Source organism: Macrotis lagotis, chromosome 1, assembly GCF_037893015.1.
Source record: "Macrotis lagotis isolate mMagLag1 chromosome 1, bilby.v1.9.chrom.fasta, whole genome shotgun sequence".
Lineage (NCBI taxonomy): Eukaryota > Metazoa > Chordata > Mammalia > Peramelemorphia > Peramelidae > Macrotis > Macrotis lagotis.
In genome coordinates, this window is record NC_133658.1 from 557897226 (window position 1) to 558143084 (window position 245859).

The 245859-nt window shown below is 35.4% G+C and overlaps 2 protein-coding genes across 3 annotated transcripts; one reads left to right on the forward strand and one right to left on the reverse strand.

Annotated features, from left to right (window-relative positions):
• Nucleotides 1-23765: 23765 nt before the first annotated feature.
• Nucleotides 23766-68138, reverse strand: CIP2A (cellular inhibitor of PP2A). Its single transcript, XM_074214439.1, has 21 exons — nt 67968-68138; nt 65385-65532; nt 64168-64280; nt 62478-62572; nt 61457-61553; nt 53572-53694; nt 53253-53398; nt 51504-51579; nt 51070-51288; nt 49478-49633; nt 46860-47005; nt 45470-45569; nt 43167-43285; nt 41688-41883; nt 41315-41389; nt 41102-41212; nt 36069-36265; nt 31921-32034; nt 31550-31632; nt 25772-25911; nt 23766-24704 (listed from the first exon to the last, which is right to left on the reverse strand). Exons 1-21 carry the CDS (start codon nt 68067-68069, stop codon nt 24534-24536), a joined length of 2727 nt encoding a protein of 908 aa, XP_074070540.1. The 5' UTR covers nt 68070-68138; the 3' UTR covers nt 23766-24533.
• Nucleotides 68139-112501: 44363 nt separating this feature from the next.
• DZIP3 (DAZ interacting zinc finger protein 3) lies at nt 112502-233292 on the forward strand. Of its 2 annotated transcripts, XM_074214440.1 has the most exons (30): nt 112502-112628; nt 122323-122414; nt 131420-131566; nt 144882-145001; nt 147085-147165; nt 150276-150400; nt 158855-158969; nt 159933-160052; nt 163049-163150; nt 165726-165818; nt 169447-169481; nt 171770-171843; nt 184352-184384; nt 185993-186165; nt 187058-187111; nt 193206-193231; nt 198488-198656; nt 200625-200732; nt 201091-201218; nt 208522-208590; nt 210129-210225; nt 212468-212571; nt 213949-214036; nt 215378-215485; nt 220938-221063; nt 222333-222469; nt 225184-225304; nt 225815-225964; nt 227889-227981; nt 230470-233292. In XM_074214440.1, exons 1-30 carry the CDS (start codon nt 112625-112627, stop codon nt 230578-230580), a joined length of 3003 nt encoding a protein of 1000 aa, XP_074070541.1. In that variant the 5' UTR covers nt 112502-112624; the 3' UTR covers nt 230581-233292. The 2 variants fall into 2 exon arrangements, 1 of the variants encoding a protein (XP_074070541.1); XR_012474072.1 differs by lacking the exons at nt 222333-222469; nt 227889-227981; nt 230470-233292 and having other exon boundaries at nt 225815-225901.
• Nucleotides 233293-245859: the final 12567 nt, after the last annotated feature.

The following is a 245859-nucleotide window of genomic DNA, read 5'->3' on the forward strand; positions in this document are numbered from 1 at the left end:
GACTTGTCTTTGACTTATGAGAGATGGTCAAATGACCATTTTCATTAATTATTTGCTAGCATAATTAGCAAAATGATTAATTACCCAGAAACTGTATCAAAACTTTTTATATGTATGATACATTCATCAAGAAAAGTTAAGTACTCTCTTATTTATCTCCTCACTCATCTTGTATAAGCAGTTAGGTGGTACAATGAATAAGTGTGCCAGTCCCAGAGTCAGGAAGAACTAAATTAAATCTTATCTCTAACACTTACTTGCTGTGTGACCCAGGCACATCATTTAACCCTGCTTACCTCAGTTTCCACATTTGTAAAATGAGCTGGAGGAGGACATGGCAAAGTTCATCAGTATCTTTGCCAAAAAAACCTCAAATTGATATTCAAAATTAGTTGGACACAACTAACATCAATGTTAAAATTCCATGTTAGTCATTTTTGTGCTGCCATTTACAGTGTAATAAACATTTTTCCTTTATAGGGAAAACTGAAATTAAATAAAAATTAAACAGTTCTTTCCATCCTGCTCTTGCCAACTTATTGTCCTAACCACTCTGAGAAATGATCCCTATTCCATTTTTGATACTCCCTTTCCTGCCAACATGACTAAATCATCCCTTTTTATTGATCATAGCTTTTCTTACTAGGTTTAGTTTCTGAGATCTCATATTAACAATATTTTTATAAAACCATACTGCATTTTTATATCTTCTATAATTTTTTTATTAAAATTTAATTTGGTTGGTGAGTTACCTGTGCATCCATATCACTCTCTTCAGACAAATCCAATTTTTCCTCTCCATTGAAATTATCTCCCTTTGTGTCTCCCAGATTTTAATCTTTAAATCTCCCATTTCTCCTGGGCTAACTTCCTCTGAAGCATTTTATTCCAAGGAATCCTTCTTATCCTTCCTCTGAACTTGATGAAATCTACTTTCCTAAAACATAGGATGCATTTTAGAATTCGACTAGTTTTCCTCTTATTTTTATCACTGACTCTAGGAAAGAGGAGCCAATTCTCCCCCAATATTCACATCATAACCATTCCAGCAACCAATTCATCCTTGTTAGTGAGAATCAGATACAGAGTTGAAAGTCTCTTTTTTGGTTCTTCTGTCTTTTTTGAAGGAGGAAACTATCATTAAGACAAGTTAAGAGGTTAATATCTAGTCTCATGGGTAGGGGAGAAGAGATGAAGAGAGAAGTGAGAGAGAGAGATAGAGACAGGGAGACAAAGAGAGTGCCATGCAGCACCTGTTTGGCTAATTGAAGTTATTCCAGTAGTGCCATGTTGTGTCTCTATCTCTCTTTACATCTTCACTCAAATTCTCTCTAACATGCTTCCTCTCTCTGGTTCTGGATTTCCTCAAATGACTATACCTTCTTAATATGCTACCTATTTCCTCACCTTTTAGCTATAATTTTTCTTTTGAATAAATTATACACATTTAGATCCATGATACACCATTAGTTTTATTCCACTCTCAGTGGAACCTATGGGGTCGAATGTGTCTCCTTGCATTGTGACCTCTAGATGGTCTTTGTTTTCTAAATTTGGGGTGCTTGAGTTTTTGGATTTGCAAGACAATGGGGCTAAGTGACTTACCCAAGGTCACACCGCTAGGTAATTATTAAGAGTTTTTCTATTATGTCCTAGACACCTGCACATGAAAGATAACATACTTATCTATTGTTATCAGGTTGACAAATAGCAACTCCTAGGAAGAGAATAAGCAACTGCTACTACTCATCTTTTCTCTCTTTGCCCCTTAGTGGATGATCTCTAGCCTTGTGGCTTTATCTATTCAACAAACTTATTAATAATTAATTCTTACTATTAATGTAATATTTATTGTTAATATTCATGTAGAGTAATACAGGAGGCACTAATATAGATTTAAAAGGCCCTTTATGACTTAGAAGGCAGTTATCAAGAATTGCTGCAAAATTCATGAATCAAACTGGTGATGATTTATCTAAATTTAACTAGATTGGTTCTTAATTTCAGGGATATAATACATCACTGCATCCCTATTTGAAGCCTTTCCAACTGCTAGAACTTGTACTCCACTGGTCTTTGAAAATACAGGATTACCAAACATGATGAGGTATTGGGACAGTGTAGGAGTGGGGAAACTTTTTTTCTGCCAAGGATCATTTAGATATTTATAACATCATTCATGAGTCATACAAAATTATCAACTTAAAAATTAGCCTGCTATAATTGGTCAAACATTTAATTAATTCGTCCCTAAAAAGTTCCTAGATTTATTGAATTTCAAGTCTCACCTGCAATTGCCTTGGCAATGCCAGACAAATGATTTCTCAGGCCTTATGGTCTGTATTCCCCATCCCTGGAATTAGAGAGTTAATGACTAATTTGAATTAGAATGTATTAATAGAATGTATTGTGTACTCATTTTTACCATTTCTTCTAATTTAGTTGATCTTATTACTGTTTAGTAAATAATTTAATTATCTACAGGCAATTGCCTCAAGAATGATTCCCATGCCCAAAAGCAGGTTTTTTTTTTTTCTCCTTTAGGACCATCAATTTCACTTTTTTGGGTAAAGTTGTCAAATGTTTGCCAGGCTCAGACATGTTCCAACTCTTTAAGAAAGCTAGGTAGCACAGAAGTTAGAGTGCTAGGCCCAAGTCAGGAAGCTCCAAGTTCAAATCTAGCCTCAGACCCTTAGCTATGTGACATTTTAAAAAATTGTATTTTTTTCTAAAAAAGAAATCATTTATAATTTACAAATATAAACCATCAATGTTTAGGTCATCCAAGAGTGTTTGGGTCTCAATCTTTTGTAATCTTGTGCATTTTTTTAATTGTCCTGTTCATTGACTTGATTCATCCATAAGCAACAAGGCATAGTGGAAAGAAAGCTGGCTCAAAATTTTTTCTTGGGTATATAAAGTAGATGTGTGACCCTAGGGCATATATCTCCCCCAGTAGTTCTATCATCATCAGGGCAGCTAGGTGGTGCAGCAGATAAAGCACTGCCTTATAGTCAGGAGATTGGGAGTTCAAATCCAATCTCAGATATTTAACTCTTTCTTCCTTGGGCAAGTCACTTAACCCTGATTGCCCCACATCTAGGACCATCTCTAGTCATCCTGATTCATATCTGGCCACTGGACCTAGATGACTCTGGAGGAGAAATTGAGTCTGGTGAATTAGCACAGCACCTCCTCACTCAAATCCAATTCATTTGCTTGTCATGGCATCACCACCCTGATGTCCATGGTCTTCAAAACTGAAAGACAAACTAGTTCTACCATCTGTAAAATGGTGGTATTAGTGTGAACCTCCAAGAGTCAGGATCAAATAATGTGATACTTATAAAATATTTTGCAAATTACAAAAAATTGATATTCCAGATATTTCCATTTTCATTGAAATAATCTTGTTAACATTTTAATGGTTTATGGGAATAACAGAACAAAATGTTTTAACAGAAAACTTGGGACCATACCAATGATTATTTTGAAAGTGAACAATAAATTCTACAGGAAGAGATAAGGCTCACAGTATGAGGAGAATACATGGTAAAATTCAGGAGGAGAAACAAGGAGTTCCTTCCTCTTTGGAAATCTTAGAAGTATAACAGCATTATAGACTAAATGCAAAAGTGGTTTCTTTTTTATTTAGAATATGATTTATTTTATTTTTTTATTTTGAACTTAAATAAAAAGAGCATCTTTATATACACTAAAAAAGAATTTTTATGAAACCATGAATCTTCTTTTAAATATATATATATATGTAATTAATTTGCTTATTTTTATCACTGCCCTGTTTGCCTATGCTTCCCTTTGAACTTTCTTCTGGTTTTTTTCCATGTTTTAAAAATGTTTCAATGACTCTTTTTCCCCCCCTTTACTATTGCTAACCCTTCCTTCCAATATGAAATAGAAGGGGAGAAAAACAAGTAATCCTTGAAAAAAATAAGCACAGTTAGTGAAAACAAGTCCATACATTGGTCATGTCACAAAATACACAACTCTTTCTGTACTTCGACTCCATCACCTCTTTGTAGATAACATACTTCCTCTTGAGACATAGCTAGTCATTGTAGAGTTCATAAGTCTTTCAAAGTTGTACTTCCTTACAGTTTTGCTATCCTTGTATAATTTTTTCTCCTGGTCCTTTTCACTTCATTCTGCATCTTTTCATATGATCCAGCATTCTCTGAAATTATTTTTCATTATATTTCATAATGCAATACTAATGTTCATATACCATAATTTTTTCAGACACTTTCTGATATGTTCTTTTAAATTCTAATTTTTTTTATTTCTTTGTCCCCTCCTCTTTCCTCCTTTTAATTTCCCTTTAAGGAACAGGAAATTTATTTTACTTTTGGGACAAAAATTTTCCCTCCTGGGCATTTTCTTATAGTCAATCCCCCCCCCGCCCCCATTCAGTTTTACTTGTTTCTATAGCAATTTTTTCCTATGTGTTCAACCTGCCTTTGTCCAATTTAAATAAAAGATCCATCTCATGCCTGCTTCCACCCTTTCCTCTATGTTGTACATTTTTTCTCACATACCCCAGTTATGAGAAATAACAAATTCTACCCTATTCTTCCTCCTTTCTCTGCTGGTATATTGCTTCTACCTTCTCTTATCTTTCCCCTCTTAAAACCCTTAGACTAGAAACAACTTCATGCCAGGCCATTTGTTTTTTTGTTTGTTTAATTTCTTTAATACTTGATGAAAACATTCAGAGATACTTGTTTTTTTCTTCCCCATTAGCACATAAGCACTAAAACATAATACAGTCTCTTATCATTGCTTAAATTAGTTTACACTTCCAGTTTTCTCCTCTTAGGTTTGTATTTCAAAGTCCCTAATGGCAAAATGTGGCAAGTCACAACCCTATTTGCATCAGTTTCCTCATCTAGAGAAGGAGCTGGAGAAGGAAATGGCAAACCCCTTCAGTATCTCTGAGAAGAAAACCCCAAATAGGGTCTTGAAGAGTTGGCACAAATGAAAAAAAGACACAACAAAAAAAGCAGTTAATAGCATGTATTTCACAGAATTGCTATGAGAGTCAAATGAGATAAATATTTGTAAAAAAAATTTTACAGGTCTGATACATAGAAAGTATTCTGTAATTACTTAAAATTGTTTATTCCCTTCACCTCCCTTCCCTTTCAACTCTAGCTTTTTCATCCAAAATGCTCCATTACATTTAAGATCCTATTTTTTCCTCCTCTATATTATGCTCAGCATTGTAAAATTGTTATTTTTAATTGTAAACCTCTATATTTTGCCTTTTGGAATATTGTATTCCAAGATATTTCCTGTATATAGTAGAATCTGTCAGGTTTTATTTAATTCTTAACATGGTTCTTTTGTTACTTGAACTCTTTTTTGAATGTCTACAGAATCTTATTTTTCTTTGACATGGAAACTCTGGATTTAGCTACAAGATTCCTGGGACTTTTCCTTTTGGAATTCCTTTCTGAAGGTATGCTAGATTCTATCTTTGCTCTGACCTCTGGTTCCAAGAGATCTTGACAGGCTTTTGTTTTTGTTTTTTTTGTTTGGGGTTTTTTTTGTGATTGCTTGAAACATAGTGTTCTGATATTTCAGGGAAACCAATAATTCTCCACTTGACACATGTTGGTCAGGTGTTTTGGGTATTAGTTATTTTACATGTTTTTCTAGTCAGTCAACAGATACTAATTAAAGAAAGGCAAGATAGTTTCTGCCCTCAAGGAGTTCATAATCTAATCAGGGAATCAAGTAAATAAGTGATATAGAGGATAAATAGGAAACTAGCAAAGGAAAGGCACTAGAATTCAGGGAGATTGGGCAAGACCTCCTTTTAAAAAATGAGATTTCATCACAAACACACTTAATAGAAATCTGTCTCAAGAAATCTATCTTACCCTAGAAGAAAGGGATGGGATAAGGGGGAGGGGGGGAGGAAAGGGGGTATAGGCAATAGAAGAGAGGGAAGACTGTGGGAGAGGGTATTCAGATACAAAACACTTCTAAACAGGGACAGGATGAAAGGAAAGACATAATGGAATAGATGAGAGTGGGGAGGAATAGAGTGGAGAGAAATACAGTTAGTGATAGCAGCTGTGGGGAAAATAATAAAGCAGCTTCTCTGGTGGACTTATGATAAAGAAAGCAACTCATCCCAGAGACAGAACCACTGGAATCTGAACACAGACTAGAGTACACTTTTTTTTTTTGCTCTCTCACTATTATTATCTTTTTGGTGGGGAGCAGGGTTTATGATTACTCTCACAGCAAGATTATTGTGGTTGTATAAAATAAATTTAAAAAATTAAAAAAATAAAAAGGGAGATTCCAGTAAGGACTTGAAGGAGACAAGGAAAGCTAGAAGGTAAAAACAAAGGGGATGAACATTCCAAGAATGGGAGACAGCCAAAATAAAATGCCTGGAGTCAAAAACTGCAGTATCTTGTTCATGGAACAACAATAGAAGTTGTTTTTTTTTTTTTCTTTTAACTTTATTTTATTATTTCTTGCAGTTTCAGAGTCACTGATTTCTATTTGATCTTTGCTAATTTTCAGGGAGTTCATTACTTTGATATGGTTTACTTACACTTTTTCCTCTATACTAGTTTCCTTCCAAATCTCTCCTCCAGAGTTTTTATTTCATTTTTTTAAATTTCTTGTTTCATTTTTTTCTTGGTGTCCATGTAGTCTTAGTCAGAAATCCATGTTTTGTTTTGTTTTTTTCTTTGAGTATCTCCTGAACAAGATTTTAGAATATCTTTGGATCTTTAATACTTTTTACATCTCATCTTATCATCTACATGGAAACGAAAAACCAACCCAGAATCTTGCCATTCACCTTGTGTTTTTCAATAATTAATTAACATTTATTAAGTGTATATGTCCCAGGCATTATGTACTAAGCACTGGCAATACAAATACAAAAAAAGAAAAGAAAAGCCTGTCCTTGAACTCAAGGAGATCACAATCTAATAGAGGAAGACAATGCAGAAATGTCAACTGAAGATCTGGGGGGTGGGAGAAAGTAACTAGGGGCTTCGTGAAATCAGAGAAATTCCAAAGCAGCACAGGCAGGTAGGGAATGAGATGTCTCTGCTGAGCTCATTCCTTAACCAGAGGTTTTAGCATTTGTGACTCTGCTCAATTCTTCATCTCAAGGGATTCTTAATGTTAGGTGACAGTGAGTGCACTTCGATGATTCTAGTGTCCAGAAAAATGAGAAAGTGTGGAGTAGCTATCTTCAAGGTCATCCAAATAGAGGTTAAAACCAAGTGCTTTGCCAGCTATGCCTTAGTTTACTTTTTCATTTTAAAGAATTTGAAGTTTTACTCTGAGGTGAAAACTAACTCCATTAGATATTGCTGCTCATGTAGGTACTATGTAGGGGATAATTAGCATCCTAAGAATCAAAACTGTTATCCCAAATGTGGACTTTATGTGCCAATCTGTGGTAGAGCATTCCAAGCTCAGATTCGTCTGATCAGTCACTGTAACTTGATTCCAACATAATGCCAACATTTTGGTTCTCTTCAAGAATGAATATCAACAACCGACCACCCAACCAAGATTAAAAAACTCCTAGCTGCTGAGTGTTGACACTGGTTCTGTGACCTCAGGCAAATTAGCTTCTATGGACCTCAGACACATAGAAGTACTGTCTAGGACTAATTTCCTGGCTGATGAAATCACAGTGCCTTCTATTGTGGCTGTTATCATAAGCTATAACAAAGTATCTCAGTTTAAAGTTTAGAGCATTTATTTATTTAGAGTAGGGAGAGATCTTATAAGTCACTCTATAAATAAAAGTCCTAGTCCCAAAGTCTTATTAGATAATAACCAAGTCTAGATTTTTTATCTCTTCCGCTTTCATTCCTTTTCCTTTCTTTCTTTCCCATTTTCATCATGGCAGTAACAGACTTGATCTCACTACAGCCTTGACATGCCATTTTCTTTTCTTTTTTTTAGTTTTTTTTGTAAGGCAAACAGGGTTAAGTGGCTTGCCCAAGGCCACACAGCTAGGTAATTATTAAGTGTCTAAGACCGGATTTGAACCCAGGTACTCCTGGCTCCAGGGCCGGTGCTTTATTCACTACGCCACCTAGCCTCCCTTCTTTTTTTTTTTAAAGATTTTATTTTCAGTTTTTCGATTTTTCCCCTAATCTTACTTCCCTCCCCCCACCCCACACAGAAGTCAATTTACCAGTCTTTACATTGTTTCCATGTTATACATTGATCCAAATTGAGTGTGATGAGAGAGAAATTATATCCATAAGGAAGAAACATAAAGTATAAGAGATTGCAAGATCAGACAATAGGATATCAGGGTTTTTTTCCCTAAATTTAAGGTAATAGTCCTTGGTTTTTGTTCAAACTTCACAGTTTTCTCTGGATACAGTATTCTCCATCACAGATAGCCCCAAATTGTCCTTGACTGTTGCATTGATGGGATGAGAGTCCATCAAGGTTGATCATTGCCCCCATTGACATGTCATTGTCAATCTGCAGGAGCTTGTTCCTCTTTGTGCAACCCTTCCCCTCGCTGGCAGTGGGCTCACGATATTGATGTCAGACTTGTTAGTGGGGACACCTGATTGATTTAGCCCATAGTAGCTTAGAAAGCCCAAGCTTCATGGGTTCCCCAATCTCAGCTTTCCCAGGAGCAGAGATTATAGGAGCATTCCAAGACACCAGCCAGAGTCTAGTTTCAAACCTTTTTTTGGAGTCTCAACTGGTGCTTTAACAATATGCACTAGTCATTCCTGTGTAAATAACAAAATTAAAACTGTTAATCCTGGGGGTTTGAAGACTCTAAGGCATGCAAGCCATGATACCTTGGAGTTATGGAGATAGGAAGCAATGATCTAAATTCTACAGAAATGCACCTCCTTTTTTCAAGGAAAAAAAAGGTGAAGATCAAAGTTAACTAAAAGGAAACTAATATGGAGAATCTGCTCTGATGCTGAATGCTTAATCAGTGATTACTTAATATGGTGTGTGAAAATGAGGTCAAATTTGTTTCAGCACATGTTAAATCAAGACTCAGGCATGTTTTACCACACCAGTCAGCATTGTTCATTACACAGATAAGTTATGGCATGGAGCTCCTCACTGTATTTGAATATGAATTATTCAAAGTTAAGCAGTATTTTGTGGAAGTTAAAAGTAATGTGAGGGCACAATTAGGTGGCACAGTAGATAGTGCATCAGCACTGAAGACAGGAGGACCTGAGTTCAAATCCAGATTCAGATACTTGATATTTACCAACTGTGTGACTTAACCCCATTGCCTCAAAAAGTAAAAAAAAAAAAGTAACATATTTATTATAGTTTTAAACATCAGGATTTTTTTTAACATGATATTTGTTATAGTTTTAAACATCAGGATTTTTTTAAAGTACTATATAAACTGGTATCAAAAAAGCATGTTTTAAAAATTTAAATAATTGAATGGTTTTAGATAATCATTTTAAAATTTTATTTTTAATAGCATAAACAAGTATTTCCATAACACAGTATAATTATTTTAAAAAGATGATTGAGAGGCAGCTAGGTGGCACAGTAGATAGAGTACTGGCCCTGGAGTCAGGAATACCCAAGTTCAAATCTGGCCTCAGACACTAATTACCTAGCTGTGTGACCTTGGGCAACTCACTTAATCCCATTGCCTTAAATAAATAAAATTTTTTAAAAATTAAAAAAAAATGATTGCACATGAAACTTCAAAATCTACTATATGCAACTTATTAGTCCTTTTATAAAAATTATATATATATAAAATTATTCTATTTATCATATTTTCTCTTTCTTCATATTTCTTAAGTTAATTTGGGTTTTTATAGTTATCAAAATAATTTGTTTACTCAAAGTTCATCTTAAAATATTATTGCTGTTATTGTATACAATGTTCTCATTTCAATTTTTCATTATTTTGTGCAGGTCTTTCCATGTTTCTCTAAGATCATTGAACTCATCATTTCTTATGGCATAGTAGTATTCCATACAATCATATACTACAAGTTGTTCAGCCATTCCTCAATTGATAGGTAGCCCTATAATTTCCAGTTCTTCGCTACCTTAAAGAGTTGCTATAAACATTTTAGAATATATAGGTTCTTTTCTTTTTGTCACATTCATTTTTGGAAATAGATCTAGTAATGGTATTGCTAGATCAAAGGGCATTATAGTTTAATAACTCTTTGGACATAATTTTAGATTGCTCTCCAAAATAGTTATATTAATTTACAATTCCACCAACAATAAATTAGTGGCCCAATTTTCCCACATCCCTTTGAACCCTTTTTGCTTTCTCTTTCAGTCATTTTAGCCAATCTGGTAAATGTAGAGTGGTATCTCACTTTGCCTTTTCTAATCAATAATGATTTAGACTAATCTTTATAGCATTTTATATGACTATAATTTGTTTTACTTCATTATATTTTAGATATTCATTTAAAATTTTTAATAATTACATCCCAGTTTGGGGCAGCTAGGTAGTACAGTGGACAGTACTAGACCTGAAATCAAGGAAAACTCATCTCCCTGAATTAAAATATGGCCTCAAACACTTACTAGCTGTGTGGCCCTAGGCAAGTGACTTCACCCTATTTGCCTCAGTAGCCTCCTCTGTAAAGTGAGCGGGAGAAAGAAATGGAAAACCACTCCAATTATCTTTGTCAAGAAGACCCAAAATAGGGTCATGGTCAACTGAAATGAACAACAATAAACATTTCAATTTAATTTTCTTCAAATTTTTTTTATTGGCTCTATTTTTTTAAGGGAAAGGAATCAGCATTAATAGAACTCCTACAAAGTTTTGTGCTAAATGTTTTTCATTAAGACTTAAACGTTATTACATTACAGTGTTTTATATCACGAATTGATGCTCACAAAAAATCCTTGGAATAGATGCTGTAATTATCCTCATTTTATAGTTGAGAAAACTAAGGCATAGAGATTAAATGACTTGCCCAACATCACGCAGCTAGTGTCTGAGGGTAATTTGAGCTCAGGTCTTCCTGACTCCAGACCCACTGTTCTTGCTACTTCATGCCTCGTTATAGTTAATCCCACCTTCTTTTGGAACTCTCCATTCATTCCCAATTAAAAACCAAGAGAAAGTCCCTTTAAAAAACTGTAATAAATATACATAGTCAAGCATATCTACACATCTGGGTCAAAAAAATATATCTGTCCCTATACCTGGGTCAGTCACCTTTCTGTCATAAGGTGGGTATTTTTTTTTATCAAAAATCCTCTGGAGAGTTATTGCACTCATCAGAGTTCTTTCAAGAATATTTTTTATTCAGTGTTGTTGACGTTGAATAATCTGATCTCATGATTCTGCTACCTTCACAGTTCATTCTATCCCAGATTCTCTGATATCTTTCATCAAGTATTAACAATGATGTAACCTGGTTCCTTTTTATCTTTTCAGTCATCCTACATATTCCTCCCCTCCATATACTGATTCAGGCACACTGGTCCTCCAGTGGTTTTCCTAGCACAGGATATCTCACCTCAGGGTTCAATGGCTATGTCCAATGCCTGCAATGCTCACTCTTTCTCCTCATTTCCATCTCCTGGATTCCTGGAATTTCCCCAAATTTCATCTCAAATATCATCTGAAAGAAACTTCTTCTAATCTTTTCCTTAGTTTTTGTGCCTTCCTTTTGAGATTAACCACCCCTATCAATTTTTCTTTTATGTATCATTTGTACATAGTTCCTTGTATATTTTCTCCCTTATTAGTTTGTGGACTTCTTGAGAGTATGGATGGGTTTTTTGTTTTTTTTTTCCTTTCTTTGTATACTCAAAACTCAGCACAATGCTTTACTTAAATACAAGTTGACAATTTTTTTTGACTATTTCCCCATTGTCTCAGAGACAACCTGAAACACCCACCTTTTGTGGTTCAGTCATGTCCGACTCTGTGACCCCATAGACTGTACTCAGTCCATGAGTTTTCCTTGGAAAAGATACTGAAATGGTCTACCATTTCCTTCTCCAGTGGATTAATGGAAATAAAGCTTAAGTGATTTGCCAAGGTCACATAGCTAGTAAATGAGCCAGATTTGATTCAGGTCTTCTTGACTCCAGACCCAAGATTCAATTCACTGAGCCACTTAGCTGCCTCCAAAGATAGTTAGGTACTAAAGTCATTTTTCTTTTCTTCTCCCCTTTAATCTCCCCTCTTCAGAATCAGACCTTTCTTTTTGCTTATTCTCTCCAAAATCAATCCTCCCTCTTCCTCCTTCTTTTTCCTGCTGTGCTCGATCTATTTCCACAATAAACTTGTCCAACCCCACCACTGTCCATATCAGATGAGTGAGGTTCACTGGTTATTATTTGAAAATACTAATGTGCATATCTTTTGTCCCAGCTACTACCATCTACACCAAAAAAAAAAAAAATCAAAGACAGATAACTATAAAGCACAAAACTATTTATAGCAACTCTTTTCATAGTAGTCAAAAATTGGAAACTAAAAGAAAGTCCACTTTTTTGGGTAATGGCTATATATGAATGTGATGGAACATTATTGTGTTATGAGAAATAACAAAAGGTTCAGTTTCAGTGATAACTGGGGAGGCCTCTATGAACTGATGTAGAAAATGGAAAACATGGAATAGAAAACTTGAAAAATGATTCATGTGACAAAATAAAGAAAAACAAATTTGAAAGCTTTTAGAACTTTAATCGATTATCTGTGACTGCAAAGGAATAAAGCTCTAACATGGCTCCCTTCTCCTGCTAATATATAAAGATCTGAAGAGGTGGACGAAATTCTAACTTGTGGGAAGAGAATTGGAGTTGGAACCATATCACATAAAGAAATGTGGACACTTGGAATTAAGAAACAATACTCTCAGGAGGAAGCATATGCTTGTTTTCCAATTCCTTGTTCTCCAAGGAATTATGATGAAGATCAACAGGTGTTGTCAAGAAGGAGATTATCCTGGAAGGGTCAGAGGGAAAGAAGTGCCAATGGTGATATTTGAGGATTACATTGCTAAGGGGTACTAATGTAGCTATGTGTTGATTTGATAACAAGAAAGATCTCCCATCTCTCCAGAAAATGTATTTAGATGATAACCACACCCAATAGTTGTCAAAATAGAAGAGTACTACCCATTCTTTTTGATGATTCACATGAGCACAAAAGATATTGAAAGGAGGAACCTTAAAAATTTTGTCAAAGATCACAAAGTTTTGGGCAAGAGAATGAAGACCTGAAAGACACAGGTGGCACTGTCATCAGTGCTACTGATTGAAGGCAAAGGCTTCAGTAAAGAAAGCCAATTTAGAAATTTTGAAAATAAACAGCTGGTGAAGAATATGATAAATGAGAATCAGATCTGAATTTCTAGACCATAGCTTAAAATATAGGAATGATAACCTTATAGCTAATTTGAAAGTGCTGCTAAAACAAAAATTAAAATAAAAGAAATGTAAACAAGCTGTTAAAAATGTAAATGAGCTGTTAAAAGTCTTATAAATATCATTTTAAAATGTCAAAGTAAACATCCTTTTCAACTGTCAAAAGGTAGCAAATATGGTGAGATATAAACAATATTCAAAAAATTTAATTTATTATAGCTTATAAAATGACAGGCCACCAATCTTGGAGTTATTTAAAAACCATTTATGTGGAATTAGATCAACTGTTTAGGGAAAATGCCAAAACCAATATTTAATTAGAAGACACAAAGATAACAATATGTATGTAATTATAGCAGCTCTAACACAACTGGTTCAAATGAGCTATATACACTGTGAAAAATTGGCAAATAAGTTAAAGACATTGTTGATAGTCATGGCTTAGATTAGGTTAACTAGTGCAAAGCAAGAACCTTCAAACATTATACTACTATCAAGTAAAAAGACATGGCAATAAAGAGAAAATGCCAATTTAAGAGCATAAATTCATTACTGTAGATTATAAGCAACATCACTTCATACACATTAAAAAATAAAAGACAAAATGAGCCCTGAGAAAGGCTAAGACTAAATTATGGCAAATAATTCCAACACGTAAAGATAATAGTATAAAGGGAACATAAAATACATACAAAATGGAACAAATGTGCCAACATTGATAATGGTAATTTGTCTTCATTAATGATGGTGAAACCATCTACCTCAGTAACCATGGTATTATGTGAGAAAACTGCAATGGCATTTAAGATTTTTGTCAGAAAAAATATCTAGATCTTAACCATTCTGGAGAGCAATTTGGAATTATGCCCAAAGGGCCATAAAACTGCATACCCTTTCATTTAGTGCTATCACTACAAAGTCAGCAATTTAAAGAGTTTAAGAAAAGGAAAAAGAACCTATTTGTACAAAAATATTTATAGCAGTTTTTTGTGATAGCAAAGAATTCAAAATTGAGAGAATCCATCAATTGGGAAATGACTAAATTAAGTTGTGGTATGATTATAATGGAAATGACAAGCAGAATGATTCATAAAATATGGAAAGACATGAACTGATGCAAAGTGAAATAAGCTGAACCAGGAGAACACTGCCAAGGTAACAATGATATTGTACAATGATCAACTGTGAATAACTTTGTTATTTTGAGAAATACAATGATCCAAGACAAATCCAAATGGCTCATGTTGAAAATTGCTATCCACCTCCAAAGAAAAAAGCTGTTGGAATCTAGATGCACATCGAATAATACTTTTTTTTTACCTTAATTTTTTTTGGTATATTTTCTTTCAGAACATGTCTAATATGGAAATGTTTTTCAAGTTGACATATGTATAATCTACATTGAGTTGTTTGCCATCTTGGAAGTAAGGGAGAAAACTTGGAATTTAAAGTTTTAAAGAATGACTATTGAAAAGTATTTTTGTGTGTAATGGGGGGAAATTATTTAAAAAAAAAAAACTGGATCTGACCAAATTCAAAAAAGAAATCTCGTTGGAGATGAAATGATTTTAAAGATAAAAAAAACAATTTTTAATTTATCAAAAAGAACGAAAAAAGAAAACAGATGTGTGTATATGTTGATAATGGTAATTTGTCTTCATTAATGGTAAAAATGGTGACCAAGAAAATATCAGAATTACTGACCTACATACCTTTGTCCCTATTATAAAAACTTTTATTAAAGATTTATACAGGGGCGACTAGGTGGTGCAATGGATAGAGCACCGGCCCTGGAGTCAGGAGTACCTGAGTTCAAATCCGGCCTCAGACACTTAATAATTACCTAGCTGTGTGGCCTTGGGCAAGCCACTTAACCCCATTCATTGCCTTGAAAAATCTAAAAAAAAAAAAAAAAAAAACACAAACCTATCCTTTTTGAGTATTTGTGTATAAATCTTTTTTTTTAAAGGTTTTTGCAAGGCAGCGGGATTAAGTGGCTTGCCCAAGGCCACACAGCTAGGTAATTATTAAGTGTCTGAGGCCGGATTTGAACTCAGGTACTCCTGACTCCAGGGCCGGTGCTCTATCCACTGTGCCACCTAGCAACCCCAAAAGGATAGACTTTTATTTATGGCTACAAAACATTACACATTCACAAATACAATGGAGAAGAACAGAAAACACAAGTTCTCGTGTTGCTTTATAGCTCATTAAAAATATATATACTTAAACTGAAGGGTCTCCTCCAAGCAAGTATTTTCCATGCATATGATATAAACAGTTGACAACACAAAATGACAGGAGTATGGAGATAACAGTTCAGTTATTACCTCCTTACCAATATCAAGTGAGAAATAGGTCAAAGCTCTTGATCAATGCCATGGAGGTTGTCCTGGGCAAAATTGAAATAGAAAAGATGGTACCTATTGATAGTAAAAGTCTCCAAATGATGCAGTTGGCATTTAATTCACTGAACTAAGCCCTAGAATACAACAAAGTGTCCTCAATGATATCCAAGTTTTCTTAAAGGATTTGGGGTAGCCACCCACATTGGAAAAAGATGAAAAATGCATTTTGCCCAAATGTCACAAGATTAAATAGGTAGCCTCAAGTTTATCAATACATTTATTGGGCAAGTCCTGGATATCACCAATAAGCCAAATCCAGAAGCAACCAAAACCTAAATAACTGCTTTTAAGAAACTATGTTTCAATGATACGAAATAACTGCCACTAAAGACCATATTTTCAATTAAAAATATTTTCTAAACATTATTTTGGGTATCATGAAACACTCTCAGAAGACTCTACTTCAAGTATATACAAAGTGCTTTTATAAATCTGAAAGAATTTGTAAGTAAGCTATTGTGAACATTAGAACTTATTAGATAACTTTGGGCAAGCCACTTGACCTCTTTGGGTCCATTTTCTTGAATATAAAATACAGATGATTTCTAAGGTTCCTTATAGTACTAAGAATTCAGGATTCTATAGTGGTTGAGGCTTTGTCAATTTGACAATTCTGTCAAGTGACAAAGGACACAAAGGAAGCCAGAAGTCTTTCACCTCCAACTGACCTGACCCAAGAAAGAAGGGGAGCTCCCAGTGTGTAAGTTATGTAAAGATGACATTGACAGTCCTACTCAGCTCATTGGCTGCTCTAAGAGTGGGACAGACTTGCACCCTTGACACCAGTTCCTCAGGCAATGCCCCCAAATTCCAATGTGGTTGTGCCTCTGCTTGGCTTGATTTATAATGCCAATGTGGATTCTCTTATTCAGATTAGTTACTTCAGAAAAAGGACAATTCCAAGTTGTGACTTCAATTATTCTAATCATCAGAGTAACTATTTATATGAAATAGGTTCATAGCCTTGCCACTCTGAATAAATGGAACACATTGACCTTGCCTATTTGTTCCCTAAAAGTGTTTTCTCCAGCCAGACACAGACATCTATTACCTACTTATCTCTCTGCTGGAGCCCATATAAACTTGCTAATATTTTTGTTAAACCCCCTTAGTATTACAAATGAAATTTCCTTGCATTTTCATTATCTTTATAAACACAACGCACAATCTTTCCTTTGGGATAAATGACACCAAAATTCTTGGGCTTTTAAAAAGAGGATAATGACATGCCTAAACAGAAGTATTTATATCAAACATTGGGACTCTCAAGAATTATTTAGATCAAATTTAAATTCAATGAAGCAATTTTTAAATAAACATTGTGTTGATAACCATGCCTCTAACAATGTTAGCTCTCAGCTGTTTGTTCCTAAGACTAATGAAGAGTCAGAAATATTGGTCTGTTCTCCAAATTAGACTCATTCTAGACACGGTTGTTTCATTATTAAAAACTATCACTTTCCTCTGCCATTCCTTTCACCCATAATCTCTTCAGACAGCTAAAGAAATGATATAGTACATCTCAGTGAGTTTGAAGAAAAGTTCAAGAATTAAAAAGTCTGATATATGAGAGGGCAGATTAGAAATGCTTCTTTGAAAAGAGATAAACATAAATAGGATACTGCAACTTTAGCTTAATGGAATAGTAGCAGGAGAAATGCAGAACAGCTTTGTCCACTAAAAATTTCCTTTTATAGACATGAAGGCTTCATTTGGGATTAAATGTTTAGTAAATATAAAAAAAATTCAACCTCTATTAATATCCTTCATGAAAATTTTCTCACTGCAGGAAGCCTGCATAAATTCTTTGCCTGGCAGAATATTTCCTTAGCATTTACTTTCCACTCCACTATAAAAGTGTTGGTTTCATTTGCTCAGTAAAACAAGAACAAAGGAATTGGACGAGGAAATCAAAAAGCTACCACAGTAATGAAACTAATAGAAACACAGGAATGAAAGTAAAGAATTTTAAAATAATTTAAACATAATATAAAAGAATCACTAAATAAGAGCATCTAATGGAAAAGTATAGGCAAATCTGCCAGCAAATCAATTTCTAACTCAATGTTTTTAAAGGAGCTAAACCTGGAAAATGAGGGGTTAAATTACTATCTCCAAGGTTCCCTTATAGCTCAATGTTCTATTATTTTATAACTTCTATACTTTATATAAGTAAGCATGCAGGTAATTCAAAATTCTAGTTTAACTGAAAATCAAGTCTTTTCATCTTTGTGGGCTTACCATGAGTCTTTGTAGTTTAAAAAGAAAGTAGCTTTATGCTTTCCTCAGACTAATGGGCTTCTTGACTATTCCAGAAATGATAGTTGAAATTTCAACTTGGAGTTGTTGGAATGTCAACTTGGATAACATGATGGAAGGAACCCACATTTTCTGCTAAATCCAGTTAAAAATTTAGCTACTTACTAGAAAATGTTTGAAAATGTCTTTTATGTAACGCTGGCCCTTACACAAAAGTCCTTGTGTTACGTATCTATAAGATTACATGGTACTTCTGCTTGATTGAAGATCCCTCAGAAGTGCAAATTTAAGTTCTTTGAAAAACTGGAGAACTCAAAGAATATCTTCATGGAGGGCAATAAAGTAGAAGATTGGAAAGATAGGTAGGGGTTGAAAATAAAGCAAAAAAGAAAATGCCTAATGCTGTTGCTGGGCAATTAGGTGGCACAATATAGTGTTGGTCCTGGAATCAGAAGGACCTGAGTTGAAATCTGATCCTCATACATTTACTGGCTATGTGACCCTGGGCAAGTCATTTAACCATGCTTGCCTTAGTTTCCTCATCTGTAAAATGAATGGAGAAGGAAATGACAAACCAATCCAGTATCTCTGCTATGGAAACTTCAAGACAGAGTCACAAAAAATCAGACATGACTGATCAATAAAAAAACAAAACCTGGTTGAAGATCCAGCTAAGAGAAAACAGTGGAAATTGCTTGATAACTATTTTCAATTATTTAATGGATAATCAAAGAAAATAAAAGGTCTCATTATGCTACATTAGAGAACTAGAAACAATAAACAGAAATTAGAGGCAGATTCAATGCAAAGAAAAATGTTAAATCATTATACCTGTTCAACAATGGAATGGACTACCTTCAAAATTAGTCATCTAGTTTAAACATTTCGACTGATGAGAGCTGTCACAGGTAACAGAAAATATCCTTGAACTGATTAGGAACTTGCAGTAGATAACTTTCTAATTCTTCTGAATGTATTTTGCATAATTCTTTTTTTTTTTTTTAGGTTTTTGCAAGGCAAATGGGGTTGTGGCTTGCCCAAGGCCACACAGCTAGGTAATTATTAAGTGTCTGAGACCCAGTTTGAACCCAGGTACTCCTGACTCCAGGGGCGGTGCTTTATCCACTGCACCACCTAGCCGCCCCTTGAATAATTCTTTAAAATGTCATATATGGGATCAGTTAGGTGGCACAATGAACAGAGTACCAGCCTGGAATCAGGAGGAACTTAGTTCAAACCCAACATTATATATGTAATACTTAGCTATATGACCTTGGGCAAGTCACTTAACCCCATTGTAAAAACTAATGTAGTATCTATAAATATCTGTATTATCTATAAATATCTACAAATATCTATAAATAATAAAATACCTATAAATATATAAAATATAGATACATATCACATATGGAAAAATATTGACTCCATTATTTAAATTAATAAAAAAGAACTGAAAAGGATATTCAAAAGGAGAGAATAGTTCAATCATCTGACTGAAAAAACTCAATAGGTTTCTGGAAGAGTAGTTTGATCAACTTGAAACAATAAGAGAGACATTTTATAAGCAAAATTTTATTACAAAGCTATAGTTCTATTGCAATTTCTTTCAAGTTTATTCCAGTTGAATTTGGTAAAAATTATTCATAAACATCCTTCACAATCATTTGCTTAGAGTTTGAAAAGAATACTATTTGCCAGGCATCTAGCAAACATGAACTTTAAAGCCTTTGATTTTACTAGGTACAGTGGCTGGATTTAATCTGCTCTATATCTCAGTCTTGTCTACTTGAACACTGTTTTTATATAACTTATAAAACTATGTTGGGGGCAGACCTTTCATTGTAGATTCTATTTTCTAAGCTTGAGAACTAATGTTCTCTTCTGGTCAAAAATGTTATTTGTCTTAAATCTTTTTGAGGAAATGTATATGAGGTACAAATACATTTTTTAAAACCTCAAGAAATAATACTCATTAATTTTAATGTACAGGCAGGAGTCTTGACATAAAATAACAGCTTTGTTGAAGGGTCAAATTGAATTAGATGTCAACGGTTTTTGAAGATACTTTGGGACATCATTAAGTATGGAAAATTCCTGTACTCTTCAACTATGAGTCTAATTAAAGCTTTAAAATGAGAAAGATGTTTCTTTTGCTAACCATACAAGGTATTTTATTTTAATAATTTTTTTTATCTGGTAATAAAACTGTCAATAAAATATTCACTATTACATTAAATTAAACTTGACAGTAAACTAATACATCAGATACTACAAGTTGGGATACCATTCATTAAGAGAAAGCAGAGTCATGATTAGTTTTAATCTCCAAATATGCCCTTATTTAAGAAAAAAAAAACTACACAGGGCAAATTACTGTTTTTTCTGACCTATCCTTACAATGCTCAAGTTTGTCTTTTAAAAAAAATTAAAATTTCTGGATGAAGAGTTATTGTTTAGGAGTTTAGTTTAAGAAGTATAATTATATAGAAACTAATTAAGGTCTCTTTGTAGCTACATTTAAATATATGGAAATACCATTAAGTATTATTACAAACATAAAAACAACTGATGAAACATTTGAAAAGAATCCTGTTTATTGAAACAAACTATTATCAAATAGCGCTAGTACAGAAGTTTTCCACATAGGTATGGTGAGCAAAGAGGGAAATGCCAGTTTCAAATTTTTCACTTTAATCAATGTTAAAGAATCACTGCTACCAATCACTTAGCCATATGCATCCCAAGAGAAAACTAAAGTTCTCTTATTTCTAGTTTTGGTTGTGGGTTTGGTTTTAAATTTTTTACACTTTTCTAATCTCAACTAAATTTTTACCTGCATGTTAATTATGTGGATCTGCAAACTTATCTACTGTGCATGGAAGAATCATAGAGATGGAAACATTCTGATATGTGTATTATTGTGGTGGGTACTATGCTAAAAGTCAGGGTCCTGAGGGGAAACCAAAAAACCCCTCTACTTCAAATTCAAACAAAGCTCTGAGGATTTTAGTAGTGAGGTGATGAAACTTATCATGTTCTTTCTCTAGGATACAACATTTCAGAAAGAGATCAGGGAAGAATGAATTAGATGTTATTCAGTTGGGTAAAAAAGTTTCTAGAAAGGGGAAAAATCCTAGTCAGTGAATGAGATAGCTAGATCAAGCCAATCTGTTCTATAAACTTTTCCTGAAAAGAGAACATTAAACTTGATATGAACTTCTGAAATGTTGTCTTTCTATAAAACATTTAATTTTCTCTTCAACATCTCAGTACCATTTATCTGGCATATTATCTATAAACTTAACATCTATCTTCAAGTCAGCAGTTTTATAAACACTACCACTACAAAATGTCTGATGGAAACACAATTTCAATCACAGATTTAATGGAGACATACAAATATTGCCAAAACATAATGAAATTCTTTTGAAGTAATATGATTAAGTCTATTGATTTGAACACCAAAAATCCATGCCCAATGGGAGGAAATTTCATCTTCTATGCAGTGAACTTGATATTTAGGAAAGCACATAACCCATGAAAATAAACATATATCTGAAAGATATAATGGAGGCTTATCACTGAATTGAATCCCAACTGACTTTTTAAAAGAAACTTTCAAAAGTGAGAAACCTGTGATACTCTTGTTATCAACTCCTCAATATCTTTATAACCATAAATACCTATTACTGCAATTCTCTAACTACCAAGAATGGGAAAAAGACTGTGATCCACTTCATTGCTTTTTAAATTACGATGTTGAAGCACTCTTTTACAATGTTTTTTACATCCTAGAATTCCAAAAAAATGGCAGGGATAGAGAGCATGAAGACACGTATGGGTTAGATGCAAAATGATTTTTCTAGCAATTCAGCTGGAGTGCCACAATCTAGTCAATGGAAAGGCTAAGAAACTTTTCCTGGTATGCATCCCTGTTTGCCAATTAAGCCACTGCTTTTCACATTATTTCATGAATCCTTAGAGGTATCACAATGAAATCAGAAGATTTCCCTGAAATAAACTGTAGTTAGAGACATATCTTAGCTGTCTGTTATATCCCCATTTCAGATCAGGAGCTGGAATTCTAAGACATCAAAATACAACAAAGTTCTATACTTAATGATTTCAAAATATACTTCCTTCAAAATAAGGATTAGTTTAAATTTTCATCTCTCTGGTGTAAGAAAGAATTCAACAAAAATACTAAAAAGGTTGTATGTGACTTCACTCTGTTCTAAACAAAACACAGAACTCAAATATCCCTATTTACAAGAATGAACAATTAACAAAGTAAACAATTATGATTATAGTTACACATTTATTTTTCAAGGGTAACACAAAACATGACATTAACCCTGATTAGAAATATTGGCAGTTAAATAAATCAAGGATTAGTGTCTAAAGCCAAAACTAGGAAAAATTGGGAGGGCATTTTTCATTTACTAGGGCTTCCAGCCAAGATAAAAACCAGTTTTCTAAAACTACAATGAGTCTTCCCAATAGTCATGCAAATAGAATCATAAGGCATATATGGAATTATTATTCCTCCCTATGATGACATCTTTAATGAGTACTTAACCTCTAATATACACAAAACAAAACAGCAGTCAGAAGTAACAAAAAGAAATGCCACATTGGAATAAAAATCTCATCTTTTAAAAACTAAAATAAAGTTGCTTTAACACTGTCAAAATTATTAGAAGGTAAAAGGTGTTTTGTTGTTATTGTAAACATTATAAATATTGACAAGGAAGTTATTACTGAGAGTTTGTTTTTTGCCAGGAAATACTTTTGAAACCATTTGAGTCATGCCAATTGACTAATATTTTTTGCAAACATTTCCATCAAGTAATCACTGAAAACACAAATTTATAATTATTAGTAAAAGTTTAGAAAAATACTACACTTAGTTAATTTTTCAAAAATATTAAAAATATTACTGATAAGAAAATATAAAACTGAAGTCTAAGCTTTAGGCTGCATGCAAAACAAAACTGTTTTAGCTTAACCTATGTTTGACTTGGCTGATGCTGTCTTCAGGTGTAGAAGTAACCAAAAATCGTAACACAAAACCAACATACATTTGGGGGTATTTTTTTGTTCTCTTTGAAAACAAAAAGGGAAAGAAAAATCAGAAAAATGTAGGGAGGAAAAGGAATGACTAATATTATATACATTAAAAGCTTACCTTCAACTAGTGAAAGACAGTAGGAAGAAATGGGAAGAAACGGGGTGAAATTGTGATACATGGAAGACCTACAGTCTGACAAAAAAGATGTGGCATCTCTGTCCATGAAAACCTACAGAAAAAGGAAACTACTATATCTCATATAGTTTGGATATATCCTTATATGAAATGGGGGAAAATAGTCATGTTAGAGTTAAAAGGATGACATTACAAGAGTTAAACCCAGAGTAGTAGAAGATACTGGGCTAGATAAACCTTTAAATTCTGCTGAAGTTCAATGATTGATTGATTCTACTTTATGCCTTGGGCTGCTTTTCCCTAGGTCTTGGGCAAAAATCCTCCTCAAGAGTGATTCTATTTTGCTTTTGTATAATAAATAAAATATATTTGAAATACAAACCCTTTATATATTCAACAAGAATAACACAGCATATATATATATATATATATATATATATACATATATATATATATATATATATATATATATATATATATATATATATATATGAATGATATTACCTTATTGTGGACATCAATGATGCCTTAAAAGCTTTAAAACTGAACATATATGTATATTGGTGTGTGTGTGTGCATGTGTGTATTTCTTATGTTAAAGTAGTCATTACTAGGCTAGCATGTTATGATTTGTAAATTATTCAAATACATTTGATTTTATTAAAATTCTAAAACATTTTAAATTTATATACCTTAAATAGAAATAAAGATAAGTGTTTAAATTGCATTTAAGCAATGCATTAAAAAATGCAGATAGGGAAGAAAACAAACTTATTCTGAGTCAAAACAGCATCCTAAAAGTCAACCATTTTTTTTTTTTTGCCTCAGATCTATAATTAGGTGAAAGTTGTTGTAGATTATTGTTTATAATTCATAATCTATGAAATCTATGAGGGCACTGAGAGGTTAGATAACTCACCTGAGGTCACATAACTAATATGTGTCAAGAGCCAGAGCTGAACTTGGGTTTTCCCAACTCCAAGCAAGTCCTCTATCCACTATGCCATGATGCCTCTCAGTTTGGCCAGAAAAAAAATCATCTAAGTGTTTTAATTTGTTCTAATCAAAAGGCCAAACATTATAGACATAGATTTTATCAGGTTCTTTACTAGACTGAAAACAGTTAATAATTGTCCTTGTTATTTTAAAGTCATTACTGACCTTTTTATGGGGGGGGGAGAACAGGAACAAAAGATAAATACACACACACACACACACACACACACACACACACACACAAAAAGGTACACGCACAAGACAAGCCATCGACCAGAGCTCTAGAGGCTGAGGTTCACCGTCTCTGGACTCAATTTTCCACCACTCAAGCTGTGGATCATTGCTATCATGTGAGAGTGTTTGTTTAGTTCCTCTTGCTGCTGTTTTACCAAAGTCTCTCTCTCTTCCAAACGACTTTCTAGTTGTGCCTTTTGAACCTCCAGGGAGGAAGCCTATGGGGTGAACAGAAATAAAAGTTTAGTGTGCTTTTTCCTGATAGATATATTAGAATGGCCATACCTGCTTGAATGTGGAAGGAAAGGATCCATAAGAGAAGGAAAGCTAGATAGTAATGAAGATAGAGCACCAGTGAAGAACTGAGTTCAAATCCTGTCTTAGAAGCTTACAAGCTATGTGACCCTAAGTCACTTCAATTAGCCTGCTTTGTTTCCTCATCTACAAAATGCAAACAATAATTAAATCCTCCTTCCAGGGCTGTTGTAAAGATCAAATGAGATAATATTTGTAAAACGTTTTATAAAATTTTAAATGCTAATTGAATGCTGGCTATGCATTTTGACATATAATGTCAATTTTAATGTTTGATTAACCTTTCTATTATTTTGGCATGAAAATTCAAACTCATACCCTAGCAAAACAAAATTTTGTTAAAAAGTGTAAATGGATATACATTATATAAATTACTACTGCATACAGCAGAATATTTAAATAGGCATCAGTAGCTGAACAAGGGCTTTGGTCTGGTTAGGCTTGGGGTAGTAGAGAGGACTTCTAATAGTATTCTCTAGTGGGACAGTGATGTTAGAGAGCTTCAAGCTGTAGATATCACCTCCTTTTTCACATAAGTGGTAAAATAAGGAGTCAGCAAGTCATGGGTTTTGAGTTGCAGCAACTTTTTTTTAAGTTCAAACAATTAGAGTAAGAGAACAATATAATGCAATTTTCTGAGTTGGAAGTCACTTGTATCTGAATTTGATTTTTCACTACTTCATTATGTGTTATCAGCCCAAGCATATACACCAATGTGTCCCTTACTCATTAAGGAGTGGCAGTGACAGAAGGAGACAAAATAACACCTAGGTTTTCCTAAATGGTCGATTGTCTCAGTCCTTTTCTTCTTCCTTCCTATCATTTCCTCTAACTTGGTGACTATTTTTCAAGGTTTTTTTTCACTTTTTAGAATCAGATTACTAACGAAATGTGGTAATGGCTCAACTACGCTCTTACTTTGCACGATTTTTTCTCCAGTGACTGTAAATGATAGCTAATAAATTCTTACCTTAATGCTTAAGTCTTTTCTTGCTTGTTCTGTTCTATTTAATTCTTTTTTCAGAATTTCAATAGCTTCTTCCCTCTCTTCTCTTTCTTTTTGCAAAGCTTTCAGTTTTTCCTCATGCGCTTCTGTTTTTTGTTGTAAATCTTTGGAAAAATTTGTAGAAAACATGAATGTTCTATATTCAACACTGATATCATGATGTAGATTAAATGATTATGGAAAAAAGTGATTATGGGCTTATCAAACATGAAATTATAAATCTAACTAATAAATATTTTAGAAGACTGGCTTAAGAAGGTTAATACCAGAAACAGTATAATGAAGTCTGAAAGAAGAAAAAACTAGCATATTCATCATTCATTATCATAAAATATGGACCCTTCAACTTTAAAGGATTCAATTTAAAAAGTAGCTTTACAGACACAAAGCCAAGATGGCAGCATGAAGGCAGGAATTCCAGGAAACTCATCCCCCAAAGTACTCCAAAAACCTTCAAATTATGACTCTAGCCAAAATTTAGAGGGGGGAACCCACAGAAAGATTGAGTGACACAATTTCCCAGATCAAGACACCTTAGAAGTTCTGCAGGGAAAGTCTGTTCCACTAGGACCGGGGATTGGAAAAAGCCACAGTTGCAGCACAGCACAGTCAGGTTGAGCGCCTGGGTTGGTGGCAGAGGCTGGTTTCCAGACCTCTTGGCCCAAGGAGCATTAGAGAAAGCCAGAAGGGGTGGTGAAAGAACTCTGCTGCACCAGAGTGAGTGGAGCTCCAGCCTCAGAGCAGTCCTGTGGTGAGAACCTGCAGCAGGAGTCAGCAGTCACCTAGCACATCCTAGATGGTAAGGGGGTTGGGGAAGACTGCAGAGGTCTCTCTGCTCTCCCTAGGGCAGGACTCAGCTGTTTGCCCACACTCAGATCCAGGTTGCAATCTGGGCCCTCACAGCACCACCATAGATGAGCAAGGACCCTCCTCAGAGCTCCAAGGCAGAGGGAGAGGGCCTGAACACAGGCAAAGAGAGCAGTCAGACCCTGTCATAAGACCTTAAGGTCTCTGTGATTTGTCCCAAACCTCCTCCCAACCTGAAAGCCTTGGAAGTGTGGTAAATCAGTCATAAGCTGAGGAAATGAGCAAACAACAGAAAAAGAAGAATCTGACCATAGAAAATTACTTTGGTCCCATGAAGGATCAAAATACATATTCAGATGATGACAAAAATCAAAGCTTCTGTATTCAAAATCTCCAAGAGCAATAGAAAATGGGAGCAGGCTATGGATGGGCTCAAAAAAGACTTTGAAAAACAATTAAGGGAGGTAGAAGAAAATTGGGAGGAAAAATGATAGTAATACAGATCAATCATGAAAAACCAAATCAGCAACTTGATGAAAGAAATACAAAAAAATATTGAAGAAAATAACATGTTAAAAGCCAGTTTAGCTCAAATGGAAAAAAGCAACACAAAAGGCAAATGAGGAGAAGAATGCCTTAAAAAAGCAGAATTGGCCAGTTGGAAAAGGAGATAAAAAAAGCTCTCTGAAGAAAATAACTCCTTCAAATGCAGAATGGAACTAAAGGAAGACAATGACTTTGCAAGAACTCAGGAAGAAATAAAACTATGCCAAAAAACCCCAAAATTAGAAAATGTGAAATTAGAAATGTTCATTGGAAAAACAACTGATGTAGAAAACAGATCTAGGAGAGCTAATTTAAAAATTATTGAGCTACTACTTTAAAGTCATGACCAGGAATAGGGCCTGTACTCCATTTTTCAAGAAATAATACAGCAAAATTGCTCTGAGATCCTAGAAGCAGAGGATAAAATAGAAATTGAGGGAATTCACCAAACGCCTCCTGAAAGAGATCCCAAAAGAAAAACTTCCAAGAATATTATAGCCAAACTCCAAAACTCCCAAGTCAAAGAGAAAATACTAAAAGCTGCCAGAAACAAACAATTCAACTACTGTGGATCTATGATTAGGATCACACAGGATCTTGCAGCATCTAAATTAAGGACTCCTAGGACTTGGAATATGATATTCTGGAAGTCAAAAGATCTTGGTTTACAACCAAGAATCAACTAACCAGAAAAACTGAAAATCCTCTCTTCCAGGGGAAAAGATGGACTTTCATTTTTTAATTTTTTTAATTTTAATTTTTTTTTAGATTTTTCAAGGCAATGAATGTGGGTTGCCCAAGGCCACATGGCTAGGTAATTATTAAGTGTCTGAGGTTGGATTTGAACCCAGGTACTCCTGACTCCAAGGCCGGTGCTCTATTCACTGTGCCACCTAGCCACCCCAAAAATGGACTTTCAATGAAACAGGGGACTTTCAAACTTTCCTATTGAAACAACCAAAGCTGAACAGAAAGTTGGATCTCCAAATAAAGGACTTGGAGGAACCATAGAGGAGGTGGATGAGAAGAACTAATTATGAGGAACTTAATGATATTGAACTGTTTGTATACCTGCATGGGAAGAAGATACTGGTAACTCATATGAACTTTCTCATTTATAAGAGCTGTTAGAAGGAGCTATATAGACAAGGCACAAGAAGGAGCTGAATATAATGGTATAATATAGTAAAAAGATGGAGTCAATGGATGATAAAGGAAAGTATTGGGAGGAAGAGAAAGGAGAGGAAGAAGGTACTACGATATTTCACATAAGAGTCAACAAAAAACTTTTTCCAATGCAGTGGAATGGGGGAGGGTGAGGGGGAATGAGTGAGCCTTCATTCACATCAGAAATGGCTCAGAAGTTTATGACAAAGGAAGAGAAGGAGAACATCATTCAAACAAACTAGATAATTTTGATTACATTAAATTAAAAAGCTTTTGCACAGACAAAAGCACTGTAAACAGGATCAAAAGAAATGTAGTAAATTGGGTAACAATCTTTACAACTAATGTTTCTGACAAAGGACTTGTTTCTAAAATATAGAAAATTGAGTCAAATTAAAAAAAAGTCATTCTCCAATTGACAAATGGTCAAAGGATAGGCAATAGCAAATTACAGATGAGGAGATCAAAGCAATCCATAGTCATATGAAAAATTGCGCTAAATCATTACTTATTAGAGAAATGCAGAAGAAAAGCTTCTCACACCTCTCTGACTGGTCAATATGACCAGAAAGGACAGTGATCATTGTTGGAAGGGTTGTGGGAAATCAGGGACACTATTACATTGTTAGTGGAGCTGTGAACTCATCCAACCTTTCTGGAGAGAAATTTGGAACTATGCTCAATGGGCAACAAATAAGTGTATCCCCTTTGATCCAGCAATACCACTACTGGGTCTATACCTTGAAGAGATGATGAAAAAGGGTAAAAATATCACTTATACAAAAATATTCATAGCAACTGTTTGTGGTGGCAAAGAACTGGAAATCAAGTAAATGTCCTTCAATTGGGGAATGGCTTAGCAAACTGTAGTATATGTATGTCATGGAACACTACTGTTCTATTAGAAACCAGGAGGGACAGAAATTCAGGGAAACATGGAGGGATTTGTATAACTGATGCTGAGCAAGATGAGCAGAACCAGAAAAACATTGTACATCCTAACAGCAACATGGGGGTGATGATCAACTTTGGTGGACTTGCTCATTCCATCAGTGCAACAATCAGGGACAATTTGGAGCTGACTGTAATGGAGAATGCCATCTGTATCCAGAGAAAGAACTGTGGAGTTTGAACAAAGACCAAGGACTATTACCTTTAATTTAGAAAAAAAAACCGATATCTTATTGTCTGATCTTGCTATTTCTTATACTTTATGTTTCTTCTTTAAGGATATGATTTCTCTCTCACAACATTCAATTTAGATCAATGTATATCATGGAAGCAATGTGAAGACAGACAAATTGTCTTCTGTGGGAGGTAGGGGGAGGGAAGTAAGATTAAGGTAAAAATTGTAAAACTCAAAATAAATAAAATCTTTAAAATTAAAAAAAAAATGACTCAGAGAGGAAATAATACACACACTTAATAGGGTATAGAAATCTAACTCACCCTAGAGAAAAATGAGAGGAAAGGGATGGGATAAGGGAGAACGGAGGAAGGAAGAAGTGAGTAGGCAATAGAAGAGAGGGAAGATCATGGGAGAGGGTACTCAGATACAACACACTTCTGGACACAGACAGGACAAAGAATGGAATAGAGCGGAAGGAAATGCAAATTGTGATAGCCAAATGTGGGAAAAACATTGAAGCAACTTCTCTGGAGGCTATGATGGGGAAGGAAACTCATCCCAGAGACAGTCACTGGAATCTGAACACAGACTGAAGTACACTTTTTTTTCCTCTCATTATTCTTGAGGTTTCTCGTGGGGGGGGGGGAGATTATGGTTACTTTCACAAGATTATTGTAAAATATAAAATAAAAAAATATTTTATTGGATTTTCCAACTACCAAAAAAAAAACTTTACTTATCTACAATTCAACCTAGTCTAGTAATAGTTGCAATACATGTTGAAATTCAACTTCCATGATTAACCAATGGACATGTTATACACAACTAAAAAGAGACCCAAGATTTAGTCTCTAAGACTTCTGACTGCATAAGCTAGCTTGTTTCTCCCATTTTGATGCCATCCACTCTTCCCAGTCTCACACATCTAATCTCCCATAACCAAACTTCATTGTAAATGCCACATCTCTTCCCTTGATCTCCCTTCATACAAAGTGCAGTCAAGATAAAACGTAAGAGCACATTTTAGAAAGTTTTGATGTAGGAAATTGTGGGTAAGAAGACTTGTAGGAGAAAAGAAATAAGAAAATTTCAGAAAGGAGTTTTAACATGGGTAGTGATATTTCAAGGGTAAGAAAACTGGGCAAGCAATGTGAAAGCAGTAGATCTGTAATCAGACCACTCAAGCTTGAATCTGCACTGCTACTTATTACCTGCTAGATGAGGTTTCCTCATCTCTAATGTAGGAAGATGTGAACAGATGATTTTTCTAAAATCACTTTCCAGTTTTAGAACCTATGCTGATCAGTGTGTTGACTGCTCTTTCTGTGACAGATTTACGCACCCTATTATGTAGTTCTATCGTTACCTAGTACTGCCACCTACTGTTATTTTTTGCTAAGCATCACAAATGTAAGAATTTTTTCCTCCCAAAACTCTTGTGAAAATATACAAAGCTCACCTCAAAACCCCACTTCCTTTTTTGGATATATAAAGTAATAACATTTTTTCACTGTCCTATTGTGATACTTTTGACTCATCTGATTGAAATAAACCTTATCGATACTGTATTACATATCAAGAAGATACCCTGAAATCTTTAAAAATATTTTTTAAAGCACTGCCCATTTTCTAAAGGCAAACAAAGTCCAAGTATACATTTCAAGCTTTAGGCCTTGCATGAAGAACTTCAAATAGCAGTTTGAATTTCCTTTCAAACAACTGAATATGAATATGTATATGTATTTAACTTATTTCAAGTTTGTCAAATATATCTCACTTCTGTGTATGTAAATATAAGATTTTTTTCTACATTCAAAAAATGTAACATTAGCACCTGTAGACTTCAATCTTTAACATGCTGTCATATTGGCACAAAGAAGAAATCACGTGGAAAAATCAATAGAAAAACTAGCAACTAAGAGAAAAGTTGAATAAGATAATTCCTGATTTTAAGGGGTGGGGTGGGGGAAGGAAGAAGCAAAAGTAATGACTAAGTTTTTCAACTTAACAACAGACTAGGGAAAAACATATGGAGTGACATAGAATTCTTTCTGAATCTTAATTATTATAATGCTTATATAATAAAAACTTACTAGTTATTACACATTCTCTCTCCATTAGTTGATTCTGTATTTCTTTCCTTTGCTCTTCTGTTTCCATTAACTGAGCAATTGTCCTAGAATTTAAAAAATAAAGTATATTGCAAAAAATTCTCAAATATTCAATAGTTTCCTATTCAAAGCACTTCTTTTTCAATGATTTGTTTAAGGTAATGTCCTATAGAAAAGAATATTTATCTGAAATCAAAACTGTATAGGAGTCAACAAGTGACCAAAAGTTTATCTATCAATTGTGGTGATTAAAGATATATAACAACAATAAAAATTTACATCATTTCTTGAAAAGTAAATATAATTTTTAAAAGTAGATCAGTAAGAATTTTAAAAAAAACTATTCAATTTACTTGTCATTTTGTTGCTTGAGTGATTCATTCAATTTTTTCACTGTCTCAATTTGCTTATTTAGAGAATCACATGTGACCTGTAAATCTTTACTCCTCCTTTCAAAAGCTTCACTCCTAAAAAGAGAAAAGATAAGCTGAAATAAAAGAGATCATAAAGCATAGCATTACCTCTACTTTTAGATTTCTAGCTAAAATACACAGACAAGTGGGAAATTTCATTGAGCATGTACCATATTAACAGAAATAATGAACTTCAATTTTAAACAATAACAAAATGGATAAACTTGGATCCTTTCATTAAAACTGTCAGGAGGGAGTCTGTTGTGAAACATATAGATAAAGGCTTACTCATTACAGAAACTCATTTCTCCCAGGGACATGTAAATTTTCAAAGAAAGAAAATAAGTTCCTATCACAAACCTACAAGTTGATTTTGTTTTTCCTGTAAGATGAAGCTTTAAAAAAAATTAGTTATTATAAAATAATACTGCAAATGGTGATTACTATTACTGTCTTTAGTTACTAGTTAAGTCAAGGATTTAAAAATTATTTGGCTTCTACTCCAATTTTTCTTTTTGTTGTTGCATATAAGGCACCAAACAGAAGTTCCATTTATCAGCTACAGAAAATTAAAAGACCTAAAGCTTTGCCTTCTATGAGTTACTGTAAGATATATCAACTTCTGTAGATTTTTTTCATTCAACTACTGTCCTTTAAAACCTCAATATCCTGGAGGAAACAGTGATGGTTTCTAGTGACAAATTTTTAGATGTCCTTCATGCTTAATGCCCATCTTTTGATTGAAGGTGACATATAGGAAAGGAGAAAAATACAACCTTTCCAGAAATGCTGCATGATCACCACCCATTTCTTATTCCCTAGTCTGTTCCAATTTCTCTTGTTATTCAGGAAGTACATAAATCCCGCCCAATTATAACTTCTTTAGGTAAATATCATTTTAAAATATAATGCTATCATTTCAAGCTATCATTTCTCTCCTTCTCCCTCTCTCCCCCCTCCCCCCCTTTCTCCCCAAAGAGGTGCTACAACTCTGCCAACAATATATTTATGTTCCAGTCCTCCTACAACCCCTCTCCAACACTGGTTTTCCTTTTTTCTCTAGCAATATGATAGATGTGATATGGTACCTCATAATGGTTTAATTTACATTTCTCTACTCAGTAATTTGGAGCATTTTTTTCATATGAGTATACTATAGCTTTAATGTCTTCATTTGAAGAATTTCCCTGTTTAAAGATGAAATCTCCCAGATAAATGCTTCTCACAAAAAACTAATCTATTGCCCCATAGTTGAAGAAGATTTAATCCACCTGGACAAAGACAGATAAGATCAAAGTCAATATATATAGAAGATAATTCATGAGATCTAAAAATCAGATCTTTCTCTATTCATAACACCCCTACCCACCCTTCTACCCCAATCTCCAAAATGATTTAGTGATCCAACTTTTAGAAGCAGAATAGCAAAGTAGAATGAGTACAGGATTTAAAAAAAGGACCTGGTTTAAGCTAAATATACTTGTGAAAAAAATGTTCTAAATAATTACTAATTAGAGAAATGCAAATTAAAACCACTATGAGGTACCACCTCCCATCTATTAGATTGCTAAAATGAGAAAAAAGGAAAACTATCAATGTTGGAGAGACTGTAGAAGGATTGGAACATTAAGGCATTTTTGGTAGAGTTGTGAACTAATTCAACCATTCTGGATAGCAATACATAACTATGCCCAAAAAGCAATAAAACTGATCATACCCTTTGCCCTAGCACTATCAATACTAGGTCTATAACCAGAAGAAATCATAAAAAATGGGAGAAGTCCCAAATGTTCTAAAATATTTACAACTGTTCTTTTTGGAGTGGCAAAGCATTGGAAATTGAGGGGATGCCCAACAATTGTATGGTCTATGAATTCTTTGGAGTGTAACTGTTCTATGAGAAACCATGAAATCGTTGGACTCTAGAGAAGCATGGAAAGATCTACAGGAATTGGTGGTCACCACATTATGGATTGATCAACTTTGATGGACACAGCTCCTCTCAGCAATCAGGGAGCTAGGACAAGCTTGGGAGAACTGTTACAGACAATGTCATCCATATCCATATAAGACAAAACAAAAAAAAAAAATCAAACTACAGAATCTGAACAAATGCTATGATCACTTTGAAAATTTTTTTCTACCTATCCTGTTTCTCTTTCTTTTACCTTAGTCCTAATTCTTCATACAGAAAATGACTAATATGTAAACATGTTAAACAAATGTAAATGTACAATGTTCACTAGACACTTAGCTGCTATGGGGATATGGGTAGGAAGGGTGAAAGAAAATTATGTAATAAATATGCATGTGGATGAATGTAGAAAAACTTTCATAACATGTAATTGGAGAAATAAAATATCAGTAAAATAAATCAGAATCTGGATTCAATTACTGGCTATATCAATAACTAGCAAGGCAAGGCCCTTAACCTCTTCAGGTCTGTGTCCTTATCTGTAAAATGAGAAATTCATACTAGATGATCTCTAAAGTTCCTTAAATCCTATGATCCAAAGTTTTCACAGTGAAAAATAATGTCCATAAAATAAGAGACAACAGGAGCCACAGCACAGTGTTACACTTGGAGTTTAGGAAGGTCCGAGTTTAAACTCAATCTCAGAAACTTACTAGTTGTAACAAGTCATTTAATCTAGTTGCCTGTTTCCTCACCTGTAAAATGAAGATAATAACAGAACTGTCTTACCTTCTAGCAATGCATGAGGATCAAATGAGAATATAGTGGTAAAATGTTTAGGACTTACCTTCCAGGGTTGAATGAGAGAGAATATGATCTGAACAGATATTAGGACAGTGTCTGGCTAATAATAGGTGCTATATAAATATTGGCTATCATCATTTTTATGACTAATAATAATAGCAAGCAATGGAGGAGAGTGACAAGAGAACTAACTGAAAATGAGATCTTTATTTTATCATTTATTAGCTTTGCCAAACAATTCATCATATAACTACTTGATAACATCACACAGATAAACATGATGATCTATGTGAATGTTGGGCTATATGAGGTTTCTTTTAAGTTATAAAGGAGCTTGCCACAAACATTAAAATGAGTTTGTGTGTCATGTATATTAGGAAAGAATTACTGTACTTGTATAAAGTGTCTGAACTTTTACTTATGATCATCAATTATACTAAATCCTGTCCAATCCAATCTGGATTTAATGGGCTGATGGGGTAATAATGTACCTCAAGATGCACAATTAAGGGTCTTGATCTCTATATTATCTGTGACCCCCCATCTTCTAAGTCATAGAATTTATGGAATATTGTAAATAAATGCCACATCTACAACACAGGTTGGGTATTAACAGTGAGATCAGCTTTTTAGGAAAACTGTGATGTAGGTAATGTCCAATTGATGTACATGTTTGTTTAACACATAAACAATTATCCTAACTGGCTAGAGGCTGGTAAGCAATCTGATTGCTATTGTAGGATTCCTCCCACCACCTCCCCCCCCCCCGCCCTTTCTCTGGTTGCTGCTTTCCAGGATAATCTTCCCATCTTCTTTTCATTTTACCCCAAGGCTAGTCTAGAGGGATTTTCAGGTACTCTGTAAGTCTCACAGACAAGTTTTTTTTATTGGACTCACTTGACAACATCACTTGCTCCTATTGCCTAGCACAAGTTAAGGAGCGATAGTCCCTAATCTCACTTCAAAAGTGAGAAAATGTGCCTGGCATTTCAGTTTTAATTTCAGAATCAATTTTCCCATAGAAAAATGGGTTACATAGCAGTTACGTTTTAGAATGCTAGCATGTTACTATCTCTTCCTAAAGGATTAATTTTCTCTAAAACATTCCAAATCATCAGCCAATACTTCCTGAACATCTCCAAAATCCCTAAGAAGGGATATGTACTGGTACATTACAAAGTAAAAAAGTTTTTGTGGGTTGACTGCAGGCCTAACTATCTTATTAACATTGTTTCTTTGGGAAAACAAATTCTGAGTTTCAATTAACTGACTTATAAAAGAATGTCAGAAACATAGCTCATTTGTAAATGAGAGGCTGCCTATATTTTATATTTAAGATACTAATATTACACAAAAATATTGGTTAAACCTCTGAATTAGTTCCATATAGGACTTTTTCAGCACTTCATGTTCTTCAGCCACAGTCTGCAATTTCCTATTATGCTGAAAGAGATGTTCAATATCACTCTGGACCCGTTCTGATTCAACTTGTTGCGATTTCAGTAATACTCCAAGCTCTTCATTTTTTCGCTCAGCTTCTCTCAACATAGAAGCAAGGGTTCTCGCCTTGAAACAAAACACAATTCAAACTATTATATTGTCATATATTAGCGTGATTCACCCCTACTGATTCAAAACAGGTATGTTTTTGTAATCTACTTCATGTAATTATACATTAAATCAAGGCTGTTACACATACTTAGTGACTTCTGATAAATCTAACATCTTCTAAAGTACAATTGGATATCTTAAATTAAGTATTGGGAAAAAAATCCTTTCCATAGTTTTAGACACAATTACCAGAATGAATATTTCAAAACTCTTCACATGTAAATCAAATCTCAGTATAAGCTATAATGCTTGGAAAAAAAAAATGGGAAGGGGAGGGTGGTAGAGATTTTTAAATATCAGATCTAAAACTATTTAAATTAGAGCTTTATAATTTCTTGACAGTACATCCATAAGCTACTTAAAGCAGAAGACCAGCAAAGAATGAGTTATAAAACTGGCTGATATTATGACATTTGGCAAAGGAACAATGTAGTAAACCTTAAAAAAGTTCAGTTTCTATGTGGAAATAGCTACATTTATTTAAAAATAAACTTTAGTTCTCCATACTAACTACTCACTCTGTGAAGACTTGGCTCTTCCATTTAATAACTCTGATTTCTATATTTGGCAACTTAGAATTCCTTTTAAATAGCTCTGTTTGTGAATAAAGGTGAAATATGATCCCCAAATGGTATTTAAACTTTTCGTTTCCATCAGTAATAGACATCAGTGACTGGTGTTTTTTTGGGGGGCATTTTTTTTTGACTGGGGATGAAAGAATATTTCTGCTGACATTTCTCAAAATAAGCACCAATCAAGGATACAAAAATTGAGGTGCTTTAATTCCAACTGATATGCAGAAAATGATATGTAATTCTGAATCATTCAAGTCCCTTTTTTGTGTTAAGTCTGCTTTGCTGGTCTCTCTGACTTTATTTTCGAAAAATATTTTTTGACCCAGAGAGTAAATACCAAAGACAATAGTTGGTTTTCATATTTCAGACACAGTAAAGAGAATGAATTTATTTAGTTTCTAAAAAACTAAACATGAAAAGAAAAAAAAACTATATGCATGTATATATCTTTTGTTTAAAGATTTTCTCTACCAAAGCATTCAACATAAGACTATAAAATAGTCTACATTCAACATGAGGCTTAGGTAAATATATAAAGCTAAATTAGCATAATTATAAAAAGAAAAAATCATTTTCTGTTTAAAATTTAAAGTGTCTATGACAGGAAATAATCAAAGACAAATAGTAGCTATTATGATTGTTTTTAGACCTAGCAATTAAAATTATTATTTCCACATTCCAAAAACAAATCAAACAAAAACATAACAAAACAAAAACCTTTATGTTTTCATTTAAGGGGTTCTCGCCTTTTATTGTCTCTTGGATCCCTTTCTCAATGATTTTAAATGTATAAAATAAGATACACAATATATTTTTAAGAAAGAATTATATTAAAAATATTAATCAATTTTTTCCAAAAGTTTAAGGACCCAAGTTAAGAATTTCTCCTTCAATTTTATTTCACAGACCTAGTATTTTGTGCACTCTTCTTATGACTTGCTTTACTTTAAGGTGGGTGAAAAGGGATATACTTATTATCTTGCAAGACGAATGCAGGCTAAATGAATTTGTATGTCTGATACAAGACTACAAAAGAGCAATTAGAATAAAGATTCTTTATACCTACTGGAGTACAACACTATGATTTTTCAGGCCAAATTATATCACAGAGAATTCCAAATTACTATGGTGCAACTGTATATGTGAATAAGTTGGTCATCGCTGGGATGGGAAGATGGGAAATATGTTTGCTCCCATAAATTCTTTTATAATATTTAGTTATGTGATTTGTTTTGCAGAAAATGATAGCTTATGAGCAATGCCACCTCAAAAAAAGAGAGAAAGAGGTTAAAGGAAGCTTGGAAAGAGATTATTTATTCAAAGCTGTCTTGAGGGAATTTAAGATAAAATTGGCAGGAAGACAGTAAATGGAAAATATATGTAAAATTTGGGGTGTTTTGGAACCTATATCTCCTTACCTGACTCAGGCTAGAATGCACTGACCATTCACAGAGCTGATCTCATAGTTACTCTGTAGAGGAGCTCTGACTGGCTCTATTCTGACCTGAGTAGGCTAATTACTCCTTAGCCTAGCCTGCCCTGGGGTTCATTATAATGGTGCTGGACTGAGTACAAACATTCAATTTACTTAGTCCACTGCAGTTTCGAACTCCAGAGTTCAAGCAGCCCACTAACCTCAGCCTTCTGAAGAAGATGGAAAAGATATAGGTGCGTTTCACCATGCTTCCCATTAGGAAAGTGAAGCCCCCACATCTGGACTCTTACCACAATTCTAAATGAAATTAGATAGCAATGCCACTAAAGAGGACAAATGTGGGGAAAGCTGATGACTTAGAAGACATTTACACAGGGATTTGAGATGATATAACTGTGTTATTAAGTTATTCATTCCAAAGTATTAGGAAGGAAAGATATCAAAGGCAAAAAAAAAAAAAATCTCATACCCTATTAATAGCTCCCCTTTTAATAAAGGAATTGGGGGAGGGAGGAGTTGGACAGAGAGAGAACACCAAGAACTAATGACTCACATAGCTAACTTTCCCATCTATAATCTTTTTTTACAAGATTACATAAATACTTGAGGGTATTAGGAAAAAAGGAAGGTTTCAACAAATGATATTCAATAGTCAACCACATTTTTAGCATCTTGCCTAGAAGGTACTTCTCTCATTCCCTCTACTTTCCAGAAACTCTCTCTTCCTTCAAAGTACAGTTCAATCACCTCTTCTATGTAAAGTCTTTCCTTAATCATCTTGTATTTAACTTGTTTACATGTCTGTGTTTCCTCCCCTGCTAGATCATGAGCACTTTACAAATTAACACTGTTTCCCTCACATTGCTCTCAGCACCTCACAGAGCACCTGGCAGAGAGGAGGCATTTACTAAGTACCTATGGAATGACTGTGAATGTAAAATCTCCTAGGCATGGATCACAATTATCCCAGTTTATTGAAAAAAGTAACAGAAAACTTTTTTTTGAAAGCCCTCTTATAACTATCCCTGAGTGAGGTCTAAAATCAGGGCACTATAATGCTGGACAGATGTCCATCACAGTCCCAGAGGATCTCTGACATGGAGTGCAAACTGGAAAAGCCTCACTAGCTATGAATTCCATCACCCACTAGGGTTACTGCAGAGTCTCCTGGATGAGAGCTTGAATTATTAAAAAGCTTCTGGTCTCACAGTACACAAGGCAAAATCAAATGGATGAAGAAGGTCTTCTATCCAAATTACGAGCCACTACAAACATTCAAAGAGAGAGGTCCAAGGCTGCCAGGCTCCTTTAATGATCCTCCTCTAAAAATAAAGGGCCATCTTTATTATATCAACAACCCACCAGTGTTGTTTTACAGCAAATAATGTAACCCTTCTAAGTATTATTCAGAGAAGATGTATATGGTATGAGAGCAAGTTAAAATAGGCAAGACATAAGGAACTACAAAGAACTGGAGTAATGATTTCACCAAAGAAGGTTGACAGAAAAATATGGGGAAGTGAAAAACATCTCTCCCAGGACGAGAACAAAGGATAAGTCAACGATAGCCCATGGCTTTCACTGGTATTTTTGCAATGTCAAATGATGCCCTGGGATAAACTAATGGCAGGATATGGGGGCAAAGGTCACAGAGGATGGGCAGATACATATAGACTGATCAGCATCATCTAAGCAAACAATTACATTAATAAGATCACAAAGCCACGAGTATTATAAATGTAGAGTATAAGGAGGTAGAGACTATCTACTGATAAGCATTTCCAAATTAAATAAATGTATTCTTTAATACACAATAACTTCTTTAACTATAACCAAATAAATACATGTAGCTAAATACATGGTGGTAGCCGTCTTCCATTCTTGAGGAGAACCAAAATGCCATCACTATGTTAGAGTCAAGTTACAGTGTGTCCAACTGACGCTGATTAGACTAGTATGAGCTCAGAAGGTTCTACCACAGGTTAGGCACAAATAGATCCTGGAACATTTGAGGCAGATTTTAAATTTGCACATCATGAGGTTCTTTTGAGCTACTCCAATTCTGCCTTGCTCATAGAGCATAGCACTATCTATGATGAGGGCTTGCCTAGTTGAGCAATCCTGTGTCAGTGTCTCCCATGTCACACAATCAAGTCTAAAGTTCTCATTTATTATAATAATAGGGATAAATATAATGTAATTATGGAAGGAAGCATCTGGGAGCATCTATGGAGACCTGCTGCTTAAACTGAACCTTGAGGGAAGAGAAGATTTCTATGGGACAAACAAAAAAAAGAATAGCACCTTTCCAATAAATTGTAAAGTTTGGAAGAGGAATTGGTTTGGCAAAAGCCATTTGGACATAAGAAATGAGAGAGGATAAAAGGTATGTACATAGAAGCCTCATATCTATATATGCTTCAAAGAGAATGACTCCAAATCACACATATTAATTTTATTTGGTTTGATCATTTTATGACTTTCAGAATTTATTGAAATATGTCATTCACATAAGGTTTATGCCATATGCTTGAGTAGTATTTACCATACTCTTAGGAAGTAAAATTTTTGTGACCTTTCTAAACTAGTTGACTTCTCCCTAATGAAGTTATATTATGGCAAATTAGGAACTATCTCATTTCATGTTTTGTTGTTAAGAGGAAAACACCTATCTATGTATTCTGACATGCTAATAAACTAAGCTCTGATCAAAAAAAAAAGTAAAATTTTTGTCTGACCCTTATTTACTTCACATCAACATCAGAAACAAAATGTACTCACTTCTGATTCAGCTTGGGTTCTTTGACAACGGTACTGAGCAATCAGTCTATCAGCCTGTGCAAGGGCTAAGGCTTTTGCTTCCAAAAGATCCTGTAACCTACTTTCTTTGGACTATAAAAGACAAGAATAGAAATGAGAAGTATTCATTTACTTTACAAAGTAAAAACTAAAATAATGTCTCTTTATTCAAGATAAAACATGGCAATTACTCACTGCTAATGTAGACAGTTTCATTTCATAGACATCCATTATGTCAGAAATTCTCACATCAGACATCTGATCCTTCATCTATATAAGCATTAACATAGCAAAAAAAAAAAAATAAGAAACATCATTTGAACTTAACTGTGTATCTAGAATAAAATAATGTATAATTCAAGCATTTATTTTTTTAAGTGGGGATCACAAACATTTCCCACTACCCTGACTGCTACACAAGAGACTACTTTGCATGAAATCAAATAAAAGTTCTTTTAGTTTTTTACATAAATATAAGGGTTTTTTTTTTTAAATAAATTCTGGCAACAGAGATTTACATGGAAAGCTACTGTATTTTATGATGTGAGAATTAGAAAGTATCATTCACCTCCATTCCAGTCTGAAGCTTCTGTATTAGCTCTTGAATGTTTAAACCAGGGATACTATCATTTGAAAGATGAGACGCTGAGCCCTTTAGAGATGTGGGAAGAACAGGAGCTACTGACTGCACATGGATTCTTTTGGGCATGTGCTCTGCTTCCTGGTGTCTATAGGCATTGTTTGCTGCAATACTTTCACCAAGGCTGAACAGGAAACAAATAAATGTTAAAGAGCCAAAAAAAGCAGAATAATCTAAACAAACACACACACACACACACACACACACACACACACACACACGATTATAAAATAATCCTTGTATAATACAAGTTTGCAAATGTTTTCTTTGATGAGTCTTTCAACAAATTTGGAACATAACTCTTTCCCAGTAAAAACACATTTTCTAAGCTGATTTGCAATAACAATCCAATTTATAAATCTAAGTTCATATACACAGTAAGATGGCCAGTTCAATGTAGAAGTAAGGAGGCAATAGAACCTTCCAATGGAGCTGCAAAAGCTTAGTGCTTTCATTTCTTTTTTCCCATCAGGACACACTTAATCAAGAACTTTGGGGAATCACTTAATCATGTTATGAGGTTATTTTCTACATTTATTACAGGAAATAGTACAATGTTAGATATTAAAATAGTTCATACTTGGACGAAGTAAAATGATCAAGACTAGATACACAGGGAATTCTCAAAACACATTTACTCTAAACAACTAAACCATAACAAGTCATGATACTTCTTTATGTGAATATATATCTATATCAATAGAAAGAAAGATTGGATCTATGATTTCCCTGGGATAGGAAATTTTAAAATAAGGAAATTCACTCAATCAATGCAAATAATTATGATCTTTTCAACTGACTACCTTAGAGAAAAAAGCTTGTCCGGGTGACAGATGTTTAAGATTTTGGACTTAAACCTAAATCTTTCTGGTTTCAAAGCCAGTTCTCTATTATATCATGGTGCCTCTCATGTACATATACAGAAACACCATTTGGTCTTTGTTAATTCAGAATTTGAATTGCTTTGCTACTGGGTTAAGTTAAAGTTACTTTTTATTAGCAAAAAAGCTTTGCTAACAAAAGTAAATGAATAGTGTTAAAAGTTCAGGATGAATTGTACCTGCTTAAGTAAACAAACTTTTCAAAAGTCATTTTTTGAACCATCTATTTATATTTACTTGCACACATTACCATTTTCTCTTCACTAAAGAGAAATCCATCAGGGCTTTTACTTAAGCTTAATTAACTATTTTAGATCTTAAAAAAATCATAAAAACTTAGATTTCTCTTTAAAGATTTTCATACTGACTAGCCTTCCAGTTGATTATTCTAAATTAATGAAATGTTACAATATTTTCCTTATATGCGTATGTAATTATTTTACATCCAAAAGTTTATATACAAGAGATTCAGGACATTATTAAAGATTTTTTTTGTTAGTAATAGAAATAACCATAACTCATTTACACTATGGCAGGGAAGTCTGGTAACGGTGCAGCTTCCAGTAATAACCCAAGTCCACACTGTACTTGTTCCCTGTTTTCTGATGTTAAGGCAAAAGCTAAAGGAGTAACCAAACGTTGGTCCTAAACAAAAGGAAAAGATACATGGTAAAAGTCATGTTAATTTTGAGGAAGGGAAACATCCTCCTCCCTACCTCCACATCCCTGAAAAAGAGACGGGTATGGGGGGTGATGGGGGAAGGGGGGCCCGGGTAGAGGGAGAAGGCATACTGTTAATAGAAAAGCTATTAAGTGAATATAATGATAACAAAACTTTCAAGAAGGGTCATAGAATATTTTTTTTTAATTCTAATTTTCAAGTTGTAGGGACTTTAACAAATATACTCATACTCCCTCAAACCCTTTAATCTCCTAGTTCCTCAATTTAACTCATTTCCTATAACCAAATCCTCCACTCTATTTCAGCTACATACAGATCATAATCTTGTCATCATCCATAAATGTACAACTCCCTATTCATGAATTATATAATTCCTTTATCTGATCACAATCTGTTGTCTTTCTTGCTCTCCCTCTGCCTTCCATAACCATGAAAGCTATTCCTTGTCCTCACTTCTCTCCCCAGGCCATCACCTCTACCATACATTCTCCTTCCTCCCTCATCCTGACACCGTGGTGAAATGGTTCAACTCTACACTGTCTTCTCTCTCAAATCCCTTATCCTACTGAAGATCTTGCCCTGCTAAGTCTTGGTCCTGAATCATTTCCATTATTCAACTGCCTTTGCTCCTACTCACACACTCTTGAATGAAGTTCAACAAAATCACAAAACTTACCATAATCTCAATTAATATCTACCTCCCTAAATAATAGCACTATTCTTATGATATTGGTTTTTCCAAATCTTTTCAACTCTCCCCAAATCTCTCATGACTTCCCTCACCCTGACCAAACATTCTCAATTGAGAACCCTATCTCATAATTCACTGGAAAAAAATGTGGCTGTTCACTGAGAGTTCCCTTCATTTCTTCTTCTCATCTCACATACCTTTGGTCACTTCCTCCATCTTCACCCCTTTATTTCACATAAAGAGGTAGTTCATCTCCCTGCTAAAGCAAACCTTCCATAAGTGATTCCATTCTATCCTATCTTCTCCAGATGGCTCCATGTATCTTCTTTATTCTCTTACCTTCAATCTGTCCTTGTGTACTTGGATCCTTCCCTACTGACTACAAATATGTCTGTGTTTCCCCCATCTTCAAAAAATTCTCACTTGATCATCCATCCCTGCAAGCTAGCTTCCTTTACTTTTATCCCTTTTCTGGCTAAATTCCTTAAGAAGATTATCTGCAATCAATGCTTCTACTTCCCTTCTTCCTAATTTTTCAACTTTCCACAGTTTGACTTCAGATCTCATTAAATTGAAATTGTTTTCTCCAAGTTACCAAAGATCTCTTAATCACCAAATTTAAAGGCATTTCTCAAAACTCATTCTTGATGTCTCTACAGGCTCTGACAATGTAGGTCATTGTCTTCTCGATATTCTTTTCTCTTTAGGTTTTCACTGCTTTCTCCTACTTCTCTTCATAACTGTCTGACCGTACCTGATTGTGAACTTAAGGGGAACGACTATCTTTTGTCCTTCTTGGTATTCCTAGAACAGAGCATAGTGCTTATAGACTAAATGCTTAGTGACTGACTAACCATTCCTTTTCAGTCTCCTTTGCTAGACCTTCATCCAGGCCATGCTCACTTAACCCTAGATGTCCCAAAAGGTTCTGCCTTGGGCCTTCTTCTCTTTTTCTACACTATTTCTTATATTTTATACTATGTCATTACTTCCCCTGGATCTAAACATTTCCTAACAGTAGAATCTCAGACTTATTTAATCAATTCTAATCTTGCTCCTGACCTATAGTCTCACATCTCCAACTGTCTCACAGTTATCTTAAACTCGACATGTTTAAAAACTGAACTCATTATCTTCCCGAAAACTTCTCAACTTCTCTTATAACTTTTCTGGTACTGTGAAGAGTACAACCATTCTCCCAGCTACCCTGACATAAAACCTAGATAACATCTTTGACTCCTCAGTTTCTTAACCCACACCCAATCTGTGTCAAGTTGAGATTTTTACTTTCATAGCATCTCTCATGAATGCATCTTTATCTCTAATACTGCTGCCACACCAGCAGACCCTCATCACTTCACACCTAGACATAAGCATATAAAAATAGAAATGGAAAAATTTTGGAGCACAGATTTATTGTGATCAAATGTTTCTATTTAAACTTAAATAAACCTACCTGAAGCGTTTTGTAGAAAGCGACTTCCATACCCGGAATCAACTGTTTAAGTCTACTCATAAGATCAAGTGTTTTCAAAATGACATCTGCAGCAAGTTTGCTTCAAAAATGGCAAGTACACACAGACACACATATATTATATATATATATATATATACATACATAAATTAGAGTTAGGTTCATAAGCTTGCTTTCTCACCATATCTCTGAAAAAACTGATAAATCATACTTAGTTCCTTTTAAACTAGGGAAAATACAAAGATCATCATTAATATGAAGTGTCAAATGATGATTTACAATCACAATTCAAATAGTAATAGTAATAGCGGAAGTTTCTTTAAAGGTCTTTTCTCCTGTCCCTTTATCATAATTTTACTCCAAATTTCTAGACCAAAGCCGGGAATATCATCCAAGTCTGATTTCCAAATATAAATATATATGTTAAGAACAGTTTGGCATAGAAATGTTAAATGAAAATGGCAAATTCCACCTAAAACTTATTTCTTGATATCCCAATCTATGAAAGGTAACCCCAAGAAGTAGCATGGAATTGTTATTTGGTGATGAATTTCCTTGCAATAAGATTTTACTTTTTTTGCATTGATATTGAGAGTCTTCAGAGGGAAAAAAAAATTTCCCAAAGGCTATCAAATGTTAACATATATCTCTACCAAAAGACTTTACATCAAAGGTCAAAGATTATATGGTCGAAATATTAGTACCCTCGAGAGATCACAAAAACCCTTATCAGTTCCAAACTAATTTTTTTTATCCTTTTTTTCTTTCCATTTCAACATTCATATATAAAAATCTCAAAAATTCCAAGTCAAAATTTTGGGATAACATACCTGAAGTATTGCAAAAATTTCAATAAAAAGCAAATTTACTTTTTTCATCCACTTTGTTTATATTAAGGTATAAGTGAAGGAAAAAGAAGACAATACTAATATTTATACACTCAATTCATAAGAATTGAGGGAAAGAAAATAATTAAAAATATTTTCCAAAGTATAATTTGTTTTGACTTTGACAGCATGGTTTTTGATAATGCAGATATATTTTCATTTGTTTACATGTAGGTAAAGTCAATATACATATATCTTTGGTAGGTTTATCTGAGCATAAAGTTATGATGCCCAACTTTTTCTGAAGTCAATATTTATAAATACCATGGTTTTATTCACACAATCCCTTCATGTCCTCCTCTATCAAAGGACAAAATGACAAATATTTACTTTTTAGGTTAAAAAAGTGTATTTAAGAGTTTCTAGATAGGCTGTCATTTCTTGAAATAGTTATTAAATATTTAGAAAACATGTCTGAGAATAACTAGCCTGGATGTTTTTTCTACATGCATGAATTCTTAAAATATTTACTTTAATATACTCACCAAAGTTCAGAATCTGCTACTTTTGTTCCAAACTCAAGGTCAATCTTACTACATGAAAACTGTTGTTCTATTAGAGTTGTACATTTGAGGGTAGTCAATAGTTTGGCAACATGTATTTTTAATGTATCATCTCCACACAAAGGTAGGTTTAGTTAAGGAATAATAAGATATGAGAGAGAATTTTTAAAACTCTCAAATATAATTATTAACAAGCTATTAAAGATGAGTGAAAAGTAATGTTAATAAATTTGTCTCATTAATGAAACAAGAGGGCCTAAGCTTGTTAAACATATTGGTTATCTTGCCAACTCTACTTGTTTAAGTTCTAATTCTGAGTCATTATGAGTAATTAATCCAAATCAAGCCTTGAGTGTATTAAATAGGAACAAAGAATGAAACCACATGTCCCAACTATTTAGAAAAAAAAAAAAATGGACTAAAAAGAGAGGATGCCCAAAGACAAACTTGAATAAAGCATGTTGTTCTAAAAGGATGAGGTCAGATGAATTAAAAAACAATTTAAATTTCATTCTTTTAAGTAGGAAAATGGAATGCTGATTGCTTATCATTTGATTTACTAGAGTGTAAATGACTAAAAGAAACCCATATAAGAGTACTATTTTGTACCTACAGGAAAAAAGAAAGGAAAAAATCTAGTTTTATAGTTTACCAATTTTAGTTAAAAAATTACTTTAAGTACTTTGCTTTATGATAATTGTATTTGTTTAGAGCAGAATGCCAACAAGAATTTTTAACTCTAGCAACCAGCATGATAACCAGATGTGGCAATGGTTTAAGAACTACTTCCTGATATTTATCAACAAATGTGGCAATATATCTATTAATTCATTTCAATTTAGTTCACTAACATTTATTAAGCACACTGTGCATCAAAATGTACTAGGCACTAGAAATTGAAATAAAAGGGGAAAACAGTCTCTATTCCCAAAAAGAGGGCCTATCCAGTGGAGTCACATTCTAAAGTAAGTGTCAAAGTAAAAAAATATAATTATTTTTCAAAATTACCCTTGAAATTCCCTTAAATCATCCATAAAGTATAGTAAACTTTCAACAGTTATAGCTGGAAAGGGGCCAGTCTTTAAAAGAAGGTAAATTGTACCCATGGAAACAAATGAACAGAAATTTTATTATTTCACAATGACCAGCTAAATCAAGATCACAAAAACCTGGAGACAACAGCATTTCTATTCAAAGAGAAGAAAACAAAAATTTTCTAAAAATTGGTATGGGAAAAATATTCTTGAAAGGGTTTAACACATAGTTACAATTATATTAGTACATTAGTATAATTAGTGTAATTCCTGCTTTACCATCCATCAGTCAAGAGAGCATACAAGGAAGTCAAACGAAGCGAACTTGTTTCCTTGATTAGCTTTACCAGCTTTATCAGAATGAATAGATTGTGAATACAATGAAATGTAGCTAGGTGACACAGAGAATCTGAGTTCAAATACCTCCTCAGAAACTTACCAACTCTGTAACTCTGAGCAAATCACTTAACTGTTTGGCTCAGTTTTTCTCATCTGTTACATGAGCTGGAGAAGGAAATGGCAAACTACTCCAGTATCTTTACCCCAAAATGGGTTGCAGAGTCTCAGATACAACTGAAATGATTCAACAAAAACAACAAAACAATGAAGAAAGATTCCAGAAGCATACTTATTAGGTAAGATACTCTCACTACAAGAGACCTGAGGAATTGAAATTTATCTGTGGCAATATCAAATTCACATATCTCATCTAATTTTTCACTTCAGTATACTCACTGAGTGGGACAAATCCACCTGCACTATCTAAATCATGATTTTTCTCTCCTCTTTTTCTATCAGGTAGACAGAATATAAATTAAATGAATAGAAGATATACTGCCAGAAAAAAATTTGATCAGAGATAGAAATCACAGACTGGGGGAAAAGGAAAGGCTAGTTAGAAGGAATCAAGTGAGTTCAGCTTTAAAGAAGTTACAGATTCATTTATAAAACCCCCAAGTACCTATTAAAAATAAGACACCACATGCTAAGCACAGGCTTACTTGCTTTCACATCTTAACTGTTTTGCTAGCTATGAAAATTGAAAAGAAAAAGTAGCAACCAGAAAGAAAAGTATAGCCCAGAGAAGAAAATAATCAGCCCCTTTAAAACTTGCTCTAAGACTAATGGGAATATCAGGTCCAATTTTTAATTGTGTTCATATAATTTCTGGATTTGTCAAGGAAAGTAGATTCCCAAGTCTTTTACTACTTCAAAAGGAATTTCTCTATCTCTTGCTATTGGACTTTGTTGATTATATATGGAAATGCTGAAGATTTATGTGGGTTAGGTACAATTTTTAAAAGCATTTAGGTGCATATTTTAATTTTTTTTAATTTTTAAGTTGAAGTTTTTTAATTTTCAGTTAAAAAAAGTAATATAAGGAATATCTTGACTAAAATGCTTCAATCTGGGATTTTAAAATTCCAGCCTAAGCAGATAATAGTATCAAGAAAATGATAAAACATAAATGAAAATTCAAATTCAATATCTTACTGGGAAAATTAGGAAAGTGAATATCATAGTATATATGTATATATATTCTGCAGTATTTCAAAGGATATTTAGCAAAATGTCAATGGCTTTAGCCATTCGTTCACATTTTTTCCGTATAAGTATGTCATCAAGATTCTGTTCTGTGAATTGAAGTTGATCAAGAATGTTGGGCAAGAACAAGACCAGAAAACGATCAGTAGAGGAACAGTTGGCAGAATCTATGACATCCTGTGGAAATTACACAGAAACAATGGATCAAAAATAAAGAAGTCAGTTATAGTAAGGTACAAAGAAAAAATAATCATTATTGAATATTCTTCTTATGTTATCTATTTAGGTCTCTTTTTCTTGTAAACCCATGATGTTTCCCTAATTGGGTACTCCTTAATTAGTCAATTTTTCTTTATTCAATTTTTGTCTTCAAGTACATAATCACTCTAAATTTAGGCTTTTATTTAAAACTCAGAATCTCTTACTTATAGTAAGAGATGAGGTAAGATTCTGTACCTATCATTTCATTAATACAGAGGGTCCATGGTGGTAGAGGGAACTAACATTACCAACTTAGGAAAATGGGTTTGTTTGGTTTTTTTTACAGCTTAGAGAACTGCCCAGAGCACTGGGAGGTTAAGTTACATGCCAATTTACACAGCCTCCATACTGAATTGGAAGTCAAAAAAAAAAAACAAAAAAAACCCACCAAATCACAACAACAACAAAATAAAGCTAGATATTAGACTTAATGTATCAATGAGTCTTCACTAGGCACCTACTATGTACCAGGCACCACAATGGGTGCTAGTAAGTACAAAGACAAAAATAAAACAGTCCCAGGTTTCAGGGAGTATATAGGCTATAGAGGAAATAAGATATGCATATAAGTCAATATAAAATGTATACAAGTTACTATATAGTAACTTGAATGACAAAAGGCACTACCACCTGAGAGGGCAGAATCAGTATGAATTTCATTTGTGGAATGTTGTTGGTGCTATCTGGGATTGTAAGAGGAAAAGCATTTCAGGAATGGGAGTTAACCTGTACAAAGACATGGGATGAAGAAAGAGGATGCCAAATGTGAAGAACAGTTAGGGGACAGGTAGTTTACCTAATATTTTGCAAATAAATTACAATTAACTGTATGCAGCTTTCAACATAGTCAAAATGTTTTATAAAACAGACTGGTTTACAGAGGAAGATAAAAGCCTAGTAATATAAATTATTCAAAACACCAGTATTACTAAGATTACCCTCCAAATAAGCATGCCACTCTCTTGTACCTAAGACTCAGTTGGAAGAAGAGGCTATTCAAGAGAAGACATGTTAAATTATGTAACTTGATAACATTAAGCTAGCTACACAGTCTTATAATGCTAAGACAATATTTACTGGATATCCTGATTACAAAAAAAAGTGATTTCAAATCAATAGTCTCCACATTATCTATTAACAAACTACATTAAAGGCAAGTTTAAAAACAAAAAAGCTAATGTAGGGGTATTTTTGCAGTAGCAATTATGGCTCTTTCCATCTAGCTAAGTGGAAGGGAATCTAGTTACCAATTTTTTCAAATTTCCTAGATAAACACTTCTTTCTTTTAAAAAGGATTATCATCATACAACATCACACAAAATAAGAATATTAAAATATCACCATTTCATTACCTCAAATATTTCCTTGAACAATTGTAGTGCTAGAATAGAACAGTTTTCTGATCCTTCCAAGGGTTGGCTTGACCAATGTAAGAGAGCAACTGTTGGTTCTAAAGATTTAGGATGGTTTCCAAGTCTTGTATTACCAGAAGGAGGTGATTCAAATACTGCCTGACTTAGGACATGACGTAGTTGTGTCACTGAACAGAAAGCAAGAAGTAATTCTAAAACCTGTGCAGTATAAACATAAGAAATCTTATTAAATACCAACATAATTGTTCTTTAAAATGTGAAATCAAATGAAGTTAAAAGTTACTCATATTACTCGAATACAACACAATTAAAAGATGAGAATAGATTTCATGCTCATTTTAAAAATTTATACTATTTTAAGTAGCTTGCAAAAATTACAAGAGACATTCTCAAAAGATGAAACTTTAATATACCTTTGAAGAAGAATCAGGATCCTTTCCATGAAGAAGACCTAACACTTGATTAAGGCATGAACTGAAGTGCTCATATCTAAGTATAAATCAAGAAAAATATTATCACTATTATAAAATCATAACAAAATAAAAATATTTTTAAAATGTTACCAAAGTAAACGGAAAATGTTTTTTTCAAAATGAGAATTTTAAATTCCAATATCAAATTACTATTATGAGCCTAAAATGTATAGGCTGTACAGTCTACTGATTAGAACAATGAAGCACAGTGCAAGGAATATCTAATTTAAAATCAGGATCTGACTTAGAATGCTGGCTTTTATTTATACTTGTGCTTTAGAGCAAGTCACTTTAATCTTGTAGTTCTCAATTTCTCTAATAAAACAACAGTTTTATTAGCAATGAACTATAAGATCTCTTTTAGCTTTACATCCTATAAACTAGAAATCAACACAATTATGTATTCATGAACCAGTCATTAATTTTTAATCACTTCATTTCTTTAATTCAAATCATAACATTTATCCCTTTGCTTACCATCACAAGAATGTTCTCCATAATAAACATGACATTGAAGAAGATTTTCTTGTTGGTGATGCCTAATAGGATTTTGATATTCATAATAAAGTAGATTGCACACCAACTGCTACCTCATCGAGGGAGATGTGAATTGATAAATCAGAGAGCAATTGTGGAAAGAGGTATGATGCTAAAATAGAAGAAGACCAGTCTGGGGAGGGAACTAGTAAGTCTTGGAAAAATCAAAGAGTCCATTTTACTGCAGAAAATATTAATTGGCCACATGCTTAATAAACAATCTTGTTGAAATGTCTGAAATATATTCCCCATTATTACAATCATTCTGTATGTTCATATCAAATAGTTTCTAGTATAGAAAATGGTTTCAGCCAGTGGTGTCAAAATCAAACAGAAACAAAGCAGGCCACATACTGACTTAGAAAAGCACAATTCAACATTATCTATGTTATACTGTATTTTTATTTTGTTAAAAACTTTTCCCCAATTACATTTTAATCTGGTTCCTCTTTCATGCGTTGGACACCTTCTGGTTAAGGCAAAAAATTAGTTTAGTATATTAAATTACATAAGTATATAATGAAATATATAAAAGGGAAACACAGAAAGATTAAAAGTATTGCTTATTTTGCCAGTGATGAACCTTAGCTATAATAATTGTAACAGAATCTTGGTGATAATAAAAAAACATTATGCACTAATAGAAAAACTTTATTCAAAACCAATTTTTGTTCTGGAATTATTTTTTTGAATAAAGGTAATCCAGGTAGCTGAATTTCAGAAGATAAAGACAGGTTCAGTTATCTAAGGCAGCAGTGCTGAACTCAAATAGAAAAAGAGGCCACTAAATAAAAGTTCTTAGAACTCAGAATGTCACATATTAACATTATTCACTGAATTTTTATTTATTTTGTTAGATATTTGACAATTACATGGCAATCTGGTTCAGTTGCACTTGAGAATTTGATAGGCAATATGTTTTGATAACCTCTGATTTAATATATAAATCACATTATTTTTTTATATTTCAAAGATGAAATATAAGTGAAATGAAGACTAATAAAAATTCCTGCTTATAATCTTCAGTGATTCATTAGCATTAACATCACTGAGTTTGTTGAAGATGAGAGTTATATTTTTAGCAACGAAGTGCTCTCAATAAGCACCTGTATAGAAAAAAGTTCTAAGTTTACCAAGGAAATACAGATGTACCTGGTGAGACAATCCGCAATTTTAGGGTTCTTGAGAAGATCCATAAGTAGGTCAACTGAATACTTTCTAGTTAATGTACCATCACCATTCACAAGAATATTAAATATCAATTGAAAAGTCTGATGAATGTTTCGAGAATGGAATAGCTTAAAAACAAAGAAATAAAATTCAAGAGGTATAATGCATACAAAATTAAACTAGATATTGGTGTTCAAAATCAAAACAACAACAAAAAATAAGGCAAATAGTAATGATCTGTTAAACCAGAGAATAAAATTTATAAGTTTTTATAATTAAAAAAAATTTATTCAATATTTACCTTTTCTCCAACTTCTTCATTTAATGTTAAACTTGATAATATTGAAAGTGCAAACACAACCACAGTTAAACTACTGTGGGCCAAGAAGCTTATGAGAGTACGATACAATGCCTTCACGTTACTCTGAAGAAAAATATTAAGTATAAATTAGATTTAGTTTAAAAATATAGCAGGTGCTCAATAAATATTTATCCAATGCACAAAGTGCAGAAGTTACTCAAGAAAATGCTCCTGTGAAGCCAACTGCAACATGACACTTACCTATTATAAAAAGGACCAAGTTTTTCCCAAGTCACAATATAAGGATTAGTTTACAGAATCAGATCTGCAAAGACACTTACTGATAATCCTTCATGAGGAACTCACTTATAAACCCTCCATAGATAATTTGGTGATAAAAAAAAAAGAGCAGTGATGGAAAACATGAAACCCCAATCCCAGATAAAAAAGTTTTCCAGTTTTCCCTTTAGCCCAGTCATATGAGGGAAAATATTAGCAAATATGCTTTAATCCTTCTCCTATATGGCCACATTCACATAACTATCATTTTTTTTTTTTTTAGTTTTTGCAAGGCAATGGGGTTAAGTGGCTTGCCCAAGGCCACACAGCTAGGTAATTATTAAGTGTCTGAGGTCAGATTTGAACCCAGGTACTCCTGACTCCAAGGCCAGTGCTCTATCCACTGTGCCACCTAGCTGCCCCAAAATGCAATTTGCCTGATTTTCTTTTTTTTCTTTTCTTTTTAGTTTTTTTTTGCAAGGCAATGGAGTTAAGTGGCTTGCCCAAGGCCACACAGCTGGGTAATTATTAAGTGTCTGAGACTGGATTTGAACCGGTACTCCTGACTCCAATGCCGGTGCCTTATCCACTACACCACCTAGCCGCCCTGACATAACTATCATTTTGAAGAAATTAAAGTTATCTAGAGTAATATGAAAAAATATTCTAAATCACTACTGATAAGAGAAATGCAAATTAAAACAAGTCTGAGATATCATCCCACCTCTATCAGATTAGATAAAATGACATAAAAAGAAAATAAATATTAGAGAAAATGTGGGAAAATTGGAATACTAAAGCATTGTTGTTGAAGCTGTGAACTGATCCAATCATTCTGGACAGCACTTTAGAACTAAGTCCAAAGGGCTATAAAACTGTGCATTCCTTTTGATACAGCAATACCACTACTTGGTCTGTATCTCAAAGAGATCATAAAAAAGGGAGAAGGATCCACTTTTACAAAAATATTTATAGCTGCTCTTTTTGTGAAGGCAAAAAAATTAAAAATGAGGGGATTCCCATTAATTGTGGAATGGCTGAACAAGTTGTAGTATATGAATGTAATGGATTATTATTATTCTATAAGAAATGACAAGCAAAGGGATTTCAGAAAAACATGAACGGATGCTGAGTGAAGTGATCAGAACCATAACAATGTACACAGGAATCCCAACAATGTGCAATGACCAACTATAATAGGCTTAGCTCTTCTCAGCAATACAATGATCCAAGATAAATTTCAAAATATTCATGATAGAAAAAACTATCCACATCCAGAGAAAGAACTATGGAGTCTGAATGCAGACTGAAGCATACTATTCTCACTTTTTTGTATTTTTTGTTTTTTCTTTCTCATGACTTTTCCCTTTTGTTCTGATTCTTCTTTCACAACATGACGAAGGTAGAAATATACTTCTCATGATTGTATATGCATAACCTACATCTGAGGAGGAGAAGGAATTTGGAACTCAAAATCTTATAAAAATGAATGCTGAAATCTATCTTTACATGCTATTAGAAAAAATATTATTAAGTGGAAAAAAAGAGGAGGGAACCCTTAAAATCTTTAACACAAGTCAAATAACTACCTTTTCTTGGATAAATATTCTTGGAAGACTGAAAACTTTTTAACTGTTATGATAAACATCCTGCAGCAGACAGCTACCAACTATCACTATTCATTTCTGCCTAATCTGCTAAGTTTTCCATTTAAATATTTTATTTTCTCCTTTCTAATCTACATCATTCTTTTTCATTCATAATCATCCTTTTCTATTATTCTCCAGGAAACAGTTCTACCTGTCCTTGTTGATTTCAAAATTTGACTCACTTTTCCTACAGATCCACTTTTTTTTCTAGTCAACTTGCTTAGCTATTTCAACTTCCATGCTGATAAACCAACTAAGTCTGAAAATATCACTTCCTTTAGAGAACAGGTAATTGAAGATGGAAAAGAATACATGTTTTATTCAGGTCATACAGTCCATAAGTATCTGAGGTATTCCTAATTACAATTCAAGTCACTATGAAACACAAACAACAATATATATATATATATTAATATCCCCTCAAACACTCATTATCACCAACTTTCAAAACTCATGACTTGCATCTTTACCTTGGCAATCTAAGGGGTTAATGTGTCCTAGCTCAGAGTGCCCTCACTTGTAATTATGCTACTAGTTCCACAATCTTGACATAATTTTTCTGACAAACTTCCTATTCCTTCCATCTCTCCCTTTGCCTCACTGCTCCTAAAATGATTTATCATCTTTACTGGGCTCTCCAGTAACTATGCATGACCCTGTTGTTCCAGTTTATCAAATTCTCTTTATTTTCTTCAGTTTTCATACCTATAATTCAGGGCTGTCCAATCTTACTTTAAAAGAGTTTACTGAAACAATTAACAACATATTTTGATTTGCCATTTTAGCGAGACCTCTGAGATATCTTGGTTTCACTTACTAAAGCATTTAGTAAATTCACAAGTGAACTGTATAAAATCTCCAAGGGTAGCAAGAAGCCCACAGATCCCATTTTGGATAGCCTTATTATATATAATTTAACAGTTTAACTATACTGACCTCTATTCTTGACTCTTGCCACCACGTCTCTATCCCTTGCTTGTCTTAATTCCAATCCCTCCCTGTCAACTGTAAATTATCTTCACGTGCTTCCTATTATCCTTCTGATGGTGAAGATTAGTAGAAAAAGGAATGATTTCAACTACAAATTTAAAATATCTGATCTCAACTGGGCCCTACATGTTACATAACAATACTGTTTTTCTTCCATGACTGACACTATAATGGAAGTGATAATGGTTGTTCCAAAATTTCCAAGTCCTTTAATAAACTCTTTTCTCTCAGCAGGGACCTTCATATATTAATAAAAGCCACCTGCTTCCAAAACGGCAATTGTCTACTATAAAATTCCTTTGTCATCCTCCTCCTCCTCCTCTCTTTCTTGTTCTAGTTTCTGAGGAAAGGATGATCCTTCTTGATGCTAGACCCTCTACCATTTCCCCTTGATCCAACTCCTTCCTATATACTCTGGAAGCTTGCCCTTTGACCATTCCATCTACAATCTTTACATAATTACTAGTATCTTTCCTACTGCTTTACAAACAAAAGCAGTTCCTCAATCTTTAAAAAAATTCCTCACTAAATCTTGTCATTTTCCACTTTCATGGCCAAACTTCAAAAAAGTTATCAATAATTCTCATCTCCCTTTCCCCATCTCCAATTCACTTATGTTTACATATCCAATTCACAATGCTTACAATATAACTTCTGATCCTAACTGAATCAAACCACTCTTTTCAAAGTTCCAATGATTTTTAGAACTGCTAAATCTGAGAGAGCCTTTTCTCAATCCTCAATTCATTTGACCTCTGTCATTTTTTGATACCGATGACCAGTCTGTCATTTGGATATAGTTTTGTCTCTCCCAATCTAACTTCTAGAGTGCTACCAAATCAGTAGTCCTTAAAACAGTTCTATTATAGAATCAAAAATCTTAAGTTATCTCCCCAGTGCCTTTAGGATCATATATAAATCCCTCAACCTAGCATTCAAAGCTCTTCAAAGGCTCCAGCTTACTTTTTCAAGATTTTTTTCACATTAAATATACACACTACCTCATCTATAAAACAATAAACTAGATGGAATGAGGTTTTTTACAGCTCTATACATATGACCATTACTCTTCTCTCAAAAACTAATGTCCCAGCCACAAAATCAATGTTCCCCAAATTTAGTCTTCTACCTTTTGTCTCCATGACTCTGCAGTCTGTCCCCCATTTTAGGAATGCTTTTCTTCTTATCTTTCAAATCCTTAAAACCTTACCACCTACTATTCTAGCTTTCTTTCAAGGATAAGTTCAGGTTTCTTCTTAAATTTGCAACCCTTTCTGACTGCCTAGGGATTTTGTCCAAATCAAATAATCTTGCACTTCTCTATCTACTGCATTATCCTAGCAGAAGTTAAGTTCCTTGATGGCATGAACTATTATTTTTATTCCATATTTCTTTTGCTTTGAACATAGCAGATATTAATAAAGGGTTGTTTACTTATAGTCTACTAATTTCCCTGTTTTATTGTTCCTACTGCTATTCTCTTAGTCACTGTAATCATCCTTTAAGACTTCTTTCCACAATCTATTTCCTTTTTTAAAAAATATTTTTTCATTAACAGAAATCTAATTTCCTCTCTCATCTCCACTCAATTTTGGAGAAAATTTTTTCTAGTAATAAATATGTAAATCAAAACAAATCCCAGTATTGGTAGTACTCTAAAAGATATGTCTCATTCTTAAATCTGAATCCATCAGGAGGTGGATAGGATGTTTATTAACTGGTCCACAGATGGTCCAGGTTTTTACTCATTACAAAAGGGGCTGCTATAAATATTTTTATCTACTTTTTATTTTTTTTTTTTTGCTTCTTTAAAGTACAAATCTAGCAGTGAAAAATCTTTGTCAAAGGCGAAGCAGATATCACCAACTTTCTTAGTATAGCTCCACACTGTTTTCCATAATGGTGGTTCACCAACAGTAATCAATGTATATGTTTTCCATGAGCCCATTCAACATTTCTCATCTTCCTTTTTTGATCATCTTTTCTAATCTGATGCATGTGAAGAGGAACATTATAATTATTTTAATTTGCATTTCTTTGAGTATCAGTGATTTGGAGCATTTCTTCATATGGCCATAGTCTGGATTTTCCCCTTGAAAAAACTGTCTGTTCATATCCTTAGAAAATGAATAGAAATAAGGCCTTTATCATAGCAACTTTGTGCAAACATTATTTTCCCAGTTAAATGTTTCCCCTTTTAATTTTTATTGTATTTTTTCAAAACCTTTAAAGATTTTATAATAAAAAATATACATTTTATCTTGTATGATCTTTTCTATCCCTTGTTTGGTCATGAATTTTTCCTCTATTCATGGGTCTGGTGAGTATTTTTTCCATGTTTTTCTAATCTGTTTATGATGTAACTGAAGCACATCTATTTATCTTGGGTGAAGGGTAAGGCATTGGCATAAATCTAATTTCTTTCAAAATGCTCAACAATTTTACCAGCAATTTTTATCAAACACTAAGCTCTTAACCTGGTAGCTGGAGTTTGTTTTTATCAAAAAACTAAGTTACTTATTTGCTTATAAATGTTGTATACCCAATCTGTTGTATACCTAATCTAATTACTCTCTAGTTTTAAATCAACACCAAATTCCTTTCTCTATTATCCTGGTCATCACCCTAAATGAAGACTTTGTTACCCACCATGTGGATTAATGCAATCATTGATCTTCTTAGAACATCTCTAAATGATCTTTCTTGAAGCTGCCAAAATAGCCTTCCTAAGGCTATCTATGTCACTTCTCTGTTTGATCACTCCCAGTAGTTTCCTATTGCCCTAAAGATAAAAATAATAATTCCTTAACCAAGTATTTTAGGTTCTTCAAATCTAGATCCAACTTACATTTCCAGCATAATTTCACATTACTGCCCTTTACAAGTTCTATCTTCCAGCCAAACTGTACTACTGGCTATTGTCTGAACTTAGAATTCTATTCCCTTCCTCTGTCTTTTCCAGAAGCCTAAAACCTCCATCTTCATGTTTGAATTTAAGAATTTTCAAATTTTTTTAAGACTCCACTCAGGGTCCACAGCCTCAGCAAAGCCTTCCTCAATGCCCTTCTACTATCTCCTTCCTAAGAGATGAAAGCATTTTCCTGCTTCTCAAATATTTCTAAGGCAAGATCTTCTCTCCTTGATGACTCCCATCATTCCTCATGTTCTACCATACTCATTTATATATGCTGAGTATCCATTCATCAGCACAGATAAACTCTTTGAGAAAAGGACTATTTAGTTTTTGTCAATGTATCCTAATATATCCTTGTATAAAAATAATTTACCTGAATTCACCTAAAACCTTCTTTTCCCATCTTGAGCTATCAAAAAACACCTATTCTTAAAGCATCAGCTCAGATGACAGCTCTCCCTTAACCCTTTCCTAACAGTTGTAATAAAAAATGATCCCTTGCACTCTGCATTCGAGTTAATATTATTATTCATATAGGATTTCTAACATGCTTTGTGAGATGTAGATAGCCATACAAATTCTTTATCACATTTATTATATTGTAAACTCTTGAAACCATGGACAGTGTCCTTTACAACTTTGTGGCTATACCATTTTCTAAGCCCTGTGGTTTGAGTCTTTGAGAGTAGGAAATATTTTTGATGAATAATGTAGAGTTGTTTATTCCTTCTGAAATTTAGTTTGACATGCTCCAGTCACTGAAAATTATGATTACTTAAATCAATTTTATCATTTCCCTGTAAAAAATTTTGCTATTTATATATTAAAACAAATGCCTAGTCAACCCAGTAAAGTTAATTATCCAAAGTACTGACATCCTTTTTGCTTTTTCTCCATTCTTTCTGATGACTACTTTTAGATTTACTTTTGAGTCCAAACAAATATTGCTAGGTATAAGGAAGGGAAATTAGTCAATTTTGTTTCAAGTTGATCTAATTAAATCTAATAAAAGCTTTAGAGGTCCTAGGTACTTAAGTGAGACCTAGAATTATATATCAATTTCATTACTTGAAATTACTTGAAAACTAGGTTTTAACCCCAGTTCTGCCACTTACTATTTGAATGAATAAATTTCATTAAACTCCATGGTCACAATACTCTTTTTCACATATTATGATTCCAACCAAACAAGTCTACTTACTTCTCAAACAGGATATTCCATCTCTAATCTTCATGCTTTTGTAAAAGCTGTCCCTCATTCATTTGCTTCTTAAAATTCCTAGATTCAGCTCAAGTGCCACTTACCTATAACATGGGACTTATAAGTCCTATCTTGATATACCACCCCCATTACCAGTACCCTCCCCCAAGAAATATTTCATATTTACCTCCTCCCCCATACATAAAACAAAATACATGCCTCTTAAAGGAAGAACATATTTCAGTTTTACCTTTTTTTTATATCTAGCACCTAGAACAGAGCAACTACTATAATAAATATATAGCTTAAATGAATTTTAAAGTAGACAAAGGAAATTTGGGTTCCAGCCTTGGCTCTGCCAATAACCTGAGGCATGTCATTTAAACTCAAGTTGCAAATTTTTCATGTTTATAAGTATGTGCCTAGCTAAGTCCTATCTATAGTCTTTTTAATTCAAGGTTCCATTATTTTAAGTAAATTATTAATAAGTGAAGTCTTTGATAGTCATAAAATAATAAATGCCTCACCCAATATGATTTTAAACCTTTAACAATAATCCAGCATTTCTCAAATATACACTTAAACTAGATGTTTTTGGGGATTCCAACATAATAACACTAAATGAAGTCAGTATTTTACACTTGTGGTTAGAGTCTTTCAAAGCATAACTCAAAGATGGGAACATTTTAGATTGCTTCATTTAATTTTCAATTCTTTTATAAGCTTTGAAGCATCAGATAGAATGGATATGGATACCCATGTGTTCACATTAAAAAACTAAGATTTTCTTGAGACAAAGAACCCACAGAAGAGCCGGAAAAATTAAAAAAAAAAATTAAAAAGAATTCTTACCAAAGACTTTACGTGGGTTTGAACAGAGAGGTTGTGCCGACAAAGATTTGCCAAGAGTCCTAGACAAGACATTGTTAATTCATCTTCAGAAGACTGACTATATGTTTTGTTTCAGGAGAACAAAAAAAGGGAAAAAAACTGCATTATGCTGAATTCCAATTTACTCTAAACAACACATTTTACATATTTGATTTCTAGTAACTAGAGCCTTAACAACTAACTTGCATCTGAAATCTTTTCCCATTAGAATGTGAACTCCTTGAAAACAGAGACTGCCTTACTTTTCTACTTGTATCCCCAGAACTTAATACAAAGCTTTGCATATAGTAAGTAGTTTGTATATTAAGTAAGCTTAATAAAGGTTTTATTCATTCATTCATTCATTCATTCATTCATTGTTAGAATAAATCCATGTAGAAATTTTCATTATGACTTTACGTTTTTCTTTATTCTCTAACGATACTAATTGAATCCATAATACTTCTCAAACTCAACTTATTAACATAGAGATATTTTATAATACTAAGATTTTTTTAAGTTGGGAAAAAGGAAAGAGCAACTTTCAGATTTTTTTCCCCCAACAAAAATAAATATACTTTTTAACTTGAATGCTCAAAGATGGGAATATTTGCTCCACTAAGGCAGATCACAATCCTTATACCATCTGTAGAACGGAAAGAACTGCACCCCACTCCCACCCTGCAAAAAGACAACCATCTGATGATTGACTTTCTGGTGATAAGCACCTTTCAATTTCAGAAGCCTCATTCTTCGGATATCAAACAGGTAGTCCATTTCCAAGTCTGTAACCAACTATTTCCATCTTGCTAAGACCTTCTAAAATTTATTTTATACCCATCAAGAACTCAGAATCACAACCTACACCACAATGTGGCTCTTGAAAAAGATGACTTGCCTAAAAAACTAACAAAATAAGTTTTTGGTTTCAAAAAATGTATGTGTACTACAGATTTTTCTCCAGGAGTAAGGGTGAATATATTATCACACATGTAATACTTACATATGACCTATCAGGAATGAAATTAGCTCATCAAAATTGGCACCAGAATGGAAAACTTTGACATTGTATGTCAGTTTCTGTAGGAGTTGAAGGCACTGCAGATAATAAAATGGCTATTAACATATAAATATAAAAATATACTGCTCATAGGAGTATACTACATCAACAGAGGGATACTGAGGATAAGATTAAAAAAATTCTCTTTCCCCAATTTAAAAGTTCTGTCTGACAGGTTCTGGTTGTGTGACCCTGACAAATCAGTTACCTTTTTAGGATTTTTAGGTCGGTGGTATCAAATAATAAACTATACACAGGTTTCCTGCAGGTCTCATATTAACTTAGGAAAACCACATATTAACATTATGTATATTCTACTGTACTATTAATTTATTTTGTCAAATATATTTCCCAATTAAATCTGCAATCTGGTTCAGATCGAATCTGCTTAAGGTCACTCTTCAAGACTAATCTACAGCTGGGAATGGTAAAGCATGCCTATAATCCTAGCTGAGGCATAAGAGGGCAGATCTCATAAACTCAGATGCTGTATATAACAGGACAATGCAAATAGATGCCTTGAATTAAATTCAGCAATGATATGGTGAACCCGTTGGAGCAGTATGCTACCTGGTTGACTAAGGAAGGGCAAATATGCTCAGGTTGTAACAGGTCAAAGCTGCCATTTTGATCAGTAGTGAGATTCTGAGTAGCCTCTACATTTCCTGCCTGGGCAAGATGGGGAGACAGTCACTATTTCAAAAAATAAAAACAAAAAGACTAAGTTGTAGAGAAGATGCTAACCAGCACTGGCAGTGTCAGTTTCCATTCTCAGGGATTCTCTCCATGAAATAACAGATCTAAATCCCTATTTCTACTTGGTAAGGAAAGGTTTCAGTATTTTATAAAATTTAACAAGTCATTCTGAGTAAATGCTGTGATTGAAAATGACCTTATTTGATTGGCCATCTCCTAATTTACTCTTCTCCATACAATCTATTTCAGTTAGGAAATCTTGTCTACATCCCTCAGAGGAATTATTTTATTTTCTAATTAGGAAAACAAATATATACTTTAAAACAGTTGTATAATGGAAAGATCAGTGGACTGGAATCAAAAAGCCTATGTGGATCCTGATTTTGACAATTATTAGCTATGTCAATAAGCAAGTTAACAACTCTATGAGCCTCAATTTTAACTTGTAAAAATGTGGATAACACTTGTAATACTTTATGTCATTTTATTACACAGCAAGTATTCCACTGTGCAAATTGTAAAGTGCTACATAAACATGTTATTTAAGACTATATAAACATGAGTTAAGTCTACTATTCCACTTGAAACTTCCCAGAGCACTTTAAAAACCAGACATGATCCCAAAAAAGGGCCATCTTATACAAATAGTTGCCTTGAAGCATGAAATTAATTTGCTTAGTAATTATTTTTGTTTAGCACTCAGAATTCTAAGTTACACAGAGATAAAGATATAATTATGCCTACTAAAAGCCTTTTGAGTCTTATGTTCAACCAAATTTTAAGTTTCTCAAAGACAAGGACTATCTCTAATCAGCAAGTTCTTCAGTACTTAAATTAATTTGTAAATTAATTGATGATAAAAGATCATATATTGCTTTAATTCAATTCTTATCACTTGATGAAAAAAAAGTAGTTTAAAAATAATGATGTTTTGTACCTGCAATGACACTGCGTCATTGTGGACAGTACTGTTCCGATATACCAATCCTGCCAGGACACTATTCAGATTATAAGTGTTCTGGAGCCACTCTCTGGTATCATTGTCTAAAACTGTAATGTAAAATAAAAATGGCATTTAGATTAAATAAGTATGTTCAAAATGCTAAACCTATGACTTTCATAACTGCAAGATGTACCCAACTATATTTCAAGAATCTGTAATATTAAAGGTATGGGCATTTCTTCTACCAGTTCAGATCACAGTCCCTTTTAGCCTAACTATAAATATATTTTCCTATTAAATTAAAAAAAAAACCATCATTGGCAAAGACAAGCAATACTTAAATTAAGACTAAAAGTAGCAAATTATTCAGTCAGGTGAAAATATGGGTCATTCAGCAAACCAAGACACAGTGCTGAGAGCTACCAGAGTCCTTGAACATACCTGAGTCTATTTCCTTATATATAAAATAAAGGGTTGAAGGAAATGGGCTATAAGGTCCTTTTCAGTTCTATGTAATCCCTGCTCGATCTAAAAGAAAATTCAGGATAAAGACTATTAAACTAACACTGCTTGATTGCTACAAGTTATTAGCAACTTTTCTGCCACTTCCAACTATTAAAACAATCACCACAATAATGCTAGCATTTATATGATGCTTTAAGGTTTACAAAGCACTGTACAAATATTTTCATTTGATCCTCATAACAACTAGGGAGGTGGATGCTATTATTAACCTCATTTTATAGATTAAGTAAGTGAAGCAGACAAAGGTAAAATGACTTGCCCAAAGTCACACAGCTAAGAAGTATCTTGATTTGAATCTAGGTCTTCCTATCTCTAAGTCATGAAAATGAACCAATAACATTGAGTGTCTTGTAAATTTTTTCTTTAAATGTTACTTTAATATATCACATCAAGAATTAATTAGAAGTATTCATCCTTAGGTAGGAATTCTTTCTAGTTTAAGATTGTAAATTACAATATTGTAAGGCATTTTCAAGTTTTTTCAGCATATTTCTAAGTCTGATGTCTATATGTCAGGGTTATTACTTGGGCCTGTTTGTTTTGGTTTCTGATAATTTATCTTTGAAACTGAAGCACATTCTGTACATGAGATACTATACTAGAAGCAGCTAAACCAACAATGCTTTGTTTTCTTTACTTCAACCTGCCTTCCTTCTGTAACAAGAAAGTGAAACTGATGACCTTACCTAGTTGAGATAACAGGTTAATGATGCTTAAAGTTAGTGAAGTACTTAAATTTGGATCTTCAAGGAGCTCTACAAGGCAGGTTAGGCATTCACTTGGCAATATCTGGTTTGATGTAAACCACCGAGTAAGTTTTAGTCCAGAAATGACCTGGAAAATAATCATTTGTAAAGTAATGAATTTTGAATAAGTATGCCAAGGATATGAACAAATAGTTATCCAAAAAAAAAAGTCATGCAGAACATTTACATAATACTCATCATTTAGAGTTTTCTTGAGAGATACTGCAGTGTTTCACCACTTCCTACTCCTTCCTTCACCTTTTTTTACAGATGAGGAAACTGAGGCAAACAGGGCTGACTACCCAGTTAACATCTTTCTGACTCAGTCCTGTCATTCTTATCCACTATGCTATCTAGTTGACCAATAAAAATTGATATATAAAATTTCGATTTGCATTTTATAATATCTTAGTATACAAATTGAATGGCACCCTGGTCATCTATTCCAAGTTCATTTCACAGATGAAGAAACTAAGGCTCATCTATATCCCCTATTAAGAGTTCAAATCTTACTTCCAAAAATTACCAGTTTTTTTAACTCTAGTCAACACATATTATCTTCTCTCAGTCTCATTTCCTTACCCATAAATACCTACCTTCAAGAACTGGAGAGAGGTTCTAGTAAGTTAATTTAAGTGAAGGGATTTCAGACCCTAAAGAACTCTATAAATATCAGCTATTACTTTCCATCAGGACTATATTCCCTTCTTCACTAATACACATGATAAGATCTCAGTCAATATCAGCTGAGCAAGCAAATGAAAGGTTAAGACTAGTCCTTCCAGAATCTTTCAATTTGGTAGCAAAGAAGATAAGAATAAACAGAAACAAAGACAACTGCAAACACTAGTCCAAGCAATAGTGATTCTTCTGGACTTCAAAATAGCTGGACTAGGGAGTCAATGAGGAAGTGAGCTTTACAGGAAAAAAAGAAAGAAAAAGTTAAAGCATTCCAGGACAAAGCAATTTTGGTAACAATAATAAGAAGAACATTGACTATCTAACTATAATATTTAATTGGAACAAGTCTTCAAATATTTGAAAAACTATCACTTGAAAGAGGGATTAAACTGATTCTATAAGAGTAAGGAACAAAGGCCAGAAGTTTAAAAGGATGCAATATCAAGATGCCTAAAAATGAGAAGAGGTGGCCAGGAAAAAGAATTCAGTGCAGCTCAGCAGTCAGAAAACCTGGGGACAAATCAACTAAACTCTCAAAATCCTAGGTAATTTTCTAAGTCTCTAAATTGCAAGAGAAAGTTCCCTATTCTATCAAAGTAACAGGTCTAGCTTAGCCTAACAATTAGAGTAATCCAAAAAAACTTGTGTTAGGCTACATAATGGGAAAAGTGTTCCATCAATGTAAATCTTGAAAGAAACAACTGGTGTTGACCAAAACCTAATTGGGATTCCTCAATTTGTATTATGTTTTGCACCTAGATCATGACCACTTGACTGTTTTTCTTAGAAGGAGCAGGTTTCTGAATACATCTTCATCCATTCTTTTTTTTTTAAATGTTTTTAGCAAGGGAAATGGAGTTAAGTGGCTTGCCCAAGGCCACACAGCTAGGTAATTATTATTAAATGTCTGAGGCCAGATTTGAACCCAAAGGTACTCCTGACTCCAGGCTGGTGCTCTATCCACTGCACCAGCTAGCTGCCCCTTCTCCATCCACTCTAACAAGAATATGCCACCCTGCGTAGGTACTAAGGTGAAAAGAGAAATTTTAAAAGATGAAAATACTCTTGCTCTCAAGTTTATATTCTTGCAAAGCACCTTCGCCTTAGGGTTTTAAGTTTTAAAATCAGTAAGTCTTGAGATCAAACTGTCCTTCAAGTACTTTTGAGGTGTGTTAACAGTGAACAAGTCACAACCTGGCTAAACATCAGTTTTGTTCCCTGCCTCCCCGTGAAACTGAGTAAAAGCACCAATTTCTCATGTAAATAAAGTGCTCTGCAAACTATCAAACACTGTACTATTTATTGTGGGGAATAAAATATGGGGAATACATGACAACTCGAGTAATAAGAACAGAATTCTAACAACTAAGGGACGCAGACTGAGATTTTACAAAACTAGTTGGTATTTTTTTGATTTTATTTTTAACCCAATTCGTTCACTATAAAACAGGGATTTGACTAGACTAAGAGTTCTCCACCTGGAGTCGATGAATTTGCGGGTTTTTAAAATTTTTAGTAAAAAAGGAAATGTGACAGCTATGTAGTGTTTAAAAATTTATAAACTTATATTGTTGTAAATAAGTAATCATATAAACTTATTTTTGTCTTTCTATGTTCAGTGCCGAAGCCTCTCCACGCCCTCCCCAGCCCCTCCCGCACTCGTTAAGAAAGCCGAGAAAGCACCCATTCTGCACATCCTGTTTTTAGAAACGCCTTCCGAGGGCCCTGCGGGCCGGGTCGCACCAAGCCGGGGCGCGTGGGTCCCTCCTTCCCGCCTGGCCCGCGGCTCCGGAGCCCGGAGCTCCGGGGGTCGGGTGGGGGCCGGCCCCGCCGGGCTCTCACCTCCACATGCCGCAGCAGCTGGTTAGCGTTGGCCTCGGACCTGACTGCCTTGTACTGGCTGATGGCCAGCAGCAAGGACTTCAAGTTGGCCGTGAAGTCCATGGAGGCCGCGGCTCGGGGTCCTGCGCGACGGGGACGCGGGCCACCGAGACGTTCTCCGGGCGCTCGGGCCGCGCTTTTTTTTGGATTTTTTTAGCCCCTCCCTTTCCCTCTTCGAGAAACTTCCGGTTCCGGTCAGAGTCCGGAAATTGCCCCGCGCCCGCGGAGGTGGGGGGCAGGGCTGCCCTCTGAGGCCCTCCGCGAGCCTCCGGCCGGGGCTTGCCGCGCCCGCGAACTCTCGCGAGACCCAGGGCAGCGCCGACGGAAGCCGGCGATGCGGCGGAGGGGCTTCTGCGTCCGAGGGGCCTGGCCGTGACCTCTCGCTTGGCATGCTGGGCCTCGTTAAAGTGTGGTTTGGGGTCGGTGCCCGGAGAGCGACTTCCGGCCCCCTCGGCCCTCACCTCCCCGAGCTTCGGGAGGTCACCCCCACAGCGGTGCCACCTCCACAGCGAGACCACCCCCACAGCGGGACCACCCCCACAGCGGGGCCACCCCCACAGCGGGGCCACCCCCACAGCGGGGCCACCCCCACAGCGGGGCCACCCCCACAGCGGGGCCACCCCCACAGCGGGGCCACCCCCACAGCGGGGCCACCCCCACAGCGGGACCACCCCCACAGCGGGGCGCCCCGGCCTCTCCTTAGACTTAGGATACATGGGAAGAAGCTTCTGAAGGCAACAGTGATCAGCCTTTGGGTTTGGGTCGGGATCTCCTATTCTGATTTTTTTTTCTGGTCAACTTGTCAATCAGCATTTTATTTAAAGATTTTATTTATTTTGAGTTTTACAATTTTTTTTCCCTCCACCCCTCTCACAGAAGTCAATCTGTCAGTCTTTACATTGTTTCCATGTTGTACATTGACCCAAATTGAGTGCGATGAGAGAGAAATCATATCCTTAAGGCAGAAAAATAAGAGATAGCAAAATTACTTAATAAGATAACTTTTTTTTAATTATAGGTAATAGGGGTGGCTAGGTCGTGCAGTGGATAGAGCTCTGGAGTCAGGAGGACCTGAGTTCAAATCCTGTCTCAGATACTTAATAATTGTGTGGCCTTGGGCAAGTCACTTAACCCCATTGCCTTGCAAAAAATCTAAAATAAATGAATGAATGAATGAATGAATGAAATTAAAGGTAATAGTCCTTGGTCTTGGTTCAAAATCCATAGTTCTTTCTCTAGATACAAATGGTATTCTCCATCCCAGACAGCTCAAAACTGTCCCTGACTGATGGAATGAGCGAGTCCATCAAGGTTGACCGTCGCCCCCATGTTTCTGCTTATTTTTTTCAGCTCCCCACACCCTCATCCGGGTCAGTCAACAAACACTTGGAAAGGACCTGGGGCTGTGATAAACCAAGAATCTACCAAGCTAGGCAAGCATCCACACAGTCTCTGCTTTCAAAGTGGGAAACCCCAGGAGGGGGTGGTATGCAATGAATTTATTGCATTTATTCAAGAAAAGACTTGGTTGTCATAAAAATTTTAATGAGAACAGTGTTTAAATAAATGGAAGTGACACACAAGACCACTGGAAAAACTTGTAAATGGAACGCATTTCAATAGTTATTTATCTGCAAACAAAATGGTCACAGGATAAAATGTAGATAATCTCTAATGCTCTAAAATTTCATAGGATCTAGAGCATGAAAATTGAAGTTTTTTTCTATTTTTCTTCCATTATGAATCAAGACAGATCCAATAAGTATAGCATTTCTGTGTAATTTAAGGTTTGTAAAAGCTCTTGACCTGTATTATTTGATATCCTCACAACAACCTTATGGGATTGGTGCTATTATTATCCCGATTTTAACCTTGAATCTTAGAAAGGTTAGAGGACCAGCCTAGTCCATAAGTGCCCAAAGTGGAAATTGATACCCAGGCTTCTTAGGTCTTAGACCTTCCCCAGGCATTAGAATATGCTAATATGTTAGCTCCCCAAGAAACCACAATTTGACTAGAGTTCTACAAATATTTATTGCGTCTACTGACACAAGCAAAACTTCTAACCTTTCAGTGCTCTCTTAAGTTGCCAAGCAGGCTCAGAGCTGCTTGGATAAAGGAATGACTTGGAATTTTGAATGGAAATTTCCTATGCTAATGAAATTGCAGGTCTAATGTCAATAAAAATATCCTATTTGCAGGGTGTCTTGGGGGTTCAGTTCTACTTTTAAAAGGTATTTGCATATTCAGTTTTGAATAGAGTTGAAAAGGAGGATGATACTGGAGAGGGAATAGTCACAAGTAAAAGAAACTTCTCAATCCTAAAAAGGCATTTAAATGTGAGGAGAGAAAGAAAAAGTAAAGAACAGGAATCTCAGGAGTTGCCTTTGTCTCCTTGACAAAACCAGAAAATGGCTGAACAAATTGTGATATAGATTATTATCATTGTCATTATTATTATTATTACACTAAGAAATGGGCAAAGAAAGAATTTCAAAGAATCCCAAGTAGTGTGAACTGATGCAGGATGAAGTGAGTAAAACAACTGGTACAAGGGCAGCAACATTGTAAAGACAAGCTCTGCAAGTTTTGAATTGATGCAGATGCAATGATATACATTGATGCAAAATCTCCAGAAGATAATTTTGATATTTACATGTGAAACAGTTTGAAGGAAAATCTTTGTCATCACTTTAGAAGTTTAAAAAGAAACTTGGAGGAGGGAAGAAGGGATTTAATAGCATTGATTGGGTCTCAACCAAATTTTTTAAGAAACAGGCATGGCAGTCATGAGATCAGACAAATCAACAGTAAAAGAAAATATGGGGGCTACTAGGTGGTGCAGTGAATAGAGCACCAGCCCTGGAGTCAAGAGTACCTGAGTTCAAATCCAGCCTCAGACACTTAATGACATAGCTGTGTGGCCTTGGGCAAGCCACTTAACTCCATTTGCCTTGCAAAATCCTAAAAGAAAAAAAATTATGAACAAAAGAGACAAACAGGAATACTATATCATACTTAAGAGGCACAATAGATAATAAAACTATCAGTGTTAAATACAAACATAGTATAACACTTAAATATTTAAAGTAAAAGCTAAGTAATTTTATTTTTTAAAATATTTACTAATATAATAAAGCATTCCTTCCCAGGCTTATTCCATTTATATTGAGGCTGAGTCTCCTTCTTCATACATGGTTCTAGGAGTAATCTTGATGGACTGGGAACTCTAGAATGTTACTTAGAAATCTCTACCTGTGTGCTTTCTATTTATTATCATTACCTAGAAATAATTAACTTTCAGAAAATGTATTTAGCAGTGGCAGATATACAAAAGTTGGTTGTTATAAAAATATTCCCTCAATCTGGAGATGCACTCTCCTTCATACACACAGGTCCCTGAAGAAAGTAGATTCAAACTGAAAAAAAACCACACAGGGACAAAAGATAAAATTATAGTTCCTAGTAACTGGAAATATTTTCCTCCCTTTGGGGAATTCTAATAAATTTACTCTTAGGTGTAGCTGTCTATTTGGCTCTGAGAAGTAAGGCCCATTTAGATTCCTAAAACTTTTTTCCATGTTTCTACTTTATCTGCAGTGTCTTAGTTCATAATTCTGCAGTTACCATCAGCTACTGATGCTCTGAGGATAATGCTATTGACACTCTGGGGATTCCAAAACTTCTTTATTTTTTAATTTTATTTTTAATTTTTTGGCCCAGCTACATGCAAAAGCAAGTCTTAACATTTACTTACAAAACCTTGAGTTTGAATTTCTCTCCCTTCTTCCCACTTCATTCCATTGGGAAAGCAAGTTACTTGGTGTAGATTAAAAAATTTAGCCATGAAACATAATACTACAATTGTCATGTTGTAAAAGGATACATAATCCTCTCCCCCCACCCCACCCCCCACAAAGAAAGGAAACTACAAGAAAAATAAAGTGGGAGAAAGAAGTGTTCTGTCGATATTCAGACACCATCATCTCTTTCTTCAACATAAGTCCATCAGAGAAATTGCTTAAATATTTTTGCCACAGTTGCTATTGCTAGCTATATTTCCCTCTATTCTATCCCCCACCCTACTTACTCTATTCTCTTACTTCACAATTACAATTCTATTATTTAAAATTATTTTATTAACATAATTATTTAATTTCCTAATTTTGAACCAGATGAATCCTAGCAAATAGTTTTTGAATGTATTATTATATCATCTTTCTTTACATGTTATTTATATTTTTACATCACTCTTCATTAGCCTCACTATTCACTGGTCTGTATCCTATTTCTGCTTCATAATTTCCCTGGTTTAGGTATGAGGGGTATATTTGTCTCATAGAAGTTTAGTAACATAGTGATTATCTGTTATTCCCCTCATGTAAATCCATTGGTTTGGGCTTGATTTTGGTTTTGTTTTGTTTTGACTTTTAGGAATTAATATATGACTGATTTCTCTCTCTTATTTGTTTAGATTTCCTAATTTATTCACCTGGATAGTTTATTCTATATAAATGTTAACATATTTCTTTTACAATTCCATTTTCACTCATGCTTATGTGTGATTGTTGTAGAAAATTTTTCTTCATTTCCTTTGCATTTACCTGTTGTATGATTTATAATCCTAGAGTTTCTGGAGAAACTGAGATGTTGTTGATTTGCTGAAGGTCAAGCCCATGTCTTTTTAGCCTGTGTCTTTTCTTTTAACTTTTAAAAATCCATTTTAATTTTAAATTTTTTCCCCTAGCTACATGCAAAAGCAAGTTTCAACATTTATTTCCAAAACCTTGAGTTTCAAATTTTCTCCCTTCTTCCCACCCCATTAACCCCATTGGGAAAGTAAGTTATGTATTACAAGTTTAAAATGTGTAGCCTTGAAAAACATTACTATAATAGTCATATTGTAAAAGTAAAGTGAGGGGAAAAAAGTGTGCTTCAATCTGTATTCAGATACTGTCAGCTCTGTCCTTGGGATGGATCAAATTCTTTATCATAATTCCCTCAGAGAAATTGCTTCAATATTTTTCCCACAGTTGCTATTGCTACCTGTATTTCCTTCCATCCTATTCCTCCCCACCACCATTTATTCTATTCTCTCTCTCCCCTTTTACCCTGTCCCTCCTCAAAAGTGTGTTGTATCTGAGTACCCTCTCCCACCATCTTCCCTCTCATCTATCACCTACACCCCTCTCCCCTCCCTCTGTCCCTTTTTTCCCATCCCTTTCCTTTCCTTTTTTCCTCTATGGTCAAATAGATTTCTATACTCAAATGATTTTGTATGTTATTCCCTCTCTGAGAGAATCCCCTCTCTTATGAGATTAAGGATTCCCTCATTCCCCTTCCCTTTCCCCCATTCCATTCCACTGCAAAAGCTTTTTCTTGACTCTTTTATGTGAAATAGATTGTTGGATTCTACCTCTCCTTTCGCTTTCAGTACATTCCTTTCTTGCACAATCTTTTTGATATATTATTCCTTCAAATTCAACTCCCTCCTGTGCCTTGTCTATATATGTTCCTTCTAACTGCCCTAATAAATGAGAAGGTTCATATGAATTGTCAGTATCATCTTCCCATGGAGGAATACAAACAGTTCATCATTAAATCCCTCATAATTTACCCTTCCTGTCCATTCTTTACCTGAGTCCTATACTTAGAGATCAAACTTTCTGTTCAGATCTGGTCACTTCATCAGGAAAGTTTGAAGGTCCACTGTTTCATTGAATATCCATCTTTTTCCCCCTGAAAGAAAATATTTAGTTTTGCTGATTCTTGGTTGTAATCAAGCTCTTTTGACTTCCGAAATATCATATTCCAAATCCCACTAGTCCTTAATGTAGAAGCTGCTAAATCTTTAGTTATCCTTACTGTAGTTCCATGATATATGAATTGTTTCTTTCTGGTTGCTTGTAATATTTTTCCTTTGACTTGAAAGTTCCGAAATTTGGCTTTAATATTCCTGACAGTTTTAATTTTGGGATCTCTTTCAGGAGATGATTAGGTAGATTCTTTCAATTTCTATTTTACCCTCTACTTCTAAGGATATCCAGGGCAATTTTCCTATATAATTTCTTGAAAAATGAAGCCTAGGGTCTTTTTTTTGGTCATGAAGTTCAGGCAGTCCAATTAATTTTTATCTTAGCTCTCTTGGATCTGTTTTTCAGGTCAGTTGTTTTTCCATTGAGATAGCTCACATTTTCTTCTGCTTTTTCAGTGTTTTGGTTCTGTTTTATTGTTTCTTGATTTCTCACAAGTCATCAGCTTCCCTTAGCTCCATTTTACATTTTAAAGAATTATTTTCTTCTGACCAATTCTGTTTTTAAGGCATTCTTCTCATTGGCCTTTTGAACTGCTTTTTCCATTTGATCCAAATTGGTTTTTAAGATGTTGTTTTCTTCAGTATTGTTTGTATCTACTTCAAGCTGCTGATTGCGTTTTCTTGATTTTCCTGCCATCACTCTCATTTCTCTTCCCAACTTTTGTTCTACCTCCCTTACTTGATTTTCATAATCACTTTTGAGCTCTTCCATAGCCTGAGACCAATACATATTTTTCTTAGAGCCTCTGGACACAGGAACTTTGACTTTTATTATCTTCTGAATGTGTATTTTGATCCTCCATAGAACCAAAGTAATTGTCTATGGTCAGATTTTTTTCTTTCTGTTATTTGCCCATTTCACCAGCCTATGACTTGATTTTTAGCTCTTTGTTAGATAGGACTCTGCTTCCAGGGTGAAGAACACATTGTCCAAGCCTTTGAGAGTTTTTGCAACAGTTTTCAGGTGCACGCCCCTCAGGGACCTCAGTTCTTTCAAGGTCTTATGAAAGGCTCTGACTATTCTGTTGGCCTGTGCTCTGGTCTATGGATGACCACAAGTACTTCCCTCTGTCCTGGAACAGTGAAGAGAGTCTTTGCTCTGTTGTGGCAGTAAAGCTACTTTTTCATGAGACTGGGGCCCCAAATTGCACCTGGATCTGAACATGGGCAAAGTAATAGTCCTGCCTCAGGTAAAGCAAAGGGTCGGTAATCTCCCCCAACCCTCTTACTATTTGAGGACTGAGCACTGAGGAAACATCTTCTGGGTGGCTCCACACACCTGCTCCTGGTGTCCTTGGGCTAGTTCTATGCTGAGGCTTGCACTGGAATGGACTCCCTCTCATTCTGGTGCAGCAGAATTTTCCCTTACCTTCCCAATTGTCCTTGGAAATCCCTGGGCTGGGAAGTCTGGAAACCACCACTGCTGCCATGAACCCAGGAACTCCCAAGTACCCAGGCATTCTGGCTCTGTTCCTTGATGGCTGGAACCGGTTCACTCTGGCATGGCCCAGACTGAGCTATATGCTCTTTCTAACCTCAGTGCAACACAGCTTTCTTGGGGAATCTTCCAAATTGTATTAGGCTGGAAAATTGTTTTACTCAGTCTTTTTGTGGGTTCTGTCACTCTAGAATTTGGCTATAGTCAGAGTCATTATTTAAAGGTATTTGGAGAGGTCAGAGAGAGAGAGAGAAAGAGCTTATAGGAATTCCTGGCTTTACTCCACCATCTTGGTTCTGACCCCAAAACTTCTAATCTTAAGAAGTTTCTTTAAGAAGTTTACTTGCAAAAAAAAATTTAAAAAAAAAGTTTACTTGCTCAGGAGTGAAGGGGAGGAGAGAACTTCACTTTTATCCCTTCTCCTAAGAGTAATTATATCTTAGCAAGACTTTACTATTGGATTTTTCTATCACAAGAGATTTCTTGGATGGAACATCTCTACTTTCATTCTCTGAAATTTAATAAGGATTTATTTCATTTAAACTTCTGATTAATTCAGATGAGACTGGGGTTTTTTATTAAATTAATTGGAGGGTGAGATTTAAGTAAGGGTGAGATTTCTACCTTTATACAGTAATTGAAGGTAGTTTCAACATACCTCTATCAGGCTCAGTCAAATCTAACAGAAGGAGAAAGGCAATTAGGAATCTGAACAAAATGTTGGAGAGATTAGATTAAATAAATCTTTGGTAATTATGGGATGAGACTACAACCTTTTCATTAATGTATAAAGGATTAGTCCCCAATTAAACATTAAACTGGAAATCCTAAAAATTAAAGATGAGATTAATAAAATTGAATATAAGAAAACCATTGAATTAATAAACTAGAAAATGAGTTTTTGAAAAAATAAACATGTATTAATGTGATAGAAGAAAAATTGCTAGTATCAAAAAATAGAAAGTGAAAATGTCCCTAAAAAGATGAAATCAAAGCAATTATTATATTATTTTGCCCAAATATATGATAATAAATTGAACAGTTTAAGCAAAATGAAAAAATATTTACAAAAATATAAACTGCAGATTTACAGAAGAGGAAATAGAATATGTAAATAAACCTTTATTAGAAAAAGAATTGAACAGACCATTAAAAAACTTGCTAAGAAAACAGTGTCAGGAACAGATGGATTTACAAGTGATTTCTACTAGACATTTAAAGATTATCCAATTCCTGTCTATTGGAATAATAGGCAAAAAGTCCTTCTATGAAACAAATGTTGATACCTAAACTGGTAAGAGGAAAAATTATAGATCAATTTCACTAATGCATATGGATGCAAAAATCCTAAATTAGAAAATTGATGACAATATATCACAAATATCATATATTGTGACCAAGTGGAATTTATACCAGGAATGTAGGGATGGTTAGTTTTTGTCCTTCTTTATCAAGGAAGACCAAAATGACATCAGTATGTTTGAGACAAATTACAGTGTGTTCTACTGTGGATAATCAGACCAATATGAGCTAGGAATGCTCTACTAAGGTTGGGAACAAATAGTCTATGTGAACACCTGGGGTGGGTACTCTAAACTTACTGAAATCACATTTCCTTTGAACTGCTTTAATTCTGCCTTCCTCATAGAGTGCAGCACCCTCACTGATGAGGGCACACCATGCTGGGCTGTTCTGTGCCAGTATCTCTCATGCTGTGCAATCAATTCTAAAGTTCTTTAATGAGACCTTTAGGGTGTCTTGGTTTCACTTCTTCTGACACCCTTGTGAGTGCTTGCACTGTGTGAGTTCCCCCATAAAATAGTTTGGGTTTTTTTTTTTTGGCAAGCATACATCTGACATTTTAACAATGTGCCAAGTACATTATAGTTGCACTCTCTGTAGTAATGTTGGAATGCTAGGCAGTTTAGCTCGAAAAAGGATCTCATTGTCTGGTATCTTCTCCTATCAGGTGATCTTCAAAATCTTTCTAAGACAATTTAAATGGAAGCAATTCAGTTTCCTAATTTGGCACTAATAGACTATCTAGGTTTCACCTGGCATATAGCAACAAAGTCAGCACAACAGCTCTGTAGACCTTCCATTTGGTAGAACCTCCCCAAAACTGAGCTAGCTCTGCCAATGTATGTGTAAACCTCATTATCATTGTGTACCTCCTTGGAAAGGACACTGCCAAGGTAAGTGAACTTGTCCACTGTACTCAAAACTTCTCCATTTGCTTTAATCAATGGTTCCACATATGGATGCAGTGGTGCTAGTTGATGGATCACCTGTGTTTCCTGGGTGTTAGTTGTTAGAACAAAATGAGCACAGGCAGCAGGGAATTGGCCCATAGTTTGTTGTATTGCTGTATCTCAGTTTCAGAGGCTGTATCGAGTGAACAATCATCTGCAAACAGAAGATCGTGCACCAACATTTTGGTCTTGGCTTATAACATTTTCAAGCTAAAGAATTTGCCATCAGAGTGGTAATGGACCTTGAGGCCATTTGATAGGCCTCATTGAAGGCGTTTAATAACATGGCTGAAAACATGCTAAAAAGTATAGGAGATGGGGTGGCTAGGTGGCGCAGTAGATAAAGCATTGACCCTGGAGTCAGGAGTACCTGGGTTCAAATCCGGTCTCAAACACTTAATAATTACCTAGCTGTGCGGCCTTGGGCAAGCCACTTAACCCCATTTGCCTTGCAAAAAACTAAAAAAAAAGTATAGGAACAAGGACACATCCTTGTTTTACTCCATTGTGACCAGGTGATCTCGTGACCATTGTCCTCTATCCAGAACCTGGGCATACATGCCATCATGAAACTGATATCCAATACTGATGAAGTTCTTCAAGTAACCAAATTTTGACATAATTTTCCATAAACTCTTGCAACTGCTGGTATGAAAGGTCTTGGTCAGATCTGCAAATGTGTACAGAACTCTTTTCTGTTCCTGGCATTTTTCCTGGAGTTGTTGAGCAGCAAACACCATATCAACTATTCCTCTACCCTTTCTAAAGCCACACAGACTTTCAGGAAGGTGACCAACTTCCATGTTAAGGATTAGCCTATTGAGAAGGACTCTGCCAAGAATCTTACCAGCAATGACTAAAAGAGAAATACCCCTGTGATTGTCACAGGACAATCTATTCCCTTTACCTTTATAGAGATGGATGATAGAGGCACCCTTGTATTTTTGAGGGATAACCTCTTCATGGAAAATTTCAGTCAGTTTTTGGTTGAGCAATGAACTCCCCCGCCTTGGGATCTCAACAGGAACAGAATCCACGCCAGATGTATTGCCACTTAAAAGGAACTAATGGCATTCAAAAATCTCTTCTTCTAGGGACTGACTGATTTCTACTTGAGTTAACTGGTCAATGACTTCTGCATTGATTGATGATAGTCAGTTAAGAACATTATGGAAGTGTTCAGACAATCTCTCTAGGATCATGAACTTATCATTAATCAATGTGGATCCATCAGCACTGAGTATTTGAGATGTACCATATATCTTTGGCCCATAAATACCCTTTAGGGCATCATAAAAACATTTTGGTTTGTTACTATCAGCATAAAATTGAATTTCATCTGCCTTCTTACTGAGCCAAGAATCCTGCATCTTTCTAAGCTTCACTTCTAAGCTTCATTTTACTTTTGATGAAATGAAATGCTGCCTTCTTAGAAATGGATGAATTGCTGGTAAACCCTATGGAGCTTTCATTTTTCATTGAGCAGCTTCTGTATTTTCCCATCATTTTCATCAAACCAGTCTTTGTGTTTCTGAGTGTTCTGGTCCAGATAAGCAAATGCAGTACTCTGCCAGATCTGTGAAAGCTGCCCACTCCTTTTCTGCTCCATTGTTGCCAACTATGTATTGATTCAGTTTTCCTCCAAGTTAGCAACAAACTGTTCCCACTCAGAAAGACACTCTAATCTCTTAACATTAATTTTTCTAGTATTCATTTTGCCTTGGAGTAGCTGCTTTGGTTGAATATGAATATTTAACTTAGAGAGGATGAGTCTGTGATCAGTCCAGCACTCTGCACCACACATTGCCTTTGTCACTCTCACATCCTGTCTGTCTCTTCTTTTTACAGTCACATAGTTTAATAGATACCTATGTTTTCTATGGGGGTGCATCCAGGAAGTTTTATTGCATTTAGGTAAACAAAAGACAGTTTTTGTGATAAGAAGGTCATGAAATTCACAATTCTTCAGTAAGAGGTGATCATCACTGTTGCTGTTTCCAACTCCATTCCTCCTAAGAACTCCCTTCCATGTCTGGTAATCTGAGCCTACTCTAGCATTAAAGTCACCCCAAATTATAAGCTTATCCTCTTTTGGTACATTGATGATAATGGTCTTCAGGTCTTCATAAAATTTTTCTTTAATTTCATCAGTGTTAGTCATGGTGGGAGCATAGGCACTGATGATGGTGGCATGTCTTTTTCCTGGAAGTAGCAGTCTCATTGTCATGAACCTGTGTTTGGTAGACATTCAAGAATGTTAACTAGATTAGTTTTGATTGCAAAACCTGCCATTGTTTCATGGCATTTCCTTTCATTGCGACCACTCCAGAAAAATGTGTATCCAGCTCCAACTTCAGTAAGCTGGTCTTCATTTGGCAGCCTTGTTTCACTCAGGGCTGCTGTCTGGATACCATTACCTGCTGAGTTCTCTTGCAACAAAAGCTGTTAATCTTTCAAGACTATTGGATCGTGTGTTGTCTATGAGTTTGTGCGTGTTCCATGCACCGATGGAGAGTGGAATCTTCTTTGAAAAAATTTTTGTAGACTATTTTGTGTCTCTACCACAGGCCTTTAATGAACTTGCTAAGAAAAAAGTGTCAGGAACAGATGGATTTACAAGTGAATTCTACCAGACATTTAAAGATTACCTAATTCCAATATTAAATTATTTGGAATAATAGGCAAAAAATCCTTCTCTGAAATATAATGTTGATAACTAAACTCGGAAGAGTAAAAACAGAGAAAGAAAATTCTATATCAATTTCACTAATGAATATGTATGCAAAAATCCTAAATTAAAAAACTAGACAAATACAGCAATATGTAACAAATGTCATGTATTGTAACCAAGTGGAATTTATACAAAGAATGTAGGGATGGTATAACATAAGAGAAATTATTGATGTAATTGATTTTATTAATAATAAAATCATATGATATATCAATTAATGCACAAGAAAACTTTTGGTAAAGCATACTCATCCTTATTAAAAAAAAAACACTTGAAAGCATAAGTAGAAGTTGATTTTTCCCAGAAGAATTGACCTAAAATCACCAGCATGGTAATGGAGATAAGGTAGAAGACTTTATAATTAGATCAGGAGTATAACAAAGATGGCCATTTTAAATATTATTCAATATTGTATCAGAATGCTAGCAATAACAATAAGAGAAGAAAAACAAATTGAAAGGATATGAATGGGAAATGAATTAATAAAACTAACTCTCTTTGCAGATGGCATGATGATATCCTAGAGATGCAACTAAAAAGTTAGTGGAAAGAATTTTAGCAAAAAAAAGTCTATAAAATAAAGCCATATAAACATCAGAATTTCTACATATTGCTAACAAAAGATAGTAAGAGATACCTCATTTAAAATAACTGTATACTATATAAAATACCTGAAAGTATACCTGCCAACATAATTATCAAACACTTTTAAAACAAAATAGAGTAAGATTTAAATAATTAGAGAAATATTAATTGTCCTTGGATGGCAAAAGCCAAAATAATAACAATAATAATTCTACTTAAACTAATCTACTTATTCAATGCCATACCAATTAAACTACCAAAATGATGTTATTGAAGTTGAAAAATAATAAAATTCATTTGGAAGAACAGAATGTCAAGAATGTTAAGGAATTCATTTTTAATTTTTTCTTTAGTTTTTGCAAGGCAATGGGATTAAGTGACTTGCCCAAGGTCACACAGGTAGGTAATTACTAAGTGTCTGAGGTCATACTTGAACTCAGGTCCTACTGACTCCAGGACTGGTATTCTATCCATTGTGCCATCTAGCTACCCAGGAATTAATTTTTAAAAATGTAATGAAATGAGCTTTAGCAGTACCAGATAAGATATCTGATTTTCTAAATAGAAGGGAATAGTCCTTGAACTTTGTTCAAACTCCACATCTCCTTATCTGGATACAGATGGCACTCTCCTTTGCAGACAGCCCAAAATTGCTCCCAATTGTTGCACTGATGGGATGAGGGATTCCTTCAAGGTTGATCATCACTCCCATGTTGTTGTTAGGGTATACAGTGTTTTTCTGGTTCTGCTCATCTCATTCAGCATAAGTTCATGCAAATCCCTCCAGGCTTCCCTGAAATCCCTTCCCTCCTGGTTTCTAATAGAACAATAGTGTTCCATGACATACATATACCACAGTTTGCTAAGCCATTTCCCAATTGAAGGACATTTACTGGATTTCCAATGCTTTGCCACCACAAACAGGGCTGCTATAAATATTTTTGTACAAGTAATATTTTTACCCTTTCCCCCCCCATCTCTTCAGGGTATATACCCAGTAGTGGTATTGCTGGGTCAAAACATTTTTGTTGCCCTTTGGGCATAGTTCCAAATAGCTCTCCAGAAGGGTTGGATGAGTTCACAGCTCCACCAACAGTGTAATAGTGTCCCAGATTTCCCACAACCCTTCCAACAATGATCATTATCCTTCCTGTTCATATTTGCCCATCTGAGAGGTGTGAGGTGGTACCTCAGAGAAGCTTTAATTTGCATTTCTCAATTAATGATTTAGAGCATTTTTTCATATGGCTATGTATTGCTTTGATCTCCTCATCTGTAAATTGCCGTTGCATATCCTTTGACCATTTGTCAATTGGGGAATGGCTTTTGGTTTTAAAAATATGACTCAGTTCTCTGTATATTTTAGAAATGAGTCCTTTGTCAGAATAATTAGTTGTAATGATTGTTTCCCAATTTACTACATTTCTTTTGATCTTGGTTATATTGGTTTTATCTGTGCAAAAGCTTTTTAATTTAATGTAATTGAAATCATCTAATTGGCTTTTGATGATGTTCTCCAACTCTTCCTTAGTCATAAATTGCTTCCCTTTTCATAGATCTGACAGGTAAACTAGTCCTTGATCTTCTAATTTGCTTATAGTATTGTTTTTTTATGTCTAATTCCTGTGACAATTTCGATCTTATCTTGATAAAGGGTGTGAGGTGTTGGTCTAATCTAAGTTTCTTCCCTACTCACTTCCAATTATCCCAGCAGTTTTTATCAAAGAGGGAGTTTTTATCCCAATAGCTGGACTCTTTGGGTTTATCAAACAGCAAATTACTGTAATATCTCCTACTTTTACACCTAGTCTATTCCACTGGTCCACCACTCTCTTTCTTATCCAATACCAAACACGTTTGATGACTGATGCTTTATAATGTAATTTTAGATCAGGTAGGGCTAATCCACCTTCTTTTACACTTTTTTTTTCATTAAGCTCCTGGCAATTCTTAACTTTTTATTTCTCCATATGAATTTACTTACATTTTTTTCTAACTCATTAAAGTAATTTTTTGGAATTTTGATTGGTAGGGCACTAAACAGATAGTTTTGTTTTGGTAGAATTGTCATTTTTATTATATTAGCTCTACCTATCCAGTTATTTAAATCTGATTTAATTTGTGTGAGAAGTGTTTTATAATTGTTTTCAAGAAGATTCTAAGTCTGTCTTGGCAAATAGACTCCCAAGTATTTTATATTGTCTGAGGTTACTTTGAATGGCATTTCTCTTTCTAGCACTTCCTTCTGTATCTTGCTAGACATATAAAGAAAAGTTGAGGATTCATAAGGGTTTATTTTATAAGCTGCAATTTTGCTAAAATTGCTAATTGTTTCCAGTAGTTTTTTGGATGATTTCTTGGGATTGTCTAGATAGACCATCATGTCATCTGCAAAGAGTGAGAGTTTTGTCTTTTCCTTCCCAATTCTAATTCCTTCAATTTCTTTTTCTTCTCTAATTGCTGATGCTAACATTTCTAATACAATATTGAATAGTAGTGGTGATAATGGGCACCCTTGTTTCACCCCTGATCGTATTGGGAATGCCTCTAGCCTCTCCCCATTGAATATAATGCTTGTTGATGGCTTCAGATAGATACTGCTAATTATTTTAAGGAACAGTCCATTTATTCCTACACTCTCTAGTGTTTTTAATAGGAATGGATGCTGTATTTTGTCAAAAGCTTTTTCAGCATCTATTGATATGATCATATGATTTCTGATGGGTTTGTTGTTGATATAATTGAGTATACTAACAGTTTTCCTAATATTGAACCAACCCTGCATTCCCGGAATAAATCCTACTTGATCATAATGTATTATCCTAGTGATAACTTGTTGTAATCGTTTTACTAAGATTTTATTTAGGATTTTTGCATCTATATTCATCAGGGAAATAGGTCTATAATTTTCTTTCTCTGTTTTAACTCTTCCTGGTTTAGGTAACAGCACCATATTGGTTTCATAGAAAGAGTTAGGCAGAGTTCCATTTTTCCCTATTTTTCCAAAGAGTTTATATAGAATTGGAACCAATGTTCCTTAAATGTTTGGTAGAATTCTCTTGTGAATCCATCAAGCCCTGGAGATTTTTTCATTAGGGAGTTCAATGATGGCTTGTTGAATTTCTTTTTCTGAGATAGGGTTGTTTAGGTATTTAATCTCTTCTTTATTTAACCTGGGCAACTTATATTTTTTGTAAATATTCATCCATTTCACTTAGATTATCAAATTTATTGGCATAGAGTTGAGCAAAATAATTTCAAATTATTACTTTAATTTCTTCCTCATTGGTGGTGAGTTCACCTTTTTTATTTATGATATTAGCAATTTGGTTTTCTTCTTTCTTTTTTTTAAACAAATTGACCAGAGGTTTATCAATTTTACTGTTTTTTTCATAATACCAACTTTTGGTTTTATTTATTAATTTAATAGTTTTTTTTGCTTTTGCTTTTATTAATTTCTCCTTTAATTTTTAGAATTTCTGGTTTGGTATTTAACTGGGGATTTTTGATTTGTTCTTTCTCTAATTTTTTTAGTTGCATGTTTAGTTCATTGATTTCATCTTTCTCCAATTTACTCATGTAAGCATTTAAAGCTATAATATATCCCCTGAGAGTTGCATTAAATGAATCCCTTAGGTTTTGGTATGTTTTTTCATTATTATCATTATCTAGGATAAAATGGTTAATTCTTTCTATAATTTGTTTTTTGGTCCACTCATTTTTTAAAATGAGGTTATTCAGTTTCCAATTTGTTCTGGGTCTATATCTCCTTGGCCAAGTATTGCATATGACTTTTATTGCATTGTGATCTGAGAAAGATGTATTCACTATTTTTGCCTTTCTGCAGTTGATCATTAGGTTTTTATTTCCTAATACATGGTCAATTTTTGTATAATTTCCATGTACTGCAGAGAAAAAAGTATATAGTATATTCCTTTCTATCCCCATTCAGTTTCCTCCATAAGTCTAACATTTTTCTAACCATCTATTTACCTCCTTAACTTCTTTCCTGTTTATTTTATGGATTCAATTTATTTAGATCTGAGAGTGGGAGGTTGAGATCTCCCACTAGTAGAATTTTGCTGTCTATGTCTTCCTGTAGTTCTTTCAGCTTCTCTTCTAAGAATTTGGATGCTATCCCACTGGGTGTATATATATTCAGTATTGCAATAACTTTATTGTCTATGGTACCTTTTAGGAAGATAAAGTTTCCTTCCTTATCTCTATTAACGCTATCTAGTTTTTGCTGCTGCTTTGTCTGAGCTAAGGATTGCTACCACTGCTTTTTTTACTTCAGCTGAAGCAAAATATATTTTGCTCCAACCTTTTACCTTTACTCTATATGTATCTCTCTGCTTCAAATGAGTTTCTTGTAAGCAGCATATTGTAGTATTCTGGTTTTTAACCTACTCTGCTCTTTGCTTACATTTTAAGGGAGAGTTCATCCCATTCACATTCAAAGCTACGATTACTAATTCTTTATTGCCCTCCATGATATCTTCCTTCTGTTTGTATTTTTCCCCCTCCCCCCTTTATCCATATTCCCCAGTATTTTGTTTCTGAATACCACCCCCTTCAGTGTGTTTGCCCTCCTATATCACCCCTCCCCTTTCTTTCCCCTTTCCTTTTTTCCCTTTTCCATTCCCTTCCTTTTGTTAGTTCCCCCTTTTTTCCCCACTCCCCTTCCCTTTCTCCATCCCCCCCCTCCCCTTTTCCCCTTTTAATACTTGAAAGGTTAGATGTTTTATAAGTTAACTGAGTATGTGTAGGTTGAATTTAAGCCAAGTCTGATGAGAAGAAGATTCAGTGTTTCTCATCTGCTCCCTTCTTTCCCTCTATTACCATAGGTATTTTGTACCTCTTAGTGTAATGAGATTTACCCCATTAAATCCCCTCCCTCCTCCCAAATCTTTCCTGTCCCCCTTTTTAAGGAGGTAGTAATTTTTTTTAGATCATTCTAAGTCATAGAAAATTCTGAGTATCTGTCACTTCTAGTTAAGTATATTCTATCTAATAGAGATAAAATTCTTGAGAGTTATTAGAGTCTTTCTCCCAAGTGGGGTTAAAGCCAGATACATCTCTTTAGATAGCAGTCTCATGGATAGATCATGAATGTCCATCATTTCTGGCTACGTATATTCTCTCTGTTAGAGTTACAATTCTAAGATTTATGAGAATCTTTACCCCCATGCTGGGATATAGCCAGTTTCAACTTATTAGATAGCAGTTTTTTTCCTTTTACCACTACCCCCCTTTTTTTTTTTACCTTTTCATGTGTCTCTTGAACCTCCTGTTTGATATCCAAATTTTCTATTTAGCTCTGATCTTTTCATCGGGAATTTTTGGAATTCTTCTATTTCATTAAATGTCCATCTTTTTCCCTGGAAGAGAAAGAAGGCTCAGCTTTTCGGGATAGTAGATTCTTGGCTTCATTCCAAGCTCCCTTGCTCTTCCAAATATTTCGTTCCAGGCCCTTCAATCCCTTAATGTTGATGCAGCCAGGTCCTGCCTGATCCTTACTGTGGCTCCTTGATATTTAAATTTTTTCTTTATGGCTGCTTGCAGGATTTTTCTCTTTTATCTGATAGTTCTGGAATGTGGCCACAACATTCCTTGGTGTTTTCATTTTAGGATCTTTTTCTGGAGGGGATCAATGTATTCTTTCAATAACTACTTTGCCCTCTGGTTCCATGATATCAGGGCAGTTTTCCATCACTAGAACCTGTAATATTAAGTCCAGGCTTTTTTTTTCTCTTCAATGTTTTCAGGAAGTCCAGTAATTCTCAGGTTGCCCCTTCTCAATCTATTCTCGAGGTCAATGGTTTTGTTGATGAGGTATTTTACATTTTCTTCTATTTTTTCTATTTTTTGATTTTGTTTAACTGGCTCTTGCTGTCTCATGGAGTTACTAGTTTCTGAAGATTCCATTCTTTTTTTTTAGGGAGGAGTTTTCTTCATTAACCTTTCACAACTCCTTTTTCAATTGGTTAATTCTACTTTTGAAAGAGCTTTCCATTTGACAAATTGAGGTTTTGAGAGAATTATTTTCTTTTTGCATTTGTCCAATTGATGATATGAAAGATTTATTGTGATTTTGTATTTGTCCATTTGAGGATCTGAGAGATTTATTCTCCTTTTGTATTTGTCTAATTGTATTTTCTTAGGATTTGTTTTCTTGTTGCAAGGTATTAATTGTCTCTCCCAAATTTTTCAGTTGATTTTTAAGCTCCTTCCTTATTTCTTCAAGGAAGTCTTTCTGTGCTGAAGACCAGATCGTATTCTCCTCAGAGGTTCTAGGTCTTTCTGAGTTAGGGTCTTTCCCTTCCAAGAATTTTTCTATGGATACACCTTTCTGCTGACCCTTCTTCATTTTGCTAAGACCTTGAGTTGGGGAGGGGCTGGTTCACAGGGGCTTGGGATCGCTAAAGGCTTTACTCACTGAATGCAATTTCTCTGGCTGGCCAGTAGGAGGTGCTGGTTGCTTTCTCTGGAGTGTCTGTGACCTTGATTGAGGCCTTCTCCCTTTGCTTGAAGGAAGGAGTTGGAGCTATTGAATTCTTTTGCCTTCAATCAATGGTGCTCTTTACCCTGGCCTGAGGTCATTCCTCTCTTGATTGTCAGCTGGGCTGGTTCTTCTGCTCACACACCTGTGCCTGAGGCAGAAGTATTCTGCAATTGTTTGTTCTGGGAAGAGGCCTCAGCTGTAATGGAGGTGTGGACTCAGAGTTCCTTAGACTAGAGGAGCCCAGGGATGGTGTCTGCAGCTCTCCTGCACCAGAACTCTACCCCCAGCCCTGTTTGCAAGCTCCAGAGGGACAGCACCAACACCAGTGCCTCTGCTCCCTAGTTGACTCAAGCCCCTGCCATCTAGCCCCACCACTGATCCAGCAGGTCCGTCTCTCAGGCCCTCAGACTCCGGGCTCCAATTCAGCTGCTAATCTGGCTGATCCAGGGCTGATCCGCCCTCTGAGCCCAGACTCACCCACCCGAATTTGTCCAATACTGCTGCAGAAGACAAATCCTGAGTTAGATGTTCTTTCTGGGTTTTGTGGGTCGGATTTCTTTTAAGAGGTTTATTTCATATGATAGATGGGGAAATATCAGGAGACTTTAGGACTGTGCCTGTCTTCTCTCCACCATCTTGGCCAGAAGTCCTAAAAAAGCATTTGTACAAAAAAAAAAACCCAATGTGGCAAAAAGAAAAACGGAAAATTTTGGGGAAATTTTATAGACAGTTGTTTGGATATAGATGACATTGTCAAATTTGTAAGAATATGAGTCATTCCCCAATTGATACATGGTCAAGGATATGAACAGATAGCTTTTTGATAAAGAAATCAAAACTTTATATAGTCTTATGAAAAAAATGCTCTAAGTTCTGATTAGAGAAATGTAAATTAAAACAACTGAGATATCATTTCATACCTATCAAATTGGCTAATATAATAGAAGGGGAAATGATAAATGTTGGTGGAAATGTGGAAAAATTGGAACTGTAATACACTGTTGGTGGAACCATGAACTGATCCAGTCATTGTGGAGAGAAATCTGGAATTATGCCCAAAGAGTTATAAAGCTACATATACTCTTTGGTCCAGTGTCCCACTGGACTACATTCCAAAGAGATCAAAGAAAAAGGAAAAGAACCAATTTGTATAAGAATATTTATCTCTCTTTGGGATGGCAAAGAGCTTGAAGGATGTTGAACAATTGGACCATGGCAAACAAAGCCAACATTATGATCGTGATGGAATACTTCAGTGTTATAAGAAATGATGAACTGGTTGATTTTAGCAAAACAAAAGAAAACATGTAAAGACCTGTATGAAAAATTAAACGTGAAGTGAGCAGAACTAGGGGAATATTTTAGGCAGTAATACAAATATTGTTGGAATAAAAATTGTGAACAACCAAGTTATTCTATGGACTATATATATTCTCAAACCAACTGTGCAGGACCCATGAAGGAAGAAGCTCTCCACCTTAAAAACTGATAAATAGAAGTACACTTGTGTGGAAGTACACAGAGTATGGTTGTTCTAGTGTGGGGTGGGAAGGAGGGAGGAAGACCATGCAAAACTTAAAATTCATATTTACTGATTGCATAAATTTTGCAAGGTTCTATGCTAGGAATCTGAAGAAAAAAACAAAAAAGTACTTTGAAGGAGCTTATGTTCAATTTGAGGAGAGGACAAGGGTATCACATGTACACAAGTAAATACAAACCAAGTATATGTCTATATAAAGCAAATTCAAGAAGGAAAGAATAGCTGTGAGTATTATAATTTAAAGTAGAACAAATAATCCATGAGGAAGGAGAACAAATATGAGGAGTATGTATTTCAGATATGGCAGACCGTTTGTGAACAGGCATGGAAAATTCACAAATAAACGGGGAAAAGGTACACATTAAATGTATCCTTTGATACTTACAATGCACAAGACATCACAAATAATTAAAAGAAAAAGATATCTTTGACTAAGTGAATGAAGAACTTGTCTCAAAATAAAGAATACTGGGGTTTAAAAAGACTTAAAAGTGGAGCCAAGATAGATGACAAAGGCAATGACTACCACAAAGTCTCCCCCAAACGACTCCAAATACCTTAAAATAATTATTTAACCAAATTCAAGATTGGCAAGACCCACAAAGACTGACTGAAACAATTTTCCACCCCAAAACAACTTGGAAGATCCATGGGAAGTATCTATTACATCGGGGTTAGAAAGGGCCACCATCAGAGCAAATGGGTTCCAGCCATCCAGGAATAGACCACAGGGTTCCTGGTACCTAGGGGTTCTTGGGTTCATGGCAGTAGTGGAAGTTTTCAGACCTCTCAGTTCAGGGATAGCCAAGAACAATTGGGAAGGGTAGCAGGAAAATTCTGCCACACCAGGGTGAGAGCAGCGAAAGATGCTGCTGTATGCTCAGCCCACAGATGATAAGAGGATTGGAGTAGACTGCAGAGGTTTCTTTGCTATCCCTGAAGCAGGGCTCCATTGCTTTGCCCATACTCAGATTCAGGTCACAGTCTGGGACCTATCTCAGGAAAAGTAACAGAAGCACAGCAAAGCTTGCTGCCTGCAATGGAACAGGGACTCTTCTCACAGCTCTAGGGCAGAAGGGAAAGCTTGTGGTGATCCACAGACTAGCCAGAGCACAGGGCAGAAGAACAGTCATAGCCTCCCAAAAGATCTTGGAGGAATTGAGAATTTTATCGTTGGGAATGGGGGGATGCTGAAAACAACTGTAAAATCCCTTAAAAGCTTGGAAGTATACCTCCACCCTGGAAGTAAAGCCCCACCTTAACCAAGAGTTAAAGTCATAGGCTGCAGAAATGGGCAAACAACAGAAAAAAAAAGACAATAGACAATTACTTTGGTCCTATGAAGAATCAAAATACACACAGAACACAACAAAATCAAAACTTCTGAATCCAAAGCCTCCAAGAATAATATGAATTGGTCTCAGACTATGGAAGAGCTCAAACACCATTTTGAAACTCAAACAAGTGAATTGAAGGAAAAATTAGGAAGAGAAATGAGAGTGATTTGGGAAAATCATGAAAGCCAAGTCAGCAGCTTGGGGAAGGAGATAAAACAAAAATACTGAAGAAAATAACATCTTAAAAAAACAGTTTGGGTCAAATGGAAAAAAGCAGTCTTTGATCAATGCGGAGAAGGTGCCTTAAAAAGCAGAATTGACCAGATGGAAAAGGAGATACAAATGCTCTCTGAAGAAAATTATTCTGGGGTGGCTAGGTGTCACAGTGGATAAAGCACCGGCCCTGGAGTCAGGAGTACTTGAGTTCAAATTTGGCCTCAGACACTTAATAATTACTTGGCTGTGTGGCTTTGGTCAAGCCACTTAACCCCATTGCCTTGAAAAATCTAAAAAAAAAAAAAAGAAAATTTTTCCTTAAAATGTAGAATGGAGCTAAGGGAAACTGATGACTGTGAGAAATCAGAAGAAAATATGAACTATCTCACTGGAAAAACAACTGACCTGGAAAACAGATCCAGAAGAACTAATATAAAAATTGATGAACTACCTGAAAGTCAAGACCAGAAAAAAAGACCCTAGACTTCATTTTTCAAGAAATTATCCAGGAAAATTGCCCTGATATCCTAGAAGCAGAGGGATGAGCTTGTGGTTATTCACAGATCAGGAGAGCAGTCAGAACCTCAAATGCTGAGGTACTTTTGGGGGTATCCCAATAAAACTCAAAAGCTCAGGAAGCACCTTCAAAACCATGCACAGGCTGGGGAAATTAGTAAACAGAAAAAAAAGGAACTGGACCATTGACAATTACTTCATCTATGATCCCATGGAGGATCAAAATACTCAATCTGAAGATTAGAAAGTTCAAGTTTCTGCATCTAAAGACTCCAAGAAATATAGAAGTTGGGCTCAGGATATGACAGAGCTCAAAAAAAAAGATTTTGAAAATCAAGTGAGGGAGATAGAAGAAAAATTGGAAAAAGGAATGAAAGAGAGATGCAGGAAAAACATAAAAACAAAGTCAGCAGCTTAGTCAAGGGGATCAAAAAAATGCTGAAGAAAATAACGTTAAAAACCAGCTTATGTCAAATGGATAAAACAGTTCAAAAATTATTGAGGATAATATATTAAAAAGCAGAATTGAACAGATGGAAAAGGAGATAAGAAAGCTCTCTGAGGAAAATAAACCCTTCAGATGTAGAATGCAGCTAAAGGAAGCTGATGACTTTGTGAGAAGTCAAGACACAATACTTCAATACTAAAAGAATGAAAAATTAGAAGAAAATGTAAACTATCTCATTGAAAAAACAACTACTCTGGAAAACAGATTCAGGAAAGATAATTGAAAAAATATTGGGATACCTTAAAGTCAAGATCAGGAAAAGAGCCTGACCTCATTTTTAAAGAATACCTATAGGAAAATTGCCTTAATATCCTAGAAGCAGAGGGTAAAATAGAAATTGAGAGAATCCGCTGATCTTCTTTCGAAAGAAGTCCCAAAAAAACCAACAAACCCCAGGAATATTATGGCCAAGTTCCAGAACTCCTAAGTCAAAGAGAAAATATTACAATCAGTCAGAAGGATGCAATTCAAGTATCATAGAACTGCAATCAGGATCACAGTCACATAGGACTTAGCAGCAATTACATTAAGGGTTCATAGGGATTGGAATATAATATTCCATAAGGCAAAAAAAGCTTGGAATGCAACTGAGAATCAACTACCCAGCAAAACAACATCCTTTTCCATGGAAAAAGATGGACTTTCAATGAACCAGGGGAATTTCAAATGTTCCTGTTGAAATGGCCAGAGCTGAACAGAAAGTTTGATCTTCATGTACAGGACTCAGGTGAAGCATAGAGAGTGGAGGAGAAGGGTAAATTATGAGGGACTTAATGATGATGAATTTTGTGTATTCCTGCATGGAAAAATGATACTGATAATACACATATGAACCTTCTCATTTCATTGAACAGGTAGAAGGAGCTTTTATAGATGAAGCACAGGAGAGAACTGAATTTGAAGAAATAATGTATTGTAAAAATGGAGTTAATGGCTAAATGGTAAATGTACTGGGAGTAAGAGAAAGGAGAGGTGGAATAGGCTAAGATATTTCATATAAAAGATTTTTTTTTGCAATGAGCTTTTGCAATGATATAGAAGGGGGAAGATGAAGGGGAATGAGGGAATCTTCATTCTCATCAGAATTGGCTCAGAGAGGAAACAGCACATACACTCAATACAGTATAGATATCTAGAGAAAAAAGGAGATAAAGGGACAGGGGGAAGTGAGGGGATGTGGGTAATAGAGGAGAGGATAAATCGTAGGAGAGAATAGTCAGATATAACACATTTTCTTTTTTACTTTTTGCAGGGTGGTGGCCTGTCCAGCACCATAGGGCCAGTGGTTGCTGGGTCTCATGGGTGGTATGTGGGCTTGGGGCTAAGACCACTGCTCTGTCTGCTGCACCACTCAGCTACCCTATAGCACATTTTAGAAGAGGGACAGAGTGAAGGGAGAGAGAACATATCATAGATGGTAGTGCGGAGGAATGGATGGAGGGAATTACAATCAGTAACAGCAACTGTGGAAAAATATGGAAGTAACTTCTGTGATGAACTTATGATAAAGAATGTGATCTGCCTGAGACAGAGCTGATGGTATCAGAGTCTAAACTGAAACACATTTTTTCTCTTTCTTTTACTTTATTTCACAAGAGGTTTTATATTTTTGTGGGGGAGGGGGTAATGTGTTTACTCTTAAACAAGAATATTTTGTTAATGTGCAAATAAAAAAATAAAGAAAAAAAAGAAATGGGGGACTATCAGACTTTCCTGATGAAGTGACCAGAGCTGAACAGAAAGTTTGATCTTCAAGTATAGAACTCAAGTGAAGAAGAGAGAGAGAGAGGACAAGAAGGGCAAATTATAGAGGACTTAATGATGTACTGTTTTATTTCTCCATGGGTAGATGATACTGACAACTCACATGAACCTTTTCATCTATTAGGGCAGTTTAAAAAAGTATATATTGACAAGGCACAGGAGCGAGTTGAATTTGAAGGTATAATAAATTAAAAAGATGGAGTTAATGGACAAGAAAGAAATGTACTGGGAGAAAGGGAAAGGAGTGGTAGAATCTGGTAAGTTATTTCACACGAAAGAGGCAAGAAAAAGCTTTTGCAATGGAGTGGAATGGGGAAAGGGAGGGAATGAGTGACCCTTACTCTCATAACAATGACTCAGAAAGGGAATAACATGCGTACTCAATTGGGTATAGAAATCTATCTTGTCTTAGAGGAAGAAAGGAAAGAAAAGGGTTGGGAGAAAGGGGATGGGGGAGGGGAAGGGGTGTAGATGATAGAAGAGAGGGAAGATTATGGGAGAGGATAGTCAGATGCAACAGAATTTCGAGGAGGGACAGCATGAAAGGAGAGAATAGAATAAATAGTGGTAGGGAAGAATAGGATGGAGGAAAATACAGCTAGCAATACCAACTGTGGGAAAAAATATTGAAGCAATTTCTCTGAGGGACTTATGATAAAGAATGTTATTCATCCCAAAGACAGAGCTGATGTTATCTGAATACAAACCGAAGTATACTTTTTGTTTCTCACTTTATTTTTCTTGGGGTTTCTTTTTCTTTGGGGAAGGGGGGCTTATGTTTACATATATATATATATATATATATATATATATATATATATATATTACTATTGTAGTAATGTTTTTCATGACTACACATTTTAAACCTATATCACATAACTTACTTTCTCAATAGGGGGAGTGGCATGGAAAGAAGGGAGAAAATTTGAAACTCGAGGTTTTGGAAGTAAATGCTGAACGTTACTTTTGCTAGGGAAAAAAAAATAAAAATAAAATAAATTTTAGGAAGTTAAAAAAAAGAAAAGCTAAAAAGAAATGGGCTTGACCTGCAGCAAGGCACAACCTTTTGGTTTCTCATGAAACTCTCTAGGATTATAATAATACAACAGGTAAATGCAAAGGAAATAAAGAAAAATTATCTACTACAATCACACATAATTATGCATGAGTGAAAATGGAATTGCAAATGAAATATGTAAACATTTATATAGAATAAACCATTTAGATAAGCAAAGAAGGAAATCTAAATAAATTAGAGAGAGAAATCAGTCATATATTAATTCCTAAAAGTGAAAAACAATCCAAATCAAAATCAAGCCCAAATCAATGGCTTTACATGAGAAGAATAACAGATAATCCCTATGCTATTAATAGAAAAATATAACCCTCATACCTAAACCAGGTAAATATAGAATAGAAAAAGAAAGATATAGATCAGTGAATAGTGATGCTAATGAAGAATGATGTAAAAATATAAATAACATGTAAAGAAAGATTATATAATATTATATTCCGAAATTATTTGGTAGGATTAGCCTGATTCAAAAGTAGTAAATTATAAATATAACTTTGTTAATTAAAATAATTTTAAATAGTACAATTGTATCAATATATTAATTACCTATGACTTTGTCAGTAGGGATATCTTTTAATTAGTTGTGTAGGTTACAATTCATGTACAACTTATACTTTAAATTGTATAGTCTTAGAGAATATCCTAAGAAACAAAACAGTTAAATGACATTCAATCACACAACTAATTAAATATCAGAGGTAAGATTGGAATCCAGTTCCTCCTAACTCTGGGTGCAGCATATTGTCTATTATGACATAGTCTATCAATAAATACAGAAAAATATCTTAGATGTAATTCAGACCTCACTTTTATCAAGAAAATAGCAAAATTAAAGCACTTATACTTAATATAATCAAGAGTCGTTATCATTATAGGTAATAGGAAAAACAATGGAAACTTTCCTAATGAGTGGTAAAATGAAATTATTTGACATAGTACTTAAAATGTTAGCTCTGACAATAAGACAAGAAAGAAAATTTGAGAGAATAAGCACTTGAAAAATTAATGGAATTATTTCTCTTTGAAATTGTACAATGATTGGAACTATTCCTAAAGGATTATTAAACTGTGCATATTCTTTGATCCAGCAATGCACCTACTACTAGCTCTGTATTCCAAAGAGATCATAAAGAAGGGGGGAAAACTCACACATTCAAAGGTATTTATAGTATTTATTTTTTTAGTGGCAAAAAAATTGAAAATTGAGGGGATGTCCATCAATTGGGGAATGGCTCAACAAATTATGCTATATGAATATGATTTAATACTATTGAATTGTATAAAAAATTATGAATGGATGATTTCAGAAAAACATGGAAACAATTATAACTGATGTTGAATGAAGTCAGCTGAACCAGAGTTCAGTGCTCTAGGCAATTTTCTAGGACTATGAATTGTAGAGAAGATATTCATCTGCTGAGGTAACATTTGAACTCAGGTCTTTCTGACTCCAGGGCTGGTGCTCTATGCTCTTGACTCACCCTGCTTGATTTGTCTCAGTTTTCCAAAGGTCACAGGGACTATGGCTGCTCCCTGACTCATTAATAGCTCTAATAGGAATAGAGATCAATCAAGAGTCCCCCCAGAGCACTAGCCCTGGAGTCAGGAGGAGCTGAGTTCAAATCCAACCTCAGACACATAATAATTACCTAGTTGTGTGACCTTCCTTGGGCAAGTCACTTAATCTCAGTGCCTCAAATAAATAAAATTTTTAAAAAAGAATTAAAAAAGAGTCTCCCACTATAATAACTGCTCTCCAGCAATATTTAGAACATTTCTGTTTTTATTTAGGGTGTTTTCACTTTGAATGTCTTTCAATTCATAATGCATCTCATGTTGGAGTTTTTGTTTTCTTGTTTGTTCATCTCCTTATCTAAAAAGCTATTCTGTTTTGAAGTCCTTTTCTTCTTTTCTTCAGTAACCCCATTTTACTTGTCATGGGGGCATTTCTGCATCCTGCTTTCAGAGTTATTGAGGTGATAAACTCCTTTAATGATTTCTAACTCTGATTTTCTGGTTGGAAGTGTTCCAAGTTGCAGATTTCCAATAAAATTTGTAGTAAGTCAAAATTTATCTTTTTAATATATTACAAATGCATACAAGTCATATTTTTTAAATTTATTTATTTATTTTGAATTTTACAATTTCCTCCTAATCTTGCTTCCCTCCATCCACCCCCCACAGAAGGCAGTCTGTTAGTCTTTACATTGTTTCCATGGTATACATAGATTTAAGTGGAATGTGATGAAAGAGAAATTATATCCTTAAGGAAAAAAATAAAGTATAAGAGATAACAAAATTACATCATATGATAATAGTTATTTTTTTTTTAAATTAAAGGTAACAGTCTTTGGTCTTTGTTTAAACTCCACAATTCTTTCTTTGGATACAGATGGTATTCTCTACCACAGATATCTCAAAATTGTGCCTGACTGTTACACTGATGGAATGAGTAAGTCCATTAAGGTTGATCATCACTATCATATTGCTGTTAGGGAGTATAGTGTTCTTCTGGTTCTGCTTATCTCACTCAGCAGCAGTTCATACAAATCCTTTCAGACTTCCCTGAATTCCCATCCCTCCTGGTTTCTCATAGAACAATAGTGTTCCATCACATACATATACCACAATTTGTTCAGCCATTCCCCAATTGATGGACATTCACTCAATTTCCAATTCTTTGCCATCACAAAGAGGACTGCTATGAATATTTTTGTACAAATGATGTTTTTACCCTTTTCTATAATCTCTTCAGGGTATAGACCCAGTAGTGGTATTGCTGGATCAAAGGGTATGCACATTTTTGTTGCCCTTTGGGCATAATTCCAAATTGTTCTCCAGAAAGGTTGGATGAGTTCACAGTTCCACCAACAATGTATTAGTGTCCCAGATTTCCCACAACCCTTCCAAAATTGATCATTGTTCTTTCTGGTCATATTGACCAGTCTGAGAGGTATGAGGTAGTACCTCAGAGATGCTTTAATTTGCATTTCTCTAATAAGTAGTGATTTAGAGCAACTTTTCATATGACTATGGATTACTTTGATTTCCTCATCTGTAAATTGCCTTTGCATATCCTTTGACCATTTGTCAATTGGGGAATGGCTTGGTTTTTTTTTATTTGACTCAGTTCTCTGTATATTCTCTGTATATGTCAGAAATACTAGTTGTAAAAATTGTTTCTCAATTTACTACATTTCTTTTGATCTTGGTTACAGTGGTTTTGTCTGTACAAAAGCTTTTTAATTTAATGTAATCAAAATTATCTAATTTGTTTTAATGATGTTCTCCATCTCTTTCTTGGTCATAAACTGCTTCCCTTTCCATAGATCTGAAAGGTAAACTATTCCTTAATCTCATAGTTTGCTTATAATATTGTTTTTTATGTCTAAATCCTGTATCCATTTTGATCTTATCTTGGTATATGCATACCGAGTTATATTCAAGCTAAAAGATAGTTGAACGAAAAGAAAATCTGAATTATAGCCTCCAAAGGATTACTAAGCCATTGAAAGAGAATTTAAAAACACATAGTCAGGAGGATGGTAGCCAGGAACGGTAGTGTAAAAGATGAATTCAGTATTAGGACAGATGGAATCAGATGAAGTTTAACAGTAATAAATAATTAAATCTTATATGAGTTCAAGGCACAGATAGAGAACAGTTAATTTAAAAAATATCTCAGATCCTAGGGGTTTTAGAAAACTTCAGGCTCAATAATATGTCAACAATGTGCAATGCCAATCAAGATAGTCAATTATATTTTTAAGTGGAATAGAATAATAAAGAAGTGATAGGTCCATTGTACTCTGCTTTGGGCAGGTCATTTGTATTCTTGCCACACTTTAGTGAAGAATTGGTCAAAGAGCTATAGAAGATAAACAGATTTAAAGGGATAAGACCATTGCTTGAGATTTTGATTATGTCCTGAAAGACTCTGATTGCAACTCTTACCTAAGTTTGAACATCCCTAAAGAATAATTAAAATTGGGGGCGGCTAGGTGTTACGGACAGTAACACAGGCCCTATATATTTATATCTCATTGAGAATCAGAGACTGAGTTTCAGTATTAGATCTAATTTGGTTGACTTAGATTACTGTAGATTAGAATCTATTCAATATAATTTTTCTAAAATTGTATTAAGGGCTTTAATTTTTTTTTAGTAGGTCTGAAAATTTAGGTCTTCCACTCTTTTTCTGTATATGTATGTGTGTATGTGTGTGTGTGTGAATATATATGGTTATAGATATCATTGATATCTTTATATATATGTATATTATATATATATATATATATATATATTGAGAGAGAGAGAGAGAGAGAGAGAGAGAGAGAGAGAGAGAGAGAGAGAGAGATTTGTATATGAGGTGTAGGGTGTGTTCAAGGAAGACTAGTACCTCTGGTGTGAGGGCTGCCAAGCCCTTTTCAGCACTGCTTTCCATCTTTGATATCTACCTGAGTCACCTAACTCTCATCTGTGGCTCCAAGAAGCTGTACCATGCACAATGGCCACACCCAGGTAAACCATTTTGACAGTCAGGCTGAAACAGGTTGAGGATAACTAAGGTGGGGAGGAGTATAACGCAACCATGTGAGGTCTTCCACTGGTGGAATGTTCAGATAAGAACAGTTCCTTTCAATGGCCATGAAGGCAACTGTGGAGGGCTTAGAGCTTGGTTAGACAATGAAGATGCCAAGGTCATCCACTACATCTAGAACCATCACCAGTTGTCTTGACTCAGTTTTGCCAATGGATCATGATGACTTTGGAAGAGAGAATGAGGTTGATGACTTTGAGCAACCCTGTCTCACTTAAATGCATCAAAAGACATCACCCACAACACTTTATCATTCCTATCTGAAAGTCCTACAGCGACAAGCAAGGGATGAAGCAGCAAAGCAGCACTTGCAGATACACTGGGAGCTGCAGTCACAACCCTGTACACAGGCATCCTGGGTCATAAGATTATTTCCCCACTGAAAGCAACAGTGAGATATGGTAGTCCCTCAGGGTGACTGAGCAGCCCCTTTGAGGATTGCATTGCTCATTGCCTGATAAGAAGGGGCTAGAAAAGGTGCCCTTAAAATTGTCTGCTTACCTAACCCTGGCCTGATTACTGTGGTAGACAGAGATCCCACAATGTGATAGAAGCACAAAAAAGTCTACAAAATCTTCTTCAAAGAAGACTTTACTCACCTTTAGAGCATGGAAGGTATGCATACTCATGAACAAGAAAAGATCCAATAGATCTGAAAGATGAACAACTCTTGTTGCAAGAGAGTATCATATCCAAAAAGCAGCTCCGACTAAAACAAGACTGACAAATGAAGGCCAGCTTACTGAAGTGGGAGCTGAATATATGTTTTTCTGGAGTGGTTGCAATGAAGGGGAATGCCATGAAGCTGGGATATATTTTGAAATCATAATTAATCTAGTCAACAAGCTTGAATACTTACCAAAAGGTATGAATTACAGGCTCATGACAATGAGATTGCCACTTCAAGGTGAACACCATGCCACCACCATCAGTGCTTATACTCCAATTATGATAAACCTTGATGAAGTCAAAAAAAAATTTTGTGAAGACCTGGAGACCCTTATCATCAATGAATCAAAAGAGGACAAACTTAGAATTCTGGGTGACTTTATTTTTGTTTTTGGGGGTTTTTTTTAGGTTTTTGCAAGTCAAATGGGGTTAAGTGGCTTGCCCAAGGCCACACAGCTAGGTAATTAAGTGTCTGAGACCAGATTTGAACCCAGGTACTCCTGACTCCAAGGCCAGTGCTTTATCCACTACGCCACCTAACCGCTCCATTTCTTTGTTTCTTTGTTTTGTTTTTTTCTGGGTGACTTTAATACTAGAATAGGCTCAGATTACCAGACATGTCAGGGAGTCCTTGGGCGGAATGGAGCTGGAAACAGCAACTGCAATGGATACCTGCTACTGAAGACTTGCACATCTCATGACCTTTTCATCACAAATACTGTCTTCAATTTACCTAATGCAATAAAACTTCCTGGATGCACCCTTCTAGCAAATGTAGACATCTAATTGACTATGTGACGTTAAGAAAAAGAGACAGACAGGATGTGAGAGGAACAAAGGCAATGTGTAGTACAGAGTGCTGGACTGATTACAGACTCATCCTCTGCAAGTTAAATATTCACATTCAACTGAAGTGGTGGCCCCAAGACAAAATGACTATTAGAAGAATTAATATTAAGAGATTAGAATGTCTCTGAGTGGGATCAGTTTGTTGCTAACTTGGAGGGAAAACAACTAACACACAGTTGGAAACAATGCAGTAGAAAAAAGAGTAGGCAGCTTTCAGAGATCTGGTGTACAGCTTTTATCCATCTGGGCCAGAATACTTGCAAGCATCAAGACCGGTCTGATGAAAATGACAGGGAAATACAGAAACTGTTAAATGAAAAATGAGAACTCCCCAAGGCTTAGTAGCATGATAGTTTATCCATTTGTAAGGCGGCAGCAAAAAACTCCATCTAAAGTAAACTACAAGAGAAACTTAGACAGATGTAGGACTCTTGCTCAGCAAGAAGGCAGATGAAATTTTTTTGCAGACCAAAGGCCAAAGACCTTTGGTGCATCTCATCTGCTGAGTGCTGGTGGAGCCATGTTGCTTGCTTAATGATAGAGATATGATCTTAGAGAGATGGATCAAACACTTCCATAGTGTTCTTAATAGACCATCATAAATCAATATAGAAGTCATTGGCTACCCCAAGTTGAAGTCCATCAATCCATAGCTGAAATTTCCAGTAAAGAGGTTTTGAATGCCCTTGGGCTCCTTTCAAGTTAGCAAAGCACCTGGTGCTGATTCTATTCCAGCTGAGATCTACAAGGTGAGGGATCCATTGCTCATTCAAATCTTGACTGAAATTTTCCAGATTATATGGCATGAGGAGGTTATCCCCCAAGAATTCAAAGATGCCTACATTGACCATCTCTATAAAGGTAAAAAGAATAGACTGTTCTGTGATTATCCCAAGGGTATTTCTCTTTTGGTCACTGCTAGTAAGTTTCTTGCCAGTGTCCTTCTCATTAGACTGATCCTTCACCTGAAAGATGGTCACCTCTCTGAGAGTCCATGGGGCTTCAGAAAGGGTAGAGGAAAACAGCCAGAAGCAGAACAGAGGTCTGTATACAACATTTGTAGATCTGATGAAGGTTTTTGATACTGTCAGTTGTAAGGATTTATGGAAAATTAGGTCAAAATTTGGTTTTCTGGAGAAATTCATCAGTATTGTACATCAATTTCATGATGACGTGCATGCTCAAGTTCTGGATAGTGGATGATGGTCTTGGGATTTCCCAGTGGAGTGAAACAAGGATGTATCCTTGCTCCTATACTTTTTAGCATGATGTTTTTAGCCATGTTATTAAACACCTTTGTTGAGGATGAAGGCCAGACACTGCACTTGAAAAGTCTACAAGCCATCCAAAGTGGAGGAAGTGTTGATGCATTTGTCAATGATTCTGCACTCTGTCCTATGAAGCTGAGATGCAACAAAGTAAGGATCTATTATCTGCTGCTTGTGCTAATTTTACCTAACAATACCTAGAAAACACAGATGCTCCATTAGCCAGCACCACACTGTCCATCTATGGAACCATCTATTAGAGCAAATACAAAAGTTTGGAATACTGCGGGCAAGCTCACTTAACTTGGCAATGTCCTTTCCAGGGAGGTACACATTGACAATGAGGTTGACACATGCATTTCCTTTAGGAGACTCCAAAAGAAAGTGTGGCAAAGAAGTGTTAGGCTAACTACAAAACTGAATACCAAACACTAATGTTCTTTCTTGAGTTAAACTGCCAAGTATTCCAACATTACTTCAGAAAATGCAACCATGATGGGATGGCCACGTTATTAGAATGCCGGAAGTACACTTGCCAAAAAAAGATTATATTGTGGAAAACTCACCCAAGGGCAAGCTCTTGCAAGTGGTCAGAAGAACTGATACTAGGACACCCTGAAGGTCTCTCTTAAGAACTTTAGAACTGATTGTGCAGCAAGGTAGACACTGGCATAGGACCACCCAGCAAGGCATGCTGTCATCAAGTGAGGGTGCTGTACTCTACGAGGAAGGCAGAATTGAAGCAGCTCTAAGGACATGTGATAAACATAAGTTTATAGTATCCACCCCAGGTGTCCAAAGGGACTTTTTGTGTTCAACCTGTGGTAGACCATTCCAAGGTCATACTGGTCAGCCACAGTCAGACACACTGTAATTTGTCTCAAACATTGTGAGGTCATTTTGGTCTTCTTCTATAATGAAGGACAAGAACTAATATACATACATACACACACACACACACACACACACACACATACATATATATAATATGTACATATTATATATATCCCTATAACTTGCTTAACTTTTTATTAATATATGTAGATGAAATGTTATTCAGTGCAAATATATTAAGTATTGAAATTAATTAGTATTGAAATTGTCTATGATAGTTTTAAGCATAATATAATTTCCCTATTTATCAATTTTTGTCTTGTCATAGATCATGATTGCTACCTGTGCATGTTTTAGTTCAAATGAAGCATGAAATTTTGCTCTGTCCCTTTATGTTAACTCCTTATGATTCTTTATAATTCCAGTGTATTTCTTGAAAATAATATATTATTAGGTTCTGCCTTATAATTCATTTCACTGTCCTTTTCTTTTTTATGGGTGAGTTCATCCCATTCACATTCATAGCTATGATAGGTGGATATTTTCCCCCATTCTATTCTCTTATGATTTTTCCATTCTTTTTTTCTATCCTACTTTTTTAAAAAAGAAGGTAAGTGAATGAGAAGGATTATACTTAGCACCAGCAGTCTATGCTTGATGCAGTTCATTTTCAATTTCTTGGTCAACTCTGGTCAAGACCTCAATATTAAACTCTTCTTGGCATCTCTTCTTTCAGGTTAGAGTTTGTTTTGTTTATAATTCAACATCTACTTTCCATTTTATTATCTTCACCCCCATTCTTTCTCCTTATTCCTTGTTTCCTTGAAGTGTTGAATGTGTTTCTAAGTTAGGTGCCTGCCCGTTAAATTATACTTTATTCCTTACTTATTATTTTATTCAGGTGAACACTGAAGAGCCAAGAGACAAAGATAGCAAGTTGTCTCTACTTCACAGAAAACAAGTACTTAAATACCCCCCCCCCCTTGTCCCTGGTTTTCTCCCCAACTCTTTAAGTAGCCAATCAAGCAGGTGTTTATTCTCTCAGTTTAGTACTTCCATACAGTGTTGCTAATCAACAGTCTCTTATAATCAAGCAGTTGCTTACTCCCTCAGGCTAATGCTGCCATGCAATGTTGCAACAGTCTCTTACAAATCCCCTTTTTGGGGTTTTTTTGAGGTGAATTCTTCCCCTTCAAATTATTCAGAACCAGATTCTTCTGGGACTTTCAGAGTCCATTTAGAGATGAATGCATTACAGCGAGGGGTTCATTGAGGCAGGGTCCAGGGAATGATTGACTGCCATAGCTGGTTGGCATCCTGCAGAAGTTGGTCTTGGAGATATACAGCTAAGAGAAGCAAAACCCGAGGGAAGAGTTGAGTAAGCAAATACCAGAGACATTGTAACAGAGGCTATTTAACAAAGGTCCAATAATTAGAAAAAACTAGAAGGTCTATAAGGGGCAAGAATTATAATTTATGATCCTGACTGAAAGAAGCATTTTAAAACTGCCAAAAAGTAATTTGGAGCAAAATGAAAAAAAAAATCTAGTAGAAGAATGAATTTCTCCTTTAAAGCCATCAAATATACCAATAGGCATTATCCTGATCCATTGGCTCACTAATTATGATGCACCTGGAATGATCATGGCATAAGCTATTACAGAGCTTCAATGGGTCAGGTGAGGGGAACCTTTAAAAGAATTGAGACTAGGGTCTTCTTTCAAAGGTCAAACACCATAGGACTGAATGGCTTCATTGGCATATTGTCTTTTATCATACCTGATGTCAGGCAGATCAACATGTTGTAATATAGCAATGATATAACCAGAGATTCAGGTGGCTTGAGCACTAAGGAGAACCAAGAGTGTGCCAGGCTGTAACTTGGTATTTTTAAAAATTTTTTTTTGTAAGGCAATGGGGTTAAGTGACTTGCCCAACAGTTAGGTAATTATTAAATGTCTGAGGTCAGATTTGAATTCAGGTACTCCTGACTCCAGGGTGGGTGCTCTATTCGCTGCACCACCTAGCCACCCCTTGGTATTGAGAGATCCAGGGGGAAGAAATGTCATAATTCAATTTGTTGCTCACATAGCTAAGGACAGAACCCATTTAGTTTTTAACTGTTTAAAATAAATAAACATCTAGGAAGTGGCCCGTTATCTCCATACATCACATAACAATTGGCTATAAATATCTATACATAAACTTTTAACTACTAGCTATCTTTAAAAATACAAACAAATTATTACTTTCGGAGTAAAACCATTAGAACATCTTAGACAACCTCAAATTTCTAATGTGTTATTGATTCCAATTCAATAAAACAATAGTAAAAAACAAACCAGGCATTCAAGTCAATGAATATGAGTTATTAAATTTTGCAATAATATTTCCATTATATTATGCATGAACCCACAGATTCATCCCAGAAGGGGGTCACAATTTGTGATATTTCCCTTAACACCCCTTCAAAGCAATCACATGTTAATTTCTATGTTTTAACATTTACAGTATTCAAATAGTTTACATGTTCACAAGAGAACCAGTTAGTATTTCTTTGAAGTTACAACAGAACACATAGCTGATAGATACATATATATTCCCTTCCATAACCATATGATGATAGATGATGAGATAAAGATTATAAACTTTCTTCCTTTACCAGCAAAAGACCATGTGATATTGTTGAGTTATCAATATTGATTTAACATCAAAACAAATCAGCTTACAAAATTTAATACAATATTTACTAAACCTTTACTAAAGTCTCAATTAACCTCAGTTGAACACAACCCACACACACACACACACACACACACACACACACACACACACACAAACACACACACACACACACACACACGGGAGTTTAGACACCCTGGCCAGTACCAGACCTCAGAATAGAGAAACGTTTTTTCCACCTCTCCAGGCCAGTAGAGAGATGTAAAATGTCCTATAGATGATGACATACACGTGTACATACATATACACACATATATTTATATTTTGACTGGTCAAGAAAAATAACTTTTGGAATCAATCAGGATTTCTCTTAACATTTTTGAAATAGCCAATCAAAAACATTGAATGCATTCTTAAGCAACTTCAAAAAATTCAAAGTTAACTATTAAATTAAAGAAATATTCTTCTTCCTCCTGATGTTGATTCTCTGCTTTTGTGATAATGTGGACATTCCTTTCAGGAACTCAGATTTTTCCATTTCCTGTGAAAATAAAAACATATCCTAGCCCTCGGATTATTACCTGGTCAGGTCCTTTCCATTTTCCTTCCCTATTTTTCCACATTACTTTTTCTTGCATAGAGTATTCATACTGATCCTTTTGAAGTACCAGCTTATTTTGTTTGCATTGTTCAGTTCCCCAAAATTTCATAGCTGGAGTAAGCCAATTGGAATTAAATTTCAAAAAATTTATATATATATATTACATAATTCAATGTATTGGTGGGCTTATCATATATTCCCCCTTTTTGTTTTTGAAGTACCATTTTAATTGTCCAGTTCATTCTTTCAACTATCTCTTGCCCCTGTAGATTGTAAGGAAGTCCTGTAATATGAGGGATAGCAAATTCTGCACAAAAGTTTTTAAACGATTGAGTCAGGTAGGCTGGACCATTATCAATCTTCAAAGTCTTGGGAAGTCCACCAAGAGAAAAGCAACACAGTAAATGAGTTCTCACATGTTTAAATGCCTCCCGGTTTGTGGAATCACTCAGACGAAACCTGAATAGGTATCAAGGCAGACATGAACATACTTCAGTCTGCCAAACTCAGATACATGAGTGACATCCATCTACCAAAGAGAATCAGACCTATCCCCTTTGGATTCATGGAATCCCTTGATGTTTTGGGGAGAAAAGGCACAAATGAGTACATTGTAGCACAATTTTCCTAGCTTGTTTTTTTTGTAATCCCATACAAACCTCGTAATGATCGTGCCAACAGATGTAATTTATCATGAGCCTTCGTAACTTCAAAAATAGGAAAGGTTAATATAGCATCAACAATAGCATTTCCTTTAGCTATAGGACCTGGAGCATCAGTATGAGATGTAATAATATGTAAGCAAAATAGAGGACAAATATGTCTTCTAAGCAAAAGTTGCAATTCTTGAAATAAATGAATAATACTCTGATTATTGATGTCCTTGATTTGGTAAGTTTCTAAATGCTATAGTATACCCCAAACATATTTACTATCTGTGGTAATATTGATAGGTTCATTAATTGTCACAGCTTGTATTACTGCATAAAGTTCATTTTGTTGGGTAGATTGAAATGGAGTAATAAATAGATCCCTTCTATTTCTATCTGGAATATAAAGGGAAGTTCTGTTATTTCTTTATACCATCTACAGACTCCTTTTTCACTATCTTCTCCACAATCCAAGGCCATGAAGAGAAAAAATTGCTAAGCATTAATGGTTATTTAGATTACTGGCATATTCACCAAAATCTGCCATTCTTCCAAGTGCTTAAAACTGTCATCTATAATTTCCATCCATAATGGAACATAAATCTTTGAAGGCTCTTTTCCAAATAATCCTAGCACTCTATTTCTAGTCCTTTTAATCAAAAGTGCAAGCATTTGTAAGTATGTAATGAACACGTTATTTCCCTGCACATTTAAATATATCCATTCCACAATGCCTTGTGCCTGACATATAATCCCAGTAGGACACTCTACAGTGTCCAAAGTAGTTATCTCAAGGCCTTGCATAATGGTCTGAATGCTAGACTTTGCTTCTGCAGCATGCTCCCTCTTTGATCACAAATTCTTGTCTCCTCTCAGCATTTCATACAGTGGTTTCATAAGATCATTAGAAATCCTGACCTGATCCACTGTATGTCACCTATCAACTTCTGAACATCATTTAATGTCTGTACTTTGTCTATATTCAATGTGGGAGGCTTGATTTTTATGGTGGTGGAATCTACCTGGAAACCTAAAAAATGAAAAGGACGGTGTTTTTGTATTTTGTCTGGGGTTATCACTAACCCATATCCTTAAGATTAGCTATGGTATCTTATAACATCTCTTCCAGTACTTCATTATTTTCGTGAGATGCCAAGATGTTATTCATATAATGTGAAAAATATGCATCTTTATATTTATTCCTAACCCCCTTTAATGCTTCATGTACAAAATATTGACATATAGTTGGGCTATTTTTCATTCCTTGTGGCGACACCTTCCAATAGTACCTATCATGAGGAGCTCCAAGGTTGGTGTTGGGAATGGAAAAGGCAAATTTCTCATAGTCTTGTGGGTGAATGGGAATAGAATAAAAACAATCTTTAATGTCAATCATCCACAACAGTTGCTTTTTGGGAATCATGTTAGGAGAAGGTAATCCTGGTTGTAAAGCACCTTTCCTGATTTCTTTTTTATAGCAAACACAGGGGTGTTCCAAGGGCTGTGACCCTTTTCCACATGCCCTTGTTCTAATAGTTACTTAATTATATCTTTTAAGGCTAAAATCTTTTCTTCTGTAAGGGGCCACTGTTCCACCCATACAGATTGTGGATTCTTCCAATTTAACATTCCAATTTAACAATCAATTCATTAATCCTTTCCAACTCAACAGCAGCTCCAATCAAAATATCCCTGCTAATTTTTGCCCCAATTGACCCAATATATATCTCTTCTCCATAATATTGTAGGGAGTCCTTCAATTATGAAAGGAATGACAGTCCCTGTTTGGGTGCCACATGTTAGGTGCCTGCCTGCTAAATTATACATATTCCTTACTTATTATTTTATTCTGGTGAACACTTTAGAGCCAAAAGACAAAGTTTGCAAATTCTCTATTTAACAGAAAACAAGTGCTTAAATACCCCTCCTTATCCCTGGTTTCTCCCCAACTCTTTAAGTAGCCAATCAAGCAGATGTTTACTCTCTCAGGCTAGTACTGCCATACAATGTTGCAAGTTTCTTACATTTGTATACCAAAATCTTAATATTACTTTTAAGGTTTTTTTTCTTTTAAGATTTTCAAAACATGGGTCAACTAGGTGATGTAGTGGATAGATCACCAGCCCTGGAATTAGGTGAACCTGAGTTCAAATTCAGACTCAGATAATTAATACTTACTTAGCTGTGTGACCTTGGACAAGTCACTTAACCGAATTGCCTTGCAAAAACAAAAAATCTTCAGCCCAACAAAACCATTCCCTTACCTCCTTTAGAGTTCTTACTTCTTTTCCAGCACTTTCCTTTCTCACACACATTTTAAAACTCTTTTTAAAAACCTCACGACCTTTGTTTCATTTCTTCCAGCACTTCTGATTGACCTTCCAAATTATGTTTTACTTTGCCTGCAGGTATTTTTGAGCTATCCTCTTCTTCTGGGTTTGATTCCATGTTCCTGGCACCACAATGCATCCTTTCAGTAAGAGTTTTTTTGGTTTACTCATTCTTCCATACTTACTCCTCAAATTGGAACTGTTTAGGTAGGGTCAAGATATAGGTGAATCTAGGCTTCGTTGCTGTGGAGGGAGGGAATGTTATAACTTTGTTTTGGCCATTTTTGTTTTTTTTTTAGGATCCCATAACTTCTATCCTTAGATAACGAGTCTGTTGTTCAAGGCACTCAGAACTTAACAAGTTTTCAGTGTGCTCTAAGTCATCTGATCAAGTATCAAGTCTGATCCTTGACCACTTGGTTTGAGTTTTTCCAGTTCTTGACCATAGCTTGAGTTTGGACCACAAAGCCTTAGATTTGTATCTGGTTGGATCTCCACTAGATTGCTACTGTCCCTAGCCCTAATCAACTAGCTGTATAACTGTAGATTCAGAGACAGTACATGAGTCTCTTTGGTCTGAGCTCCCTACTCTTTGTTACTCAACTTCAAGCCTTAGGCGAGTTTGGAGGCTGTTCTGAGGCCACCATCTCAGGTGGAGCCAACAATTGTTGCTAACTGGTCCCTACTCTTTGCTCAGTATATAGTTTCATCTGCAAGCTACAGTTTACTCCTTGCCCTAGATCATAGCTGGAAGTCAATCCCAACTGTCATCTAACTCTATGGCTAGATGTTCATTGCTAGAGATTGACTCCTATGAATTTTCTTCAATAGCTAGACTAGGTGTCTCCCCCAATCCCAGTTTCCCCTCCATCCCCTTCCTCTCCCCCCCGCCACATCTTTACCTTGAAATACAAGTTCGGATCAACCTTATACTCAGCTGTAGGTTCTCCCTTACTCTTGTCTCACCCCCAAGATTAAGTCCTGCTCCTGCTCCCTAAACTAGAAAAAAAATGATTCACTATTCCCACCCCACCTCCCTTGGATTTCCTGATCACTACTTTAGTACTTGTGTAATCTTTGACAGAGGCTTCTTGACTATTTCATGAAGAAGATACTCCATTTCTGGGGTCTGGGCATTTTGTTTCTCTCCCAATCTTGGAATACACTTCTACTAGGCTAACTTCCACTACTAACTTCCTTAGAACTTGCTTTATGTTATTTAGTTGCTATACTCTTCAAGACCTCATTTCAGGTTTTCTTGGAGTGATTTACTATTTCCTTCTCCAGCTCATTTTATTAGTGAAGAAACTGAGGCAAACAGCATTAAGTGACTTAACCAGGTCACACAACTAACAAGTGTCTAAGCCTGGATTTGGACTCAGATCTTCCTGACTCCAGGGCTAGTGGTTTATTGATGGTGACTACTAGTTGCTAGTAGCTTCTTTTAAGCTCTAAACTCTTTTTTTACTTTCAGAAGTCTTCAACCCCTCTTAATTCTTCCTTCTGTTAATTATTTCATATTTACCTCATATATAATTTGCTTTGCATGTATTTGTTTGCAAGTTGTCTCCCCCTTGCATTATAAACTCCTTAAGGACAGAGATTGGTTTTTTTGCTTCTTTTTATATCTCCAACACTAAGCATTGTGACCGGCACATTGTAGGTATTCAATAGATATTTATTAATTGATTGTTGGAGTAGTTTGAGACAAAAAGTAAATTGTACTGCTTCCTGTTAATGCCTCCCTTTTGGCTGTTCTCCTCAGATCTGTATATCAAAGAATGTGGCACCTGGTACAAATACAGTTTTGGAGAGGAAACCCCTGAAGTTTTTTTTTCCTTGAGAAAAAACATAGTCAACTTTTCTTATACCCAGGAAATATGTTCCCCTTGGTCTCATGACTTGATCTGTTAATGTTTCTTTTTCCCTAAAAAAGTTCCAGCAGAGAGGTTTAGCATTTTAAATTAAGATTATAGATTATATGACACAGCCCACCAAGACTCCTATGAGTTAAAAGATGTTGTTTGTCTTTCATTTTCTTTTCTCTTCTCTTTTCTTTTTTTTTTTTTAGATTTTTGCAAGTCAAATGGGGTTAAGTGGCTTGCCCAAGGTCACACAGCTAGGTCATTATTAAGTGTCTGAGGTCAGATTTGAACCCAGGTACTCCTGACTCCAGGGCTGGTGCTCTATCCACTGCGCCACCTAGCTGCCCCTTGTCTTTCATTTTCAAAGGGGACCAATGACATCATGGGATGATGCTTTACTTATGGGTAAATTGGATTTAAGTGAGTCAGAGTTGCATAATCTCAGACTCACTTTCTCTTCCAGAGTCACTAAGTCCAGTGGCAAAGAGAAAAGTCAGCCAGACTGGTAATGGCCTGTGATGAAGTGGATGGATTTTGGCAACTTTGATGTCTCTCTAAGTAAACACTTCATAGCACCTGCTTCAACTGTGTTGAAGACCATTGGAATAAATTGTTTGCATCTATCCATTCCAGTGGATGAAGACTTCATATCCCTAACTCACTAATAGGTTTGAGGTTCAATAGTTAACCTCAATCTCATTTTAGTCCTGAAACTGAGGTGGTTTATTGGAGTGAGGTAGCTAGGTGCACTACAGCTTCTTGGAGCCACGGGTGAGAATTTAGTGCCAGGTGAATACCAAAGGTAGATAAACAGAACTGAAAAGGACTGGGCAAGCCCCTTACACCAGAGGTGTTAGTATTCTTTGAAAACCTTAAACAAGGGCAGCTAGGTGGCGCAGTGGATAGAGCACCAGCCCTGGAGTCAGGAGTACCTGGGTTCAAATTGGGTCTCAGACACTTAATAATTACCTAGCTGTGTGGCCTTGGGCAAACCACTTAATCCCATTGCCTTGCAAAAAAACAAAAACAAAACACCCCCCCCCAAAAGAAAAGAAAACCTTATACAACGATGGGGGGTGGGGTGGGAGCCTGAGTAAAAGATAGGCTTCAGCTGAAGCCAAAAATTAACAGTAGAGAGGAGCTCCATAAATTGGTGCCAGAAGACTATACATGTATGAGAATTATCAATGGGCTACAGAGCTTGTACAAAATAACCAGTTTGCTCAGTAAGGTTGATAAGAGAGCAGGTCTGCTGAACAGTGATGAAATCAGTATTATATAAATTCTTCAATTAATGTTAATATTTTTATTATTATTAACATGACCCTTCACCAGTGTAGTTATGAGTTGCCCTTCCGTTCTAGAGTACTAGACATAGTCCTATGTGTGACATTCCACATTGGCACCTTTGTATATTTACTCTTTCCATTAGTAGTGTCTGTTCCTAAAGAAGAATGATCTCCAGATATATAGGGGAAATGTTTTGTTGCTTTTCTTACTTTGATGTTTCACAGAAATTTGAATTATCGTGTCTTCTTGTTATCTAATAAAGAGGAATCTATCAGGAGGAGCATTTTATGAGCTTTCTGGAATTGAGATGATCTGTCTGGTGGAATCCATTCTGGGGAAAGAGGTGCCTCCAGGTGCTACAGATAAAATCACCTTAGTGCTCTTTAATATTCTAGGTGATCAGGTAGGTGAGGCGGATGTAGGTTATGAATTTTTTTTTTAAAGGACCTTAGGTTGTCCTCAGATGAGACATTCATCACAAGCTTGACTGGGAGAGCACAGGTTGCTGGGAAGGGGCGGGTCCCTCAAGTTCCAGGAAGGAGGGCTCTGCTAATAAGACCAAATGAGTTAGTTTCAGTTTCATACAAGCTGGAAAAGTCTGTCCTTCTGGTGTGACCACAGTAACGAAGCCCAGATCCACCCGCATCTTCATCCTTCCCAAGAATTTTAAAGACTTTCTCTCATTCAATCCTGGGATGGGTAAGAACATTTTTTGTGATTTTTAGCTGAACCCTGTTAAAATATTTGTCTAATTAATTCCTTCCAGTTTCTAGGAACAAAACCCCCATGTGGCTGCTGCTCCGGCTACTGCTGCCCAGCAATTCTGGTCCTAATTCTGGGCTTCTGAAACTGTAGCAGATCTATATTCTGTAGTCAGTAGATGAGAGAAATGGGGATTTGTAGAGGAGTGGAGTTTCCTCTAGAGCACTTTTCACTGGATAGTTTCACCTCAGAATATTTATTTATAAAAATATACCCTTAAGTCTCTTAATTCCTCTTTCAGTCATTCCACAGTGGCTTAGTTATTTCATTTCTCTACCCTTTTACAATTCAGCCCAATCTTAAGAGTATTTGGGGTGGGGGGAAGAGGAGACTGGGAGGTGTGTGAGCATGGTAACCTCTATTTCCTTCTCGAGTTTGGAAACTGCTTTTATTGAAGACGCTCATTCCTGTGCTTCAATCCCCCCAATTCCCCTACCCTCCAATATTTCCCTGAATATTCCTCCTCTCTTTTATAACTTGCTGGTGCCTGTCATGAACAACAGCAGATTGAAAAAGAGCTTGGAGAGGAGAAAGTTTGAACCTCCAGTTAAAACATTTTAGGAAATGAGCTAGTTGCATTTTTGCATATTGAAATCCTTCTTGTCCCTCATCAGCAATCAAACCAGCTCCTCTGGTTCTTATTGTAGGTTTTGGAAATCCAAGGGAAATTTCAAGGAAAACATTTTCATCACATGATCATGATGAATCCTTAGGACTTTTGTCCTTGCCCTAGCTGGTTTTATGATTGAAATGAAGAAAAAAGTTTATACCTCCTCCTCCTCCCCGAAGTCACCCCGGCTTTCTGCCTGTACACACACACACACACACACACACACACACACACACACACACACACACACACACACACGATTCTAAATAGTTAAAGATGAGAGCAAGAAGTGTTTCATTCTAGGGGTGAGGAGGAAGGTGTGAACTATTGGAAGACTTTAATTAGCACTGAGTGAAAGGAAGTGTGCTTGGGGCTTCGGGATGGGGGGAGGGAAGAAGGATCAGCAGAAATCCTTAAACCATCTGAAAATTAGCCAGTTCTGCAGATTCAGTATATGACACTGAACAAGTATAATAGTTAAATGTGGTGCCTAGGGGAAATCCAACAGGGAGGCTTTCATTATGAACCCATGCATACAGTGAAACCTAGCTCCTGGAAAAGTCTGAATCCAGGAACATTTATTTTAATAGACCTTCATGAAGGCTTGTGCCTCTGCTTTGGTTTGTGAAAATATGGTCCCCACAGAAATACAGGGTTTCATGCCAATGAAGTTCTTTCTTTCATATGTTCCTCCCACCATCTCAACACCTGTTGGGTAGCTGCAGAAAGTTTGGTTCAGACTTTAGAATTACCATTTGTATATTATTTCATAGAGAAGTATAAGATGCAGAATAGTTATAGATCAGCAATGATTGAGGGGGCAGTCATCTTTGGTAAATGAAAATGATGTCATAGGACCTAACTACCTCTCCCCCATCCTGGGAGGTAAGTAAATAGGCATAAGTATATTGATCTGAGAGTGTACCTACCATGATTAATATTACTGATTGAGAAAAATAGTTTTTAGTTTCAAATAGTTGATTTTTAAATCAACCTTTATTTTGGGACATAACTTTATAAATTGGTAATTCATGTAGCAAAATACCTAATAGGCAAAAGATACAAAAGACTGCAGGGGGCAGCTAGGTGGACAATGAACAGAGCACAGGTCCTGGAGTCAGGAGGATGAGAGTTTAAATCCAGCCTCAGACACTTAATAATTACTAGCTGTGTGACTTTGGACAAATCACTTAACCTCATTTCCCTCCCCCCCCCCCAAAAAAAGACTGCAAGTATAACTTGAAGTTAGATGTTATCTCACAGCTTCAAGAGAAAATGGAGACTTGTGAAGTAAGAAATCTGTCTAGTCTCATAGGCAGAACCTAGAAATAAAGAATTCTGCCTTCTTGATCTCTAGGCTTGCTGGAGCAATGTGTTCAGTTATTTTTTTAAGTTATGTTCCACTCTCTTATGTCCCCATTTGGGGTTTTCTTGGCAGAGATACTGAAGTAGTTTGCAATTTCCTTTTCCAGATCATTTTACATATGAGGAAATTGAGATAAAAAGGATCAAGTGACTTGTCTAATAGTCATACACTTAGTGTCTGAGGTTGGATTTGACTCAGGTCTTCCTGACTCCAGGGCTAGTTCTCTCTATTCACTTCAAAACCAAATTGTGGGGCAGCTAGATGGCACAGTGGATAGGGCACTGGTCCTGGAGTCAGGAGGACTTGAGTTCAAATTTGACCTCAGACACTTAATAATTACCTAGCTGTGTGACTTTGAGCAAGTCATTTTATCCCATTGCCTTGCCAAAAAAAAAAAAGAACCAAGTTGTGCCTTCTTGATACTTCCCCTTCATCCCTAGGATCTTCTCTACCATACCACTTTCCCCTGGGGGTGGGGTGGGAAGAGCTGTCTGGGAAGGAAGGAAGGAAGGGAAAGCTAATGCTGCTTTTTGGGTAGGACAGATAGGGAAGGTACTGTGACAGAAATTACTATATGGATGTTACCTGTCTTGAGTTCAGGGTAATCAGTGGATCTAGGTCTTGTAGGCTTGAGAGTGAGATCATCATATTTAATATTGTTTACATGAGAAAAATACTTTTCAGAGTTCTAAACAGTTGGCCTGTGAATCAGTCTTTGGCCTTTGGCCTTTGATTACAGCAGATAATAAAAAAGTAATGATATTTATGCCAAAAGAAATACCATATATATATATGTATATATATATATATATATATATATATATATATATATTTGATTATCTTAGTTTCTTTATTAAATAGTTCTTTGAGTCCCTCTGACAATGAGAATTTTGAATCACAGACTAGTTTGATACAGCTTTCCAAACTGAGATATTCTGCCTTCTTATCATAGATCATAGAAGGAATCCCAGAGACCATCTAATTCAGCTTCCTCATTTTACAAATGACTTACACAAAGTCACATAGGCAGAAAATGATAGAGATAAAATTTGAATCCAGGTTCTCAGAATTAGGAATGAGTGTTTTTTTCATTATACTATGGTGTTGCTTAAAAAGCAGCAAAACAAAACAAAAACACAAGGTCAGCATTGAAAGTTAGGATGAATTTCATTTCATGTTCAATGGATCTAGAGTTAGTAGTCAATTGAATTGATGACTGTAGGGAACCCAGATATACTTTATGACCTTGGGCAGAACAGACATCATCCTCCTGGGTCTCAGTTTCCTCATATGTGAAAAGCAGAACATTTTTTAGGAACATGGCTAATAGAGAGATTTGTTTTGCCTGTTTATACATATTTCTAGTGGGTTTTATTTTTCTTCCCTACTCAATAGATGGGAGTAGATTTGGAACTTCATTTTAAGTCTCAACCAAAATCCCTTCTGTACAGAGTCCTTTCTCTTTTCTCTCTTAAATTTAGAGCCTTCCTTCTGTTGTTTTCCCATTTATCCTGTATATAGCTTGCTTTGTAAATATTTACATGTTGTCTCCCCTTTTAGATTTTGAGCTCCATGAGCGCAGGAACTATCTTTTGCCCCTTTTGGTATCTCCAGCACTTAGAACAGGGCTTGGCACATCATAGATGATTAATAAATGTTGATTCATAGGAATTACAAATAAATTTATATTTTTAAACAATAAGCAACAGCATAATATAATGAAGAAAATAATTTTTTAAAATACAAATAAATTTGTATTTTAAACATTAAAATTTCTAGATAATTTGTAATTTCTTTTCTAGTGCTAAATTCTGTGATCTTTTGACTTAGAAATTTATCAGTTTGTGGAGGATGCAAATAAAGATCAGAATCTGCTGCTCTTAGAAAACACATTTGTTCTTTCACCACATCTTTGGGAAATTGGAGAATGATTCAATGCAATTCTTCAAATCCAACTCGAGGGCGGATGGTAACTAAACACATATTGTCAGATGTGTCAGAGCATGCTCTATTTGGGCCTCTCCCAAGGACAGAGTGGTTGATGTAGTTTGTTTTGGTGACTGGTTTTTAGGGAGGTAAGATTTCCTCTTTATTATCAGATCTGTCAACAGGGGGTCATTACAGTACTACTTCTAAAGTCACCAAATGAAAGCTCTTTGCAAGTTTTCATCATACCCTTCTCATATGTGAGTATCTTTGGAAAAATTTCCTTAGCTCTTTATGTTCTTTGGGTGAGTAACCAGCCCCAGCTAGATCTCCACAAGCTCCATGCCCATATTTATCATATTTATATAGAAGAATCAATGCTAATTTTAAAAATAATTGAGATCTGAGACTCAAATTCATCATCTATAGTATTAAACTTATTTGGCTAATTGAACTCTTTCACTTTGGTCATACAAACCAGCATCTGTGTAATGCTTTTTTATCTTCTTTATGAGATTTTTTTTAGGGATATAATATTTCTTCATAACTTTATTTAACATTGATGCTGTGATTATTTGTATTTGTCTCCCCCATTAGAATAAAATCCTTCTGAGTAATAATAATATGATGCTAGCTTAGCATTCATATAAACTTCGAAATTGGGAGTATATATACCCATATAGACATTTTGTGTGGGCATATGTGTGTGTCTATTTTTTATTAAATCTTCACAATAACCTTGTTAGGTAAATAGTGTTATTCTCCACATTTTTATGGACGAGGAAACTGAAGCAAAAAGAAGTTCAGTGACTTATCCAAGGTTACACATGGCTAGTAAGTATCTAAGACAGGATTTGAATTAGGTCTTTCTGATTCTAAATTCAACTCTGTTTCCATAATATTACATCTTTCCCTCTGAATAAGGATTGTTTCATTCATTTTACTTGTGTCCCCAGCACTTAGCAAAATCCTTGATAACTTGATGGGTGTTTAATTGATTGATTGACCACATTTCCCCAAAAGATTAATTATGTGATTATTTTGCTTTCTTGTACTGCAGGACTATTCTTGTTATATCTAAGCTGTATGCTTAATATGAGGGCAATTTTCATTTGGGAGAGGTAGCAGAATTCTTGAGAAATTATTATTCATGACTTGGGAACTCAGACTCTTTTTTAATAATAATTTGTTATGTAGAAATGATAGAGAAGATAGAAGTAAACAGGTTTGTTGTGATTTCATTTTATTTTTAAAGAATCCATGGAATAGCTTTAAAGAAACTTGGTTTTTTCAAGAATCTAGTATGTAAACCACAGGTGCAATGACTGAGCTTGAACTGGTCAGAAATGTAAGATCTTAAGCAAATCATTAAAAATTTGTACTCAGTCTTCCTCTTTTTCTTTCAGAAACTTAGTGTGTATGCAAAATTGATGCTTAGTACATATATGCTTATTGTATAATTATTTATTAAGTGAAGTAGCAGGGCATAGTAGAAATAGCACCCATTCTTGGTGTCACAGTCCCTAAATTCCAACGCTCCTTCTTGCACTTATTGATTACCTGGGTGATCTTAGGCAAGTCACTCTGGGCCTCAGTTTCTACATTCATTTTTTACAAATATTTTATTTATTTATTTTTCCAACTACATGCAAAAATAGTTTTTAACTATTATTTTTGTACGGTTTTGAGTTGCACATTTTCCCCCTCCCCTTAGAGAAAGCAATCTAATATCGGCTATGCATGTATAACTCTGTTAAACATAAATCCATAGTAATTCTGTTGTAAAAGAACAATCAAATCAAAATGAAAACAAAAAACCATTAAAGAGAAAAAAAACACAAAATACCTAAGACAACTTTTAAAAACTGAAGTAAGACTTGGTATGCATTTTAACTCCACAGTTCCTTCTCTGGATATGGATGGTATTTTCCATCAGAAGTCTTTTAGAATTGCCTTTGATTATTGTACTGCCAAAATGTATAAGTCCATCATAGTTGATCATCACCCAGTGTTGCTATTAGTGTATACAATGTTCTTCTCCTTTCTCTCATTACTTCAAGCAAGTCTTTCCAGGCTATTCTGAAGTCCCATTCTGCATAACTTATTAAAGAATAATAGTGTTCCATCACATTTATTTACCACAATTTATTCAGGCATTCCCCAGTTGTTGGGCATCCCTTCCATTTTCAGGTTTTTGCCACTATGAAAAGAGCTGCTTTAATTGTTTTTGGACATGTGGATTTCACTTTTTTTAATTATCTCTTTGGGATACAGACCTTGTAATGGTATAGCTTAATCAAAGGGTATGCATAGTTTTATTGCCCTTTGGTAATTTCAAATTGCTGTCCAGAAAGGTTGGATCAGTTCATAACTCCATCAACAATCTTCATCCATTTTAAGAAATATTTTATGTTTGAATTGAAGAAATTTACTTTATGGACAATTCTTTAGGAGTTGGTTTATTCCAAAATGTGACTTACATTTTAATCTTTTGCAACAACCTAGTAAAATCTTAGGTTCTATACAAATATACAGAATCCTAAACTGTATGGTAAAAGGGGCTTCTCACATATGGATAGAAGTGCCATTATTCTCTCTAGGACAGTGGAGGTATAATACAGCATCCTATTTTTTGGATGAGAGAGGATAGGTCTTTGCTAAGGCAAATGTGCTTGGATGGGAGAGGATGGCAAAATGGCCTAGATTACAGTCCTGCAAAGGGTGTGTTAGATTGTAAAGCTCTTGAGGATTAGATTGTCTTTTTACCCAATTTTTGTATTCCCAGCACTTAGAATAGTGCCTGGCTCAGAGCAAGTACTTAATAAATATGTATTGATTAATTGGTCATCCAGATTATTTTTGGTTGTAGTTAGAGAACAAATTTTTTTTCAAAACAAGCCATTACTCAGTTAACAAATGGTCAAAGGATGTGAAGAGGCAATTTACAGATGAAATCAAAGCAATCCATAGTTATATAAAATATTGCTCTAAATCACTACTTATTAGAGAAATGCAAATTAAAGCATCTTTGAGGTGCCACTTCACACCTCTCAGACTGGCCAATATGATCAGAAAGGACAATGATCAATGTTGGAAGGGATGTGGGAAATCTGGGACACTAATACCTTGTTGGTGGAGCTGTGAACTCATCCAACCTTTCTGGAGAGCAATTTGGAATTATGCCCAAAGGGCAACAACAATATGCATACCCTTTGATCCAGCAATACCACTACTGGGTCTATACTCTGAAGAGATCATGAAAAAGGGTAAAAACATAATGGTACAAAAATATTCATAGCAGCCCTGTTTGTGGTGCAAAGAATTGGAAATTGGCTGAATGTCCATTATTTGGGGAATGGCTGAACAAACTGTGGTATATGTACATTATGGAGCACTATTGTTCTATGAGAAACCAAGATGGATGTTAATTCAGAGAAGTCTGGTAGGATTTGCATGAACTGATGCTGAGCAAGATGAGTAGAACCAGAACACTGTAAACCCTAACAGCAACATGGGTTGAAGATTAATCTTAATGAACTTGCTCATTTCATCAGTGCCACAATCAGGGACAGTTTGAGGGTATCTGTGATGGAGAATACCATCTGTATCAATAAAGAATTGTGGAATTTAAACAAAGACCAAAGACTACTATTATTAGCTTTAACTTTAAAAAAGTTCTCTTATTATGTAATTTTGTTATCTCATATTTTATTTATTCCTTAAGAATATGATTTCTCTCTCAACACATTCAATTTTGATCGATGTATAATATGGAAACAATGTAAAGACTATCAGACTGCCTTCTGTGGGGGGAGGAGGGAAGTGAGACTAGGGGGGAAATTGTGAAATTAAAAAAATGAAACTAAATAAAAAAATAAAAAAATTATCTTCATATTAGAACCAATAACATCTGAAAAGAATGTTTGATTACTTTTTTTCAAACTAACTACTGTTCGGTAGTTAGAAAGCAACTTTACTAAATCTATTTCTGTCCTTAAAAAGAAAGGTACAATAATTACAAGAAGTTTTGGGAGTCATCACCACCCATGTAGGACAGCATAGATAGGTAGAGTCTTGTGGGAGTGGTTAAATTGATTATTTAGTCTCAGGGTACTTTACTATTTTGCTTGGGCACAACACAAGTTATACAATTCTCTGATTGACTTAAAACAGGCAAGTACAGGTCAGGGAAAGAAAGCCAGCTTGTCATGATTGCTTTGTTCTCTCTGACTCCTAAGCCACAGTCTCCTTGGAAAAAGGATTTATTACACATATCATATTGATCAACATGAGATCATAATTATTTCTATGGTACAAACAGGACATAACACTTTAAATTTTTACTAACAGAAGCAGAGAAAAATTTGAGTAAATTGAAGGATGTCAGATAATGGCAGTTAAGTAGGACCATAAATGAATTCAAAGCCTACCTCAGATACCTACTTAGAAGCTGTGTGACCCAGGGTAAATCTCTTAACTACTTAAGCTCGTTTCCTCATCTGTAAATGGGGACAATAATATTAACTATTTTGCAAATTGTTGTGAGGAATAAAAGAAATCGCATGTATAAAGTCTTTGCAAACTTTTAAAGGGCTATATAAATGATAGGTGTTGTTGCTGTTATGTGACTAGGAAGGTTAAATATAGTAAGATACCAATACTACTCAAATGAACATATTACTTCAATGCAATATTTGGTTAATAAACACCAACTCTTTGAGGGCAAAGGTTTTGTATTTTTGTCTTTATTCCCCCCCCCACACACACACACACCTTACCTCACCAGTGCCTACCATAGTGCCTGGTATGTGTTTAAACATAAATTCCCATAAACTTTTTATTTGGAACTGTGATTCAGTAAATGTAGGGAATTTTTACTGGTGAGGAAACATCCTCCTATCAATGCAGAGCTTCAATTTATAGATTTATAGAGTTCTTCCACATCACTAATATGTTTCAACAGTTATATTGGAAAGTAAGATCTTTCTGGTTTCATGGCTGCTATCTTTAGGATGCTATGCTGCTTCCTCTTGTGCACTTGGTATATAGCACATAATACAGGTTTGTTAAATTGAACTTGGCTTAGTTTGTGCATTTTTTCCTCCTATGTCATAGGCCATTACTGTATTGGTTTCCAATTTGAACCATTGTCTGGACAAGGAAATTAAAAAATAGCAGATCACTGCTTTTCCTATATTTGCTAATTGTTTTTCAACATCAGTTCACTTTAGATGTTGATCTTAGAATATTCTTGAACACTAATTATTTCTGAAAAACCTCATTACCTAAAAAGGATGAGAGCTTAGAGGCTAAATTAAAGGGAAACCAAATAATCAATTTTTTAAATAGGCTAGGTTGTTTAAAATACATTTTTTTCAGACTGGACAATCTCTTCAGAAAAAAGCAATTTCAGGGAATCATTCCATTCAAATTAACTTGGAATCATCCCTCAATGTAATCTTTTTTTGTTTCCTATTATATAACTGCTAAAGATGCAGGGCATTTTGTATTAAGTCTTTGTGGTATCTACTAACACCTAGTGATGAAAAGACAAAGATTTTTTTGCTTTATTCCAGTTTCCCAAAAAGATTTGATTTCTAACATCAACTATCTTTTAGTCAGGATAGTGAAGCCTTGGGGACTTTCACATAAGATTGAAACAAGTCAGGACCTATGAAGTTAACTAAGATGATTATATTTTATGTTCTGAATAAACTTTTCTTTTTTAGCTTCCATTGAAACTAAAACTAGAAGTTTACCTATGAAGAATAGCAGTAAGAGAAAAACTGAGAGAGAAATGAAGACATCAGATAATCAAATGGTAAGAATAAATTTAATTATTTTAGCCAGTTGTTAAATTTTCAGAAAACATTAAACAGTGAAAGTTTCAGATAACAGTAAAAAAGTTTGATTGGAATTAGAAATCAGTTGAACTTTCTATTTCAGCATGTTATATAATTTTTTATGAAGTCCTTTCCCTGCCTTAGTAAATAGATTATTGCACAGTGAACTTAACTGAATGCTCCTTTGATAGTTGAGAAGCTTGTTCTGTATCAAGGTCAGTATAAGAGTGATATTTTCTTTCTCAGTGGGTGAGGGTGGTTTTACAGGAAGGAGAGAAATTAAATTAAATTAAAGTTTAAAAAGAGTGGAGTAAGGAATGAATTCAGTTTGGTCATTCTGCCTGTGGCTAATTGAGCAGTTAACTGGTTTAAGCTTCAATTTCCTCATCTATAAAATGAAAATTATCTTGTACTTTTTACTTTGCAGGATTGTTATGAGGAAAATCCTTTGTAAACCTTAAAGTACAATCTAAGTGTGAGTTTTTATTCTATTTTATTCATCTCTGTAGATTTAAAGGTAGAAGTTTTAGCATACTGGGTCGAATCTTAGCTTAGAACATATCTTGAGAATAGATTTTAAAAAATCCCTGGAAGTTATGTGAGCTTTTTCTGTTGTTACTTGTACCTTTTGTCTAAATGTATAGTGAAGCATAACTTGAGTTCCATTTGCTGGTTGCTACCCATTATGATATTTTCCCTCTCAGAAATGGTAGTCTGTTGACAGCATTTAGTAATGAACATGCTCTTTCAGTAATTGTTGAATGAATGGATAGATGCTAAAATTTAAATGTATAGTTTTCCTTTTCTTTTTTTCATCTGTTAATATGACTTCCATCTCCACAGGAGAAAGATAAGTTTCAAAAACCATCCTTTAACTTATAACTCACCAAGTCCCACAGTCAGTGGCAATACAATATTTGGTGGATCTTATGATCTATGCAAATATTAATCATATTGATAGTCTTATTATGACGTTTAATCCTAATTGCTAGTATATGGATTGCAAAGGAGAAGCAATGTGTATTGTTGTGGGGAAGTATATAGCTATTAAATTATTAAGTAACAATAAATCTAACATTCATTGGCTACATGACTACTTATTTATTTGTCAAGACAACTGGGATTAAGTGACTTGAGAAGGATCACACAGCTAGTAAATTGTCAAGTGTCTGAGGCTGAATTTGAACTCAGATTCTCTTGATTCCAGAACCACTACTCTTTCTACTACACTAACTTGATGCTCCAACTAAATGACTATTAAAAAGAACATACCATACTTTAAATAAGAAAATAAGTGAATTGAGTTAAAACAAGAATTATGGGAATCAGATTTAGAAAAGAAAAGGATTTATAAACAACTACATGGGTCAGAAGGAAAAATTATTGATGTTACAAACTACTACATAATAGCATCAGTTTTCTAAAGATTGTGAGCCTAATATTATGAAGGCATATATGTTTTGTTTAAACTAAATATCAATACATAAATGATATGGAGGAAAATATGTTACAGTTTAAATTCTAACTTGAATAATGGTTATTATTATTATTATTGGTTTTTGCAAGACAATGGGGTTAAATGATATGTCCAAGGTCACCCAACTAGGTAATTATTAATTATCTGAGGCTGGATTTGAACTCAGGTCCTCCTGACTCCAGGGTCAGTGCTTTATCCATTGCACCCCTTGAATAATGATTATTAAGAAAATTGCAAGGTAACAGTTAAAACAATGTTCCATTTAACATTTATCCTTGGCTGTATTTGAGATAATGAAATACAACTTACAAGGGTTGAAAAAAATCTTTATTTGATTGATCAATTAATAAGCATTAATAAGATCTTCTTTATTGTTCCAAGGCCACATCACTAAAACATTACTATAAATCATCACTCTATTGAGATAACTTTATAAAACATTTGATGAAAAGAATCACAAACTTTGAGAATTGTAATGACCCTTCTCAGCTATCTAGACAAATCCATATGATAAAGGTTCTTAACCTGGAACTTGAACAGATCTGTTAGAATTTGAGGGACTGTGTGAATTTGGGGGAGAAAAAACTACATCTTAATTTTCATTAATTTTAGATTTCCTTTGTAATTCTGTGTGTTTAAAAACCATAATTCTTTTGAGATATAATAGATTTCACTAGACAGTCAAAAGGACCCATGGCACAAAAAGGTTAAGCACTTATGCCATTACCACTTCATCCATCATCTATTGGTTGAATGCCATATAACTACATTACAAGGCAAAATGTGGTTGTTGTTGAGGGAAACAGGAACATATGCAACTGAAGATGGGAAGAGGAACATGCAAATTTGGACTGAAGAGAATCAAGGAAAGTTTTATTTAAGTGGTGCTATTTGCATTGAGTCTTGAGGGATAAGTAGGATTTCTATAGGCAAAAATAGAGGGGGGGGAACAGTCCAGAAAGAGGCATCAATATGAACAAAAGTTTGGAACTGGGAGGGAATGTGTTTAGAAAAATACAAATATTCTAATCCAGTTGGAATATAGTATACATGGTGGGGAACTGGAGATTAGTGAATAGCATCATAAGTTTAGAACCAGAAGGGACCTCAGGGTTTATCTAACTCAACCCTTTAAGAAAGAAACTGAATGGTTAAATGATTTGTCCAAGATTACATAGGTAATAAGAGATAGCTCAGATTTGAATCTTGGTCCCTGCCTCCAAACTAAGTGTTCATTCCATTTGATCACACCAGTGATGTCTCCAAAAGTAGGTTTAGGGGTTAAAATGTGAAGGGCTTTGAATGTCAGATTAAGGATTTTACCGTATTCATAAGGGAAGTTTTTAAGTTGGGACTCAGAGATGATCAGAATTGTCCTTTAGAAATTTGTTCTTCCATGGTGTGTGGGATTTCTTAGATAAAATTGACATAATTAGATTTGAATGTTGATAACTTATTAACTGATGCAAATTGAATTGAGCAGAACCAGAACAATTTATATGTAACAACATCATAAAGCAAAGTCAACTTTGAAAGTCCTAGAAACTCTGATCAACATAATGACCAGCCATGATTCCAAAGCACTTATGATGAAACAAGCTACACATTGCCAATTAAAGCATCAATGAATTCAGAGTTCAGACTGAAGAATCTTCCTTTCCCTTCCCTTTTGCTTCTCTTTTTTTTCTTCCCATGTTTTGCATGACTATAAATATTTGTAATAAGTTTTGTTTTTCTTGTTTTTTTTTTCCAATGGGTAGAGGAGATGAAAGGATAAGGGAAGGAATTAGGAACCAAAATTAAAATAAAATAAAATTTAAAAAAGATAAAGCTAAAAAGACTTAGATAAGTGTATACAGTTGTTGTGGGGGTGAGGAAGGAGAAAAATTAACCTCGATCCTAAAACTGTTGAATGCAGGTGATTAGGAGAATGGTGATACAAGGAAGCCAGAAGAAGCTAGTTGGGGGCTTGAAAGTAGAGATGATAGTTGAGGAGTTGTTTTTAACAGAAATTGAGTTGAAGTCACTGGTGAGGCATACAGATGGTGATAGCAAGTAGTTAAAACTACATTTCTGGCACTCAGAAGAGTGGTTGAGACTTGAGACAGATTTTCTCTGTTTAGGTGATCTGTGTAGGAGCCATAAGAGCAGATGAAAAGAAGAGGACTTTTGATAAGAATCAGCTACTTTTAGTCATAGAATTATGAAGAGAAAGAAGAGACATTTTTGATCACTTGATGATCAGTTGAAGGAGTTAAAGGACTGGGGAGCAGGGAGTGAAGTTTTTGAGAGAAGTTTGGATCAGGCCAAGAGAGACTTTACAGGCTGAGAAACACTGGGTGGGGTAAATGGTGTAATCCTTCTGTCTGTATTTGTGCCAGTGCCTGTCCCCTTAGCTTCTTTCAGTGAGATCTGGGTCCCTGTGCTGAAGTCATGAGGATACTTTTTTGGAAGGGATCAGTAGCAAATCTCTCAATCCCTGTTAACCACAAGGAGAAGCTTTGAGGAAAAGTTCAGGTGAACCAGAAAGGATCAGGATCTATTGAATCTCTTTAAACAAAAGGTGCCAATTTGCATTTTGGAAATATAGAGAAGATACCTGTTTAGTCACAAGTCTGACTAGATGCCTCCTCCTTCTGTGATTTTTGTAATTAAGTCATCTAGGTCCAACAGAAATGTGGGAATCAAAAAGGCTTGAATTCATTGATTTTGAGATGAAAAGAAGCTCAGAGGTCATCACATTCCCTCATTTGCAAAAAAGAAGTTATTGAAGCCTAGAGAGGTGAAATAATTTGAGAATACTATCCATTTGATCTTCATAAAATTGTTCAATTTCTCTGATCCCCAATTTCCTCATCTGAAATTTAAGGATAATACTTCCTCTGCTTAACCTTCAGAGTTCTTATGATGAACTGGATATCTATATCTACTGGTTGTAAATTTTAAAGGGATGGACAGATGTAAGTTGTTATAATAGTAACATAGCACTTTAAGATTTTGCAAAGTGCTTTATGTGTTATCTTATTTGATTCTCATACTAACCTTGTGAGTTAATGCAATTATTATTCCCATTTTAGAGATGAGGAAACTGAAGCTGAATGAGATCATATGATTGTCTAGGATGATGCAGTTAAATGTCTGAAGCAGAATTCCAATGTAGGTCTTTCTTGACATCAAACCTAGCTTTCTGTCTATTATACCACCTAGCTGCCTCAATTCCTCTTCTTATTCTTCTTATCTTACAGATGAGAAAATTAAGAAGCAGAATACAGAAGTGACTTTCCTTCAAGGTCTCACAGATTGTTAGTGAAAAAGCTGAGATTCTTTCTATTATACTGTGGTATTTTACCTCTTTAGTACTGCTAATGGTTGTCAATTGAATACTGAATTCAATGTAAAGGCAAAACTGTTAAAAATAGAGAGAAAACATAATGAAAAACATATATAATATAACATATCTTTTCATTTTATCATTGTTGTTCAGGAGTAAGAGACAGTGTGATATAGTGGGTAGGGTACCAGGTTCAAATACAACTTTAAAAATAAGTTTACAGGCGGCTAGGTGGCGCAGTGGATAGAGCACTGGCCTTGGAGTCAGGAGTACCTGAGTTCAAATCCGGCCTCAGACACTTAATAATTACCTAGCCGTGTGGCCTTGGGCAAGCCACTTAACCCCACTGCCTTGCAAAATCTAAAAAAAAAAAATGATAGTTTATTCCCCATTTCTAATTACATGTAAAGACAATTTTTAATTTACTTAAAAATGTTCAGGGGAGGTTGTAAATTTTCTTTCTCCTACCCTTTGCTCCCTCTCACTCTCCTCCTCCCTGAAATGACAATCAATTTGATACACTTTATACATGTTTGATCATGCAAAACACATCATCATATTAGTCATATTGTGAAAGAAGACACAGACCCTGAGAAAAAAACTTGAAAAAAATAAGAAAGTTAAAAAATATCATGCTTCAATATGCTTTAAAATTCCAACAGTGCTTTCTTTGGAAAATGGATAGCATTTTTATTTTTATGAATTATTATATTGCTGAGAATTGTTAAAGTCATTCAGAGCTGATCACTGTACAGTTTTTCTGTTACTATGTAGAATGTTCTCCTGATTCTGCTCACCTCACTTTGCATCAGTTCATGAAATTATTTCCAGATTTTTCTGAAATTAGTCTTTTTATCATTTCTTATAACATAGTAGTATTCTACTACAATCATATACCATAATTTGTGATGGCTGATTGATGCCTAGTTGATGGATATTCCCTCAATTTCTAATTCTTTGTTACTACAAAAAGCTAGTACAATTATTTTTGTTCAATTAGGTCCTTCCCTCACCCTTTCCTTTAAAAAACAAAACAAAACAAAACTCTTTGAGATATATAGACTCAATGGTGGTATTGGTATATCAAAGGGTATGCACAGATTTTATACCCTTTGGACACAGTTCCAAATTGCTCTCCAGAATGGCTGGATCAATTTATGATTTCACCAACAGCACATAAATGTTCCAATTTTCCCATATCTCCTCCAACATTGATCATTTTCCTCTTCTGTCATATTAGCTAATCTATAGGTATGAGGTGGTACCTCAGAATTGTTTTAATTTTCATTTCTCTAATCAGTAATTATTTAGAGCATTTTTTATGATAAATTTTATTTCTTCACTTGAAAATTGCCTGTCCATATTTTTGGCCATCAAATACCACTTGTTAATTGTGTGATTAAGTCACTTACATTTTGTGTACTTCAGTCAATTTTCTTGGTCTAATCGAGATATCATAGATAGGTTGTTGTCTCAATTGGAAGGAGTTTCCATAACAAGGGTTGCGAATTTAGGAATGATGATACAGCCTTTCAACAAAATTTTCATAGAAATTATTGTAACATTAAAAAGGAACAAGCTACTGTCAGTCTGGCATAGCCCTAAATTCTTCTGTGTAAAAATCTATCTCCAGGTTCAGCTAGTATGCTTACTTATATAAATACATTTTGAAGGCAAATGGAACAGATCCTAGGGCAGGTCAAAGGACAAAATATTGATGTCATGTTAACTGACAGCTTTGTTTTATGTTTTTAAATTTCTCATGCCTCTCTTTAATCTGAATTGCTCTCTGCAAAAATTATCCAAAATATAGGTGCCATGGCTGCTAAGCAATTCTTTGGTGCTATGCTTTCCAAAGTTGAGCGGAACAGGAATGCCAAGTGTAGGGATGGCAAAATGCAAGCTCTTTGAGGGCAGGAATGATTGCCTTTTTTGTCTTTGAAGCCCCACCACTTAGTACTATGCTTTGCACACAGTAAGAATTTGAACACACACACACACACACACATATATATATATATATGTATATATTGTATATGTATATATATATGTATATATTGAATTTCTTAAAGAACTTTTGAGTCGGTGAGATAGGAATGTTCTTCTAGGCAATGAAGAAGAACCTTGTGAGGAAAGAGAAGTCAGTATTACTGATAAGAAAGGAGAAAGAAACAAAGGTCACAGGTTGGGGAAAGAGGCTGTGGGGGTTCAGAGTATTGGTACAGGAAGGAGAATAGCATTCTGAATTAAGAGAATCACTGTTTCATCTCATTGGGTTCATTTGGGCAATTCAGAAAAAAAAAAGAAAATCAAAACAACCCAACTACGAACAGTTACACAGATAGCTGTATTTTATTCTGAATTACTATATACAGATAATAGAACCAGACAGTGGATTCTGAGGTCTCACAAGTTAGTTATTGTACGGATCGGTCAAAAAGGTGAAATGTTCTAATTCTACAACAAAAGAAAATGAAGTGTTATTGAGAAACTTAAGTTATACCTGATTTGCATAATGCTCATTGTTCTGTCATGAAAAAGAATACCAGTTCAGTGTCTGTAGCAAGATGCCTGCAGGATATTTTTTTTATTTGAACTTAACTTTCTTTTTATCAGCAGTTCAGACATATCACTGATAAATATTCAACTTGGGGATATCAAGTGGTCCCATGGCAATATCTGAAGGTTTAACTGAGACTCAAAGAGCATGTCCTTCTGACTGTGGGTCATTAATTAGCATTGTCTTTTACATCCTTTCTAATTGAATGGAGCTTTGTTTTCTACAAAGAAACAATATCTTCCCTATACATGCCTTATTTTATACTTTGGTTGTTGTTCAGTTGATTTTTAATAGTTCTATATTTAGTGACTAGAACAATAGCTTCATTTTTGAAGAAATGAATATTCTTGACTCAGGATAGCATAGTGGATAAAGGACTAGGAATCAGGCAGATATAGGTTTGAATCCCTGTAATTTATATTTACTAGCTCTGTAGCAATAGGCAAGTTACTTGATTTCTTTGAGCCTTAGACAACGCTTTAAAACCAGAGATAACATAATGTAGTGGGCAGGGCACTGAACATATCAGGAAGGCTGAGGTTCAAATCTTACCTTATGCCTACTGGGGACACTAACTGTGATTCTGGGCAAAGTTACTTTAACCACTCTGTACGTCAGTTTTTTCATTTTTTTTTAGTGATCAGTCAATAAGATTTATTAAGTATCTATTGTGTGACATTTAAAGTGACAAATATAAAGAAATTAAACATTAAAAAACCAAATAACTCTATAGCAATTGAAGGAAATAAAGAAAATGTTTCATAGAAAGTAGATATAATGTATTTATTTTAATAGAATAGTTGTATATACTTTTTTCCATGTTTTAAAATGAGGGATTTGGGACTCTGTGACCTTCAAACTCTTAATCTCTGGTTTTATGAGTAATAGAAGGGCTGTGATCTTTATCTGTGACAGAGTGCCCTGCATTGACAAAATCACTAGTCTACTGCGTGTTGAGATTTTTTCTTTTTTTAAGCTTAATGTTTTCATAATCACTGGAGAGAGTATCTGACTTGGAGTCAGGAAGACTCATCTTCCTGAGTTCAAATATGACCTCATACACTAGCTGTATGACCCTGGGCAAGTTGCTTAACCTTGTTTGCCTCAGTTTCCTCTTCTGTAAATGAGAAAGAAAATGGCAAGTAAATTTCTCATAAGTCAAAAGAGTTGCAGACATCTGAACAACTACAAAGGTAAAATGTAAGTGTTAAAGAACAACTGGCATTTTTTGGTGTGTTTTTAGTAAGTCTAAACATGAACACTGTCCATAGTATCAGTTAATAAACATTTACTAAATTTCAACTATGACAATCAGTTAATAAATATTTATTAAGCAATTTCTGTATGCCAGACACTGTGCTTATCAATAGAGATTCAAAGAAAGATAAAAGGCAGCCCCTATTTTCAAGAAGGCCACAGTCTAATGGGGGAAACAATGTGCAAACAAAATGTGCAAACAAGCTATGTATATAGGATAAATGGAAATATTCCATTATGTTCAGGCACTTGTAGTATGCTCAGGTTGTTAATCTAGCAATACAAGAATAGTGACTGAGTAAGAAAAATCAGTAAGAAAAATGAAATAACCGATTCAAATTTCTTTTATGTTTAACAGGAAAACAATGGACATGAAGATCTTGAAACCAATAAGGGATTATTGGAATTGAGAAGAGTTTTGAAAGTGATTTCAGCAGTCCCCAGAGGTTTGAATCCTCACATCAAGAAATTTATACATGCAGTTTTGTCCTTGAAAGTAGTACAGGTAAAAGCTTAATTTGTTTGATGTTGGGGGAGTTTTAGTAGAAGTATAATTCTTTTGGGAAATTTGGTTATCTTCTTTCTCCATAAATTTTGGCACAGTTTCCTCAACAGTAAAAGAGGATAATAATAACCTTCCTCCAGGGTAGATGTGGGGATCAAATGAGATAATATTTGTTAAGTGCTTAGGATGGTGTCTGACATATAGGAGGCACAGTATTAATGCTAGCTATTATTAAATCCAGAGGAGGTCCTAATATCTTCCGAGTTGAGGGATCATTTGTTATTTAGAAAGTAGGTTTAAGGGGTGGTTAGGTGGTGCAGTGGATAGAGCACCGGCCCTGGAGTCAGGAGTACCTGAGTTCAAATCCGGCCTCAGACACTTAATAATTACCTAGCTGTGTGGCCTTGGGCAAGCCACTTAACCCCATTTGCCTTGCAAAAAAAAAAAACCTAAAAAAAAAAAAAAGAATAGAAAATAGGTTTAAGTGGCTGTTTTCCTCCAGGGATCTAAATATGCCATATTGGTGAACAGAGAGTAAATTAGAAGGTCCAGTGTTCTAAACCCAGGTCCACCAAGAGTGACCTTATTTTAGCATGTCCCAGTTACTTTCTCTTTACTGGTTTGTTTCTTTACCTATGAGAGAGTAATCATAAATTCTAAATTATATTAAGAATAATTAATAGATGAAATTTCTTAGAGAAATTATATTTGTATTGAAATAAACATTAATAGTTAACAAAAAATACTGATTTTCCACTTTGTAAATTGGAAGAATAGGGAAGACTCATCTTCATGAGTTCAAACCTGCCTCAGATACTTCCTAGCTATGTGACTCTAGGCAAGTCACTTAACCCTATTTGCTTTAGTTTCACATCTGTAAAGTGAACTGGAAAAGAAAATGGCAAACAATTCTAGGATCATTGCCAAAAAGAGCAATAAAAACCCATAATGGAGTCACAGAGAATCAGACACGTCTGAACAATTCCAATTTTAAAATGAGGACCATTTCTTACTTGCTCTAAAAGTCCCTCATTCATTCAAACATCTAAGGAACATCTATGATGTGCAGTGTATTGTAGTATCACACCATCTCACCACACTTCACTTCATTTCTCTGCCCTCAATGAACTTATATTCTACTAAGGGGATTCAACATATACACAAATAATTATATTAATATTTTTTTACTTTTTTTTACAAGGCAATGGGGTTAAATAACTTGCCCAAGGTCACAGCTAAGTAAGTATTAAGTAACTGAGGCTGGATTTGAAATTAGGTCCTCCTGATTTTTGGGCTGGTGTTCTATCCACTGCACCACCTAACTGCCCCCACAAATAATTATATTAGAAAGAAAATTGAAGGGACAATATTAGACTCAATCTAGGTGACACAATACTTGAAGTGAGCAGAGAAACAAATAATCAGTTTTACTTCACCTTACCTCAACTCACTTCACTTCACTTTACTAGAGGCTTGAGCAGCTAGGTGGCATAGTTTATAGTGTACCAGTTCTGAAGTCAAAAGGACCTGAGTTCATATCTCCTTTCAGACATTTACTAGCTATGTGTGACCCTGGACAAGTTGCTTAACTCTCTCAGTTTACACTTTCTTTAATTAAATCTTTAATTTTAAATTTATCTTAGTCTTTCCTGTGAAACACTATCCTTTTGTTTCTGTGAAACACTATTACTAACCTTTGGAAATGAAAAAACAAAGCAACAACAATAACAAACTGAAACCAGAAAAGTGAAGGTATTCAGGATAACATTTCTCTGCTCATGCCTCTAAGTTTACTGATTATAAAGTCAAATGGTGGTGATGTACATCAGTCTATTACTCCCAGAAAGAATTACCCTCAGGAGCAAAATCATGAATTCACAATTTGGGGAAAATATTATAAATTTGGATTTTCACTCAAACTTTGTTGCCAATAAAATCACAAACTTTCTCTTTCCAGTCTAATCCAATAAACATTAATTAAGCACCTCTTGTGTGCTAGATACTGTGCTAAGCATTGGAGATGGCAATAAATTTACAGATAAGGCAGTCCTTGCCCTCAAAGAGCCTATAATCCAATGGGGTGGGTAGGTAGGCAATACACAAAAAGAAGCCAGAAAGGTGGAGAGGAGAATGGGTAGAAGGAAGTACCCTGATATTTTTAGATGGAGAAGAAACCCAGCAGAGCATCTGATGTAGAGTGGAGGGAACCTAAGTTTTTTCCTTTGGTAAAAGAAGGCTTGGGAGGAGTTTGGTATTCCACCCTCCAGCCCTCCACTCAGAGCATAAAGGAGGCTGAGGAAGATGGTTTCAGTTAAATCTTAAATTAGCTGCTTGGTGATGAGTTTAGGAGCAGAAGGAACACCTTGTTCCCAGGAGCTAAAACCAGACACAATAGCAGATGCAAAGTAGTTTCTTTATGATATTTACTTTATTTTCTCCTTTTTTTAAACTTTTAAATTGCCTGACTTTGAAGTTCTTCTGCTAGGAACTGACATCTTTGATCCAAAAAGGATGTGGTCCAGGAGAGCATCTCTGTCTGTTGTAGTGACTTAATACCTAAATTTAAGAGCAGGCAATAAAATGCTTGAATGGAATGACTGTATTTGAGTCAACGGTGTAATAGACTTTTTTCCTCTTTTTTTTAATAAGTGACTTGTTATAACTTCAACAGACTTTTTCCTCCTTTTTTAAATAAGTGAATTATTATAACGTTAACATTAAATAGCACTAGAACAATTACACTTTCTAGCTATTTGCATTATCAAAACCAGTATATAAAATTTCCCTAGTAAATTGACAGTAATGCCTTCAGTGACCTCTTTAAGATTTTTCCATTTGTACATTTATCTCCTATACAATTATTTTTTTCATCTAATTGCAGTTCATGTGCTCTCTGTTCTTCTGTTTGCGTTTTGTACTTTGCAGTTTTGAATTATTTTATTTTTTAATACATTTAAAATTTTAGAATTCTTATTTTTTCTTTTTTTTTTTTGCTTAGAACTCTGTCTTGTTATTGGGCTGGAAGTGGGCTAGAGACTATTACTGATTAGCATGGGAGCTTTGACATGCTCCATTTCCAAGCCAGTTCATTTTTCTTTAGACAATCTGATTTCCCCTAATCCTCTATCCTAGAGGCTTACCATGTTAATGCCAAACTCAAGGTACATACTTGATTGGATTAGCCCATTATTGTTCAGAACACCTGAAATCAAGAGATAGGTGGAAGCTGGGATTATGGACCTGTGCTGTTACTTCCAGTCTTTTTTTTTTCTTTTTGCTAATTGATCACTTATTTTCAAGTTTTCTCTTAGATAGTTGAAGAGCATCTGTGAGTATGGTTGCTAGACATGAAGATCTAACTAAATTAACTAAGCAGAAACTTTTTATTTATTTTTTAAAACAACCTTAACATAACCTTTTTTGCGAATGCAGCAACAACAGTAACAATACCAAAGTAGGTCAGTGTAGGATTGTAGAATATGGGGAGGCAATTAAGGAGTAAGACAAATGAGGAAAAGGAAAACTAGGTGACTGAGTGGAGAGAACCCTGGCCCTAGAGTCAGGAAGATCTGAGTTCAAATGTTATATGTTGAACAGGATAAAAAAACAACAACGATAGGAATTGAAAGTGGTGTCAGGGGGTGGCTAAGTGGTGCAGTGAATAGAGCACTAGCCTTGGAGTCAGGAGTACCTGAGTTCAAATCCGGCCTCAGACACTTAATAATTACCTAGCTGTATGGCCTTGGGCAAGCCACTTAACCCTGTTGCCTTGCAAAAACAAACAAACAACCCCCCCCCCCCAAAAAAAAAAACTTAAAAAAAAAAAAGAAAGTGGTTTCAGCAATCCCCAGAGATTTGAAATCTAACATCACTTATTAGCTGAGTGACTCTGGGTAAATTACTTTACCCTAGATGACTCCAAATAAAAGGAGAAGGGGATGGGGGGGGCAGGTAATGAAGACCTTTAAATGTCAAACCGGGAAATTTGTATTTGATCCTAAAAGTAGTAGGGGACACTGAACTCAGTGAGCAAAGGGGAGGGGAAGTGGTGACAGGGTTGACACTACATTATAGAAAAATGACTTTGGTAGCTGATTGAAGAGTCACTGGAAATGAGACATGTCACAGAGACTAACTAATTTGACAATGTGAGTGAAGGAAAAGGAATGTTTATGAGTGATGTAAAGAGAGATAAGACACAGCAATGGATTGAATAAGTAGAGTTGAGGATGAGGATAGAGGATGACCCTTAGGTTTTGAGCTTGGATTTCTGGTACAATCAGTAATGGTGGTACAATCAGTAATAAGTAAATCTAGAAAAAGAGAGACAAGGTAAAGAGTTTGTTTTGGTACATAATGAGTTTGAGATACATGCAAGAAATCCAATTGGAGATTTGCAAGAGAGAGTTCATAGTGCAGGACTGTGACTCAGAAGAGAGAATAGGACATGATAATAAAGATATATAAATTTTCAATATAGAAATGATAACTGAACCCATGAGAACTGATGAGTTCACCAAGTGAGTAATAACATGAAATGAGATAAGGGACCAATAAATAACCAGCATGTCCTGATTGAAAGTACTTATAAAGGAGACAGAAATAGCAATAAAGTCAAGATAGGAGGACAATCAAGAGATAGGAGAGTCATGAAAATTCAGATTGGAGAAAATGTTCAGAAAGAGAGGGTGATCTAGCTTGTTAACTAACTAGTCATAAAGACCAACGATTGAGAAAAAAAGCCTTTAGATTTGTTAATTAAGAGTTCACTGTTAGCTTTGGAGGTGAATGATGAGATGGGAAATCAGATTGTAGAGGGTTTTGAATGGAGTAAGAGAAGAGTAAAGGAGTTACCAAATGTAGATTGATTTCCCCGGAGGGTTTAAACTGAAGGAGAGGAGAAATATGGAACAATAGCTATTGGAAATTTTTTTTAAGATACAGAGCTAAATGGACATGCTTGTAGGTAACAAGGAGGGAAGCAAGTGTTAGGGTGGAGGAACAAAACCTTTGAATCCAAGTACTGAATACCTTATGAAAAGAGATAATGACCAAAGTTTGGTAGATAATTGTCCCTATAACCTGAATTCAGTGATAACATGTGGACATTGTGAACCTCAGAGAATGACACAAGAGTAAGGCAGCAGGAATGTTAGCAAATGACAACAGGGAACAAAGGGTCCATATACACACAAATTCAAATATATAAATATATTCATACTGTCTTTTGTATTCCTATTACTTGGGGAACAGTGCTGGATCCAAATAGGTACCTAATAAGTGTTTATTGGTTGATTGCCTTTAACCGTCCAAATTATTTTGGTGGTCATTAGAGAACATATTTTCTCTTGCTCTATTCAGCAGCATGTGAATAGTAATAAAGGAAGTCAACAGTGGGAGTAATCCAGGGTGGATTTCAGGTGGGGCTTGACAAGACATGATCAGCTCTATTGTACTGGAGCAGGGGAATTAAGGACAGAGAACAGAGTAAAATTGAATTGGTTCATCAGAGGGTTGAATGTAGCTAGTACAGTATTAATGATCTGGAAAAGGATTGAGAAGTGGAGTAAATGAAGATGAGGGTTTAGGTTAATAGAGAGTTGCTAGGTAGATAGAGTACTGGGTTTGAAGTCAGGAAGCTTCTTCTTCCTGAGTTCAAATGTGACCTCAGATATTTATTAATTGTAGATCTTGAACAATCACTTAACTCTGTTTACTTCAGTTTCCTCATCTGTAAAAAGAGCTGGAGAAGGAACTGGCAAACCACTCCAGTATCTTTGCCAAGAAAACTGCAAATGGGGTCATGAAGAGTCAGAAAGGACTAAAATGACTCAACAACAAGGCATAAGGAAAAATGGAATTACAAAAGATTATAAGTGAAGGAGTTGGTCATGGTTGAGGAGACTGAGAGGATTTCTGGTTGTTTGGGAGAACATCAATAAGTAGATAAAAGTCCCCAAGTATAAGGGCAAGTGTTAAGGCTGGAGAAGAAGCCTTTGAATTTAAGTACTGAATTCCTTATGAAAAAGAGAATGACTAAGGTTTGGTAGATAACTGCTCCTATAATCTGAATTTGATGATTACTTGTGGACATTGTGAACCTCACAGAATGACACAAGAATGAGTAAGGCAGCAGGAATGTTAGCAAATGACAACAGGGAGCACAACCCAGTTCTCTTTCCAGGACCAGTTTGAGGGAAAAAGGGAAGAGATATGTGACAGTCTAACCACTACTGGAGAAGATAGGCAGAAATATAGTATTTTCTCTTTTTTTCATCCATTTATACTTGCATATTTCCAAGTTACAAAATTTCCCTCTACCCTTCATTCCCACCCCCTTCCCCCTCAGTAGGGGAACAGTCAGGTTAGCATTTTACATACATATTTTGTTAAACATATTTACAAATTAGTAATTTTTGTTATGAGGAATTTGAATTAAGGGAAAGAGATACTGTTCATCAGATAGTGTTCATCAGATTCAGTAGGACTCTTTTTTTTTTGTTTTGTTTTTCTTCCTCTAGTTGGGGATAATATAGTTCATAGCTATTCTAATACAGTTGTCCTAGCTTTCTGGACTGTTAAGAGGAGTTGGATCCATTAAGGTTGTTCACATTATTTGCTTGACTCTACTCCCCTCCCTAAGCATCATATCCTTTAAGTCATTCCATGCTTCTCTAGAGTCCAATCATTTATGGTTTCTTATAGAAGTAATGTAGTATTTTCTGAGAAAAACTGGGTATTCATTGAATGCAAGAAAATGAAAAAAAACATGTGAGGAAAAAAAGGGTTCCAAGATGGAGGGAAGTTTGTTAGTGGGAGAGTAGGAATTTAGATGGCACAGTGCCTGGGGCAGGCAGACTTGGATGGGGACCTGGGAACAGTAGACTTGAGTTGGAGGAGCATTGGGAAACAGTGAAAGCAGTTGTAGTGTTTTTCACTTAAGGCTGGTGAGCACTTACATAGCTGGGATTGGAAGAATAAGAGTAAAATTTTACTAGTTTTAAGAACTTTAATAACCTTTACCTGGGGCTTATATTCTCTTGTTCAGTTGGTTTCTCAGTTGTGACTAATTTTGCCCCATTTGGAATTTTCTTGGCAAATATACTAGAGTAGTTTGCTGTTTTTTTCTCCAGCTCATTTTACAGATGAAGAAACTGAGGCAATCATTATAGTTTTCAGTTAATACTGAGGGCATATAAGACTCTTTCAAGTGTTAATGAGGAGTCTGAGCTTATCTTTAGTGAAAAATGAGATCCTGAAAATTATGAGACTTGGGTTGACCTATTGAGGTAAAGGGCAATTTCTGGAAACTCTGTTTCTGGTAAGGGTTGGACTGTGGTGTCTAAAGTGGTGGGTTGGATACAGTCAGGAAGACATGACTTTGTCCTGGTCAACAGTGGTATTAAAATAACAATAAAAACAACATAAGGCAACAACAACATATATTTAAAAAAATAAAGTATGTCTTCCAACCTTCCTACCTTTAATAATTGATGACTCTTGCAATTAATGCCATGAAATTGTGCTTTGATTTAAAATTTTATTTTCATTTGTTGAGAGAGGTAAGCAGGGGACAAACATTTTAAAGATGTATTTTGGGCCAAACACTGTGCAAAGTGCTTTATAGATATTATTTCATTTGATCCTCACAGCAAAGCTATGAATTAGGTATGATTCCCTCTTTTTTTATTTGTTTTTGCAAGGCAATGGGGTTAAGTGAGTTGCCCAAGGTCACACAGCTAGGTATTTATTGTCTGAGGCCAGATTTGAATACAGGTTCTCCTGACTTCAGGGCTGTTGCTGTATCCACTGATGATTCCCTGTTATAGTTTTGAAGCAGACAGAGGTTAAGTGACTTGCCTAGGATCATACTGTTAGGTTAGATTTGAACTCGGGTCTTTCTGACACTTTGACTCAGGGCTCTATCTGTTGAACTATTGACCTGCCTCAGAAATTAGAAGTAGAATACAAAATTATTGACTTTGTATTGAGAATGTTGAATTTTAAATATTACTATCTGAAAGTTTATCTATAATTTTCTATGTACAATGTTCTAAAGGTGGAAACAGTATGATAATATTGCTAATTGAAAGGTTTTCATATTAACTACATGTAGGCCAAAAATTTGTAGGCTTAGCACTTATGGTAGATATGACTTGAAACAATTGTTAATAATGTTGCATTCTTTTTTTTAAATCATATAACTGAATGTTTATTGATGTAGGAAATAAAAATATATATAGTTTTAAGGTATGAAATTTGATAAGTTGTTTTATACAGGAAAAAACTAAAAGTAAAATCTTTAGGAGAAAGAACTACATGTCAAACTCTGATATGTTGATAAACTAGACAATAGATCAGAGAAATAGATCAAATCATACTGAGCTAGAACCAAATTTAAAAAGTTGTCTGATGTTTGACAAATTTTGTAGTCTAGAACTCTAGGGAAATGCTTCTTTATTCAATAAAATCTGCACTGAAAATTCAATAGCATTTTGGCAATGATTGGGAGCAGACTAGCAATACATTGCTCACTACAATAAAATCTAAATGGATCAGAGATCTAAATATTAAAAACAAATCCCAGAAGATCCACATCTATGAGGTCACAGTTTTGTTGAAGTACTGCTATTAGATTTTTCTTTCTATATTGAAAATATTTGTACTTTTTAATGAAAAATAATATTTATTTTAGAGAAACAAGGCAAAAATTCAGTGGAGTCACTTTAAAAATTCCTTTGTTGTTGTTGTCATTTCAGTCTGACTCTTTTGTGATCCCATCTGGAATCTCTTGGCAGAGATACTGAAGTAGTTTGCCATTTCCTTCTCCAGTTCATTTTATAGATGAGGAAATTGGGGCAAACAGGGTCACTCTACTCATAAATGTCAGGTTGGATTTGAACTCAGGGAGATGAATCTCACTTCAGGCCCAGCACCCTATCCACTATACCACTTAGCTGCTCTAAAATCCCTTACACTTTATAATAGCAATTTTGGATAGGCTATTTAAGAGCACAAAAAATCTAAATGGTACAATGACATAGAATATTAATTAGAAAATGTCATTTTCCTTTTGGTCACTATGATTCTGCATAAAAATCAATAATGATCAATTATTATCTTCATGAGGGCAGAGGACATTTTTTTCTAAACTTTTAAAAACTTCTTCCAATTCTTAGCATTGTACCTTGAACATAGTAGGTGTTTAATAATTGCATTTAAATTTTTATAATCATTTGGTCTTTAATTAGTATCTTTTGTAAATAACTACCAGATTCCATAATTTTTTCAATTTTTTATATAATGGAAAATTAAGCTTCCCTCCTGTGTACCTTAGTCAGAATTATTGCTTTGATGTTGGAAAAGACCTTAGAAAACATCTAACTTGTCCCTTTCAATTTATATTTGAAGACATTGAGTCCCAGAGAGATTTAGTGATTTGCCTTAGACATGCAGAATGGTGGTAGAAGTAGGATTTTAGACCAGGAATTTATTTCTCTGACTTCAGATCTGTTGCTCTTTCCATTAGTACCACATTGCTCCAGCTGTTTGGTTATGGTTGTAAAAGGTGTGGTTCACCCTCAATACTTCATCTGTATCAGAGACTTAATACTGGCTCTCTTCCATGTCTGGAATGTACCATCTGTTCATCTCTGTCTTGGAATCATAAGACCATTTCATCATAGTTCTATAGTTTGAAGGAACCTCAAAGACTGTCTAGTTCAATCTCCTCATTTTATAATTGAACTGAGGCAGAGGAGCTTGCTGAGGTTTACACAGATAGTAAATCCTAGAGGTGGGATTTGAAAGTAGGTTTTCAAACTCTTTAGCTACATCTTCACAAAAATAAATGTTGAATATTATCTCTGCATCTAATTGGAAGAAATGCCTGGGGAAAAATTATGAAGAAAAAAAAGAAAATAAAGTCACATCTACATGAAGCAATTCTTGATTCTCCTGATTCTTCCTACCCTCCCTTTCCAATGTTTATTCATATTTGTTTTGTATCTATTCTTTACTTATTTATGGGCATGTTATCTACCCTAATGGAATGTGAGTTGCTTGAGGGCCAGGATTAGTTAATATTTGTATTTGTAGACTTAGCACTTAGATATTTCAGCACCTTGCAATAGTGGGTGCTCAAGAAATGCCTCTTGTGTGTTTGTTATATACAGAACTGATATTTGAAAAGCATTGGTATTCTATGTAAACCAAAGTTCATTGTCAATGGTGGAGAGATTGTCATGGAGACAGGTGCCTATCATGTTTATCGAAAGGTCCTTTCTCCAGAGTATAAATGAGTCCCTGGATAAAAACATTGTGGTTGAGTTAAGGAACCCATCCTGGAGACTGCTATTAATCTACCACCTTCTACTAATGCTGTGCTTGTATAGATAAAGGATACATATTGGATGTTACTCTAGGAAAGGCCATAGATGTGAGTTGATATAAATCTTGAATAAGAGGTGATACTTCCATTAAAGTGTTTTTCACTGACTTGGAAAGGGGTGGCGTGAGCCCCAATGGACTCTCGCTTCTGGCACCAAGCACCTTGCTCCTTCAGGGTTAATGTCAGGTGGGAGGGAGTTTTACTGGGGCAGTGCATGTGTCAAATTCTAATGCAGGTGTCCTAAAGTGAGCTCAGGGAGATCAGAAACCTCCCATGGAGCAGAAGGGCAAAAATGCATTTGATCTTGATTTTCAGTCTGAATACTGACCGTGTAAGTAGGGTCTCACAATCCTTATGATCTCTGGGTTTTTAAACAAGAAGTGTCAGAAAAGTTACCACAGGGAAAACTGGCTTGTGGCTAGGAATGATGAAATAGAACCCTTGTTCTATTTTGTTGTTTTTTGGAATTGAGGCCTTGATTAAGAGGGACTGACAGTGGCATTCTTATTGTGCTGCAAGAGGTGAAATTCTTGAACTGGTGCAAGTCAGACCAGAGTGAAAGCATCTGCCAAGAATATTTTCATTAATTAAAAATCAAAGTCAGAGGTTCGAAGATGATCAGACGCTGTTGTAGTTCCAAACATGCTGATTAGGTGACTAGGGATCCAGCAATATTATTCCTAGGACCAAATGGGAAACTTTCAGGAAACCAAAACCTTTAGGTTCTAGTAGAGGTATGGTTAAAAGTCTGAGAGAAAAGGGTGTAATGATGATTAGTCCTTTGAGAGATAAGTTTGAATTAACTTTTGTCGAAGCCCAACACTGCTGAAATGTTGTGGCATCTTGTATACCATGGAGTGCTGGAGTACCAAGGTGCCTCTCTGATAAAGGAAAGTAAAGCATATTCAAAGGTGAAGAGACCCTCACAGCATTCAGACCATCACCAGAAGTCTTCTTTCCTATCAAATCAGGTCATGGGGTGAAATGATTCTGGAAAAGACAAGTGATAAGGATGTCTTTGCACAATATTATCCCTCCCTATAATAAATATAATGGGCAAGTTATGCCACCATTAATTTGGTTGGCATGGTCTTTTTCAAAATTGAATAACTGTCATTATTAATGATCTCACACAGTAACATAATTCCTTAAGTGGGAAACCAGGAAGCACCCTAAGAGAATGATCTGAAGGTCAATTGGTTTTGAAGTTCAGACCTGAGGCTTTTGAAGCCTGCTAGCTCTGGTTTGCTTGATGCTGTCCCCTTCCCATCTTTTAAGTCCTCCTCCCTATCCCTACCCCCCACCCCACCACTGTACACTCACTACCATTGGTCTCCTTTATGTTTCATGGACAAGACCCTCCATCTTCGGTCTGCAGACATTTTTGTTGTCTTTCCACATGTTTGGACTCTTCCTCTTACTCTCTACCTTCTGCTATCTCTGACTTCCTTTAGACTTCACCAAAATCCCATTTCTTATAGGAAAACTTTCTTTTCTTTTTTTAAATGATATTTTATTTTTCCAATTACATGTTATGAAAGTTTTCCAACATTCATCCACGTGCATATACATATTTTTAAGTTACATAATTTCCTTCCATCCTCCTTCCTACCCCCCTCCTCTCAGCAATGAGAAGTCGGGTGAATATTGTACATGCACATTTTGATTTAACGTGTTTAGTTTAGTTGTTTTTGGCATGAGGAATTAGGATTAAGGTAAAAGAAAGAAAACCAAGAGATAGGAAAGAAATACATAAGAGAAATTTAAAAAAAACTGAATTTAGTGTTCATTCAGATTCTATAAAGGTTTTTGGGTTTTGTTTTGTTTTGTTTTGTTTTCCTTCCTCTGGATGGGGATTGCTTTGTTCATAGCCAGTTTCCTAGGATTGCCCTAGCTCTCTAACTGCTGAGAGGAGCTGTTTCCAACAAGGCCAACCAACTCATGGTGCTGTTGATGTGTATAATATTTTCTTGGCTCTGCCCTCTTCGAGAAGCCTTTTATTTCTTTTTTCTTCTGAATGCTAAATGCCTATCTTCTGTTGATTTTTTTCCAGTAATCTTGATTATATCTTATGTATCTGTTTCTGCTGTTGGGTGGTGAGCTCCTTCAGAGAAGGGACTGTCTATTACCTTTATTTTTAGCCCTAGTACTTAGCAAGGTGCTTGGCCCATTTTATATGGATGTGTATATCTGTCCATCCATCCATCCATCCATCCATCCATCCATCCATCCATCCATCCATCCACTTGCATAAATGCTTATTGAATGACTACTGCCACCTGCTAATAACTATCTTCTATTTACACTGTATATATATCTGGAATATACATAATGGTTTGCAGCTATCTCTTTCAATAGAATGTGAATTCTTTGAGAGTAGGGATCATAATTTTTAACTGTTTTTTTTTGTTTGGTTCCCCCCCCCCCCATCTTTGCTTCTACAGTGTTTAGCATATGGTCTGGCACATGGTAAATATATAATGTTGCTCAGTCATATCTGACTCTTCATGACTCCATTTAGGGTTTTTTTTGGGAAAAGATCTTGGAGTGGTTCACCATTTCTTTCTCCAGATCATTTTATAGATGAGGAACTGAGACAAACAGGGTTAAATGACTTGTCCAGTGTTACCCCACTAGTAAGTGATTGAAGCCAGAACTTAGGAAGAGGAGTCTTCTAATGCTTCCTAACTGATAAGAATATCTCAAAGAAAGCTTGGAAAGCTGGGTTTTTCATCCTAGGTAGGCAGTGGTTATGGGATTCGTACCTTCTAAATGAATAGGAATGTCATTGATGAAACCACTGGAACTGTCCTTCTCATATATTTAGACACTTTTACAAAGAAACTTTATCAGAATCATTTAAAAATAAAATACATAGACACTGATGCTACTCTAAAAATATTTTCAATTCAACTTTCTCCTCAGAGTGATGATGGTGCAGCTGGCAGTCTCAGAGGGACGCAAGCAGTTCCCAGTCTATCTTTGGAGGTATTGATCACACAGCTGGATAAGACACTTGAGAAAATTCAAGTTACTAATAGTCATGTAAGTCTTTCCTTTTTGGAACTATGAAGCAATTAACTTGTACTATACTTTTCATCAGGCCAAATCCCAAATCTGCCTACTCTGAGCTTATAGGCAATCCCTCTCTGACTTCAAAGAGTAGAGCTCATAGATGTCTTCTTCCACCATGTGGTGCCAGCATGATTATGTGACTGACATCTACAGGGGGTCCTCTCTGTTTGCCTCCTCTACCAAGAAGTTCTTCCTATGGAGTAGGGAAAAATCCAAACTGTAGTTAGGAATTTTCTAATTTGTGAGAAGTTGAAGCTCCTTTTTCTTTTCCAGCTTTTAAAAAATAGCTTTTCCCTGTGGGATGTGGATACAGGACGAAGTTTTTATATATATATATATATATATATATATATATAAATGTATCTCATCATCCAACAGACATTTTATTAAATATCTGTTGTATATAGAGTAGTCTTCTAAGTACTGGAGAGAATATAAAGTTTAGATAAGATTCCATTCCTCCCCTCTTGAAATTTATAGTTTATAAAATATACTAAAATAAAATATAAAATACAGTTTATAAAATGTACTAGTATATACTCTATACTATATTTTATATTTATAGTATATATTTTATGTATTTTCATAAATATTTATATGAAAATATATACTACATATAGAGTAAGAGAATAAGACAAGTATGCTTGAATATGTGAAGCATATTTTGTGATTTTTATCTTCCTGGGAACTGCATGTGTAGTAATTTCCATCAGTGCAAATAGCAACCCATCAGTGGTTCGGTAGATACTTCTGGGAATTACCTGATACACATAGAATTGTTACTTTTCCAGGACCATATGATTACTAAGGTAGGATTTGAATCTAAGTCTCTTATGCTCCTATTACCATACTGACTCTAAAACAGGAACATAGATAACTATAATTAAATATAGGTACAATGAAAACAGCTCTGGCTCTGGAATCAGAAGATCTGAGTTCAGAGTCTGCCTCTCTAACATATGAAATTTGATAATAATTATAACTACTTGGGTTTCTGTTTCCTCATCTATAAAAGGAGGGCACTGGATTGGATGATCTCAGAGGTCTCTTCCAATCTCAGCTCTGTATCAATAATCCTATATGGTACAGTTGGAATTTTGTATACCATATCATGAGAATGTAAGAGAAGGAGGAATGTTAGAATAAAATACTATCTGGGACCTAAAGAAAGAAGACATTCACAACACCAAGCATCAGGGAAATATTAGCTTCAAATAGGAGATAACATTTGAGTAGGACTTTAAAGGATAGGCAGAAATAAATCAGGTGAAGCCAGGGAAGAGAGGACTTTTCAGATAGGAAATACCATTAGCAAAGGTATTAAAGGTGGGAAAGAATGGTGCATTGGTAGCTCACTCCAAACACTTTATTTTTATGGTCTCCACAGTCCTCTCAAAAGAGACACATTGGAAAATTTAACTGATATTAATACAAACTGTCAAGAAAATTATTATTTTTTTTTAATTGGAAAGAACCACAGAGATCATCAGTTCAAAATTGGATAGCAGGGTGGGTTGATTTTGAAAAAAGAATATCCCCTGTACATTGAAATTCTTAAACTATAATCACAAATAAATATGGTTCCATTTCTTGTCCTAAATGAAGGAATGATGGAAGCAGAGTAAGATGAGCTGAGGACTTTTTTGTATCATAGAATTTCTTGCTAGAAAGCTACAAAACCCTATGCAAAGCTTGAACTTTTATGAAGGGAAATAGTTTAAATGATAAACAGAAGCTGTTTATGTGTTTGGAATTGTAATGAATAAACCTCATTGGTATTTTTCATTTTTCTTCTAATTCTAGGTAATGTTTTGTTTAATGACTTTTGACTTTTTCTGCTCTGTAGAAACAAATTTCTTTCCACCCTCCAGATCAAGTTTGTCGAATGCATCTCAGATGGCATTTTATTAATACTCTGCAGTAATTAATGGTTGACAATCATTTTTACTCATATATATTGTTAGTTGGCAGATCTTAGCTATTTCTAGAGAGTTTGATCAAATCTCAAAATTCTCAGGAAATTATTTTTTAAAATATCTTTTTTATTTTTTAGGGACAGCAGTTAAATATGGATTATTATCTGACATTACTATTTATATATGGATTAGCACTCATTGAAAGGGGGACAAAGCAGGTATGTGTCACATGACCTATAGAAACATATAAACATTTTTTTCTTTTTATTCATTTAAATTTAACTGCTTTGGAAAATGGAACTGCTGATTTTTAAAATGTTTTTAAAAACTGGAACTATTCGATGACTCTTCTATCATATGCTTCTAAATCTGAACACCCAGAACCAGGAACTGTGATTATGAAAGTGAAAACAAATAATGGGAAGCAATTTACATTGGCTAATTATCTCACTTATTCTAAGTTTGGCTTCTGTTTATATTCAGTGACATTTTAAACTCTTAAATATCTAATTTAAAGTGGAGCTGAAAGTCATTTATATTTCTAGATCACATTTTCAGGTTATATCTTGATGTTTTTATATTGAGGTTTAATTTTGCTGAGACTTGGGTTTCTTTATCTTTAAAATAAAGGGATGAGATGAGACTCCTTGACCATTATAATATCTCTCTTTAGGATTCTATGATTCTCTATAATTTTCTCCTATATTTCGAAATTACCTTACTGTCATATTCCTGAAATATATGTAAATTTCACATTGTTTCTGTTTTCTCACTGCCATAATAAAACTTCAGTCTGGATTAAAAAAAACTATAGCTATCTTGTGCTATGTTAATTAATATAACTCTGACTTATTAACAACACAAGCAGGGGAGATTAGGAGGCACAGTGATAGACACCAGCCCTGGAGTCAGGAGTATCTGAGTTCAAATCTGGCCTCAGACATTTTATAAATAATTACCTAGCTGTGTGACCTTGGGCAAGCCACTTAACCCCATTGCCTTGCAAAAAAACCTAAAAAAAAGAAAGAAAAAGAACAATACTTGGTAGAATTTGATGTGCCTATTCTCTTGTATAAAAAATTTGAGTACACTAATATGCAAAATGCCTATGATTTCTTAAATATGATTATCTACCAATGCAGGTCTAAGATTTGCCTGTGATTTATTAGATTAACTCAAGGGAGTTGTCTCAAGCACATAAAGATTAAGTGTCTTGCCCAAGGTAAGTATTAGATTTCAACTCAATTCTTCCTAATTCTAAACTCAGTATATACTCTACCACATTGCCTCAATATAATACAAATTTATATTTGAGATGGCATGTGTGTATGAATACTAATGATTATATTGCATTGTTTTTATTTATTTTTCTTTAGTGTCAGGGCCAAGTGCCAAAATTATGGGAAAAAAAGTGGTACATTGGAAAGGGCACTAGATTTAAAAGTCAGAAGACTCATGTTCAAATTGAGAAAGTATTCTCTTTTTAAAAAAAAAACAAAAAAATAAAAAAATAAAAAAAAAACAAAAAAGGGGTGGCTAGGTGGCGCAGTGGATAAAGCATTGTTCCGGGAGTCAGGCGTACCTGGGTTCAAATCCAGTCTCAGACACTTAATAATTACCTAGCTGTGTGGCTTTGGGCAAGCCACTTAACCTTGTTTGCCTTGCAAAAAAAATAGTATTTTATTTTTTCCCAATTACATGTAAAAAAAATTTTCAGCATTCATTTTTAAAATTGAGTTCCAAATTCTCTCTCTCTCTTCCTACTTTCCTTCATTGAGAAGGTAAGCAATTAGTTAGAGATTATACATGTGTAGTCATGCAAAACATATTTCCATATTAGTCATGCTGTAAAAGAAAACATAGGCCAAAATAAAGTACAAGAAAAATAAAGAAAATTAAAAAAATATGCTTTGATTTGTATTCAGACTCCATCAGTTTTCTCTCAGGGATGGATAACATTTTTCATGATAAATCCTTCAGTTTTATTTTGGAGTCATCTAGTGAAGTCATTGATCATCTTAAAATATTACTTTACTTTCCACAGTGTTCCTCCAGGTCTACTTATTTCACTCTGCTTCAGTTCATGTAAATCTCTCCAGGTTTTTCTGAGGGCATCTGGCTTATAATTTTTTACATCACAGTAGTAATCCATCACAATCATACACCACAAATTGTTCAGCCATTCACCCAGTAGACGGGTATCTCCTAATTTCTAATTCTTTGCCACTGGAAAAGTGCTGCTATAGATATTTGGGCATAATTCCAAATTATTGATTAAATGATTTTAGAACTCCACCAATAGTGAACCAGCATCTTGATTTTCCCATTCTTCTTATTTGTCCTATTAGTCAATCTAATATTTGTGAGGTAGTACTTCAGGATTTTTAAATTTGCATTTCTCCAATCAAAAAGTGATTTAGAGCATTTTTTCACAAGGCTATAGATAGCTTTGATTATATTTTTTGATCATTTGTCAAAAGGAAATGGTTCTTATTTTTATAAATTTGACTCATTTCTCTATATATTTGATAAATGAAGCTTTTCAAAGTTATGATTGCTAACTGCATTTTCCACCATCCTATTTCCCCTATTTATTCTATTCTCACTTCTTTTACTCTTTCTCTCTTCTGTTTTGCTTCTGATTATTACCTCCTCCAGTCTAGCATCCCTTCTATGATATATCATTCTAAGTAGTATGCCTACTTTTCTTATCCCCTTCCCTTCCTACTTTCCTGTATTGTAAGATAGATAACCTCTCTAGGCTTTAGTATCCTTATTCATAAAGTTAGATTAAATGACCAATAAGTTCTAAAAACTATGAGCCTATTGTTTCTTTTAATACTACTTATCTTTTATTTTAACTTCAGATGTTATTAGAATTGCTACTTGGTAAGTTAGTGAGCATCACTACTATCATTTTATATATATAGCAATGGTATCTTTTCCTCTTTCCATCCCCCCAAGGTTTGTCTAACCTTGCTGAATAAAGTGACTTGTTCTACAGGTGAATGTCACACAATACTTTGATTAAGGAATGACAGACTTTTCATGCTTAGTAAAATGTTCCAGTTTTGAATAGCAGTGGCTGTCACAACCTTGAATTTTTGTTGTGGTTGTTTGCTTTGAAATACCACATTATACTTTGCAGTATTGGTTAGGGAGGAGTGGGAATTCCACTGGGTTAATGATAGCTTGTAAACTGTATATGTGAAAGCAAGATATTTTTGAATTAGAAGATCCAGTGCATGAGTGAATACAATTCTTCTAGATTATCATATTTTTCTCTTGACTTTCCATATCAACCAGACATGTATTTTTATTCCTGCAGGATTATTCTAAAGCTAGAAGTAAATTCATGACAATGAAGATGGAAATTCAGAAGAAAGAAGAGTGTAGAAATTTTTTATCTTTAGTTTATTTTGGATGTGGTTTACTACTAGGTACTCAAAATAGGTAAGAATTTTAATTAAAAGTATTATTTGTTGGAACACCATTAATATAGTGGAAATAGTACAGGTATGATGGATTATGTGCAAGATGTTATGATTTTAACACATCAGCTATGCTTCATTGGTCTACTCTCTTTTTTGGCAACATAGAGTCTATGGGGGTTAAGGGACCTAAAAGGTTCACTTTTCTTTGACCAAAGAAGATTCTGTAGATCAGCCATCCTTATCCAAAGACATAGAGTTATTTACTGTCAGTCCTATGTTGTTCTCTCCTGGTTTCTTCTTACCTTTTCTCTTCAAAGAATTGATCAACTGATCTGGGAGAAATCCCTTTCTGTCAGAGTCTAGTTATTTAAATTTATTCAAAAGGATTAAATGCAGTCAGCAAAGGGATAGAGGGGAATAAGTATCACAAGTGTAAAGACAAACTAAACTGAGCTTTGTTCTGAGTTGATAGCACTCTTTTTGCTTAGATAGTTTAAATAAAATAAAACTAGATAAAGGAGCCTTTCCATGGATAGAAGAGTAGTTTTGTTTTACTCCTTACAATAGGACATGAGTCATTCTTATAATACTACTGTGGTAGTATTTCTATAAAATCCCTTCCAGCTTGAAAATTTTATGATTCTGAGTTTCAAGATTCTAGAGCTAAGATGAGGAAACGGAGGCAGACAGAGGTTAAGTTAAGAATTATCCAGGATAAGATAGCTAGTAAATGGGCTGCTTGGCTTTAAACTTAGATCTTCCTAACATTCAGTCTAGCGTTCTACCCAATGTGCTGACCAACTTCTCTAAAGAGAGGAAAAATTAAGTGACTTCACTAAGATCCTGTAGTGGTGAAAGAGTTTTTGAACCTACAGTATCTGATATTAAATCCCATTGTCTTTAAATTGCTTTTATTTTGCTTTCCTGACATGTTAAGTTTGAGGGAATTGTGAGGCATTTATTTAAAAAAAGAGGGTTGAATTTGATGACCTCTGGGGTCCTTTCTAGTTTTAGATATATTATATAAGATAGAAAAAATTCTGCAGTAAGAACCAACAAACAGGAGGACAATAATCTATCTTTATAATTCACAATGCTTTTTAGACATTTTGCGTTTGATCCTCATGATACCCCATGATATAGGTACTCCAATCCCAATTTGTCTTCATTTGACAAATTAGGAAACTCAGAATTTGATTATTTGCCTAAATACTTAAGTCTAGTAAGCTGTAGAACTTGTCTACTAATTTGACTTTTTTGACTTTTAGCATTGTATTTCTATGGAGAGAATTCTGAAAATATTTTTTTTATTTGGAACAATCATAGTTCTCTATCTTTTTCTCAGATTATCTTCTAAAATCATCTTTTAAAATTCTTTTTGAATTTATTTTAAACAATAAACTTTATAATTATATTAGATGACGGGCGATATTGGCATTACCACCACTCATGAGTCTTTGAATTGTACCCTAAATAGATGTTACAAATGGAAGTATTTTATCCTTACATAATCCATCAAACATAACAAGGAATATTTTATGGATTTGTTAATGCATATCTCTGTAGTGCTTTGAACCTGGGGTTCCAATAACCTGATGTGTGTATTAAATGCTCCTCTGAGAGCCTTAGTACTATTTTTATATATTTTTTTCACCCTTACATTTTATGTTTTAAAATGGTGTTCAGAATATGCTGTTACCAGGGACCATTACTCATTATGGAATAATACATAGTGGAGGAGAATAAATGTGTGAAAGAGTAAAGGCCTTTTTAAAATCATTAAATCTTGTACTGTTTTTAAAGCAGTTGCCATCATTTACTATTTTCCAAAAATGTTTCACTGAGGAATTATAATGTAAAAATGTACTTTGTACTGAAAGGTTTATCAAAGTACTTTAATGTGATAGGACACTCTGTCCTATATGGTAAAATCATATTTCAGTGGTGCATAAATATTGAAGTTATTTTTGAAGAACTTAGATTTGTTTCCTTATTTCAACATAAGAGCTTTGGGAATTTAAACAGAATTTCATAGGATCATGGGTTTTAAATATGGAAGGGAGATAGGAAATCATTACACTACTCTTGTTTTACAAATGAGAAAACAATAAGCTTTATAATTATGTTAGATGACAGAGGAGATATTGGTATTACCACCACTAATGAGACTTTGAATTATACCCTAAATAGATGTTACAAATGGAAGTATTTTATTCTTACACAGGAAGGAACCTATGAGATCTTCTAAAAATCCAAATAAGAATGCTCTCAACAACTTGTGCAAGTAATTAGTGCCTTTGTGTGATGTCTTCTTATAAGGATTATCCAATTTATCATCTTCCATGATGGGTCATTCTACATTTGTAAAGCTCTGATTTTAAATAACTTTTTCATTATTACAAACATGAATCTACCTCTCTAAAATTTTGACCTATTGTTCTACTGCTGTCCCCTGGAGACAAGCAGGACAATCTTCTTTCAGGTGACAGCCTTACCATTAAATATCTAATTTTTAGATGAAATTGTGAGTCATTTACACTTCTTATCCTTGATAAATATTCTTTTCCAGTCAAAATATTCCCAGTTCCTTCATATATGACATGATCTTGAAGTCTCTCAAATCCTTTCTTCTCTTAACCCCATTTGAGAATGCTGCCATATTGCAGTATTAGACTTGCAGTCCACTAAAACACCTTGATATATTTTTTTAAAAGCATTTTTTAATTTTGGGTGTTTTTGGCAAGGCAGTGGGTTTAAGTGACTTGCCCAAGGTCACACAGCCAAATAAGTATTAAATGTCTGAGGCTGGAATTGAACTCAGGTCCTCCTGACTCCAGGACTAGTGCTCTATTCACTGTGCCACCTTAGTTGCCCCTTGATTTTTTTTAAAACAGGAATTATTATTCAACTTTTCCTTCCTCATCTTATACTTGTTCAGGTTGATTTGCTCCATAGGAATTTTGGCCACTTTGAAAACCACTTTTCACAAAAATTTAGGTGGTGTTCAGATTTATTTCCAGTATTTTCCTCTTAATCATGAATTTTAAACTGGAATAGTTACTTGCTACCAGGTTCTTCATTATTCAGCAACTGTTTCTTTCTTGTTGGTCAGAATTGGGGTCAGTGTGCTATGTTCCTTATTACTTTCTATACCTTTTGAAGAACAAATTCACTATCAAGGCAAACCAAGAGTTAATTAGCAGTTCTGTTTTTAGAATAAGAAATAGCTCCATTCCATTACTGAATAATTGAAATCTCCTGCCTAAGCTTGTGAACTGTTTTCCAAACTTTTCATCTATTTTTTTAAAATTTCTATCCAGGTGTTTTCATTCAATTGATCTTCACTCGAATATTCTGTACTACATTTCTTTCTTCTAGTTCTTGGATTGCCTCATGAGTAGATCTTTTTTAATATATAAAACTTCTCTGCCTTTTACCATTCTTTTTATTTTCATTAAGACACAACCTCCTAGATTCATATTCTAGTCATGTACCTCATTTCCCCACATCTTATTGATTATTATGGGTTTAATTTGCTTCCTTGTGTGATGAAATGTAGTTTACCATATTTTCCAAGCTTTGTGCAGCTATTTCCAGATATCTGAGACCAAAGTAATTCCTGGCTAGAATATTTCTTGGATTGTCACTTGAAAATTTTTGAACATTTTTAGATCATGGATCTACTTCATCCTTCCTTGGAGTGTAGGAAAGCTACTTCATTTCAGAGAGGACAGTTCACTATGTGGGAAGATCCTTATACCTCTTCCTTACCTCCAAATGTTCAGAGCTTCTTCTTTGCTGTCTTCAAACACTCTCCAACCTCACAACTCTAGTAGAGATTTACTTCTCCCTTCTCAGATTTCCCTTGACCTACTTTTTCTTTCTCTAAAAGAAATCTTGAAGCTCTCCCATTTTTCCAAGAAATGTTTAATTCTCCCTAATAACCTGTAGGATAGAAACATTTCATGGCTTGAGGTCCATAATCTCTTTGTTTTCTGTCATAGACCCCTTTACAGAATAATATTATTTATTTGTTTTGTATTCATAATTGAAAGAAATGTTAAATTATATTTATATATATTTTCCCATCGAAGTTCACATAACCTCTGAAATCTATTCATAAACTCTTTGGGGAGGAGGGTGGGTCTATGGACCTTGGATTAAGAATTTCTATTTTAGAACTTTCACTCCCTCTCAGCCTAAAAAAGCAAGAGTAAATTATAATTTTTGTGAATTTGTAGCAGTCACTTGGTAGCTTGATAATGCAAAGGACAAAGCTTGGCCTAGTGTCAAGAAGACTCGAATTCAAATTTGATCTCAGACGCTACCAGTGTGACCATGGTTAAGTCACTTAACCCTGTTTTCCTCAGTTTCCTTATTTGTAAAATGAGCTAGAGAAGGAAATGGCAAACTACTCAAGTATCTGCCAGAAAAACTGCAAATAGGGTCAAAATGATTGAACAATAAGAAGCAGATGTCTGCCTATGGTTCAAACGCTTTGTGCCTTTACAGAATCTGCTTTGGCTTTTACTAGATGAACCTAGGATACTCAGTCCTCAGCCTTCTGTTATTCCTGTTGATAGTTGTGATTTGCTATGCCAACCTACTGAGTCAAAATTTTTTGTAACCCTTCTTGTTTGCCAAGTTGAGAGGCTGAGTTTCTGGGAATTTTATATTAATCTTAGGAGACTCTTAGCCTGTTCAGTTCCTTTTGATTGACATTTAGGGGGTAGCTTCTGAGACCTAGCACCAATAGAAAGAAGCTGACCATAGCTGAGGTGAAGGAGGGGATTTCTAGCTGAATACAATTACTTTCCATTTCACACACCTTTCTATCTCTTTTGTTCTTTAGATTTTCTTTTTTTCTTTTTTGGTTTTTGCAAGGCAATGAAGTTAAGTGACTTGCCCAAGGTCACACAACTAGGTAATTATTAAGTGTCTGAAATCTGATTTGAACTTAAGTACTCCTGCCTCCAGGACTGGTGCTCTATCCAGTGTGCCCCCTAGCTGTCTTGTTGTTTAGATTTTAAAGGATTTTTTCCTGTTTTTTGACTTCTGGTGATCTTTGTCTGAGTTTAATTATTTCAGCTATTCCCTGTGGAGCCCAACAGTGTGTGAGATGCTCCTATGAACATTATCATTAAACCTCGTTCCTGCCTACTGCAGGACACATGTAAAACTGGTGTGTTTTTGAACTGGGGATTAGAAAGCATCATAGAATTCTGGGTCTATTGTTTATTCAAATTGAGCGGTGTAAAATATTCCCATTAAAAACTGAAGTTCAAAAGTCCTACTATATAACATAGGTCAGGGAATGTCAAATGATTCACCACACAGACAGGCAGGTTTATTTTCAAATTATTATCCCTAAATAGCATTACCTAATGAAGTTTAAAATATGAGATTATATTTAACACAAAGGTACATCATGCCACACTTCAGAGGTCAAAAGTTATATATTTCACACCAAAGTGATGCTTCCTCTCTGCTCCACTTTATGTTATAAAGGTATATAGTGGTTCAGTATTAGCTTTTTGCATTCAAGAAGTTCATATGCAAAGCTACTTCCATTTAGAAGAGCAATGATTTCATTTAATAACCAAATGGGTTCATTGAATTTAAGAACCAATCTTGTATAAAACTACTGATGCAGACTTAATTCAATTGGGTATTACAAATTTGAAAAACATTAGCTAATCTTTGGGATGTGCAGTTTCTAATGAAAATTCTGAAATAACCATTCTAACCAAAATGTCAAAAATGTCAGTTTTCCTATCTTGGTTTTGGCTTAGCATCTGAAACTAAAGTTTTATTTTTGATGATAAGATCAAAACCTTTTCAATTTTTGGTATATATGATGCAGTGTTTTTTATTTTATTTTATTTCATTTTATTCCAAGACAAGATCATAACAAAACAGCAGTCTATTGATTATTTTTACAGTATTGGTTAGATCAGCAAACAGCCTATGAGATTGGTTTATCAGCACAAATATCTAGGGAGAGACACTGAAAATAGATGATAAACTAGACTGAACTGAACATAATTAAAAAGGAGGAAAAGAATGAGTTTGTTTTATTTTGGGAAATTGTGCCATGCTTTTAATGACCCTATCCTTGTTTTTGAAACAAAATGATATACTGTTAGTACCACTGTGCTTCCAATAAAGCTGTATGTTATGAATCAGGAAGGGCAGCCAAGTGGTGCAGTGGATAGAGTAATAGTCCTGAGTCAAGAAGACCTGATTTCAAATCTGGCCTTAGACACTTTATTAGCTATGTGACCTAGGTAAGTCACCAAACCCTGTTTGCCTCAGTTTCCTCATCTGTAAAATGATCTGGAGAAGGAAATGCAAATCACTCCAATCTCTTTGATAAAAATAAAAAAACAACAACAACCAAGTGGTGACACAAAGAGCCATACAAGACTGAAAAATGACTAAGCAATGAATTATGAAATGCTATTTATTTTCTTCCCCTTTCTCTCAATGGAAAGAAAAATAGAAAAACAAAACAAATCCTTGTTATAAATATGAATGATTAGGCAAAGAAAATCATATGTTTGGTCATTTCTGAAAATGTATATCTTATTTTGCATATTGAATTTATCACTTAACTCTCTGTCAAAATATAGATAGTATAAATCATTATCTATCCTCTGAAAATATATGTCATCCCATTGATCAGAGAATTTTAAGTCCTTCAGAGTTGTTTATACCATATTATTGATCTCACATAAATTGTTTTCCTTGTCTTTCTTGCTTCACTTTTCATTACTCTGTACAGTCTTTTCAGGCTTCTTTGAACACAAACCTTTCATTCTTTCTTATAACAACTTTTGGTATACATTCATATACTAAAATTTGATCAGCTGTTCCACAATTGAAGGGTATATCCTTAGTTTTCAGTTCTTTGCCCCCCATAAAAGAGCTGTTGTAAACATTTTTATTCACAAGAATTTTTCCTTAATCTCTTATCATGCAGTCAATGGTTATAGACAGTTTAGTGATTTCGAGGCATAATTCTGAATTGTTTCCCAGAATGATTTCACTAGTTCACAGATCCACCAATATCTGCACATCATTCTATTTGGTTTCCCACACATCTCTCCACAGTCTTCATTTTCCTTTTTTGTCAGATTTGCCAATTTGATGGGTATGATGTAGAACCTCAGAGTTATTTTAATTTGCCTTTCCTAGTTATTAGTGATTTGGAACATTTTTTTTTCAAATGATTATATATAACTTGGATTTCTTCCCTTGATAATTTAAAGGTGTTAGTGTTTAAAGCAAATTTATTGCAAGGAATATAAGGAATGAGTTCCCACATTCCCTTTTTCTGCAGTTTGAGTCAGAGCCTCTGCAAAAGAATCATGTCACTATCAATGAAATCCTAACATCATTATTATAATGTTGTTATGGATCATGGGGTAGTTTCAGTGCTGCTACTGATGTCAGCACTCTAATCAGTAGCTTCTACTTTGTTTTAGGTACTCCTGAACCTTTTCCAAAAATTTTCTGCAATTCCTGATTTGAGTTAGGGCTCTAGCAAATAACCTGGCAGTCTCTTCCCCCTGCTACAGGCTAAATTTCTTCTTTGTTAGCATCTCCCAGAATCTTCTCTTCTTTGTGGCTCTTGTCTTCTTCACTACCATTTTACCCAAAAGTCCTCCTGTATTCCCCATCATTCAGTCTCACACCAATCGTTACTCGGTCATTTTGGGGCCTATAGTTTGAATAAATAGCATTATCAGTGCTTCCTTCCTCTTTCTATCTGCTTGTCTCTCCTGCGTTTTGCAAAAAGAAAAGTGAAAACATTTGAAAAACTTCAAACTTCTCTGACTTCCATATTTTCTCCCAACTACTTATTGCAGATAATAGATCTGGTAGAAAATGTTAACAGAATTTTGTAAAGAGAGACGCAATTGTTACTTGTTTGTTTGTTTGTAGAGTATGACTCATTCTTTTTTGAGATTTTAAGTCTGAAGAAAGCTCACATTTATTTGTAGATTAAGGTTTGCAAAGTACTTTCCCATAGCAGTCCTGCCAGGTAAGGAGAATAGGTTTTGGGATTTTCATTTTACAGGTTGAAGAAACAGTCTCAGAGAACCAAGTGACAGATGGGAAGTGTCAGAAGCAGAGGCTGAATCTAATTCTCCTGACTATTTTGTGTTTCCTTTCTTTTTTCTACTATCAGAATGCTTTTCAGTCAAATGCCTCCACTGAACTAATCAATGAATTTATTAATTGTAATTAGAGAAGGATGTATAGTATTAAGCTTGAGGCTATTAAAAACCAGATAGTTTTAAAATACTCTTTTGATCAAAATTGTTCTCATTAACACTTTTTATTTTACAACAATTAAGACTATAAAATTAAGTAGTAGAGGATTGTCTTTCTATATGTTTATATACATATTTGTGTGCATTTTTTAGATATTTCTGTTTTAGCTAATGGTATTAAAATTATTTTATAGATATAATGGAGGATTACTGGAATTTCAGAAAAGCAAGCAAGAAATAAAAGACAATAATGAAAACTGGTATGCTATAGACCATAGAAAAGATGAAGATTTACCTGAAACATTTCCAGTAAGAAAAAATTTAATAATTCTAAGAGATCTACAATGCCACAATGCTTACAATGATTTTCGAAAAATGAAGTTGAAAAGAGCAAACATTATGCTGAATTCTGTCACAAATAATTATGTATCTAAGATGTGTGCTGTTTAAATAGACATGTAACTCAGATAAAGTTAAGGACCTTCTCCTAGTAACACAGGGCAGTCTATTAATGTATTGTATGAAGTAGGAGGGGAGTTTATGTATTAAAATTCCTAGTCACTAGGTACCAGTCACTAGAGTAAAATTTCAGTCAGTTCAATTGGTTTTCTTCAGAGATAGATGTTGATAACACTGAGTAACATCAGATTGGGTTTTTTTTTTTGAGCTTTAGTAATTTTTATTCACCTTGCTATGATAAAAGCTTTACTCTCACTATGGATCCTTTAACAAATACAGATCTTTTGAAGTAGAGCCCAATACCAGTCAATAAACTCATGCAGAAAGTGATTGCTGAGATATATGACAGAGAAATATTTTGCTTTCAACTCAGAAGAAAGCTGAGTAATAAGAAGGAAGAAGTAAAATACTTTTCAAGTGAAAAGAGTCAAAAGAAAGTGACTTTAGGATTAGGAGGAGGATGGAAAAAAAACAACTTTTGCTTGTTTAGCTATTTATAAAAGAATCAGGAAGGAAAAACCCAAAGACACTAATTTTGTAAGCAATAAATCTCTGAAATCCTTTTCAACTCTGAGATTTTGTGATTTGTAAAATTTAAGACTAGAAAATATTTCCTGGTCTTTACCTCCTACTTTTTCCTCCTTTCTTTCTCTTCCCTTTGTCCTCTCCTCCTCTTCTTTTTTCTTATTCCTTTTCTTGTACAATTTTTACTCCTTTTTCCTTTTCTTTACTTCCTGACTCTTCCTTACACTCTCCTCCTTTTTCTTAAAATAATTGACTTAATGAATGAAATTTTCTTGTTTTTTTTAACAGGATCTTCTTGATGAGTACATTAAAAAATATGAAAATCTCATAGAAAAGGGGACTATTTGTAGTTCTCTAGACTGTGAGCGGTCTTGTGAGGCTGATATTTTAAAGAAATCTAAATATAAGGTATCTTCATTTTCATAAAATTGGGAAAACTATTAAATTTTGAAATTAATTACAAAAGGCTGAAAAAGAATACAAATGTTTGTTAAAATATTACTTTAAAAAACTTCATTTTATAATAATTCAAATTTATTATCTATTATTTTTAGCAGTGAATTATTAATATATTCAATTTTATCAGTGAGAAAGCATATATGAAAAGAAACTTGAATAATCTCCCCCACCCCGAATAAACAAGATAGCTAATTATAAGGATCCAGGGACAGAAATCTCTGAGAAACTTGTAATTAAAGACCCACCAATCTTTACTGATTTGATGTGTATTTTTTCTTATGGTCCTTATATATCTCAGGTGATCTAGCCTAAGTAAATTTGAAGAGGCTTAGAGGTTGGTCACCACTTGGTAAAAATGTTTTGGCTGTAGCAAAACATAAAATCTCATTACTGAGGTATAAAGAAGTTGTTATCTGTAACAGTGAAACTCAGATAAAATGCAGAGGTTAACATATTGAAATTTTTTTTCCAACTCCAAACGAGGCTTTGAAAATACTAACCTATTAACAGTAAAGTAGGGAGGAAAGTTTAGTTTTTGTTTTATTATTTTTCACGTCCTGACAAATTGAAGCTTGAGTCTATCCTACCACGGTGCTCAAGATATGGACTGTCAAGGAAGCAATAGGAAGTGTAGCATTATGGATAGAAGAACGAATCCCGGGTCAAGAAGAGATTGGGTTCAAGTCTTGGCTCAAACTTATTTTTAACTCTGGAGAATTTACTTAAGTTCTCAGTCCTTCAGAAAACTCTAAGGCTTTAAGTGAGGGATAAAATGTTGATCTGTAATGGTGCAGGGAATTTCCATGCAAGGAGTTCCATTTACTTTTGAAAACATATTTCCTGATCAAAATCCAGTGAATGTGCTCTAAGAAATTCATGAAAAAATGAGTAACTTATAAAGTTATAAATAGGTTAGCTTACCATATATATAGTGTGTGTATATATATATATATTATTTATACATACATGCACATATGCATATATATGAAATTATAGAGCTAAATCACATTGCCAATCTGTTATCTGAAACCATAATGTTGAGTAGGTACAACTTCTCTCTTGCTCAGGACATGAAAAAAATTTTTTTTGAATAGATGCAGTAATTTTAAAAAGCCTAAAGCCATCTATTAAATGCTTAATGTTTCTCTGATTCTTGGCACAAACTAGTTTTTATGGCTGGATTATATCCAATTTTAGAATGGATTATTCATTTAATTATTTTATATCCATTCTTAAATATAAGAGAAAAGCTAACTAATTATTTATTATCGGTGAAAAGATCTTAGAATGCAGAACTAGAGAGAGAGAAAGCCTTCAAAAGCTCCTTTAATCTTTTTTCCTGATGACATTAATATAATGAGTTTATCAGATTAGGCAACCATCATCTAGGCAGGCAGAGTGAGCCAGATATTCTAAGAGATATACAACAGGAGAGAGAAAAGGAAAGACAGAAATATAGCAGCAATGAGCCTAGAGATGAAGGACTAGCTACTGAGTTCATTGACTTAGGAGGAGGCCTAAGTGAGCTAATCTGTAGGAGCAAGAGATATAGAACATGAGATTTCTAAAAAAAAAAGAGGTCTACTTTTCTTGAAGTCTGGCAAGATCTGGAATTTTCTAGTTAATTAGGCAGTTCAGTACCCTTCAAGCTCAATCCTTTATGTTAGCTAAAAGAGATGGAGGTACATATTTAAAATACAGTGTATATCTATTGATCCCTTGCTTTGGGAGTGGTGTCACATTAGGATAGTCAAGAAAGGTGCAACAGCTATTCCTTTAGCATCTTTGTATATTGATTATTTGTTTTCATATGTTAGGAGTCACCTGTGAAGATGTGTAATAAGATTTCATTCCCTGGTTTGTCTAGATAAATTAAATGATGATATATATATATATATATATATATATATATATATATATATATATATATTTATATATATCTCAGAGGTTTTTAATCTAAGGTCTGTGAACCAATTTTTTTCTTAAATCATGTTTTGATAACTATTTCAGTATAATTCTACATATTTTGTTTTCTGAATTTGGAAAATTATTCTGAGAATAGGTTTTTAGACTTCAGTAGACTACCACTGGGATCCATGACATAAAAAGGCTAAGGACTCCAGATTTAGAGAAAATTTACTCTTTCTTGATCTTGACAAAAACATTACTGTTTTATAAAATATATGGCAGATGCTCTTAGAGTAGGTTTTTGACTATTGAATTTAGTTCACTTAGGTGGAGTATCAGGCTAAGACCAAGGCTATGGTTTTCCAGATGAACCAGTTAACCCTTAGTATATATCCTCAGTATATGAGAAAGGTAGCAGGGAGAGAGAGAGAGAGTCAGAGACAAAGAGACAGAGAGAGTAGAGATAGACAGAGTGACAGAGTGACAGAGACAGAAAAAAAAAGAAGGGAGGGAGGGAGAGAGAGAGAGAGAGAGAGAGAGAGAGAGAGACAAAGAGACAGAAATGGAAAGAGAGGGAGGGAAGGAGAAAGAAAGGGGAAGAGAGTGATGAAAAAGGAAAAGAGAAAAACCACTAAACCACTTCAGGCCTAAAATAAACAAAACTTTGAAGTACATTCCTTTTCTATGGTAAATCACTGATATAATCTTTGTATAAGTTTGACATGTTAATATTTTTCCTGCTTTTTTTGTAGATAAGATAGTGTATATCAACTCATTTAGAGAGTTGTTGATAAATGACTTTCTTTTGTTCATACTAATTCATATAACATTTTATCCAAATGTATTTTTATATACTCTATGACTTCTAAAATTTTCTTAGAGCATTTTGTTACCCTATGCTTAGCAATACTTTTTTGGTTAATATTGGATTTGGTGCAAAAGTAATCTAGATTTGTCACCAATGGAAACATTTATATGCATGTTTAAAATTTTCTTATTGACATTTTTATTCTTTTGACTTGTTTTATTCTTTCTAGGGTTTTGTTCATCTTATTTGCAGCGAAAACTGCAGTATCTACTTCCATAAACTTTGTTGGGAAAAGCTCAAGAAAATAAACTATTCTGGAAAAAGTGATGAGGTATTGCATTTGGGTGTTATTATTAAAACTTGAATAAAGTTTACTTCTATTATATACTTCCTTGAACCATTTTGCAGTTGCTTTGCAGAGTGATTCAGTGACTTTATCTAGAATTTTAGAAACTTACAGTTTAAGAGATGGGATATGGTTTCTTTGCCAAATACATCAAGGGGCATACCAACAATAGAGTTTTTTGTCTTCAGATAAATACAAGGACAATAAAACTACATTAACATTCCCTATTAGGGTGGAGTACAGTGATAAATTCTGATTTAACATAGTCTTGAAAAGTAAATCCATAATCATATATTGAAAATCATATAACCCTGAAATTAGCTCTCTACCATTAGAATTAATTTAGAAGTCTAAAATCCAAGCCCATAGCAGTTATCCTCTTCAGTGAATTAATTATCATAATTTGGAACCTGTACTATTTGTGCTGTTCAATAAGAAGAAAAGTACATTCTAAACTGTGGAGAATTTCAGCAAAGTGCTTTGGATTTAGGGAACTTTTTTCTTTAAAAGTGCTTAACATATATCAGGGACAGAAGGGGAAGATATTTTCCGATTGGAGAATGGAAAGTCAAGAAAGTGAAAACAGGCTGACAAGAAACTTAGTTCAGAAAAAAAGTTTAGGGCACAACATTTTGATCTTTTCTTCTTTGCAGGAAATTACATTGATTTCTGAAATGTAAATTATGTAACAATCATTGAAGGATGTATCAATTAATCTACAAGTGCTTATTAAGTCCCAACTTTAGTCTCTAGATATGTGTTAGGTTCTGGAAATCTAGTGAAAAAGTGAAATGGTCCTTGCCCTCAGAGAGCTTACATTCTTCTGGAATGATACAACATATTCACAGATAGAAAGTAAATAAATAGGGGCAGCTAGGTGGCACAGTGGATAGAGCACCAGCCCTGAAGTCAACCTGGGTTCAAAATTTGACCTCAGACACTTAAAAAAAAATTACCTATCTGAGCAAGTCACTTAAGCCCATTGCCTTGCCAAAAAATAGAAAGTAAATAAATGTACAATGATTTTAGCAAGGTCACAATGAAAGGAATGAGGAAAGGTCTCATGGAGGAGATCATACCTGAGCTGAACCTTGAAGGCAACCTGGGACTAAAGGTGGAGGTGGAGGAGAGATAGCATTACAAAGCATTTCCTGGAAAGAGGTGATTTCTGTGATAGGAGAAAGAAGGAGATGAATCTGAGAGATTAGGGAGACATGCCAACTGATTGGAATTAGAATGAAGAGTCAAGGATGACTACAAATGCAAACTTGGGTGACTGAAAGAATGGTAGTTTCCTTGATAGAAATTTGGGAAGTTAGAAGGAGTGGATTATGGAGTGAGGGTGGAGAGAAGAGTACTTTGATATTCTCTCTCTCTCTCTCTCTCTCTCTCTCTCTCTCTCTCTCTCTCTCTCTCTTTATTTTTTGCAAGGCAGTGGGGTTAAGTGACTTGCCCAAGGCCACACAGCTAGGTAATTATTAAATGTTTGAAGCCGGATTTGAACTCAGGTACTCTTGACTCCAGGCTGGTGCTCTGTCCACTGCACCACCTAGCTGCCCCAAGAAAAGTACTTTAATATATGGAGTTGGAGACAACTATGAAGCTGAAGTGAAGGTTCCAGTGTGGCACTTTTTTGATGCAGAGCTGGTACTGTAGTTCAGGAGAATAAGAAGTGAACTGGATATGGACATATAGATAAATAGAGATATACATATGTATATATCTATATATGCATTAGACATGGTAAATTGATATCCTAAGATGAAGAATACAGAAAGAGAAGAGAATGTTGACTAGAGCCCTGAAATACACCTCTGCATGATAGGGTGAGGCATGGACATGTAGATGGAAGGAGACTGAGAGAGAAGAATCAGATGGGTGGGAAGAGAACCTTGAAGGATCAGTATCACAAAACCCAGGGAGGAGACAGTATCCAAAATGAGGGGATGGTCAATTGTATAACAAGTTTCAGAGAGATCAATAAGGATGATCTATCTATCTATCTATCTATCTATCTATCTATCTATCTATCTATCTATCTATTGCATACATAGACAGACATATACACATGTATACACATGCATATATGTATACCTATAAAGATACACGTGCACGATTGCATGTACATGTGTATACCTATGCATACATAACTGCCACATATGTAGGTAATCATATGGCTGTATGCATGCACACATGCTTATATATTATATATATATATACATGTGTATGTATATATGTACATAATTGTCACATATTTACTTCTCTCTATATATTTTCAACATATAAACAACTGACACATATCACATCTAGGACTTGAGCTAAAGACTGTTTATACCTACTGGTCAACTTTCTGATAATTGCCAAACATTCATTCTTCATTCTACAAATATTTATTATGCAATTACTATGTACAAGATACTATACTGAAGTGGTGAGGGTGGGCACAAAGATACATAAGATATGCTTACTCTCAAGGAATTTGTAGCCTAAATTTGCTTATCCTTTGAAATGTAGAGGCATTCATTGATTATTTTTTCATTTTCTTAAAAATATTTTTTAGAGTTTTAGTGAAAAACGATGTTTGAAAAAAGGATGTATAGGAAACATTATAAAGATGCAGAAATGTGAAGAACCTGTAAACTTTAATATTCTGGTGAGTATATAGAATCTTTCAACTTAGTTTTTTCTTTCAACTTTTGGCTGAAAAAGATATTGTCAGTGAAGAAAACAGAATTTTTTTAGAAAGATTTTATTTAGAGTTTTACAAATTTTCCCCCATTCTTGTTTCCCTCCCCCCTCCCCCCACAGAAGGCAGTCTGTTAGTCTTTACATTGTTTCCATGGTATATATTGAGCCCAGTTGAATGTGATGAGAGAGAAAACATATCCTTAAGGAAGAAATATAAAGTATAAGAGATAGCAAAATTACATAATAAGATAAAGGGTTTTTTTTTTCCCCTAAATTGAAGGTAATAGTCTGTTCTTTGTTCAAACTCCACAATTCTTTCTCTGGATACAGATGGTATTCTCCAACACAGATAGTCCCAAATTGTCCCTGATTGTTGCACTGATGGAATGAGCAAGTGCATCAAGGATGATCATCACCCTCGTGTTGTTCTTAGGTTGTACAATGTTTTTATGGTTCTGCTCATCTTGCTTAGCATCAGTTCATGCAAATCCTTCCAGGCTTCCCCAAATTCACATCCCTCCTGGAAGAAACCAGAATTTTAGCCACAATTCTATGGTTTGGTAATTAAATGGGAGATTTTAGAGGATCGTAAGACTTGGAGCTGAATAGAATCTTAGAGATCATCTAATGTGCATTTTCTGTGGAAAATGGAACTCAGAGGGATATGGTTTGTCTAAGTTCATACAAGATAGTTAAGAGGCACAGCTAGGATTGCAACCAAATTTTTTCAAGTAGATTAGGAAAGAAAAAATAGTGAGAAATCATTGGTTCTTTTCACTGTAATACATGTTCCTGTTTACTTGTTCCCTACCTCTGTTTGTTCCAAATTATACAGACTCAGTACTTTCATGGGACAAAGATACTATGAAGGGAAGTCATCTAATAACTCAATCTCTTTTTGACCTGGAAGTGTGCATCTGTAAGACCTTGTTGCAACTCTGCAAAGACTTACTTTGCTTTCTTTGGGTCTTTCAGAAGCATTTCATCATGTATGCCTTTCAGAAGTATTCCCATCTAGGGTAGCTAGGTGGTGCAGTGGATAGAGCCACAGCCCTAAAGTCAGGAAGACTTGGATTCACATCTGACCTCAAATTTTTGACACTTATTAGCTGTGGGACTCTGATTGCCTCACATTCAGGACTATCTCCAGTTATCCTGATTCATATCTGACCACTAGATCTAGCTGGCTCTGGAGCAGAAAGTGAGGCTGGGGACTTAGCACACCAAGCCCTCACTCAAATCCAAATGTACATTCCATGAATATAATCTTTAAGAATTCAGAGCCATTTCCATGATACAGTAAGACAACAGAAAAGGATTTGAAATAATAATAACATCAAGAATAGTGGTACTCTTCTTTTTGGAAGCCAGTTTGAGCATGTCTAGCTCAGTGCCTGTCTCCTATTAGGCAGGAAATAAATGCTTGTTGGTTGATTGATAAGGGCAATATACCCAGACTCTAAATAGAAACTTTACAATTTATCATGGATTAAACTAACAGAATTATGGCATTGCTTTAATCCCTTTACAGTTTTTTTCAGGTTATTGGGATGGAGAACAAGAAATTAGCATGAACTCAAGAAAAAGATAGTTTGTTCCTCATTTCTTTTCCATATCTCTGTTAGATTTCACAAACTCAAACAATGTGATTATTTATTTAGATTTGGAGGTCACTTTAGCATCTTCATTTTGCAAATGGCAAAACTAAGGACCAAAGATGTTAAATGGGTAGCCCAAGATGGCAAAGGTAGTATATAGCAACAGTAGAATAGGAACTCATATCTCAAACTCCAAATCAAATTGTTTCCTCTTACACCATTCTTCATGTACTATTTAAAATTTTAATATCCAAAGTATGTTACTTTTTTAGATGAACTCTCTTTAATTTTTTTTTAAATCAGTAAGGGTTCAGCCAGTTGATCCATTCATTTGACAACACATTTATTAAATACCTACTTTGTGGCAGCATTGTCCTAAGCTGAAGGGGTACAAACTCCTTGGTCTACCATTATATTTTATTATGGAATGTGAGGGAAGAGGGAGGAAAGCTTGTCGGGACATTTTTTGTCATTTGATTTTCTGGTCCTAGTTCAGCTGGTGAAATCATAGGAGGAGCAGGTAATAGAGACAACAAAGATATTTGTAGACTTTCTTATCTCCTTACAAATTATGAAGTTTTCTTTAATAGAATTACGGAGTTGGTCTGTTTCTGGTGACTTTAAAATTATGTTTGCCAGTTCTAAAAATGAATTGAGGCAGGACAGCTCTGAGGAAAGTAACCTCTGGCAATCTAGAGGAGAGTTATCCATTTAGGAAGAACCCAGTTCTTAAAGGGACTCTGATTTTCCCTTTATTCTTCATGAGAGGATGGAAGGGGAAATATCTTGTCCCTCTACTGCCTTCCAGGGGATTTATTCACCTAGTAGGGGATACAACAACTTGTAGAGAACAGGCACAGGGAGTCAAACAAGCAGCTGGGTCAACTCTGAGGAGTAACTCCTGGCATCACAGAAGCGAGCCAGCTAAGGAAGAAAAGACAATATGCTCCAGTGGTTGGGAAGTGAGCTACAAAGTGGACCAGGTCCAAGGAATCCACATGGGAGAGCAACCCAGCAGATACAGTGCATCCAGAAGACAGGACATCATTTTCTTGCAGTTTGTCTTCTCTTTCTTCTCTTTCCTTTCTCTGCTCTGTCTTTCCTGTCCTCTGTCTCTTCTTCCTTCCCCTCCTCTCCCCTTCCTTTCCCTCCCTTCCCTTCTTCCTCTTCTTCTCCTCCTTCTCCTTCTCCTTCTTCTCCTCTTTCTCACTCCTCAGGTGTACAAGTAAGAAAAAGAAAAAATGGAATTTGCCCTCTAAGAGATTGCAATCTATTGGCAGAAGACAAAGGGAAACTGAAAGGAAGAATGGCTGAAGATGGACCATTTACTGCAGTTTAATGAAAGATGATTAAGGACTGAATTAGAGTAGTGGTTGGGAGTTGGATGTGAGAAATGTGAAAGTAGAATCAATAAGACTTAGTGATAGGGGCGGCTAGGTGGCGCAGTGGATAAAGCACCAGCCTTGGAGTCAGGAGTACCTGGGTTCAAATCTGGTCTCAGACACTTAATAATTACCTAGCTGTGTGGCCTTGGGCAAGCCACTTAACCCCATCTGCCTTGCAAAAAAAACCTAAAAAAAAAGACTTAGTGATTAACTTATGGCTCTGGGGAATGATGAAGAGTGAAGAGTTAAAGATAATACTGTCAATCTGCATTAGGAGAACTGGAAGGATAGTGATGTCAGCAGCAGAAATAAGAAAATTAGGAAGAAGAGAGTAGGAATTATTTCTGCCTTGGATGTGTTGAGCTTAAAAGCCTGGAAGATATCTGGTAGGAAATGTTTACTAGGTGACATGGAATTTTAGCTCAGGAAAAGGAATAAGGCTAGCTATATAGAGATTAGATATTTATTTATGGGTTTTCACCCTTTCATTTGATATTCTTTTTTTCAGTTCTTACACTTTCTTCATATACAAAAGCCAAAAAACAATAGGAGAAAGTTTTTTAAGGTACATTATTATTTATTTTATTTTTTTTTTGTCCTTTCTTGGTAGTTTGACATTTCGAAAAAGGATAAATATACACAAAGGTAAGCACTCACAATCCCCTGAATTTTTGTAACTATTTGTAGTTTGAATTTACATTTTGGTTAATTTTTTTCTTTACTTTGTCCTTTCCGTAATTAGAGCTCTGGAAAGCTTACAAGGGATTCTTTTTATGAGAGATTTAAAATTAATTTCCCACTTATGTAATATTAAAATACTTTAGGAAGGGAAAATTATTAGAGATGGTTTTTCCTTAAAAATCTTAAAAATAGAAGAGGAGAGCTTTTCCCAGAATTAGATTAGGTTTCCTTATTCAAGTTTATAGGGTGTAGGATTTAGAATCAGAAGAAATCATCCAGTCTAACCCTCTCATTTTACAAACTAAAACCAGAGATAGGAAGTGATTTATTTTAATTGTTTAGAGAATAAGTATCTGACTAGAATTCACACCCAGCACTTTTAATTCCAGTGCTCATGTGAGCTTCCTGCTATGCTTCATGCTTTGACCTAGATTAGAATGCTCTGATACTAAAGCTTTCTTTGAGCTCTCAAAACCCACTCAAATACTGAGCATGACTATAGTAATAGTCACAGTTCTCTGAAGTGTCCTGAGAAGGAAAACTGATGGGAAAGAAGGGAAGGTAACCATGGGAGAGGAAAAACAACCCTTGGTTATGAAATTATCTTCCCTCCCAGAGATTGCTTACAGAGTAGTCAGCACACATTTATATAAACATTGTGTAAAAGTTAGAGTCTTGCTTTCAGGAAGCTTGTATTTTGTTGATATAGTCTGCTGTATATTCCATTATATTTAGAGCAAATATTTATGCAGAAAAATAAATGTACTCTATATTACAAAGTAGTTTCCAAATAATTTTGGGAAAGTGGAGAGGGCATTTTTAATGGTATAGATCCTGTAGGTGGTGGCACATGAGCTTAGATGATCTCAATTATGCAAAACATACAAGAGCCAGGTAGTTTAGTAGATAGAGTCCTGGACCTTAAGTCAGGAAGATCTGAGTCCAAATTCTACCTCCAATAATTCCTAAGTTCTGTTCGCTTTGAGAATGAAGGATAAACTACCACAACAGCAAGTTATTTAACATTCATCTATCTCAATTTATCTGCAAAGTGGTAATAATAATAATAACACCTGGTTGTTGTGAGAATAAAATGAGTTAATATATGCAAAGTGCTTTGTAAACCTTAAGTGGTAGTTGAGTGGGAAAAAATATTTGTTGAAGAAAATTTGCATTATCATAATAATATATAAATATATACTACATTTTAATAATATCTTAAATATATAATATTTTAATTTTAAAATTTTACATGCATGCATGTAAAGTGACATAAAACCTATCATTGATGATTCCCAATATTACATAAAAATCAATTGAAAGAAACAGTATAGAGGAAAGAGCACTTTAGTGGTGCTGGGCAGGTTGATATAAGAGCATGGTCCAAGAGTGCTATTAATTTGGAAATGCACATTTTATCTCCATAGTGGAACCTGTAGTTTACCTCCCAATCTCCCAGGGCACATTTTCCTTAATTGCTTCCCTCTACTAAGGGCAGGTTGGGCCCTTCTCTGAAGTTTATAAATTGAGAGTTGTTTAGAGCCCTGGGAGATTAAGTTACTTACTTAGGGTCACACAGCCAGTAATTGTCAAAAACAGGACTTGATTTGCGGCCTTTCTGGCTTTCTAGTACACCACACTGCCTCTCAAAGACCAAGAAATTTCTGCTTTTTTGCAGTGATTTAGCATGAGAATAGTGTCTCAAAGAAATAGTTTTATAGTACTGTTTAACCATAGACATAACATAGTGTATTCTAGTGAGAGATTTTTTTTTCATTTACAAAACATCATCAATGCAGAATTGAAGTAGCTCAAAGGAAATGTGAAATGCTCAGATTTAGAGAATTCACCCTAAATGTACACATGAACTATTTGTGCTCAACTTGTAGGGTATTTGAGCTCATATTGGTCTGATCAGCTGCAGTCAGACACACTATAGCTTATCTGTAATATAGTGGTGTAATTTTGGCTCTTTTCTATTAACAAGGACCAATAGGCCTTTAAGAAATCCCTTAGATGGACTTTAAGGTCTCTGGCATTACTGACTGTAATAAAAAATTGAAGTTTCCTCTGTGAGTAGATGGGAGCAGGTAAGTTTAATTTCTGACGCTGCTCTGGCCTTGGAATGAAGAGTAGTAGAGACAAATTCTAAAATCTGATGTTTCTTTTGCATTGCCCATTCCATTGCAGGGAGGAACTTTGGGAATTTTTTTGCCTACAGCAAATTAAATGAGTTTCTTTTCTACTTGCAGTTGTTTTAAAAAGTTCAAGACTCTACCAGTCACTGAGGCTACGAACATACAGAAGTTAAATTTAAAAGGAAAAGGTTTCATTTTATTTTTTATCTTTTTTTTTTCCTGGAAAGTTGTCCTATGTTTGTGTTACATGTAGATAAAGCAAAAGTATTGATTTAGTAAATCTGTTATAATATATAATCCCCAAAGGTGAAATAAATAAAATTCCATCTTGTAATAGAGCACAGATTTTGAAATTTCACGTAAAACAAGTTAACAGACAAAAATCTTTATTGATTTCTCATGCCTCAGCAGTTAATATTATTTTCATTGCTTTCCTTTGAAAAGACCTCTAAAGCAAGGAGTAGCAAAAGAGCTGTCTCCTTGGATTACTTACTCTATGGCATCTCTACTAAGGAAGCTAATTTTCAATTTATTTACTATGGGGGTGCAGCTCTCTACCAGGATGATCTATATAGAAAGTTATCAATTTGGTTTACATTTCTGGGTTCTGTAACACTCCTTATAATCATTTTTGATTATTAATTTGGTCAAGTTTTCAAATTAGCAAAGGGCACATCTTTGTTTAATTTATGCAATGATTTAGTTCCCAGAGGTTACTACTCAATGAAACAAAACCCTGGCTGGATGGCTGAAAGGTTTGTGTGTTGTATATTGTATGGAGTAGGTGGTGCATATATAGATACTGTGTACCAAGTCAAACATCATATAAATAGTAGCTATCATTATGATGGTGATGATGATGATGTTGATGATGATGTGATCACTGGTGCATGAATTACCATGTTGCTTTAATTATATGGCAGCTAGTCAGCATCATTTATTGAATAGCTTCTGTGAACAAAGCACTGTACTTAATTTTGTTTGGATGATACAAGTTCTGAAGGGTCATGGAGACCTTTTTAAAAGGCTTTGATACTTTATTTTTTTATGTCTCACTTGATTTTATTTTATTTATTTCTTGGTAATTTTTTTGTAATTACTTGAAAAGATAGTTTATCAACTTTCATTTTTTTAAGATTTTTGAGTTCCATGTTTTTCTTCCTCCCTTCCTTACCTCCCTATTCTGGCATTTCAGCAAATAATCTTATATAGGTTATATGTGGACAATCATGTTAAATGTTTTTCCATATTAGTCATATTATGAAATAAGAATCAGCACAAAAGGGAAAAAACCATGATAAAGAAAAAAGAAAAAAAGATCATTTTATTTTTTAAATTTTTTTATTATTTTTAAGGCAACGGGGTTAAGTGACTTGCCCGAGGTCATACAGCTAGATAATTATTAAGTGTCTGAGGCAAAACTTGAACTTGGGTCCTCCTGACTCCAGGGTCATTGCTCTATCCTCTGTACCACCTAGCTGCCCTAAAAAGCTAATTTTAAAAAGTGAAAATAATATACTTAATTCTTTCCCTGGAAATGGATGGCATTTTCCATTACAATGTTTTTGGAATTGTCTTTGATGACTGTATTGTTGAGGAGTTAAGTCTATCATAATTGATCATTATACAACTGTGCATAATTCTCCTGGTTCTGCTCATTTCATTCAGCATCAGTTCATGGAAGTCTTTCCAGGTTTTTCTGAAATATGCCTGCTTATGGACCAAGCAGTGTTACTGCTGCATTAAAAGGTATAAAGAGTTTTGTTGCCCAGAATAGTTGGATCATTTCACAACTCAGTTGTATATTAGTGTCCCAGTTTTCCCACATCCCCTCCAATATCTATCATTTCTCTTTTCTGTCATCTTACCCAATCTGAGAGATGTGAGGTGGTACCTTGGAGTTGTTTTAATTTTCATTTCTCTAATCAATAATTAGTTAGAGCATTTTTTCATATGATAGAAGAGAGCTTTAATTTCTCCATCTGAAAACCGTCTGTTCAAATCCTTTAACTATTTGATTTTTGTATTCTTATAAATTTGATTTAGTTCTCTATATAGCTTAGAAATGAATCCTTTCTCAGAAACACTAGCTATGAAAATTGTTTCCCAGTTTTCTGAATTCCTTCTAATCTTGGTTTGCTTGGTTTTGTTTATTCAAAACTTTTAAAATTTAATGTAGTCAAAATTATCCATTTTGCAATTTATAATGCTCTCTATCTCTTGTTTGGTCATAAACTCCTCCCTCCCGCCATAGATCTGGCAGATAGATGATTCCTTATTTTCCTGACTGGCTTATGGCATCACCCTTTTTGTCTAAAGCCTGCATGTCACCAATTTGGCCTTATCTTGGTGTAGGGTGTGAGACATTGGTCTATGCTTAGTTTTTGCCCTACTATTTTTTGGTTTTTCCCAGCAGTTTTTTGTGAAATAGTTATTTCTTATCGCAGAAGATAGTGTCTTTGGGTTTATCAAACAATAGATTACTATAGTCATTTACTACTGTTTCCTTTGTTCCTATTCTATTCCACTAATACACTTCTCTATTTCTTTGCCACTACCAGTAATTTTAATGACTGATGCTTTAGAATAAAATTTTAGATCTGGTACAGCTAGGCTACCTACATTTGAGGTATTTTTTTTTCAATAATTCCCTTGATAGTCTTGAACTTTTGTTCTTCCAGATAAATTTTGTTGCTATTTTTTTCTAGTGCTATAAAATAATTTTTTGGTATTTTTGGTCATACTAAATTTGACTTGTATGACATTGAATATGTAAATTAATTTTGGTAGAATTGTCATTTTTATTATATTATTTTGCCTACCCATGAGGAATTGATATTTTCCAGTTGTTTATATCTGACTTTATTCATATCAAAACTGTTTTGGTATTGTGTTCATGCAATTCCTGGGTGTGTCTTGTCAGATAGACTCTTAATTTTATGTTGTTTATAATGGCTTTAAATGAATATCTCTTTCTGTCTCTTGCTGCTGGGCTTTGTTGGTAATAAGAAAAGCTGCTGATTTATGTGGGTTTATTTTATATCCTGCAACTTTGCTAAAGTTGTTAATGGTTTCTTGTATTTTTTTTTCACTGAAAATCTCTAGGATTCTCTAAGTATACCTTCATATCATCTTCAAAGAGTGAAAGTTTGGTTTCTTTCTTGCCTGTTCTAATTCCTTTAATTTTTTTTCTTCTCTTATTGCTAAAGTTAACATTTCTAATTACAAAATTGAATAATAATTTTAAGAGCAGGTATCCTTGTTTTTTTACCTCTATCTTACTGAAAATGCTTCTAGTTTATCACCATTACATATAATTCTTGCTGGTGGTTTTAAATAGATACTAATCATTTTGAGAAAACTTCATTTATTCCTATGCTCTTAAGGATTTTTAAGACTATAGTTGTTGTATTTTGTTAAAAGATTTTCAGCATCTATTGAGATAATCATATCATTTCTCTTAGTTTTGTTATTGAAATGGTCAATTATGTTTATTGATTATTTTTCTAATATTGAAATATCCCTGCATTCCTGGTGTAAATCCCCCTTGGTCATAGTACATTATTCAATAATAAATTGCTATAATCTCCTTGCCAATGTTTTTATTTACATTTTTCATTAATGTTCATTTAGGGAAATTAGTCTATAATTTCCTTTCTCTGTTTTGGCTCTTCCTGGTTTAGCTATCAGAACCATATTTGTGACATAAAAGGAATTTGGTAGAACTTCTTTGCCTATTTTTTCAAATAGTTTGTATAGAATTGGAAATAATTTTTCTTTAAATGTTTGGAAGAATTCACTTGTAAATCCATCTGGCTCTAGAGATTTGTCTTAGGGAGTTCATTGATGGCTTGTTCAATTTCTTTTTCTGAAGTGGAGTTATTTTATTTCCCTTCCAATAATCTGGGTAATTTGCATTTTTGAATATATTCATCTATTTTACTTAGATTGTCAGATTTATTGACATATAGTTGATCAAAGTAGCTCTAAATTATTTCTTTAATTTCTTCTTCATTAGTGATGAATTCACCTTTTTCAATTTTGATACTAGCAATTTGGTTTTCTTATTTCTTTTTGAAAATCAAATTAACTAAAGGTTTGCTGTTTTATTTTTTATAAAATGAACTCTTATGTTTAATTATTAGTTCAATAATTTTCTTTTTTCAATTTTTTTTTGGCAAGGGAATGGGATTAAGTGTCTTGCCCAAGGTCACACAGCTCAAAAGTATCGAGTATCTGAGGTCAGATTTGAACTCAGCTTCTCCTGACTCCAGAGCCAATGCTTTATTCACTGCACCACTTAGCTGTCCCTTTCTTTCAATTTTATTAAGCTCTCTTTTGATTTCTAGAATTTCTAATTCATTATTTATAAAGGATTTAAAATTTGTTCTTTTTTTTTTAACATTTTGAGTTACATGCCTAATTCATTGATTTCCTCTTTTTCTATTTTATTCATGTAAGCATTTGGAGATATTTCCTTGCTGCATTCCACAAGTTTTCAAAAATTGTCTCATTATTGATATTGTCTTAAATGAAATTATTGATTGTTTCTATGATTGTTATTTGACCCACTCATTCTTTAAAATTAGGTTATTTTCCCAATTAATTTTGAATCTATCTTTCCATGGCTCTTTATTACACATAATTTTTATTGCTTTATGATCTGTAAAGAATGCATTTTATGTTTCTCCCTTTTTGCATTTGATTGGGAGGTCATTAATGCCCTAATAGACTGTCAGTTGTTGTGCAGAAAACAGTATATTCCTTTCTAACTCCTTTCAGTTTTCTCCAGAACTCTATCATATCTTATTTTCTAAAATTCTATTCACCTTCTTAATTTCTTTCTTCTTGTTTTGTGTTTAAATATATCTGATTCTGAGAGAGAGGTTGAGGTCCCTCACTAGTATAGTTTTGCTGTTTCTGTCTTCCTGTAACTTGTTTAGCTTCTCCTCTTAGAATCTGAATGCTATCCCACTTGGTGCATATACATTTAGTATTAATATTACTTCATTGTCTATGATACCTTTTAGCAAGATGTATTTCATTTTTTATTTTTTTAACTAGGTATTTTTGCATTTGCTTTGTCTGAGATTAGTTCTTCTACCACTGCTTTTTTTTAACTTCAGTTAAAGCATAATATATTTTGCTCCAGTCTTTTACCTTTACTCTGTGCATATCTCTGCTTCAAATGTGTCTTGTATTCACCATACTATATTATTCTGTTTTTTAATCTACTCTGCTATTTGCTTCCATTTTATAGGAGCATTCATCCCATTCACAGTATTTCCCTCTATCCTACTTTTTACCTGTTTTTCTCTCCTTTTTTCTCTCTCCTTTCATCTTTTACCTCCTCACCAGTTTTGCTTCTAAACACCACCTCATTATCTTCCCTGCCTTCTTTCAATCTCCCCTCCCCCTTTTCTCTCCCCTTTCTCCTCCTACTTCTACCTTCCCTTCTATCAGATCTTCCTTTCCTTTTCCTTTTCCCTTTCTCCTCCTAATTTCCTATAGGATAAGACAATTGCCTAAACCCAACCTAATGTAAATGCTATTTCCTCTTTGTGCCAAATCTTACTAGAAAAGATTCAAGCAATTCTCACCCCCTCCCTTTTTTCTCCTTTGAAGTAATAAGTCCCTTGCACCTCTTCATGTGTTATAAATTACTTTTGTCTTTCTTCTCCCTTTCCTCTTTTCCTAGTTCAGTTTTGTTTATCATCACACCAAAATCAAATTTTTCTTATACCCTCTAAGTCAGAGGCAGGGAATCTCTGGTCCATGGGCTGTATTGGTCTGGTGTTGTTAAGGCAGCCATAGGCAGGATTCAAAATCCAATTAATTTAGTAGCTTTTTTTAAAGTGAATTAATTAAATGCTTCATCAAATAGAGTCCGTGAATGATGTTATAAATATCCCTGGAAGGAAAAAAGTTCCCCATTCCTGGTCTGAGTATACTCCTTCTAATAGTTCTCAAGAGATAGAAGTATCATCTTCCTGAGTAGGGATAAAAACAGTTTAATCTTATTGAATAACATTTCTTCTCTCTTTACCTTTTGATGCATCACTTTAATCTCATATTTGAAGATTGAATTTTCAGTTTAGTTCTGGTCTTTTCATCAGAAAAGTTTGAAAGTCACCTATTTTGTTGAATGTCCATCTTTTCCACTGGAAGAGTATAGTATGCTCAGTTTTGCTGGGTAGTTGATTATTGGTTGAAATCCTAACTCCTTTGCCTTCCAGAATATCATATTCTATGCCCTCAGATCCTTTAATATTTAATTTTCTTAGTCCTGTGTAATCCTATGACTCCTTGATATTTGAATTTTTTCTTTTTGATTGCCTGTAATATTTTCTCCTTGACTTCATAATTCTGGAATTTGGTTACATGCTTTAGAGTTTTTCTTTTTGTGATCACTTTCAGGAAGGGATCAGTGGTTCTTTCAATGACTGTTTTTACCCTCCGGTTCTAGGATATCAGGGCAATTTTCCTTCATAATTTCTTAAAATGATATTGTCTAGGCTCTTCTTTTGATCATGGCCTTCAGTTGGTTTAATAATTCTCAAATAATCTCTCTTGGTCACTTGTTTTCCCTTGAGGTATTTTATACTTTCTTCTTCTTTTTTTTCCAGTTTCTTGATTTTGTTTGTCGGATTCTTGATGTCTCATAGAATCATTATCTTCTATTTGCTCAATTCTAATTTTTAAGTAATTACTTTCTTCAGTTAGCTTTTGTATCCCCTTTTCAATTTGGGCAATTCTATTTTTAAAGGATTTATTTTATTTTTCTATTTGGCCAATTGTATTTTTTAAAGAATTGGTTTTTATTTTCCATTTCTCCAATTGTGTTTTTTAAGGAGTTGTTTCCTTCAGTAAATTTTTGTGCTTTCTTTCTTTTCCCATTTTTTTCTTTTAGCTCTTTAACTTGATTTTTAAAATGCTTTTGAAGTTTTTCCAAGAGGACTTTTGACACCAATTGATATTCCCCTCTGGGACTACACCAGTAGACTTTTTTTTTTCCAATGTCTTCTGAGATGGTATTTGATCTTTCTTGTTGCCATAGTATTTTTAAATGGTTAAGGAATTTCTTTTTGTTTTCTACTCATTTTTTAGTTTAGTTTGAGGTTTTAAAAATTAAGCTGTATTTTCTGGGACGAAGGGGGCATCATCCTAAGCTTTTTTTTGCTGGGGCCAATGACCTGCTCACTGACTTTCTGAGCTCAGGAGTAATGGCTAGCTCATTACACTGTGACTCCTGGGCTTAGTCACACCTGGGCCTGCTGATCCGGGATTGAGGAGCCTAGTTGCTAATCTTTGCTGTGTCTAAAAAGCCTCCATCTGACTTTCCTATCCCTTTTCTGCCCTGAGCTGTGTCTCATCTGAGGGAGAGAAAGTTTTCCTGAATCCTTCCAAGATATCTTAAGCTGGAAAATTGCTCCACTCTCACTTTTTAGTGGTTCTGTTGCTCTATAATCCATTTAGAGAATGGATAAACATTTCTGAGAGTTAAGGTTGACTCCCTGGCTATTCTCTGTCATCTTCAGGATTTTTCCCTTTACATAAGGTTACATTCCCTCTCCCCCTGCTAGAAATCAGAATCCTTTAGCACCTTTTCATGTTGTGCAATTCCTGGTCCATGTTTTCACAGAAATTTGCTATTTATATTTTGTGCAAATCTTTCTCTTATTTACCATTTCCAGGATTTCAGGTGCTGTATTTTGGGTATTCTTGATGCCTAACCGCTTCATTTCCTTTTCTGACCACGCCTAACTTCAGTGGTGTTGTATATATTTATGTGTACTATGTGAGGGCAGGTGGTTGTTGGTAGCTTTCTCTAATCTGTTTATGTGCAATATGTGACTCTTTATTTATATTGATTATAATTATATACAGTTGAGAAGTTTAGAAATAGTAATGACCAATGTCTTCCTAATCATCCTTTTTTTCTCCCAGTAAAAATAGTTTATAATCTTTTAACTTTTCAGGAATTTTGTGTTCTTAGAGATAAATTTTTAATTGATCCTTGAATTCTTTTTTTTCAATGTCACCTCTGTGTAGATTTCTTCTATGTGTATTTGATCAGGTTTAACAGACTTTCCTCAACTTCATCTTTGCCAATGCCATTTCTACTTCTTTATTACTATACATTGGATGCCGAAGGGAAAGGGCTAAAGAGTCAATTACATTATCATTGCTAATGAGAATCACTGAAATACAAACTTGCAGTACATTCCATTTTGAATAATTTGTTATGAGAGCATAGATTTAGAACTGGAAATGATCACTGAGTCCAACCTTTAATTTTATAGATGAAGAAATTGAGGCCAAGGGAGGTTAAATGACTTGCCTAGGATTATAACTAGTAGATGTTTTATGTAGAATTTGGACTCAAGTCTTCAAATCTAAAGCTGTATCCACATTCAGTCATGAAGTACTTACCATGTGTTAGGTGTAAGGTTACACCTATCAAGATATTTCAGTTTTATTTATAAATCTTGGAATAATTTGGGCTAGCTGGATTTCATTCCAAGTTCTCATCAAGTTTTCTTATCTCTTCAACTACTTTTTTCTCCCCCTCCTCCACTGTTTTGAGAGATGATTTTGCTCATAATTTTCTATCATCTTCTCTAGTGCTTTGAAAATGATAATGGGTCGTTAATGGTAGAAAGGTCACATGATTTGAAGTTACCAGCCTTAGGTTTAACTCTTATTGTGCTATAAGATTGTCATGGAACTTTGAACTATTTTTTAAATTTCTCCAGTCCACTTTTTCAAATCTGTGAAATGTAATTGTCAAGGTAGATGATATCTAACCAATTGCAGTTTTAACATTATATCTATTGGATTCTCAGTCATTTTTGTTTTGGCAACTCTTTTTGATTGTGTTTTTGCAATTTATTTTTCATTCCATAATGTCAGGATTAGTTCATTTCTCCTTTGAACTATTCAACATACACAACTTTAAAATATTTTTCTTTCTTTAGAATTAAAAAAAAATTTTTGGAATGAACCAAAACTTAACTACCTCCTTCTCCTCCCTTCAACAAAAAAGAAAGTAAAACAAAGTCCTTGAAACAAACATGCATAGACAAGCAAAACAAATTGCCACTTTGGCTATACAATACACACAAGGGGAAACTACGTAGGGGCTGTGGACAGAGTACCAAGTCAATCTTCCTGACAAATCTAGTTACTTATTAGCTGTGTGACCCTGGGCAAGTCACTGAACCCTATTTGTCTCAGTTTCCTCATCTGTAAAATGAGTTGGAAAAGGAAATGACAATCCATTCCAATAACTTTGCCAAGAAAATACCAAATAGGGTCACGAAGAGTCAGATACAACTGAAACTACTGAGTAGCAATACACATAAACAGCACATACACACATATGCATATATGGATATGGTCAAAGTGCAGATTTGTTTTTCTTGACTAAACTATATATATATATATGTCATGTATATATAATATATATTATATATCTATATCTATGATATATGTATATATGTGTCATCTGTACTCTTGAGACCCCTTCTCTGTCAGGAAATGGTAACATGTTTCATCATGAGTTTTGGCAGCATTTTGCAATGGATTTACTTTTTTTTAGAAATTCTATTTTTCTGTTTCTAAAACCAATGTCTTCACTTTTATCCATTCTCTATATTTATGAATTGGCTACTTGTTGAAATAAATAGTATTTCCATCACAGTCACATACCACAACTTGTTTAATCATTCCCCAATTGATGGGCATCCTCTTAATTTCTAATTCTTTTCCTATTACAAAAAAGATCTGATTTTATATGTACATGTAAAAATACATATATTTTGTATAATTCTTTTGGAATATAGACCTAGAAGTGAGGGGTCAAAGAGTACGTACCATTTTATAGCCTTTTGGGCATAGTTCAAATTGTTCTTCAGAATGCTTGGACCTCAAAACTACCATTAATTAGTGCACTTATTTTCATATTCCCTTTCTAGTATTTGTCATTTATGGTAGGTGTGAGGTGGTATGATAGAGTTGTTTTAATTTATTTTTCTCTAATGAATAATGATTTAGAGATTTTTTTTCACATGATTCAGAAGTAGACTTCTGAAAGCTACCTGTTCATATTCTTTGATCATTTATCAGTTGGGGGATCATTCTTATTTTTGTAAATTTGAGATATCTATATATATCTATATATATCTATATATATATATACATATATTTTTTTGAGAAATGGGGATTTTACCAGAGAAACTTTCTATAAGTTTTTTTGATATTACTTGTTGTCTTAAAGCAAAATTTAGTTTCCTTGATTTTTTTTTAATTAGGTTGTTTTTGCTTTTACTTTACCTGAGAATGGTTTGTTTTTTTATTTCTGCTGAAGCATAATAAATTGTTCCAGTCCATAATTTGAATTGGGTGTGTATATGTGTCTTTCTATTTCAAGTGTGTGTCTCTTGTAAATAATAGTTTCTCATCCATTCTGATAGCTGCTTCCATTTTCTGGGTGAATTCATCCCATTCATATTTCCGAGATATGATCAATAACTAATGTATTTTCTTCCATTCTATTTTCTTCTATTTCTTCTTTTCTCTCTTTTTATCCTATCTCCTTTTAGAAGTCTGTTTTGCTTTTGGTCTAAATATCCAAAGTACAGGTTGTATGGTTTGCAGGAGGAGATGTAAAGTCTGCTTTCAGACAAAATAAGGTAAAAGTTCACTTATTAGAGCCCAGAATCCCTGGAGTCCTTTAATGGAAAAAATAAAAGACATCAAAAAAAGGATTCTCCCTCTCTCCCTCCCAAAATATTTTATAACCCAATTCCAGAGCATCTAGGTCAAAAAGAAAATGAATCACTTGGGCAGAAAGAAACAATAAAACAATTCTAATATCATTGAGTCTCAGTCAGGATCATAAAAGATTTAATGGCTTTCAAGTTAACCAAGTAGAGGGTTTGTATATTTCAGAAGGCAAAAAAAGCTAGGTTTACAACCAACTTAAAAATATATACTGCATACTTTTCTTTTTTGGTTAGACAATGGAGTTATGTGACTTGCCTAAGGTCACACATTGTGTGCCCCCTACATACTTTTTCTTTTTTTTCTTTTTTTTTTAAAAACAGTTGTTAAACATTTACCATTACACCCCTGGAGACTTTTTCTTGGTTTTCTAATTCTTCAGAATTTGACTTCCGTTTGTGAACAGGTTAAATTAAAATTAAATTAAATTAAAAAATTAAAATTAAAAATTTAATTTTAAATTAAATTAAAATTAAAAATTAAAAAATTGTTCTTAACTTTCTTTTAGTATTTTTAGTAATTTTTAGTATTTCATTAAATATTTCCCAATTATACATAAAAAGAATAAACATTCATTTCAAAAAAATGTTGAAAAAAAATTCTCTCCTTCCCACCCCTTAAGAAAGCTATCAATTATACTGTAGACCCAGGCGGCACAGGGGATAGAGGGCCAGCCTTGGAGTTAGGAGGACCCGAGTTCAAATCCAGTTCACCCACCTGTCACAGCATCATCTGCCTGATGTTATGACCTCCTTCCAAAAGGAAGGACAAACATCATCATTATCTTTTCCATGTTGCCACGAAAAAAAAGAAAAAAGCATGCCCCACAATCTCTGGACAGAGTTTTCCACCAGTTCTCCCAGTAGGTAGGTAGATACCATTGTTAAAACTTTATTTTAATGCATTAAGTTTCCATTGTAACTGTTTATTTTAAGCATTTAAAAGCAAAATTTTGGGGTGTCCACCGGCTTGCCCAGGTTTGGTGGTGGAGGGAGCAGAGGGAAGAATCCCGTTTTAGCGGGATCTCTGCAGGCAGAGTCCGTGCCTTGCGCCTGCGCACTTGAAAAACCCTGAGGAACACCTGCCACTTAACCCCTTGACCAATCAGGGACGCTATGGCGAGTAAGCCCCTCCCTGGAGGGGGGCGCTGTGAACTCTCTCAGCCAATGGCCGGGGAGTACTTCCTCTCAGCCAGGCCCTCCTTGGCCTTCAGGAGTGACCAGGTTTGGGTCTTCGTGGCCCTTCTTTGGCGCTCCCCCCCTGAGTTCTAATCTTTTCCTCCGAATTCATCAAAAAGAAATATATTTTCTTTGTTAGTTCTTGACCCACCTCAGAGGCTGTGGCAAGTATTTTCAGGGATCTTAAAATGAGGGGGTTGGGGGGGGCTGAATGACAGTAAGGTGAGGGATAGCCCCTCCCCCCATAGAGCCCACTCTCTCTTGCTGCTCATTGTGGGAGCTGAACCTCCTCTCTCTGGTCCCTTCTCCCCCCCCCCCCCCCCCCCCCAGAGACAAATCACAGCTTGATCTCTTCATTATGGCCAAGTGATCTTTTGAATGTGTCTGGGCTGGTACCCAACCCCCAAACCCCCAACCCACCAACCCAAGGAGACACCAGCCTGCAAGCCAACAGCTTGCACCTTGGTTCCCCATGTCTTTAGGCATTATGTCATATGGCGCAGTCAAAAGTCCTGCTTCTCTTTGCTAATTATGTTTCTATGGTTTTGATATTTATTTCTAAGGAGATCCCCCTGGACAAAAGTGGAGTGAATAGAAAGAAGCTCCGTTTTCTGTAATCAATTGCAGAATGGAGCAGATGTGGAAATCTTTGGTGGTTTTTCTCAGTACTAATTTTATCACAGCCAGGTGTTTTTCATTGATAAATTTCTGAACTTTTCTTTTTATACTGTAGGAGTGACTGTGAAAACAGGACCAAATTCTCAAAGTAAGTGTATCATTCATTCATTTATTCATTGAACAAACATACTTAGTGCTTATTATTTGACAGGTGCAATGATTCGTACTAGGGAAGATGGAAAGATAAATATGATACAGTCTCTACCCTAAAGGATATTACAATAATATGGTGTGACTCATAATTAGCCTTTTAATTATCACTGATAATTAGAGCAACAAGAATTTGAATGTCTATCATTATATTATATGGGAGGCAATGGGATTAAGTGACTTGTTGGTCACACAACTAGTACCTGAAGCAGGACTTGAATTGAGGTCCTCCAAGGCCAGTACTCTATTCATTGTACTATCTAGCTGCCCCGGTGCCTATTATTTTTTTATTTACTTTTTTGTTTTTGCAAGGCAAATGGGGTTAAGTGGCTTGCCCAAGGCCACACAACTAGATAATTACTAAGTGTCTGAGGTCGGATTTGAACTCAGGTACTCCTGACTCCAAGGCCAGTGCTCTATCCACTGCGCCACCTGGCCACCCCCATTTGGGGTTTTCTTGACAAAGATACTGGAGTGGTTTGCCATTTCCTTCTTCATCTCATTTTACAGATGAGGAAAGCAAGGCAAACAGGGTTAAATGACTTGCCCAAGGTCATACTGTGTCTGAGGCTAGATTTGAATATCTACTCTAGATCAATCTCCCCATTAGCCATAAAATAAAATATAAGCTCTATAAGGCCCAGTGGGTAGAGCACTGACCTTGGAGTCAGAACTTGAGTGCAAACCCAACCCCAGACACTTTACTAGCAGTGTGACCTTGGGCAAGTCATTTAACCCAGATTGCCTAAAATCGAGGGCCATCTCCAGTCATCCTCATTTATATCTGGCCACTGAACCCAGATGACTCCGGAGGAGAAAGTGAGGCTGGTGACTGAGCACAGCACCCCCCCCCCCCCCCACCCCTCACTTAAATCTAGTTCATGTGCTTATGGCATCACCTTCCCTGATGTCATGGTTCTCTTCAATAGTGAAGGACTTTTCCAACTCATCCTCAGTGCCTGGAATGCACTTATTTCTACTTTGAAAATCCTTTCTTCTTTCAAGACTCAGTTCAGATGCTCCCTTTCTTCAATCTCCTTTCCCTTTATTTCTTAGCTATCTATATTCCTGTCTCAATTTTCCTCAAAATATATATTATGTACATATTCCTCTCTCCATTCTCCCTAGCAGTAAGCTTTTTAAGGTTAGGGATTGTTTTGTTTATGTCCTTGCATCCCCATTCTATAACAGAATGATTGCTTTGTATATTTGTTGTGATTCATTTCAATTTAATTATCATTTATTAAGCACCTACTTACTCTTTGACAGGCTCTGCTTTAGAGTATACAAAAGCACTTTTGTTGTATTTTATGATCATGTTGTGAAAGAGGCAGAGTATATTTTATGATGTCCATTTTAAAGGGGAGAGGGCAAGGTTCAATAAAGTTAAATAACTTTTCCAGGGTTCTCTATCTAAGTGATAAAGGTGATGCTAAAACCCATGTCTTCTAATTTTTCGTGCATTGTTTTTTATACTCTTATAATATTGACAATTAACCTAAGTCATCTGTGTCCAGATTTTGAGTTCTTTGACTCTGATGTTTAGGTTATAACCCAGAAGAGATTTTTCAGAATGAGATGCTAGAACAGGATGCATCTCCAATAGACTCTATTAAAGATATGAAATCAGACCCAGAAGAACTGCCAGCAGAAACTCTTAAAGATGAAAACTCTGCACTCAGGGGATCTGCGATGAAAACTTTTAAAGATGTCCAGGAGGTATAAGTTCTTATTAATCATAGAAATATGGAATTAGACAAGCCTTAGGTCAATTAATCTGCCATTCTGTCACCATATACCCAAAGCATTCCTAAGGGAGCCTGCCTTTGACAGGAAGAGGAAAAAGATACTAGAAGGATTCCCTTTCCACTACCTCTGAATTCTCTGCTCTGTGTCAACCCTAAATTCCCACTCATTATTTGAAGTTAGAAAGGAGAAAGGGAAAGAGAAGAATAGAAGAGGAGAAATGGGCAAGAAGGGCTAGGTAAGAGAGATGCTTCTTCCTGGTTTGTTCTCAGTCACCAGCAGGAGAAGGCTGAAAGAGTAATCAGAGGCTTAATTTCTTTTTTATTTTCTTTTCCCCAACTTGAGAACACCCTTTATGTTTGGCAAGTGCTGCTGTAAGTTTTTAAATTGACCTTGAAAATATTTGTTAAATCCAAATATTTTTCTCAAAGGGCCTTTCTTATTTGTTGTACATGTAAGTGTTGATGTCCAGGTGATGAGATAAAACAAATGGAGCCTTAGTGTGTGTGTGTGTGTGTGTGTGTGTGTGTGTGTGTGTGTGTGTGTATGTATGTATGTATATATATATATATGCATATATATATATATATATAGATAGATAGATAGATAGTAGTACCCTTTTGTTTTCTTCATTGTGTTCTTTAGAACAGGTGAAATTTTGTGACTCCCAAAATAAGTGCTATAACTCTCACACAATCTAGAAAAGAAAGTTATAATAGAACATTAGAAAAGTAAAAGTTATAATTATTTGATTTCATTTTTAAAGCCTAATATGTGAGATAGTTAAAATTCTTTATACATGAAATATTTTCTGTGGTTTTATGTTTGCTGTGGTGAATTGTTTATAATGACATGTCCATTACAGAGTGCTCAAGTTAACAATAAATCAAAGAAGAAGAAAAAGAATAAGACTAAGAAGGTAAGAGCAGTACAAGCCATATTACCTATGCTGTCTGGGAAATGCTGTATAAAGAAATTGTAAGCATGGATGATTCCTAACAAAGATATGATTTATTGAGTGTTTTATATAGGTCAAGATCTTGATGGTTCTTTCAAGTGGTGAAATTTTAATCCCCTTGGCTTGATGATACAAGGTTAAAATAAAGAATTATTTACCAAATCAGATTTGTGAAGTTAAAGGCATTCTGTAAAGATAATGATTAGTCTTCAGAAAACCAGACATTGGCTCTTATTTTTATCAAGTGATATCATAAAGCCAAGAGAATTTGAAACAGCTTATTTATTTGTTTGTTTGTTTGTTTGTTTATTTTATTTTTTTATATTTTTCAAGGCAATGGGGTTAAGTGGCTAGGTAATTATTAAGTGTCTGAGGTTGTACTGGGCCACCGAGCTGCCCCCTATTTTTTCTATATTTATACTGAACTCTTGAATGTGATGCATCCAATTCAATCTTTGAATTTAAAATTAATGCAGGTTGAGAGGTAACTAAAAGAACTTAAGAGGTCTTGTATATATTTATTGGTAGTGTTGGCACTGAATTTTTTGGTTATGTCCAACTTTTTCATGAATAAGGCTTCATAGTGTCTAGATTAAAGTCATTTGGAAAGTTTTATCTAGAGACAGTTAAAAATCCTAATGCCTTAAAAATGTTTATGAAGTCTTAGTATAATTGCATTAGCACCATCTTTTGTTTTCTCCTCAGGTGATTGGTCACCTTGAAAACCTTTAGAAAATCCTGTTTTTCTTTTTTTCTTTCTTATCTGTGGGAAAGGAAAAAATAATATTCCTTCATCCTGCCTTCCCAAGTATACCTGTTCTCTAAAGAGCCATATTCATTTTAGGGCCCAGGGTTGTTTTTTTTTTTGGTGAGATAATGGGGTTAAGTGACTTGTGCAAGGTCACCCAGCTTCAGTAAGTATTGATTGTCCGAAGTCAAATTTGAACTCAGGTCTCCCGATTCCAGGGCTGGCCACTGTTGCTACCTAGCTGCTCCATCACCGAGATTTGATTTTGGAACCCGGAGTTAGACGTGGATTTTTTGTACTCTCGGGCATGGTGCAGTCAATTGTGACTCAAGGTCATTGTGATGAAAGAACCATCCTTTCCTGGCTGGTTGTTTAAGAAGGAAGCCGAAGGCCAGGGCGAGGGCCAGGGCCAGGGATAGGTCCAGGGCGAGGGCCAGGGCCAGGGATAGGTCCAGGGCGAGGGCCAGGGCCAGGGCCAGGGCCAGGGCGAGGGCCAGGGATAGGTCCAGGGCGAGGACGAGGGCCAGGGCCAGGGCCAGGGCCAGGGCCAGGGCACCTGTCGCCCAGCACTCCGGCCATGCTGAATGAAACCCCGTCAGAATAGCCCCGAGCGCTAACAGAGACTGAGAGAAAGTGGAGCGGCCTCGCCCGGCGGTGAGTGGCAGAAGGGGCGCCCAGGCCGGAGCCGCCAGGACCGGAGCCGCCCCGGCCGGAGCCGCCGCCGCCGCCAGACAGGGCGCTGGAGCTCTGAGCGAAGCCCCGGCCATGCGCAGGGCCTTGCGGTGCTGCGGGAAGAGCGCCCCGGAGGCCCGGCCGGCCGCGCCGGGGCCCAGCCCCCCGGGGCCCAGCCCCCCGGGACCCAGCCGCCATGAAGAAGCTTAGCCCGAGGGCCTTGCGGGACTCTTTTACGTGGAGTAAGAAGAGTAAGGGAGGGGATGGCCCTGGCAGAGAGGCGGGCACGCCGGGCGGCCGCTGCGGACGGGAGGACGCGGAAAGAGAGAAGAGCCGCAGTGGCGGGAGCTTCGTGGGCGCCTTGCAAGGGCGGCAGGAGGCCGGGGACGGACCCCGGGCCAGGCCCCGGGCCGCCAGCCCCTCCGCAGCCCCGGGAGCGTGCCGAGCCCCAAGAGCTCACCCGCCGCTGAGGGCGGCCTGCCGCGGCCCGGGCCGCCCTTACAGCGCTCCTCCGCCGCCCGTCCGGTCCCCGAGCCCAGAGGAGACCTGTAACAAAGCAGAAGTAAGAGCCCAGGCCTGCCCTGAAAGACATTCCAAACGATTTCCATGATTTGCGGTCGTGGCAGTGTGTTCCAAAAACAAAACAGTACATTAAAGAGTACAGTAACCCAAAACGGAGACCTGAATCTTCCCATTAATAAACATGTAGTGATCGAACAGTACTGGGGACTGATTAAAGGCAGGGAGGAGGAAGGAGGAGAACTGGCAAATGTGCCCAGTGGGTCGGATGGCCCTTGCGTTTTTAAGTTTGAGCTTTCCTCCCATGGTCAAATAATTCACGCTAGAATTAACATTCACATGGTCGTTTTAGCTTTTATGGGCAATCATGTAGAATGGCCAGCTTCTCAAGTTGAGCCACTTAAAACTTGGATCAGGAACCTTGAAAATAAAACCCTCCAGCTGGCTAAATCTTCCATCTTCCCTGTTAGACTGACGCAGTTTGGGCAGATAGGTACATTACAGTGTCGTTTTGCTGTAGGTCAATACACCAGAATAGACTTGATTTAAAAAAACAACCTTTGCCAGACTAAAGGAAGGATTGTTTATAAGAAAAACGCCAGTAAAAGCTTATGGATGGGGGCGGCTAGGTGGCATAGTGGACAAAGCACCGGCCCTGGAGTCAGGAGTACCTGGGTTCAAGTCCGGTCTCAGACACTTAATAATTACCTAGCTGTGTGGCCTTGGGCAAGCCACTTAACATCGTTTGCCTTGCAAAAACCTAAAAGAAAAAAAGCTTATGGGAATCTTTAATTATGGAAAGAAGAAAAAGATTAAGATACAGTTTAAAAACTTTCGTTTCTATCTGAATCTTTTGCTGCCATAATTCAGTTTTTAAATGTAAAAAGAGTAGTACATTGTTATGTTTGGGGATGGGAAGTATTGGCAAGGCATTTTGAAGTTTATTTTTTGCTTTTTAAAGAAAAAATCCTGGAAGTTTCTAGAATTGCAAAATCTTTCATCATTTTGCAGAATAATTACTATGTGAATTATCAGATTACACTTCAGTTTCTCCCTAAATCTTTTGATGCTATCCACTATGATTTTTATGCATTAAAAGCACATTTCAGTGTGTTAAACTTGATACTCATTCATCTCTTCAATAAGACCCATTTTCAAAAAATAATCTTCAAGAAACTTGTTTTAAAAATGAAAATTGATATCAATATCATTTTATGCTTTTAAAAAATACTCTAATTTGGAATGTACAAAATTATATATAACCAGGTAAATGGAACATAGACTACAGCATATCTTTGAAAATCAATTTTTTTGTTAATTATCTCTTTGAGTTACTTTTCAATTTCAAGAAGTTAAATACTTCATTGCTTCCATTTTCATTTTATGGTTTGCTTGACTTCCAAAAAATGACATTCCTTCTAAAGTCTTGGAAGACATGTACTCACTATATAAGATGCAATACTTGTTCTTAAACATAGGCACAAATTGGCATAACATAAATTTCACCATGAAAGTAGATCTATTAATTGAAGAAATATATCAGAATAATAGATCACATAGGAGGTTCTTTTGCCAACATCTATTATTATGTTATTTATATTGCCTTCTGGCAAAAATGTTTTGTATGTGATTGATATTTAGAGCTTGGTACAAATTTTTCCTATTAATTAGGTTGTATTTCAACTCTAAAACAGATTAAAAAGTTTAAAATATACCATTTTGTATTTGAAATCAGGATGATATTTTTTCACTTGAGTGTGGAAAAGTGCTTGATGTACATGAAGTTTCATTAGGTGATAAATTTTGGGAAGTATGGAGTGTATATATTTTGCAAGAGTACTGAGAATCCTAATGCCTCCCATTTCTACTGAACACTATTGAAAGTACTTGAAGATTTCTTAAAAACCAAACCACAATCAAAAAAAATGTTCTCATTCTGTGTGGTTAAATATTCTCAAAAGTTTGGAAGGCAACTCTTTAGGAAATGACAGAATGAAAAATAATTTTTAAATCTAGAGTTTATGAAACCAGACATTTAGATGAACTATCTTGCTCTTAAAGAAAGCAATGTGCCAAAAGTTTAAATTATTGCAATATGTTGAATAACATAAATTGCATATTAAACATAATTGCTGAGCCAGTATTACTGTAAAACAAGATGGAAATTACTAAAGTTCTAAATTGAGATTGAATATGCAATGTCTAAATATGCAATCTCAAATTTTGGAGGTGTCACAAAAGTCTAAATATTTTTTTAAGATCACTGCTTTCAAAAATGCCAATTTAAAAAATATTGCATATTTCATAATTTTCATAAGAGATATTATTTTATGATTGATTCAGAAGGATAAATATTATTTTAATCCTAACTGCATTTCAAAGAATGTGAATTATGAATATGATAATGGCATCACACTGCCAGCAATAGTTAGTATTACTGAATACTAATAATGAACAGTCTTCTGATCCAGGAATAGCTTTTAGATTCTAAACTAAAATTATTGTTAGGGTAGTAATCACAAATTTGATTTCTTTTAATACATAAAGAATGTTTTTATAAACATCCTTTTTATTAATAATTATAGCATAGTAAATGTGTAATTGCTGCTACTGCAAAGTATTTTAAACTTTATGCCCACAAATCATGAAAAAGATTTTGTGTTAGGTGTACATGCTGGATTAAAGAAATTTTATAGTTGTGATGGAGTGCCATGAAATTAATACTTGCCATCAGGTTGCTATAGTTTTCACTTTTCTGTCTGTATGTTTCAAACTAGGTGTGTGCCATTTGTACTTGAGCACACCACAGAATGAGATTTTTTCAAATCCACTGATTTTATTTTCTTACATATTTTTGGAAAATAATTGTATAAAACCTTATGTATTTGCTTCTAGATACAATGCAAAGACAACAATTTCCCCAAACAACAAAAAAAATTGAAGCCAATTTTAAAATAAAATAGTTGCTTTTATTGAGTTAAACTGTAAATTATAAGTAAAATTGTTAAACTAATTTGGCTAAAATTTTTTTCAATTGCTGTTATACTTTTTGTATCATTATTTAGTGTATCAAAACTATTTCATAATTCCTTTAAAATTAGTTAATTCTAAATCCTTGGATTAAGATTTTTCTTTTGGAAAGTTTCTTTCTACTAAAGCAGATAGACTATCGATAGATTACAGTCAAACTGATGATCCTACTTGGACATATCCCACTTGCACATTTTTTGCACATGTCATTTTACCTTCAAAAAGCAGACCTAAGATGCAGTGCTATTAAATAGTTTCCTATGGGGTCACTATTTATTCTATTATCTAGAAAAATACAGATTACACCTAATGTCATTGATCATACAGACCAAGATATTCATACTGCGGGATTACATGCAATAAAAAAAGAATTTAAACCTATAAATGCTCCCAAAAAAACAACTTTTAAAAAAGTTCGTTCAGAATTTTAGGGTTTCCATTTTTAAGAGATGCTATGAAGATTGCTATTTTTAGAAGCATGATGGTTCACTTTGATAAAGGATCAAATTGGAAAATGAATAAAATTTATTCTTGCCTAGAAATCAATTGTTACATGCCTATACATTTCTAAATGGAGGAAATATATATCAAAAATACTTATAAATGTTTATTATGACTGCTTTATGCAGAGACATTTCAGTTATTTTTGTTCTTTGATTCCACTTGAATTCACTGTGAGTCCTCAGATCAAAACCCTCTTCACTGACTTCCACTCTAGTTATTTTGAATCTTCATAATAGGATGACTGACTTTCTTTTCTATCTGCAGTCCTTGTGTACAATCCTTAGCACATAGTAGGTGTTTATTCCTTTATTCAGTTATTACAAGTGTAGGGTAATGTTTCATACCCATTCTCTGAGAGCAGTGTAGGCAGTTTTGAAAAGCTAAATCTTAACATGTACCCTACTTGTTATAAACAGAACAATTAGACTGTTCTTCGGAATTAATTCTCATGTGTAAGGTAAAGAGTTTAAAAACAAAACAAAACACTCCAGATCAACCTCTCAAGTTTTATATGTAGATAGACCATTATTTGATGCAGACATAGTTGAAGATCTTCTGCTAATTCTTTGTGCTCTTTTTCAGAATAAAGAGATGAATAAAGAGCATGGGTAAGTGTCAGCTTCTTCATTGTTTTTAAATGTATGTGAAGAATGCCAGCCAATGTCCCACAGCTGTGGAGATTGGAAGTATTTTCACTAAGGGCAGAGGAGAGAGTGGCTCAGTCTTTGTAACTCTTCTGTTTTTATAACCTTTTCACTAAGGCTAGAAAGAGGATAGATTATCATTATTGTAGAAGAATGGAATTGCTAACACTTTTCTTTGTATCCACTAAAGAACTGTCTAATCCAGATTGCTTACATTCAAGTACTAACTTTGGTTCAGAATCCAGTTCAGAATAATTCACTTCTACCCAGTGAGAACTTAGTGATCAGCTACCTCTGGGACTACCACTAGAGTAGAAGTCGAGGGCAGGAACAAGATATGACTTTTGTCTTTGAGAGTGAATCCTTGTCATAAAATATAGTAGCCAATTCTCAATATCACTCCTAAGTGCTTTTTTTCTGCATATCTATCCCCTTTGCAATAGAGAGAACTTTATTCCCATAGTTGACAAAAGAATTTTTGTTTTAGCTGGAAAGGTAGGTATGATGTAGAGAATAGAGCATTGAACTAGAAACCAAGAAATCTGAATTCTAGTCCTAGTTTCACCCCTTGTTAGGTAGCCTCAAGTAAGTTGTATAATATCCCTGAGCCTTAGTTTCTCCATCCATAAAAATAAATAAATGGTCTACATCCTTCATGGGGTAATTGTGAGAATTAAATTTTAAAAATGGTGTGAAATTGCTATAAAATTATAGAAATGTAAAATATTATTATTTGGATTCTATTATTATTAATATTAATTATTGAGGGATAATTTTTAATATGAAGAAATCCTGATAATGTAATTATCTAAAAATTATCATTTCCATATCTTCCCATTAGAAATATTACACCTAGACTTTAGTATGTGTGTGTGTGTGTGTGTGTGTGTGTGTGTATTGCATAATTATATACAGTTATATACTGCATAGTTAACATTAATAGTAGTGACTTACTTTTGACTTTGGTGGAAATTTTGTAAGCTGAAGGTTTGTAATTTTTGAGTAGTAGTGTGTTCACCACTGAGCAATTTGGTGAATAGAGAGTCAAATGACTCATCTTCACAAGGGGTATTGATTCTTATAGAAAATGAAAAATACTAGTTTAGACTTGGTGGCAAAGTTTTATTCAGGTTTTGTCTATACAACTGGACAAATGTCTGACAAGTTTAAATGTAATCATTCACTTGGTTATTTTGCCTTATTTAATACCCAATAATGAGCTTTACTGAATTTGTTGTTGAATTTTCTGAAATGTCTACAGAATGTTCTTTTGTACATGCTTTAGAAATGTCAAATGAAAAAGTTGGTAAGCATAATTAAAAAATTATTAAATAATCTACAAGTAATTAGCATGACTATATTAGGACTTAGTTGCCTAAGTACCTAAAAAAGAGAAGACTTAGGAGAGAACATGATTACTGTCTTCAAATATTTGAAGCATTGTAATGTTCTATGGAAGAGGAATCAGACTTAATTTTGCTTGGTCCTGGAAGTTTTGTACTATTCTGTACCTCTTCTTCAGTTTAATCAGTCTCTCAGTCACAGAGATGGAAATCCCTTGGGTCACGTCTCATAACCTTGTATCCCTAGAAAGGCAGATTTTTGCTCACTATAAGGGGATTCTGCCTAATAATTAAAGTTGTCCAAAATAGAATAACTCTCTTTTGAAGGATTGAGTTCTTTGGGTTTGGAAATCAAGATTGGACTCTTTAAAAATTAGTATTTTATTTTTTCCAATTACATATAAACACAATTTTAAATATTCATTTTTTAAATAAAATTTTGAGTACAGATTTTCTCCCTCTCTTCTTTCCTCTTCTCTACCTAAGATGGTAAGCAATTACATATGTATAGTCATGTAAAACATAATAAGATTGTTATAGAGAAGAATGTATCTTTTGAGGATTAGATTTTTAGCATGACTGAGACTGGTTTCCGCTCTTGAGACTGGGTTTGTACATGTTGTCAGAAATAACTTTTCTTTCTGCTCATTAGCAGGATCAGATCAATTAATAGCAGGGGAACACCCATATTGTAGAATTTTTAAAAAGAAGCAAACTACAGAATCTCATAGAGGAATAAGAGAACATGACTCTGAAGGACATTGAAGGAAAAGTAATAAAGCATTTAGCTTGAAATATTAGGTTTGTAGGGATTTTTTTCCATTAATGTTGAATTGGGAATTCTGTTTGGTTTGTTACTATTGTTAAAGTCATATTTCATTGGTCTCTCAATGATTTCTGTCACTGGAATTTTGGATGCTACCAAGATTTTTTTAATGTCTTATTAAAGAAGACCCATTTTCATTAGCTGTTTGTAATTCTCTGTAATGTTAACTTGGAACTTAATAGTGAAATTTTAGTGATGCAGTTTTTATTTTTCCATTTTTTTATTCTAAGGGATAATCTTGAAATTAATCATTTAAAAAATTCATGAATAATTCCTAGTGAAGTTAGCTTTAAATTTAAATGTAAGCAAAAACCTAATTTTGATTGCTAATAGAGACTCAACCAAATTCTTAGTAATTCCTTTTAAAGTAACACTAGAATGCAGTGTGATATAGTGTGAAGACCACTGAGATTAATAATTAGAAATTGTGCTTTCAAGTCTTGTCTCTTTGGCTAACTAGGTGGCCCGAGAACATTAGCCCAGTTACTTTCCCTCCCTTCTTGTCTTACTGTCTTTGTACCTTCTCTTCTACCCTTTCTTCCTTCCCTTTTCCCCACCATTTCTCCTCTTTTGCTTCCCTTTTTCTTTCCCCCTTTTCCTTCCCCTCTCCCTCCCTTTCCCCTTTTTTCTTCTTTGCCTCATTTCATTTATCCATCTATAATTTCATAAGTATTTATTAAATATTAAGTTCTGAGGAACAGATGAAGTGGAATTAAAACAATGCCTAATTTTATTGAAGCATGTAGCAAAATCATTCAGCAAGCATGTATGAAGTGCCTCTTCTGTGACAAGAGAGCCTCACCATGCTTAGGGAGCTCATGGCCCAATGGGGAAGACCAAGGTAATTAGATACAAAGAAGAGAGATCTTGAGCGAACTGAAGAGAATCAACAATAGGGAAGGCACTAGCATTAAGGAGAATTGGGAAAAACTTTTTGTAGGTCAAATTTAGTCAGAAATTGAAGGGTACTAGGCAGCCATGGGGTACAGTCAGGGAAACTGCATGGCATTGGGAGAGGCCAGTATCACTGGATTGCAGAGGATGTGAGACAGAGTATAAGGGATAAGAAGACTGGGAAGGTAGGAGAGAACTGGAGCTGAAATGTTCAGACCTGCAGTTGAGGAAGCTTAGTGTGACTTCTAAATTGGAGAATGGATTGGAATGGGGAGAGACTTAAGGTAGCTCCCTACCAACAAAAAGGTTAATGCAGTAGTCCAAAAACCTGGACTCGGATGGAGGCTGTACTAGTGCTGTTATTAAGGCAGAAATGACAGAACTTGTTGACTGATTGGATATGGGGGAATAAAAGAGTGAAAAGTCAAGGATGACACTTAGGTTTTGAGCCTAGGTGACTGGGAAGGTCCTCTCCACAATAATAGGAAGTTAGTAAGAGGTGGGCACTTGGGGGAAAGATAAAAAGTTTGGCTTGACATATTATGTTTAAGATGTCTATGGGACATCCAGTTAGAGATATCCAAAGAACTGTTGGAAATATGTGATTGAAAGTCAGGAGAGAGGTTTTATTTGAGAATCATTAACAGAGATGATAACTAACTCTGGGAACTGGAAGGAATCACCAAGTGAAGTAGTATAGAAGGAGTAGAAAAGAAGGCCCAGGACAGAGAACTGGGGGTCACTCACTTTTAGCAGCAGGTATGTGTTGAAGATAAAGCAAAGGAGACTGAGAAGTATTGGTCAGCTCAATGAGAAGCAAACTAGGCTGGAGTAGTGTCACAGACACCTAGAGAGAAAAAAGTACTAAGGAGGAGATGATGATTGACTGCCAAAGACTGCAGAGAGGTCCAAAAGGATAAGGATTGAGAATGTAGCAAGGGTGTTAGTTGCCAAATTTGATATCTGAGGGAGAAGTAAGTGACCAGGGCATCAAGGAAGTTTTCATGAAGAAAGTGTCATTTGAGATGGACTTTAAAGAAAGTGGAGGAATTCAGCTATTAAGAAGAAAGAGGGAGAACATTCCAGGTACTGGGAATAGTTTGAACAGAAGCACAGAAACAGAAAAGAACTGTGTCATGGGGCAGAAATTAGTCCAGTTGGACAGATATGTATAATGTATAATAGAGAGGAACTGATAAAAGTTATCCTGGAAAAGTTGGGTGATTTTGAATTGTAGAGGTTTAAATAACAGACAAAGAAATTTGGATTTTACTTGGTAGGTAGTAGGGAACAAATGCAAAGAGATTTTTTTCTTTTTAGTATTTTCTCTTGGTATGAGATCTTGTCATAACCTTTATTGAGCTGCCATGTTTGAGGTTCTGTTTTGGGTTCAGTTAAAAGAAAGCTGTTTGGAGAAGGATGGTAGATGACAATCACAAGGATGGGGAGTCAGTGCTAGAAGCTCATTGCATGTACTTAAAAAGAGTACTTATTCATGGTGGAGGATGGATAATCTTGGAGCAGAAATGGGGAATGAAGAATATGTATGGACACTTTTCTTCCTGACCTTATGAGTTGAATCAGGAATGAAATGTGACTTCCAGTTGAAAGGATTGAAAGAGATAAATTGTACTCAGGGAAGAGTCAGGTTTCTGTTAAAGTGAGGGGCAGTAGGAAGAATGATTAAAAGTTCAAGGATGTAAGGGTGTTTGTTGAAGAGTGAAGTGGGGATTCAAAGGCTATAGTGCAAGGTCTTATAGATGAAACTGGGCTGGAATGCTTCTGGAGAAGTGGAAAGTTAATTAGGAATGTAGATTTGGGAGGAATTAGTAGAGGAAGATCTCTGGAGATTTAAGGTGGTGAGAGTGTATTACAATACAAGGATTAGGGAACCACTGCATTAAGAGATAAAGTTTGTACTATGTTTAGAATTTGGGATATTGAGGTTTTAGAATGTGCCTATAGGAAAGCTTTGCCTCAAGTTGGTTTTCTGAACATTTTTCATAATGGCTGAACCATTATATGTACTGGTGTGCCAATCTTCCCCAGCCCCTATTCTATCTCTTAGAGATATCATACAGTACAATGAGCAGGACTGTTTGGATGAAAATTATTCATGTAATTTAAAGAAAATCACCTTGCATTATTTCTCCATAGTCCAAATGTCCCCAGAAAAGAAGACCAGGCAGAAAAAATTAAAGAATTAAATTCACAGCCAAGTAATGAACCTGAGGGAAAAAACCCATGTCATCTCCAGTGTGATGCTGCAGCTGACAGAGAGTCCAATAACCCAGCTCGGTCAGATACTTCAAACTTTCCAGATCAGGTAAGATGGACTGGGCCAGTGCTGTCTGTTTGTGTAAGAACATGGCTCTACCTCTGTCCTTGTGAAAGAAAGTTTTTAAAAAATATCAACAATAGTCAGCTTAACTACTTCAAATCAAGAAGACAACCCCCCAGGGCATTACATAGTTTTTAAAATCCCCTTACTATATTTTGAATGCCAGGAGATTTCATCCTTTTGACTTACAGATGTTTATTTTGAGTTGTCTAGTCACATGTATTCTAATAAAGGTTCAGAATTTCTCCTAGATGATAACATAGGGGTTCACAGGCAGAGGGTTACAATTTTTAAACCTAGCCTGGGGTAATGTAGGCCAGTTCAATTCAACAGGTAGTTATTTTTATGGCACATAAATGCCTTCCTCATTGAAACCTCCAATCTTCATCTCCCCCCAACTCCCCCAACTCTGGGAAACATTTAGCTCAGATAACCTAGACTGTATTTGTCAATAAAAGAGACTAGGAACAATCTTCTGGACTTTAGAAACAAATCCTCCTTTTTCCAAATGGTTGTACATTACTTTAGGAAGAAGCAATTAGAAATTAATTGTTAAAAAAAGTTTCTGCTGTTAAACTTCCCATTAAAAGGAAAAACAGGTTGGATCCCAGTGGTACAAATATTATTAAAAGGAAGGGATCTGTAAAAAGAGATCATTTTTCCAATTTGTATGGCGTATTTTTAATCTGTTTAAGACAACATGTAGTATTGTGTGGAAAGGTGACATAAATCATGCTAGACATAGAGTCAGAGGATTTAGTTCTCCAGTTGGCTCCTTACAGCTGCCTGTATGACTTAAGAAAGTCATTTATATCAGGGCCTCAGTTTCTTCATTCCTAAAATGAAGGGGATTCTGAGGTCCTTATCCTTGCTTGGCAACTGTCTCAGCTTTTAATGAAATTTCTTAAATTGTGTATGGTTTGCACTTCAGCAGATAGGAAGATTTATGTTAACAAATGTCTTAATTAAGCAGAGTAGATGATAATATTAATAAATAACTGTAAGCATTTTTTCCTCAAAGGCAGTATGGGAATCTCTGCCAAGGATAATTGAGGACTCATTATGCTTTAGATTTTCTATTAATAACCAGAGTATTGGTTATTAATAATGAGGTATTTGTGGATATGGATACATTGATATAATCTTGCAAAGATCACAATTAACAGATGTGGATACATTGATATAATCTTGCAAAGATCACAATTAACAGATGTAACTATAATGATTTCCTGACTGGTAGTGACCCATCCACCTAATTGTCATACTTTTCTTTCCTTTTCAATTATGAGAACAGGATAAACCTTTTAAAAGACAGAATATCATTGCCAGCCTTGAGGATTAAATAATGGTTCTCTTGTCTTTAGTGACATGAAATTTTTATGCTTCCCATTCAACAGCCACAACAAACATAAAATCATATCTGTGCATCAGAGTACCTCTGGTTGACCCAGCAATGATTCACTTCATTTTTAGGCTTCCCTGTAAAGAACTTAAGAATCCCTTTCTACAGTATTGTGTGATGATCTATTATGAATAACGTATCAGCAATATAGTTCTCCAGGACAATTATGTAGAACTTCTGTTGAAAAATGCTGTCCCTCTCCAGAGAAAGAACTGGTAGAACCTAAAATGCAGATCACAGATACTTTTATTTTATTCTTGTGGTGGTTTTTTTGGTCTGTTTTTCTTTCACAGAATGACTTATAAGGAAATGTGTTTTGCATAACTACACATGTATAACCTAAGTTAATTGCTTCTCTTCTCAACAGAAGGGAAGGAAGGGAGAGAATTTAGAACTCACAATTTGGGGGGGGAAATGTTAAAAATGGTTTTTACATGTAATTGGATGAAAAATAAAATATTAAATAAGAAAAAAAGAATCTTGTTCTGGGGTAGGAGAAGCATAGTTTCAGCAGAACCAAAGCTCAGGGACACATTTCTTTTCCCTCTTAGGGCTCAAGGAACAAAGCAACTGCAAAACATGTAACAAATCAGGAAGAAACCTGGGAGCTTCAGCATCAACAGCAGCTGCTGCTCTTGGAAGCACAGAAGCATTGTGCAGTGAGCATCATTTCTTTTAATCTATTCACTTTAATTCTGAGAAGAATCAGAGACCTCACCTTCAAGTTACTTAAGCTTGTTGAGTTTTCTTATTTTTAAAGTCTGGATAATGCCTCTAAGAACCTATGTGAAAGGCTCAGATATGATATTGCCAGTAAATATTTTGTTAACTTTTCTTAGAAACAAAGATTGTTGTTTTCATTATTGAATAGATTATAACTTGTTGTTGATTATACATTATTATAATATCATCAATTATTAGTAGTAGTGCTATTATTTCAAACAACACATGCCATCTCTTTCTTTTCTTGGTTTCCTAAATAGCATTAACTAAGGTATGCTACTTTTTCTTTAACAGAACTTTAAACGTGAAGCAGAAATAACGATTTTCCATTTGCAACAGAAGCTTGAACAGATTAAAGAGAAAGATAAAATCATTGCTGATCTTAACCAACAAGTTTCTTCTGGAAACCACAAGATTTCCAAGTAAGTGCGAAGCTTTGACCGGGTCACTGAATAGAAGCTTGACTGCAGTTCAGTGCCAGACAGGCTCTGGGACAGAACTGTGTCCTCCCCTAGGTGGCACTGTGGCTCCACATGTTAGTAATGCTGCCACCAGCTCTGGTATCTCTTGAAAGCGAAAATGATCACAGACTGCCTTGATAGCTGGAGGTGGAGCTCACAGTCACTGATCACTCTATGCATCTGGTTTTTCATGTGCCAGGGCAAGCATAGTGATAATAGTTTTATTTATGGGGGCTAATTAGTTTTCAGGTCATGGCTCCCCTTTGTTTTATGACTTGATTGTAGATTGATTTTCTGTGTCATTTTACCTGGAAACAGCTAAGTGGCTAAGTAGATAGAGTGCCTGGAGTCAGGGACACCCGAGTTCAAACCTGATCTTAGAAACTCACTAACTCTGTGACCCTGGGCAAGTCACACAAACCTTTGTTTGCCTTAATCCACTGAAAAAGGAAATGGTAAAACATTCCAGGATATTCACCAAGAAAATCCCATACTATTGTCCATGGGGTCACATAGAGTCAGAACTGTGATTCATAGTGCTTAGACCAAGAGATTGAATCAAAATCAAATTCAGGAAGAGCTGCTACTTCCTATCCCCTTGCCCTAACTTCCTTGAATTCATACTATCCTCAGTCTCTCTTCAACATTTTTGACCTGTGGCTTTCTACAGCAAGCAAAATGCACCATCCTTTCATACTTGCAACATCTAAAAGCAAACAAAAAACTTAGTCAATTAATTAAATTATAGACCATTAATTATCACAAAATACATGCTTATAGATGTGAATTTGAGAACTATTGACCTTTCTAGAGTCATAAAGAATTGAAGCAAAGCCTTTAGAAAAATAAGCTGTGTGGATCTACTTCTGCTTCCTTGAGTTAGTGTGTCAGTGAGCTCTTCTTTGTAATTTAAACAAAATAAAGCAAAACCAGTGAAGCAAAACCAAACCCCTGAGCAGTATATCTGAAATATATGTAATGTTTTGTATCTCTAGTCCTCCATCTCTCCCAGGAAAGAAGGATACATTTTCTCATTTTTTTTTCTCTGGACTAATACTGAATGTTGCAATTATACATTGTTCATTTTTGACTTCATTTGTCTCAGTGTAGTCATTATATCTGTTTTTCCTGGTTCTACTTAATTAAGTCAGTATTAACTCCTACAAACTTCTCATGCCTCTCTGAATTCCTTATATTGTTTGATTCTTATTTTACAATAATTATTCCATTGCATTGATAGGACAGTTTTTTCAGTCATTCTCTAAAAGATGAGCACCCACTTTGTTTCCAACTTTTTACTCCCACAAAAAATGCTGCTCTTTGGTGTTTCATATCTTTTTTCCCCACCTGCTTGAGGAATATAGAAACTCTACACTAAAGGATGGCACAGTTTTTCAATTTTTCTTACTGAATTTCAAACCATTTTGCAGAAGACTTGGAATAATATGTAGCTTCAGTAATAGAGTTTCAGTCTTCTGGCAGCACCTCCACTTGTGATTGTTTCTTTTTTTGCATCTTTGTAGGGCAAGAAGACCTTTTATATAACATTTATGTGACTTCTGTGTTATTGGGAGGAAGGTTGAGGAAGGTAAATGAAACTTGAAATTTTTCTCTTACATTGTTCTCTCAGATTTTTCTCTCACCTTCTCTCAGGTTATGGGAAGTAGGAGTTTGTCACATTGTTCAAATGGCTACTTTTTGGTTGTTGAGCCTCTGAGATCAGAGAGATGCAATAGACCAAACTAGTCAAGTCCAAAAGGAGTATTGAACTTGGCAGTGTATTTATTATCTTTTAGACCCTCTAAATTGGCAGCATTAATCTAGTTAAATTTTTAGTATTTCATTTGGAATAAGTACTACTAGCTAGGGCTTGATCTTTTTGTTTGAATCCATAGTTAGTCATAGACATCTGGAAAGGTAGTCACTAAAGGTCTTAGAGATTGTTCTAGGATCCTAGGTTGTAATGGAAATTACCAAGAAAGACACACACACACACACACATACACACTCTCCTTTGTGTTGTTTATCACTGGATAATTTTTTTATCCTGTATAATCCTTTAAAACAGAGCTTGTTAAACTTTAATCCTGTGAACTTTTCAGAATATTTTTGATGCATAAAATGAAATGCATAGGATTAGAAAGGTAACTAATAGGGGCAGCTAGGTGGCACAACAGGTAGAGTACCAGCCCTAGAGTAAGGAGGACCTGAGTTCAAAATCAACCTCAGATACTTAATAATTGCCTAGCTGTGTGATCTTGGACAAATCACTTAACCCATTGCCTTGCAAAAATCAAAAGCAAAAAAAGAAAAATAAGAAAGAAAACCAATTATATCAAGTTATCAAGATATTAAAAAATCAAGTTCATAGATCCATTTTAAAGAATCCTCACTTTAAAACATGATCTAGGGCTGACCTAATGATGTTCTATTGAAATCTACAACAGAATCCATTAAAAGGATGTATCTATTTTCTTTCGTCCAATAGATTCATTTAAAAATATCTGTTTTGTTTGTCATGTTTGAGATACTATGCTTGACCCTCAGGGGATTCAAAAGATGAATACTTGTACAGATTTACAATCCTGTAACTCAGGTTAAGGAGATGTACAGATAACTACAAAACAAAGGACTAACTGGACAAGTGTCCTAGGGATATAATAGTAAATGTGTGCATAAGGAAGAGACCTGAGAGATCATCTGTAATTGGAACAGTCAGGAAAGGATCAATGGAAATGATAGCTCTTGAGTGAGCCTTTGGAGGAAGAATTTTGGAACAAAGAGATGGGAAAGGGTGGGAAAGAGTAGGAAAGTGCAAGTTGTGTAGGAATGTCTAAAATAGAAAATTTGTGAATGTAGAAATTAGTGGGAAAGGATGAACTTCCCTGGGACTAATGGATTTTAACCAAAGGAAAGGCAACAGTATTATGGATAAAAGTATTTTTTTTTTAATTGGAAAGAGTACTAGATTTGGTACCAGAGTATATCTAGGTTCAGATCCTGACTCTGTTTCTATCTGGTTATCTTCTGGTAAATCACTTGATATCCCTGGCTTTCAGTTTCTTTGTCCACAAAATGAAGAGATTGGTGGACTAGGTGATTTTTGTCATTTTTTTCTAGCTCTAAATTTTAAGATCTACTGAATATGCACTCATAGTATATGCCCATATTACAGAGACACTACCAAGGAAGTAGAATACAAATTTTCTTCCCTCAAGGAGTCTCTAGTTTAATCAGATGAAGCCCTGGGTGGTGAAATGATTTGAGTGAAAGGTCACTCTACTGACTCTCTTAGGCTGCAACTTTCCACTCTAATCCAAGACTTACTAAATAAAATAAAATGGAAATGCCCCAGAGATTTCTTTACTTTCTTACTGCATTTTAGCCCTCTTCCCTAAATGGTAAAGCTTTTCTGATTATCTAAGAGGCCTTCTTCCTTTCTGCATTGAGTTCTCTGGTACAATGTCACAACCTTCTTTCTCATTCCTGAAAAGCTTTAGAGAAAGGTGGATTGACAGACTCAGAAATCTTGGATGAGGGAAGCCTGTCAAGCTTTAGTGTTCCTTGTGCTCTACTTTTTGAACTCTTGAGTTGCAGTGATTTCCACTAACCAAAATTCTGTGTATCTAGAGGGCCACCATGGATCAAATTTTCAGGAAAAATGGTCCTTGAGTCAAATTAATAGGACAAATGGAAAATTCAGGTATGAATAGGAATTTAGCTGTAGTTGGGAGAAGGGGTATTTAAGAATCAGTTAGCGGGCTTGGATGTGTCAGGCACTATGGTAGGGCCCTTGTCATACAAAGACAAAAATTGAAACTATGATTGTTCTACAGAAAGTTACATTTTGGGGCAACTAGGTGGCGCAGTGAATAGAGCAACGGCCTTGGAGTCAGGAATACCTGGGTTCAAATACCACCTCAGACACTTAATAATTACCTAGCCTTGTGGCCTTGGGCAAGCCACTTAACCCCATTGCCTTGAAAAAAAAAACCTAAAAAAAGTTACATTTTAACTGAGGGAGGCAACATGTGCATCTGAAATAAGTACTAGGTCAATTTTTTGGAAAAGCGAGACCTAATGCTTCATTTAGAAGGTGGTTTTTGAGCTAAGTTTTGAAGGAAAAAAGGATTTCTTAGAGGAAGAGGCAAGGCTAAATTATGTTTAGGTCTTGGGAATGCCCAGAGGCATGAAGACTGAGGTTTTGTGTGAGAAAGAGTTAAGGCCAATATGACTAGACTAATGGAGTATGAGAAGGGAAGCAACAAATAGTCTGGAGAAGTAGTTTGGAAACAAACATGCTGTGAAGAAGGAACTTTAAAGGTCAGAGAATTTCAGATTTGATCCTAGAGGCAATGGAAAACCACATGAGTTTATTCATTTGGGGAAACACAAATTGTATTGACAACTTTGTTGAGGAGATTGTGTTGGAGAACAGAGAATTGAAGTGAGGAGACCAATTTGCAGCTGAGAAGATAGGGCCTGAACTAGAGTGGTAGCCATTGAAATGAGAGATTTTTCTGTTTCTTTTTTTTTTTTTCCAAATATACATAAGGATAATTTTCAGCATTCATTTTTTTGGTAAGATTTTGAGTTCCACATTTTTCTCCCTCCCTTTCCTCCTCCCTCCCCAAGACAAGTAATCTGATGGAAATTATACATATATACAAGTAATCTGATGTATTTTCATTTTAGTCATGTTCTAAAAGAACAATCAAAACAAAAAGGGAAACTACAAGAAAGAAAAAACAAATTTAAAAAAGTAAAAATAGTGTCTTTTGGTCTGTATTCAGACTTCTTAGCTCTTTCTCTGAATGTGGATGACTTTTTTCCATCACAAGTCTTCAGAGATGTTATGAAGGTAGAAACAGCAAAGTTTAGCAATCGATTAAGTATATAGGGTGAGGGAGAGAGAAGAGTTGAGGATAATACTGAGGTTATGGTGAGATATTGTAAGTATGGTGGTATCTTCAACCAAAATAGGGAAGTTTGGAGAGAAGTGAGTTTGAAAGAAAGATAATGAGTTCTGTTTTTGACATATGAGTTCAAACTATTACCAATATGTCAAGTTTTAACTATCAAGCAGCTAGTTGGTGATATGGACCTCAGGGAGAGACAAGACCTGAATTTATAAATCTGTGAGACTCACATAATGATATCAAATCAGAGGAGCTGTTAAGGATACCAAATGAGAGAGTCTTAAAGAGAGGAGAGTATCTGCAATGCATGATGGGATTTATATCAAAGAACAAGTCACTTTTTAATCACTTTATGTTTTTATGTTCTGTTCTTGCAAACAAACTTTGAAAAATTTGACTGCATGTCATAAGTTTGGCCAGATTCTCCAGTATGTCCACCCAGGGTTCTTATATTTACTTGATGGACTTGACTGTAACTGGAGCATCAGTGCCATGGGGTTTTAGTTTTTAAATTTTTTTAACTTAATTAAAGTGTTTTTTAAACCTAATTTTTAAGTTAATTTTAAGTTTTAATTGAAAATTTTACTTGCCTACAACACTGTTCCTTTCAGACTCAACCTAATTTCCTCCAGATCCTGTATCTTGGCTAATTTGCATGACTCAATATAGTGTCTTGTTCCTGAAGGGCTTAAAGTCCTCAATCTGCATTAGGAACTTTGGAGCATTGGGAGACCCTATTTTTCATTTTACTAACACATGAACTGATGTCCAGAAAAGTGACAGGGAGCTGCTTGACTTGAGAATATAAGACAAGAACTATGCTTTTCCACCTAGTTGGCTATAGCACAATTTTTTTTTTCCTTCTGAGGAGTTTTGAAAAATGGAAGGGTAAAAAAATCATTTAAAAAACATCAGACATGCACGAGATGAGCAGAACCAGAAAAACACTGAACACCCTAATAGTAACATGGGGGCGATGATCAACCTTGATGGACAATGTGTAATAACTTGGGACTCTCTGAAATGGAGAATAACATCTGCATACAGAGAAAGAATTGTAGAGTTTGAACAAAGACCAAGTACTATTAATTTCAATTTAGAAAAAAAACCTGATACCTTATTGTCTAATCTTGCTGTCTCTTAAACTTTATGTTTCTTCCTTAAGGATATGATTTCTCTCTCATCACAATCAATTTGGATCAATGTATACCATAGAAACAATGTAAAGACTGGCAAATTGCCTTCTGTGGGGGGTGGGGGGAGGGAAGTAAGATTAGGGGAAAAATTGTAAAACCCAAAATAAATAAAATTTTTAAGTACAAAAAAAAGAAAAGAAACCTCAGACAGAAACCACAGCCATTTAAATTTCAAACTAAGAAAGTTGTCCCAAGTGGATATACTTTACTCCTTCTTGATGAACTACAAAGCCATTCCAGCTTTAATAATAATCATTTCTTGTAAATTAAAGCATCTCTGAGGTACCACTTCACACCTCACAGACTGTCCAATTTGACAAGAAAGGACAATGATCAATGTTGGAAGGGTTGTGGGAAATCTGGGACACTAACACATTGTTGGTGGAGCTGTGAACTCATCCAACCTTTCAGGAAAGCAATTTGGAATTATGCCTAAAGGGCAACAAAAATGTGCATACCCTTTGATCCAGCAATACCACTACTGGATCTGTATCCTGAAGAGATCATGAAATAGGGTAGAAAACATCACTTGTACAAAAATATTCATAACAGCTCTATTTGTGGTTGCAAAGAATTGGAAATTGAGTGAATGTCCATCGATTGGAGAATGGCTTAATAAACTGTGTTATATGTATGTGATGGAACACTATTGTTCTATTAGAAACCAGGATGGATGGGAATTCAGAGAGGCCTGGAAGAATTTGCATGAACTGATGCTGAGCAAGATGAGCAGAACCAGAAGAACATTGTACACCCTAACAGCAACATGGGGGTGATGATCATTCTTAATTAATGGACTTACTCATTCCATCAGTGCAACAATCAGGCACAATTTGGGGTTATCTGTGATGGAGAATACCATTTGTATCCAGAGAAAGAATTGTGGAATTTGAATAAAGACTAAAGACTATTACCTTTAATTAAAAAACAAACCCGTTAGACTTAATTTTTTTTCCCCCTTAAGGATATGATTTCTCCCTCATCACATTCAACTTAGATCCATGTATACCATGGAAACAATGTAAAGACTAATAGACTGCCTTCTGGGGGTGGGGGGAGCGAAGCAAGATTAGGGGGAAAAATTGTAAAATTCAAAATAAATTAAAAAAGAAATAATAATCATTTCTACTTTGGTAACATTATTTCTAGGTTACAGCAGGAAATCCACTCTAAAGACTTTGAAATAAGGAAGCTCAAAGATAAACTTGCTTCAGAAAGGTATATTTTATTACTTAATCTTTTTGCTGTACATGATTATAAAATTCTTTGAAACTTTATTCAAACTTTCAAGCACATCTATCCAAGATACAGATAGATGAAGTCATTTTAAGGGAGGTGACAGGATTGACTAATGTCCTTATGAACTTGTGCAGTGTGTTTAATTGATCCAGTCTCCATATGGACTTCGGAGGATGTGCAGACATTCTGTAACTGGTTCTAGTCTTCTAGAGTCCATATGGAGAGTTTATCAACTGACTTCATTACTTATGCTTGTAAGAACTGGGTTCTCACTTGCCAGTCCCAGTCCACCTGCATTACATTAGTGTATCCATTACCACACGGTCAAGTCAATTTAGTACTTTGATCCTTTTCAAAACTGGAAAAAAAAAGTATGTGATATGTATAGTTCTTCCAGAAAAACTTTTATTTATAAAAATAGGTAATGTTATATTTATATTTTGTTTTGGTATATATCTCTGATTTAAGCAATATATAGAGTACTCTAGGTGAGGGAATATTGTCTAACAATGTAGTTTAGCAATTTCCAGGCAACCTGGACATTGTAAACCATAGAATTGTCTGGTGGTAATGAGATGTTAATTGGTTTATTCAGGTTTACTCAAAACCAGTATGTGTCCAAGGTGATACAATGAAGGATTAATTTCTCTAGGTTGTATTTTAATATATCTGATTAAATATTTATATTTTATTCCAAATTTTTATATTTTATATTTTGATTTTCATTAAGAGAGCTAACGAGCCTAAGTATTTATTTTAAGATAGCATGAAGTAGATGCTTTCTGAAAGCTTGTCAAATAAAATATAAAATGTTTATACTATATAAGTACATTAATTATTCCAGGCTCCCATTAAATAAAGAAGAATTAGAGAGAAGATAAAATAAGCTCTTTTGATTGTGGTAGATCCTTGACCAACATATGAAGTAATAGTTCAACTTAAGAAAAAGTAGATAAAATGGTAACATTTTTACCTAAGATTGTCATTATGGATGTGTTTGTTTTGCTGATTAAAAAATTCTGAGCCGCCTCTGGGAAAGTAAAATGGAATGAGTTAATCTAAGTTCCTTCGAGCACACACACACACACACACACACATACACACACACACACACAGACAAACATACATATAAGGGGCTAAATAATAGCACTAAAATAATCAATATAAGCAATGGCGTAATGGAATTGAGAAGAGGGATAATCTTTTGTTGCTCCTGTCATTGAGTTGAAAAATACTTTAAAAATCAGGTGGTGTGGGAGATCATTTGCTTTCTGGGGAAATAACCTTTGAAATTGAGGAAAATTAAAACATTTGAAAATAATTACTAAGATCCTGGTAGTGAGTATCCAAATCCAATGATTGGTTTTGCTGCTGCTCCACCAGGGCCACTTCCTTCTCCTTAGTGAGGCCATCCTATAGTCAGCATGCAATTTTTGCCTCTGTCTCTAATGAAGTAACAACACTGAAAACTCTCCTTGAGGTTATCTTATTGACTCTTTAGTGTTTTCATATTTTAGATCTCAATGGGAAAAAGAGAAGAATAAACTGGAAGCCAAAGCTAAGAAGTGCTTGACTAAACTGAATGGAGAAACCAATCGAGCCATAATAGCAGAGGTAAAAAAAAAAAAAAAAAAAGCAGAGGAATAAAGAGACCTTGGTTTTTTGTTTGTTTGTTTGTTTTTTAACCACACAAATTTAATAATGAATGTCCTGCCCTTAATACAATACATAAAAACCACTTGGGGACCATAGCTCCAGCTCATGATTTCTGAGTAGTTTGCAGGCTCTTTGCCTTTTTAGTATTTGCTATTGAAGGCCATTTCTCAAAAAATAAAGTAAAACTTTACTCCAGTATTAATGTTTCTAGTAAATATTTTTCAAATTAATCCAAGTTATTTCTCTGTCATCACTTGACCTTGCAATAATGCAACATATAAAATTACAGATACAAACAGGGACCATTCCACATCAGCCTACTGGACAGAGCCCCCAGGGACAGTAACTTCTGGCTTGCTCCATCTTCCAGAGGAACTCTTACACTTCAGACCCAAATGAACAGAGCTCAGGGTAGCTTGACTTGCAGAAGGGCCATCAATAGCAATACCATAATAGAGATCTCTTAGAAGAAACATGGCACAGCATCCCAAACTTCAGAACAGGAGAAGGCCTCAAAAACTGTCAAACCTAGCCCTTATTCAAGGTGTTCTCCACTGTGCCCTACCTACCCAGTGAGCTCTTGACTGACGTCTAGTAAGAATTATTTGTGCCACCTCCAAGGCAGCCTATGTTCCTTTTTGGTGAGACTGTTAGAATTTTTTTTCCCTTGACATCAAACCTTTGACCTTTGCCTTTTGGCCATATGCAGCAATGTTGTTTCTGACTTTGGGACCAAACAGAACAAATTTAATTCCTGTTTCTCATGACAGCACCTTAAATACTTATAAACAACGGTGAGATCCTGAGTCTTCTGTAGGTGAGATATCCTCACTTCGACCAGTTTTTCATTAATTATTTTTATTATAGATTACCAAACTTGTTAGAGGGTAGGGATAGTGATTAGATTTATAATTTCATGAGTAAAGAAGACTCCCAGATACAGAAACTCATTCTACTAATGCAGCTCTTCACCTTCTCTGTAAATCTTAGTCCATGAGAGCTGATAGCACTGAATCCTTAGAGCACAGAGAAGGTCCCACAACCAGTATTTACTGTGTTCATTAGAAGCAGAACTTGAAGGGGAGGCTAGGTGGTGCAGTGGATAGAGCACCAGCCCTGGACTCAGTAGTACCTGAGTTCAAATCCTCCCCCAGACACTTAATAATTACCTAGCTGTGTGGCCTTGGGCAAGCCACTTAACCCCATTGCCTGGCAAAAACCTTAAAAAAAATAAGCAGAACTTGAGTTCAGGAGTCTTCTTGACTTTGAAACTTGCCACTTTGTCTGTTTAACCTGCTACCAAACTTGAATAATTCAGTAAAATTGTAATCATCATTCTCATACTTGTGAATTCTCTACCCAGGGGTAATCTTGGTAAAGATAAATCTGGCAAGATTTCTTGGGGTTTACAGGTCCCAGATCATTTTAGCTCTCCTTGATTGGACAGCAGTGAGTTTCAGGCTAATCCCACTTGATCATTGTTGAAATGGCTCTGCTTGCACTATTAATTGTGGTTGTTCCCATTTTGAACAGAAACACTTGAGTGTTCTTCCCTTCCCAGATTGATTTTTTTGACTATGTTAAAGAGGCTGTCCTTGCTTCTTTTCTTTTTTACTTGCTTTAATCAGTGAGAAAAACTCTCCCAGCTTTTTTTTTTTTAGAACTGGTCATTTTTGGCTTCTTTTTTTCACTTCTCTTTTACTTAACCTTAATGACTGAATGAGGTTTCTTCAGTCTAACTGACTTTAAAAAGCCTAGGTCTCCCATTGTATCTAGTGCCATCTCCAGTCCTGATCCAAATCAGTGGTACTGAAGAAGGCCTGTTATCTAGGCACTGGACCTAGAGTGATTTGGAGAAGCAAGTAAGGCTGATGATTTAGTACAGCAACCCCTCAATTAAATCCAAATGTCATGGCATCACTTCGCTGGTGTTGTTGTCATCTTTCAGAATGCAGAAACAACAATCATCCAAGAACTACATGATTTTAACTGTATTCTATAAACTCCACTTTGGAGTCCCTGTCAGGTGTCCATGATGGACAAGAAACCAAGCTTTTCTTCATGTTTTAAGGGTTGTATTTATTAGAGTATTAGAAGCAAAGACAAATAGTTAAATCTGTATTCTAGATGAATTCTAGATGACAGGTCAGATTTGAAAGTCAAGCTTTAGGTTCTTCTCTTTGAATGTCAAAAATTTTAGGTGGGGTTCCTGCAGAGCCGAAGAGATTTTGGCCTTTATCAGCTGGAACAGACTGAGAATGAGTGCCTGCTTCAGCTTAGGCGAGTGACCAACATGGCATTAAGGTAACCCTTTGCTCCCCTTCAGAGTTTCTTGACTTCAGACAATATCTAAAAAATGAGTGTGAGGTCTAATATATGTATTTTTATGTAGATGAGATTTATGTAGATAGAGTGAAGTGATTTTTTTGCCAGCAAGTAATTTAATTATTTACTTGTCTGAGTGTTGAGAAGTCTGCTAGTATGCAATAACTGACAGCCAAGAAATATAAGTATGGGCAGAAACATCAGGGACTCCCTTAGGATGACCAGGAGACTTCTCCCTTTTTCTACAGTGAAATAAATCAAGAACCTTCCATAGAAGCACTAGATATGCAAGGTGACTGATAATTGGAAAACTTCATTCTAAAGATTTTCTTTTAAGGCCCATGCTTGAAAACCTTCTGTCCCTTTTCTTGTCATTTAGAGGGTAACAACAATACCTAACATCATATTTGGAAGGCAGGTCCACACTGCTATAGGTGGTAGTTCATCTTTAGTTGCTGGAGAATAATTTCTTCCCCTTCAAAAGGATTTTCTAAAATTGAGACAGGATAGAAAGGGAAAAAAAGCTATTGAAATTGAGATCATGGTGGTTTCCATTAAGTGAATGCTTTTATTAATGACTTATACCTTAAAGAGGTAGCCAGGCTTCTTTTCTGCCTACTGGGAGTTGAGTGGTACTGAAGAAGGCCTGTTATCTAACTAATGCCATGGAGCCTTTGAAAGATAAGAAGAGAACTCTCCTCAAGTGATCAAAGACACCAAGGCTGCTTTTATATCTGTAAGGGGAAGTGATAGATTTGAACCACCTCCAGCTTTAATACCTGTGAGGCCTAGGCTGTGTGCTGGAAGTAGACTCTTAACCTGTTACTCACACCATCAGCCTGTGCTTCACAATCTGCTCAGTCATTGTTTAGCAAGGTCATTTCCCTCTAAGGCAGGCTCTTTCTTCACTTCTTTGCCTTCCACCATGTTGAAACAGTACCAAATGAAAAAGTATCTTGCCTAACTTGCCCTAAAGAAATTCTTGCTCTGAATTTAAACAGAACACCTTGGTTTTAAACAAAGTACCTTGGTTCCCTGGAAGCAGGTTAGTTTTGCTTTAGTAAAAGGCACCATATTTTGCATTCTTAGAGTGTAAAAAAAACCTTTCCAAGTAACTTTCTGTCCACCTGAAAAGGCTGACTGAAATGTTTAAAATGACAGTACTTGAAAACGTTGACAGTCTGTCCAATTGCCTCTGCGTCTTGTGTTCTCACCTGCATATCTTCAACATCAACATCATCATCATCATCATGCCTCAGACTGAAATAGTAATGTTTTCATCTCAGAACCAAGAGAAAGTTTTAGGGAAACTTAAATGATATTTGAAATGAGAGCACTCTTCTTTTACTGTTTCAGTAATCCAGAATCACTTCAGCTAAAAGCAGCTGTTGATAGTTGGGATGCCATTGTGACAGACATCAGGAACAAAATTGCCTTCTGTAAGGTAAGGACATTTTTGAAAAAAACTGCTTAATTCAAATACAGTGATCTTGATATAAAACTTGGATCCTTTAGAAATAGTTATTAGATGTATACAAGTGATATTGTGTATTATACTTACTAAATTATATTTCATTTAATGAATAATTTATCTGAGGAAGTAATGCTAGACACATGCAGATTTTCTTAAATTTTCATTTTTTCCTTAACTTCTAAGAAATGGTGAAGTAACATGCTATGTTTTACATCTTGCTTTTTAAAATTTAAATCTAACTTCAAAGTAATAAAGCAAAAATAAACAGCTTACTTGGTTTTTAATATTATTGTGAATAGATGGAAAATAAAATGAAAGCAAGTAAGCTTATTAGTTTCCAGACCTCAGTCATTCCATTCTTGTTTTGCAAAACTCATAGGAAACTTTTCATGGCTGAAAATGATAGTGGGCAAAAGCTGTGGCATGGGTGATTGGTGTTTTCATGAGAAGATAGAAATTAATAGCACTTCATAGTACACCTTTGGTTTTTTTTTTTTAAGAACTGACTTAGAACGAGCTTGGAACTTTAGTTTTTCTATGTTGTACCTTCCTCTACACTACTCCATTAGACAGTATTATCATTTACCAAGCAAAGCAAGGCTGCCTCAGTTCTCAAAAACTTATCTTTCAGGTTCACATCTTGCTACCTAGGTTTTCAGTTGGAAGGTAATTTTCTTTACAGTTTTGTCTTTTCCTATTGGGAACCTTCCTTGTGAGGCAAGTTCTTTGTAAATCCAAATGTACTATATAAATGTAAATTATAATCTAATGTTTTCCTTTAAGAGATCATATTTTTCCAGTTACATGAAGAATAATATAAACAAGAAATAGTGGAAAGAAGTCAAGAATATGTTAAACTGGGGCCAGCTAGGTGGCGCAGTGGATGGAGCACCAGCTCTGGAGTCAGGAGTACCCAAGTTCAAATCTGGCCTCAGACACTTAATAATTACCTAGCTGTGTGGCCTTGGGCAAGCCACTTAACACCATTGCCTTGCCAAAAAAAAAAACAACCCTAAAAAAAATGTTAAACTTCATGTGTTGAGTTCACATTTAAAAACTCATAAATACCTGGAGGTAGAGAGAGGGTAAGAGCTATGGATTTGGGCATGATATTAGTTAAAACATTTGAATTGATATTAAATCTTTTTTTACCTCTGACTAGTTGAATTTACTTTCAGAAATCAGTTTCTTAAATAGATTGCATTGGTCTACACATTATTTATAGTTTTACACTACATTTAAGAATGCAAACTAAATCAAAATTACTTTCAAATTCTGTTTATCCTGAACATACTTTTCTTCTTTCACTAGACAAAATACAGTGAACAAATTACTCTGGTGAAGAATGGTTGTCCTCTGAACTGCTTGCTTCCAGTACAGATTCCTCCACCACCACCACCACCCAGTCCTGATATAGTGGTAAAAATACTGGCATTTTAAAAGTCATCATCATCATCTTGATAAAACACTAATGCTATAAAATTATAAAAATTACAATAAATATATATATAATATATGATGTGTACTGTAGAATTGAAGATGCACATATTATGAATATTATGAAGAATTATATTCATATGCATTTAGATATGTTAAAGAATCTCTACCTTTAGAGACATAAGCCTATGCCACTAAATTTATAACAATGCATTAGATTATAATATATCTTTTAGAGAATTTCAAAAGATTCTGCTGCTGCTTCCCTCTCTTAATCTAACTTTATTCCTCTTGTTAGAATTATAGTCAGATCATTGTTACTAGAACTGGATTGATAAATTGATTGCCCTTTGACTCTACTCAGATTCCCTGAGATTCCCTAGAACACAACTTCCTTCCCTGTCCTGTATGTGATATTTCCCCTATTAGAATGGGGGTTTCTAAAAGGTAGAATCTTTCCAATTTTGGATTTGTAACCCAAATACCTGTTAGAGTGACTAGCACATAGAAGGTACTTAATAAATCTTTCTTTCACTTTTTCATTCACTCATCTTCATCAACTTTCCTTATACACCTATCTTTAAGCAATATTTAATAAGGTAACCAGCCCACCAAGATCCTTTGCATTTCTTAGTTGTCACACACCCTCCCACTTCAGTGATCTACCCATAATAGGTTGGATATCAGCTTTTACTGCAGACTTTATATTCATCTTTACCTATATTCCTTAATTCTGTACTACAATCACAACTCTTAACCAAGAACTTGCCTATCATTTTGCCACTTGTCATTGTAGCTTTGCTCTTTATTAGGTGTCAGTGTCAAATTAAAATCCTTATTTTTTCATTTCTTTTTTAAAATGTTTTTAAAGTACTTTTATTTATTTTTTCACATTACTACATTAGTCATGTTGTAAAAGTAAACATAATGCCCCCATATACAAATAAAGAGAAACCTCAAGAGAGGTGAGAAAGTGAGAAAAAGTGAGAGAAAAATATACTTCACTCTGTATTCAGATACCATGAGCTCTGTCTTTGGGATGGATATAGCATTCTTTATCATAAGTCCATCAGAGAAATTGGTTCAATTTTTTTCCACAGTTGCTATTGCTAGCTGTATTTTCCTCCATCCTATTTCCCCCTTACCCTCCATTTATTCTGTTTTCTCTCTCCTTTCTCCATATTCCTCCTTGAAAGTGCATTGTATCTGACTACCCTTGCTCTTCCCTCTTTCTTTCACCTGGACCCCCACCTCCCCTTCCCACCCCATTCCCTTTTTCTCATCCATTTCCTCTCCTGTTTTTCTCTGGAGTAAGATAGATTTCTATACCCAATTGAGTTTGTATGTTATTTCCTCTCAGAGCCACTTCCAATGAAATTAAGGCTCACTCATTCCCTGTCACCTTTCTCCCTTCCACTCCATTGTAAAAACTTTTTCATGGGGTAGCTAGGTGGCGCAGTGGATAGAGCATGGGCTCTGGAGTCAGGAGTACCTGAGTTCAAATATGGCCTCAGACATTTAGTAATTGACTAACTGTGTGGCATTGGGCAAGTCATTTAACCCTGTTGCCTTGTAAACAAAAAACAACCTAAAAAATACCTTTTTGTTACCTCTTTTAAGTGAAATAACTCAGCCCCTTCTACCTTCCTTTTTCTTTCTCCCAATGCATTCCTTTCTTGCCATTTAACTCCATCTATATAATATAATATAATATAATATAATATAATATAATATAATATAATATATTTATCTCTCTCCTGTGCCTTATCTGTATATATTCCTTTTAACTGTCCTAATAAATGAGAAGGTTCATATCCATATCATCTTCTCATGCAGGAATACAACCAGTTCAGTATCATTAAGTAAGTCCATCATATTTTGCCCTTCTCATGCACCCTCTCAGTGCTTCATTTGATTCCTGCACTTGAAGATCACATTTTCTGTTCAGCTCTGGTCATTTCAACAGGAAATTCTGATAGTCCCTTATTTTACTGAATTCTCATCTTTTCCCCCAAAAGAGTATGTTCAGTTTTGTTGGGTAGTTGATTCTTGGTTGCAATCTAAGTTCTTTTGCCTTACAAAATATCATATTCCAAGTCCTACTAGCCCTTAATGTAGAAGCAGATAAATTTTGTATTATCCTGACTATAGCTCTACAATATTTGAATTTTTTCTTTTTGGTTGCTGATAATATTTTCTCCTTGACTTGAGTTCTGGAATTTGACTTTAATATACTTGTGAGTTTTTATTTTGGGATCTCTTTTAGGAGGTCTTTGGTTTATTCCCTCAATTTCTATTTTACCCTCTGCTTCTAGGATCTCAGGGCAGTTTTTGTGGAGAATTTATTGAAAAATGAAGTCTAGGCTCTTTTCCTGGTCATGACTTTCAGGTAGTCCAAAACTTTTTTAAATTATCTCTTCTGGATCTATTTTCCAGGTCAGTTGTTTTTCTAATGAGCTAGTTCACATTTTCTTCTAGTTTTTCATTCTTCTAGTTTTATTTTATTATTTCCTGATTTCTCACAAAGTCATCAGCTTCTCTTAGCTCCTTTCTATATCTGAAGGAATTATTTTCCTCAGATAGTTTTTGTATCTCCTTTTACATCTGGAAAATTCTGCTTTTGAAGGCATTCTTCTCATTGGTCTTTTGGATTGCTTTTTCCATTTGACCTAAACTGATTTTGAAGATGTTATTTTTTCATTATTTTTTGTTTTCTCCTTCACCAAGCTGCTGACTTGGTTTTTCATGATTTTCCCGCATTGCTCTCAATTCTCTTCCCGATTTTTCCCTTACTTGATTTTCAAAATCTTTCTTGATCTCTTCCATAGCCTGAGTCCAATTAATATTTTTCTTGGAGACTTTGGATATAGAAACTTTGACTTTGTTACCTTCTCGGTGTATATTTTGATCCTCCATGGGACCAAAGTAATTGTCTATGGTCAGATTTTTTTCTTCTGTTGTTTGCTCATTTCCCCAGCCTATGACTTGATTTTAACTCTTTATTGGGACTCTGCTTCTAGGGTGGAGGATGAACCTTCTCAAGCTTTTGAGGGTTTTTGCAACTGTTTTTTAGGATACTCCCATAGGGACAATGATTTCTCCAAGGACTTATGAGAGGCTCTGACTGCTTTCTCCTGGATTGTGCTCTGGTCTGTGTATGACCACAAGTACTCCCCTCTCCCCTTGAGCTATGAGGAGGGTCCCTGCTCTCTTATGGCAGTGTGGGATCCCAGACTGTAACCTGAATCTGAGTATGAGCAAAGCCATAGAGTCCTACCTCAGAGATAGCAAAGAGACCTCTTCAGTCTCCCTTGATCCCCTTACTGGCCGTGGACTGAGTGCTCTGGAAGCAGTTGCAGGGTGGCTCTGTAGGCCTACTCCTGGTTCTGGGGTTGGGTCTGCACTGAGGCCTGCACAGGACTGGGCTCCACATGTCCAAGTTATCCTTGGCAAACTCTGGGCTGAGAGGTCTGGAAACCACCCCCTCCCCCTGTTGCCATGGACCCAGGTGCCCCATGGGCTGTTTCTGGATGGTTAGAGCTGGTTTTCTCCAGTGGCCAGCACTGCCTAGACTGTGTACTGTGTTCCTTTCTAACCCTAGTGTAATAGACCTTTCCCAAGGAATTTCCAAGTTGTCTTGGGCTAGAAAATTGTTCCATTCAGCCTTTCTTTGAAATCTGCCACTCTAGGATTTGGTTAGCGTCATTATATAGAGGTATTTGGAGTGGTCTAGGGGAGAGCTACCAGGATTTCCTGCCTTTACTCTGCCATCTTGACTCTACCCCAACCCCTTTTTCATTTCTTAATATTACTTTAATACATCACAATTTCATTGATGTGTGGGTCATCTCTCCACCAAGGCTCTACAAGATTGAAGATGGCCTTGGAGAGTTTTCATGGTCAAATAAACTATCTCCCTGTGGCCAAGATGGTGACCAGCCTCTCTATCTAAACTTAGCAAAACTAAGACAGCATTTATAGCTAGCTAGGACTTGCCATGTGCTTCTTGTGACACATGCTGCAAAGCCCTTGAAGAGTCACCCATGATCCCCTCTCTTCTGAGCAGTACCTTCCTTCTTTCTTTTTCTTTTTTTTTTTTGCCTTTTTTTAATTTTTTAATTTAAGACAATGGGGTTAAGTGACTTGCCCAAGGTCACACACAGTTAGGCAATTGTTTAGTGTCTGAGGTCACATTTGAACTCAGGACTCCAGGGCTGGTGCTCTGTCCACTGTGTCACCTAGCTGCCCCCATAGTACCTTCTTTCTAATGTAGAAATTAGCTCATGGGTTACCTATTCCTGCTTACATAATTTCTTAACTGAGACAAGTTTACATATTTCTAGAATGTCCTTAAAGGGGTGAAAATTATATCTAGAATTTCAGGCACATGGACAGAATAGAGAAGATGAGTGCTGAAGAAGCATCATTGTAGGACAAATCCATTCTATCTTTGGTATAAATCTGCAAGTATTTACTCCATTATTATAGATAGGGTGACTATAACAATCAGAGTGACTTCTCTGGAAGCAGATGTCAAGCCAGAGAGGGATCTAGGATCTATGTTGAAATCACAGAATCTAGAGTTGGAATGAACCTCGAGAGAGTCTGATAATGTAAGACCTCTGTCTTGTTTAGAATTGTAAACTCAGATCATCTTCTATATAGACGTATTGAGCCCATTGATGTTAGCCTCAGTCCAAATATTATAGCCATTCTGATATGATTGTGCAAAACTCCCCAAGAATTCTGTACTTGAAGTGAAATATGTTCCAAAATTCAGTACTGTGGGTTTTAAGCCAGCTGCCCCTAGGTACTGTTCTCCACGGTGTGGCCAGTCTCAAGGCTGCTGCTGGCCAAGGAGTGATTTTGTGGCCTCAAAATCTGTTTTACCTCTGGGAGGTCCAGTGAAGACAGTAGATATTCTGCATTTGAAGTCAGACACGTCTTTATGTGATTACTCTTTGACCCCTCCTCCCATTCTAACTGTGATTTCTTATCCTTAAAAGGTCCCTAAGTATTAGACAGATAATGTGTAGAGGGAAAAAAATCACATCTACAGCAACCCTTAGAGTGAAAGGGATCTTAGAAATTGTTGAATTTACTTCCTAACATACACATACAAATATACATACATACACACACACACACAGACATGCACTCACAGCTTTTATAGATGTCTTTTGGTATTCTCAAAATCTTGGCACCTACAGTTTAGCACATAGTAGGTACTTAACCAATCAGTTGAATTGAATCTCTCTGCCTTTTTATGTTACTTGTGAACTTAGGCATTTAGATTATATTTCAAGTTTTCTGCATGTTTTGGTATCTGCCAAGCAAATTCAACCCTAGACAGTTCCACAGGGCTCACTTCACCCTCCTCCTTTCTCCTGCCCTCCCCTCCACATAGAGTCACATACTCTCTCTATCATTACAGATGCAGCATTTCTTGGGAAAGCACATCATGAAAGAAAATTCCTTGAGAACTTTTTCCAATTTTCCTCAACCTGCTTCATTATACACTGGAGTTGTTTCCACTGCTAGCCAATCTACATCACCTTTGGTAAATAAAATTATTTAAGAGATGTGTCATATAAATCATTTTCTTTTCTATAGCTGAGGGTGGACTTTGGGGAAATTCTTGAAAGTGGTTAATATAGTAGCCTTTTTAGGTCTCATTTTTTTTTAAGGTTTTTGCAAGGCAAATGGGGTTAAGTGGCTTGCCCAAGGCCACACAGCTAGGTAATTATTAAGTGTCTGAGACCGGATTTGAACCCAGGTACTCCTGACTCCAAGACCGGTACTTTATCCACTACGCCACCTAGCCGCCCCTGTTTCTTCTGTTTTAATTTCCCAACTACTGGGAGATAGAGGAGTAGATATAAGGGTGCACTAGAGCACAAAAATATTTATTTTCACCAAATGGTCCCACACCAATTCCAAAAACCAGTTGAAAAATTAAATCATAGAATCGCAAAGTGTGAAGAGAGCTGAGAGGTCATCTGATCTAGGAGTTTGTAACCTTTTCTTGTGTAGTAGGGGGTCTAATAAAGCCATTAGATTCCTTCTCAAAGTAACATTTTTTAAATGCAATCTGAGAGATTACATTAAAGATTAAAAAGGAACCAATTATATTGAAATTAAGGTATATTTTTTTTTTCACTTCCAAATTCTTAGATCTTCTTAAATCTTATCTATATACCCCAGGTTAAAAATCCCTGTTCTAGTCCAACCTGTCCTAGTTCTGGACAGAAATTCATTCCAAAGTACTTTCTGTGTCAGTTCCTTTAACTTCACCCTGCCTCCAGGAATGGGGAACTCATTTCCTTTTGAGGGACCTAGTTCTATTTGTTGTTGTTGTTGTTTAAGGAAATGCCCAAGGTCACACAGCTAGGCAATTATTGTCTAAGGGCAGATTTGAACTCAGGTCCTCCTGACTCCAGGGCTGGTGCTCTGTCCACTAATGCCACCTAACTGCCCCTTCCCTGTTCTATTTTTAACAGCTCTAAATGTTAGGAAATGTTTTCTGATGTTAACTTCTCACTATTTTTCTCTTCTCCCAACTCAGCATCTCAACTCCCATCCCCTCACATTTGTGCCGGCCTTTTGAGTCCTTCACTTCTTCCACACTTCAGTTCATGGAATTGGTGGTGCTCTCTGACCCTCTAATTCCCCAATAAAACATAAGATTTTTTAATGGCTAGGAATGATTTTTTTTGTCTTTGAACTCCTAGCCCTTGGCATAGTGTCTTGCCCAGTTGTTAATAGTTAAGCATTGTGTGTTGTGTTGAATTAGATTCAACACATGACAATGACATTATCCCACTTTTAGGTGACTGTGGCCCAACCTACACAAGGACCAGTTTTGGAAGCTGGAATTTCTGAGGCAATCTTGGGAAATGAGCGCATCATGCTCAGCTGGGAGAGGATCATGGAGAAGCTGAAAACTGCCTTTCCAGAATACAACAAGTAGGATTGCTTGAATAGTAGGATTACTGCTGAAGCTAGACTTACTTGGGCAACCCATTTTAAAATAGGTTTACTTTGTTATTGCAGAAATCAGACCATTGTTTTACCAAGTTTTACAAATATTATTTCACTTAATCATCCCAATAAACTTGAGAAATAGGTGATAATTATTTTCCTCATTTTAAAACAATCAGGGAAACTGAGACAAACAGGTTAAGTGACTTGCTGAGGGTCACACAACTGCAGCTGCTGATGTTTAATAAGCACATGAACTATATTTGAGTGAGGGGTGCTGTGCTAAGTCATCAGCCTCATTTTCTCCTCCAAAGGCATCTGGGTCCAGTGGACAGATATAAATCAGGATAACTGGATATATGACCCTGGATGTGAGACACTCAGGGTTAAGTGACTTGGTCAAGGTCACACAGCTAATAAGGATCTGTCTGAAGTCAGATTTGATCTCAGCTCTTCCTGATTCTGGGTCCAGCACTTTCCATCACACCTTTTAGCTGCTTTTATTAGAGGGAGAAAGAAAGATTCTGAGAAGAAACTGGAAGAAGAGAAGCAGCATGATCCAGTGGGAGGAACAGAGGCCTGGGGTCTGGACTAGCCATGTCACTAAGAAGCCATGGACTTCAGCAAAACTTATGTGAAATTCAGGATCTTTGTCTGTTAAAAGAGCAGGAGAGTAAGTCCTTTCTCTCCCACCTGCTTCTCAGGGCTGCTTCAAGAACCTGAAAACTTTGTAACAGTATGGAAATGTCAAGTAGTATCATGATCACTCCTGGGAATCTCAAGTTTCATTTCTTGCTTCTTAAGGTGTTAATCCTAAACCTTAATTCTAGACTAGTTCTAGAATCTTGAAATGACCAGCTGTGGAATTATACACACCTAACTAATGAAACATCATGCTAGAGTGGAGATAGGAGGGCTTGAGTATAAATCTTACCCCTCTAGCTGTGTGAGTGAGCAAGAAGCCCAAACTCTCTCAGCCTCATTTTCCTTAGCTATGAAATGAGAGGGTTGGACTTGGTGGTTTCTAAGATCCTAAGGCTCTAAATCCTAGGACAAGAACCTGCCTCAGTTACTTGTTAGCTGTGTGACTCTGGAGAAGTTACTTCACCCCTCTGGTCCTCAGTTATTTTGAGTGGCAAAGGGGAGAGGATCCTGAATTTGGAGTCAGGATGCCCTGGGTTCAAATTTTGCCTCTGCTACTTATTACATATGTGAAACTGGTCAAATCACTTAGCCAGTTTGTACCTGATAGAACTAGTAAAGTTCTTCCACTTGTAATTCTGTGATTCTGTGAACATAAAGTTATCTTTAGACATCCAGCTATAGTAAATTGTCTTGAAATGGTCTGATTATTATACAGACAAGAACTTTTTTGTTCTTAAGTTTAAGTTTACTGCTTTTAGTGACCTTAATTTCTATATTGGGAACCTGGTGGTGCAAGAGATGATGGCCTTCCCAATTGAACTTTTCCTGACTGTGGTAGAGTAGTGACAGGTTCTTTAATTCCTCCTCTCTAGTGTCCTGAAGTGTCCTCCAGCCTTACTCCTCTGCTCATATAAACAATCCTTGTCTTTGAGCATCTTTTCATATGAAGTCCTGTATTTTATATCCCTACAAACCACAATATACATTGTTCCATATTTCAGGTTTTAAATGAAGATCTCATAAATTCACAACAATAAAGCTGATGGTGAAAATAAAACACTAGGGCCTGACATAAAATGCTAATCACAGTGATCGTAAAACAAAATTTGTTTTAGTAGAATATCAGAGTTGATAGGAACCTTAAAAGTAATCTAATCCAAACCTCACAATTTGGGAAGGAAAAAAAAAGGGACCCAGAAAGGTTAAATATCTTGCCAAAGGTTATACAAGTTAATAATTGGTAAAAATCATTTGAATCCAAGTCTTTACATTCCCAAATCTCATGTTAGTTCTGTTCTACAGCTGCCTTCCATGATATTTACATTGCCTTTCATTACATGAAGAAAAATACTTTGTGGGGCAGCTAGGTGGTACAGTGGATAAGGCACTGGCCCTGGAGTCAGGAGGACCTGAGTTCAAATGTGACCTCAGACACTTAATAATTACCTAGCTGTGTGGCCTTGGGCAAGCCACTTAACTCCATTGCCTTGCAAAAAAAAATACTTTGTTTTATCTAATTCTAAGACATTGGAGCAGACTTTGGATCCTGAAAAATATGAGAGGGCAAAATCATTAAATGGTAGTGCTTAGGTGCAGACATTATGCTGAGTACTTTACAATTATGATTTTATTTGGTCAGGTCCCTTAGCTCTTTTTGAACATTTCAGTATTTTTGATGAAAACTTTTTTGTACTTGCAGAGGAGGCTGAGGACCTAGTAACAAGTAGGATTAGGAAGGAAAATGTCAACCCTTAAGGAGAAACAAGTTGAGAAGCATAAATTTATCACATAAATAAGTAAATGGCAAATTGATTCCACACATAGTACCCTTTTGCCATTCTTTCTGTGATTTATCAATAAAATCTTTTTGGTTGGGGAGGAAATACTTCATATAATTGCCCAATCTTATCTGTGGGGACCTTGAGAGCTGAGTATCAAGTGACTGCAGAGAGAGCTGTGTGATAATCACTTCTTAGAAGGAGGACACTGGATGTGAAGCCTGTGAGCTGTCTTCATGTTGAGAGTCCCTGGAACTTGTATTTGATATCTTTCAGGAAAGAGCTCACAGACCTTTTACGAAAACTGAAGGATGCCAATGGTAGATCCTTGACTGGGTTGACATTTGATGAAATAGTTCGCAGAGTTTCCCAAATGATTGAACCTGTAAGATCCCAGGTAAGAAACTCCTCACCTTGACACTCCAAGAATATTGACTGATTTAATCACCTCAACTTCCAAAACTGAGGAAATCAATTATTTTTTCTGGAAATTTTGGACCCTTCATTACTGGCTTAGAAACATGCACAAGTTTACCATAGCTCTTGTTATACTGATCCTTTTGGAGAAATCCAGGCAACTGGGCATGGTTAAAAATCAAACTGGCTCATCCTCAATTAAATGTGTATTATTTGCTGAGTTTCGGGGAAGACTCATTTTGAATTGAACATGTAGATACAATGTCATTTTTTTCTCCTATTTCCTTTATTGCCCATTCAGACTCTTCACTAAATATACTAAAAGCATCATATGTTGTGGCCAGATTTATCAGGAATATTTGAACCAAAATGAAACTATCTCTTCTTTTAACCTTCTGCATATCATTAAATTACTTTATTCTACTTCAGAAATTCTAAATGTTTTAGGACCTTCAACACAGAATATTCATCATGATATTTTCTTTTTCAGAGCCAAGTTCAAGGAGGGCAGAGTGCTGATTCTATTCCTCCTAGCCGTCCTCAGCCTCAGCCTCAACCTATTATTGACCAACCCCCACATTCTGCCTGGAGACCCCTCAACCCCCAGGTCCCTGTGGTATGGGAAGGGACCAAAAATTTGGTAACTCAGAATAATTCCACAAATTTTGATTAAAGTACCAAATCCAGGCTGGGCACTAGAAATACAAAGGCGAAATAAGATTGCTCCTAACTTCAAGGGACTTACAGTCTAAAGACAGGGTTAAAGATTATACAGAAGTCATTGTAAAACAAGGGGGGGGTGCCAGGAGAGCAAAGAAAACATTCATATAAATTTGGGTGAAATATGAGGTGAGAGGGATTGTTTTCAACTGTTGGAGAAGCAAAGACTTCATGGGGCAGACAATCTGATTTGAACTTTGAAGGAAGGGAAAAATTTCATAAAGAAGAGAATTCATTTAAAGAATGGCATCAAAGGATCTGGGAAGCGAGGGAGGGAAAAGAGGATGGTAGAAGTAAAGGCTCAGAAATAAGAGAAGGCACCATGAGGAAGTGGAATGACCAGTTGAGTCAGAATTTAGACTAATTTGCTATAAAACCAAAAAAGTGAGATGGAGTCAAGTCATGCTAGGCCCTGCATGCTAATATAAAGAGTTTATTATTTAGTAGATAGGAGGATTTTATAAAAGAGGAGTGATGTAGTCAGTGAAGAATATCAGAAAGATTATAGATGTATCAATGTGAAAAATGGGGAGAGATAGGTATTCTTGAGCTATTATACTTGCCAGACAAGAGGTATTGAGGGTCTGAACTAAAGTAATTGTAGTAGTGGGAATAGAATGGGTTAGTGTATGAATGAAAGAGAAATCTTTAGAGGTGGATTGACAGGATTTAACACTTGATTGAATTGTACCTATTTGTGCCTCAGTTAATTTGAGAGGCATTTGAAAGAGTTTTGAGAGGAATATGAAAGAGTCAAAAGATTATTCCGGAGATGGGTGATGTGAGCATCTTGGTATCATTAACCAAAAATGACTGCTATTGGATAGGTAAAATGTTGAGATGTTTTGAGCTGAGAAGGCACACAGTTTGAGAAATTCAGCAAGCAGTTATAAATATGAAATTGTGCCTGACATAGTATATGATTAATAACTAGTTGTTGATTGATTTGATTAATTTATTAAATTAATTAATTAATTAAGAGTAAGAGATTTGAAAGATTTGGAAGTGATTATTAAAGTGAGGATAATGGCCATAGAATCTGAGAAAAAGGATTTAGGGAGAGAAAAAGATGGATTGGGTCAAGGACAAAGCTCACCAATGGGCAAGGTCATTAGAAAATGAAGAGCCACTAAAGGAGACAGAAAAGGAGAGGATGGAACAATCCAAACAATCAGAGGAGCAACTTGATAGTTCAATGAGATGGAAATTAAGGGACAAAAACATAACAGAGCATGATCTGGGGCAACTAGGTGGCACTGTGGATAGAGTACTGGCCCTGGAGTCAGGAGGACCTGAGTTTAAATCTGGCTTCAGACATTTAATAATTACCTAGCTGTGTGGCCTTGGGCAAGCCACTTAACCCCATTGCCTCTCAAAAACCATAAAAAAGGGCATGGTTAGCAGTGTTAGATTCAAGAGATCAAGGAGAATGAGTTGTAAAAAATGACCATTGATTTTGTTGATAAAGAAGTCATTATTTTGTTAAAGTTGAAAACTAGATTACAAGGGGTTGAGGGGAAGTGCAGGTGGAGAGCAAGTTGAGAGAATGAATATAGAATATTATTTCTGAAAATGTGCCTTTGAAGAGAAGAGGATGAAAATAGCAGGGTCAGGACAAGATATTTTTAGTATAAAGAAGATCCAAGTTTGTTTTTAGGTCAATGAAAAAGGAAGAATCAGGAGAAAGGAGAAGTTGAACAAATAGAAATAGGAAAGGTCTAATATGGAGCAAGGCCCTTAGAAAAGACAGAAGAAATTAAAATCTAGAATCAGTGAGTCTGAATATATTGGTCACTTAGGGGTAGCTATTAAAGATAAGTTGTGCTGATTGGTATTTTACCTAGGGTGATGAAGAGGAGCTTTGTGTGATCTGCCATGATAATCTCACTCCAGAAAACCTCTTTGTGCTGGCTTGTGCTCATAAATTTCATTCTCAGGTAAGTTGTATAAGTTCTCCAGTTTGCTATTTTCTCACTTTAAGAAGTGGTGTTGAGATCCTTTCCAAAAGAGATGTTATGATTCTGCATAAGAGAGACGCATCTTCATTTGGAACACAGTTCTGACTCTCATATATTCTGTTTGTCCTTTCTACATCCTTGTACCTGGGTGTGAGAGCCTCTCCCAGGAGACTATTTCCTGTTCAGCCCATCAACTGACATATCATTTTATCACATCATTTTCCTTAATCTCTAAACAAGACTAGTCAAATTACCTTGGACTCTGTAGCAAATACTGCTCCCCATGCTTAATTCCACAGAAAGCTGGGTTTTACTTATGTTCAAAATATGGACACCTAGAGACTTTCCTTTGGCTATCCTAAATCATACAGATAGAGAAAGAGAAGTGTAATAGTGGCAGACATTTATACAGAGCTTAAACTTTTGCAGAATGTTTTGTGTACATTATCTCATTTGATTCTCACAACTGTTGTCTCCAGGTTAAAGGTGGAAACTGGCCCTGAGAGAGGTTAATTAGCTTCTTCAGCTAGTCAGTATCCAAGGCAGAGGTCAAGCCTCCTACCCTTTGTTCAGCTCACATTCTTTCTATCACCCTTTGTTAATTCTCCTCAGAATCCTTTTGATTATTCTTGTTATCCATTGTTTTCCATTAGTGTGCCTAATAACCATTTGGCTTCCCAGGACTGGCAATACTACTCAAAACCTTTCTGAGGATAGCATCCTGTTTCTTAGCTGCCAACTATACCATTCATATTCCCATATGCTTTATCCTGGAGAAAAACCAAGACTGTGATGAGGAAGGCTACAGGAGTAAGAGTCAGAATAGGCAGGCCCTGCAAGTATGTGGAAGCAGCATTTCAGTGGGAGAAGTTGTAATATGGGACTACTTTCTACTGGTGTGCTGTAAATATTATATCATTCTTTATCCAGAGGATCACATCCCCAGCTTAATGATGACCTCCTGTGATTACACAGCTCAAGAGGCAGCTAAGTATGTTGTCTAGGCTTCTTGTATTTACCTTTTAAGGTGTTCAGAACCTGAATGTTTGATGTTAGAATAATGTGAGGCAGGCAGGTCTTTTTGTGGATTTTTGGCATTTATATGGCTCTGCTGCTATACAAGCACTATCAATATAGTTTTGTGATCTGGGTCTTCTGTTGCAGAGATGTAATTTGACAGAGGAAAGGATAATCTTATATGAAGAAGGCTTCTCAGGGAAGTGAACAATAGCCAGCACATTCAAGTCCTAGCCATAGAAAACTATTTCAAAGATATATGATGTAGACTGGAATTACATTTTGCATGTCTGCACTGCTATAAAGAGAGATACACAGCATGCTTAATCCTGAAAGATCTCTAAGAAAGATATTTCTTTTTCCACACTTGAATTTTTAAAAGACTAAAAAATTAGGAAATAAGTTTTCAATAAAACTTAGTGTACTAGTTGCCATAGTCTTAGTGAGTAGAAAATAAGTCATTCATTCAGTTTACCTTTTAGGGCTGGAGTGAGTGAATGGTCCTATGTTTTCCACTTTGCTCCTTCCCTTCCCCTCCTGTCTTCTCTCTAATATATGATTCATTACTTCTCTCTCTATCTCTTGTTGACAAAGATAAGCTGGAGAGCCAGTAAGTCCATTGAAATGACTTGATAAATAACCAATTCATGTCCAGGAAATCTGAAAGCAAAGTTCTTAGGCTTGTCCTAACACAGTTGCTAATGAAAAACCAGTCTCAAAAGCATGTCCATCATGAGGGGGACTAAAACATTAGTCCCTTTTGTTGATAGGTATTCTTTCCTTTTATACAAGTGGACAAGGCATTTTTTTGGACACAACAAGGGGAGGGGGAGATATGTATCAGATAGTTATTTATGCCTATATCTTGATGGTGTATATGTAAGTTTTCAAAGGGATGAATATGTATAGATGATGGTGGTGGCAAATGATGGCTAAAACCTACCAGGCACCATGCTAAGTACTTCACAAATATTGTTTCATTTGATCCTGACAACTCTCCTGAAAAAAAATAGACGCTGGTATTTATATCCCTATTCTAAAAAAATGAAGAAATAGGCAAACTATGTCTGAGGCTGATTTAAGTCAGGTTGTCCTGATTCTAGTTCTGCATCCTGTCGACTGTACTTTCTAGCTGTCTCTAAAAGTCAGTAAAAAGGGATGGGAGCTGGATTGAGAGACACAACTTGTTGTGGCCTTGGTTGATTGAGGCAGGGGAGAAGTAGAACCCTGGTGACTGAAAATGAAGCAGGAAAAGTAGGGGCCCTGATGCCAGCTCCAATCTCTCCCCACAAGGTATCATCACTTAATAGAGGTCTAATGGCAGTAGAGAGGGTTATGGAAATTTGCTAAGACAGATTTGGAAGACACTGGGATAAAGGGTAACAGCTTTTTTTTGGAAACGTAGGTATTTGAATATCACTGATTGACTTGTCTTCTTTTTCATCTATAGTGCATTAAACCATGGCTGAAAAAACAAGGGACGTGTCCTACATGCAGATTATATGTTGTGCTGCCAGAAGAATTCCCAAGTCTTCCCAGCCGACACATACCTAAAATGTGATGCAAGGAGATGGATGGTGTCAATTGAGATCAATTTTTGGACACTAAAATTCTGCTTTGTCTTATTGCCTGAGGTGGTGTGAAGTAATGCACACAGCTGCTCCATAACAAAGAAACTAGCTAACCAAAGTCAGAATGTAGACAAAATTTTAAGAATTGATATCTTTGTACTTTACCTTTCCTCTGTAGGCATACCTTTCTATTCCAAATGCAACAATTAATGACGTACTAGTTTTTCAAACAAAGTCCTGTTGTCTTTACTTTTCTAGTAGCTCCCTTCCAATATAGCCATCTTTTATTTAAATGGAGAAGAGAGATTTGTGCAAGAGATAAAGTTGAGTGGTGAGGTGGGCATATTCAGAAATTGTCAATGAAAGAGATCCACAGATTATCCAAAATTCTTACTCTTCCATTAGCTTTGATGACTGATATCATTCGAATATAAACAAAAGGCATATTTTATTTATTTGAGTTCTTGCTTTTCCTCCTTGCTTCATTGTCTGAGGGCAATATACTCAAGTTCTAAATTAGGTGGCTCCAAAACTTAAGAGTAGTTAAGACTGTGTTTAAAAGTTCTATCACCTCATCATCTAATTCCTTAAACCTTAACCTGCTTTCTATGTCCAATACTACTTTTTTGAAGGGCACCACAATTCACCTTATTACTTCTTTTTTCAATAATCTTTGAATTTTATGCAATATCTGACACTATTCACCAAGCCCTTCCTCCTTTGACTTCCATGACACCAGTTGTTCTCCAACCTTTCCTATCTATTCATTAATTCTTACATTAAACAATATTTTTTTTTGCACCTGCCATATACTTTGCCAAGATTCTAGATGAGATTTTAAAAAATAGTTTAGAAAAGACACTTTCATAATGCTTACGGTTTAGTTAGGGGGATAATTGACAAGCACAGATAGTTATAATACTAAATATTATAAAAATAAACTACAGAGTTGTAGATTAAAATGATCTTTCTTCTTTCACCTCCCCTCCTTCACCCCCTATAGGTGTTTTTTTCTTTTTAGGTTTCTCTCTTTACCCCCTTCTCTTGCTCCACTCTCACCTTTGGCAACCTAATCCACTCTCCCAGAAATTACTTCTATGTGCCTGACTGCAACCTTCATCACTCTCCTATACCCACATCTATAAGGGCAACTGTAATCTAGTCATCAACTTGTCCCATTAGTTCTTTAAACTCCACATCATAAGCTCTTTTCTTTAGATCATTTTCCTGACTTTAATGCTTCTGTTAATGGGCCCACCATTCTCCCTGGCCTTCTGTCTTCCCTCTTTCTCTTCCCATAAATTATCAACTACCAGGTCCTATTGATTTTATATTCATAATATCCCTTCCCTCCACCACGCTTTCTGCTGGCACTGCCATCTTCTCATTGTGCCTTGCCAGGACTGCTGCCATAGCTCCTGTGATTAGATTGTCTTCCTCATTATTCACTGAGCATTCCTTGTGTTTCTTACTTCCTATTCTGCTCATGTAATTTCTTCACCTGAAATGCCCTATCATCAGGCAATATCTACTTTGTCAAAATTTTTCCCATCTACAAGTCCCAGATTTCTTCGATAGCTTGAACTCCCATAATGTTTATTATTTTAATATGGTGCTTCTACTTTGTATTATAATTGTAAACTTTTCCTGTGCCTACTATTAGACCATAAATTCTTTTGTCAAAACCCTGGGTCAGGCAGAGTCTGCCCTTTAGAATCATTATTAACAAATTTCTTCATTCCAATTTCATCTTTTTAGATTCCTTCTCTCCAGAAGATTTCATGTCTCTTGCACCTTCTCCATTGTTAGCTTCTTCTAAAACTCCTTGTTGCAGAGGTCCAGGAGGAACTAGTTTAATTCTTACTCTCCACTGCCACTTTCAGAACCCTCTCATGACCATCTCATGATTTAGCTCTTCTTCTACTTCATGCTGTCCAGATCCTGGATGTTGTTATTACTGTTACTGCTTGCCTGTTGTCCTTCCAGGTCCCTATACTTCCTCCACAATGTGTTCAGTATGTGACTTATCACTTTCCCTGCCTCAAATCACAGCTTTCCAGTTCCTTAACTTCAATTCCCATGACCTCTATTCAAACACAATCAAGAATGGTCCAACTCTTAAACCAATTCAATTCAAATTAAATGCTGGTGTTTTCTTCTATTATCAACTTCGATACCTAGAACAAGACCTTTGATGAAAGTAGGAACTTCACAAATATATACTGACTTTTGAATAAGGCAGAGGAGGGAGAGTTAATGGAAGCAGGGTTTGAGAATGGTTGAATAATTGACATGAGTTCAGTTGGAGACCTGAATCTTCCCTAAAAACTTCTTTTCCTCCCTTAAAAACATCTCCAGTTTCACCCTTTTGACCCTAGCCAAAGAATTTACTGATTATATGTATTTTTTGTATTGTATGGTTACATTCTTATTACAATGCCTGGACTAAGCTCCATAACTTAAATCTTAACACTGAGAACTGTTATAATAATTGTACCTGAGAATTCTGTTGTTATTGTGTAGATGGCATTATGTTAAGTACTGTTTCTATATATCTGCTCCAGAATTAGAAAAATTCAGTTTGACTGTGAGATGAATATTTGTCAGACCATGATCATGGGCTTGGTTTCATCTGCCTATGGTTCTTAAGTCAACAATTTTTCCTGTAGACTTTAGACTAAATATATCATTAAACATTTAAACTTCTTTCTTAGTTTTTCTTTTAGAGTCCTGATATAATTGCATTTGCAGCTAGAATGTTTTCAAAAGGAAAGTCATTCATTCTTACAAAGTAATAACAGTAGTCGACATTTTTGTGGTGCTTCCATTATTGATCACTTTTCCTTACCCTAATACCTGTGAGGGAATCTAATCCTGTGAGTGGTGGGTTTTTCCCATTTTGCTGATGAGGATAGAGTGTGGTTGGGGTGGGAGGAAGCGTAGCCTTGGTATCAGAAGAGTGCTGAATTTTGAGCACAAGGACCTGTAATCCAACCCTGACTTGGTCACTTGCTGCCTGGGTAACTTTAGGCAAGTTCACTTGCCTTCTGGGCCTTAGTTGGCTGACCTACAAAGTGAAGAATTTGGGCTGGATGGAATATTCCTAATGTTGTTCCTACGACTGAGATTTAAATCCATATTCCACTTTTCATCCCTTATCTGATGAGAAAGTATGCCCTTAGTTCAGTTCTGCTGCATAACCAGATTGGGAATCCACCTCCACCTAGGAACATACTGCTCTGGAGGACACTGCCACTCTCCCCCCAGAACACGGCTGTTGGGTGCCAATCCTCTACCAGTGCTGAATTGGATCTCATTGCTGCGTGGGATGTGCTGTCTGCTCAGCCTTGGTTGAACAAAGCACATGGGTAAACCCATTAGCCCTTCATATAACCATCAAATACTCAAATGCCAGACTTGTTGTCATTAGTAACTTAGGCAGGAGGAGAGCCTCAGATACCAGGACTCTCACACCTTCACCATGACTTTTGCTGAGGTCCTAGACCTCTAATATCCAGGACCTCATCCAAGAAGGACAACTGACATCAAACCTTAATGGGAACAATGTAGGCATACTTCGTTTTATTGTACTTTGCTTTATTGTGCTTCACAGATATTTTGTGTGTGTGTGTGTGTGTGTGTGTGTGTGTGTGTTTGTTTTTTACAAATTGAAGGTATTTGGCAGTCCTCTATTGAGCAAGTCTGTTGGTGTCATTTTTCCAACAGCTGCATGCTTATGTATATATGTCACATTTTGTTAATTCTCTCAAAATTTCCAAACTTTTCATTATATCTGTTATGGTGATCTGTGATCAATGATCTTTGATTTTACCATTGCAATTGTTTGGGGGTCACCTATATAAAGAGGTAATTGATAAATGTTTTGTTTTCTGATCACTGACCTGCCCTTCCCCCATCTCTCTTCCTTTCCTCAACCTTTCCTGTTCATTGAGAACACTGCAATGTTGAAATAAGGTCAATAACCCTACAGTGACCTCTAATTGTTCAAGTGAAAGGTAGAGTCAATCAATGTGACAAACTATTGTCTTTTTTAAGAAATTGCCACAACCCACTACAACTTTGAACAACCACCATCCTGATCAGTCAGCAGCCTTCAACATTGAGGCAAGACCCTCCACCAGCAGAAAGAGAGACTTACTGAAGGTTCAGATGATGGTTACCATTTTTTAGCAAAGAATTAATTAAGGTATACATAACATACATATATATGTATGTACACACACAATACTATTACATACTTGATGGATTACATGGTAGTGTAAATATATACATGGGGAAATCAAAAACTTTTTGTGATTCATTTTGCTACAATATTTAATATTGTATTTATCCCACCATGTCATATCCTCATAAAAGAAGGTGCTAGAATTGTAGTAACTCAAAAGAAATGTGAGATGTTCATGTTTAGAGACAACTCCACTCCAGATGTTCATTTGGACTATTCATACCTGACCTGTGGCAGAAACTTCTGAGCTTGTATCAAGCTGATCAACCACAGTTGGACCCACTGAACCTTGTCTCCAATGTAGTGATATAATTTTGTTTCTCTTTGAGAAGGATCACAACCAGCCAACCAACTTGGGAACTTCAATGTACATACTGGTAGCTGCTCAAACACATCTCTTAGCTGTCACTACATTGATCACACTGATCATTGGTGAGCTCAACAGCATAATCCCTATAAGGATGATGCTGACTCAAATACATCTTCCACCTTCCAAGACCCAAATTACAAAATTTTTGTAATGGATCTGTCCTTTATCCTTTGTAAACATATTTTTTATCCTAATCACAATTTCTAATCATACTACTATCTCTATTATTCCTATTATTCCCTTTGAAGTCTTGATTCTGTGCTTAAACAGTCCAACCTTGCTATCCTCTACACTTTAGTTCCTTGCTCCCTTGTGTTATTCCCACTCATATCTCGTTAAGGGGATTACTCTTGTCCTTGAATTTGTCTGTCCTCAATTGAAAACCTCACCTTCTGGAAAAGTCATTTAACTTCTATTTGCTTCAGTATCCTCAAGTGTAAAATGAGAATAGCACCTCCTTCCCAGGATTATTGTTAGGATAAAGTAAGATTATTCTAAAACATTTTAGCAAAGTGGTTGGCACATTGTAATTGCTATATAAATGTTAACTATTATTGTTGTTGCTGTAGTTATTTCTTCTGCTAGGACATTTTAATCTCCCAACTGCCTCTTTCCTTCAGTATGTATTTCATAACCAACAGTGACTCTCTTTGTGAAGATGATATTGTACACATTTCTATTGGCAAAGCAATTTTCAAACCCAACTTTAAGCACCCACAAGGTATCAGGCACTTTGCTAGGAAATTCAAAGGCAAAACCAAAAAGGTCCTTGCCCTCAAAGAGTTTGAATTCTACTGGGAAGATTCAACATGTACAAAAGTGTTGCAAAATAAATTTCAAGAGTTAAAGAGGGGGTGGCTAGGTGGCACAGTGGATTGAGCACTGGCCCTGGAGTCAGGAATACCTGAGTTCAAATCCTCCCTCAGACACTTAATAATTACTTAGCAATGTGGCCTTGGGCAAGCCACTTAACCCCATTGCCTTGCAAAAACAAAAAACCCTAAAAATAAATAAATAAAGCTAATAAATGAAAGGAGTGGATGTTAAGAGTAAGCTTTGAATAAATTACCCCAGATGCTAAAGGGGATGGTGCAGGGGGTAGTCTGCAAATGAATTTAATTGACTGGACAATCTACAGGGACCATATTGTCTAGGAGACTAGCTTTAGGATTGGTTTATTTCATTTATTAGTTTTTTTATTCTTATTCTGGACAAATAATGTTTTTTTATACATTACTAAAATATTCTTGTTTAAGAGTAAACATAATACCCCCTCCCCCCAAAAAAAATATGGACCAGCATGAGTGATAAAGTAAAGGGGAGAGAAAAAAATTAAAATAAAAAATAATAACAACAACAATAATAATTGTAGTTATTGGCCAGGTGGTGCAGTGGACAGAGCACTGGCCCTGGAGCGAAGAACACACGAGGCCAAATCCAGCCCCAGACACCCAACAATCACCCAGCTGTGTGACCCCATGCAAGCCACCCCAACCCCATTGCCCTGCAAAAACCAAAAAAAAAAAAAAAAGACTCAAAATAAAATAAAATAGTAATAATAGTAGGGGCAGCTGGGTGGCAGATAGAACACTGGCCCTTGAGCCAGGAGCACCCAGGTCCAAATCTGGCCTCAATCACCCAACAATCACCCAGCTGTGTGGCCCCAGGCAGGCCAACCAGATCCATTTGCCCTGCAACCCCACCCCCAAATAATAATAAAAAATGTGCTTCAGTCTGTGTTCCAACACCACCAGCTCTGTTGTGGGTGGATCACATTCTTTAGGATAAGTCCATCACAAAAGTTACTTCCATATTTTTCCACCATTGCCATTGCTGATCGCAACTCCCTCCTTTCGTGCTTCTCTACTAACATGTACTATATTTTCTATCTCCTTTCACTCTGACTCTGCTGCAGGGTAGCTGAGTGGCACAGCAGACAGATCCCTGACCCTGGGGCCAAGAGGCCCCCGAGCCCACATACCACCCCTTAGGCCCAGCATCCACCTGGCCCTATGGTCCCGGACAGGCCATCCAATCTTAGTCCCTTGCAAGTCCCTTGTGTTATATCTGACCACTCTCCCCCCATGGCCCATCCTCTCCTCCATTACTCACATCCACCCCCTCCCCCTATCCCCCTTCTCTCCTTCTTACTCCAGATGTCTATACCCCATTGAGTATATATGCTGTTTCCTCTCATAGACACCTCTGATGAGAGCAAATATTCCCTCATTCCCCCTTGCCTTCTCCCGCTTCCATATCATTGCAATAGCTCATTGGAATAAAGAAAAATCTTATATGAAATATTTTAGCCTATTCCTCCTCTCCTTTTTCTTTCTCCCATTACATTTCCCTTTTATCTATTGACTCAATTATTACACCACAATATATCTTCAAATTTAGTTTTCTCCTGTGCTTCATCTATAATAGCTCCTTCTACCTGCTATATTAAATGAAAGGGTTTATATGAGTATTATCAGTATCATTTTTCTATGCAGGAATACATGTAGTTCGTCATTAAGTCCCTCATATTTTCCCCTTCTCCACTCTCTATGCTTCACCTGAGTCCTGTATTTGAAGATCAAACCTTCTGTTCAGCTCTGGCCATTCCAACAGGAACATTTGAAATTCCCCTGGTTCATTGAAAGTCCATCTTTTTCCCTGGAAGAAGACGTTCAGTTTTGCTGGGTAGTTGAATCTTGGCTGTATTCTAAGCTCTTTTGCCTTCTGGAATATTATATTCCAAGTCCTATGAGCTTTGAATGTAGTTGCTGCTAAGTCCTGTGTGATCCTGATTGCAGCTGCACGATGTTTGAATTGTGTCCTTCTGGCTGCTGGTAGTATTTTCTCTTTGACCTGGAAGTTCTAGAACTTCGCTATAATATTCCTGGGGGTTATTTTATTTTATTTTTTTGGATCTCTTTCTCAGGGAGATCAGGGGATTCTCTCAATTTCTATTTTGCACTCTGCTTCTAGGATATCAGGGCAATTTTCCTGTAGTAATTCTTTGAAAATGATGTCAAGGGGCGGTTAGGTGGTGCAGTGGATAAAGCACAGGCCCTGGAGTCAAGAGTACCTAGGTTCAAATTGGTCTCAGACACTTAATAATTACCTAGCTGTGTGGCCTTGGGAAAGCCACTTAACCCCATTTGCCTTGCAAAAACCTAAAAAAAATAGGGGGCAGCTAGGTGACACAGTGGATAAAACACTGGCCCTGGAGTCAGGAGTACCTGGATTCAAATCTGCTCTCAGACACTTAATAATTACCTAGCTGTGGGGGCCTTGGACAAGCCACTCAACCCCATTGCCTTGAAAAAAAAAAACAACAAAAAAAGAAAATTTTGTCAAGGCTCTTTTCCTGGTCATGACTTTCAGGTCTTCCAATAATTTTTAAATTATCTTTTCTAAATCTGTTTTCCATACCTCTTGTTTTTTCAGTGAGATGTTTCACATTTTCTTCTAATTTTTCATTCTTTTGGTTTTGAAGTATTGTGTCCTGATTTCTCATAAAATCAGCAACCTCCCTCAGTTCCATTCTTTGTCTGAAGGATTTGATTTCCTCAGAGAGCTTTCTTATCTCTTTTCCCATCTGGCCAATTCTGCTTTTTAAAGCATTCTTCTGCTCAATAACTTTTTGAACAGTTTTATCCATTTGACCTCTGCTGGTTTTTAACATGTTATTTTCTTCAGCATCTTTTTGGATCTCCTTTACTAAGCTGCTGACCACTTTTTCATGTTTTTTTCTTGCATCTCCCTCATTTCTTTTCCCAGTTTTTCTTCTATCTCCCTCACTTGATTTTCAAAGTCTTTTTTGAGCTCTATCATAACCTGAGCCCAATTTCTGGTTTTTTTTAGAGTCTTTTAGATGCAGGAGCTTGTGCTTCCTCATCTTCAGATTGAGTAAAATGTTTTGATCCTTCTTGGGATCACAGGCAAAGTATTTCTCAATGGTATTCCTCTTTTTTCCTTTGCTTATTCATTTCTCCAGCCTGTGCCTGGTTTTGGAGTGCTTCCTGAACTTTTGAGTATTAGTGGGATAATCCCCCCATAAGGATCTCCACTTGTGAGGCTCTGTCTTCCCTCCTGGTCTGTGAATGACCACAAGCGCACCCCTCTGCCATGGGCCTGAGGTGGGGGAGGGCCCTGCTGTTCTTTGGTGGGGGGGGCTAGACTGTGATCAGGATCTGAATGTGGTCAGAACCCCAGAGTCCTGTTCCAGAGACAGAAGACAGAACTCGGCAGTCTCTCTTCACTCCTCTCCCTAGGCTCAGCACTTGTGCCCTGGGATCTTTCTGCTTCTGATTGTTGGATCTGAGCTGCTGTGGCCACTCTGCTGGCTGTGTGCTCTGAGGGCTGGGCTTCATGTTCTCACCTCTCTCTGGCAGAGCTCTCCCCACTGATCCCCCAAGTTGTGTCTGGTGCTCCCTGGGGTATAGGTTAGGGAACTGCCCTTGCTGCTATGAGCCGAGGCTCCCAGTGCCCTGGGGCTGCCTCCAGGAGGCTGAAGTTCTTTCCTTTGCTCTGGCAGGCCACCCCTCCACCCTGTGGCAGGAGCCTTTCCGCTCTTTTCCAGGTTATCTTGGGCTGGAGAACTGCCTCACTGGATCCCTCTGTGGGTTCTGTCTCTTGAAAATGTAGTTAGAGTCCTTAGTTTATAAGTTTTGATTGAGAGCACCTTAGAGACGGTCCTCTCCTCTCGCCATCTTGGCTCTGTCCCCTGATTGGTTTCTTTTAAAACAAAATATATATATATATATATCTTGATTAATTTTCAGTTTGTTCCTTAGAAGATGCAGAATCTGATAAACATGAATTGGAATATGGAGACATTTACTCAAAATACATTCAGTTATATCAAAGTTGATGTCAACTGATCAATATTTTCCAAAGGACAAAGTATAGATGTTGGCAACCTTTCATTTCCAACCATCGTTTTGTTTTGGTTCATTTAGAACATGTCTCCAGGGTTATATAATTTTAAAAACCATGAAATTTTACAATCAGTATTAGGATCATAATATTATAATATCTCTATAATATGAATAGTATCTCTGTGACAGGGTGGGTGTTTGAAATGGAATGAAATGCTTCTTCACAGGAAATGTTTGAATCCTGGTTACCTCACTTTGAAGTAGAGAGTACATTAAAGCAAAAACAAGACAACATAAGGCTTCTCCCCCCCACTTTGTTCTTTTAACTTAGGGAAGACCTTGATTGAATTCAAATAATTTGTGAAGAAAGTCACTTTCTGCTAATAAAATATGGATTTCAATGGTTAGTTAATATCATATTTCCACAAAATTAGGTCAACTCATCTAAATATAGGAGTTTGGTGAAAACAACTGGGCTCCTTAAAAATATGCATATACTTTGAAGTTTAAGCTGCATTGTTAACAGTTTTATGTCTAGAAAATCAACAAAACAATAACTCAAAACCTGACTTGTTGTAGTTTCTGAGATGGAGATACCCATATTGAAAATTTAACCTTGGGCTCTCCCCAGCTAATTATATTTGACTCCACATTTTTCTGCTTAGAGAAATAAGTCAAGGGTCTAACCATGAGTTTTAAAGCTGAAAAGAGATCCCCTAGTTGAACTCTAATTTTACAGAAGTGGAAACTGGTTTCCAGTAAGGTTGAAGTGACTTTCTCAGTGTTACACAATGAACGAATCTCAGAGGTGGAAGGCTCTGAATTATACTGCTTAAATGCAGAATACTATGACTTAAGTCCTACCAGGTTCCAGTGATAATCGTCATCTTATTGTTGGGAAAGTACTATGTACTGTACCTATACCTGCAGCCTCTTCCCTACCCCTTAAATTCCAAACTTCTTTTTTGGCAAAATGGTCCTTGCGAAAAGCAAAGGAACTTCCTCTTCCTTGCCATAGCTTGAATCATTGCCCAAATGCCAACCAGTGCCTGAGGACTTTGAAGGCCTCCATTTTCCCAGCTTTTATTGACCAGTTCTACAAGGGGGTAGATGTCTCCTCTTGGATAGATACTTCTGAAATAACTTAATATACCATTTCAAACCATTTTAATAATCCTTTCCAAATAGTCATTGACTAGGAACCTTTATCCTACCATTGTTCTACAAGTTCCCAGCATCTAATTGGACCTGCTCTGTTTTCCTCCTATCTTTTGTATACCAACTTTAATCTTAAGTATATTTCAAGACCCAGGTTTTGACAATTCCAAAGGACCCATGATGAAAAACAGTATCTACATCCAAAAATAGAGCTGATGAACTTTTTTTTTTAGTTTTTTAGTTTTTTTTTTTTTTTTGCAAGGCAAATGGGATTAAGTGGCTTGCCCAAGGACACACAGCTAGGTAATTATTAAGTGTCTGAGCCAGGATTTGAACTCAGGTACTCCTGACTCCAGGGCTGGTGCTCTATCCACTGTGCCATCTAGCCACCCCTATGAAGAACTCTTGACTGAAGACTGAAACATATCTTTTTCACTTTATATTTCTATCTTTTAAACAACATAGTTTTTATATGGAAGTATGCTTTGATGAGTTCACATGTACAATTAATATCATATTGCTAGTTTTCTCCATAGGTGGGGAAGGGCAGGAGGGAGAATAAGAGCTTGGAAATAAGAATGGAAATAAAGTGGTGGAGAGGAGAGACCTATCTCTTGGATGAAGTACTCATTGACAACCTCAGCCCACAGTGATCTTTTTTCCTTCCTTTTTACCTTCAAATGTTCTAGAATTATAGAATTTTGGTTTCTTTGTCATCTTAATGCCCTTCTGTATGCTTTCCCAGTGTGTCTGCACTTTTAAAATTTTATTCTTTTTTGAGACAATTGGAGTTAAGTGACTTTCCCAGAGTCACATAGCTAGTAAGTGTCTAAGGCTGGATTTGAAATCAGATCTTCCCTACCTTAGGGTTAGTATCTATCCAATGAGCCATCTTGCTAACCACTATGCTTTTTGTTAAAATACAGCATATATAACTGAATTTCATAATCCAGATGTGGTTTGAGCAAGTACATAGCAGACTGTATGACTTCCCTTATTCTGAGAGAATGGGAATATGGTGATCCAATCAAAATGAGAAGCAGGAACCAATGATAAGGAGAAGATGGTAAATTTGTTTTAAATATAGTGACTTTGAGATACCCAAGAAGAAAGGAACAGCTTATGATTAACAAGGAAAGATTGGAATTCAAGAGTAAGGTCAGGTTTGGAGTTGCTGATAGTAATAGTTAATATTTATAGGATGCTTTCTAGTCTACAAATTGCTTTCCTCAAAATAATCTTGTTCAGGAGTTTGAACAAGCATTATTTCCACCTCATTTCTATCTGCACTACTGTGGGATTTCTCAGACTTCTCCACCCTGTCCCAGGAGACTCCTTATTGGTATATAACCTTATCACCCTGTAACATGTTATCAGCCTTGCTTCATTTCTTCACTCTTGCCTGTCTGATGGAAGGATTGGACCCTAAATTTCAAACCCCCTATTTAAGGAGAGAGTTAGGTTTAAATGTCTCCTCATTTCTCAAGTAGCTGCACTACTTTGGGATTTTTCTCATTGACTTCTCCACAATGCTCTCTGTTGATTGGGTACTTTCTCTTTCTCCCCATTCAATCTTCTTGGCTTCTTTTTGTGTGCTGTCTTCCTCAATAGATTATAATCTCTGTGAAGCAGGAGCTCTCTCTCTCTCTCTCTCTCTGTCTTTCTTTATTACTCCCTCTTTTCATTTTCCTCTTCTTTCTTTTTTCCTCCTCCTCCTCCTCTTCTTCTTCCTCCTCCTTCCTTTCCTCTTTCCTTCTCTTTTTCCTTTTCTTACTCTCAGATATTTGCTTTTGTAACTCTACTTCATATAGTGCCAGTACATAGTAGATGCTCAATCAATGTTCATTGATTGACTTTACAGATGAGGAAATAGTGTCCTAAGGAGGATAAATAATTACTTGACTAATGTCATATGGTTTACACTTAACTATACTTATACATACATTCACATATATGTATATATTTGGTAATGCAATTCCCTTTTATTTTTATTTATTAACCAAATTACATAGCAGACAGATTCTTTTTAAAATTTATTTAGTATTTTTTTACCCAGTTATATATAAAAACAATTTTTGATACTCATTTTTAACACTTTGTGTTCTAAATTCTCTCCTTCCCTCCCCTCCATCATTGAAAAGGCAAGCAATTAAATATAGGTTATACCTGCAGTCATAAAAAATATATCCATAATAGTCATGTTATGAAAGAAAATATGGACCAAAAAAAACTACTTCAAGAAAAATGAAGTTTAAAAAAGTATGCTGTAATCTCTATTCAAACACCAACAGTTCTTTTACTGGAGTTGGATAGCATTTTTTTCATTGTAAGTCATTTCAGAATTACCTTGGATCATTTTTATTTATAAAAATAGCTGTCATTCACAACTGGTCATCTTACAAAATTGTATGAACTTTGTATGTAGTACATTTCACTGTGTATCAACTCATGTAAGTCTTTTTTTTTAGCAAAATAGTAATCCATCTTAATCACGTAGTGCAAATAGTACAGTCATTCCCCAATTAATGGTCATCTCCTCAGTTTCCAAATCTTTGCCACAAGAAAAGAGCTACTAAATTTTTTTTTTACATTTAGGTCCTTTTCCTTTTTATTTTATTTCTCTTTTGGTATACAAACCTAGCAGTGTTGTTGCTAGATCAAATGGTATGCATGGTTTTATAACCTTTAGGGCACAATTCCATTTTGTTCTGGTTGAATACTTGAATCAGTTCACAACTGCATAAATAATGCAGTAGTTTCTCATTTTTTCTGTGTTCTCTCCATTATTTATCATTTTACTTTTTTGTTACCCAATCTAATATATATGAGGTAATATATCAGAATTGGTTTAATTTGCATTGCTCTAATCAACAGTGAGTTACAGGATTTTTTCACATGATTATAGATAGCTTTGATTACTTCATCTGAAAACTTTTCACATCTTTTGGTCTTTTATCAATTGGGGAATGACTTATTTTTCAAATTTGACTCAGTTCTCTATGTTTGAGAAATGAGGCCTTGAAAAGAGAAAATTACTTCAAATTCTTTTTCACAATATTTCTATTTTCCTTGATCCTATTTCACCCCATCTATTCAATTCACCCTCTCACTTCACATTGTCCCTCTTCAAGAGTGTTTTGCTTCTGACTACTGCCTCCCCCAATCTGACCTCCCTTCCCCCTTCTCTTATTCCTTCCCTTCCTACTTTTCTGTAAGGGTAAGATAGATTTCTATATCCAGTTGAGTTTGTCATGTTATTTCCTCTTTGAACCAGTTTTGATGAGATTAAGGTTCACTCATTTTCCTTTAATTCTCTTTCCCTCCATTGTAAAAACTTTCCTGCCTCTTTTATATGAGATAATTTATCCTATTCTACCTCTTCCTTTTCCTTTTCTTTCCTTTCACCTCTTAATTTTATTTTTTAGATTTATCCCTTCATTTACAACTCATACCTGTTTCTGTAAATATTCTATATGTACTCTTTCTAATTGCCTTAATAAGAAGAAAGTTCTAATGAGTTGCTAGTATTATCTTCTCATATAGGAATGTCAATAATTTAACCTTATTAAGTCCCTTAAGATTTCCCCTCTTTTTATTATTATTGTATGCTTCTCTTGAGTCTTGTATTTGAAGATCCAATTTTCTGTTTAACTCTGGTCTTTTCATCAGGAAAATTTGAAAATCCCCAAGTTTTTTTAAATGTCCGTTTTGACACCTGGAAGATTATACTCAGTTTTGCTGGGTAATTAAGCCTTGTTGTAATCCAAGCTCTTTTTCCTTCTGGAATGTTATATTCTAAACCCTCTGATACTTTAATGTAAAAACTGTTAAATCTTGTGTGATACTGACTATGGCTTCACAAAACATGGTTTGTTCATGTTTGCTTATAATATTACCTCCTTGACTTGGGAGCCTTGGAATTCAGCTATAATATTAATTTTCGGCTCTCTTTTTGGAGGTGATTAGTAAATTCTTTAAATTTCTATTTTTTCTCTTGTTTTAGAATTTTAGGACAGTTTTCCCTTTCTCCTGGATCTTTTTTCCAGTTCAGTTGTTTTACCAATGACATTTCATATTGCCTTCAATTTTTTTGGGGGGGTTGTTTTATTATTTCTCATAAATTAATTTCCATTTGTTCAATTCTAATTTTAAGTAGTTATTTTCTTCAGTGTACTTTACTGTTTAATCAATTTTATTTTTTAAGGAGATTTTTTTCCTTCAGTGAATTTTTATCCTCTTTTTTCCATTTAGTCAATTCTACTTTTTTCAAGCATTCTCCTCATTTTTTAATACCTCTTTTACCATTTGGCCTAGTTTGTTTTTAACATGTTATTTTCTTCAGTATTGTTTTGTGTCTCCTTTGTTGATTCTTTTTTTGTGTGTGATTTTCTTGAATGACTCTCATTTCTCTTCCCGGTTTTCCCTTTACTTCTTTTAATTTATTTCCAAGATTCTTTTTGAGTTTTTTCATAACCTGAAACCAATTCATATTTTTCCCAAAGTCTTTGATTTTGGAGCTTTGATTTTCTTTTCTTTTGATCTTTTCTTGACACTATAATAACTTTGTATTTTCTGATATTTTTTCTGGTTGTTTGTCCATTTCCACAGTTAATTAACTTAATTTAAT

What these genes read in the sequence shown, in the direction of transcription:
- CIP2A (XM_074214439.1), bottom strand. Translation starts at nt 68,069, where the DNA reads ATGGACTTCACGGCCAACTTGAAGTCCTTGCTGCTGGCCATCAGCCAG. An exon ending in AGCTGCTGCGGCATGTGGAG is followed by an intron (nt 65,533 to 67,967) that starts GTGAGAGCCCGG and finishes ATTATTTTCCAG; the next exon opens with GTCATTTCTGGACTAAAACT. An exon ending in ATTGCGGATTGTCTCACCAG is followed by an intron (nt 51,580 to 53,252) that starts GTACATCTGTAT and finishes ATTTATACTTAG; the next exon opens with ATATGAGCACTTCAGTTCAT.
- DZIP3 (XM_074214440.1), top strand. An exon ending in GTTAAATTTAAAAGGAAAAG is followed by an intron (nt 171,844 to 184,351) that starts GTTTCATTTTAT and finishes TTTATACTGTAG; the next exon opens with GAGTGACTGTGAAAACAGGA. An exon ending in GCCTTTCCAGAATACAACAA is followed by an intron (nt 222,470 to 225,183) that starts GTAGGATTGCTT and finishes GATATCTTTCAG; the next exon opens with GAAAGAGCTCACAGACCTTT.